The sequence below is a fragment of the Ovis aries genome, chromosome 6, assembly GCF_016772045.2.
Source record: "Ovis aries strain OAR_USU_Benz2616 breed Rambouillet chromosome 6, ARS-UI_Ramb_v3.0, whole genome shotgun sequence".
In the NCBI taxonomy this organism is placed as follows: Eukaryota; Metazoa; Chordata; class Mammalia; order Artiodactyla; family Bovidae; genus Ovis; species Ovis aries.
In genome coordinates, this window is record NC_056059.1 from 42824935 (window position 1) to 43113292 (window position 288358).

At 40.3% G+C, this 288358-nt stretch overlaps 1 protein-coding gene across 1 annotated transcript; it reads left to right on the forward strand.

Moving 5' to 3' along the window:
• Positions 1 to 24820: 24820 nt before the first annotated feature.
• On the forward strand, positions 24821 to 151576 carry LOC101103396 (cytosolic beta-glucosidase). The gene is made up of 5 exons (XM_004009737.6): positions 24821 to 24955; positions 71216 to 71443; positions 84571 to 85367; positions 86608 to 86731; positions 149271 to 151576. The coding sequence occupies exons 1-5, from the start codon at positions 24898 to 24900 to the stop codon at positions 149471 to 149473; spliced, it is 1410 nt and encodes a 469-aa protein (XP_004009786.2). The 5' UTR covers positions 24821 to 24897; the 3' UTR covers positions 149474 to 151576.
• The last annotated feature ends 136782 nt before the right edge of the window (positions 151577 to 288358 follow it).

The following is a 288358-nucleotide window of genomic DNA, read 5'->3' on the forward strand; positions in this document are numbered from 1 at the left end:
TTATCCTCAATGGTGAAAAATTGAAAGCATTTCCCCTAAAGTCAGGAACAAGACAAGGGTGTCCACTTTCACCGCTACTATTCAACATAGTTCTGGAAGTTTTGGCCACAGCAATCAGAGCAGAAAAAGAAATAAAAGGAATCCAAATTGGAAAAGAAGAAGTAAAATTCTCACTGTTTGCAGATGACATGATCCTCTACATGGAAAACCCTAAAGACTCCACCAGAAAATTACTAGAGCTAATCAATGAATATAGTAAAGTTGCAGGATATAAAATCAACACACAGAAATCCCTTGCATTCCTATACACGAATAATGAGAAAGTAGAAAAAGAAATGAAGGAAACAATTCCATTCACCATTGCAACGAAAAGAATAAAATACTTAGGAATATATCTACCTAAAGAAACTAAAGACCTATATATAGAAAACTATAAAACACTGATGAAAGAAATCAAAGAGGACACTAATAAGATGGAGAAATATACCATGTTCATGGATCGGAAGAATCAATATAGTGAAAATGAGTATACTACCCAAAGCAATTTACAAATTCAATGCAATCCCTATCAAGCTACCAGGCACATTTTTCACAGAACTAGAACAAATAATTTCAAGATTTGTATGGAAATACAAAAAACCTCGAATAGCCAAAGCAATCTTGAGAAAGAAGAATGGAACTGGAGGCATCAACTTGCCTGACTTCAGGCTCTACTACAAAGCCACAGTCATCAAGACAGTATGGTACTGGCACAAAGACAGACATATAGATCAATGGAACAAAATAGAAAGCCCAGAGATCAATCCACACACATATGGACACCTTATATTTGACAAAGGGGGCAAGAATATACAATAGAGTAAAGACAATCTCTTTAACAAGTGGTGTTGGGAAAACTGGTCAACCACTTGTAAAAGAATGAAACTAGATCACTTTCTAACACCATACACAAAAATAAACTCAAAATGGATTAAAGATCTAAATGTAAGATCAGAAACTATAAAACTCCTAGAGGAGAACATAGGCAAAACACTCTCAGACATAAATCACAGCAGGATCCTCTATGATCCACCTCCCAGAATTCTGGAAATAAAAGCAAAAATAAACAAATGGGATCTAATTAAAATTAAAAGCTTCTGCACAACAAAGAAAAATATAAGCAAGGTGAAAAGACAGCCTTCTGAATGGGAGAAAATAATAGCAAATGAAGCAACTGACAAATAACTAATCACAAAAATATACAAGCAACTTATGCAGCTCAAGTCCAGAAAAATAAACGACCCAATCAAAAAATGGGCCAAAGAACTAAATAGACATTTCTCCAAAGAAGACATATGGATGGCTAACAAACACATGAAAAGATGCTCAACATCACTCATTATTAGAGAAATGCAAATCAAAACCACAATGAGGTACCACTTCACACCAGTCAGAATGTCTGCGATCCAATAATCTGCAAGCAATAAATGCTGGAGAGGGTGTGGAGAAAAGGGAACCCTCCTACACTGTTGGTGGGAATGCAAACTAGTACAGCCACTATGGAGAACAGTGTGGAGATTCCTTAAAAAATTGCAAATAGAACTACCTCATGACCCAGCAATCCCACTGCTGGGCATACACACCAAGGAAACCAGAATGGAAAGAGACACATGTACCCCAATGTTCATTGCAGCACTGTTTATAATAGCCAGGACATGGAAACAACCTAGATGTCCATCAGCAGATGAATGGATAAGAAAGCTGTGGTACATATACACAATGGAGTATTACTCAGCCGTTAAAAAGAATTCATTTGAATCAGTTCTGATGAGATGGATGAAACTGGAGCCAATTATACAGAGTGAAGTAAGCCAGAAAGGAAAACACCAATACAGTATACTAACACATATATATGGAATTTAGGAAGATGGCAATGATGACCCTGTATGCAAGACAGGAAAAAAGACACAGATGTGTATAACGGACTTTTGGACTCAGAGGGAGAGGGAGAGGGTGGGATGATTTGGGAGAATGGGAATTCTAACATGTATACTATCATGTAAGAATTGAATCGCCAGTCTATGTCTGACGCAGGGTGCAGCATGCTTGGGGCTGGTGCATGGGGATGACCCAGAGAGATGTTGTGGGGAGGGAGGTGGGAGGGGGGTTCATGTTTGGGAACGCATGTAAGAATTAAAGATTTTAAAATTAAAAAAATAAAAAGCTAAACCTGAAAAAAAAATAAAAATAAAAATATTAACTCTGAGGATGTACTCTTTGAAGGAAGGGTACATGCCTCATACTTTGTCATCTCTCCATGGAACCCAATCAGGTGCTTGAAATCCTAGAAGGACTCTTAGAGAAGAGTTCGTCAAAAGGTCTTGCTTTACAAATGCCAGACTTGAGACTTTCCACAAATATCTTGGTTGATTGTAGCACTAAAAAGCATACTTAGAAAAAAGTCTCCAGAAGAATATTAGATGCAACATTTTTTGTTCTGGCCCATAGAAAGATTGCTGATAGAAAATCGGATAGATTATCTCATTGCATATCAATACATTTTGACTATCGGTCCAGGTATATTTTCCAGCACATTTTGAAAAAAAGCTAGAATCTTTTTTATCTGCATCCTGAATCTCGTTCACAATGAGTGGAGTAAACGATGGAATAAGTTTTCCTACTCTAAGCTGAGAACAGGTTCTTTGAGCTGAAATAACCTCAGTAAAACAATAGAATAATTATTAATATCTGCTTAATATTTTATAGACTACTCATTTCTTCAGTCAAGAAATGTTTATTAAGCATCTGCTATGTTCTGTATTTTTGTGTATAGAAATTTTATGTTCTGTATTTTTGAGCTTCCCTAATAGCTCAGTCGGTAAAGAATCTGCCTGCAATGCAGGAGAAATGGGTCAGGAAGATCCCCTGGAGAAGGAAACAGCAACCCACTCCAGTGCCTGGAGACTCCTATGGACTGAGGAACCTGGTGGGCTACAGTCTATGGGGTCGTAAGAGTTGGACACGACTTAGTGACTAAACCACCGTGTTCTATATTTGGGTTTCCTAGGTGGCTCAGTGGTAAAGAATCTGCCTGCTGATGCATTAGCCACAAGAGACTGGGGTTCAGTTCCAGTTCAATTACCGGTCAGGAAGATCCCCTGGAGAAAGAGATGGCAACTCACTCCAGTATTCTTGCTTGGAAAATCCCATGGACAGACGAGCCTGGCAGACTATAGTCCGTGGGGTCTCAAAGGAGTCAGACATGACTTAGCGACTAAATAACAACAACAATGATCTGTATTTAGCTACTATATACTATACTTGTATCAGAGAAATAATAACTTCAGTGTGTTGAGAAGTCCCCATGTCCTATATTTTTTTCTGAGCTTCTTATTTCTCTTTAGTGGATCCTTAGGACACCCTTCCCACATAGCTAATATTACCTGCATATTATAGGTATAAAACTGAGGCATAACGAGATGAAGCATCTTGCTCAGTGACCACAGCTCATAAGTAATGGAGCTGATACTTAAACCCAGGTGGGTATTTGTCAGGCTCTAAGACTCTTGCTCCATGATAGCTCCCTTCCAGGGGCTCATAATACAGGGAACCATCAATCAGAAAAGCAATTCTGCTGTATTATGATAGGAACTAACACAGAGTTATGTGAAAATATATATGATTTATTTATTCCTTAAATGTGCATGTGCTTTATTCACAACGCTGCAAATTCTCTTGACTTTGTAAATTATTCGAGTAGTTGTTCCCCAAAATTAATATTCCCTTTTCAATCTCTTGCTATATTTTTTGGGGAGGAAACAAGTTTAGAGCAGGTTTAATTGACAAAATTATCAGAGTACTAAGTGAATGAGCTGGGATTCAAACACAGGGTTGTCAGTGTCAAAAACTACCTTCTATGGCTTTTTGAAGTGCTCAGGGTCTTTAGTGCTATGAGATGGTACAAAGGGTTTACTCAGTCCTGTCTGGTGGAGTCCTGGCTGACAAAGCAGCTCTTGGATTAAGCTTTGCAGGATTAGAAACCCAGTTAGTGAATGAGCAGATGGAAGGAATCTCAGATTGTAGAGTCAGCATACATAGACTCTCCCAGGAGAGAAAAGCAGAGTTGATTTGGGGAAGAGCATGTCATTTGCTACAGCTGTTGACATGCAGTGGCTTTGATTTCCTGTGACATCATGCATAAAGAAGCAGCATAGTTGAGAGAAGGAAGAAAGTAATGTTGACTTTAGGAGAATTATATAAGATCTCATAAGAGTGACATTTGAACTTGGAGGATGAGTAAGAATTGGACAGATGGAGATGGAAACAAAAAAGCATTCCACATGTCAGGAATAACATTAGAGAGAGAATAAATAAATATTTGGTCTGTGAACTGAAATTCTGACTAACCACTCAGTTTGACCAGACTTGGGGAAATAAGACTGAGAAGGATGCTTTGCCAGGGAAAGCCTTGACTATGGGCGCAGGAATTTTATTTTACTTGTAGAAACCACTGACAGAGAGACATGATTAAAATGGCTTTAAGATGTTGGAAGTTGATATGTAATTAATTTATAACACCCTTTAATATAAAAACCATTGTCAGAATAATTTTGGTAAAAATTAACACTAAGACAAATAACAAAACTCTTTTGTTTTCCGTTTTTTCCAGTTTCTGACCAGCTTCAACTAAGGATTCATTTGATCCATAAGCAATTTTGGATGCAGGCAGATAAGGAATCTCGAAAAAAAAATTTAGAAGATGTTCCTAAGCTCACTCTGTTCTTACAGAGTGTATTCGGATCTTCTGACTCCAAGCTCACCATCTCCTGAGTATCGTCATGGTAGGGACTGACATTTTACATTTCTTTGCCTTCTTCTTTAAATCATCTTGTTCTTCCCACACAGAAATTGATACAAGTCAGCAAGGTCTGTTTCAGCATAAATGATAAAAGCTAGTATAGGCATTATTACGGCACAGTGAAATATGCTCTCTGTGAACGAGGTAAATTAATCCTAACAACTGCTCAAAGTAGGTACCTTTTCCATTTTACAGCTAAGGAAATTGAAGCACAGTCCCACACACTTGCAGCTATTAAGTCTCAGAGCCTGGATCTGAACTCATGGTGCAGGGCTTGGGTGTGTAAACTTGTATCACCATGCTTAACTATTTTTCCAAGAGCAAAAGTTTTTTAGTGGGGGATGGTTAATATAAATGTAAATGCAAAATAAACAACATTTTAAAGATAAGAGAATTATTTCTGGGCTTGACAGAACCTATATAACAATACTTTGCAATAACAATCATAATGTAAATCTCTTCAGTGATGTATTTGAAAGTAACAATTTAGATTTATAGGTTTTCCATGGGCTGTTAAGATAATCTTTGTAGCATCCTAGTCCTTTTATGAGCACCTTCTAGCTAACCTTGAGTTGTGCATGGTGAGAGCAAACAGAAGGCAATGGTTATAGGATCTATTCCCGCTGGTCTTAGCATTCGGTAGCAAGTGTCTTAAATGCCTTCTTTACAAAATAAGGAAAGCAGAAATAATTTCTATCTGATTGTAAATAAAAGCAAGTGTAGTCTCTCTTTCTCTGATTTCTCTTTACATATTATACAACAGGTACTCACTGCGCTGATATTTGCCACAAGCATCAGATCCAGCTTGTGGGACTCTTTTACCAAAGGGACTGGCATAATCATGAGCAGGTCAAATCATGAGGTCTTAGGGTTTGGGCTTGTCCACTAGCAGAAAATTTAATTTTGCTGATGGAGTACATTTGAGCCACATCTGAGTAATTGTCTGTCTAATTTATGGTTTTGGAAAGATAAAAGGAGGCATCAAGATGAGAAAGAGAACAACTAAGATGATTCATGGAAAATGAATTTGAAAATGTGGCAGAGCTCAGAAAGCTGGGAAAAACAGTAGTTGTTTTTTTTTTTTTTTCTCCCATTAGCTAACCTTGTCTCTTTCCCTCTAATCTTCTCCCCTTCTCCTTGTCTACCTTTTTCAAGAGAATCATCAGAGTGCAAGTTCAGGTTCTTTACAGATGTCAAGATAGTTAATACAGGGCCAAAGTACTTAATGAGCTTAAAACTTACCCTTAGAAAGAGACTGCAAACCTCTGTTACATAGGAAGGTAGAGCATTTTTTTGTAAATGAAGGTGTTCATAGTCCAGGAAGTCAGAAGCTCCAAACAAAATGATCTCTGTAATAGCTAGTATCCAATAAAAAAGGGAGGATGGAAAATGTCATTGGAATTGTGATAGGAATTACATTGAATCTGTAGATTGCTTTGGGTAGTATGGATATCTTAACAATATTAATTTCCCAATCCATGAGCAATAAATATCTTTTCATCCATCTGTGTACTTCTTCAAGTTCTTTTATCACTCTTGGTGGGCATCTAAATTGTTGCAGTCACTATAGAAAACAGTATGGACGTTCCTCAAAGAGTTAAAAATTAACCTACCATGTGATCCAGCAATTCCTCTTTGGGGTATCAATCTGAAGAAAATAAAAATACTTATTTGAATGGATATTTGCACTCTTATGCTTATTGCAGCATTATTTACAGTAGTTAAACTATGGACACAACAAATAAGTGCTCGCTGATGGATGGGTGGATAAAGAAGATGTGGTATACTTAAGCAATAGAATACTACTCAGCCATTAAGAAACTGAAATTTTGCCATTTACAACAACATGGATGGAACTTGAAGGTATTAAGCTCAGTGAAATCAGTCAGATAGAGAAAGACAAATACCACATGATTTTACTTACATGTAGAATCTAAGAATCAAAACAAAAAAAAGTTAAAAAACCAGGACTTATAGATGCAGAAGACAGATTGGTGGTTTCCAGAGGGAAGGGAGGTGGGGGTGGGGTGAAATGGTAAAGGGGGTAAGTACAAGCTTCTGGTTATAAGATGAAGGTAATGGGGATGTAAAGTACGACATGAGGAATATAGTCAATAATGCTGTGATCACTTTGTGTGGTGACAGATGGTAAACAGACAATTCAGTGCTCAGTTCACAATGTCTACAAGTGTTGAGTCACTATATTGTACCTGAAACTAATGACATTATATGTTAATATATATGTGTATATGACGTACTATATATAGAGAGAGCTTCCGAGTTGGTGCTAGTGATAACGAACCCATCTGCCAATGCAGGAGATATAAGAGGTGTGTGTAATATGTTTGATCCCTTGGTTGGGAAGATCCCCTGGAGTAGGAAATGGCAACCCACTCCAATGTTCTTGCCTGGAAAACTCCATGGACAGTGGTGGTCTACAGTCCATGGGGCTGCAAAGAGTTGCACATGACTGAGTGTGCACACACACACACATTCACACACATACATATATATGGGAAAGTGACCTTTTTAGGTTTTTGGTTCAAGAATTCCTACAGTGGAAATCAGGTAGAGTCCCCCCATTGAACATGGTTTTTTTTTTACCCATCAATGTAAATACACAATCCTACCCCAGGGGCTTAGCCTTCTCCTTCCCAGCCATCATTTGTTTAGTAGAGTCTGGATTTTTCCAAGATGAAAAATATTGATATTCTAAGAATTCAGGTTCACAGAAAGAACAAGTATGGGCCCGAGGCTTGTCCTCCTGCCTAGGGGTGAAGAGCTAAAAATCACACACTCTTCAAACATGGAAGATAAGCTTCAACTGTCATGATTTGGGGCAAAGCCAACAGGTCTTATTTTCAAAGAAATCCCTATGACACTCGTCTTCAACTTTGAATTGAGCAAGTTGCTAAACCTTGCTAGCCTTTAATTTCTGAGTCTTTAAAAAGGCAATAAGACTTTTGGTCTTCAGGATTGTTGTGAAAAAGAACTAAGTCTGCTTGGCAAAGTGGGTAAGATGAAGCCTGGTCTACACTTGGTGGTTCTATTCACCTTTCCTCATAAATACCTCATTTCATCATGAAGAATGAGAAGAGTTTTAGAACGGAGTGAAGAGGTTAAAGTTGTTATAGGCCTGGGCGTTGTGAACCCAAGTCCCAAACATATTGCCGATGGTCATTGAAAGAATATCCCTATTTTTCCACACTCTTCTCCTTCCCCCAACCCTTCATAGTTTATGAACTTTTTGCACTTGTGTTAGGTGTTTGTGAAGAGAGAAAGAAGAAGAAAGGTAAATGGTCAATTCTTGATTTGGGAAACCTCCTGTAGTCTTATCCAAAACTGATCTTGAGCTTCTAGAAGATCATGAGGTCCAAGTTGAAAGGGGAAACTCAAGTGCTAGAACCAATCTCATCTTACTCAGCGAACTATAACTTTTCCCTCTCTGTTGAAGTCCAGCTATCTGGCTATCTTCAAAAAAGCGTTATTCTAATCTACTTATAGCCTTTCCCAGTCTCCCCCTAAACCCCCGTCCTATCCAGGCTGGCATATAACATTGAACGAGTTCCATGTGCTGTACAGTAGGTTTTTGTTGGTTACATATCTTAAATATAGCAGTGTATTTATATATATTGCTGAGTCCCTTCACTGTTCACTTGAAATTATCACAACATTGTTAATTGGCCATACTCCAATACAAAGGTTTTTGGTGTTTAAAAAAATGGTTTCCCAGGTGGCTTGGTGGTAAAGAACCCAGGTGCCAATGCAGGAGACTTGGATTTGATCCCTGGAATGGGAAAGTCTCCTGGAGGGGAAATGGGAACTCCCATGGACAGAGGAACCTGGTGGGCTACAGTCCATGGGGTTGCAAAAAAGCTGGACATGACTGAATGATTGAACATGCACACACAATCTACTTAAATTTACCCAAGTATGGATTCCTTGTCTCTTTATAGAATCATTTAAATCATGGGAAATATTTTAAGCAGGTTTTTAAAGCATAGTGTTGATCCAACAAAACGGAGTGCAAGAACTATGGTTGTATATTGACCCTGGCAAGAGATATTTGTTCAAAATGTGCTGATGTTTTGAAATCTCCATTCTGGTTTGGAAACCCAGTTCCCTGTTTTTCAGTCAGGGTGCTACTACTTCATTTCAAGTGTGCTGCGATCTCAAGAGTTTCCCTTACTCCAGTGTGTGTAACCCAGTGCCAGACGTATATCAACATGTATTTTCAGATTTGTTTCTCTCTTTGCCATTTTTACTTTTGTACAATGGAGAGAGAGGGGAAAAGTAGCAGAGATGATTTTAAAGAAAAGCCTAGAGGGGAAAGACTTTGGCCAGAAGTGGAATTTTCATGATCCTTTGCATAAGCTTTAGGTATATGCCTATTGGAAAATCCAATGAAGATAAATGCCTGTAAAAGGCTTGAAAATTAGAGAAATTTTGGGAAAAGCTTTTCTGCTACAGGGGCTCTGTGGTAGAAATGTGTTGTGTCTTCTAGAGTAGTAATCAGCTGCGTCTCCACATGGAATGGGAGTGCTGGAAAGGGACAGCACTCGGCAGAGAAACACCTGGACGGGAGTTCTGGCTTTGCTCACTTCTAAGGGTGCTTTTCCAGGCAAGTCTCTGGCGCACTTCTTTGTTTATAAATGATTGCATCTTCCTAAATGGCCTTTAATATAATTTCTAGCTAAGAAGACTCTATGACCCTAACTGAGGCTTTCTCCAAACTCCATGAATAGGGCCTTTTGAGTTATCTGCTTTGTGATTCTGAATGGTCTCACGTCAACTTGACCACTGTGTGGAAAGGGAGAAGAAAGGTCTCGAATGGGACTCTGGGTAGTTAACTGTGATGCCATCTGGCACAAAGAACAGTTGTACTACCAGCATTTCTGCTTCCTAAGGAAAAAAAAAAATACTATGTGTGGAAGTGGACAAAGGTAGAATAAGGGCGGGAGCCTCTGGAATGTTCACTTTGTTTAGCTCCCCATGATTGGCAGCCAGCCGTGACATTATCACTCAGTGCATCTATGTTGCCATTCAAAACAGTTGCTGCAACTGCTCAACAGAGAACCTGTGAGCCTGTGTAGCCCTGTCTTCTCTCTCTCCTAGGGGTGGGGAGGATGTTCACAAAACTTGCTTTGAAGAGTATTAGTGGTTAGAATCAAGGTCTGGTGATGGTAGAATTTCTCTAACTCCTTATGTGGTCTCATTTTTTAAGAAAAATGTGTTCCTCCTTCTGATATATATAGTGTATACATGTTGCCCAACAGATCATAACCTCAACACCAAGATATGACCACATTTTGGAAATGGATCTTGTAAGAAATATACCAATAAGTAGACAAAGAGGGGTGAGAGGTAGGAAATACATCCACATAGGGAAATAAACCTGGAGAAGCAAAGTAACCTTTGTGACTGGTACGGATTGTTATGTTACACTGCACCTCCTCTGGGGCTCAGCTAAATGTTTCAGAAGAGTGAAAGCATTGTTGACACTGAAAAGCTACAGTAAGGAATTGGGATAAGGCGATTTTGTTCTCTAGTTCTCAGAGAAGAAAAGAATCCAATGCACACCAGGAAAATAATTTTGGAAACTCACTTAATTGTGAAGGTGATGCTGAGCCAGCTTGTGGCTAGAGACAAAGGAATTATTGTTCGCTTCCCATAAATGCTTTCCCATATGTAAAGTGAGGCTGGTCCTAGCAGGTGACTTCAGAGATGTGGGAATATTTAACCACCAATGAGTAAATCTTGAAAATGCTTCAAAAATGCAAAGTGTAACCTTTAAAATAAAATTGTGGCTGTCACATTTTGAGACTGAAAGCTCAAAAAGTAGAGCTTGTTTATATCAACCACAAAGGCCAAGGACCTGTGGTTTTATTGGATTTCTCATCCCAAGAAAATATTTACACTTGGAGGAGACGATGTGTTTTTAACTATAAAAGCCATACATAGAATATTTGTGGAGAATGTTGCAAATAAAAATGTTTTTCTTCCCCCCTTAGCTTGGCAAAATTGACAATTCTGCTTAAGGCATCAAAAAATGGGTGAAATAAAGAATCGTGCTCCTTTTAAACGGGGGAAGCTTTAAAATTCTTAGTGGGGAGGTATATGGGTGACTGCCCTGAAGGAAAAAGGATCTTTGGTGAGTGTCCTGCTTTTCACTACCACAAAATTCCAGTCACTAGAATTTTTGGAAGCTCAGATACATGAGAGGGAGAGAAAAGAAAACAGAACAGAATGAGAAGTGTAGGCGTAGCTCAACAGACCATAGGCAAAATGGAATAAATGAACACTGTAGGAAAATTAAGGCAATGTTGGGGAGTTTAACAATACTTGCCATTCAATCATTGACAATCCAATTAAAAAAACTATTAGGACAATTATTGATTTAGGGATCAATTGGTTTGGGGAAAGAAAAATACCCCAGACTAAATGTTTGCCTTTTGCATTAGCAATTTTGCCATAAAAGGCATTTTTAGCAGAAGCCTCCAGGCTTCTAAATAACAGAGGCAGAAATAAAACAAAAGCTGTGATCTGGAGAAAGTGATCCAGAAAAGGCTGTGGCAGACACATGCTGGTATTTCGTCCTAACAAAAGGGATATCCAAACACATGAAAACAGAAGGGGCCAGGCCTCAGACTTAATGTTCCCTATTGCTTTTCTCACTTTTATAGTTTCTGAATGCCTCTCTAAAGAACATAAGGCCAACCCCATGAGAACTACATAAAGAACTTCTTAAACTGTATTATTGGATTGATATTTAATTGTAGAAAATGTAGCAAATATTGCTTGGAGCACAGGTGAGTGATCCAAAGAATTTAGTGGTTTTTTTTTTTTTTTGATTACCCTGATGTGAATAAAAAAAATCACTGATGAAAAATATCACTGATGTGATCGTATATACACACACCTGATCCAGTTCCTGGTACAGAGCTCCTAAAGCCCTTGTAGTTTCCTGAGTTTCAGGACCATCTTTTATTCTAAAGGAGTGACTCTTGGGGGGCTTCTGGGTGGGGGTTGATCATAAGAAAAACCCAATTATGAGTAGCAGCTTGGAATTTTGAGCCCCACCTCTCATCCTCTGGAGAGGAAATGGCCTGGAAGTGGAGATAATAATCGATGATGCTGGTGAGATGAAGCTTCCATAGAATCCCAACAAGTTTGGGGGCTTCCCTGGTGGCTCAGAAAATAAAGAATCTGCCTGCAATGCGGGAGACCCAGGTTTAATCCCTGGGTTGGGAAGATCCCCTGGAGAAGGGAATGGCTACCCACTCCAATATTCTTGTTTGGAGAATTCCGTGGACAGAGATGCCTGCTGGGCTATGGTCCATGAGGTCACACAGAGTCGGACATGACTGAGTGACTAACATGAAGTTTGGAGAGCTTCCAGGTTGGTGAGCACATCGTAGCTGGGGTGGTGACATGCCAAACTTCACGGGCACAGAAATTCCTGTACTTGAGACCCTTATGAACCTTTATCTACATGTCTCTTCATTTGGCTGCTCATTTCTACTCTTGATCATACTCTTTATTATAGAGTACACTGACATAAAGAAAGTTTCTCTGAGTCTGTCCCCTGCTCTAATAAACAATTAAGCACAAGGAAGGGGGTGTGGGAACCCCAACTTAGTCAGGAGTATGGGTAACACCTTGGGGCTTGCAACTGACCTCTGAAGTGGAGGTGGTTGGTGGGACTGAGCACTTGGCTCATGGGTCTGATGTTAACTCTAGGCAGATTGTCAGAACTGATTCATATTGGCAGCCACCCAGCTGGCATCAGAGAATTAGTCAATGAGGGAAAACCTCGCTTCTGATGTCAGAAGTCTTGTAAGAATCAAGAAAAGTGCATTTTTCCTAGACAAGTGAGACATTCATTTTCATAGTTTTTCTTGGACTACACAGGGATTTGATTGGAATAACAAATGGCAAAAGGCCACAAGTCCAGTGAGAGAGGGGCCCCTAAGGTCCCATGCTAACTGGAGTTAGTGGAGGACATTTTTCTATATGCCCATGTGACTTCTGTTCTGGCTCAACTCTTTGGTTGAATTTGTATAAACAAGAGCTGCTGCTGCTGCTAAGTTACTTCAGTCATGTCCGACTCTGTGTGACCCCATAGACGGCAGCCCACCAGGCTCCCCTGTCCCTCGGATTCTCCAGGCAGGAGTGGGTTGCCATTTCCTTCTCCAATGCATGAAAGTGAAAAGTGAAAGTGAAGTTGCTCAGTTGTGTCTGACTCTTAACAGGCCCATGGACTGCAACCCACCAGGTTCCTCCGTCCATGGTATTTTCCAGGCAAGAGTACTGGAGTGGGGTGCCATTGCCTTCTCCAATAAACAAGAGCAGGTACTTGTAAAGTCGGGAGAATCCATTTCATAGAGGCCATGACTAATGAGAGAAGCCATTCATTCACAAGTGTGAGCCGTGGAAACAAATTGCTCCTATGCATCTCATAATTGTACATCTTCACAGTTTCTTTAAGTCTGGAGGCTGGCCCCATCCCTCAGCCCCCTCCCACTGCCAAGTTAAATTGACAGAGGGAATTAGCTTCTTTAATACAGTATATCTGAAAAGATCCCTGCCCAACCCAGCTTGTTGCTATCTTTATGGCCTTCTGAAAGTCGAACTGTTACCTTTTTTTCTTTAACATTTTATTTTGAAATAGTTGTTAAGATCCATAGAAAGTTGCTCAGAGATGTACAAGTTATTCCTGTGCCCTCTTCACCAAGTATACTCCAATGTTAATGTCTTACATCAGACATTATGGTACAATATTAAAACTAGGGAACTGACATTGTACAAATTCCATGTCATCAGTTAACACACGTGCTCTTCCTGAGTATGCGTGTAACTCTGTGCAGTAAACACCACCATAATTAGCTACTTTACCTTTACCCCAAGGATCCCTTCTGCTGTCCCTTTATAGCCAGCCTCCCATCCCTAATCCCAGGCAGCCCTTAGTCTGTTCTGCATTGTATAATTGTTATGTCACAGATGTGAAATAAGAATGGAGTTATATACTATTCAAATTGCTACCTTGAATATATAGCAATGTGTTACCCATGACTGTTCCTGATGAAGCATCAGCTGTGGGCCTGGCACTTCTCTTAGTGCTCCACATATGTCGCCTCACATATGCTCTCCCCCCACAACAGGGTTAAACTGAGAACCATCACTAGTTTACAGATGAGGAAAGTGTTATTCAGAGAGGTAAGTGCATCCAAGCCTACACACCTATGAAACAGCCAGGTCATCCTCACAGGGGGCCCTTTGGTTGACACCCAAGCTCACATACCTCTCCTACTCACTGTTCTAGAAAAGAGAGGTCTGCCGTGGTTTGAAAATACTCAATACTCCAATTTCCTTCCCAATAAAAACCACCAAAGGGAAAGCTAATCAGCATCTTCCTTATTGTCAGAGGTAAAATTGTTGTTTGGGCATGGGTTTAAAATGGATGAAAATAATGGCCTAAGACAGAGCTACACAAATTTCAGACCTTCGGATATCACTTTTAACACTGCTTCCATCATTTTGCTGTAGCTTTGTGATTCTTGAGTTACCACTTAATTTATATGGACTCTGTGTTTTACTTAAAATTTTTATTAAGTTTAAAATTTATTAAAAAAACCTTATACTATGGTGGTATGTAGAAAACTAGACCATGTGTTACAAGAAGCAACATGTAGAAGGTACCTAGAAAAGTATATAATGAAAGCATGGCAATTTTATTAAGCTTTAGCTCCCTCCTTTTTCAGATTTCCTCCCTTCCAGCTCCTCTTCTCCCTCAAGTTCCATTCACTCTCTCCCACCAAGCTGCAAGGGCAGAGAGGTTTTTTGCTTGTTTTCTGAGGAGTGTTCTCAGGGTAAACATCTTGAAAAATGAGTGGCCTTATGGTTCACTTCTGTCTTTCATGGTTTGAATCTTCCCCAGTTTCCACCTGGAGAAGGCAATAGAACCCCACTCCAGTACTCTTGCTTGGAAAATCCCACGGACAGAGGAGCCTGGTGGGCTGCAGTCCGTGCAGTCGCTAAGAGTCGGATACGACTGAGAGACTTCACTTTCAGTTTTCACTTTCACGCATTGGAGAAGGAAATGGCAACCCACTCCCGTGTTCTTACCTGGAGAATCGCAGGGACGGGGGAGCCTGGTGGGCAGCTGTCTATGGGGTCGCACAGAGTCGGACACGACTGAAGTGACTTAGCAGCAGCAGCAGTTTCCACTCACTTTTGCATCATCTTCAGTTTCTTTAAAAAGTTGTCTCTGGTGTTATGTTAAGACTTTGCAATTGGAATTTGCAAAAGGATAATTCTGACAAATGCTAGTCTGGCATGATCGGAGGCTAGAATTTTTGCTTTATCACAGTTAGAAATAGATTTTTGTGTTTTTGCTTGCTGGTTTGTGTGTATAGTTTGTCTCTTCCATGAATCTCTAAGCACAGGGAATAAATGTTATAAAAAGGGGTCCCCAGGAAAAATTCTCATTTGTCACAAGCTCCTTCTCACTGACCTTAACTATTTTGGCATGTTTTAACAGCCTCACCTTGATTTCAAGAGTATTATTAATATATTGCTCACACTTTATGCATTTTGATTATATATGAAGGTTACAATGCAAGAAATCATTAGTCAGAATGAAACAACATGGGACACAGGAAATGAGAATAGAATAATAATATTTTATAATCATTTAAAATGAGCAGAGTACATTTTAGCTCTAAACGTTATGAACAGAAATGTAAGTTGAGGGCTGGTATTGCCCAAGGAAGGGGATCCCAAATAAAAGGAATGTGGGTTCTGTATAGTGTTGCCTTTTGGAAGGCAGTGGGGAGGGCTCCCTGACTTGTTCAGAGATGCCCCATACTGCTAGTGCACCACACCCGCTGGTGGATCTTCGTGCCAGCTACTCTAAGACCCAGAAGTTTCACAGGCAACTGTTTGGATGGAGTTCTCTAAGGAGTAGCCTTACTGTCTGCTCCTTGAACCTAAATCCTAAACCTACTTCAGCCAGTGGTCCCAGAGGACCACTTCCTTTCTCCCTTGATGACCTCATAGGCAAACGGAGCAAAAGTGTCAGGTTATACTCTTTCCTCCTCCATATCCATCTCCTTTCTCTTCTCTGAATCTATAAGGCACGCGGGTGGGGTTTGGGGTGAGTGTGTGTGTGTAAGTCACTCAGTTGTGTCCGACTCTTTGCGATTCCATGGACTGTAGCCCGCCAGGCTCCTCTGTCCATGGGATTTTCCAGGCAAGGATACTGGAGCGGATTGCCATTCCCTTCTCCAGAATAATGCACCTAGGGAAACTACAAGTAACTCTCTACTTACTTTTTGATTCTTCTCTGAGTAATGTGGGATCAAAATCAGATGCTATTAAAATAAAGTTGGGAGCTTTAATTGCTAGATTGAAAGATGATTCAAACCTTGATGGCATATTCAGGAACTGATTTGGTTGGACTGGTTCTCTGCTTTCCACATAGGGTTTAGCATGATTCCTGGCTCACTGTAAATAACGACTCTACATTTGGTGAAGAGTCACTGAGTTTAGGGGGAAAATATACCAAATGAGCTTTGGTATATTAGCTTGCCTGATTAAGGCAATTCCTGCTCTCAGAAAAGTTATAAACTGATGGAGAAGCCAGGCAGCTAAACACATTTTACAAGGAAATAACTATGAGTGTTATGATTAAGAGGTGCACAAAGTGCAAGGAACACAGGGCAGGCAGAACTAGAGTGTTCTGGGGATTGTAAATTTCAACTTGCCAATTGAAGAGCAGGAAGAGGTGGTTTTTAAATAAAGGGAGAAAAAGTTCCAGCAGAGAAAGCATCGTTTTCCAAGAGTCAGTGTGGAGAAAGAGCAAGAAGCATGGTCGACTTGGAAAGCTGAACAAAGTTAAAAGAGCTTATGTGTGGAACAGTGATGTGACTGTACGGGAAAGGGAGGTGGGAAGCAGATCATGCGGGCTTTGCATAGATCAACAAGTTTGTACTTCTGGGACAGAGCGCAATCTCCGAACAACTAATGTTTTAGAAAGATGGCTCAGGCTGCAGTAGAATCTGCTGGTAGGGAGCCCATTTGGAGGTTTCCAGGCTAGAGAGGATTTCCACTGACTTTGCACAAAGAGGCTGGAGGGATGAAGGGAATTTTACACATGTCAGACATGTCAAGGAATTAGAGTCAACAATGTTTGGATGTGGGCTGCACGTGACAGAAAGGAGGAGGACAAGAGGAAAGAATAGTGTCCAGGCTCTGCAGTGGGGCTTGGTTGAGGATCCAAGAGAGAGGTGTGGGCAGGTTCCTTTTGACCATCCATCACATGCCACAGAGAAAGCTGTGCTTGCTCTCCAGCATAGCTTGTCTAAAATAACTTGATGATCACTGAAATTATTGTTTCCACTCTGATTTTACATTTTATTTGGCTAGATTCCACCCTTTGATGTCTCCTTTCCAGACTGTGGGCCTCCAATGCATCATTCTTTTCACTTTGGGAAGAAAATCCTTTTGAAGTTCCAAACAAATCCCTGAAGCAAGACAGACAATCAAAGATGCTCTCAAACATGCAGACACTCGGGATTTAGGTGGATTAGCTATAGTCTAGTCCTGAGGCATATGGCACACCTGGGCATTGCCACAGTTTAGTAATAAAGCCTGTTGGTAATCATGGGGCTTCCCAGGTGGCTCAGTGGTAAAGAATCTGCCTGCCAATGCAAGAGATGCAGGAGACACAGGTTCGCTCCCTCAGTCAGAAAGATCCCCTAGAGGAGGAAATGGTTACCCGCTCCAGTATTCTTGCCTGGAGAATCCCATGGACAGAGGAGCCTGGTGGGTATGGTCCATGAGGTTGCAGAGTCGGACACGACTGGGCACACACTGCACACACACACACATGTGATCTTGAGCAAGGCCTTATGACCTGAATGTTCTCTTTCTGGTACTTAACACCAGAGCCCTCCTTGAATTTTGCATCCTGGGCACTTCACTTGCTTCATGCTAATTCCAGCTTTAACACATCTCCAAATAGTCCCTAAGAAGGTAAGTGCAGTTTAGATTATTTTGATGGAGAGGTGTTTTTAGGAAGATAATCTGAATGGCTAAATCCAAATTGATGGAATAACAATTCTGGTGAACTTAAATCAAGTTGATGGACAGACAGACTCCCTGGCAGCTGGGCTATGAATGATGTCCTAAGAAGTGCAGCTAATAGAATCTGACACCACAGCTGTGGGTGTGCGCTAGAAGGCTCCCAAAAGGCCTTCTAAGGGCTCTGCCTCTACTGATTGCCTTTTGTTCTTAGTGCTTCTAAGCTCAATGGTTGAGCTCTGAGTGATATTGAGTGGTTCCTGCGATTACTTGCATGCTGTTGCTAGTACCACAGCCTGTCAGCACCCTGATGGGCAGACCATGTTTTTTTGATTTGTTTTGGAAATTACTCAATAGTAAATCCTTAATTATATAGCAGTATGGCTTTTTGAAATGTTGAGAGATACACTGCTGTTGTTTTATATTGCTTTCGTGCTAAATCTAATGGTGTGTATGGCCTTCAATAAGTAAATGCAAATGATGTAATTGGATCCCATTTGAGCCTGCCATTAATTATCTCACAGATCTCTTCACTGCAGTACTGGTGACATGGGCCAACATTAAAAACAGGAGGAAAAAAATCCTGCAAAGTTCCTTTATTTGGAGGGGATTTATGATATACAAGAGGTACATATGAATCGCATATGTATGTAAGGACATAATATATGTATATCGTGTCCCTGTATACAGGGACTTTCATGTCCCTATGTCTACATTCACTGATACACATCTACGTAAAACCACACGTGTAGATAGACATAAACATGAAAATAAATATTATAGATATGGACACATATACATATATAGATACAGATACAAGTATACACACAGTGGAAATATATACATATACTGTACCTGAATCTTTTGGTTGCAATAACAGGAAACTCAACCCAATAGGCCTAAACCATAAAGGGAATTTATTGGTTCTCAAAGGTTCAGTTTCTTCCATCTTTCCTCCAGATCCCAAAGCTAGCCTTCTTTATGTTGTTGAAATGGTTGCCAAGGCCTTCCAAATTAGCAGGAAGAGCATGTCTTTTTAAATACCTTCTATGAAAGAGTGAGACACTTCTTTCTCAGAAACCCTAACATACGTTTTCTTATGTCTCATTGTTTGATTGGATTTCAAGCCCAACTCAGATCTAATCCCTGTAACCAATGAGATGTGACGATGGCCTTAATCCCTGGAAATGGTGGGTTGTTGGGTGCGGTGCAGTGCCAGTGTCTCCACAAGCAGACTGGCTGCATAGGGGAAAGGCAGATACCCACAGGAAAATCAGATTCACTTACTGAGAGCACCCCGAGAACTGGCTGAGTTCTAGGTGGCCCAGATCAACAAACTGCCTCAACTGTAGGTGCACACACACACACGTCATAATTGTCAGAATCTTCACAATTGAAGATTTCTTTTATAACTGATTTGCTTTCTGCACCTCATGTTTTGACAGATTCTGTGAAGAAACTGAGAGCATTGTTATAACTAATTCATTTTTGCATTTTCATGCATGAGAAGCTGGTATTACCACAATGAGTTTATGCAATTCCAGCCTAAAGCAATAAAGTGGATGTTTTAGATAGCCTGAGAGACGTGCTAGAAAGTAAATGTACAATTGCAATTAGACATACTGAAATATTAAAATAGCTTGCTGACTCTCAGGAGTCCAGGGCCCTGTTTGGGATGCACTTTTGTAAAATATGCACCCTTAGATCAAGATTTAAGATCTTTCTTGGAAAAGGCAGAAAATCAAGATGCATAATCCACTGCACACACAACTGCGCATACACTTGCCCTGTGGTGTGCCTCATCCCACCCTGTCCTCCTTCACTTTCTGTCTCACCTGCTTTTTCCTCCCATGATAGGATATCACAACAGAATCCCCTCCTGGAAAAGAGTATTTTGAAGTCACCAGACTTTTTCCTTGGGCTTTTGTTGTTGTTTAAAACATAGTCACTATTCAGTATTCAGAGAGTGTATTTATCAGTTTGTGTCTGATCTCAGTGGTTTAGCAAACCTTTATTTCTAATTCACACCATAGTGCAGAGTGGGTTGCTTGTGGGGTTGGTATTGAGACCTGCTTCCCTTGATGATACAGGGAACCAGGCATCTTCTGTTGAAGGAATACCTAGGACATCGAAGTTTTTCAGTGGAGCCTCCATATCCAGTGGCTGGATGAAGGATGATAATGACATATGGATAAAACGTGGATGGTTATGTGGGCAGATTTCCTCCACCTAGCTTGGAAGCAATGCATGTTCTTTCTGCCCACATTCCACTGGCCAGGCCACGGTCATATAGCCACGTTTAACTGCAAGGGAGCCGACAAATATGGTCTAATTGTGTGCCCAGATGGAAAAGGAACCAGGATTCGGCTAACCCATAGCAATCTCTGCTGCAGATAGAAAAATGCTTACGTAGAACCTCACTTTTCTCCTGACACAGCTACACAGGCACATGGTGAATGCCAGGGTTTTTGAATCTTGGTCTTTCAGATTGGGAGGGTCAAAGTCTGACTGATGGTGCTGAATCTCTACTGAGTAACAGCTTGTTAGCAAAGAAGAATTTCTGTGAGATCTACTTTTACCTCAGAGGGTACAGCATTCATAGTCTTTGAGCACTCCAGGATTTTTAGAAAGAGCACAGCTGCAGCCAAACCCATAATGCAAGTCATATATTCATTTCCCTTCAGTTTTGAATGTGGACAGAGGTCAGTGGCTGTCCTGAATGGCAGGATTTGGTGTGCTGTTGTTCCAAGGTGGGACACTGGGAAGGTGGTAGGATCTCAAAGGGATTATTGTGTGGTTTTGAAAGTGAGTTGAACCTGAGGGCTCAGATTTACACCCTTAAAGGGTTCCTATGTCTCAAAAGCTGAGAGTAGTGGACTGCAGGGGGCAATGACAGGTGTAGAGACTAGACAGTCGACGTATTAGCATCAACTGCTGCTACTGCTGCGTCACTTCAGTCATGTCCGACTCTGTGCGACCCCGTAGACGGCAGCCCACCAGGCTCCCCCATCCCTGGGATTCTCCAGGCAAGAACACTGGAGTGGGTTGCCATTTCCTTCTCCAATGCATGAAAGTGAAAAGTGAAAGTGAAGTCGCTCAGTTGTGTCTGACTCTTAGTGACCCCATGGACTGCAGCCCACCAGGCTCCTCCATCCATGGGATTTTCCAGGCAAGAGTACTGGAGTGGGGTGCCATTGCCTTCTCTGTAGCATCAACTAGTAGGGATTAAAATTGGGAGGTGGGAGGATAGGGACATCAAGCATTTAAAAAAATCATCTTCATAAGACCTGAATTTTCTTATTTGGCCCTACAATGGAGTGGAGGGGACTCTAACAAGTTAAATTACCAGACAGTCTTGCTAGATGGGGCCATGAAATCAGAATTCTTTCGTATAAAGAAAACTAAGAAATAACTTTTTTTCTTACTGAAGATGGGGGCTGCAAATTCACAGGTCTTATAGCCAGGAGGGTTTTAGTGTGGGAAGTATTAGTGGAATGAGCTCTCTCTAAGGCAAGAATACAGAGAGATTGTGGGAAGCAAAGGGAGGTATTAAAGAGGGTGCCAGTAGAGCAAAGGTACCCCTGGGGCCTGAAGACCCCTTTGGGGGGCCCATACGTATACTGAGACATGATTTGTCTTTTCCACTCTCATCTTTCTTTCCTCCATGAGTGTATAGAGGAGTTTTCCAGAGGCAACAGATCAAATGAAAGCAGATATAAACATCCAGCTGTCTTCTCTTAAGCCAGGCCTAAAAGAGATTTGCAAAGATGCAAAACACTCTTCTCACTAAATATTCTTTGTTTATATGATTACTTTTCATAAAATCTTTATGCTCACATGCTTTTTGTTGCTATTTAGATGAATTCATCAGTAAATATTTAAAAAATCTCAGTGTTAATTTCAAATAGAATAAATATTGATAAATACAAATCATATTTAAAAAAGGCTCTTTAGGGCTTCAGTTCTTTTTAAAGATGTAAAGAGGTTCTGACACCAAGATACTTAAGAATGCTAGATTGCAGAATGCCACCAGAGCTGAGAAAAATTAGATTCCGCCATTTGTGGTCTAATAATTTCAGAGAATGTGAAGCACTGAGAAGGTAGATTTTTCTTTCTGGTGAAAAATCATTAGAAGCTAGGGGTTATGGTGTAGATGGCCATTGGTGGGATAAGTAAATGTTAGTAACACTTCACACAGCAATTTGTAAACTTAAAAAATTGCAATACTGCCATCTAGTGTTCTATAGTGAAAATATTTTAATATATATATATTTTTCATTCAGCTTATGATTGCTTCAGACTGAAAGACTAGAGGGACTTTAATAGCACGCCCTGTGTTTTTTATGTTTATTTCACCAAACACATACCCTTTAAAAGTCTTCCCTCATTTCCTTTGATAGTTAACCTCTTCTTTTTTTCCTAGGATTAGGATAACTAGAGAGGGTAGGATTTCAACCTAGCTATACTTTGATCCAAATCTTATGTTCCTGTCTTACACAGTGTAGGATGCATTATTGCTGTCTTAGAGGAACTGTGGGCTTCCCTGGTGACTCAGATGGTAAAGAATCTGCCTGCAATGCGGGAGACCCAGGTTTGATCCCTGGTTTAGGAAGATCTCCTGGAGAAGGGAATGGCTACCTACTCCAGTATTCTCGCCTGGAGAAGCCCAGGGATAGAGGAGCCTGGCGGCCTACAGTCCTTGGGGTTGCAAAGAGTCAGACATGACTGTGTGACTAATACTTGAACTGAAGAAATAACTTTCCTCACTTTGATTTTTCCTAATGCCTCTCTCCCCAGGCATTAAAAAACCCAACTTAATTTTGGATCCCTTTTAGATGTACAGGAAAGGTGCCTAGGTAGCAGAGAATGTCCCTGGGTACCCTTCGCCCAGCTTCCCCTATTGTCAGCACCCTCGTGACTGCGGGCCACATGCTGTCTCTGGCACAGTGGGTGAGAAGTTCCACATGAGGCATGTGACTGTGAAATTCCAGAAACAGAAGCTCGGGGAGCAGTGAGACTGAGCTGAGGCACAAAATGGGTGACGTGTGAAAGATTAGGACTTGGCTTGTCATCAGACTTCTCAATCGCCGCACCAGAAGCTACAAAACCATAAACCGATGCTTTCAAAATTCTGAGTGAAAATTATCTGTGTCATAAAATTCCAGAGTAGCCAAACTACGTATCAGGTGTGACATTAGAATGAAGATAATTGTAGGACTATGGGGTTTCAAAAAATATGCCTCCTATGCCCTTTGTTGGAGAAGGAAATGGCAACCCACTCCAGTATTCTTGCTTGGAGAATCCCAGAGACAGAGGGGCCTGGTGGGCTGCTGTCTATGGGGTTGCACAGAGTTGGACACGACTGAAGCGACTTAGCAGCAGCAGCAACATGCCCTTTGCATCAGAAAGTTATTCAGGGGCTTGCTTCTCTAAAAAGGGAAAAGAAACAAAGAGGGAGAAATCCTAGAGCTGATGAAGGAGGCTGCAGAGCAGGTACATCTGTGGCTGCCTAAGAAATAAACAGTGCAGCGTGGAGCAGGAAAACAGGAGTGTCTGAACGTAGATTCACAGCCCAGGCAGACTGGGGATAAATTAGTGACAAGTATACAGGAAATTAAATATCAAAACCAGACACTTGATGAACCCTAGAGAAAATGAAAACTTTCACACAAGTGTGGTATGCTGCATGGTTTAGCTTTGAGCCATACTTGGTCAAATTCATGTAAATAGTGAATATTTATTTAAACAGAAATAGTAATCTAACCACATTGAGGGGAATGGAGGAAGGGGAGAGAAAGAGAGAACACACACATGCTGGAATCTTCCACCCTTCTATCCAGAAGTCAATAGTTACTATGGAAAAGTGAAAAACAAATTAAGAAGCACCAGCATCAGCCTATTGCGTAGACATATATATATATATATATATGCTGGGCAGGCTTCGGTTGTGTAGCCTGAATCCCAGGCTCCTCTGTCCATGGGATTCTCCAGGCAAGAATCCTGGAGTGGGTTGCCATGCTTCCTCCAGGGGATCATCCATACCCAGGGATCGAACGACCTTCCTTATGCCTCTTGCATTGGCAGGCAGGTTCTTTACCACTAGCGACACCTGGGAAGCCACATGAAAATAAAAACCAGCAGAAACAGCTGAGAATAGTTACCTCTAGGGCATGGGGATAAGGAATTGTGAGGAAATGGTCAAGGGAAAGTTCTAGGAGGATTAAAGAAAGAAAGTGAAGTCGCTCAGTCGTGTCTGACTCTTTGTGACCCTAAGGACTGTAGCCTACTAGGCTCCTCCGTCTATGGAATTTTCCAGGCAAGAGTACTGGAGTGGGTTGCCATTTCCTTCGCCAGGGGATCTTCTGGACTCGGGGATCGAACCTGGGTCTCCCACATTGCAGGCAGACGCTTTATCGACTAAGCCACCAGGAAAGCCCAAAGTGAAAGTGAAAGTCGCTCAGTCCTGTCTGACTCTTTGTGACCCCATGGACTATACAGTCCATGGAATTCTCTAGGCCAGAATACTGGGGTAAGTAGCCTTTCCCTTCTCCAGGGGATCTTCCCAACCCAGGGATCAAACCCTGGTCTCTCGCATTGCAGGCGAATTCTTTACCAGCTGAGCCACAAAGGTTTACGTGACTTTTAAAAGCAATGTCCATGTATTTCATTAAAAGGGGAAAGATTAGAAGGACGGGTACCCTGCCAAAGCAGGGACTAGGCCTGTGCCCAGGCTGGCCCAACTCTGTTAAGAATCAGGGAGTGTCTGCAGACACTCCCCATGAACCCAGTGACTTGACTTCCTATCAAGGCTGTGGCCATTCAAGCAGAGTCGTTTAATCAGGCTCCCTTCTTGTTTGCATAGTCGCTCACGATCCGAGATTTCAGTCAGGATGAGAGTTCACTCACTGTTTGCGCAACCGTGGGACTCTGCCTGAAAGGTGCCTCTCCGTTGTCTGGGCCGGTTGTCTCTGAAACACATGGCTTTCCCTGCAGGATTTGGATGGGGGGCAGCCACCTCAGCTTATCAAGTGGAAGGTAGGAGAAACTCCTTGCCCTTCTCTAGGGCTGGGCTGGATGCCTTCTCGTAGATTCTGTATGTTTGCGGAAAAAGGTGGGGATAAGGAGGCAAAAAAAAAAAAAGAAGGACAAGAAGGGAAAGCAGTGTGCTTGCGTGCTAAGTCGCTGCAGTTGTGTCCGACTCTGTGCGGCCCCATGGACTATAGCCCGCCAGGCTCCTCTGTCCGTGGGAATTCTCCAGGCGAGAATACTGGAGTGGGTTGCCATGCCCTCCTCCAGAGGATCTTCCCAACTCAGGAATCGAACCTGCATCTCTTAGGCCTTTTGCATGGGCAGGCGGGTTCTTACCACTAGCGCCACCTGGGAAGCCCCAGAAAAGCACTGAAGAGGCCCTAACTGTTTAAATGAAACTACTCCTTTGCTCATTGAAGAGGCTCGCTTCCCATGTTCCTTTCCTTAGGCACAAGGGTGGTGGAGGTGACGGGCTGAAGACCCAGCAACAGCTGTATTTTTGGTCGGTTTCAGCTTATCTGAGACATCAGTGTATATTGAATGAGTTGCTTTCATCATTTGTTTCTTGAACACATTGGCCATAATCTCCCTAAAAATGAAAACAGTTGTTCCTGTTGGTTGGAAAATATTGACTAAGTACCTTCAAAGATTTCAAGAGACGTTGAAATTTCAAAGAACATTTCAAGGGATGTTCTTCAGTTGGGAGAGGTGCCCTGTTCTATTTCTGTTGAGCACACCCCCCTCCCCCATTTCCTGGGTGGCTGAGAAGTAAAGGGAAGCAACTGTGAGAGGTCAAAGAAGATCCAGAATGAAGTTGGTCTCCATTCACATCCATGGAACTGTCAGGTAGAAGCCATCTTCCATGGGGCCTCTGTGTTTTGACACACATATGCTCTGCTGGCTCAGATGGTAAAGAGTCAGCATGCAATGTGGGAGACCCAGCTTCGATCCCTGGGTTGGGAAGATCCCCTGGAGGAGGGCATGGCAACTGACTCCATTATTCTTGCCTGGAGAATCCCATGGACAGAGGAGCCTGGCAGGGCTGCAGTGCATGGGGTTGCAAAGAGTCAGACACAGCTGAGCAACCGATACTTTTATACTTTCATCCTCTGATACAAGGCATGCTCAAAAGGTCTGGCAGTGTCCAGTTCAGCAAGATCCCACATCACTTTTCTCTCTCTCTCTGTAGTACTGTCTTCACATTTTCCCAGAAAATCTCCACTTGGTCAGCATGGGTGACTTGACAGGGATGACCCTCGGAGTAAAAATGAGAAATACCACATTGGTTACTTTCCTTCTCAGAAGAGAGGTCAGACAGAACTGAGAGGGGGTTGCAGAGTGCTGGAATGGAGTGAACAGAATCAGGTTCTAGAAGGAGCATAGCATGGAGACTAGGAAATCAGGACTGTTGAGCCAGACTCCCTGGACCTGGGGTCCATCTCTACTTTTTCCTAACTCTGTGTGACTTTGGGCAAGTTACTCAACTTCTCTGTGCCTTCTCATGTAAATGGGGATAATGATGGCGCTATCAACCTTATGTTGTTGCTGTGAGGTTTAAATATGGTGATGTATGTTAAATGCTGAATGATTAGTAGGTGATCCCTGAATGGTACTTATATTTAGATGGGGGTCAGTCACAAAGGGATTACTGAGAATGACTTGCTTTAGAACTCTACAGTAAACTTGGCTGAAACATGCAATCAGTTACCCAAGACAGCACAGTGGGATTTCAGTTCCCAGCTCCAGATCCTGCTCGCTCAGGTGCCGGGGGTGAGCATACGGCTCCCTTCTGAGCTTCTCCCTTCACACGGCTTCCTCATGGCCAGACCTCTTCTGTCTACACCTGGCTTGCTGCTGCCTTACTGTAAGCTCTTTATTTGTGATCCCTAGCCCGCTATTGGAGTAGGAAATGGCAACCCACTCCGGTGTTCTTGCCTAGAGAATCCCAGAGACGGGGAAGCCTGGTGGGCTGCCGTCTATGGGATCGCACAGAGTCAGACACGACTGAAGCGACGCAGCAGCAGCAGCCCGCTGTTGTGCTGTTCACTGTCTAATAACAGCTTTCAGAAGGGAAATTGATCTTCCCTTCTCTTTCTGTCAAGGCACAGATGCCTTTTATATATGTTTTTTTTTTTTTTTCTTTTCATACTGTTCATGGTGACCTGCCTCTTGAGAAACCTGTATGCATGTCAGGAAGCAACAGTTAGAACTGGACATGGAAAAACAGACTGGTTCCAAATAGGAAAAGGAGTACGTCAAAGCTGTATATTGTCACCCTGCTTATTTAACTTATACAGAGTACGTCATGAGAAATGCTTGGCTAGAAGAAGCACAAGCTGGAATCAAGATTGCCAGGAGAAATATCAATAACCTCAGATATGCAGATGACACCACCCTTATGGCAGAAAGCAAAGAAGGACTAAAAAGCCTCTTGATGAAAGTGAAAGAGGAGAGTGAAAAAGTTGGCTTAAAGCTCAACGTTCAGAAAACGAAGATCATGGCATCCGGACCCATCACTTCATGGCAAATAGATAGGGAAACAGTGGAAACAGTGTCAGACTTTATTTTTTGGGGCTCCAAAATCACTACAGATGGTGACTGCAGCCGTGAAATTAAAAGACACTTTTTCCTTGGAAGGAAAGTTATGACCAACCTAGATAGCATATTGAAAAGCAGAGACATTACTTTGTCAACAAAGGTCTGTCTAGTCAAGGCTATGGTTTTTTCCAGCAGTCATGTATGGATGTGAAAGTTGAACTATAAAGAAAGCTGAGTGCCAAAGAATTGATGCTTTTGGACTGTGGTGTTGGAGAAGGGAGAGTCCCTTCTTCTTGAGAGTCCCTTGGACTGCAAGGAGGTCCAACTAGTCTATTCTAAAGGAGATCGGTCCTGGCTGTTCATTGGAAGGGCTGATGTTAAAGCTGAAACTCCAATACGTTGGCCACCTGATGTGAAGGGCTGACTCATTTGAAAAGACCCTGATACTGGGGAAGACTGAGGGCGGGAGGAGAAGGGGACAACAGTGGATGAGATGGTTGGATGGCATCATTGACTCAATGGACATGAGTTTGGGTGAACTCCAGGAGTCGGTGATGGACAGGGAGGCCTGGCATGCTGTGGTTCATGGGGTCACAAAGAGTTGGACACGACTGAGGGACTGAACTGACTGACTGACTTTCTTTTCTTACCTATCCTTTTATGCTGGGTTTGAATCCTAGCTCGAGCACTTACTAGGTGAGTGACTTTGGACAAATAACTTGTTTAAGTCTCAGGTTCCTTATATATAAAATTAAGAAAATGGTCACACACACCCTGTAGCTTTGTTCTGAGAATTAAAGAGGTCTGCATATATGATTGGAGCACAAGACTACCTGGTGCATAGTATCCACTAAATAAAAATAACACTACTATACTACTACTGCTGGTAATGATGATGAATGTTATTCTTTCTCCTGGTTTGATTCTGTCTCACTACGTCATCTGCTCCATTTACTGGGAATGGTCCTTTCTTCTTTGGACCCTAAATAAGAATACACTCTGTTCTTGCTCGTTCTTGTGCAGTTACTGGGAGAGTTACTGTTTAGCTCCCTCTTCCACCATTGTAGGGATCACACGTGCAGGATGTCAACACGTGGCTTTGTCAGATCAATGTTGCCTGGAATTTAAAAGCTGAAGTCACCTCGTCACTTTCTAATTTTGATAATCTTTGAACTTTTGAGCTTCCCTGGCCTCTGAAAGTTCACAGAGTCTTTGGAAGTCACTGAGGACTGAGCAGCAACTGTATTTGTAAAAACAAAAAATCTAGCTTGGTCATTTATTCTAAAACATCATGATGTTTCTTTTTATATTGATTTTCAAAACACATTGTCTGTGTAGGTATCTTTGTTTTCAGACACCCTCTCCTGAGTCTGGAGAGACAGCCATCATACTTCATGGCCCCCGCCATCCTCTACAGATCCATGCCCACCCCCACACGGAAACAGTGATATTTTGGCTCTGTTACTTGGAATGAAAGTCACTGTCAGGGTCTTTGCAAGTAGAGTAACCAGAAAGGGCAAAACAGGCCTTTCAGTCACTGGGCTTCCTAAGGTACTGCTTGCTTGTGTATTTCACCAGACCTGTGGCTCTTCCTTCTGTCTGTCCTTGTCCACGTCTCTTTCACCTTCATGTTGGCCACTTCCTTGGCTATGGTTTTTAAGAAGAGTTTAATGTTTGTTATACCAGAGTTGGCTTCATGGTGCCTAGAGCTTTTTGGAGGAAAGCACCATATAAATCTAATAAATAAATAATAAACAAGTGATATAAGCAGGAGGAAAATTATGTGTTTTAGGTGAGTTGTAAATAACACTGTAAAACCTGTAAAAATGTATTCGTTAGACAAAGAGGCAGGGAAGAAAATGAAGATGATCATCATTTGTACAGAAGTGAATCGCATGCAATATTTTAAAGCGCGAAAAAATCCCCATGATTTTTAACCCTTTATGAAACTCTTTGCCTGTGTTTCTGGCTTGGGAACATGAGGCACAAAACAGCAGATAGCTCAGTGCCACTGTTTACTTCGTTGGTAAGCCATGAGGGCCTTTGAAAACAACTTTTAGGACCTGACTCTACAGCTCTTATGAGCTTGTAACTCCCAGTAACTTCAGGGAAGGCTCTACAGGGGTGAATGTACTCTGCAAAAATCCTACGGGTCCTAAGTGAAATCTAAACTACTCCACTAAGGCCTCCTGGTGGAATCCAAGTTTGTGGTTTTTAAGGAGGTGAAGCCCTCAGTTTTATGAATGCTATTACCAACCCTCCATGATGCACTGGATATCAGTGTAATGTTCAGACTGTGATTTAACTTGGACTTTTGACTTTATGTTGGCAGATATTGAGGCTGGCCTCAACATTTGGCCTTCTGTTTGCTTTGGTGTATCAAAGGTGAACTCCTGTAGTTGAGAAACTTGGGGTTCTTTTGTGCTTACAAAAGTGGGAGAATGAACGAATTCTTTGGTTTTAGGTCCAGTTTTAAGTGTTTCGATTTTTTTTTTTTTTCGATTGATCAGTGTTTGGCTGCTCTGGGTCTTCGTTGCTGTGAGCAGGCTTTCTCTAGCTACAGTGAGCTGAGCGGGGGCTACCCTCTAGTTTGCAGTGCATGGGCTTTCCATGTGACCTCTCCTGTTGCAGAGCCTGGGCTCTGCGGTACAGGGGCTTCCGTAGTTGCAGCACATGGACTCAGTAGTTGCCGCTCTCAGGCTCTGGAGTGGGGGCTCAGTAGTTTCGATGCCCCAGCTTAGTTGTTCCCAGGCCTGTGGGATCTTCCGGGTGCAGGAATCAAACCCATGTTTCCTGCAGTTCTTAAACACTGGGCCACCAGGGAGGGCCTGTAGTGATTCTATCCAGGCTGTTTCTTCACTGTACCTTTTAAAAACTGAATTCAACTATACAAACTGAGCTAGATGCCCATTTTATCTACCTGCTTTGGATGTCAGCACAGGCCCCATATTTCTTTAGACCACTTCCTGTTTGCTTCCTCCACTCAACCAGTTTTGGCTGTGTATCTGGCTTCCTAATTTCTACTAAACTCCTTGGCGCAAACATTTCAGCTGGGGATTTGATCTTCTGGCTACCCTTGGTAGTCTTCTGGTACAGTGTTCACCAAACTGATCTGCCCTTTGTATGAACCATCTAAGAAAGGAGTGGAAGCAGACTTAAAAGCGTGGACATTTGTAAAAAGGAGGAGGAGAGGTGAGAATTTATCCATGAAATTTCTCATACCTTGAAGTTGAGGTGAGAGAAACCACGGTTATTTTTTTCCCCCAGTTTCAAATTTGAGATCCACAAAAACTCAGTAGTTGCCCCCGTTTTTGATTGTACCATGAAATTATGTAGGCATCATCAAACAAGTATGGGCTTTGGCCGGGATGGTATTCAGATATTCATCAGCTGATACACTGACCAATCAGATGCTAACTGTAAAAAAAAAAACTGGCATAGACTGGACTCACACCTACATTGACTAATGGGAGGGAATTCCAACCATCAGCTGCTGGTATGGGACAGACTACTGGCAGCATCTTCATTGACCATTAAGAGTAGAGGCCAGCTGTCAACAACTGACTTGACTAGCCTGGCACTCACTTAACTAATCAGAGTGGGTACCAGCTGTAATCAACCACTGAGGCCACAATTTTATGTACTGATTGATTTTTAGCTTTAGGCTTATGAGTGGGACATATGAAGACTATATCAGACTATTTGTGAACTACTGGAGAGTTAAATCTCTTAATTTCTCCAAGCCTCAGATTTTTCACCTGCAAAATCCCATATGTTCATTGCTCTCTCTCTTTTTTAATTAAATTTCATTGGGTGAGTATTGGAGAGCTCTTTTTTACATTGTGTGCTTCTCTGGATCTGGGTTGATTTCCCCAGTTTTTTCTTTCAGATTACTGATTTGGGCATTAGCTTTGTTCATTCTATCTTTCAACCTCTCTATGAAGTATTTAATTATGGCAATCATATTTTTAAGTTTTAGGAACACATTCTTATTCTTTGATTGTCTAATTTCCAGGAAGTCATGTTTTGTTTTTTGGGTGTAGTCATTCTTTAAATCTTTGTAAGAATGCTAGTTTAAAAATTGTCTTTTTTTTCCCTTTTTTGTATCACTTTGAAATCTTTGGGTTATTTGTTTATTTGGGTCCTCATCTTTCATGCTATTTGTCTTTGTCAAGTGGTTTGGTGATCCTGGAATACCCATTTATGATTTTGAATGAAAGAATACATTGATATGAGTAACTGAGTTAGGCTTCCTTTGAAGTTAAGTGGTTTTGTTCAACTGAAACAGTCCTGACCCTGTAAGAAGCAGGGTTCTGTGTGAGTGAGTGGGACCCATTGACGGTCAGTCTACTCATAAAGGACTATGTGTGTGAGGGAAGGAAGCCAACGTTTAGACCTTGATAATGGCCAGATAATGAGGACTTTAAAAAAGAATGTTTTCATTTGCCTTTTAAAAGTGTTTTTATCAAGTCTTTCTTTTTTCATCAGTTTAACTGAGGTATAATCGTCATACAGCACTGTATAAGTTTAAAGGGTACAGCTTAATGACTTGACTTACATATATTGTCAGTTGATTACTACAATAAGAAAAAAAGTTTAAAAGCTTTGATGCAAATTTCTAGGATCTATTCTCTTAGCAATTTTCAAATATGGCATACAACAAAGTTTACTCTAGTCATCATGTTGTACATTACCTCCTCAGTACTAATTTATCTTATAACCAAAAGTTTGTACCTTCTGACCACTTTCATCCAATTTGTCCTCCCCTCACCCCCCATCTCTGGAGGATATAGATCTGATTATTTTTTCTCTATGAGTTTGTTTTTTTCTGTTTCCTTAGATTCCACTGTGAGATCATGCCATGTTCATCTTTCTCTGTCTGATTGTTCACTTTTGACTTTTGTTTCCCATCTGTACTACCCTTCAAGTTCATATTTAGTTCTAGAGTTTAGTCTGCCTTTCTGGACTGTCTCAGTACCCTTGATAGCAATCTTTTCCTGTCACATATCTCACTTTTATTAAGCATATCTTGTAACTTCGAGGTGGGGTAAAGGCAGCACCAACTGCTCTGTTTGAAGGAACCGAACTGCTCTGTGGGAGAGGAACCAGTCAGGCCGGCAGCATGTTAGATAATCCTTTAGTTAATTACTCTGATGATTGCTCTGAGTCTGTTCTGCTCTCTGCAGTGGCTGACCCATAGATTCTCTAGGGCAACCCCTCTTAATCCTTACCAGCCGTCGTGTGTGTGTCTGTGTGTGTGTGTCTCTATGTGTTGTAATCCTTTGCTTTAGTTTCTCAGACAATTCCATTCTAGTTACTTTCTGTTTTCCACAAATACTTGAGTCAATGTGGCATTCTTTAGGGGCTTTTTTGGTTTTCAGTTATGTCATGGATTTTTTTTTTTAATTGGCTGTCATTTCGGTGGGGTTGTGAGAGGAGAGGAATTAAATATGTCCATTCCACTCTCCATCTTGAAGTGGAAGTCCTTATTAACATGCCTTTATAGAACAAAAGTGTCTTATAAACCATACAGGATTATTCAAAGTTTAGCAAATGAAATACCCCCTCTTCTTTTTACCCTTATCTTCCTCCTCTCTATCACTAACACATGCAAGCTCTGGAAATTTTCTAGGCTTATGCTTTTTAGAAAGAGGATGAGATAACATGGGATTGATGGCATTTCAGGCAATGAGAGGAAGTGAAATACTGAGGGAATGTGAGGAAAGCCGTAGTGGAGCATGGGTGCTTTGACCAAGAAAAGTGCCTACCTCTGGGGTCAGCTGCTCTTAGCCACTTGTACTTTTCATCCTTCCTTACATCCCTTTGTTCTGGACACAGATTCCCCATGTACCAAGTTTCCTGATAACGAGTTGGCTTCATGGGCAGTGATGAAAGGTGTCCGTTGCCATCGCTGTTGGTACGTGTCGGGTATTTGCTGATAACAGCCTGCCTAATTATGTATTCTTTTCTATCAACGATGTTCTTGATATAGAATGAATGCTTATCACATATGTTTAGGAAAAAGCATTTTTATCTGTATGATGAAATTACTACAAAATAATTGTAGAGTCTTTAAAATATACAAACAAGCAAACAAAAAATCAGCCAGAGAGGTGTCTTCCAATTTTGAGTATGTACTTCAGTCTCTTTGTATACATTCACAGATTTTCATGCACTCATCTACCTTTGTTCACCCTAATAGGAGCATTCTATAGATGGTTTTGGTTTCTGTAAGATACTTAAAAATATTCTGATAGACTGTAACACATTCTCCTCTTTTTCTCCCTTCTCTCTTTCTATACACATGGATGTTGCATAGAAAGCAAATGTGATCTGTCTATCTTTTTCAATTACGGTTTCCTCAGGGTATATACCAAATAGTGGGTTTGCTGGATCATATTCTAGTTTTATTCCTAATTTTTTCAGGAATCTGCATATTGTTCTCCATAGTGGCGATATCAATTTGCATTCCCACCAACAGTGCCAGAAGGTTCCCTTTTCTCCACACCTTCAGCATTTACTGTTCGTGTACTTTTTGATGGTGGCCAGTCTGACTGGTGTGAGATGATACCTCATTGTGGTTTTGATGTGCCTTTCTCTAATAATGAGTGATGTTGAACATCTTTTCATGTGTTTATTAGCCATCTGTATGTCTTCTTTGGAGAAATGTCTGTTTAGGTCTTCTGCCCACTTTTTGATTGGGTTGTTTGTTTTTCTGCTGTTGAACTGCACGAGCTGCTTGTATTGCAGAAACCATCACAATATTGTAATTATCCCCTAATTAAAAATAAAGAGAAGCAAAAAAAAAAAAAACCAAAACAAAACAAATGTGAATCAATATGCATCGTTGAAACTAAGAGAAAATTTGCTGTATCTCAGTAAATCTGCTACATCTCCTGTTTGGAGTAGAGTTGTATATCGTGTCCTACATATCTGTACATAAATTAATTTGTCACCACCAAATTCATCAGTTAAGCTGGGACATTTGTTTATTTGGATGAATGTGTGCCAGCATCATACTGAAAAAAAGACTGTTCTTTCTGGGGCCTGCCCATCTGGCAGGGGTTGCTTTCCAGGTAAGTTCACTGGTGCAAAGCTTAAGTGATTCTTCAAGAATTATTGGGTCATCACATAGTGTCCCAGACAAAAATATGGGACTCATGCTAGACTGTTCCTCTTGCCCTTCTTTATTAATTATTTTTTTGTTCTATCTCTTTTAAACCCCTTGATTACACCCATCTTCCCCATTACTGCTTCCTTTCTTTTAGTTCCAGAACTCATCAAAACTCTTTTGTTTTAAATTCTTCTTGCCTCCCTCCACTTTCCTCCAGTCTCTCTAACACCCTGCTTCTAGCATGGCCTTAAAATTCTGACCACTTCATTCCATTTCTTTTTTTTTTTTTATTTAATGATTTTCTTTTTTTTGGTAAGAGAAGCTAAGTGGTCCTCAGTTTTAGTCTTTACTTTTTGGTTGCCCCGTGCAGCGTATAGGATCTTAGTTCCCCAACCAGGGATCAAACCTGAGCCCCCTGCATTGGAAGTATAGAGTCTTAACCACTGGACCTCCGGGGGAATCCCTCCATTTCTTGAGAGATAGCATGAGCTCTGAAATCAAACAGACCAAGTTTGAACTCTAACTTCATCTGTTACCAGTTGTGTGACCTTCAGAGACAACTAAGCTTTGTACCTCATTTCCTCATGTGTAAAATGGGAATAGTAGGGGTACCTGTCTTGGTTGTTGTAAATATGTTTATGAACATCAGCTGTTTAGATTTGCACTGGGCAAACTGCATGTGTTCAATAAAATTTAACAATTATTTAATTGTCTTCTTGCCTTCTATAGAACTATTTCTGAATCCGTGCATGGCGTTAAAAAAAAAAAAAACTGTTTGTAATTTTACCTCTGACTACATCCCCAGTTTCATCTCTTGTTTCCTTTTCATTTGTATCTTATTCTTTGACCAAAATGAAGCACAAGTAATTCTTTAAATGTGCCATGACCTTCATGTACTGTTGCACGCACTGTTTCCTCTGCTTGAATGCATACCTGACTTCTGGCATGTGCAGAGACCAACAGAGGACAAAGATCCGAGCTTCTTAACCTCCAGCCTGGGTCTCCTTTCCTACTGCAGCGTACTGCCTCTTTCGCCTTCATCCTTTATGCTACTTATCTGAGTATATTATGGGAGCTTGGTAGAGATAGTAAGGAGCTGGGAATGGCATATGGCAAAGGAAGCCTCCCAAAGAAGTTTTTAGTACCTATAACAATCTATTGTATTAACTCTTTGGAATGACATGGATAATATGTCTTTTTCCCTGAGAGCATTTGGACATAACTCCATGCTTTTAAGAATTTTTAATATCATGAGAGGGGCTTCTCCAGTGGCTCAGCGGTAAAGAATCCGCCTGCATTGCAGAAGCTGCAGGAGATGCGGGTTTCATCCCTGGGTGCGGAAGATCCCCTGGAGGGGAACATGGCAACCCACCTCAGTATTCTTGCCTGGAGGATCCCATGGACAGAGGAGCCTGGTGGGCCACAGTCCAAAAGGTTGCAAAAAGTCAGACATGACTGAAGCAACTTAGCATGCATGCAATATCATGAGAAGTATTGATATGGATTGATATGATATTAACATGGCTATTACACTGAGTGCTGGTATTTCAGATGGCAAGGGAGCAGTTGCAGCCCTGTTATTTTCCTTCTCCTGTGCTGTGTGGTGTGCTGCCTTGAGCTGAGCAGATCTGTATTGGCTTTGGATCTTTCTCAAGGTGCCTGCTCTTCCTTTCATTAGTGTGGATAATCAGAGTTTGATTGTAAAGTATGCCTAGGCCAAGTGCAAGGGCTTTTAAAATTGTCTGCTGTTTTAGATTATCCAGGCCACTGATCCTCCTTCCTTAGCATGGATAATTGAGAGTGGACTGGGCTGAAGAGTTCTAAGCAGAACCAATTGACAAAATAAATGAGATTTTAAAAATCCTTTACATTTTAATAATAGAAAAAAAACCAAGCTAGATTTTCTTCTCCTTTTTTTAATCAAAAAGAGCCTATTTTATATTTTGAAACAGTAATTGTTGATATATTTGGCTTTAAGTTGATTCAAAATAGGAGACTATTTCCTATGATGCACCAATTTAAAATGTATACTATTCATAATAGGTACTTAATGGAGTTAGGGGAAAAATTGAAAATATAGGCAAGAGTTTGGATGGTTTCATATTCAATGTCAGATTCACTTATAACCCTGTTTATGTTTCAACGTAGCAAGGAGTGGGTGGGAGTTACTTCAGAGTCTGAAAAGCTTTCTCTTGAAAATGGAAGCTATAATTCTTTGTCCCTAATGAGCAGTAACCATGTGGAGAAAGGCATTTCATGAATGTTTGTGTAAGATTAACAAGATTCTGTTTTCTGGAAATATCTGATCTCATTTGCTTCTCAGTTTCATCCTTTCATCCTTCCCCATGCATGTCTACATGCAGAGAGAAGTGTATTTACATGTCACTTGACTGGGAATTTAGAGGACATGTTCGCAAAGGAACGATGTTGTAAATAGGGATTGGTGTCACTGAATGCCCTTCAGGTGTGTAATGATATAATAGATTTTGGGGGTTGACCTGGGAATTTGGAATGTAATGTAAGAAGCAATGGTGAGTTTCTGGGCAGGTGACTCATAAAGATGGTTTTTGAAACATGACCCATTTTTATGTTGGGAATTGCCAAGCTAAGGCTTAAAGACTCCCATAACACCCATGAATAATCATTTAAATGTAGGCTTTGAGACTTGGGGAAAAAAGTGCATTATTTACTCTAAAGACAATAATCTTCCTTCAGAGTTATTGTAGTCCATCATACAGATGCATACTGGGGGATCTTTGAAAGAGCATCATTTTCTCTTGATGGTCCATTCCTTCATATATCTTGCAAATTATTATCCAGGTTTGGGTGGCAGGCTCTGGTTAGGGAAGCACGGCAGCCATTCTGCACCAGAGTATAAGAGACTAAGGCTCTTTCACAGAGTGAAATATTACAAAGGGCCTTTGGTCACTGTCTATTGTGTTTATGTGAAGAGCAAGACATGGGGATGGAGGTGCTGTATCCTCTGGTTATTTAAAAAAAATGCAACATGATTATATTTTAATATACAAGCAGGGAGGGAGGTGGGAGGAGGGTTCAGGATGGGGAACACGTGTATACCCGTGGTGGATTCATGTTGATGTATGGCAAAACCAATACAATATTGTAAAGTAATTAGCCTCCAATTAAAATAAATAAGTTTAAATTAAAAAAATATACAAGCAAAATACAAAACACCATAGTAAATTACTGACAATAAAATACAGTATTTCATTTGCATTGCATGACAAACACTTAACATCCTTAACCATAAATGAATTCTTAGAAACTAGTAACAAAGACATTGCTATAACAAGGGAAATGGAAAACACACACACACACACACACACACAACAGAAGACATGAAATAACACAAGTGACTCATAAGGGTTAAGCATGTATAAAAATGACTGAGCTGAACAACAACAGAAGAAAAGCAATTTCTTTGTAATATTTTATTACCAAAGATTGAAAGTCTAACATTTGTACACTTTTAGGAAACATATCCACTTAAACACTAGGGAACAAGATTGATGAAGTCCCATTTATGTAATAGGGGAAAATTTGGTTTGGACCCAAACTATAAATTTTGAATATTTTTAGTCCTAGCAGTTCCAATTCATTGGAATTATTTCAACAAATTAGTTGGCTAAATTTACAATGTACATATAAACCATATTTACTGCATAGAAAATTTGCGACTAGTACATAGATCTCCCTCCCTCCCTCCCCCATCCTCTGATTCTTTGTGGTGGCAAGAGCCTGTCAAATGTAGGCACACAATATACTCTTGTGGCTCAACTGATTAGATGAAGGGAAAACAGAAGAGTTCTCAGCATAGAAACAATACAGCTGGGCCAGACATCCTCTAGGGCCATGCTAGTACATGCTGTGTGGCTCAAAGAAAGATCAGCTACAACTATCCTAAGCCTACAATATGATTGACTTAGAAGATGATTTTTCTCTTGGTTGTAGAGAAATTAGGCAAGAAGATTCCAAAGATTCCAAAGAAGTCTGTCTCCAGGTTGTACTTGGAGGGTTCCTGGGGATGAATTAGTAATTAAAGTAAACTGAATGAAGATTTACTTGAATTACTACTGCATAGTTCTTCCTAGATATTTATTTACTGTGGGTACTAGAGTCTGGAGGTTTAAAAGTTCAGTAGAATGATCATTTGAATCCAAGATTCTAGTGAGGTAGAGGCAAACACGTGACTATGATAGCATGTGACAACTCTAAAGCAGAAGAAACAAAATGCTGATGCTTTAGAATGTACTAGCATCACTTGAAGTTCTTGTTTCAAGATTTGGGGGCCTATACCAGGTTAGTTAATAGTGATATTTATAGATGGGGCCCAGGAATTTATATTTTTTAAAAATAAATGCTCTGTGTGGTTGTGTTGTAGATGGCTGATGATTTGAGAAATTTTGCCATAGGCTATGTTTTCTGATGACAGAGTAAATGGTAGGACCTAAAGCCAGAGAGGGCTTCTCTGGTGGCTTAGAGGTTAAAGCGTCTACCTCCAACACGGGAGACCTGGGTTCAATCCCTGGGTCGGGAAGATCCCCTGGAGAAGGAAATGGTAACCCACTCCAGTATTCTTGCCTGGAGAATCCTATGGATGGAGAAGCCTGGTAGGCTACAGTCCACGGGGTCGCAAAGAGTCAGACACGACTGAGTGACTTCACCTTCACCTTCACCTTCAAAGCCAGAGAGGTAGGTAGGGCCTTGTCATGATGTATACAAGGTGCCAAGCTAGGGAGTTGGTGTCAGGATCTTGTGCTCTGGCTCTTGGGACCCACAAAATATTAAGCACAGGCAGTGCTACAGTCAAGTCCATGTACTAGAAGAGTTTTGACATCAGAGTGGAGGAGGAACTGAAGGAAGAAGACATGGAAGCAAAGGAACAGTTATTCGGCTCTTGCAATAGATGAGGAAGATGGTGACAGAGGCCTGAATTTGGGTAGAGGGGACAAAATGGAGAAAAAAACAGAAAGAGGTGTCACTGAGAGAGAACCAAAAGGAAATGTCCGTGAACATAATGTAGTGAAAGTCGCTCAGCCATGTATGACTCTTTGTGACCCCATGGGCTATACAGTCCATGGAATTCTCCAGGCCAGAATACTGAAGTGGGTAGCCTTTCCCTTCTCCAGGGGATCTTCCCAACCCAGGGATAGAATCCAGGTCTCCCACATTGTAGGTGATTCTTCACGAACTGAGCCACAAGGGAAGCCCAAGAATACTGGACTGGGTAGCCTATCCCTTCTCCAGCGGATCTTCCTGACCCAGGAATTGAATCAAGGTCTCTTGCATTGCAGGCAGATTCTTCACCAACTGAGCTGTCAGGGAAGCCCATGAATATAACGTATGGTGTGAAGGAAATAGAAGGAAGACTAAGGTGACTCTTGTGATAACAGTTTAGGTAACTTTCTGGCTGATGATTCTATGAATAGAAATACAATACACTGGAGGAGGAGAGGGATTGGAATTTGCTTGGTAGATATGTAATTTGGTAGATTCAATTTGGGGTTGAAATTTCCTTAAGGTGTTTAAATGGAAATGCCTAGGAAGTGACTGAAAATTCATATCTCCATTTTGGATGGGATTTGCTGGTAGTTATCAGTGTGTAGCTGATAGTTCAAGTCATAAAAGAAGAGAATCTTTGAGATAGGGTTATAGAGGGAAAAAGAAAATGAGCAGGTTGCAAAGTCTGGATTAAGTGCTGCAAAAGAATTCAGAAGATTCAGAAGAGCCCACAAGAATGTGGCATTCTTCCAGAAGATGAGAATGATTAGAAAGAACTTGAGGCATCGTCTAGACCAGTGATTTTATAACAGTTTTTAATGCAGCAGAACTCGGTTTTCAAGGGAAATCTAACTTAGACCTTTAATAAAACAGATCCAGATAGAGCATTTCTGGTTGAAGGGAAGACAGGGAAAATGTGTGCCTATCCACCCATGTTCCTTTCTTTACTGCTTCTTTCCCACTTGGCAACTCCCGACTCCTCTCCAGGGAACAGGGCTTTTAAAACATCAATGTGCATTCCTTATTTTATAGAGGCTGGGTGATGGATTACATGATCATTGTCATGAAACTCATTTGTGACCGAGGGACAACATGATGTGATAAAGCCCACAAGAAACAAAGCAACAAAAGGCAGCATGGAACTTGGAGCCTGCCCAATGGTGAAGACAACGCAGGCTTTTAAGGAACAGATGAGGGGTGTGTGTGTGTGTGTGTGTGTGTGTGTGTGTGTGTGTGTGTGTGAACATTCTAAGCTGCAACATTCCGGGAAGGAGTTGCAAAGGTGTAGATTTGTGAGTTCATGAAGACGTTCAGGGATTCAGTTTCTTGCCCATTTAAGAGTCAGAGCTAAAGGTTTGTGCTGGGTTGGAGAAACAAAAGAGAGTCTTTCCAGTTTCTACGAAATTGAGGCAGTTGTCATGGACACTGCATTGCAATTATAGTCCAGACTCCATCCAAATTCTGGTAGAAGTGGAACCTTAACGGTAAGATGAACTAGAGAGTCAGTGAAGGGTAGCAGTGGCTTTCCTTTATGTAAGAGGGTCTTTGGAAGAGACGATCTATTTGGGCAGTGAATTCTTGAAAATTTGTCAGAGTGAAATCTTGATGACTTGTCTTAAAATTCTATTTGCAAGACAACTGTGCTTTCCTTATTAAAATGCATAGTTATTTAAGAAGACCCTTTTGGAAGGTTACTGATGAAATACCACATTATGCTGCCAACTGGAATACAGTAGAAACTATTTATAGCAACTGCAATCATTCTTTAACATGCAAACTCCAGAATACTCAGTATTGAAGGGAGTTATTTTGAGGTATCAGTGGAAATCTGCCAAGACTGAAGACTGCCTCAGTGATTCCTAGGAGACCTTGAGGAAATTCAATTAGTTTATGAGTCAAAGGAACCTCAAGTTATTATAGGTGGCATCTACAGCCATTGGAAAGTTCTGTTCTGGAACTGGCAACCTGCAACAAGTTCCAAGCTGGTCTTTCTTCTTAGTAAGACACTTATGGGATATAAATCCTCTTAAGTACATTTTATTGCACCAATTGTTTTCTTCAGAAAAATCCTATTGGTTTGTTATTTAAAGTGGTCTATTTAATAGTGTTAATAAATTCTAAAATTGGAGACTGGGTATTGTTATTTTGGATGTTCTAACAATCTTGGTTGTCTGAGTTACTTGACCTTGGCTTGTTTGCTAGAGCTTTGTTTTCATAACTTGGGGAAAATTCCTCCATCACACAGAGTTGATACAGTGGTTCTACATATATGTGGTGCAAATATGGAAAATATGTGACTATGTTAACAGTATTTGAATAATTGGATCAGGTCTATGTAACCCAGTGAAACAGATTAACAGTGAAAATTTTAGGCGAATCAGAAAGTTCAAGTGGAAATTCAATTTCTTATAAAAAAGACTTAACTTCTTACATTTATTATTTTGAGTATAATTATAACTGTGTAATAACTATCCAGAAGAAGGACTAGAAGATTGTACTGTAAAATTTTAATACAGAGAAGTAATATAATGTAGTAGTTACTGGCAACAGCGCTTCTATACTCCACTAGCTTAGGAAAAACAAGAGTTCAAATTTAATTTTCTTAAGAAATGTGGTCTTTGTTATTTAACCTTTTTAAGACTTACTTCCCTCAGGTGAGTAATATCTATGTTTTGGAGGTTATTGGGAGTAGCACGTGAAATAATTTAGGCAACTTCTTGGGCACAGGACCTGATATTTTTTAATGGCTCACTAAATGTTGATAATTGTCATCATCTTCATTACCATCGTGACTACCACCACCATCATCACCATCATCATCATCATCACCATCAGATGATGGGGTTGGTCTGGGTCCTCCAAGAAGCAGATGCCAGGATGGCACTGAACATGCAAGAAATTGATTAGGGGAAGTGCCCATGAGAGAAACTGGAGTGGAAGCCCAGAGAGTCTGGGATGCAGGAGTGAAGGAGTAAGGGAAGAAAGAAAGGAAGATTGTGTGAATCACTTAAACATAAGTGCAGTTCCAAGAAAGTTCACCAGGATCTTTGGGAGTCCTAGATCCAAAGTCCTAGATCCCCACATCTTCTGTGCACACGTGCTGTCACTTTAGTTGTGTCCAACTCTTTGCGACCCTTTGGACTGTAGCCAGCCAGGCTCCTCTGTCCATGGGGTTTCTCCAGTGAGAATACTGGAGTGGGTTGCCCCCTCCAGGGGATCTTCCTAACCCAGGGATGGAACTGTGTCTCCTGCACTGCAGGTGGATTCTTTACCACTGAGCAGCCGGGGAAGCCCTCGCACATCTTCCAAGTCCAGGATTTTCGTAATAGCCTTTCCATGCTCATCAGTGGCTGGGACCAACCTGGGGAAGAGTGCCTCAGTGCCAATTCCAGCACAGATGATGGGTTTCAGAGCTCAGTCCTCAGTCACATATACTCCCTGAAGTTAGGGGTTTGTAAAATGTGTTCTTATGGCAGTCACAGTGGTGATTGATTTAAAAAAAATTCCCATTTTTTTGGTATTTTATTTTTTAATATTTAGCATGCATTACTTAACATTTGGGAGAAGAAGTAAAAAAAAAAAAAATTAAATTATTTCCTTTTGCTTGGGTAACCTGAACTCTGAGATTTGCCCAGATCTCACAGTAATTTCCACCTTTTTACTTTGCTTGACTATTTTGGTACAGTTATGTTATTACTTCAACTGGATCTTTTCATGAAAAGTTTTATTTTTGTGCTCCAACTTTAATTTCTGTTTAGAAAACTGATTTGATTAAAGAGTTAAAGTTTAAGTGTTTGTAACAGGATTCAATTAAAATAGGTCATTCTTGGGGCTCTGAAAATGGTAACTGGCCTTGAGCAAATTGGAAGAAAAGTTATAAAATTCAGTTGGATGCATCACAACATTTAACATCTTTAAGGAGGATGTTTTTGCCTAATAGATTCAATTTAGAAATATTTAGTGTAGGTCATCAGCTTAAGCATCTAAAAAATGTGTTTATTTGTTTTTTTAATTTTCTTTTAGTTATAGGTAGGAACAGGATACCTGGACTCTATAAAATAAACAATTTCTGGTGGGACCTTGAAGAAAGTCAGTTAGTTTCTGTGACTTTACCAGTAGGTTAAAAAGGAGATTGTAATATTGGTGAATAATGTGCTTAGAGATGTTTGCATAAAAGATGCTTTGTCATTGTAAAGTATTATTGAATATTTATGCTCTACCAGACTGAGCCAAATGGCCCAGAGGAAAAAACAGTCAGATTTATGTAAACCTTGTTCAGTGTCCCAGATACTTCAGGATGGGTGCTCTATATATGAATGAATAAGTAAATGGTATAAACATTATTTTAAATTTTGAAAGTACATCAATATTATCTGGGGTGTTAGCCAATGTGCCTGACCTTTGACATTGAAATGAAATGTCTGTCTCCAGGTAACTATTTCAATCTCATAAATATTTTTAAAGCCAGAGGAATTGACAGCAAGTAATGTTTTCTTAGAATTTTGTGTCTGCAAATAAAGGTAAATTATATCTTTACCTAAAACCTACAAGAAATGATTGTCTCTCACCCACAGAGTTGCTCTGAGGATTCCCAGACTGAAATTGCATATCTTATACTTCTTTTCTTTCCTTTCTTTTCAAAAGTGTTGTACTCACTGCACTGTAGATTTCTATCACTTTATTGTGATAAATTTGAGCCTCGGAGAAATTAAAAAAAAAAAATTAGCCGTAAACACTGCCCAAGGACTTAATGGATCTTACTGAGCTACGCAATGCAGATGTATTGGGACATAAATAGGTAATAGGAGATAAGAGGCACAGAAGCAATTTGTTTGGATTGGGTCACTGCTTAATCCAAATGGGTTCAGCACAAGAATTCATGAAACGTGACAGTGGGCCAAAAGGAACTTGCTGTGACATTTCAGACTCCCCTACCTTTCCTAATTAACCATTTCAAGTATAACAAAACTTAAATCACATAAAGATTTAGTAACACTCACCAGTACCAAGTATAGACCTGTCTGTGGGGGATGAATGGTTTTACTCATCTCAGGCAATGGACTATAACTCAATCATACCTCAAGCTGGGCTTTTAATTTCTATGATACATTGACTCTGAACAGCATTTTTCTAAAAGACAGAAACCATAGCAGAGTTAGCTTATGACATAGTCTGTCATTAAATGCATCTGAATATATTGCATGGATCTAAATATACCTTTGCAAGTTTAATGAGATATTTGAAAACATAAAAATCACCTGTAGAAGGAGCTTCCTAGGATGGGAATGATAATAATAATAATAAATGCCTTTTTAAAATAACTGTTATTTGTCACCATGCCAGACATTTTGTACATTTCCTATATAATCAATAGCTTTTTAAAGATGAGGACACAGATTCAAAGAAACTGAATTGTCCAGGGTAAATTATTATGTGGGAATTTGATAATTTTTTTAAAAAAATGTAGACAAAAACTAATAAACCCACATTCCTATTTAGACAGGTTGTCAGGAATTCTTGCCTCATCTGTTTGTGGGCTTGGCATTTTTTAGGTGGTACTATCTGGATATGCGAAGAAGGCAATGGTGCCCCACTCCAGTACCCTTGCCTGGAAAATCCCATGGATGGAGGAGCCTGGTGGGCTGCAGTCCATGGGGTCGCTAAGAGTCGGACAGGACTGAGCAACATCACTTTCACTTTTCACGTTCATGCACTGGAGAAGGAAATGGCAACCCACTCCAGTGTTCTTGCCTGGAGAATCCCAGGGACAGGGGAGCCTGGTGGGCTGCCGTCTATGCGGTCGCACAGAGTCATTTACGACTGAAGCGACTTAGCAGCAGCAGCAGCATCTGGATATGATCTACCTCTCTTTGGGTTAAGCTCTCCAAGTCTACGTACCCCCAGCTCTTCTCTCTTCTCCTGGGAAACGGGAACTAGGATTGAAACCCCAGAGTCATGTCTTAGAATTTACAGCATTGTACTATTCATAAATATTTGTTAATATGGCGAAAAAAGATGCAGCTGACTCCTAAGCTTGTGACTTTTTTTTTCACTGGTTAAAAAAGGATACCTATAGCCCATTTTCATGAATGCCAGGTTTATATAGGTATTCTTAAAACATAAATCAAAATGGAATTCATTGAAATAAGACATTTTTGAATTTAACTGACAAGCAGAATTGATTTACTTGGCTCAATTTATGGAATAGATTTAAGGAGCCCATTATTTTGATTAGTTATGTTGTACAATGAAACCCTTTAATTCATGGTTGATAAGAAAATAATGAAAATCAAATGACTGTTTCTACAATACTTGGGTTGATTTGCTTCTGGAATTTGGCCAGAATTCCCAGGAGTTGAGGCTTCTTGGGGTATTTTATGTCTCCCTTGATGTCGCTAGGAAACCACAGATAAAGACACAGTGCTTTTTGTAATTTTCATGCATCAGAGGCAGGTAAGAGTTAAAGGGTTTATTTAAGTCTTGCAAAGGGTGTTTCTTCTGGGCAACAGTGGTTTGAATGTAGGGCACTTTTTGCATTTTAAGCACTGTCTGATCCCTTGTCCCATAGTTATATAATAAGAGAACTTTATTACTTTTAAAGGGAAACAGAAAAAGGGCCACTGGAAAAAAAAATGCTTGCCTCTAGGGGAGCAGCTTTTATAGTGCATTGTGTCCAAGAGCCGTTCAGCTCTGTAGTTGTCAAGGAGGGCAGGAAGTCAAAGTGGGTTCCTAAAAGGACTAGTTACTCTGAGATCTTTTCTTAGGTGAGAGTGTAGCCTGGAGTCTTAGGTATAAATACTGTTTATCAACAGCAACAGGAAACACTGCCTCCTAACAAGTTTAAATGCCTCAACTCCCATAATGCATCCAAGAAATTTTCTCAACAGAGTTGTTAAATAGGAAGACCCAGGTGTTATTATCATTCTTATTTTGATTTAAAAAACTGGGCATAGAGAGGCAAAGAAAGGTTGAATGAATTCTCTAAGGTCACAAAGATAGCAAGATGTTGTTGTTATTTAATTACTTCAGTCATGTTCAACTCTGTGTGCCCTATGAACTGTAGCCTGCCAGGCTCCTCTGTCCATGGGATTCTCCAGGCAAGAATACTGGAGTGGGTTGCCACTTCCTTCTCCAGGGCACCTTCCCGATCTAGGGATCGAACCCGAATCTCTTTCTTGGCAGGCAGATTCTTTACCACTGAGCCAGTTGAGGTGAGGTGCAGAGATGAATTAGTATACAGAAAATATGAATTGAAGAGCCATTGAATGTAGTGGGAGCATGGTCTTGGATGAGTTTCGGCTGGCCTACAGTTTTAGCTTCACTCAGTGCCAGCTCTCTGATTGTCTCAAATCCTTCAACTCAAGGAAACTTCAGATTCTTCATGTTTAAAAGGGGTAGAATCAGAAGGTAGAGAGGATGTGATGGGGCTCAGGACACGTTCTCACTCTCCCAACACATGGCAGCTTGGAAACTGAAGCCGTTTGAGAAACTGGCAGAAATAAGAAGGTCTCTCTGATCATCTGCCCCTGAGACAGGTCATAAAAGCTTCACGTGAGAGGTGCTCTCCCCACACGTGGAGGAAAGGAGCACCCTTATCTCAGAAGACAGAGAGACACTGAGAAGAATCTGAGTAAGCAGACCTTGCAAAGTTTCCCTCAACTTAGCACATACCCATTGACATATTTTGTTCCTTCACAACTGTCCACTCTTCATCGAGCCATCATAAAAATGCTCAGGTTTAACCATTTCATCTGGTCTCCATTTCCTTATGGTGGCTCCGATGTCATGTCAGACTTAGAGAAATTCGTATGCTTTTCTCCTATTAATCTGTCTTTGTCAGTGTAATTTTCAGGCCCAGCCAGGGAACCTTAGAGGGTCAAGGAAGATTTTTTTCCTTCCCTACACGTGTAAAGTGCTTAGCAGAGTGCCTACCCCCTGTGAGGTCTTAATACATGATAGCCATTATTATCATCATGATGCTTTCTCCGGTACACCATTCCTGTCCTCCCAAATGGGGCTCAGATTAGCATAGTGACAATCAGAAGCTGAAGTCAGCCTAGATGAATGCAGGGCTCTGATGGATGAAAAGAAGGGGAGGGGTTTTCTTTCAAAGACTGAGAAAAGTGTCTTTCACTGGATGGAAGAATTCTGTGCATAAGTGGCTGAATGCAAAGAGACTTAATTGAAAGATAAAAGAGTAATTGCGGTAGAATAGCAGAGGCAAAGGCAGTTAAGACAAAAAGCACATGTGTTAAACAGGACTACAGTGAATGCAGAGGGTGTCAGGAGTCTTTGCAGCTGAAGACATTGGGATCATCAGGAAATAAGCAACACAAGCCCAGCGTTGGAGCCCAGAAGGTCGAGTCCCAGAGCCAGGGTTAAATTTCCTCTCACTCTTTCTTCCTAGAAGAATGTATCACTTTCCTGAATTACTAAATCAGAAATTAACTTATAATCATGTTCTGTTATACATTATATTTGTGTAGCCTGAAAGTACATCTCTCAGGGCACACTCATAAAAGTGACTTCTTTTTTCCCCTCACTGTCCCTTTACACTTAGCATAGTGGGGGTGTTCTTCCTTTCTCTTTAGAAGAAAGCACAGGTGGGCTCTGTTTGTCTGTTGGTCTTAAGGTTTTTTGTTTTTTTTCTTTTGACCATGCCACACAACACTTGGGGTCTCAGCTCCCTGACCAGGAGATTCCCCTGCAGTGGAAGCATAGAGTCTTAAGCACTGGACCAACAGGGAAGTCTTTTAAATCTTATTGTGTAGCAGAAATTTTCTTTTTTAAAAAATTGAAGTATAGTTAATTTACAATGTTGTATTAGTTTCTGGTGCACAGCAAACTGATTTGGTTCTACATGTGCATACAGGCATTCCCTTTCATATTCTTTTTCATTAGCGTTTATTACAGGATATTGAATATAGTTTCCTGTGCTCTACAGTAGGCCCTTGTTGTTTATCTATCGTACTGGACATTTTCTAGGTGTCCATTGAGATCTACTCTTCACCTTTCCCTGCTCTTGGCTCTGGGAACCAACCTATATGTAAGGTGCTGTCCTTTGGCTTCAGTTTGGACTTGATCAACAAGAAGCATTAGCAGGAGATGGTAGAGTCTGCATGGGAGGAGCGAGAAGGCAAAATATTTATTCTTCCTGTTCCCCCCTCTGCTGGGTTGCATTGAGTTGGCTCTACCAAAGACCTCTTCTCTTGCCAGCGGCCCTCAGCAAATCTCTACTCTCTTCAGGCTTTGGAGGCCCTTCTGCCCCCAGGTCCTTCCGGGGCACTGACAATAGGGAGGGAGCCTGGAGGCACTGCTCCCTCCATGGCGCTTTCCCCAAACTCTGCTCACATACAGTAAACAGCCGTTGTAGGGAACTCTCCTCTTTCACCCAGTTTGAGTGCCATCTGTTTCTTGCTAGGACCTTGGCTAATTCCTGTGCCCACTTCATTTGCAATACATAGTCTCATTTTGGTATTTAGCATAATTAATCTATGAAATAGTTAAAACTCCAAATGGGATTTAAGGTTAAGGCTCTCTCTTAGCTCTATTGGAAGAGAGGTTGTGGTCATCTACTTTTTTTGCCTGCTTCTCTTCTGAATCAATCAAACAATTGATTTTCAATTGTTTACCAAAGCTGCTGACCGGGTTGAGCCCAGTTGACCTGGTTGAAGGCAAGGCAATGAAAAGCAAAGTTCTTAAGTTGGTTTCGCAACATCTGATTTTAGCAGATACTTAGAGCTGAGTCTTTTTCTCATGGATGCGTCTGTGGCTTCCAGAGACCCCATGCCAGGCAGTGTCTGAGCACCCCAGATGCATGTGAAACTGTCTCCCCAGGCCATCACTTTCTCTATTCAGCCTCAGCTCCCATCTGTTGAGGAAAAGTCTGTTTGAAAGCACTTAGCTACATTAAAGATGTTTGTTTTCAGGTTTTTCCCTTTTCTTAAGATAATTTTAATAACACATTTTCCCTCAAAAATCATTCTGCTTTAGTTTCTGTTTACTCCAAGATTTAGTTAGAATTTTAAATAAAGTCCAAGTGGATAGATTGGCTTATTCTTTGGTTGTTAAAAACTTTCCTCCCTTCCTTCCTCCCTCCTTCCCTCCCTCCCTCTCTTCCGTCCTTTCCTTTTTTTTTTAAATTGTCAGAGAATGTAGCCTTCATGAGTTCTGTTATTTGTGAGTACTTCAAGGGTATTTGAACGCATGTAAGAATTAAAGATATTAAAATTAAAAAAAAATAAAGCTATAGAAACAGAGAAAAAAAAAAAGAAAATATTTTCTATTGTTGAGTATCAGTCTTTGAAATACCCTTGAAGTAGTCACAAATAATAGAACTCAGTGGCTCAGGGGGTAAAGCATCTGCCTGCAGTGCAGGAGACATGGGTTTGATCCCTGGGTTGGGAAGATCCCCTGGAGAAGGAAATGGCAACCCACTCCAGTACTCTTGCCTGGAAAATTGCATGGACTGAGAAGCCCTGTAGGCTATAGTCTATGGGGTCGCAAAGAGTCGGACACGACTGAGTGACTTTACTTACTTCCCTTACACATATAATATATGCCTATAAGTGTAAGGTCATATATAGACTTCTATCCATAAGAGAATAAGCTTATAAACTATGTTAACCAAATTCTAGCTTTGTCAATTTCTGAGGGAGTTTCTCACTCTCTTAATTAAGTTTTCAGCATATCCTTGCATTTGTAGTAGATTTTTTTCTTGTATATTTAAGAAAAAATCTATATTAGATGCACAGAGGTTCATAATTGCTATACAGTTTTGGTGGGCTACATAAGTTTTATTAACATGAGCTTATTATTCTTAGTCTTATTTGATTTTTTAATTTGTATTCATTTTTATTATATTAATACTACTATATATGTTTTATTTTTATCACTACTTTCATGTAAATATGCTTTTCCACTTAATCTTTACCTTTGTTGAAACAGGACTATTTTAATTGATGTGTAATTTTTATAAATCCCAGTTATTGAAAATCCTAAAAGATGATGGTGTTAAAGTGCTGCCCTCAATATGTCCGCAAATTTGGAAAACTCAGCAGGGGCCACAGGGCTGGAAGAGGTCAGTTTTTCTTCCAGTCCCAAAGAAGGGCAAGATTTGCTGGATCATGGAAAAAGCAAATGTGTTCCAGAAAAACATCTACTTCTGCTTCATTGACTACACCAAAGCCCTTGATTTTGTGGATCACGACAAACTGTGGAAAATTCTTGAAGAGATGGGACTACCAGACCATCTTACCTGTCTCCTGAGAAACTGGTGTGTGGGTCAAGAAGCAACACTTAGAACTGGACATGGAACAATGGACTGGTTCAAAATCAGGAAAGGAGTATGATAAGGCGATATATTGTTACCCTGCTCTTTAACGGATATGCTGAGCGCATCATGTGAAATGACAGACTGGATGAATCACAAGCTGGAATGAAGATTGCTGGGGGAAATATCAAGCTCCTCAGATATGCAGATGATACCACTCTAAGGGTAGAAAGTGAAGAGGAGCTAAAGAGACTGTTGATGAAGGTGAAAGAAGAGAGTGAAAAAGCTGGCTTGAAACTCAACATTCGGAAAACTAACTCATGGGATCCAGGACCATTACTTCATGGCAAATAGAAGGGGAAAATTAGAAACAGTGACAGATTTTCTCTTCGTGGGCTCCAAAATCACTATGGATAGTAACTGCAGCCATGAAATTAAAAGATGCTTGCTTCTCGGAAGGAAACCCCTGACAAACCTAGACAGCATGTTAAAAAGCAGAGATATCACTTTGCTGACAAAGGTCCATATAGTGACAGCTGTGGTGGTTTTTCTAGTAGTCATGTACAGATGTAAGGATTGAACAATTGCCAATACATTTCAACTTTTTCCTGCCATTTTATTATTTTATATATTCTAATGTGATAGTTCCTTTTTGCTTTGTGCTCCCTCTCTTCTGTCCTTTTTCCCTTCTCAGTATAATTTTCTTCACTATTTTCCCCATCTCTGTGTGTGTGGGTGTGCGTACATGCTCAATTGCTTAGGCGTCATGACTCTGTGGCCCCCGTGAACTGTAGCCTGCCAGGCTCCTCTGCCTGTGGAATTTCCCAGGCAAGAACACTAGAGTGAGGTGCCATTTCCTATTCCCGTGGATCTTCCTGACCCTGGGATTGAACCTGCATCTCTTGTGTCTCCTGTATTAGCAGGCGGGTTCTTTACCACTGGTGCCATCTGGGAAGCCCCTTTTCCCATCTACTGCAGTGTATCCCAGTGGAGGTGCTGTTGGCAGTTGGTCTGGCCATTCCTTAGCATGTGTGGCTACTCTGTACTTGGCAGAACCTCTTACTGGTCTTGTCACTAAATATTAGCAGCATCCTAGTCCCTGGGACAATCAAAAACACGCATGCATGTTTCTGCCTGCTTTCTTCTGTTGTACACCCTCCTACCTGCGAACCACGGCTGACTAGTTTGGGACCTAGGTCTACCGTTTTCCTTCTCTTGTGGGTATCTTTATTTCTAACATAACTTTTAGGTTTATCTTAGTAAAATATACGCATAGTACAAAAACAATACTGTGAGCGTTATAATGTGCTTGTGCTTAGACCCTCCGTCGTGTTTGACTCTTTGTGACCCCATGGACTGTAGCTTGCCAGGCTCCTCTGTCCATGGAATTCTCCAGGCCAGAATACTGGAGTGGGTTGTCATGCACTCCTCCAGGGGATCTTCCCGACCCAGAGATGGAACCCACGTATCCTGCAACTCCTGCATTGGAAGACGGATTCTTTACCACTGAGCCATCTGGAAAGCCTGAAGAGTTATAATATTCAAACAACAAAAAAGGTGTTTTATATCACTTCTCTTTGCTTCTTGTTTGTTGTTGTTCAGACACTAAGTTGTATTTAACTCTTTGCAACCCTGTGAGCTCCATCATGCCAGGCTTCTCTGTCCTTCACTGTCTTCCTAAATTTGCTCAAATGCATGTCCACTGAGTCAGTGATGCTATCCAACCATTAGATTCTCTGTTGCCCCCTTCTTTTGGCCTCAATCTTTCCCAACATCAGGGTCTTTTCTGATGAGTCAGCTCTTCACATCAGGTGGCCAAAGTATTGGAACTTCAGCTTCAGCATCAGTCCTTCCAATGAATTTCAGGATTGATTTCCTTTAGCATTGACTGGTTTGATCTTCTTGCTGTCCAAGGGACTCTCAAGAGTCTTCTCCAACTCCACATTTCGAGAGCATCAATTCTTTGGTGTTCAGCCTTCTTTATGGTCCAACTCTGACAGCCATACATGACTACTGGAAAAACTGAAGCTTTGACTAGACAGACCTTTGTTGGCAAAGTGATGTCTCTGCTTTTTAATATGTTATCTAGGTTTGTCATAGCTTTTCTTCCAAGGAGAAAATGTCTTTTAATTTAGTGGCTGCAGTCATGGTTTGCATTGATTTTGGAGCCCAAGAAAATGAAATCTGACACTGTTTCCATATTTTCCCCATCTATTTGCCATGAAGTGATAGGACCAGATGTCATGATCTTAGTTTTTTGAATTTTGAGTTTTAAATTGGCTTTTTCACTCTCCTCTTTCACCTTCATCAAGAGGTTCTTTAGTTCCTCTTCACTTTCAGCCATTAAATTAGTATCATCTACCTATCTGAGGTTGTTGATATTTCTCCCAGCAATTTTGATTCTAGCTTGTGCTTCGTCCAGCCCAGCATTTCACATTATCTACTCTGCATGTAAGTTCAATCAGCAGGGTGACAATAAACAGCTTTGATGTACTCCTTTCCAAATTTTGAACCAGTCTGTTGTTCTGTGTCCAGTTCTAACTATTGCTTCTTGTTCTGCATACAGGTTTCTCAGGAGGCAGGTAATGTGGTCTTGTATTCCCATCTCTTTAAGAATATTCCACAGTTTGTTGTGATCCACACAGTTAAAGGCTTTAGTGTAGTCAATGAAGCAGAAGTAGATTTTTTTTTAAAATTCCCTTGCTTTTCCTATGATCCAGCATATGCTGGCAATTTGATCTCTGATTTCTCTGCCTTTTCTAAATCTAGCTTGTACATCTGAAAGTTCTCGGTTCACATATTCTTGAAGCCTAGCTTGAAGGATTTTGAGCATAATCTTGCTGGCATGTGAAATGAGTACAATCGTATAGTAATTTGAACATTCCTTGGTATTACCTTTCTTTGAGATTGGAATGAAAATTGACCTTTTCCAGTCCTATGGCCACTGCTGAGTTTTCTAAATTTGATGGCGTAATGAATGCAGCACTTTCACAGCATCATCTTTTAAGATTTGAAATAGCTAAGCTGGAATTTCATCACCTCCACTAGCTTTGTTTGTAGTGATGCTTCCTAAGGCCCACTTGACTTCGCACTCTAGGATGTCCGGTCTAGGTGAATGATTACAGCATCATGGTTATCTGGGTTATCAAGAGCTTTTGTAAAAATACAGTTCTTCTATGTATTCTTAACACCTTTACTTAATATTTTCTGGTTTTTTAGGTCCTTGCCATTTTTCTTCTTTATCGAGCCCATCTTTGCATGAAATGTTCCCTTGGTATCTCTAATTTTCTTGAAGAGATCTCTATTCCTTCCCATTCTTTGTTTTCCTCTATTCCTTTGGATTGGTCTCTTAAGAAGGCTTTCTTATCTCTCCTTGCTATTCTCTGTAACTCTGTGTCCAATTGGGTATATCTTTCCCTTTCTCCATTGCCTTTCGCTTCTTTTCTTTTCTCAGTTATTTGTAAGGCCTCCTCAAACAACCACTTTGCCTTCTTGCACTTCTTTTTCTTGGGTATGGTTTTGGTCATCACCTCCTGTACAATGTTATGAACCACCAACCATAGTCCTTCAGGCAGTGTGTCTACCAGATCTAGTCCCTTGAATCTATTCATCACCTCTATTGTATGATCATAATGGGTTTGATTTAGGTCATACCTGAATGGCTTATATAACTTATATGCAGAGTGCATCATGTGAAATGCAGGGCTGGATGAAGCACAAGCTGGAATCAAGATTTCCGGGAGAAATATCAATAACCTTAGATATGCAGATGACACCACCCTTATGGCAGAAAGTGAAGAGGAACTGAAGAGCTTCTTGATGAAGGTGAAAGAGGAGTATGAAAAAGTTGGCTTAAAACTCAACATTAAGAAAACTAAGATCATGGTATCAGGTCCCATCACTTCATGGCAGATAGATGGGGAAACAGTGGAAACAGTGGCTGACTTTATTTTTGGGGGCTCCAAAATCACTGCAGATGGTGATTGCACCCATGAAATTAAAAGACGCTCCTTGGAAGAAAAGCTATGACCCACCTAGACAGCATATTAAAAAGCAGAGACCTTACTTTACCAACACAAGTCCATCTAGTCAAAGCTATGGTTTTTCCAGTAGTCATGTATGGATGTGAGAGTTGAGAAAGCTGAGCACAGAATTGATGCTTTTGAACTGTGATGTTGGAGAAGACTCTTGAGAGTCCCTTGGACTGCAAGGAGATCCAACCAGTCAATCCTAAAGGGAATCAGTCCTGAATGTTCATTGGAAGGACTGGTATTGAAGCTGAAACTCCAATACTTTGGCCACCTGATGCAAAAACTGACTCTTTGGAAAAGACCCTGATGCTGGGAATGATCAAAGGTGGGAGGAGAAGGGATCAACAGAAGATGAGATGATTGGATGGCATCACCGACTCAATGGACATGCGTTTGAATAGGCTCCGAAAGTTGGTGATGGACAGGGAAGCCTGGCATGCTGCAGTCCATGGGGTCGCAAAGAGTCAGACACAAGTGAGTGTCTGAACTGAACTGAATGACCTACTGATTTTCTCTACTTTCTTCAATTTGAGTCTGAGTTTTGCAATAAGGAGCTGATGATCTGAGCCATAGTCAGCTCCAGGTCTTGTTTTTGTTGACTATATAGAGCTTCTCCATCTTCGGCTGCAAAGAATATAATCAATCTGATTTCAGTACCGACCATCTGGTGATGTCCATGTATAGAGGAAGACGGTGTTTGCTATGACTAGTGTGTTCTCTTGGAAAAAACTCTGTAAGCCTTTGCCCTGCTTCATTTTGTATTCCAAGGCCAAACTTGCCTATTATTCCAGGTATCTCTTGACTCCCTGCTTTTGCATTCCAGTCCCCTGTGATGGAAAGGACATCAGTTTTTGGTGTTAGTTCTAGGAGATCTTGTTTATTTTACCCAAATCCAACACTTTTGAGACTTTTTAGTCTTTCTAGGTTTTACTTCTGTGTTTCTAAAGAGCATGCCATTATGGCTGTTATTTGATATCCTAGTTGAAAATATAACGTATTGACATCTGTTATGTTAGGTTAGATTTTTTTTTTCAGTCTTCCTTATGGTATCTGCTCACAAAGCAAACTTTCTCTTCCCCATTTTCCAGTGTGGGTATTTGGATATTTAATCAATTTTGTTTAAATTATCATTTAATTTTTGCATCACAAAAAATATTTACACAGTTTTATGTAAATATTGTGCACAAGTGAGTCTAACATCTTTTGATTGTCTTTTCTTACATGGTTTTTATTTTGCTTGAGAGTTAATACTTGTCTTTGTTGTTGTTGGTTTCCTTTTTGTGATTCTTTCACGAATTCATCTTCACACTACTAAAAATGTAAATTACTTCTTGATATGTTCAAGCACATCACATACTTCCTCGATTTCTTTTATTTTGTTGTTTTGAAGACACCCCTTCTGGATTGCTCCATCCTCCTGTGCTATGATAGTGAAATGTGGTATGGTGGTTTTTCTTATCGCTTTTGGGGCCCTCATCCCTTCTGGATTAGTTTCTGGCACAGGGCACTGTTTCTAGATCAAGGAATTTTTGCTCTTCACAACCTCAGTGTTTCACATAGAATAGTTACATCTAATATGCTCAATGAATGTTAGCTGTAAAAATAAATGTTTTCATTTGAAAATACATCAGATCATAATTTATAAATGGCAATTACTTGGATTTTTTCCTCTTTCAAGTAAAGAATTTACAGTCATTTACAAACATGGAGACAGCTTTTCTGTATTTCTGTGAAGCAATGACACAGCAGATGTCAGTATTCTTATTTTATGTTACCCATATCACACAAAATCATTTGACTTAATACATACTGTTTCCATGTGCCGTTCTTGCTACCCAAGAAACACAGATAAGGGAGTGAAACCTATGGACTCTGCCTTGACAAATTGGAGGATAATTTCTTTACAATGTTGTGTTGGTTTCTGCCATACATGAATGTGAATCAACCATAAAGATACATATGCCCCCTTCCCTCTTAAGCCTCCTTTCCGCCTCTCATCCCACCCCTTTAGGTCATTACCGGGTACCAGGCTGGGCTTCCTGTGCTATACAGCAGCTTCCCACTAGCTAGCTATTTTATACATGGTAGTGTGTATATATATACAGGGCTGCTTTCTCAATTCATCCCTCCCTCTCCTTCCCCTGCTGTGTCCACGAGCCCATTTTCTATGTGTCTCCATTCCTTCCCTACAAATAGGTTCAACAGCACCATTTTTCTAGATTCCGTATACATGCATATACTGGCAGCAACCTAGAAGTCCATCAACATATGGAATGGATAAAGATGTGGTTCATATGTACAATGGAATATCAGTCAGAAAGAGAAAAGCTACTTTTAATGACTCTATGCTTTGAGTTATTTATCCAGTGTGTACACTGAGGAGGGTGTGGTCACAGTGGAGAGTTAGAGAGTGCTACTGAGAAGCGGTTGTAAAGTAACATCATTTGGGGGTTTTAAAGGAAAAGTATAAATACATACACACACATTCACACTCTTACTTAGCATTTACTTGCCATGATTTCCTTTGTGTAGAAACTGAGGCCTATAGATCTGTGCCCTCACAAAGGGCATTGTCATGCTGAAAGGGAAACTGACATGATACTGTTTATAATGATAACTTCTAAACCAGGAAGCTGAAGACCCCGTAGGCCCAAGCATGCAGGTCCAGACACTGAATCTTCATCACAGGCAAGTTTACAAATAGTATGAGTTAGAGTGCTTCCTACATGTGCACTCTGGCGTCAAGAGACGGTCACAGAAAGAAGGAAAGAGAGCAACTGGTCACTTTGTGTGTAAAGTTTTAGTTAGCATTTATGGTTTCTCTGGTGGCTCAGTGGTAAGAAATCTGCCTGCAATGCAGGAGACCCAGGATTGATGCCTGGGTCTGGAAGAACCTCTGGAGAAGGGAACGATTACCTACTCTAGTATTCTTGCCTGGAAAATTCCATGGACAGAGGAAACTGGAGGGCTACAGTCCATGGGTTGCAAAGAGTTAGACTCTTTCACTTTGTCAGACTAACACTTTGACTTTTTTTCCCTTGCTATTGCATTGAGCCTAGAAGAGGAGAAAACTAACACTCGCTGGATATATACTGTCTGCCACATGCCCTGCTAGACATGTTTGCTTTGGCTCAGTTGACTTTGTGAGAACCCTACAAAGTGGATATTATCCTCTGATTTTTACATACAGAGAAATCAAGTAACGGGTAGAGATGGAACTGAAATTCTTCTATGCCAGCTTTAGAACCTGTGCTCTTTCCATAATCCCTTGCAGCCTTAGAAGATTCTGATGTTTAGTTTTTGTAGGTAATATTAATATTTTACACTTTATGGGATTCCCTTCTATGTCCTCATATGGTAAGAATTTCAGAAACATTGTTATTTTCTTCCAAATTACTAAAAAAATACAGGAATTTATAATTTCTTACCGAAAACATTGCAATAAACTGCTAACTGGTTAATGGACTTCTGGTGCCTTCTGTCTTCAATTCACCCTGGATTCAATTCCACTGAATTATGCATTTGCTTTTCCCTTATCAGAGCCACTACCATAACTCCTACTCATCTTTCAACACCTGCCTTAAAAATGGTTTCTCATGGGCAAGTCTATCTGCCTCCCAGTGATGGAGTAACTCTTGAGTGCTTGTTTCTTGGTTCTCCTGTAGTGTTTTTCCATGGTTTTAATGCAGCGCTTACCTTAACATAGTCTAAGACTTGACTTGTCTGATATCACTCAGACTGTGACATCCTCAAAGGAGAGTGGATACTGCAATTATTATTTGAGAAATTAGAGAGGTGGAATGAAACATGACTTCATAAAAAAGAGATTTCCTTTTGTCCAAGACTCATCTAAGTTGATTTTAATAATGGTAGGACTGGGGTATCATGTTTGATAGTCACAGTCATTAGTTAAATGATCTTGGAAAGTTATTCAATCTTTATACATTTATTCTTATTAATAATCATAGTACACCTAAGTGTTATTGTGAGGGTAAGAATAGGTTGGTTGATGTAAGTTGCTGGTATAGGAGAGAGACAGAGAGCAATGCTCAGTAAATGGCCTGCCTTTACTATAAACAATAAAATGTATTACAAACTTTAAAAATAATATATAAAACATTTATAATTTACCTATTGAATAAAAATGAAAATAGCTATATACTGACCATATTTCTAGGACCCCTTTCCAGTACTGTCTCCTTATCTCGTTTCCCAAAGGTACCCACTAAGATGAATTTTGCATTTGTCCATTTCCTGCTTTTCTTTATGATTTTAGCACGTGGCACTATATAGCTGAACAGTTTCTTACTTAACTTTACATATTTTAGACATTATATAAATGGAAATAACATTGTGTGTATTTTTCTTTTTTTTAACAATTCGCTTCTTCCCTCTCAGTGTTGTATTTGGGAAATGTATGCAGGTGGGTCCATACAGAATTTGTTTGTTTTCACTCTCGTGTAGTCTTTCATTGTATGACTATTCTGTGGTTTATTTTATTCCTTCATTGATTTATTGTCCTGACAAAGGAAATTTAGGCTGTTTCCAGTGAGAGGTTTTATTGTTGCAATCATGGTTATATACGTACCCAGGTCTATGTTTGTAGAAACAGGGTATACGATGGTATGTAAATTATGGGATTTTGATTTTCACACTTCCTCAGCTTTGCTAGATATTTCCTTGTTGTTTTCCTACCAGCAGTGTATAAACATTTCTGCTTTGTAACAATTTCTCTGATGCTTGATATTATCCAGCTTTTAAATTTGAGCCACTTGTGTGGTTGTAGAATGGTATCTCATTGTGGCTTTTATTTGCATTTCCCTATTTTTTTTTTAATGATCTCCTATGTGTTTTTAAATGTTTACTAGCACTGTTTCTCCTTCTGTGAATGAACTATTCATACATTTTGTCCATTTTTTATAGTCTTGTTGGCCTTTTATTAATAATTGGAATATCCAAAAACAAATGTGGATTTGTCTATTTTTTGCAATTTTTTGCCTACTTTTTTGCAGTCTATCTTCTGTCAGTTTTTGCTACATGTATTTTGAATCTGTTATTAGGTAAATAAATATTTACAGGTATAAATCCTCCGGATAGATTGGCCCCCTTTTATGTATGAAATGTCTTTCCTTATACTTGGTAATGTTCTTGCTCTGAAATCTACAGTTATTTGTAAAGCTACTTTGGTTTTCTTTGATTAGTGTTAGCATGGTACCTCTTTTCCATTCTGTCACTTTTAAGCTTCTTTGTTTTTATATTTAAAAAGGGTTTCTTTTAGGTATTATATAGCTGAGTCTGGTGTTTTTACCATTCTGATAATATCTGCCGTTCAACTGGGTCATTTAGACTCATTTACATTTAATGAATTGATACCGCTAGGTTTAAATATACCATTGCGCTATTTGTTTTCTCTTTGTTCCTTCTGTCTTTATTCTCTTTCCCCTCTTTTTCTGTCTTTTTCAGATTAATTATTTAAAAAATAATTCTATTATATATTCTCTTGGCTTATTAGCTATGTCTTATATTAATTTATTAGCTGTAACTGTTGCTTTTTCTTCATTAAGGCTTTTCCTCTAAATACCACTTAAGCTAGATATCAATGTTTTGATTTTTTTGTTATTTAGTCTTTAATATTTTCTGGTGACCACCATTATGCCTTCTTTACTCCCAAACTATTGAGATGTTCTTTTTCAGATTTCTGAAAGAATGAATTAATATACTGTAGTTCAATCATTCGATTGATCAGGGATTTCCATCTATATCTCTCCAATCCTTTGGGATTTGTGGTCACTTTATTTATGAACCAATTTGGGCTCAACTTTTATAATGTTTCTGTCTGCATGAAAATAAGGTGTATTTTTAAAATTGAAGCATTTATTATTATGCAGTGTCATATATATCAGTCAGATCAAGCTTGTTAATATCTGCTATCCTTACTTTCTCTTGTTTCAATTGCTGAGAGAGGTTTTGGTGTTAAGGTTATTCTAGGCACATAAAATGAGTTGAGTAATTTTTTCTTATTTTTGGAATAATTCCTATGTGTGGAGTCTTTTGGTTTTATTTGTTAAATGTTTGATAAGACTTGGGTAACTAAAATCTCTCATTATGGAGGTGGATTTGTCAACTTTACCTTTCAGTTGTATCAATTTTTGCTTCACATATTTTGAAACTAGATTCTTAGATGCATGCAACAGTGTTGTCCCTGTGTGGTGACCCATGGTATCTCAAGTAATGCTGTTTTTCCCTCCTTGAAATCCTCTGCTTTTTTTTTTTTTTTTTTTTTTTTAGGGGAAGGAGGAATCTCTCCTTCTATATTTTGCTTTCTATTTTTAACATAGTCTTAGGTGTGTTGGTAAACAGTGTACCCCAGGATTAAAAAGAAAATTACAGTCTGACAATTTTTGTCTTTTGTCTGAGGAATTTAGTCCATTGACATATTGTTATAAGTGATCATTTATATCTTGTCATGCCACTTAACTTTATGTTTTTTTCCTTTATCACTTTTATGTATTTTAAAAAATTATTTTCTTGCCCTCTTTTAAATTTATTTAGTTTTTCCTATTTAGCACAATGATTTAAGAGCATGGGCTCTGGAATTCATCTCTCAGCTTTAGTACAAACTGAAATAGGAAATTTAATTAACCTCTTAATTTCTCAGTTTCCTTTCCTGAAAATGAGGCTGATAATGGCAGTTACTTAATAATTTTATTGTGAGGAATTAATATATATAAACTGATTAGAGTAGAGCCTGGCACAGACTTGCTATAGATGTGTTGGACTCATCTTTAAACTATAAATTACATTTTTTCCTTAAGTGCTTACCTTAGAAATTTTAATTTGAATACTATATATATATATATATATATATATATATAGTGGTGGTTTAGTGGCTAAGTCGTGTCTGACTCTTGCAACCCCATGGACTGGCAGGCTCCTCTGCCCATGGGATTTTCCAGGGAAGAATAATGGTATGGGTTGCCATGTCCTTCTCGAATATATATCTATACATACATATATTTATAGTCTTTGGTCCAGGATTTTAATTCTATCCAGTTAGTCTTTTTAATTCTCACGAAATAGACATTTTGTTATTGTTCTGCATGTTAGTAGCTTCTTTAGATTATCCACATAGTCTATATTTAAAATATCCATATTTAATAGTATATTTGCAATGCCATATTTTCTCATGTTTACTAGTACTTAAATTCATTTTCAAGCTAATCAAAGTTAATATATAAAATAATTTGAAGGGTCAAAACAAAACTGTTTTAGAAACTATCGACCCCCTGTTGTCTTCCATGTACTTCTTTAGAGGAATCCTCTTTAAATTCTGTTGGTTAATCCTTTTGGCATTGACTTCTGCATCTTAAATGGTATGCTTATATTCCTAGGTTTTGAGTTTTTTGCCTGTTGTAGGCATAATCTATTGACTTCTCCCCATGAAAGATGACGATTTACCCGTTTGTCCACTTTCTCTCCCTCTCCCTTCTCAATTTCACCACCCCCCAACACAATTCCAGTACTGTGGAGATTGGGAATCATTGCTGAGTTGGTACAAAGTTTCACTTTGGCACAATAAAGGGAGTTCTAGAGATGGATGTTAATGATTACACAACAATGTGAGTGCACTCTGTGCCACTGAACTGTACTCCTTAAACATAGTTAAGGTGGCAAGCTTTATTTGTATTTTACCCAAATTTAAAATATTATCAGAGAGTATACTGAAATGTTTACAGATTAAATGAAAAAGCATGGGTGGGATAGATATGAAATGAGACTAGCAAAACGTGGGAAACTGTGAAGCCCCATGTACGTGAGTGGGACTTCGACGTACTATTCTGCCTACTTTTGCGCATGTTGGCAATTCAGTAGGAAATATTTTAAACTTTGAAGACTATCAAACTAAATATTCTAGTAGATTGATATTTTTAAAGAAGTATTTCCCATAGCCTATGACATGTGCAAATTGTCCAGTTGCTCCTTGAATTTGCTGCACAGCTATATCATTCTGGAGATTTATCCTGCTGAATTTTTCACTTCCTGAATCCTAGATCTTTCTCTTTCTTGGTTAACATCATTGTTTTAGAGAAATTTATCCTCTAGTAATATCCAATGAGAGATAAATTTTTTCCAATATCCTGTGAGAGCTTATATGTCTGCTAAAATCTTTCTCCATTCTCTTAATTAATGGAGAGATGAGTTGTGGTGACAAATGTGCACATGTTCAGTCTCTCAATTGAGGAGTAATTTCTCCCCCACAGGCTAGTTCCTTTGTTGTCTGTTTCTTAGGCAGAACTTGTTTCTTGTTTATTCTGGCTCAGTAGTGGAGTCCTTGCATCATCAGACTTGTGTGAACATCTTATCATCAGTTTCCCATCATTGGTGAGCTTTAGAACTTTTTTTATTCCCTTGTCCCACAGGCCATTAAAATGGAAGCTCACAACATCTGGGCTTCTCAGATGCTCTGAAGACAAAATCCTGCATCACTACTCATTTATGCTTCAGAATTTCTCTCGCTTTGATTTTGGGTTGCCTAACATCTTGCAAGATGGATGGCACATTTAACAATACATTTTCCATATTCTATCAGGCACTTGTTGTTTGAAGGAGAGCTCAATATGTAATCTGCCTGGAAACAGTAGTCTTGTTCCTCATACAGAATGGTCAGAACTTTTAAAGAGTAGGCATAATCACATCTTGAGAAAATGCCTGATGAAGAAATGAATTATTAATATCATTCATTCAGGAAAATTTACATTCAAGTACTAGTGAGTGGGCTTCCCAGGTGGCTCAGTGGTAAAGAATCCACCTGCCAACGCAGGAGATGCAGGTTTGATCCCTGGGTCGGAAAGGTCCCCTGGAATAGCAAATGACAACCCACTCTAATATTCTTGCCTGAAAAATTCCATGGACAGAGGAACCTAGGGAGCTATGGTCCATGGGGGTAACAAAGAGTTGGACATGACTGAGTGACTGAACACTGAGCACATTAATGAAGACTGGCTACTATATAAATTTTTTTTCTTTTTTTTATTGAAGGATAATTGCTTTACAGAATTTTGTTGTTTTCTGTCAAACCTCAACATGAATCAGCCATAGATATACATATATCCCCTCCCGTTTGAACCTCCCTCCCATCTCCCTCCCCATCCCACCTTTCTAGATGGATATAGAGCCCCTGTTTGAGTTTCCTGAGCCATACAGCAAATTCCTGTTGGCAGTCTATTTTACATATGATAATGTAAGTTGCCATGTTACTCTTTCCATACATCTCACCCTCTCCTCCCCTCTCCCCATGTCCATAAGTCTGTTCTCTGTCTGTTTCTCCATTGCTCCCCTGTAAATAAATTCTTCAGTACCATTTTTCTAGATTCTGTATATATGCATTAGAATACAATACTTATCTTTCTCTTTGTGACTCCCTTCACTCTGTATAATAGGTTCTAGGTTCATCCACCTCATCAGAACTGACTCAAATGTGTTCCTTTTTATAGCTGAGTAATATTCTATTGTGTATATGTACCACAACTTCTTTATCCATTCATCTGTCTGTGGACATCTAGGTTGCTTCCATGTTCTAGCTGTGTAAATAGTGCTGCAGTGAACAATTAGATACATGTATCTTTTTCAGTTTTGGTTTCCCCCAGGGTATACACCTAGGAGTGGGATTGCTGGGTCATATGGTGGTTTAGCATATTCAAAAGCAGAGACATTACTTTGCCGACTAAGGTCCATCTGGTCAAGGCTATGGTTTTTCCTGTTGTCATGTATGGATGTGAGAGTTGGACTGTGAAGAAGGCTGAGCACCGAAGAATTGGTGCTTTTGAACTGTGGTGTTGGAGAAGACTCTTGAGAGTCCCTTGGACTACAAAGAGATCCAACCAGTCCATTCTGAAGGAGATCAGCCCTGGGATTTCTTTGGAAGGAATGATGCTAAAGCTGAAACTCCAGTACTTTTGGCCACCTGATGCGAAGAGTTGACTCATTGGAAAAGACTCTGATGCTGGGAGGGATTGGGGGGCAGGAGGAGAAGGGGACGATAGAGGATGAGATGGCTGGATGGCATCACTGACTTGATGGACGTGAGTCTGAGTGAACTCCGGGAGATGGTGATGGACAGGGAGGCCTGGTGTGCTGCGATTCACGGGGTCACAAAGAGTCGGACACGACTGAGTGACTGAACTGAACTGAACTGATGGTAGTTTTATTCCTGGTTTTTTAAGGAATCTCCGTACTGTCTTCCATAGGGGCTGTATCAATTTACATTCCCACCAACAGTATAAGAGTTCCCTTTTTTCCACACCCTCGCCAGCATTTATTGTTTGTAGACTTTTTGATGATGGCCATTCTGACCAGTGTGAAGTGATATCTCACTGTAGTTTTGATTTGCATTTCTCTAATAATGAGCAGTGTTGAGCATCTTTTCATGTGTTTGTTAGCCATCGGTATGTCTTCATTTGATAAGTGTCTGTTGAGATCTTTTTCCCACTTTTTGATTGGGTTGTTTGTTTTTCTGGCATTGAGTTGTATGAGCTGCTTATATATTTTGGAAATTAATCCTTTGTCAGTTGTTTCATTTGCTATTATTTTCTCCCATTTTGATGGTTGTCTTTCCTTATAGTTTCCTTTGCTGTGTAAAAGGTTTTAAGTTTAATTAGGTCCCACTTGTATATTTCTGTTTTTATTTCCATTACTCTAGGAGGTGGATCATAGAGGATATTGCTTTGATTTACATCATCAAGTGTTCTGCATATGTTTTCCTCTAAGAGTTTTATAGTTTCTGGTCTTACCTTTAGGTCTTTAATCCATTTTGAGTTTATCTTTGTGTATGATATTAGGAAGTGTTCTAATTTCATTCTTTTACATGTAGTTGTCCAATTTTCCCAACACCATTTATTGCAGAGGCTGTCTTTCCTCCATTGTATATTCTTGCCTCCTTTGTCAAAAATAAGCTACCCATAGGTGCATGGGTTTATTTCTGGGCTTTCTATCTTGTTCCATTGGTCTATATTTTTGTTTTTGTGCCAGTACCATACTGTCTTGATGACTGTAGTATACTCTGAAGTCAGGAAGGTTGATTCCTCCAGCGCCATTCTGCTTTCTCAAGACTGTTTTGACTATTTGGGGTCTTTTGTGTTTCCATATGAATTGTGAAATTTTTTGTTCTAGTTCTGTGAAAAATGCCATTGGTAATTTGATAGGGATTGCATTGAATCTGTAGATTGCATTTGGTAGTATAGTCATTTTCACAATAATGATTCTTCCTACTCAGGAACATGGAATCTCTCTCCATCTGTTTATGTTGTCTTTTATTTCTTTCATCAGTGTCTTATAATTATCTGTGTACAGTTCTTTTGTCTCCTTAGGTGAGCTTATTCCTAGATATTCAATTCTTTTTGTTGCAATGATGAATGGAAAGTGAAAGAAAGTGAAGTTGCTCAGTCATGTCCGACTCTTTGTGACCGCAAGGACTGTAGCCTACCAGGCTCCTCTGTACATGGATTTTTCCAGGCAAGAGTACTAGAGTGGGTTGACATTTCCTTCACCAGGTGATCCTCCGGACCCGGGGATCAAACCTGAGTCTCCCGCATTGCAGGCAGACTCATGGTGAATGGAATTGATTCCTTAATTTGTCTTTCTGATTTTTCATTGTTTGTATACTATATATATTTTTTAAAGGCCACTATACATATTTTCTTTTATCAAAATTTCAACTATAATGTTTAAGTTTTGATTCATGTTCTGGTTCTCATAGGAACAATGTTGCTTATACATGCTTCATCTAGTATACACCTAAAATAAACTACTCCACATAAGTGCATTTTCCTGCTGACACTGACCTCTTAAAATTGTCAAAATTTATTGCAAGCACTTAAGAAGGACTGTGTTCCAAAATGCATGTCAAGTTATTCACATCTAATGCTTCTTACATTGAGTATCATGGGTGTCAGTTGACTCATCAGTCAGGCTTTATTACTAACAGCAGTGTGGTCCAGTGGAAGGACTTGAACTTCAGTATCAGACAGATCTGAAACACATCTTGGTTCTGCGCATAAGTTGCTTCAGTCACGTCCAACTCTTTGCGACCCTCTGGACTGTAGCCTGCCAGGCTCCTCTGTCTGTGGGATTCTCCAGGCAAGAATACTGGAGTGAGTTGCCATGCCCTCCTCCAGAGGATCTTCCCAACCTAGGGATCAAACCTGCATCTCCTGCGGCTCCTGCATTGCAGGTGGATTCTTTATCAATGAGCCACCAGAGAAGTCCCCATATCTTGGTTCTACCACTTAATGAAAAGTGTTGTCTTAGGGAAGGCACTTATTGGTGATACGTGAAGCCAGCTTGTACTGGCTCACCAGTGCCTACTATTAAATGTTCATTAATTTTACAAGCTGATTCTTTTTTAATGTCTGTTTATTTGGCTGCATGAGGTCTTAGTTGCAGCACATAGGATTTTTGTTGTGGCATGTAGGATCTTTTGTTGCGTGTATGGATTCTTCATTGCAGTGCTTGGGCTTCTCTCCAGTGGCTCTGGGCCTCTAAAATACACAGGCTAAGCAGTTGCAGTGCTCAGGTTTAGTTGCCTTGCGGCATGTGGAATCTTATTTCCCTGACCAAGGATTGAACCCGTGTCCCTTACGTTGAAAGGTGGATTCTTAACCGCTGGACGACCAGGAAAATCCGTTATGAGCTGATTCTTAAATATATAGCCAGTATTAAAGATTCAATTACATAAACATAAATAAATAATTTACATTAAAAACAAAGATAATAAATATTCAAATCCTTATCTTCTAGTTATTTTAACACATTTTATTATTAGCTATACCCTTGAGGCTACTTGTTCCTGTATAGAAGAAATACTGTCTAATGATGGGCCATTGTTCCTCTTGCAACTCTGCCTTCAGTGCTGTCCTTTGGGGGGCTTGAAATTGGTCATGTGTAAGTATTTACACCACAGAAATTGGCAAGTGCTACAAGTCAGCATTTGATTTATTGTTTTGTTGGTTGCCTGGACTCAAGAAAGTGACAGATAAAGTATAAGTAATGCAGAGTAAATGAATGTGTAGAATGCCTGTAACTGTTACATTGTGAGTAGGACCAAAAAAAAAAAAAAAAATCAAGGAAACACTCTTCCAGAGTTTGAAAACTATTACCAATTTAGCAAGAAAATTGCTCATGTCACTGATGAACAAGTGAAATTCTGATATATTATCATTTTCCTTTCATTGTACATGTTAATTTAAGCAAAGATACCGATCAACAGTCACATGAGAACTTCTCCCATTTGTCAGGTTGTATATTGTAGATCGGCTCCCCATATAAGAGTCTGGCAAACATCTAAACAAGTATTCTATGAGAATCAATGGGCTATAAGGAATATGCAGTAAAGAGCATCGCATATTGTTATTTGGAAATTGTGTATTATATGTCCTTTATCCCAACATACCTCTATGCCAATATAATTTGTAATAAATATGTATACCCAACAGTATATATGTTTTTAAATATACAACCAATTGTTAATATTTACCAGCACACAACTGCCTAAACTCTCTGAGATTAAGCTCTTTCATTTATTGTAAATCAATTATTCAAACTATGAATACCATGCTTGACTGAAGTTGTATTTTAGTATTCATACCTATTTCATTCTAAGATTGAATATCAGTATTCTTTTTCTTTTTCCCTCCAAACCCCATATATAGACATAACTTGAGAGCCACTGGGATGTATAAAGCTTTTTGCCTCTATATGATATGGCCCCAAAGTATAATAATTCGTAATATTCATAATTTCTTTGTATAGATCTTTACTACCCTGCCTTGATATCAGAGCTCCTCCTTTAAGTAGTCTTCCTGTGTCCCCATGGTTCTCTCCTGTAAATTATAGTGCTTGTTGTCTTTTTGTTGGTCTGGAGACTATGTCTAATCCTATCAGAATTGTGCACGAAATATGAGAAAATTAATGCTAGATGTAGACCTAAAAAACTTTCCTATAATTGTTTTAGTCTATTTACTCTAGCTGTGACTTCCTTTCTTGAGTGAAAGTCGTTTTGAACTATTTCAGGTATATAAAAATGGTAGTGGATAATGTAATCAATAGCCTCTTAGATACCTGTTAGCCAGCTTACAGGAGTGAAATATAAGAGATGCAAAGGGCCCTCAGGCTCCTGCTTATTCCCATTTCCCTCCCTGTCTACCCAAAGGCAGCCACCAGCTTGAACTGACCATCTCCAGGCATGCAGTTATGTGTTTACCTCAAAGGTATATGTTCAGAAAATCCATCTTTGGTTTTATATATTTTGTATAAAACATGATACAGTACTGTATATAATCTTTTTAAAATTAATAACCTTTATATTTTAGAGCAATTTTAGAGTTATAGAAAAATTGAGCACAAAGTACAGAATTCTCATGTATCCCATTCCCCCAATTTCCCCTACCTAGCATTAGTGTGGGTCATTGGTTACAAAGGGTGGGTAAATACTGATACATTATTATTCAATGAAGTCCGCAGTGTGTGGGTTTTGACAAATGTATAATGTCATGTATCCACTATTATAGTATCACACAGAATAGAGTCCACCCTTGAACAACATGGGGTTAGGGGAACAGACTCACTGCCCAGAGGGAAAGGCATGCACAATTTTAGTAGTCTCACTGCCATAAAAATCTGCGGTGTTCCATGTATTCATTCCTGTATATATATTTCAAGTCTTGATTTTTTCTTTAGTTTCACTTTATAGTTTTGAGGGTGTCTTAGCCCATTTGGACTGCTCTAACAAAAGACCTTAAACTAGGGGATTTGTAAGTAACACGCGTCTATTCCTCACAGTTCTGGGTGCTGTAAATTGGGGTTAGGGTGCCAGTGTGGCCAGGTGAGGACCTTCTTCCTCATCACAGGCTTCTTGTATCCTCACGGGCAGAGGAGGTAGGGAGTGCTGTGGGGTCTCCTTTTAGAAGCAGTAATCTCGTTCATGAACGCTCCACTATCCTGACTTAAGCTCCTCCCCAAATCATCACATTGGGTGTTAGGATTTCCACCTCTGAATTTGGGGGGGCACAAACAGTCAGAGCAGAGTAGAGGGTTACCTATACTCTGATTCATTCACTGTAACAACTTATCTGTGTCTCTTCTCTTTGAATATACCTAAAGTTAATTATCTGTTCTGTTGGTAGGACATAGGTTGTTTCCAGGATTTTGCTGTGACAGAAAACTGTGCCTCAATAATCTCATATAATCTTTTTTGTGAAAATATATGAGCACACTTTCAGGGTATGCCCTTAGAAGTGGAATTAAAGAGTCATGAGATTTTAAAAAATTAATCATTTGTACCATAAAATGGATTCTAACTACCATTTTAGACAAAATTTCTGTGTGAACATATTTCAAATCTAATGTGATTTTTGCTTTCTGTCCCTCTAATGTGTGATGTTCTTTCTTACCTCTGGGCTTATTCTGATCCTAGCTCCTCATTTTTTTTCTATTTTCTCTCACCCCTACCTCCTAGCATTTCACTTTGGTGAGTCAACATCTCCTCTGGAATTCAGTCTAGGAGTGTCTAAGAATTTTCTGACTCTTGCCCACATCTGGATAAACACCTCTTCCTGGCTTTCTTGCAGGAACTATTATGTTGGCTGTTTTATAATCTCATGTAATTGACAAGGACAAGAATTGCAGCAGAGTTCACCCTGGTATCCACTAAGCTTAGCTTGGAGCCTGATACAGAGCATGTGTTGAAATAAGGGATGAGTGAATGAATGAATGTAGGATACTTTTATCATCTCAGCAATGGCAGGAACTAACACCCTTCCCACAATCGCTGACTGGACCATCTCAGGCTCCATGGTTAGATGACAGGAAGATAGGGTTCAGGTGTCAAGGGTCAAAGATAGAGTCTGAGACTGCTTTATGCACAGTGAGGACAAGGTGTGTCTGTCAGGGCCAGGAGAAATGTTCACAAGAAGGAGATGTTTTCAACTCAGACGCTCATAAGCTGAGCCCTGCCTCTGTCTACCAGCTGGGAGATCTTCAGATAATGAACCGTGAAAGCCTGCTATGCAGCGGCATTATGCAATAATTTTTCATTTGCCACCAGTCAGCTTCAGGGATCAAGGACAGCTGAACACATAACCCGCTCATGCATGTTATTTTAAAGACATATTTTAAAGTTATCAATATGGTACATTGAGTTAATGAGGGATGTTCTTTTGGTGACAAATATTTACATTCCACATATGCCTCTTGATGTCAAGAGTGTAACGGTTTCATTTTCTTCTTTTTCTCAGGAGGCTGGGATGCAGATGGAAAAGGCCCTTGTGTCTGGGACACATTCACCCATCAGGGAGGAGAGAGAGTTTTCAAGAACCAGACTGGCGATGTAGCTTGTGGCAGCTACACTCTGTGGGAGGAAGATTTGAAATGTATCAAACAGCTTGGATTGACTCATTACCGCTTCTCTCTTTCCTGGTCACGTCTGTTACCTGATGGGACGACAGGTTTCATCAACCAGAAAGGCAAGTGTTTCTTAAAAATAGAAGGTTGCAGCTTTAATTCAAGGTTATTGCTGCAGTCTGGCATAATTAATCCAGGATGCTATTCTGCAGCATAGCTTCGAGATTGCAAGTTTTTAGAGTGATTATAGGATAAATTTTTTGAAATGGGTTTCCATTAACTTTTCCAGTATTATTCTGGTTTCCCTCAACTGGAGATTTTTGTTGGGAGGGGTGGAAATAGATGGGCAGGAAGTGGGTTGGAAAAAGTGTTTTATTTATGTAAAATGTTACTTGAGTATTAACCTGAAGGTGAATTTCCAAAGGTTATGTATAACCTATTTTCAGTTGTGTTATGCTATGGTAAGTCATGAAAAGCCCTGCAGAACTTGAGAAGATTCTGAGTATTTCAACTGGAACTGAATTAGTGGAGTTAATTAGCTAGCACAGAGGTTGGCCCCAGAGGCCCTGGAATCTGTTCACTTTGGAGTAAGTGCCAGAGATTTCACTTACTATCTTTGTGAGCATCTCATGGACCTCGCTTGGTGCCTCAGTTTCCCCACGAGGAGAGAGGGATACTGTAATAGCTCCTACTTCCAAATGTTGGAAGAGTTAATGCAACGGTCTTTTAAAGTACTTTACACAGTAGCTGGTATAGCATAAAAGCATTCAATAAGTGTTAGTTATTATTTGTCTTATGCCTTGTAATGAAAAAGACTGTTGCCCTATTTGAAAGCCTATTATTTATGAAGCATTTTGCATACATTTTCTCTAAACCCCACAAATCAACGAGGAAGGTATAAGTATCACATTTTACATACGTGCATGTTCAAATCCAGATATTTTGTAAATTTGTATTTTTGGGTGGATCTGGAATTTAAGCCTAAGGTTTGGCTAACTCCTTCCACACAACAGGAGTTGGCAAACTATGACTTGAGACCCAAACTTGCCATGATCCCTATTTTTATACATAAAGTTTTATTTGTAATACAACTGTACCCCTTCATTATGTGTAGTCTGAGGTTGCTTTCCCACTACTATGGTAGCATTGAATAGTTGGGACAAAGACTGTACAGCCTGCAAAGCCTGAAATGTTTACCACATGGTCATTTATGGAAAAAGTTTTGTAACCCCTGCATGACAATGTAACGACTTCTTCATAAAGAACCTTTATTGCTCCTTTGTTCTGGGTAAGATTTCCCATGACTCCTAGGGTTGGGACAGGGTGAGGCAAGGGGGTGCTTAATGTGCAGGATTTGGGAGGCATGTTCTCTCAGCATCTCACAACTGTGAGGTTGCCTCACCACACCTGTGCTTCAAAGAGACAGCACTGAAACTGAGAGGTTCTCCTTGATTAAGTTATCTGCTTTCCTGTATACAGCAACAACAAACGTAGTGAGAACAGCCTGTGCTAACAGCTCCTAGGAGGACCTGTGCACTTGCTTTCAGTGTAGAGGTGGGGGGAAACCTGTGCATTGTGAAATGGAAGCACAATTTATGGAGGCACCACACCGTGACTTTCAAGTGGCTTCCCCCAGATAAGGAAAATACAAGTTTAGCAGGCCCATGACTTGATTCTAAAGACATTAGGCCCTGTTTTTAACTGTTCTTGGTTAAAGGTCTCCTTTCTAGGCATCAGCGGCCAGTTTTATTTTTTGACTTTGAACAGGAGGTAATTTGTGGCTCAGTTTAAATATTAACTTGTACTTTTCCACCATCTTAATCCATCATCTGTACCCTCTCTTTTCTTTGGCACCCTCATAACCTTCAAGGATTAAAAGCTACGAGTAATCTCTGAATCTTCTCTTTTCTTTTCTTCTTACATCTAACTAGTTGCCAAATCTGATCCATTCTTCTCATGCCTCTTTAACTTCTTCCCCCTGCCGGCTCCAATCATCTTCTCTCTCCCTTCCCTGGTTTAGATGTTTATCATCCTCATCAAGGGCTTTTTGATATGCCCTTGATGGATATACCTACTCTCACTCTCTTTCTTTGTCCTTTAATCCTTCGTTCAAAATGCCACCACAGCAATTTTCTGAAAGCTTGGCCCAAGACATGCTGGCTTGCATCATCTCCTGCTAAAACAAAGCAACATAAAATTTTTTTAGTCATCTAAACTCCTTCATATATCATTTCAGGTTTTACTTGACTTAGTCTTGACTCACCTCTGAGGCATTCCAGGCTGAAATTCCCCCATGCATGTGGTCTATGCAGTTCCTCCACACAATGCCCTAAGCACATAACCTACTACATATTAAACATGCTATGTAATTTTCCACTTTTGAAGAAAAACTTTAAAGTTTTTCCTCCTGCCTGGAATGGCTTTTTTAAAAAAATTCCCAACTATGCCTGTGAAATGTTTTGTATACTTTTAAGGTCTAGCACTGGTGGTTCAGATGATAAAGAATCTCCATGCAGTGCGGGAGACCTGGGTTCGATCCCTGGGTTGGGAAGATCCCCGGAGGAGAACATGGCAACCCACTCCAATATTCTTGCCTGGAGAATCCCCATGGACAGAGGAGCCTGGTGGGCTGCAGTCCATGGAGTTGTAAGGAGTCGGACGCGACTAAAGGACTAATACACAGCACACAGCGCAAGCTCCAGCACAAATGTGTTCTCTTCTTTAGAGTCCCTATCTCAGGACAAAAAATACTTTTTTTCCTTTAAATTCTCATAGTGCTTTGAAAACCTCTTAAAATATTTTGTACATTCTTCACTCTTGGCATTATTAAATCCCCTGCTTGATTGTGAGCACTTTGTCTTTAATTCAACCCAGCAAACATATATCAAGTGTCTACTTTGTGTCAGGGACAGTGCTCCATACTCTTAACAGAAATATGAGAGAATCCCTGAAATTGTTTACAGGGTAGTGGGCAGATATGTCTGCCTTATTTACCCCTGTGATCTAGTACAGTGCCCTGCAGGGAAGAATTCAGTAAACACTTAACTGAACTAGACCAATAACCATCATAAAGATCACTCTAAGGGTAGTTAGTTAGTTGCACAGTCGTGTCTGACTCTTTGTGATCCCATGGACTGTAGCCCACCAGGCTCCTCTGTCTTTGGAATTCTACAAGCAAGAGTACTGGAGTGGGTTGCCATGGTAGTGGTTGATTTTTATTGAGTATATAGTATGTGCAGCTCCCTGTACCAAGCACTGCACCTGCCTTTGCTGAGTCAATGCTCCTAACAGCCCTGTGAGTGAGGAGGGCTTTCCCTAAACAGAGGGAATCATGGTAATCTGAGGTGTAAGGCTGGGCATAAATTTGCCAAGACAACACATTTAGTTAGAGCTGAGTTCAACCTAGTTCTGTCTCATGTCAAAAACGTAAGGTTCCAGAGACATTTACAACATGAAACCACATGCTGGGCTTCCCTGTGGCTGTGCTGGGCTTCCCTGGTGGCTGAGATGGTAAAGAATCTACCTGCAATGCAGGAGACCTGGGTTCAATCCCTGGGTCGGGAAGATCCGCTGGATAAGGGAATGGCAACCCACTCTAGTATTCTTGCTTAGAGAATCCCATGGGCAGAGGAACGTGGAAGGCTACGGTCCATGGGGTCGCAAACAGTCGGATACGACTGAGTGACTAACACACACACACACACACACACACACACTCACACATGCTTTGTGCTACACTATCCCTGATAGTAACATGAGGTGGAGGCCCTACATTACTAAAACTCATGCCACTGCTCTAGCCTATGATTCTAGGAGTTTGGAGTTTTTACTGAGTTTCCATTTGGGTGGTAAACAACAACAAAAAACCCACCACCTTGTAATATGGGTCCATAATTCTTTATCTGAAATTCTAAAATCCAAAAGGTTCTAATATTGAGTCCTTTTTTTTACTAGTTTGATTCTAAAACAAAGTAGGCAGCAAAAGCTGACCTGAGTTGATGACAAAGTTTTAATGTTATCTTAGTTCATTTTGCTTAGAATATTTATCTGTTTTACTGCAGAAATATTAAGGGATACTGACCCACCCCCAGTGGGGGTATTAATATACAATATTTACTATGTTTCTTTTCTAAAACCCCCAAATTCTGAAAACATGGCTGCCAAGATTTTCAGATAAAGGATTATGGACCGGTGGCAATACCTCAACATGTCTAGGTACTTCACACCAACTCCAGATACACAGAGGTTCATGGAGCTCGCTGTAGATTAGACGTCTAAGAACAGGGCAGCAGAGAAGGTAGAGAGTGGTGGTGGCAGGAGGCTGGAGTCACTGAGGCCACCCAGACAATGTGAGGGACTCACTGGTGCAGTTTTCACGTGGAGATCACACTGTCTCAGCACTGAGCTTTTTATGTTTGGCACTAGCTTTTGTAAAGCCAAAGCTGATTAATATTACAGACTTTTCCATGAGCAAGAGGGCACTGGAGGTGCTTCCAGTAGGCAGAATTTCAATAAGTGGTTGCTCATTCTTGTGCAGTGATCTGTTGAAGCAGTTGGAACTGTTTTAACTCAGAAAGGCCATCATTTGTTTTTTCTGTTTAAACATTTTCTCAAAGAGCATGTAAAGAATTAGAGAATCCTTGTCACTGTCTTTTTCAAGAAACTCAAGTTTTTTTATTCGACTTCCTATTTTAAAGCTTGATAAGAGGACATTTGGAAATGTGTAAATAAAATCCCATGTTCCCAAACTGGAAGAATATTTTACAAAGTGGAATTATTACACAGCTTTTCTCTTTCAAATGTCAAGTTTTTGAGGCTTAACAAGAAGAGATTGAGCTGGCAACTGAAATCGCATATTTCTGTATTTCTCAACTGTTCAAGTACGTTTTCATATCTGTCTCAAATGTAAGTTTCAAGTGATTAGCAAAAGACCCAATTATTGGAAATAGAAAGGGGAAAGGAAAAGAAATGGTTATGCAGAATTTCTTTCACACTTTAAGATTTAAAATATTAGCACACTTAGAGGAATGTTAGTTAAGTAAACTAAAAGCGCACTTATTAATCTCCTACTCTATATTGGGCAGCGTGGTAGACTGAATAATGCCCCCTCAAAGATGTCCATGTCTTCATTCTTAGAAACTGAATATATTATCTTACATGATAAAAGGGACTTTATAGATGTGCTTAAGTTAAGGATCTTTAGATGGGGAGATTATCCTGGTTTATCTGGATGGATGTCATCATACAGATCCTTAAAAAAGCTAAGTAAGATGATCACAGTCAGAGAGAGAAGGTATAAGAACTGAAGCAGAGGTCAGAGAGGAGACAGGAGTTTCAGTGCTGGCTCTGATGATGGAGGAAGGGGTCATGAGCCTCTAGAAGCTGGAAAAGGCAAGGAAATGGATTCTCTTTGGGAACTCCCAGAAGGAATGAAGCTCTGCTGACGTCTTGATTTTAGCTCAGTGAGAACCATTTTGGACATCTGATGCCTAGAACGCTAAGATAATAACTTGGTATTGGTTTAAGCCACTAAGTTTGTAGTAATTTGTTACTGCAGCAATAGGAGACTAGCACAGGAAGTATGCCATCAGAAATTGGTGGTTGGGTCTAAGGAGGAGTGAACCTAGAGAATTATACGTATGACACAGGTAGGCACTAGGTCAAAGTTCATTCTTCATTAAGACATTTACAGTTTGACTAGAAGAATTCCAGTATAGTTATTTTATGAACTGAGACATTATCTTTGAAAGTTTCAGCCAGATGCTCTTTTAAGGGAATTTTCCCATTTCTTTGTTCTATATAACCCTGCTCCGCTCTTGGCCACAGCTGACTGGATGGGGGAAAACTTATTTCCCTGTGACATATAAATTTTGTAACTTCATTAGAAAAGATAATCCTTTTCAACTGCCTCCCTGTCTCAGGGATGTTTGGAATTGAGGAGTTGAAGCCTGATTTGGTGGGTGGTTGGCACTAGGGTTGTGAGGTAGTCTTGGCAGATAGGATGCCCATTTTGAGACCATAACAAATTGGCTACACAAAGGAAACTGGTTTTCTGAGCAGGAGAGGAATGGAGTGGATGTGTTGAGGGAAGTTAGGGTAGGAGACATCAGTCTTTTTGAGAGGTTAAGATTTTCTCAGCTCCCAGCTTTAAGTTCCAGTTGTGATTATTTCCTGTCGTTTGGTATCTGATATCTCTCTGTCATTTCAAATAATGCTCACTGCATTCCCTACCAGTCAGCCTCCTGCCTCTAGTGCCACCTTTACATTTGAGTTAATCTGAGTGGGCTTTTCCCTATTTCCAAAAGACCTTTGACTTAAACATGCTTCATATTTTCAAAGATCAAATAAGAAGGAATGGGTTTAATTAAAACAAAGGTGATGATAGTAACTGTGAAAGAAGGCTATGAAGGTTTTAATACTTAAAATAACCCTGCCCTAAATATCAAGACGTAGAACAGAGTCCATATGACTTCTTGGGGTTTCAGGCTCCCTAGGTTGGTAACTGACAATCATTTAAAAATACATATTTATGGGGATTTCCCTGGCAGTCCAGTGGTTAAGACTTCTGCTTTCAATGCAGAGGGTTCAATCCCTGGTTTGGGAACTAAGAGCCTACATGCCATGCAACCAAGAAATAATAATAATAAAAAAGTATTAATGGATAGAATGAGTTACCCTGAATTGTAAGAGTTTGGTAAAGCTAGAGAACTCTCTGACTATTTGTTCTCAGTGCTTAAATACTCCTGAGGTGACGCTATTACTATTCCTCTTTTAGAGATGAGGAAATGTGGGTGTAGAGAGGCAGTTATGTAATTTGTCCATGATCACTTGTCTGAATTGTCTGACTCTGGAGCTCTGCTCTTCAATGCCTCACTCCATTGCATCATGGAGAGGTTTCACTGGAGGACTGAATAGACCAGAGGTAAAGTTCTGGGATGATAAATATTAAGTATGCAATGCTTTGTTGCTCTGCCATGTTGATGAGTTAGAAAAAATTTGACTTAAAATTTTTAAATCTTCAATTCAATTGCACATCATCATGTTGTTTGAATTACACTGATTGCCATCATTAATGATTGCATCATATTAAATGATGCTTATAAATCATTGATTCCTCCAGAAATAAGAAAAAACCATGATATTATGAATCAGATCCAAAGTAGGTGATTATTAAGGCTAGGAAAACAGTATCACTGTGATTTTGTTTCAGAAACATTAGTGTAAGAAGGGGAATGTCACAGTGGGAATAGCTCAGTCTTTATAGTGAGACAGACTGGCTTTAAATGTTGGCTTTGCTATCTGAAAACATTGTCACTTGAAGTCTGGAAGTCACTTTCTGAGTCTCTGTTTTTTCATATATTTACTGAAACTAAAAATGCCTACCTCTTGGACTTAGTGCAGGGATTAAACAAAATGTGTTACATCATGTATGTATAGTATGAATACAAAAAACAAAAACTGATATTATTTTTATATTCAAAGCCAGTGGAAGGCATTGACCATGAAAACCTTAACACAGTCCAATATCAAGATGATTCCATCATACAGATCTTTGGATATTCCATTTTACAAAGGAGGAAATATGGGCTTACAGAGGCCCAGAGATGGAATGGTGGAATGATCTTTTACAGAGAGAGGAAAGCTTTATAAACTTTGGTGAGTGGATTAGTATTCCATGGCTGCTACAACAAATTATTACAGGCTTACTTGCCTAAAGTCACACAAATTTGCTACCTTAGAATTATGTGGGTTAGAAGTCTGACACAGGTCTCTCCAGAATAAAAACCTCTGTGCTTACAGGCTGCATGTCTTTTACAAAGATCTAAGGGAGACTCTGTTTCTCAGTTCATTCATGTTGTTAGCAGAATTCAGTTTCTTGGGGTTGTCGGACTGGAGTCTCCTTTTCTTGGATGACTGAGCTGAGGACCGTTTTCAGCCTCTGTAGGCCACCTGCACTTCTCAGCTGCTGGCTCCCTTCTTCCATCTTCAAAACCAGCAATAGTTGGCTGAATCTCTCTTATGCTGCCACCTCTTGTGACTCTTTTTTCTGTTGTTGCATCTCTTCGACCCATTCTTCTGCCATCCTCTTTCACTTCTAAGGACTCATGTGGCAGAGTGGGTCCACCTGAACAATCTAGAAACATCTTCCCAACTCAGGATCCTTAATCAGAATGATATCTGCAAAGTCCCTTTGAAGTAACATAAGAAGTAACATATTCACATGATCTATGGATTACAACTTGGACATCTTCTGGGTGGTGTAACTTATTATGTCTACCCAGTGAGTAATGGCATGCAAAAGGGGCTTCCAAGTATGGAGTTGCTATGCATGACCCACATGATGTTCATGCTTGCAAAATAAGTGAGCTGTTGTTAAAAATTACCCATTCTTACAGACAGACAGACAACCCATGACCTTGCATAATCTGGCTTCTGCTTATGCTGCTTACCTCTCACTATTCTCATTTCCCTTCTGCTGAGCTATACATTCTCCTTATTGTGAGCTTTCAGTTACCAGAAAGAGCCATATTGTCCTAAGAGAATGAATTTACAAATAAAGGCCATGCCATATATGATGGTAAAACTCTGACCCTCATGAAAAGTCCAGGCAGCCAAACCACAATTTCTGTATCAGTTGACCCAGAAAAGTCAGAATATGGTCAACAACTGCCCCTTCTTTGTTTTTGTTCCTCTGTCCTCTTTGAACTTAGGACCAATCAGAAAAAGGCAAATTTGCTCCCCAACCCAATTACCCAAGATGCCCTGGTTCCAGTCAGCCCACCTCCAGCCTCCCTGTGCCAACAGCTTTCAATCAAAAGGTACCAGGATCCTCCCCTCACTGTTTTTATTGTGAAGCTTTCCTGCCTCCCTGATAGCCTTTGAGTATCTGCCAAATGCTAGTGATAATGGCTGGCTCCTTGTTGCAAACTTGGAATAAGCAGACTGTTCACATTTGGGAGGTCTTTGTTGATTTCCATTCTTCTTTTGGCCTTTTGCACAATTGTTTCCCTTTTTTCTCTTCCTGGATCCCTCCTCCTTGCCTTATGTGGGTCATTTGTATCCATCTTTTAAGGATCAGTTTAGATGTCACTCAGGACAACAATAACAATAATAATCATTATTAGAATCATAGTTATCTGTGCCAAGAACTGTTCTAAGCATGTTCAATTTATCAACTCATTAAACTCTCAGAACAATTATTGAAATAGGTTTCTATTATTGCCTACATTTTACAGACAAGAAAATATAACTCAGAGAGATAAAGTAACTCTCCTGAGGTCACTGAACTAGTAGGTGAAGATTTTGGGATAGAACTTAGGTAGCCTGTCACCATAGTTCACTTTTGAAACCATACTGCTACTCTGCTTTCAGAGTAGATTTTCATATGCCCTCAGTTTGGGATGGGGACTTACCTTTAATAATAATACTGTATGATAATTATTTATGAATTTATTTGTAGTCCCTACTTACGTTTAAGGGGCTTCCCCGATAGCTCAGTGAGTAAAGAATCTGCCTGCAATGCAGGAGGCACAGGAGATGCAGGTTTTATCCCTGGGTTGGGAAGATCCCTGGAGAAGGAAATGGCAACCCACTCCAGTATTCTTGACTGGGAAATCCCATGGAGAGAGGAGCCTTGGCAGGCTACAGTCCAAAGAGTCGTAAAGGGTCGGGCACTACTGAGCAACTAAACATGCCTGGTTACTACTACAATTAAAGTTTTCTTAGTACAAGAAGAGTGTTTATAATGTTTGTAATCAAGCATATAGTAGTGTCTCTCTAAAGGCATATTTGAGGAATGAACAAATTAATGATTGAATAAATGAAATGTACACAAAAATCTCAATTATTATTTAAAATTGGAAGATAATAACTCTAAGAAGAGATAAAGGGACCCTGCTTGGCAAACTTTGAATGCAACACAAGTTCTGTATATGAATTTACAATTATTATTCAGGAAATCATCTTTTAAAATAGGAATGCTTCTCTCCTCTTGGCTTAGTTTCTTTCCAAACTTGTTCTTTTTTTAATTAAAAAATTTTTTTTTATTGTTTTAAGTGTTTACTGGAGTGTAAGTGTGAAAACATTAGTTGCTCAGTCATGTGTGACTCTTTGTGACCCCATGGACTGTAGCCCAACAGGCTCCTCTGTCCATTGGTATTCTCTAGGCAAGTATATGGGAGTAAGTAGCCTCCTCCAGGGGATCTTCACAACCCACTCATTGAACCTGGATCTCCTGCACTGCAGGCACAGCCATCAGGAAATAGTTGCTTTGCGGTGTTTTCTTAGTTTCTACTGTACAGGAAAGTGCATCAGCTATATGTGTACATATATCTCCTCTTTTTCCCTCCATACTCTTAAACATATAATCATGTGCTGTGCCGTGCTTAGTCACTCAATGATGTCTGACTCTTTGTGACCCCATGGACTGTAGCCCACCAGTCTCCTCTGTTCATGGAATTCTCTAAGCAAGAATACTGGAGTGGGTTGTCATTCTCTTCTCCAGGGGATCTTCCCAACCCAAGGATCGAACCTGGGTGTCCTGCATTGCAGCCAGATTCCTTACCATCTGAGCCAACAGGGAAGCCCAGGTATTCCAATGGATTATGTCAGAAATTTACAGCAAACTCTCCAGTGGAAAGTTCTTTAATGTGTCACGGCCCTGGCTTTCTGTCTTTGTACCTCACACCCTGGGACTGATGCTGAGCCCTTGTCCATGCTCAGTGAGTCTCTTTTCTTAGATTTGTAAGACTGACCTGTCTGGAGAAGCACCGAGGCAGTCATTGCATTCATCTTCTTTACTTTATGTTGAATATTGTTGAAATTTATTCATTCACTCAAGAGCTATTTATTGAGTCTCTACTAGGTTTCTGCTATTGTCCCAGGATTTGGGGGATCCAGAGGTAAATTAGACAAGGCTCATGACCTAACCGAAGCAGAAGATATTAAGAAGAGGTGGCAAGAATACACAGAAGAACTATATAAAAAAGATTTTAATGACCCAGATAATGATGGGTCATACGATCACATGACGGTGTGATCACTCACCTAGAGCCAGACGTCTTGGAGTGCAGTCAAGTGGGCCTTAGGAAGCATCACTACCAACAAAGCTAGTGGAGGTGATGGAATTCCAGCTAGCTATTTCAAATCCTAAAAGATGATGCTGTTAAAGTGCTGCACTCAATAGGCCAGCAAATTTGGAAAACACAGCAGTGGCCACAGAACTGGAAAAGGTCAGTTTTCATTCTAGCCCCAAAGAAAGGCAGTGCCAAGGAATGTTCAAACTTTCACTCAATTGCACTCATTTCGTATGGTAGCAAAGTAATGCTCAAAAGTTTCCAATTTAGGCTTCAATAGTACGTGAACTGAGAACTTCCAGATGTTCAAGCTGGATTTAGAAAAGGCAGATGAACCAGAGATCAAATTGCCAACATCTGTTGGATCATTGAAAAAGCAAGAGATTTCCAGAAAAACATCTACTTTTGCTTCATTGACTATGCTAAAGCCTTTGTGTGGATCACAACAAACTGAAAAATTCTTCAAGTGATGGGAATGCCAGACCACCTTATCTGTTTCCTGAGAAACCTGTATGCAGATCAAGAAACAACAGTTAGAATAGGACATAAAACAATGGACTGGTTCAAAACTGGGAAAGGAGTACATCAAGAGTCTTTATTGTAACCCTGCTTATTTAACTTTAATGCAGAGTACATCATGTGAAATGCCGGGCTAGGTGAAGCACAAGCCGGAATCAAGATTGGTGGGAGAAGTGTCAATAACCTTATATATGCAGATGACACCGCTCTTATGGCAGAAAGCTAAGAGGAACTAAAGAGCCTCTTGATGAAGGTGAAAAGAAAAGGAGAAAGCTACCTTAAAACTCAACATTCAAAAATTGAAGAACACAGCATCTGGTCCTATTGCTTCATGGCAAACAGATGGGGAAACAATGGAAACAGTGACAGACTTTATTTTTTTGGTCTCCAAAATAACTGCAGATGGTGACTGCAGTCATGAAATTAAAAGACGCTTCCTCCTTGGAAGAAAAGCTATGACCAACCTAGACAGTGTATTAAAAAGCAGAGACATCACTTTGCCAATTAAAGCTCATCTAGTCAAAGCTATGGCTTCTCCAGTAGTCAGGTATGGATGTGAGAGTTGGACCATAAAGAAGGTTGAGCACCACTGAAGAACTGATGCTTTCAAACAGTGCTGTTGGAGAAGACTCTTGAGAGTCCCTTGGACCGCAAGGAGATCAAACCAGCAATCCTAAAGGAAAACAATCCTGAATATTCATTTTAAGGAGTGAGGCTGAAGCTGAAGCCCCAATACTTTGGCTACCTGATGCAAAGAGCTGACTCACTGGAATAGATGCTGACTGGGAAAGATTGAAGGCAGAAGGGTATGACAGAGGATGCGATGGTTGGATGGCATCACAGACTTGATAGACAAGAGTTTGAGCAAGTTCCAGGAGATGGTGAAGGACATGGAAGCCTGGTGTGCTGCAGTCCATGTGGTGGCAAAGAGTTGGACATGACCGAGTGAGTGAGCGACAACAACAACAATAATTCTAGTGGAACTGAGTAAAAAGTCAAACATGCAAACAAGCAAAGAATAATTTCTTTTTAAAATATGAATATGTAAATTTAAAATTTTAATTTAAGTATAGTTGACTTACAATGCAATGTTAGTTTCAGATGTATGGCAAAGTGATTCAGTTACATATACATATATGTATTATATATGTATATAAGAATATATGTATGTGTGTTTTATATATATATATAAGAGTATATAGATTCTTTTTCAGATTCTTTTTCCTTAGAGACTATTGTTTCCTGGACTCTACAGTAGGTCCTTTCTGGTTATCTGTTTTATATAGAGTAGTATGTATATGTTAATCCCAAACTCCAAATTTATCCCCCCACCCAACAAATAAAATAATTTCAGTAAGTGTCCCATTGGCACAAAGTTACGTGATAGCAATCTGTCCAAATGAATCCCTTTCAGAATGTAACAGCTTCCATAATTGTGTTACCCCATCATATTCTCTTGTCTCTGATCAGCCAGTCTTCCTTGGACTTCATGTTTTCTTCCAACCTTTAATTGATTATAGGTAGGAAGTTATGAAATTATTTTGGATTAAAGTTTTTTAGGAAATTGTTATTCCCAATCCTCTCCCAATCCTTATTTATTGTCAGCATAATGGAGATGACTTTTCTTCTCATACTTTCTTTTCTTTTTCTCCTAGGAATCAGCTATTATAATAAGATCATTGACGATTTGTTAGCAAATGGGGTCACACCCATCGTGACCCTCTACCACTTTGATTTGCCTCAGGCCTTGGAAGACCAAGGAGGTTGGCTCTCAGAAGCAATCATCGAATCCTTCGACAAATATGCCCGTTTTTGCTTCAGTACGTTTGGGGATCGAGTCAAGCAGTGGATCACCATAAATGAGCCTAATATTTTTGCTGTGATGGCATATGAGTTTGGTGTATTTCCTCCTGGTGTGCCTCATGTTGGAACTAAGGCTTATCAGGCAGCTCATAATTTGATTAAAGCTCATGCCAGATCCTGGCACAGCTATGATTCCTTATTCCGAAAAGAGCAGAAGGGCATGGTATCTCTATCAATTTTTGCTGGCTGGGCAGAACCAGCAGAGCCCTGCTCAGTGTCTGACCAGGAAGCAGTTAAAAGAGCCATGGCATTCCAGTTGGACTTCTTTGCTAAACCCATATTTATTGATGGCGATTATCCTGAAGTTGTCAAGTCTCAGGTTGCCCTCATGAGTAAAAAGCAGGGCTACTCATCATCACGGCTTCCAGAATTTACAGAAGAAGAGAAGAGGATGATCAAAGGCACTGCTGATTTCTTTGCTGTGCAGTATTACACAACTCGCTTAGTCAAGAACCAGGAGAACAGGAAAGGAGAACTGGGTTTACTCCAGGATGTGGAGGTTGAAGTTTTTCCAGACCCATCTTGGATAAGTTTGAATTGGGTCTGTGTGGTGCCGTGGGGAATACGTAAGCTACTGAAATACATTAAGGTAAATGCACTATTTGTTTGCATCCGTGTGTACCCAAACGTGGAAAGAGGGGAAGATGGGCCTATGTCCATGTGTATAAAGACCTGAACAATGAATGCTTTAGGTAATAGCATATACATTTGTTGGCCTGGGAAGAGGTGGTTAGGATTTACATCAATGAAGGATAATTAGCTGATAGTAGTGTTAGTTGCTCAGTTGCCAACTCTGTGACCCCATGGGCTGTATGTCGCCTGCCGGGCTTCTCTGTCCATAGAATTCTCCAGGCAAGAATACTGGAGTGGGGTTGCCATTCCCTTCTCCAGGGATTCTTCCTGACCCAGGGATCAAACTTGGGTCTCCTGAATTACAGGCAGATTCTTTATGGTCTGAGCCACCAGGGATAAAGGGCATCAATGCCATAATTAGACTTAGGATTTGCTGTTAAATTCAATTGTAGCTACAGTAGTACCTTGGACATATTTTTCAGGCTGGGGTCACAATTGAGTTACTAAAAGGCATAATAGGGATTTGAAATAGCTGAATCCTTTCTGGGTCTCTGTTACACTGAATGGCATCTAGGTAGCTGAAATGAAAATTTTAAGTTATCAGTTTTTTAGGATTCCTGCTATCGGGTAGGGGGTGGGGAGAAGGCAATGGCACCCCACTCCAGTAGTCTTGCCTGGAAAATCCCATGGATGGAGGAGCCTGGTGGGCTGCGGTCCATTGGGTCACTAGGAATTGAACACGATTGAGTGACTTCACTTTCACTTTTCACTTTCATGCATTGGAGAAGGAAATGGCAACCCACTCCAGTGTTCTTGCCTGGAGAATCCCAGGGACAGGGGAGCCTGGTGGGCTGCTGTCTATGGGGTCGCACAGAGTCGGACATGACTGAAGCGACTTAGCAGCAGCAGCAGCTATCAGGGGAATAGAGAATATAGCTACTGGGGAGGGGGGGACCAAGGGGTTAAGGAGCAATGACAATCAGCAGATGCTGATGGAAGAAAGATATTTCTGTCTTCTCATTATAACAAGAGTCATTTGACTGTCTTCATGGATATTTGCACAGTTTTTCTTTTCCATTGTTAGTTATAAAAGGTCAGTGCGCGGAAAATTAAGTTAATAGGGTCAGTGCAATTTGATGAAAACTAGTTTTGGGGTTGTATCTTAGAGAAGATAGAGGGTAATGCACCTGATTTTATGAGATTTTTTTTTTTCTCTTACATCTGTTTGGAATAAAACTTCTGCTTTCTCATTCCAGGATACGTATAATAACCCTGTAATTTACATCACTGAGAATGGGTTTCCCCAGGGTGACCCCACATCTTTTGATGACACTCAGCGCTGGGAGTATTTCAGACAGACAGTTCAGGAACTGTTCAAAGGTACCATTTGAAATGATGAAAGATCAATTGTGCAAACTTGATATGGTTTTCCCATGTGCCTATTTGCATTCAGCAAAGACCAATGATTTTGAAAGCTGAAATTCATGTAAATCAGTGTAAAGCTATGTAATTAACAGAGGGGGGAGAAAAAAATATTTAGGAAAGAGGAAGGTGAAAATTTTGGCCTAGCTTCAACCTGCTGAAATTTAATCAAGTAAAAAGCGACAGTCTTCAGCATTTTGTGACTCCTGGGTGAAGGTGACATGAATAGAAGGAGTGGTGGCTGTTGGGAGAGAGCATTAGTTATTACACATAGATCAGCACTGACCAACTAGAGCATGCTTATTTGCATATTTTAATATCCTAACTCTCAAGAAATGAATTGGCAGAATTCTTAAAGGACCAAAATCAAGCATTTGTGTAATAAACTTTCAAGTGGTATGTGTCTTCAGTCAATGCATGTTTCATCTAAAGGGTAACCAAACAGCAGACTTTCTTTTTGCCATATAGAATCTGTGAATTTTATTTCAAGACAATATTGTTATTCTGGTAACTCCTTTTACCCAAAGGAATTCTTTTCATATTTGAAAACAAATGTGAAGGAATAATCTTTAGCTGGTAACACATATTTCTGCCTCAGTTAATTTCTCCCTTTTAGCTACCACTTGGAACACTGTTGCTTCATAAATTTAATTTCTCCTCCCTATAAAGAAATCATATCATAGCAACAAAATTCAATGAAAATGAGACTTTCAATTTCCTTTTTTTAAAAACCATGATAGGCAGTTATTTCTCCTCATTCTGTTTGAGAGGTCCTGGAATTATTCTTTCCAAACTAAATCAGTAATATACTGGAATCAGTGAGAGGAATTCTGGAAAGTGACACAAAGTGGTTTCTTTCCAAAACCTCAAATATATTGACTCAATTCCTCACCCATCCCTGGGGTTTATTGACAGAGGGCAATTGGATTTCTACAATTTTACACAGCAAAATCATTCTTTTGTGTTACACACCAAAAAGATTCATCCTTTGTGTGGGAATTCACCTTCTGATAAGAAAAGAAAATCTCTAGTTTTCTGAGATTCTTCCTGATTTCTCCCTGTAAATGACCCTGCTGTTGCTATTTAATCATTAAGTCATGTCTGATTTTTTGCGACCCCGTGGACTATAGTGCACCAAACTCTTCTGTTCATGGAATTTCCCAGGCAAGAATACTGGAATGGGTTATAAATGACTCTGCTCATAGTTAATACACCGATGTTCCCAACTTCACCTCGAGAGACAAGTGGGCTAGTTATGATCATCAGATTTATGGATGCCCTGGGGACCACAAAGGACTTGTTCAAAACTGTTCTGTGTATTTTAGCGAAAAAAGACAAAAAGTAGAAATTGTCTTTCTTCACTCCCATCTTGGTGCTTTGTTTAGTGCTAACATATAAGGACATTTCTTTGTTCTCTGAAGTCATTTTTAGTACTTTGTACAGTGCCTTAGATCTGCAACACTAAAAATTCACCAGTGGATCCTCAAACTAAGATAGAAAAGTAATTGAAGGCAAAAGAAGAAAATGTGAGAAGATTTGGGTTTGTGACGGATAGGAGAGAAGATAAAGTTAGGAACAAAATCCCGCTTTTGAACTTATTGAATTCCTATTATACTGTTGAATTAATGTAAAAAGTGTGAACATACATCATTAATTATTCACAGCATCTACATTCTCCTCTGATTCTTAACGTTATGATTTCTATTCTTTGTAATTAACAAATAATATTGTATTTTTTGAAAATATAGTTTTTCAAAATGTGTAGAAATCTACACATTGACCAAAAATGCTATAGTAAGTGTATCTATTCTGGACTGGATATAGTGATAGCTATCTCTCATATGTTGTTGTAGTGAACACCAATTCTCTCTTCTGCAATGAAACTCTTTTCTAATAACTAGTCCCTTTTCTTTCTAGGAAATACCCACCTTGCCCCTATTCTTAGACTTACCATAGGGATAGCTATGTAAGCAGAATAAACAACTGCTCTTTGTGAACAGATAATTGATCCATCTAGACGTAGGCACATGACGTGAGGTGGATCAACCCCAATTCTTCCCTGGGATTTAGAATTTGGACCAATCAGTTTGCTTGTCTCACAGCATGGCTTGGCAAGGTGATGTAACTTTGTGGGCCATTGGTGGCTGTGCTTTTCCATGTAAAGCTTAGGGGTAGTAAGAAGGTGGGTGGGGAACAGCTACCAGTGCACCCAGGGAAATGGAGACAAGAAACCAGGGAGAGATCAGGGGGACAGTTGTGCTTCTAATTCCAGTTTGTCTCAGACTCAGCTGCAAACATGTTTTTGAGAGACATTACTTTTACTTATAATTAAGTGCTCTTTCTGGTTCACCTGATTCTAATTGGATTTCTATCACTTGGAACAAAAAGAGTCTTAATTGATGCCATCACATTATTTTATTTTCAAGACAGTGAGATGAGGTCATTGCTCCTATCTTACAGATGAGAAAACTGAGTTTCAAAGAGGCTAAGTCATTTGCTCAAGATCACAAAGTTACTAAGTAGTATTTGCTGGAACAAGGCAGAATGTGTATAGTATTATTATTACTACCACTATTTTGGTGTTTGATAGGATCCCTGAGTCCAGGGCTTTCTGACTCAGAGCACTTGCTTGTCCCACCACACTTCTAGAAACTTTGCCTCACGTTTGGGGGTCCTGGGCTTGCATAAATTCTTTGAAAGAGTTTCAGGCTGCCTCTGCAGGAGCCAGCAGGTCCTATGACCTTGGACAAAGCTCAGATGCCGCATATCCTGCCTCTCAGCAGAGGAAGGGAGCTGAAGTAACTGATCAATTTCCTGAGACTCCTCCAAGGTAATGCCGATGATCTTGACTGGCGAGCACTTTACTGGGAAGAACCACCCTGTGAGCGATTAAAAGCAATAACAAGCCGAGGAAGATATTTGTGGGAAGCACGGCAGGTGAGAGGCCACCAGAACCCAGGGAGTCAGATGGATGATGGCTTTGTGATTCTCAGGAACAAAGCCTTCCCTCCCACATCATGTGTATGGACAGGCACATAATGACGCTATAGTTGGATCAATGGCGTCTGCCTGAAGGCCTTACTAATCTCGTCAGGTAAAATCCCACAGCAATTAATTGAGCTGTAAAAAGAAAGCTAATGTTTCTATTTCCTTATGAGAAAAGGAGAAAAAAAAAAAAGAGGAAAATGTCATTTCAGGGAAAAAAAGGGAGAAATCAGTGAATGCGTTTTTAATCACTGCATTATTTAAATGCCTTTAAACAGGTTTTATTTTAATTAATGTAGATATGAATAAGAGAAAAGCAACACAGTAGAGACACAAAAACTTGAAATGATATATAACTGGGCTTGTATTCCAGGTCCAGTTATTCAACTAGGGGCACATGATTCAACCTCCCAAACTCTCAGTTTGTTCATCTAAGAAATGGGGTAATGCTTTCCCTATCAGAGTTGTAAAAATTTCATTTAATAAGCTATTGTGCTAAACACTCCAAGCAATTGCCTGGCACGTAGTAAGCCCTCAAGCAATGGTAATAACTGTTATCATTGCCAAATGTGCACTTTTAAGAATATATCTATCAACCCAAGTTATTTTCCTTACTATTTAAAAAACAGAATCTCAGGACATTAAAAAAAAATCTCTATCCCCCTTCATGTCTCTAAGTTATGACAGAACATTCCCTGCCAAGTCTGCAATTTTTCCATCATTTTTTCTGGGAAACTTCCTGATGAATGCTGGTAGCGTTGGCCCTCTGGCTATTTACGATTGAATCCTGTGGAGGACCTAGCAGCCAGGACCTCCCTCCATTCATTACTTCCTTTGGAGAGGTTGCCACATTAAGTGAAATATCAAATAATTGGCAACAGAAACAACTATTAAATAACTGGGTAGCTGGTATTGTTCTGTCACAGGGATTTTTGTAAAAACTCAAGAAGCAGTAATCTTCAAAGCGTTAGGCTATTATCACATGATTTGAATCTATTATATTCATAAAATTTACACCAGTCTTGGCTGCTCTGGTGCCAGTAGGCAAGTTTAAGTCTATATATTGTTATTGTTCAGTTACTCAGTTGTGTCTGACCCTTTGTGACCCCATGGCCTGCAGCACACCAGTCTTCTGTGTCCTTCACTAACTCCCAGAGTTTGCTCAAACTCATGTCCATTGAGTCAGTGATGCCATCCAATCATCTCATCCTCTGTGTACCTTTCTCCTCCTGCCTTCAATCTTTCCCAGCATCAGGCTCTTTTCCAATGAGTTGGCTCTTCGCATCACTTGGCCAAAGTATTAGAGCTTCAGCTTCAGCACCAGTCCTTCCAATGAATATTGAGGGTTAATTTCCTTTATGATTGACTAGTTTGATCTCCTTGCTGTCCAATGGACTCTCAAGAACCTTCTCCAACACCATAGTTTGAAAGCATCAATTCTTTGGTGGCACTCAGCCTTCTTTATGGTCCAACTGTCACATTCATAGGCCTTCCCTGGTGGCTCAGAAGATGTCACATTCATACATGACTACTGGAAAAATCATAGCTTTGACTATATAGACCTTTATTGGCAAAGTGATGTGTTTGCTTTTTAATACATTATCTAGGTTTGTCATAGCTTTTTTTCTAAGGAGCAAGCGTCTTTTAATTTCTTGTATATAAAGTCTATATATCAGTTCAGTTCAGTTCAGTCACTCAGTTATGTCCGATTCTTTGCGACCCCATGAATCGCAGTACGCCAGGCCTCCCTGTTCATCACCAACTCCCGGAGTTCACTCAGACTCACGTTCATCGAATCAGTGCTGCCATCCAGCCATCTCATCCTCTGTCATCCCCTTCTCCTCCTGCCCTCAATCCCTCCCAGCATCAGAGTCTCTTCCAGTGAGTCAACTCTTGGCATGAGGTGGCCAAAGTACTGGAGTTTCAGCTTTAGCATCATTCCTTCCAAAGAAATCCCAGGGCTGATCTCCTTCAGAATGGACTGGTTGGATCTCCTTGCAGTCCAAGGGACTCTCAAGAGTCTTCTCCAACACCACAGTTCAAAAGCATCAATTCTTCGGCGCTCAGCCTTCTTCACAGTCCAACTCTCACATCCATACATGACTACTGGTATAGTCACACATAAATGAAAGTGAAAGTCGCTCAGTTGTGTCCGACTCTTTGCGACCCCATGGACTATACAGTCCATGGAATTCTCCAGGCCAGAATACTGGAGTGGGTAGCCTTTGCCTTCTCCAGGGGATTTTCCTAACCCAGGGATTGAACCCAGGTCTCCCGCCTTGCAGGAGGATTCTTTACCAACTGAGCCACAAGGGAAGCCCAAGAATACATAAAGGGACACCTTAATAATCTGGATGCTGAGGGGGTGAGAAAGTGTGAGAAACCAGGCAAGTTATTCTCAATGGGTGATACTGGACCCATGCTGTAAACTCTCCTAAAAGCGGATTTCAGTTGAGTTCAACCTCTTCCCAGCACCTACTGAACCTGTGCCTCCCTGTGGCTTGGCTCTCAGTCTTTCCTCAATTGAAATGTCATGGTCTTCACCTTCTTCCTGGCCCAATCCTGTTGTCTGGAGAAGATAGCTAGCTTGAAGTCAGGCAAGATACAGGTTTGAAACTTGGTTCTTCCACTTCAAGTTCAGTGATTTTGGGGGGAATTCTTAAACAAACAACACTTCAGTCATTAAATCTTTAAATAAGGATAATAAAAATATCTGTCTTCTAAAGCATGATGGAAAATGAACACAATAATGCTTATAAAGCCTAAATACAGAGTCTGGCATGTTATGAAAGATTCCATAAGTGACAGTTAATTTTGGGAGGGGAATATCTCTGCATCCTTCGAGAGTTGGAGCTGTGTCTTTTTTATAATTATATCTTCAGCCCCAAGCACTGTTTCTGTCATGAAGTAGCTTTCTACACGTTTGTCGAATTTGGTTGTGTCTTTCAGAGAAGAGTTAGTCAATGGATAATGAGAAATAAATAATGAAATGAAATGATTGGGAACTGTATTTCCTTTTTTTAAAGAAATATACCCCACATGGGAAAAAAATGCAGCCTTCTGGAAAGTTTCTGAGCCAGCCCAACTTTCCAATGAGATCCATGCCTGAGTTAGCACAGCGGTAGATGATTGCAGAGAAGGTTTGTTAATGACCAGCTTTAGGCTTTTAATGACAAAACCCCTCAGCAAGATGTCATCGAAGTTATTGAAGACTTCACTGAAAGTGTTGAAGCTGATGCATTGTAACAAGAAGGTTATAAATCTTGCAGCTTGGGTATACCACCAAGATAGGATGCTGAGCTCAGAATCACCCTGCTGTTGTCTGTCAGCATTCTCCCTCCCTCCCTTCCAGCGGAGGAGAAATACATCCATTTCCCAAAGTGGTACAGACCTGGCAGCCACCTGCCTATGTCAATTTCAGATTGCAGAGGCCCATTTAACTGGACAAAATGTGTTAAGCACCTGTGTTTTTCTAAATGTGTGTTAAAAAATATCCTAAGAATTAAGGAAAGGGCTCAAAGTTTGACACATTGACCTTTTGGAAAAACGAACCAATTAAAAATCCATTGCAAGCTCAGAATAGAGACTCAATTACCTGAATATAGAGTCCCACTTCACGTTTATTGTTTTATTGCTTCTCAAGATAAACCTTTGTCAACTCAGCCCCATGGAGCAGTTCATCTCATAGCTCATGGAGAACTCACAGCTTTGGGTACGTGCAGGTTGGGATGTCAGATGCACTTGGTACTATTACTCCTGGCAGGACTGAATGGAGCCTGTGAAGAGGAGTCAAGGTCAGAATAGAGAAGGAAGAATGAGATTCAAAGGCTGTTCACAGAATTGTTTGAGCATGCTAGTGTATAGACTTGTGGAATTTGAAAAGTCATGAAGAAAACAATTTCCACTATATTTGTATCCCACCAGTCTACAAGGCTACAGGGCTTCCCTGGTGAGTCAGAGGTAAAGAATCTGCCCGTAGTGCAGAAGATACAGGTTTGCTAACTGGACTGGGAAGATCCCCTGGAGAAAGAAATGAAAACCTGCTCCAGTGTTCTTGCCTGGAAAATCCCATGGACAAAGGAGCCTGGAGGGCTGCAGTCCGTGGGATCACAAGAGTTGGATATGACTTAACGACTAAACCACCACCAATCTACATACTCAGACTACTCATCAACTCAGAAAATCAAAGATTATAGAGTAAACCTTGAAGAGAAACATGCCAGATGATTGTCCCCTATTGCTTCTCCCCTACTTCTGTTCAGTAGCCTGCTTGTCGTCCCTCTCCCATATGAAGGGTAGAAGAGTAGAAAGTCTGAAGAGTCTGGAGAGAGAAGACTAAGTCTTGTGTTCTAGGGGTGTGCCTTTGGGGAAGTCCTCATTAGGACTCTCTGAATGTCAACTTCCTCATCTGTTAAGTGAGACTGATGCTAATTGCCATTCTGCCTAACTCAAAGTCAGTTGTGAAAATAAATTTATGTATCCATATGCCCAGAACACCTTAAAATGTTAGATATTAGTTTTATATTTGATATAGTTACTTTATGCCTTTAAGGATATCAACCACTCTGGCTAAAATACATAATCTGGACCTTCATACTCTCCACTGCAAAGGGAAGGGCTTGGTGCTCATTATCCATATCCTATCTCAGAATCTATGGTTTTTATTTTCTTGCATGTTTCTGAAGGCCTATGATAGTAGGATCAGTTCAGGGGTTTGAGAGAACGTGTTCTACGACCAAGTGACTGGTGTGGTGCTTGACAGAGTTCAAAATCACTCAGACACAGACACAGACACACAAACATACAGACACACAGACACACACACAGACACAGACACACACACAGACACACACACAGACACACACACACACACACACACACTGCCATTGTTGAGCTACTTCATCAGACTTGACCCAAGTGAGACCATACTGATATGATGAGGGACATACGCGACTTAGCAGGCACACCCTCTTTGAGACTTAGAACCTGGTACATCTGCTTCCTGGAAGCAGGTTTCAAGGAGTTTCCCTGTGAGCAGCAGCTCAGGCACACATCAGAGAATCTGCCCTTGTGCTTCCTGATTAGAAACCATTCTTTATCTTCTGTTCCCATAGCATTCTCTGCCCCTACAGAGAAGTCCCTTGGACTTCTTTTTAATTCAGTTCCAACTGCTTCAAGGGGGTGATTACTTAAGGTCCTCCACTACCTCATACCCAGTGAATTTTATACGACTATACAGTCTTTAAAAATTTTTATTTAGATGATTCTAAACTCACACTCCATTGTTAGGGCAGCCTGTCCAGTAGTTTTCGTACTGATGTAGCAGCAAACAGAAGTGCAATTGCATTTTTATAGCTGTAAAAGATCTGTAAAATAAAGTATAATTTGTCTGAAGAAGACTTATCTTTCCAAAATAAGGAATAGAGAGTCAATAGAATCTCAAAAGGGGGACAAAAGGAAGGATTTGGTAATACTTTTAAAATGAAAACCCAGTGGCTCAAGCAGTAAGGAATCTGCTTGCAATGCGGGAGATACAGGAGATGTGCGTTCTATCCCTGAGTTGGGAAGATCCCCTGGAGGAGAATGTAGCAAGCCATTCTAGTGTTCTTATCTGGAGAATCATGTGGACAGAGGAGTCTGGAGGGCTACTACAGTCTATAGGGTCTCAGAGTCAGACATGACTGAACACACACATGCTTTAAATGAAACATAACTGAGATATAACATTGTTTAAGGTGTATACCGCATTGATTTGGTGGCTCAGAGGTTAAAGCGTTTGCCTGCAATGCAGGAGACCTGGGTTCGATCCCTGGGTCAGGGAAGATCCCCTGGAAAAGGAAATGGCAACCCGCTCCAGTATTCTTGCCTGGAGAATCCCACGGACGGAGGAGCCTGGTGGGCTACAGTCCACGGGGTCGCAAAGAGTCGGACATGACTGAGCAACTTCACTTTCACTTTTATATATTATAGTATCATTACAAGCTTAGTGTTAGCTAGCACCTCTATTATGTTACAGAATTATCATTTCCTTTTTTTTGGTTGTAGAAACAATTAAGATCTAGTCTCTTAACAACTTTAAGGTTTATAATACTGTCTTGTTGACTATAATCATGATACTGTGCATTAGTTCCTCAGAACTTATTTATCTTTTAGTTCGCAGTTTGTACCCTTAAGCAACATCTCTCTTAACTCCCAGACTCTGGTAACCACCATTCTACTCTCTGTTTTTACAAGTTTGGCTTTTTTAGATTCCATAAGAAAGTGATTTTATACAATATTTGTATTTTTCTAACTTTTCACTTAGCTTCATGCCCTCAAATTCCATCCATGTTGTTACAAATGGCAGGATTTCTTTTCCTTCGTCTCACAGTTCATTGTGTGTGTGTGTGTGTGTATACTGCAACTTCACTATTATTCACTCATCTGTTGATCATTTTCTGATGGACATTTAGGTTGTCTCCATATCTTGGTTATTGTGAATAATGCTGCAACAAACAAATAAACATAGGAGTTCATATATCTCTTGGTTATCATCAAGGAAACAGGGGATAAGCATTGAGGAGGATGTGGAGATAAGAGAACTCTTGTACACTGTTGGTAGGAATGTAAATTGATTCAGCCACCATGGAAAACAGTAGGGAGGCTCCTGAAAAAGTTAAAAATAGAACCGTATGATCCAGCAAAATCCACGTCAGAGTATATATCCAAAGGAAATGGAAATGAGTTTGAAGAGATGATGACTTTTCTCACCTGTTCAGGGAGAGAGCAATGCTGGAATATTCAGGTGTCGAGCGGAGTCTTGAAAGTGGGAGAAGGTGCAAGTCTCAGGTTTTCCCTGGGCCCAGGTGATGTGGACCTCCACGTGTCTGCCTACATTAGCTCTTGTTTCCTGATCTGCAAAATAACCTGATTACTACCTGGCTTCTTAGTTATCTAAGAACTTACTTTGGAACATGGTAAGTAGAATTTCTTAGTGTGACTGGCAGGGGATGTCTTAGTAACTGTGTAAAGACGCATTCCGTTGGACAGCTGTGGGCTCTTGGAAAGAAGAGAAAGAAGTGCACGGCCAGGTGTTAGCCATTCCTACTCAGGGAACTTTTGGAGTTTTCCAAATCTTGGAAGAGGATATTCCTCACTATGAATTATTATTCTGACATTATGTCTTGTAAATCAAAGTCTTGCGAGTTCAGCAGTGGGTATTAACTCTGGGTACACTGAGAAAATGAGTCTCTGGATTTGCAGCATTGCTAATTAGACCTTAAGCAGTGTTAACCTCACCTATGGTCTGGTCTTATCTGTTTATAACTTCAACATATGCTGGACAGTTGCTCTATATTTATTATATAACTTTGAGATTGCTTATGCTGGACATGTTTTCTATAGTGACATAAATATGGTTTCTGACAACTTTCCCAGGCTTGTAATTGGATAAATTATTGATTAACTACATTATATGTATATATATATATATATATATATATATTCCAATAGAGAGCTTGACACTGTATGTAAGAAAATCAACAATATTATGAAAGAAATATTAAACACTGATACTGTAGCTGATTCATAGGATCCTTGCAGAACCGTAGCCCTGTAACAAATATTCGTTAAATAAGATGATTGAATAGATGGAACTTGAGAAACACTTTGATTCTTGAAGACAGTGCCTACTATAATCCTTGAAGGAAGAAAGCCAGTTTTATAAGAAAATGGAAGTTTTTAAAAGGTATAAACACTCAGAGGCAGGAACAGGAACAGGAACGTTGCTCAGTCGTGTCCGACTCTTTGCGGCCCCGTGGACTGTAGCCTACCAGGCTCCTCTGTCCATGGGATTTTCCAGGCAAGAGTACTGGAGTGGATTGCCATGTCCTTCTCCAGTGGATCTTTCCGACCCAGGGATCGAACCTGGGTCTCCTGCATTGTAGACAGACGCTTTACAGTCTGAGCCACCAGGGAAGTCAGAGGCAGGAAGAGTATATAGTAAACTTTAAATCACCATTTTTTTTACAGACAAATTTCTGACCAGAACACAGTTTTGGAGTTTTGAGCTCCATACTTAGCATTCTGTAAATGCTCAGTAAACATTTAATGAGTGACTAGGAGATTGAGTCTAGATTAGTAGGAGAAATGAATTACTCCTGGGAATTACAATGAAGTATTAGATTTATTCCACCATTTTGCTTTTTAAGAAAATTTTGAAGAAATGCTAGATTGTTTTTACTGTTCTTTAGACAATTTTCATGCATTGGTATTATGCATGGGTGCTAATTATACCCCTTTGATATTAAACTTGACTTTGTTGTGACAGTAATTGAAATCTATGCTAAATTTTTTTTGACCTTTCTTTTCTATAAGTATACTTCACCTCACTGTGCCTCAGTTTCTTCATTTGAAGAACAAAAGGGGTGAACTAACTATTCATTTGGGATCCTTTCAGTTTAAGAATTATGTGACCCTCCAAATATTCTTTCTAAGCGTGTATGTCAAGGATCATATTTTATAAGAACTCTTGGTAATTTCTTAGGCTATAAAATTAAGTCTAAGGAATTATAATTAATAGTCTTTAAAAAAGAACTTTCTTCATTCTTCTTATCCAGCTACTTAATTTGAAATGTGAGCACCTTTTTTATCTGGACATAAAATTAGCCCTTGCTCTTCAATGAACTGTTTCTATTGATATTGATTCAGTTCCAGGTAACATTTTCTTGACCTTCAGTCTGGGTGTTTCCTCTTTTATTCATTCATATTGAAAATGAACCTTACTTTACTTCCCCTGAGAAAGTTATCCCTTGGAGTTCAGAATCAGAAGGGTGACCTCAGATTCAAGTTTAACAAAGTTACTGTGGAGGGAATAAAATCTCAGAGAGGAAATTGAATGAGCAAATCAGTTCAAAGCATTAGAGTAAAATTCCCAACTGAACAGCTCCACGGCAGTTACAATCACGAGCAGTGAAATCACCTTTCAAAACACGATCATGGCAAGCACCACCTAATCTATCAAGTTTTAAGACAGTTAAGTATGATTTTCAAGCTTCGCTATAAATGTGTAATTTAATTCAGTTAGGCAGTGCAGTAATTTTAACTTTCTTTAAATTTTACTTGAGCATGAAACTTTTGTCTCTGGGCAAGATCCTGATTTAGAAGGAAGGATCAAATTTCAGAATTACCTTCCCACCATAATTCTGTGTGCTACTTCATATATGTGAAGTCTGTTTTGCTATTCTGAACTTTTGAGCAAAGAGCTAACTCCGGTCAGGGATCCTCTGACCCAAAGTTACTGTTTAGGTAGGATTTTCTTCAACATGATGGAAATATCAGTGTGGTGCAAGAGATGAAAATAGTTTCTTTTGGAATAGAAAGTAACTCTTAAGGCTTATCTGGAAATGCTATATGGAGAGGAGGGGAGGAAGGCCAGCCTCTTTGATGAGGGTCATCTCAGAACTGCCAAGTCTCCTGGGTGTGAATGGGATTAGCTAATGAAACAGTATCATGGCCAGAGATGATTCCCTCCACTTCCAAAGTTCAGCCACTTTCCCCCCTTGTTTGTGAAATTCTATTATGGGAGTTACTGCCTGTTTTAGAGATAAGTGAAACCATTGTGGGTGGAGGAACAGAAGGCATTTGAACCCAGCAGAATTTTAATTGGTGCTTGTGAATACAGGTGAACGAGAAGCCATAAATGTCTCAGGTGAAATTGTGAACGGTTTGGGATGCAAAAGTAGATGATGGGAGAAGGGATGTATCACATCTGTTGATGAAATAACTCTTTTCTTCCATCACAGATTGAATTCATTTCCTTTATAGATGTAAATTCAGCCCAAAGACTTTAAATAATTTTAAATGTTCTTTTATGAAAGTGAAAGTCACTCAGTCATGTCTGACTCTTTGTGACCCCATGGACTGTAGCCTGCTAGGCTCCTCTGTCCATGGAATTCTCCAGGCAAGAATACTGGAGTGGGTAGCCATACCCTTCTGCAGGGAATCTTCCCAACCCAGGGATCAAACCCAGGTCTCTCACATTGCAGGTGGATTCTTTACCATCTCAGTCAAGTCAAATATGTTTCACAGTTAAATATGTGTGGATTAATACAGAAATTAGGTCATTGCATAATATGTGAGTAAATGAGTGTATATTAAGTATATACATTTATTGGTAAATCATTTTGTTCTGTGGCTGAGGCTATGCTAATTTAGTCCAAAGATGTTTGAGTTATATTCTTGAGGCTTTGAATGAGCAGTTGGCCTTTTATTAAAAAAAAATTCTGCAAAAATATTTCATGGCCAAAGTTTTCTGCCATTATGAATACATGGTAGCTATCTCAAGAATGGTTCAGAAGAATTCTTCAGCATGTCTGGAAAAATGAACAATCTGACCCACTGACTATGCTTAAGTTTTATGCATACAAGCAGTAAATTTTATGAATACTTTTATGCAATACCTTGCTTGAAACAGTGAAAGAGCATATTCCTTAAAGACACAGTTCTGCCCTCAAAACCTGGATCTGACACTCTTTCCTGTTGTGTACCCTTGGACGAGTTATTTTAACTCATGAATTTCAGTTCATCATCTGTGAAATTTTATTTTTGGTGAGGATTAATGATATACTTCATATCCTAGAAAAATGCTTGGCACATAACTCCCCCAAATCATAATGAATGCAGTGAATTCTTTTTACCCAGCATCTATTAACCAGGATTTTAGAAAAACTGTGACTTCCTGTACAGTCATCAAGCACTGATAATTTATGCTTTTCTTGATGACCCTGAAATGCATTCTGAATAATTAGAGAAAGATTAAATTATAATCACTTTAGTTTCAGTGTTAAGTGTATTTTAATTTATTCTCATTCTTTAAAAATTTGTAATCCTTCTGCATGTGGTAACAATTAACGGAAAATATTTGATTAGCTGGAGCACTCTATTTCCTGACTATCTAACTAATAACAAATTTATTGTATGTTGCTGGAACCCAATCTCTTTATGGATCAACTGGGCATTTGCTGTGTGAGTTCACTTCGCACAGGCCTTATATCCATTCTCAAAGTCAGTGTGTTGATGTTACTCCCTGGTGGAAATTATAGAACTAACCTTTAAATATTCTCAAACAATAGTCTGAGTCTACACAAGGCTCTTTGTGTGTTTTTGATCACAAGCTCATAATACTGGTCATCCAATCTGATTTTGTGCAGATGAGTAACTAAATCTTCTCACCTGGAGGACTGTCCGTTCTTTTTCTGTGGATTTCTAGAGATGGGCACCTCAACTGACATTAGTATTCAACCCGTCTTGGTGTTTCGTCAACCTTTATTTTTATCCAATTATGTTTTAGACTTGTCTTCACCTGACTTTTTTAGGCTACATAACCCTTCTGCAGCCATGAAATTAAAAGACACTTACTCTTTGGAAGAAAAGTTATGACCAACCTAGACAGCATATCAAAAAGCAGAGACATTACTTTGCCAACAAAGGTCCATCTAGTCAAGGCTATGGTTTTCCAGTGGTCATATATGGATGTGAGAGTTGGACTGTGAAGAAAGCTGAGTGCCAAAGAATTGATGCTTTTGAACTGTGGTGTTGGAGAAGACTGTTGAGAGTCTCATGGACTGCAAGGAGATCCAACCAGTCCATTCGAAAGGAGATCAATCCTAGGTGTTCTTTGGAAGAAATGATGCTAAAGCTGAAACTCCAGTACTTTGGCCACCTCATGTGAAGAGTTGACTCATTGGAAAAGACTGATACTGGGAGGGATTGGGGGCAGGAGGAAAAGGACAGAGGATGAGATGGCTGGATGGCATCACCGACTTGATGGATGTGAGTTTGAGTGAACTCCGGGAGTTGGTGATGGACAGGGAGGCCTGGCGTGCTGTGATTCATGGGGTCACAAAGAGTCGGACACAACTGAGCGACTGAACTGAACTGAACTGAGCTTTCCTGATGAAAACTTTACTATGCATTTAATCATTTTTGTGGTTATTCTTTGAACTTTTCACATTTCTTCCATTTTTATCTTCCCCCATGTAATATCATGTGCTGCTTTAAAAGATGGCCTAACAACTGTCTTAAGAATTTATCAATGTATTGTTTCTTTGTGATGGTAGATTTACAGGCAAGCAGACTGATTTTAGAGATTTAGTTGATCACCATAGAACATAATATTCATCTGTCCTCCTCTGTCTGGCCTCGTATTGCCTTACTTTAAGTATCTGCCTTGGCCTGAAATTGCCTCTTCCAATTGACAGTCTTTTCCCCCACAGTATCCTCTACATCCCAGCTGACACTCCCAGGGCTATCAGTGACACTCCCAGGGCTGTGAGTACAGTGGCGGCTGCAGAAGGAGGTGGATTGTTTCCTTTAAATGAGGAACAAGGACAGGGTAGCTGGTGAAGAGATGATTTTGTTTTCCAAGATCAGGCAACTCTTGGCCCTGGTGGAAAGCCAGGACTGGTGAGGGTGCTCCTGTCAACGTATAGGATCTTCCTTGATGCTGTCTGGGTACATGCTCAGTGAAGACAGGGAGCCTGGGTGCATACCCAGGAAGCAACAGTTAGCACTCTAAGCCTGCGCTGTCTCTGAGACTACTCTCACTAGGTAACATTTTTTCCTTGTTATATAGACATGTGTTAAAAGCAGGCAATTTGATGGGAATGCTGTCATTGTTTCTCTAGCCACAGCAGTTATATCTGTTTGACTATTGCAAACATGTTTCATGTTTGACAGACCGTACTTACATGACTGGGCTATGTTGAATCTTCTGGGAGCGGCAGTTTTGAACTTTGGTATATTAGAATGATCAGCTGCAATGTTTTATTGAGGAGACTTCTTTAAGAAATGTGAAATCTTCAGAAGAACAGTATCCGATCTCCTTGTCAGAACAAATAAATTTATCTTAATATAAAAAGTTAAAGCCAAAGAAATATCTTTACTAGATTTTTGTACCACAAATGTGGTATTGAGTATCTGTATATTGGTTAGTAGTTGAGGGAAATTTATATTATGTTTCTTATTCTTTAATTTAGAATTTTTCTGTTCAATTATAATTGACATATAACATTATATTAGTCCCAGGTATACAATATAATGATTCAATATTTGTATATATTGTGAAAATGAGTCTATTGTGTTTTAACTTTTGACATTCCTAATGCTGGATTCTCTTATAAATATGGGTAATTGCATTCAATCTGAGTCATTTATTGCTTTCATTTTATTTAAGGGAGATTTGCTTCTTTAGAAAATCATCTTTTTTTGTATTTCTATTTTAAAAAGCATTTTTGAATAATATAAACACTGTTAAATCTTGGTTATTCAGAGAATAACGGTAGGGAGGACAGTTAGATGTCAGTTTAACTTGTTGAGAGGTATTAATTTTTGTCAATTATTGAAGATAGGCCATTTTATTACATTCAGGTTCTTGATGAAAAGAAATGCCAGCTAGCAAGTCAGAAACAGGAGGGAAAGGGAGACTACAAATGTTCTGAACATAGATGTTGACTGGAAAGCTTGAAAACTGGCCCATAGCTTTCTGACATCAGGGTTAAAGGGGATTCACCATTCGCTGTATAAGTAGTGTTCAGATTGTGTGCTCTGGAGCCCTGGGTACTGTGGAGATATCTTTGGGGACTCTGTTAGGTTGCATTGAGAGAAGGTGAGAAATTAGGGCTCTGGGGCACCTCAGCTTTCATTGGGTATATATATTAGAAATCCATAAAAATTTTCATTTGAAAGGAAGACTCTGTTGCTAAAAAAAGAAAAAGTGGAAAGCCACTGACTAATAGGGATCTCATTATCAGAGGGGAAGAAGCATAGTAGCTCCTTTGGGGAAATGAAGCCTCACTTCTTTTCTCTTTCACTTAAAGAAAAAAAGATACTTCAAGCGTACCGAAAAAAATACAAGTATCCATACAACTATGACCTAGATTTAACAAATATTAATATTTTGCCACATATATTTTACATGAAAAAGATATGATTGACCCAGGTGAGGCCCTTTTGTGCCCTTCTTAAATTGCCTTTCTTCCATACCTCACCTGGGATAACCCTGATCCTGAAAATGATAGACATCAAATTGCACATTAGATGTACATTTTGCTACAAAATGCATGGACCCATAACCTATTTGTATATTGTTTGTGCATCTTAGTATTTATATAAATGGTGTCATAATAGCTGCTTTCAACATTACATTTTTTAAGGTTTATCCATGTTGATACTTTTAGCTTGAATTCATCTTTTAAATGGCACTGTGATATTCTGATATGTGATCAGACCTCATTTAATATCCATTTGCTTGTTGATAGATCTTTGGGGTCAAAATGATGGATTTTTTCTCACTTTTATAAACAGTGCTGCACTGAATGTCACTGAGTAGCTCATATGTTGTCTTTTTTTTTTAAATTAATTTATTTTTGGAGTAGCTCATATGTTTGAAAGGCATTTCCGACATGAGGGTTTATGAAGCAGTCCCACATTTAGCCCCTGTGGTATCTTTGTACCATATAGAATGAGGCTCCCTTCCCTCAAAACATTGTTAGGAAAACGTTGATCACAAAGACTAAACAAATCTACAGTGGCTTTCTGTCAAGGGTGTTTTCTAGAGCTGTGTGCAGTACAATCTGCATAATTGTAAGCAGCAGTCTTGAATGTTGGGGATGCTCTAAGTATGAAAAAGGGTATACAGAGTTGCGTGAATTCATGCCCTTGCAGGTTAGCAACTGGAATCTAAATAGATTCATGCTTGATATTTACTCAAGGTAATTCCAACTAAAGGTAGCGGCTGGGGAATTGTGTCTTCTTTGGAGATTTTTGTTGTTGTTGCTCAGTCACCAAGTCTGATTCTTCATGACCGTGGACTGCTGCATGTCAGGCTTCCCGGTCCCTTACCATCGCCTGGAGTTTGCCCAAGTTCATGTCCAGTGAATTGATAATGCCATCCAACCATCTCATCCTCTATCACCCTCTTCTCCTCTTTGGAGATAATATGTGGAAAATGGAGAACACCAGAAGATGTACAAGGCTTTTGCTGGACTGGTGGTTGGGCCAAGCAATAACGTGAGGAGTCATTACCCATATTTCCCCCTTTCCAGAATAATGCCCTCAAGCCCCTTCTATGTAAACACATATACAGTGCAGGCTTCATCTGCTAAGTCAATGGTATGCTACTAAGGAAGGCAAGTTGTGTAGGGAAGGTGTATCTGTGGTTGCTTCTGGAAAGGAAGTTTGACTTGTATTGGGCTGAAGGTACCAAGCTGTGAAGCTCCCACTGGGGCTGGTGCTACAAGTATCAATACACTGCAATGCGTTCATCTAGAGTCCCTTTGGTTCTCACTAGGTAGCTTTGCCTGGAGAGGAAAACAGCCCCACAACAGGCAGTATGAGGTCCCCTCTGTTATTGATGGGAGTTTAGTAGGGGAGGAATTCTGCCTAGCTTTGGAAACCTTGCAAGTGTGTTATTTGCTTTGCAAAGTCCTTGTAATTATTCTTGTTTCCTTTTTTTAAAAAAAATTAGAGGCTAATTAACAGTATTGTGATGAATTTTGCCATACATCAACATGAATCAGTCATAGGTATACACGTATCTTCTCCCTCTTGAATCCCCTTCCTACCTCCCTCCCATCCCAGCCCTCTGTGTTGTCACAGAGCGCTGGCTTTGGGTTCCCTATGTCTTACATCAGATTCCCGTTGGCTATGTATTTTACATATGGTTATGTATATGTTTCAGCTCTATTCTCTCAAATCATCCACCCTCTCCTTCCCCCACTGTGTCCAAAAGTCTCTATGTCTGTGTCTCCTTTGCTGCCCTGCAAATAGGTTATCAGTACCATCTTTCGAGATTCCATATATTTGCATTAATATATGATATTTATCTTTCTCTTTCTGACTTACTTCACTCTGTGGAGAAAAGAGAACCCTCCTGCACTGTTGGTGGGAATGCAAATTGATGCAGCCACTAGGGAGAACAGATTCCTTAAAAAACAAGGAATAAAACTACCATATAACCCAGCAACTCCACTACTGGGCATATATCCTGAGGAAACCATAAATGAAAAAGACACAAGTACCCCAGTGCTTGTTGCAGCACTAGAAAATCCCATGGACGGAGGAGCCTGGTGGGCTACAGTCCATGGGGTTGCTAAGAGTCGGACACGACTTCACTTTCACTTTCACTTTTCACTTTCATTCATTGGAGAAGGAAATGGCAACCCTCTCCAGTGTTCTTGCCTGGAGAATCCCAGGGTCGGGGGAGCCTGGTGGGCCGCTGTCTATGGGGTCGCACAGAGTCGGACACGACTGAAGCGACTTAGCAGCAGCAGCAGCAGCAGGCATGGAAACAACCTAGGATGTTCATCGACAGATGAGTGGATATGGAAGTTGTGGGACATATGCACAATGGAATATTACTTAGCTAAAAAAGCTACTGTATTTGAGTCAGTTCTAATGAGGTGGTTGAACCTACATCCTATTGTACAAAGTCTTTGTAATTAGATATTGCTACAAGAAGGTCTAGCAGGAAACTTCTGGGTGCCTCAAGTTTGTCTCCTTGTGACCCTGCCCCAGGTAACATTGTAACCAATGATCTGGGTAAAAAGCTGAGTGAATTCATTTCAAATGTCATCAAAAAGATGACGAAAATCTCACTAGGAGAGAACAAAAACATGCTGCTCCTTTTGTGATGGTTTGTTTCTTTTTATCAAGTAGGTCTTAGCTTAAATTTCACCTGTTCCCAGAGGTTTTCCCTGTGCATCTAATATATGGCCTCCCATTTCCAATCAATTTTTACCTGTTTCCTTCATCTGAAATTGTATTTCTTAGTTGTTTACTGGTTTCTTGACGTGTTGTCCTAGACTGTGAGCTGAGTGACAGAAGGGAGAGGGCTTCTCTGCTCATTTCTGGCACCCCAGGACATAGGATAGTTCCTGGTACATAATAGAATTGGAGAAGGAAGTGGCAACCCACTCTAGTATTCTTGCCTGGAAAATTCCACGGACAGAGGCGACTTACGGACTATAGTCCATGGGGTCGCAAAGAGTTGGGCACGAGTGAATGACTGAGCACATATGCACATAATAGGAACTTAATAAATTTCAGTTGATTGAAAAAAAGTTGTGGGAACCATTGAAGAATATTAGGCAATACAATGACGTGATCAGATTTCTGATTTAGAAATGAAACTTGGAAGAAGTCAAGCTAGAAACTTGATAGAAATTGATGAATATACTTCATGGAAGCAGACATGTATATTTTAGTCATTTAAAACTTTGCTTTGCTTACATCCATAGTGTCAGATTGCCTGATTATAAGATATAATAGCATCACACTCAGTTTATATCTGGAATATTATCTTTTATCCATGGCATCATTAAGCATTAACATTAATAATCTAAATCATATCCAGAAGAGAACAGCCAGGATAATCTCATATAGGGAGAGGCCTGTAATTTTTGTTAAAGCTGTTGAAGAGCTATCATGCAAAAGAAGACTCATTTTATGTTGTTGGGGAGGGCAGAGCTCAGGCCAGTGGGGACCCATTATAAGAAAGCAAGTTTCAGTTCAAAATAAGCCAGAGCTTTCTAACAGTTAGTGAGGCTGAGGAAGGGAATGGATGTCCTCAGGAGGTCATTAGATACCTGTCAATAGATGGCATGGAAGCAGACGCCAGATGCCCATCTGTCAAAGACACGGTTCAGAGGATGTCTGCCCATGTGGGATGGTCATTCCACAAGTGTGTGCAATCACCTAATATTTATTGAGTACCCACAGTGTGCCTGTTTCTGTGGGGGATACAGAAATATATAAGGCACAGCTGCTGTCTGGACATGATCACCTTCCAGTCCTGAATTACATGAGTCTCAGGGAGTTTTAGCCAAAGCTCTGATGTAATTCTCACAAATTCCTCATTAGAGCAGTCTGAAGTTATGAGGTCTCCAAACACTGCCAACCTACCAGTGACACTTAACTTTATGCCCAGCAGGGAAGAACATGGTTCAGAAAACCACTTCATAGCCAACTTCTACTTTTGTACCCCAGATGAAGGAAATTGAAGTCTGTGTGACATATAACATCGTGTAAATTTAATGTGTACAACATGTTGATCTGATACATTTAAATATTATATTATGGTTGCCATGGTAGTGATAATTAGCACCTCTATCATCTCACATAACTATTTCTTTTAAGTTTTTGGAAAAATTAAGATCTAGTAGCTTTGCTTTCATGACATGAAAGATTATAACATATAAAAAAAGAGTTTCTTTTCTTTGGTTCACATCTCTTCTGGTCTTTAAAATTAATATGAATTCCGAGCTCGGGATAATGTGTGTTGGCTTTATTTAATCAAACTCTGTCGAGATAAATATTTTTGCATTAGAATTGGATCTCAGGAATTCTCATTGATAGTAAAAACATGAATTATAAAGTAGAGACTTTGCAGAATTATAAGTAAGCACACTTAATTCTTTAAACTCAAGTCTGCCCCAATCAATCACAATGTGTTTGACTTGGAAACCTCCTTCAGTGCACTAGAGAACATTAATAAGTAAATGTCTGGTTGGAACAGTTTGGTGGGTTAGATTTGGATATCACATTATGAATCTAACATTTTGGTCTGAATTCTCTGGACTGTGCCAAAGACATGACCTTGGTCGTTGTGTGGAGCCAGCCTTTCGGTCCTTCATACACTTCAGAAAGGAGTGTTAGAATATCATTAACTTGTTTCCTATAGTCACTGGTCCTCACGGCATCACAGTGACCTAAGAGATGAACATACTTCCTCAGGGTACTTGTGACATTGGAAGCCACTCTGACCCTGAGTAGACTACAGCCCCAGATTTTTAACGTTTGCTTTCATTTCTACATTAGCAAATACGCAAGATACTTGGGCAGCCTTTAAAAATATTCCTTTGCTATATAGTTTGGAGACCTCGTTAATTCCTCTACTGGCCCATGCCCCTTTCTATGTGTCTCCTTTCCATTTGTTGATCTTGAAATTAATCCAGGTTTAAGTTATGTTTTCCAAATGTAGTTTAGATTAATATGCTGTGAGTGAGGGCTATAGTACTGAGGGAGTGAGTGATGGAGACATCTTTCCCAAGTCTTTGTTTTGGAGCCACTAAGAATGTTCAGTCAACAGGGCCTAAAGTTTCCATTGAGGCTGACATGCCAGTATTTTGAAAGGATCTCAGATGGAAAAGCAAAAAAATCTGGGAAATTGAAAATATTAATATGGAAGTTTGCATATTCTGACATTACTCTTTCTTTAATACTCTAATTTTTGCTGTATACAGAGCAAACATTTAGAGTCCTACTTCTCAATCTCGGCTGCATGTTGAAATAGCCTGGCAGGTTTGAAAAATACTTGGTTCTATCTGGGCTCCCCCTTGTCCTCCCCTAGTGATTACAATTTATTTGTTCCATGTTTTTTGAGATATAATTGATGTTTAATGTTGCGTAATTTAAGGTGTACAAGGTGATGTTTATATGTATGTATATATTCAGTAAAATGATCACCACAATAGAGTTAATTAATACTTCCATCACCGCATATAATTGTCTTTGTGTGTTCGTGGTGAGAATATTTCAGATCTGTTGTAGCAACATTCAAATATACAATAGTGTTATAAACTATAGTCACCTTGCTATACATTAAATCCCCAGAACTTATTCATCTTATAACAGGAAGTTTGCGCCCTCTGACCAAACTTCCTTTCCCCATCCTGCCCCACTCTCTTCTTGGCCCCTGGCAACTAACATCTATTCTGTTTCTGTAAGTTAGGCTTCTTTTAGATTCCACAGGTAACTGAGAGCTTGGCAATAATTGTCTTTCTTTGTCTTTCTTCTTCCACTTAGCATAATGGCCCCAAGGTCCATTCATGTTGTTGCAAATGGCAGGATTTTCGTCTTTCTCATGGTTGAATAATATTATATTGTAGGTATATACAAATAATAGTATGTGTATATATATGTATACTCTCTATATATACATGCTCAGTAGCTCAGTCATGTCTGACTCTTTGCAACTGTATGACCTTGGCATGCCAGTCTCCTCTGTCCCTGATGTCCTCCAGGTAAGAATACTGGAGTGGGTTGCCATGCCTTCCTCCAGGGGATCTTCCCAACCCAGGGGTCAAACCCATGTCTGTTAGTCTCCTGCATTGGTGGGAATGCAGTAGCACCACGTGGGAAGCCTACGTATGTATTAGTATGTGTACTCAATATATGCGCAAGTTCAGTCACTCAGTTGTATCCTACTCTTTGTGACCCGATGGACTGTAGCCAGGCCTCTGTTCATGGGATTTCCCAGGCAAGAATACTGGAATGGGTTTCCATTTTCTCCTCCAGGGGATCTTCCCAACCCAGGAGTTGAACTTGTGTTTCCTGAGTATCCTGCCTTGGCAAGAGGATTCTTTACCACTGAGCCAGCTGGGAAGCCCCATACTCTATATATACAGTGCACATATATACACATATGTTATGTTATCTGTATCTTTATCACATATGCTTAATCTACTCAATTTTGTAGACAGGTTGTTTCCATTTCTAAGCTACTGTGAATAATGCTGCAATAAACATGAGAGGGCAGAAACAGATTCTAATTTAAATGCAGGGGGTGTGACCTGGGCATTAGGGATTTTTACAAGTTCCCCAGGAGACTCTAATGTGCAGATAATGCTGAGAATCACTGATTTAGGGGCTTTGATCTCCTAATATTAAAGAGAAATCTAAAAATTTCCATGTTATTATTTGTGGAGCATCGTTTGCATAGAACATAGACTCTCTGCGGATCTGAGAATTTAAAAAGACCTAGTTTCTAAGAGACAGTTTAGACTAGTGTTCTCATTTATGCTGAGCTATTGTGAAATGGTAGGATTTTTTGAAAATTGCTCAGGAAGAGTTTTATACAGGTGTAATGTTTTCAGAGCCTTCCTGACAGGTATGTTTGAAAGTGCATTTCTGTTGTCCTTACAGGTAAGTAGCAATGTGAATGCCTCTAAAACTGTCCTCTTCTTTTCCTTTAAGTTATAATTTTTAAAAATTTTGCTTACTTATTTTGGGCTGTGCTGGGTCTTCGTTGCTACACTGGCTTTTCTGTGGTTGCAGTGAAGAGGGGCTACCCTGCATTTGCGGCTTGCGTGCTCCTCATTGCCGTGGTTTCTCTTGTTGAGGAGCACAGGCTCTAGGGCCCCTAGGCTTCAGTATGCTGTGTCTCTAGGGCACAAGAGCTCAGTAGTTGTGGTTCCTGGGCTCTAGAGCACAGGCTCAATAGCTGTGGCTCACGAGCTTAGTTGCTCCATGGCAGGTGGGATCTTCCTGGATCAGGGATCAAACCTTTGTCTCCTGCATTGGCAGGCAGATTCTTTACCACTGAGCCACCAGAGAAGGCCCTCTTTTTGAAATTAAGAGTCTGATCTGTATTCTTCTGGATGTTACTGTTGTGGAAGTGAAGTCTCTGTTTCTTTGTAGGTGATCAAGTATCCACAAGAATGCTTATGAGAATAGCTGTTTATCTTGAGTTATGTAATCCATGCTTCCTGTCTTTTCTTTATTTAGCCTGCCAATAAACTATTTGCAACAATTGTTTCATTCTTTATTAAGCTCCCAAAAATTTTATGCTATTATATCTTTGAGAGTTAGGTGTGTCTCATCTGTACTGTAGCCTCTGAGTATTCTAATTTTTACAGAATCTGTTCTCCATGTCTTTAGTTTTTCTCTTATACTTAAATCTTCTTGCCCTTCTGTGAGATTTAGACAGATTTCCGATCATGTCTTCCACTGTACTGATTTTGTGATTGTGCTTGGTTATCTGATTTCTACCACCATGGTGATTTTTGGTTCCATAGTTTCACGTGTTCTTTCCTGATCTCGTGACTACTTACTTTAGTTTCACAGATACAATAAACCCTCATATAATTTTGAGACAAAAGGGCAGAAACATTTTAAACATGCCTACTTTTCTTAAAATAAGCCTCTTTTAGAGTAAGACATTTTCTATAGTTTTTCGGAGTGTTTCTTATGAGAGGCAGTAGCTTTTCAAGGGTCTAATTGTTTTCCTCCTCATTTGGGTGGAATCCAGTCTGTGGTCTTCATGCTGGGTGTCCATCTTCCACAGGGGTGTTCTGTATTTACTTCTCATCTACCCCTGTCTACCTTCTGTTCTTCCTTCAATCTGGTGCCATCTGCCCCTCTCTACAGCAGGCAAACCAGAGACCTTACGTTTTTTGGCAAATCCTTTATGGTTTCCGAGTTAATGCAGGTTTTATCTATTGTATATTTTGAAATGTTTATAGGAATACAGAAATTGAGACAATTGGATACTTGGGCTTACACTGACTCATTACCTAAAATCATGATAAATCATAGGGAAATGATTTTTTGATTAAGCTTCTGTTTATGTCCTTAAAATAAAATTCTAGATGGAAAACTGAGTCAAAAAGTATACACTTTTAAAAGTGTTTAAATATATATTTTCAAATTGACTTCTAGAAATAAATTTTTTTCTTGATACTTATTAAGATTCCCATTTTGCCACTTATTCATCAATAGTAGATACTGTGTTTAAAGTGCACATATGCCCACAACATACAGCTTGCTAAGTTGATATGATGTTTACATTTGCATGCATATTTCTCTTGTTTTCACCTACATTCATTTAATTTTAGAGAACATAATGTTTTATGTACTTATCTGAATTTCTTCTGTAAGGCATCTGTTCAAGTCTTCTAAAAGTTCTATTGTGGTTTTCACATTTAGCATATGTTTCAAGAAAATACTAGCCATTATAATAGCTGATTGTCATTTCCAGTAACAGTTCCCAGAAAGTACATAGAGAATGGGACAGCAATCCCACTACTGGGCATACACACCTAGGAAACCAGAATTGAAAGAGACACGTGTACCCCAATGTTCATTGCAGCACTATTTATAATAGCCAGGACATGGAAGCAACCTAGATGTCCATCAACAGACGAATGGATAAGGAAGCTGTGGTACATATACACAATGGAGTATTACTCAGCCATTAAAAAGAATACATTTGAATCAGTTCTAATGAGGTGGATGAAACTGGAGCCTATTATACAGAGTGAAGTAAGCCAGAAAGAAAAACACCAATACAATATACTAATGCATATATATGGAATTTAGAAATATGGTAATGATAACCCTGTATGTGAGACAGCAAAAGAGACACAGATGACTCTGTGGGAGAGGGCGAGGGTGGGATGACTTGGGAGAATGGCATTGAAACATGTATGTTATCATATATGAAACGAATCACCAGTCTCCATGTTCAATGCATCAGACAGGGTGCTCAGGGCTGGTGCACTGGGATGACCCAGAGGGATGGTATAGGGAGGGAAGTGGGAGGGGGGTTCAGGATGGGGAACACATGTACACCCGTGGTGGATTCAGGTCAACATATGGCAAAACCACTACAATATTGTAAAGTAATTAGCCTCCAATTAAAATAAGTTTATATTAAAAATAAATAAATGAAATAAAATATGGGATAGTGTTCAATTTTCTCTATTTTAAACTTTCATTATATTCCATTCATTCCATTCCATTCCATATATTCATTATATTCTTAGATGCAATGTTACATGGTTTTTAAAGCTTCAAATGAGATTTTAAAATGTAATTATATTAGTGACATCCTATGAACGTGTCCAAAAGAGGGTAAAGTGAGGGGGAGAGAGAAGGAGAAGGAGAGATTTACCCATGACTATGATACCATAGTTCCATGAAGCATATTTTACAAAGCAGAGTTTAGAAATTTTCCTTTTCTGTTTATGCTAATCGGACACTCTGGTATCATTTTACTATAACTTCTTTTGCCTTCAGTGTTAGCAAATCAAGTGATATACCCACTAGCCTCCTTGTGCTGCAGAGATTCCTACATTATCGACGCCCATTATAAACTTAGTGATGATGAGGAAGAAAAACATGCTGCTTGTTACATTCCAGTTAAACCCAAAGTTAATTTTATGATTCCTTGAATCTAGGCAAAATTTTAGTTTAATCTCACAGACATATCTCATATTGAAGGCGAACTTAAATATACTACATTATCTTTTTCTGGCTGTTTATGATTTATGTCCCTTCTGAGTAGAAGTATGCTTATATGATTTTGCTATTGTGATAAATTGAAGATGTGATACTACAGACTAGGATTTGGCACAACAAACACTCTGAAAATTAAAGTTTCTGTTAACACTCAAGATACTTCTTTAGTTGTCACTGAACTTTTTAGTCAACAATCAAGATGTCTCACTATAAACGATATAAAAGTCCTTCAGTTTTCTGGAAAACAATAATTTTCCAAGCCTCATTTTTATTTCCCTTGCTTATTTTATGACAAGGCCTTTATTTCCGTGATGTGCCTTGTCCTTTTCCTCATTTACCCTTCTGTGTTCAGTGTTATTCTTCCACCTTTAATGGTTTTCTATTTCAAAACAGGCAAACTGTAAGGCTTGAGGCTCAGTTCAGCCCAGCATGGAATAGGTTTGTGTAAATAAGAGAATTATGTTATATGCTGTTCAATCTTAAGGAATAAAAATGACTTTCACTTGACTGAAAAGAAGCATCACTATGTTTTTAAATTATAGGCTTTTAGAGCTGAGAGGAACCATGGAAATCGTTGAGTCTAACCTTCTTGTTTTATGGATTAAAAGCAATTGTGCAATCATTCTGTCATAGGTAAACTGCTACCTTTTCTCGTGGGCTTGCTTCATATAGCCTGCCTATCTTATTTGCTCAGATTAGGTCGAGTCAGAATTAGGCTCAGGTATATAAGAGGTACATAAGAGGCTCCCCAGGTAGAGCTTGTTGTAAAGAACCCACCTGCCATTGCAGGAGACATAACAGATGCAGGTTTGATCCCTGGGTCAGGAAGATCCCCTGGAGGAGGGCATGGCAACCCACTCCAAGATACTTGCCTGGAGGGTCCCATGGACAGAGGAGCCTGGCGGGCTACAGTCCATGGGGTTGCAAAGATCCAGACAGGACTGAAGCAACTTAGCACACATGCATAGTACATAAGTTTGAGGATAAGCAGATATAGGTTTAAACCAATTCTTCATCTTTCAGCTCTGAACTCATTTCACTCTGCTGAGTTTCAGTTTTCTCATCTATAACATAGGGCAATTACATCAACCACATGAAGTCATTACAAGGACTGAATTATGTCATATTTATAGAATGTTTACTTCAGTGCCCAGTACAAAGTAAATTTCTAAGATATGGGATTACTTTTATTGCCATCTTTTTTTTTTTTTTCTTCTTGCCCATCTCTTCATTTAGACAGTGGATTCTCAATACCACTGTGTCGTGTTCATCCCTACATCCCCAATGCCTTGGTGCAGCATTTTGTTTAAGCTCCAAATCATGGAGCCATTTTTGTCTCCTCTCTTCTTTTTGTGTCCTCTTAGCCAATAAATCTCCTAACATCTAGTTTTAAGCCACTGTCTCTTTGCCTGAACTAATGAACCAGGCTCTTACCTGGTTTCTCATTTCTCCATCTTACAGAAGCCAGAGTTATCCTTTTAAAGTGTAAGTCAGATCATATGAATAATCTGCTTAGAGCTCTTCAGTGGCTTTCCACATCACACAGAATAATGGTGAAAACACTTAACTGATTGACAGTCTCCTACACAACCACCTTATTCAGACTGTTGGATCTCATTTTGCGTTACTCTCTCTGCCTCATTCTACTCCAGCCACACTTGCCTTTTTTCTGTTTTTCAACACTCCAGACTCATGACTGCCCAAGTTAGGTTCAGCATCATATATTTTTTTTAATTATTAAAATTTTTTTATTAAAAAAAATTTTTACTTTTACTTTATTTTACTTTACAATACTGTATTGGTTTTGCCATACATTGACATGAATCCACCACGGGTGTTCATGCGTTCACAAACATGAACCCCCCTCCCACCTCCCTCCCCATAACATCTCTCTGGGTCATCCCCGTGCGCCAGCCCCAAGCATCAGCATCATATTTTTAAACAAAGGTGGCTGCTAACATATCCACATATAGTGTGTGCAATACCAGTTAGCTCCTGTGGGGCTTCCCCGGCGGCTCAGCAATGAAGAACCTGCCTGCAGTGCAGGAGATGCAGGAGACAAGGCTTGGATCCTTGGGTCAGGAAGATCCTCTGAAGGAGGGTGTGGCAACCCACTCCAGTATTCTTGCTTGGAGAATCCCATGGTCAGGATAGTCTAGTGGGTTACAGTCCATAGCGTAGTAAACAGATACAACTGAAGTGACTGAGTGTGTGCACGCACACACACACAGAATTTCTGTAACCATCAGGGGTATTTTATTTTTTTACTTTTTTTATTTTTTAAATAAATTTATTTATTTTAATTGGAGGTTAATTACAATATTGTATTGGTTTTGCCACACATCAACATGAATCCGCCACAGGTATACATGTGTTCCCCATCCTGAACCCCCCTCCCTCCTCCCTCCCCATACCATCCCTCTGGGTCGTCTCAGTTTAAATGGATAATTTACTTTGTCTCCTTGCTTTCATACAGGAATGGATAGGGTTTAAAACAAAATTTACATATACAATTAGATAAGTAACAAAAGTGTAAAACTAAAGGAAGATAACTCTTGAGGAATCTAAACTGGGCTGGGAAACCAATCAAGATAATCACAAGGAAGATGGCAGCATGCTTGTGATGAAGGCATAAGAGATGTGCTCTGACTAGTTCGTTTCTTTTCTGGATGTAGCCACGCTTTCATTATGGCTTGGTCAGCCTTGTTCTGTACCAGGGTTGGGGAGAGACCTAATCTGAGGAAATAAGATAGGCAGGCTCTATGAAGTGGGTCCTTGAGTCCATGACAAGATGATTGCACAATCACTTTTTGTCCATAAAACAAGAACATTTCTGCAGCTGTCTTTACTCACCCCTATTTACCCAGTGGTGCTTTTCTGGCTCACTGAGCACTGGGCACGCCTTTTGCACCCCCTGTGTTCTGCCCACCTCATACTGTGTGGTTCTCCCTTCAGTCTATTTTGGCAGAAACAAGAGGAATTCTCTCCAGTATCTGCATTCCCATGGTATGAGATATCTCTAGGCCTAAATGCAAGGGGAGGGGCAAGAAAATTAGATGGAAGGGGATGGTGGGAAGGATGAGGGGAGGAGTGGCTACTGCCACTCAAAGCCAGATAATTTGGCTTTGCTTTGTCCTTGCTGGGCTCCAACCCTGCAGTTTGAATGCTTGGTACTCGTTAACACTCACAGTTGTAAGGGACTCTCTTTTTGCAGACCTTGAATATTTTCCCCCCTCAGGGAAAACTGGATTCTCAAGAGTAAAATGAATTATCTACTTGGCTAATTAGCTGGGACATAACAGAATTCTCGGGAGGATCATCCCAACTGAGAATTTCTGTAACGTATGCTTGTTTTTGCAGAGTTAATTTCTTCTCCTTTGGTAGCCTGCCTGTCCAATAGTTCATGCCTCACAGAGAGGGAAAAAATTGTCAAGTAGGCAAAACTTCATTTTCTTTCCTGCACCTATCTGCCTTCCTGTTCTGCTCTGCCTTGTGCTCACTGCTAACCTAAGGCACTCCATCCTCTCAGTTTGACTTGGTTCTTGCATTTGCTTGCTCTGCCAGTTTCCTGCTGCAGGAGATGAAATGCATTGTCCCCCCTCACCTCGACCCTTAACTCCCACACAGACTGACACCCCCTGTACACTCTTCTTTCCATGTACCAGGCAAAATGCCACAATTGACAATCAGTGAATATACCAATATCCTGATTAAGTATTAACAACTTAAAATGGTTTTATAGCTTACTCTTTCCTAGTAGGGTTTTCCCAGGCAGCTCAGTGGTAAGAATCTGTCTGCCAATGCAGGAGACGTGGCTTCAATCTCTGCCTCGGGAAGATTCCCTGGAGTAGGAAATGAACCCAATCCAGTATTCTTGCCTGGGAAATCCCATGGGCAGAGGACCCTTGTGGGCTATAGTCCACGGGGTCGCAGAAGAATCAGACATAACTGAGCAACTGAGCATGCATACACACACTTTCCTAGTGGACATAGGCTACATCTTCTGATATTGTCCCACAGTTTCTCTGAGCAGTTTGTTTCCCATTACAACTCTCTAGTTTTGGGAAGAATGGTTCCACCCTAGCTTCAGAGAAGACCAAGAGCTCTAATTAATTAAAGTCCATAAGAGAATCTTATTCCTGAGACACTCTGATTGGAACATGGAAAAGGATGTTACCCAGAGATAAAGGGATGCAGGAAGATATGGACTGGCATTTCTGAAAGATGGTTTCAGTCCCTTTCATTGGAGTAGTTAAAGGAGCAGCTTCATCTTTCTCTTGTGGTGTGAGAAGAGGAGGCTGGAAGTTCTGGCTGTTGTATTACATTCACAAGGGTAGAGCCTGGAGCTCTGGGGGCACCGAGGGAATCCTGAATTTGAAACAGATACTATGGATGTCAAAACAGACAGATAGAGAGAACCAAGATCCTTGGAGCATAGAATAGTAGAGATAAAGATTTTGGAGAGTAGACGGGAATTCTCTCATTTGCTGTGTTACCCAATGTCTCCTAAAAGGTCTTTCCCACAGTTCAATGAAGGGGACCATGCTGACTTCAGAAATTGTTTGGCAATTAAATGAAATAATGTGCCAAAGGTGTGCACTGGGCTGTGGGCTGTGCCTGTTGCATGGCCCACTCAGAAAGCAGGGTTTCCTGTGGTCATCATATCATAGTATGTAGATATATCATATCATTACACTGTACATCTTAAAGTTATGCAATGGTCTATATCAGTTATATCTTAATAAAGCTGGGAAAACATCACATTTCCTTCTCTCCTCCAAAACAGCTAGACACAGTCTAATTGAGTAAGTATGGGTTTGGAGTTAGGGAAGACTGCTTGGTTTCAAATTCTGAGGTCTCTCCACTTTGAGGATTCATGGGAAGGGCAAAGTAATGAAACTGTTCCTCAGTTTCTTCATCTGTAAAATGGGGGTAATAAAAGCATGTACTTCATGGGGTTCCTGAGAGAATCAATGAGGTAAAGCAGGGGCAGGGGGACCAGACATACTGGGACTAGAAGTTGGGCTGTGTTGTGTGTTGTCGCTTCCGTAGTGTTCAACTCTTTGTGACCCAGTGGACAGTAGTCTGCCAGGCTCCTCTGTCCATGGGATTCTCCAGGCAAGAATACTGGAGTGAGTTGCCATGTTCTCCTCCAGGGGATCTTCCCGACCCAGGAATCGAACCTGCATCTCTCATGGGTCCTGCATTGGCAGATGGGTTCTTTACCACAAGTTCTACCTGGAAAGCTACCTGGAAAGAGGATGGGGGGCGGAGGTCAAAGGCTGTTTGCAGTCTATGTCTCATTGAGGAAGAGTCTTGTGAGGGCTGGCTTGGAGGAGATGAGCGTATAAACAGCTGCCAGGCAGCAGGGAGATCCAGCATAGAATCTCTGAGTTGGGATCTGGCCTGCCACAGCGCAGGGGCAGAAAGGGGGGTGCCAATGGGATTGGAATGACATGGTTGAGGGGAAAGAAGTCACTGAGGGAGAGAGGAAACCTCAATGAACAGTTTAAGTCTTTAGTGGCGTTGGCTTCTACTTTGATGGAAATCAGAGCCCTTGTAAGGTTTTGTGCAGAGCATGGACAGAATCTGATGCCTGTTCTCTTGGGTCCCTGACTCCTCCAAGTCCCAATCTGAATTACATGGCTTCAGAACCACTTCCATAGCTGTCTGACTCTGTGTACATATTGGCAGCTGTACTACCTGTTTTAGAACACCTCGGAAAAACAGATCCAATACGGTGTGTGTGTGTGTGTGTGTGTGTGTGTGTGTGTGTGTGTGTGTGTGTGTTGAAGGAAGGGTGGATGTAGAGAAACAGATTTATTTTGAGGAGGAACTGGCTTACATGATTACGGGGACTTGAGCCCAACCAAAATCCACACTGGAACTTGGAACAATGATCTGTTAACTGAGATCACACACATGGTCTTAGGACCTCATGAAGCTCAGATTCTTGATGTCTTATCACAGAAAGAATTCAGAGAGAGACAAAATGATAGGTAAGAAGTAGATTTATTCAGGGAAATTCCCTCCACAGACAGAGTATGGGTCATCTCAGAAGGTGAGTGTGGCCCCAGGGTATGCAGCTGTTAGTTTTTATAGGGATGGGTAATTTCATAGGCTAATGAGTGGAAGGAATATTCCAGCTATTTGGGGGTAAGGGTGGGGATTTCTAGGAATTGGGCCTCCACCCACCTTTTGACCTTAAAGGTTGGCCTGATGGATGTGTCATTTAGCTTGCTGATATGTTACAATGAGTGTGTATCCAGGCTGAATGTCTTGTGGAAGTCAACTCGTCAGCCATCTGGACCTGTTTGGTTTTCTTCAGCTTATGTTTTGACATGTGGCTATGTCACTCTTTTGAAGACTGTACCCTGCCCCTTCCCTCCTGTTTCAGTTCATATAGACCAGGGTCAAGGGAGATGTCTTACAACACTATACTGAGCTAATATGTATGACTTCTTATGTAAAATAATATGTCTAGATTTGGATTAGTTATTATAATGTGTAATTATATAAATATGATATTGCAATATGCATATCATATTATAGTCTGGGATATTTACATCTGCTATGGAAGATGTTTTATAGTGTTCATACTATAGTATACAAAAGCAGTAGGATTCCCAACTGGAGAAAACCAGTGGTCCGTTTCATCACAGATGGCATGCACAGGCTTAAAGACATTTTGTTTTGAAGCTTGTCCCATCTGAGAGGTTTTAAAGTAGACTATGCTTGTAGCTGAGCATTATATACTGAGCTCATAGTAGGTGCTCAATACATATCACATAATATTATACGTAAATGGTGGGATCAAGTGCTGGTTAGAAATTAATCTCAGGGTACTAAGAGCTGCTGGTGATGTCTCCTTGGCCCATTGTATGTGGTCTCTTCAGGATAGGTAGGGGATCTGGTCTATTTTATTGTTTTTTGGGTCCCCATGGCACACCATTTAGCCACTCTCTAATCCCTGTATTCATAGCACGTTTATTCTTTAAGTAACTGTTTCAAATCCGCATAGCTTAATTGTTTTCAGGCAGGAGAGAAAATCCCAACTCAATTATTCTTACCAGTGAGAACTTGGACAAGTAATTTCCCCTCTTTTAAGACTGGATTTTCTTTTTGAAGTAGGAGTGATACAGAGATAGATGAAGACTGGTGAATGCCAGGGGCTGGGAGCAAGGGGGCAAGAGGAGAAACTGCTTAATGAATGTGGTTTCCCTTTGGGGTGATGAAAATATTTTGAGACTAAATAGAGGTGGCGGTTGTTCAACATAGTAAATGTACTAAATGCTTCTTCACTTTAAAATGGTTAATTTTACATTATGTGAAACTCACTTCAGTAGAAAACACTGGAGATGAAAATAATATACCCCTCATGGGGTTATAATGAGACTATAGATACTTAGTACAATAGCCAGTACTCAGCACCTGGTAACCAACCGAAGAATGTGAACCTCTCCTTCCTCTTTATTTTCGTGTTCTTTTCCATCATCCTTGTTCTCATCATCATCATAGCCCTTCTAGAACCAATTCCTTCTCAGACAAAATGCTAATTTATGTCCAAGTCACTCAAAGGGGAATACTGAGAGATAAGGCTAGAAGCTTAGGATGTCTAATCTTGGTGCCCACCTGCGACATCCAGAATGTATTTCAAAGGCATTTGGGAGCCACTGAAGATCCTTGAGCTGGACAGTGAAATGAATCAGACTGTGCTTTGAGTCCATCAGCCTGGGAGCCACATGGATAACGATTTGGTAGGATGAGGCTTAAAGAGTGGGGCACAGTTAGCAGGTTACTCTCTACAGGGTCCTTAGATTTCACATTCTTATTTCCTCCTCAATCACATTGGATTTGGCTGGCTACATAGAAAACACTTAATAAATACTTGTAGATTAGTTATTTTACACTTGTTTAATGCCTTCCTTTGAAGTACTTCCAGTGGAGATTACTTCTACAAATCACATAATGCAAGATAAAATACCCCATATATCTGTCAGTTTTCTCTAAGACTGTTTTCTAAGTATTATATGTACACAGTTCATGGACTGGGTGTTCAGTTGCTGGAAAAATAGAAATCACCCCATTAGTCATGCCTCTGCAAATTTCACATTTTATATTTCAGGTTTTGTGGTGAGTGATATTTAAAGCCTTATTTTTTGCTGGCTATTGTATCACTACAACTGTATATAGCTTGTGGACATTTTGTGATCTGAGATCTAAGGGAAATGATGATGTTCCATTTGTTATCACTTTGAGGGAAGCACAAAAAGACCTTAAAGTGAGAAACACAGCTTAATTAGCACGTTGGTGATTTATATTACCCAGTGTGAAATCTCCACTGGCACCAAAATAAAGATCAAAACAAAAGGCATCTTTTTGGATTTAAAAAATTTCTTGGTCTTACTCAGGATCCACAACCTTATTTCCACGTGTCTAACCAGCAAAACCCACAATGTAACATCATTGTCTCAAAGTTCTCTCATGTCACATTACCAGGAAAGGTGCTTATTGATTAATCTCTGAGGACTAATGTCCTGTATCATCATTTTATGAATGTTTATGCTTTAACTTATGTAATACAAAGACTTCTAAATATTATAGGGTTTTAGAACCCAAAAGGACTGTTGAAATTTTCTGATGGTAGCTTTACTATGTATTAATTGAGAAAATGGTAATAAAACATATAGAAAGTGATTCTATGCTGATTTATATTTTATTTGGTTCATAATCTATGTATATTATAAAATATTTGTGTACTACTAAATTATAATGGATAAATAATTCAACTTATAGACTATGTACATCAGATACCTCTCTTTCAGTTACAGAGAGATATTGGTTTCAGTTACAGAAAAACTTAATAGAAATAAGGGGATTTACTTGCTCAAGTGACTGAAAGGTCCAAGGACAGTTTTTCAAATTAATTGGACTTAGAGGCTTAAAGAGATCTGTTTCTTCTCCACCTCTTGGCTCTGCTTTTTTGTGGACTGTCTTCATCTCCCAGGCTCTCTCCATGTGGTGGTTGCTAGCAGACTCAGGCTTGCATCCTACAGGTTCAAGATTAAAGGGAGGAGAATGACATCCTCTTGTTTCTCTAGCCAATGCTTGGCTTATCTCTGATCACAGAACCTGATTCAACAGGATTTCACCTGTGGGCCAGAATCACTATGACTTAAGTTTGGGAAAATGTTGACTGGCCAGAAATAGATCTTGTGTTCAGACTTGGATCTAGGAGATAGGGCCGGTCACATCTGAAGCATGTGCACTGAATATTGACAGTCTTCTCCAGAAAAAAGTGAGGTTTTCTTTTTTACCAGTGGCTGGTGGTGATAGATGAAAGATAGTCTTGGTGAAACAGGCTCTGTGAGAAGTTCATGGTGGATTCCTAGCTACCTTGCAGTAAGAACAGGATGGGAGGTAAGAGATATCAGGGGGAACCCTCCCCAAAGGGCTGAAAATGTATGCAATTGGAACACTTTCTATATACCAAGTCTTTAAAGAGGATGTCATCTCTGCGAAAGGAAGTGACTTGTCCATAGAATCACAATTTAAAAGGTAGAGTCAGGCTGACACCATTCTAATGCTCTACCTGCAGACCAGGCTACTTCTTAATCATACACATGATTTTAAAAGTCAGATTTTGGAAATTATTTTTTTACTTAATTTCAAAAATTTGGAAAACTCAAGAGCTAGCGAATACCACTTTAGGAGAGAACTATTAAACTTTTCTGTATTGAATTGTTTTGAATTTAATACTGTAAAAGGAGACTATATGTATAAGCTCTATTTAATCAGCCTCTTGTGATGGAATTTTTTTAATATGTAAAATTTTCACTGGAGTGTTTCCAAAATTTAAACTGTGTGCATTTGCAAATTCCTCAATGAGTTATCACCAGAATCACAGTATTATCACACAAAAGGCAACAGTTTGAGGGCAAGGGGCTTTTCAGGCTTCCTTAGAGCCCTTTAGTCCGCTTTCCTGTATCAGGTGGCTTTCACTCTTCTGTGTGACAGTTTCCCCAAGAGTTACCTCGTTTGGGTGCTCATGGGAGAGCTCTTGTCATACTTGTCATACTCTACACAGTCACCTGGCCCAGGAGACCTTTCTTAGTTTTGATGTCTTCCCGCCAGCTTCAGTCCAGACCATGGGCAGGCCACTCACCCCATTAACTCTTGCACAGGGTGCCCTCATTTAACGAGTGGCCCTTTCAGAAGTGCTTAAATCCCTCTGTCTTCTGGCATCTGGTCTACCCATAGGAGTTTTCTATATCTTTGCTTTGGTAAACTGTGGTGATGCAGGCTGCTCCCCAACCAGCAGCCTTGTCTTTCTTACCTCTACCATCCTGCTCTTGCCTTTGCCTTTAGTTGCGAGCAAAGAAACAGTCACCAGTTTCTGACTTACCAGGGGTGAGGGAGAACATTTGGACCCCATCAGTATCATACAAAGGGATGATAGGTCTAAGAAGAGAGATTGAACTTCTCTATGAACTGCAATAAGATGACGTCTTTCCCTTTTGGTTCTACTCATATCTACTGGGTCTGGTGGAGTGATGGTAATGATTGTGGTCATGGGTGATGAAGTGAAGTCTTGAATGAAGCCAGCTCCGTGGGGAAGGGGCTGATAATGCTTAGAGGCATTATGCTGTAATACTCTGTCCTTTCTAGTAGTCTGTGTTTCACATAAGAGCCAAGTCATATAATGTCAGTTCTTTCCTCAAAACACTGATGACTTTCCATCTCACTTAGGATTAGACCCAGTGTCCTTGTTGTGGCTGCTAAGACCCTACCTGACAGTCTTCACTTCTCTCCCTCCTGCTCCACTCGCCGTCTGCACATTCCAGTCTAGCCTGGTCTTCTTGTTCCTTGTATGTGTCGATGCCTTCTCCTGAGAAACTTGTACTTGCTGTTTCATTAGTCTGGAATGCTCTTATCAAATACTCTCAGATTTGTTCCTTTCTTTTGTAAATCTTGTCTCAAATATCACCTTATTAGTGAGGTTTTCCTTGACCATTCTATATAAAATAGCATCTTCTGATGGTCTCAGCTCTTACCCTGATATCATTTTCCTTATATCACCTATTACCAGTTGATATATACATGTGTGTACTAGTTTATTGACAGCTCTCTCCCAGGGACTTTCTCTGCTTGGTTCATTGTTCCACCCCTTGCAGCCAGGGCAGTGACACTCAGGAGCTCTCAGTAAATATTTGTTGACTTAATAAGTGAAGCCTAATGAATTAATTAGGATGTATAAGATAAGACTGAGACAAAATAAAGAAATGTACTTTGATGTTTCAGCTGACTGGTTTTAACTAAATGCAGATTTCAAATCCCTGGCTGAAAAGCCAACTCCTCTCTTAATTTTGACACGGTAATTTTGACTGTTTCCATTTTCGTGTAGAATAACTAGATACCTGTACAAATGTAGAGAAGCCCTATGGGCATTTGGCACTGTATGTTCATTTCTTCTTTGCCAGTGGGGAAAGTTTTTGCATCCCACATTTTCACTCCCACACTCTCATGTGATAGAAATTATAAGACCAGACTAGGTAATTGGGAAGGTCTCTTTCTGCTCTAAAATATACACCTTTTGCCTTTCTTTTCCTTTTTTCCCATTCTGCATGCACTTTAGAGTGGCTGCTGTTCCTCCACTCATAGCTTGCAAGTAAGGCTGTTCTGGTTCATGATTTGGAAGATGGGTCCTGACTCTGTCTTTCAAATGTGAGCTCATCAGCACATCAGTGGCTGTGAAGGATGCTAATTTAGGAATATTATTCAGGTAATGTGGATATGCAGTTATTGTTCGAAGTGGGGCTCTGCTTGAGGCTATCCATTTCCATCTGTAGAGCTATGTAGAGTGTAGCATTTTAACGGCCATTAAAAATGGCTTCTCTCTCGTTAGTCAGGAAGATTTGCTGGTGTGATTTTATACTTCGTTTCTGAAGCTGTTGATGAGAAACATTTCTTTTTCTATAAACACTTCTCACCAGAGTTTTCAAACTCATTCTTGGCATAGGATTTGAGTCCCACTTTTGCCTGAAATCAATACAGTTAAATTTTTCTGGTTCTAGTAGGATTATATGTCTGTGTGTGTGTGTGTGTGTGTGTGTGTGTGTCTGTTTTCTCCTTTTAATTCATGCTGGTGGGAGAGAAAGGATTTTGTGGCAAGATTGACAGAATGTGTTGTGTACATTCCCAGCAAAGAAAAGAATGTACAACAAAAGCCCAACTTGGAAGGAGAAAGTTTGTTTAGAACTGGAATTAACCTGTCTTGAACATGATGAATGCCGTACTTTACAACAGTTTGTTATAGAATTGATTTCTTTCCATATGTTGCTGGTGGTTTAATTTGATTGGCATAACAAAATATTGCTATTTGACATGAGAGAAGTTATTTTTAATGCACAGGACCGTAGGTGTAAATTTTATTTGTGTTAATAATGTTGAATAAACTGTGTTTATGTGTTGGGTTTATTTCTGGCTACTGTGCTACTACATAATTTGATTGTCCAATGTTCAGACATGGATTTAAAGCTTTATACAGCTGGGAATTAGCTGGTCATATTGTATTTGCTTCCGCTTTGTGGGATCAGGAAAATGACCATACTAAAGCAAAGAAGCTATTTCAAGGTTTTCTTCTCTTTTTTAGAGTACAAAGTTATTTCCATAGAAACTTGATAATTAAGAGTAATTTAACTCTTTACCTAAGTCTGAATGACAAATTTGCAGGTAAACAGTTCTTACTTTTCCACTCAGCAGCTACGTATACTTATCAAAAATGTGACATACTTTTTCTTATTTTTCCTTTAAACAAATCAGCATAGTATTTTTATGCTTTTAAAAGAGATTAAATTAAAAACATAAAAGACATTGAATACCAATAATTGGCTTTTACCACATTATGAAGTTATTATTTTTAACGCTTACCTCGATAACTATAATTTTCAATAAGTAATAATCAGGTATTCAAGCCATAAAATGGTTACTGGGTTAATGTTGTTTCAATAGTACCAAGCATATTATTTTCATGTATACTAAAATGGACTTCAGATTTTGCAGGCAATAAAATTATTTGATCAGGTTTGCACAGCTTTAGTGACAATTACAGTTAATTCATGCAGAACTTCAATCTACTTTTTAGTCTTCTACTTCTTAGGCTAACGGTTGTCCAGCTCCAGTGGCATTAAGACCATGAAGACTTTTGCATTCATCTAGTTGAACTTTAATATGAAGTCTTCATAAAATAAACTACCTGTGACTCAGAAATATAAGTTCTTGCCCTGGCTTATTTTATTACCATTTTATTCTTTGGGTCTTAGTATATGCATGTCTAATTTGACACCAAAACATGGTGGTTTGGTTAAATAGAACAGAGGTTAAATTGATTGGAATCTTTCAATCTTAAAGAATTAAATATTCATGGTAATAAAGCAAACATACCAGTATTCGATTTTTTATAAGGAAGGACAGAAATTTACTCAAGAACATAAATCAGCAAGCAAATAAATATCTATTGAATATTTGAATGATACTGGCAGATATGAAAGTATATAGAACCTGTCTTCAAGGAACATAAAAGCAAATTGATGAGCTAATTAATACTTAGGTAGAAGAAAAGTCACTTAGCAACACAGTGATACAAACTAATCATCAAGTATATTTTACTGCCAAATGAGGGCTGTAGCAACACCACATTTTGCATTAGTAATTTTACTTACTCAAACCTGAGTAATCAAACTGAAATGAATTTATCCTCTCTCATCACTTTTTAATATTGCATCCTTTGGAATAAAGTGGGCTTTTCCCACACAAGTAAACAAGTGCAATAAATACCAGCTGACATTGATTGAAATGGTTTTTATGTGTTGAGCACAAGGGCGTCATCACATTTGAGAGCTCCAAATCCACTGAAATGGGTTCCAAGATCCTCATTTTACAAATGGGGAAACTGAGACCAGAATACCTTGCTGGAGGAGGGCACAGCTGGGCCAGACCTGGGATTTGACTCTGAGCATCCCAGGCTGCTTCCCCAATAGCTCAGCAGTAAAGAACCTGCCTGCAATGCAGGTGACACAGGAGATGAGGGTTCCATCCCTGGGTTGGAAAGATTTCCCTGCAGGAGGAAATGGCAACCTGCTCCAGTACTCTTGCCTGGAGAATCCCATGAGGGATCGGTGAGCTACAGTTCATGGGATTGCAAAGAGTTGGACATGACTAAGCAACTGAGCACACAACACAGCCCAGGCTGAGAGTGTGTGGCTGCAGCACTACACCATCTGCTCTCTAGGACCCCTGAATCTGGGGTGCATGGAGCGAGATTTTGCTACAGAGAGCTAACTTCTCATTGCAGGTTCGCTTTCACGGCACTCCAGTTAGTCCACAGAAAGCTCATTTACTAAACCGGCTCTGAGTAATTGGCTAATGGGTTTTTGGTGAGCATGGTCCTCCAGAGGACTGTTCCCACAGCCTGATGCATGGGGCAGTCAAGCCTGGGTTGTTAATTCTGCTCCAGGAGAGCACAGCCCAGTGCACTAAAGCTGCTGGAAAATTGTTCCTTACTGAAGACGCAAATTGGATCAACAGAGCCTGGCTCTGGCTTTTGAAAGGCAACGCTGGCAGCCTGGCAAGGAAGGCCTGGATATTTGCGCTGGTAGACTCAAGAAATTGGTGGCAGAGGGAGAGGAGCAATGGCTGTCAACTTTCCTATGTGGATTGAAACAATGACGACCTGTGTCTGGATTTGCTCCTAGTTCACAGGCTTTGAAGAAACCATGGTTTCTGTTGAGGAACATGAAGATGGTCCCTGACTTACTACTGTGTAGTTCTGTTCGCTGTGGCACAAGACCCGTTCATAGGGGAGATGGCAACAGGCAGATTTTTGTCCCAATCGATACCGCTTATTGCTGACACTTCTTAGTGCCTCATTTGCTCCAGCTATAAAATGGAGCTAGCACATGGAACTCTGCTCAATGTCACGTGGCAGTCTGGATGGGTGGGGAGTTTAGGGAGAATGCATACATATGACTTGAGTCCCTTCGCTGTTGACCTGAAACTATCAAAACATTGTGAATTGGTTATACCCCAACACAAACTAAAAATTTAAAAATAAAATAAAATGGAGCTAACAATAATACCTACTGGGTGGAATTTTCATGAGAATTAAATGAGTTATGAAATTTAAAAAAATTAAAAAATTAAATATGAAGTTCTCAGAAGAGGGCCTTGGCATTCGACATACGTTCCGTATCCTCATTATTATTTTGCTACTATTATTGCATGGATCAGACTTTGTAGTGGAGAGAAAATGCGATTTAGAAAGGGTTCGACTTCTAGTTCTTCCCTCTGCTATTTGTGGGAGCTTGAGCAAATCACTTGATCTCTCTGTTCAGGGCTCTCATCTGAGATGAGGATGGATAAGACCAACTTCATAGGGTTGTTTAAAGAAATGATAAAACACTATCGTCAGTTTTATTTTATACTGTAAAGCCTCAGGTACATTATAATGTTTAATTCTCAAACCTGATTCTTCTCTTAAGTTCTTTCTTTTTTAAAAAATTGAGTTATAATTCATATACCGTACAATTCACTTGCTTTACTTGCACAGTTCAGTGCATATGGAATCTTAGTTCCCCGACCAAGGATTGAATCCATTCCCCCTGCATTGGAAGCAAGGAGTCTTAACGGCTGGACCACCAGGGAAGTCCCAGATTTTCCTTCTTTTTTAAATCCAATTGACACATCTATAGAACTGGGAGTCATATTAAACCCTTCATCTCAATGAATTGACTGTGAGACTTGATTCTTTCTTAATATCTCTAGTATCATGCCCCTCCCACTGAGCCATTGCAATTTCCTCAAATAGAAGGCTTTAGCAGCCACCTCCCTGGCCTCCCAGACTCCAGTCTTTGGTCTACTACCAAAATGATTGTCCTAAAGTGCAATTCATTCTTCCCACTCTCCTCCTTTAAAATCCCTAGTGGTTTCTCATTGCCTTCAGCATAAAATTCCAATTTATTAGCATGGCGAGCAAGGTCTCTCATGACATGGCTTTTTACATACTCCTTACATACTCCCCCAGGTCATTCTTGCCCTTTTGTCTTTATTGATGCCTTGTGTCACATCGAATTAGATATAGTTCCCCAGAACTTGTCCATGTCTTTTTCCTGTGCTTTCTGGCCTTTTCCTCCCCATTATATTCTATCTGCCCTTCAAGGTTATTCATTCTAGCATCAGCTAGTCTAAAGAAACCTTATCTGACATCGTTTTGCTGACGCCTTGAGTTAACAGTTTCTCTTTTATGCCCCCTCCATGCCCAGTGTTTGCCCTGATTGCGTCTATCCCAATTACTCCTTTATGTATTTCTCTTCCTTAAAAGAAAGAGAAACACTTGAGGATTAGGATTCATCATATTTGTTTCTGTATTCCCATTGGCTTGAAAAAAGAAGCCAATAAATTGAAAGACAGAATTTGAATGAAAGAATAAATATTATGCCCAATGAAGATAAGATCATGTAATTGTCCTTTAAGAATCATCTCCAAGTTGCTATCTGCTTCACTCTACCAGAGGTTTACAAAGATCATCCTTGATGTGTATTATTAGATGCAATGACCTTGGGGCAAATGACACAGCATCTCTCAGTCATTTTCCTCATTTTGTAAAGTAGGAATAATGAGTATCTACCTTATATAATGGTATTGTTGGAAAGAGTAAGTTAAATATGCATATAAAACTTTAAAAGTGTGCTTGGTATTCGGTAAATGGGAATTACTACTATCTTATTAGCTCCCAATGCAAGTGAATTCACCCCATCCTGCATTCATGAAAGTTGCTCTTAGAGGTAGTTAATGAAAGTTTAGGTGAAAGAGGTGGTCCATAGGTTTTCTTGACCTCAGTGAAGTAGCTAAAATAAGAGTGGACTTATTATCATCTAAACAAAAACACCATCAAGAGAAACAATAGAGTTAAAAAACTTGTTGAATTCTGGCATAAGCATGAGAAAAACAAAAATCTGTTGACCCCATTCTCCTTGGGTTGGTGATTTTCTTTGCCATGCAGTTCACAGGGAAAGGTTTTCCATTCCCAATGCACATGCTCTGCTCTGTCTCTGTTTCTGCTGATGTCTCTTAGGACTTTTTTTTTTTTTTTTTAATACTCAGAACCAGAGAAGATTAACTGATACTCGAGAGACAGCAAGGTCAAATGAAGAGATACTGGTTAGACTGGTCCTTGCCAGTCACATGCTTGGTATCAGGCACCTGTCCAGAATTCCTTTGACGCTTCATCTGTTATGGCCACCTACACGGCTTTGATCAGCAGTCTTTCAAAGCATAAGTAAAATGGAGAAAAAATGGATACCTTCCTAAGCAGGAATGTGAATGTTCATTAACAGGAATCAGGAAAAAGGTAGGATAGGATCTTGGGAAGAACATGAATTTTGGAGGCAGATAGCTGGGTTTTAATCCTTTCTCTGTTACTTGTTGTCCTGATCACCTTGAACATGTTTACTTTGTTTGAGATTCATTTCCTGTGTCCATATAATGGACAGAATAGCATCAGTCTTTAAGAACTGTTGTGAACAGCATGGTTTTTAGCAATAAATCATAGCTGTTCCTTTTCCTATGTGTCTAGACAGTATCAGGTGTCATCTTTGGTAATCCTTTGCTCTTTTCCTTGATTCTAAAAAGGCTTGAAAGCTAATGTCCTGGCTACATATTTGTGAATCATTCTTGAGAGTCTGGAGATAAAAGCAGTTTAGAGATGCCATTGATTGTAGAAAGTAAATGTTTATTCCTGCCCTCCTGACTCCTTCCCTCTTTCCCTTCCTTCCTTTTGCCTCTTCCTTTTTTCTTTGCCTCCTCTATCCTTTATTCTCATTCTCCCTCCCTTCCTCCTTTTGTGTATTTCTCTCACCAGGATCTCCTGCATTGCAGGCGGATTCTTTACCAACTGAGCTATGAGGGAAGTCCATGAAGTAACAACCCCTGTTCCAAGAAGCTCATGTATGATGGCATCATTACCCCTCTGCTGCTGCTGCTGCTAAGTCAATTCAGTCGTGTCCGACTCTGTGCGACCCCATAGACCCCAGCCTACCAGGCTCCCCCGTCCCTGGGATTCTCCAGGCAAGAATACTGGAGTGGGTTGCCATTTCCTTCTCCAATGCATGAAAGTGAAACCTGAAAGTGAAGTCACTGAGTTGTGTCCAACTCTCAGCAACCCCATGGACTGCAGCCCACTAGGCTCCTCCATCCATGGGATTTTCTAGGCAAGAGTACTAGGAAGACACAATTACTTTTTTTCATATGTCTCCAGGTTTACCACATAAGCTCATAGTGAAGTATTTGTATCATCTACCACTATTGGTCCTACATTCTTCACATTGATGTTTGTATGATATAATACTTCTGTGATGTAAATCCAGTGATATAATTCCCCATGGGTTCAAGGGGAATAAGAAACGATCTTAGAAAGATGCGACCGTGCTAACACTCTGCGAAATGATTAGGCTAAGCCATCTTACATGAAATCCATTTCTAAAATCCTAAAATGTCTCAAGTGTACTATTTTAGGGTAGAGGAATAAAAGAGCTTTGCATTTCATGTAGACTTTTGGTTTGTCCTACCAGTGTTTCTTCATATTCTCCAGCCAGTTCTTTTTGGATCTGTCTTCCCAATGACACCATCATTTCTTTTTCTTTTTTTAAATTAATTTATTTATTTCTGGCTGTGCTGGGTCTTCGTTGCTGAGCGTGGGCTTTCTCCAATTGTGCTGAGCAGGGGCTACTGTCTCGTGGTGCGTGGGCTTCTCTCGTTGCAGAGCTTAGGCTCTGGGGTACAGGCTCAGCAGTTACGGCACATGGGCTTATTCTCTCGATGGCATGTGAAATCTTCCCAGACCAGGGATTGAACCTGTGTCCCATGCATTGGCAGGCAGATTCTTAATCACTGGATCACCAGGGAAGCCCTGTTATTTCTTGAGGGCAGAAACTATGTACCGTTGATCTTTGAATCTCTATACCTGACCGGGATTCTGACATATAAGAGCTGCTCAGTCGATATTTGTTGAGTGAATAATGAACAAGCCAGATTTCTCAAATGTTTGAATCAAATGTGGAATCACAGGGCTGACTTTGTGAAGGGAAACTCTTCATGTCTTCTCTGCCCTGGCCATTGCTGATGAAGGACGCCCTGCCTCAATTCATGTCATATGCTCTCCTGTGCTTGATTAAACTGCTGCTTTTCTTTTCAGACAGACTAGAGGGTTCTATGGACAGTAATGCTGGAGTCCCCAAAATTTTAAGAGAGATATTTCATGGGTCTCACTGCGAGGTCTATAAGAAGTTTTATTTTCTGAATAAGTATCGATCGCAGCTTATAAAATACTGCAAACCTATATAATTAAAAAGAATGAGACCAGTCATTGGTGGGCAGTACATGGCTAGGTGTAAGAGAAGACAAATTCTTCAGGTTCCTGGGTTTTATAATTGTACTTGCTAGGGAAGCTTATTAAAGCCTTGCAGGTGCAATGTTTCATCACAGAGTAGTGAACCTTTGAAAGATATGCATAATAAACAGAGTTTGAAATATGTTTTTATTCCGGCCATATGGTCCTGTCTGGAGCTTTCCTGGATCTTTGGGTCAGTTCATTGTTGAAAGATGGGCTCGCAAGCACCCACCTCTCGGAGCAGCTGTCAGAGCCCTATCAGAACGAATCTGCTTTTGCATGATTATTTATTTTATGTGGCTCTCTGAAATGAACCCAGCCTTGCTCAGGAGCTGAAATGTGCTGAGCAAAGTCTCTTCCCTGAACAGCTTGTGGCCACATCACCAAGCAGTGTCCTTCCTTGTCCTTAAAAAGCAGACTAGCGAGACTTGTGCAATAGGCCAGGGCAGGCAGTCTGGGTGAGGTGTACCCACCTGAGCTTGAACTTGGTGCCAGTATGAAAATGTACATGGTAGCGTTTTAAAGACATGTCACTGTTCTGTCTTCCCAACTCTCTGTTGCTCACTTTCCTGTATCTCTGAACTCTGTGCAATTACAGTGGTCATCAAATGCAAGCACTTGAAATGTTTTTGTGGTATCATTGTGATGAGGAGAAGGCTAATGCTCACTTTCTTTTCCTTTGTCATTAACAAAAGGAGATATTAACTCCTCTGAGAATGGCATTTTAAGGGGTTGTTGTTGTTGTTTAGTTGCTAAGTTGTATTTGACTCTTTAGTGACCCTATGGACTATAGTGTGCTAGACTCCTCTGTCCATGGAGTTCTTCAGACAAGAATATTGGAGTGATGTGCCATTTCCTCCTCCAGAGGATGTTCCTGACCCAGGGATCGAAATCGCATCTCCTGCACTGGCAGGTGGATTCTTTACAACTGAGCCCCAGGGAAGCCCTTTTAAGGGGTACTTAGTATAATTTGTTCAACATGTACTGTATAGGTATAGAAATACCAGTAACTGACAAGAGACATGTTCCTGAAGCCAAGTGATCATAGAAAAATATTTCAGCATACAAAATGCCCAATGAGTTGATCAGATTGTAAGGAGATATTTCTTCCTCTTTATTTGGACAAGCTGAATTTGGAGTTGAAATTTGCCATCTTGGTCAAGAAGATGCTCTTGCCCTCTTGAGAATGACCTTTTGTCTACTCTTACCTTGCAAACTTTTTGTTCCGTGTTCTATATCTATTTGTAGTCATTCACTCATTTAAGCGATATTCACTAGAAAATTATCCTTCATCAGCCACTGTGCTAGGTTTTGGGAATATAAAATCTTTGTGCTGCCTGCCCTCATGGAGCTCTGAGTCTGGAGTAGAAGATAGCACTGAACAAATAGTTATATTCGTGTCTTATTCGTGTTACAAAAGGGAAATGAATGGTGTTGAGTGAATGCACGTAGCAGAGAGATTAATGGGGTCTTTGCTCTTCTACCTCACCTCCAGGGCAAAGGTCTGCATTAGATTCCTCCTCCCAACCCCCAGTGAGAATCACTCTGCCTAAAAGAGTAACTTGTATAGAATAGATGCTCTATGGTATATTTTGTGGATTTAAGAAAGGATTGACAAATTACGATTCTAAAGCCCTGAATCAGTTTTAGAGCAAAACTATACATTTTTTTCTTTTGCTGTCACAGTCAGTTTTATCATTTTTTATTCACCTATTTTTCTACCTCTAGAGCCACAGGTTTGCCTTGGAAACAAACAGAGATCGTCATTATTTATTTATTTATTATAATTATTTTTTTCATTCTGTCATTTTTGAGATTGCATCCAAGTACTGCATTTCGGACTCTTTTGTTGACCATAATGGCTACTCCATTTCTTCTGAGGGATTCCTGCCCACAGTAGTAGATAAAATGGTCATCTGAGTTAAATTCACCCATTCCAGTCCATTTTAGTTTGCCAGTTCCTAGAATGTCCACATTCACTCTTGTCATCTCCTGTTTGACCACTTCCAATTTGCCTTGATTCATGGACCTAACATTCCAGGTTCCTATGCAATATTGCTCTTTACAGCATTGGACTTTGCTTCTATCACCAGTCACATCCACAGCTGGCTGTTATTTTTGCTTTGGCTCCATATCTTCATTCTTTCTGGAGTTATTTTTCCACTGATCTCCAGTAGCATATTGGGCACCTACCGACCTGGGGAGTTCCTCTTTCAGTATCCTATCATTTTGCCTTTTCATACTGTTCATGGGGTTCTCAAGGCAAGAATACTGAAGTGACTTGCCATTCCCTTCTCCAGTGGACCACATTCTGTCAGACCTCTCCACCATGACCCGTCCGTCTTGGGTGGCCCCACATGGCATGAATTAGACAAGGCTGTGGTCCGTGTGATCAGATTGGCCTGTTGTCTGTGACTGTGGTTTCAGTCTGTCTGCCCTCTGATGCCCTTTTTCAGTGCCTGCCGTCTTACTTGGGCTTCTCTTACCTTGGACGTGAGGTATCTCTTCACGGCTGCTCCCGCAAAGCTCAGCCGCTGCTCCTTGCCTTGGACGTGGGGTGTGTCCTCTCTGCCGCTGCTCCTATGCTGCTCAACTGCCGCTTTACCTCTTTATTGCTTTGTCAGTCAAGGTCAGCTTCTATGACTGAAAAGTAAGAAAGAACCTTGGAGAAGGCAATGGCAACCCACTCCAGTGATCTTGCCTGGAGAATCCCAGGGACGGGGGAGCCTGGTGGGCTGCCGTCTATGGGGTCGCACAGAGTCAGACACAACTGAAGTGACTTAGCAGCAGCAGCAGCCGCAGCAGCAAGGAAGAACCTGACTGGTAGCATTTGATAAGTCTGGCTGGTCTTTGAGCTCTCAGCTCTAGTTCATTCCAAGAAACTGTTTCCATTTCCCTCTGTCCTGTTCTCCCACCCTTCTGACTAAGATTGATCTTCCGCTATAGCATATTGTCAAGACGTAGGACAGTAGTTCTATTTTTAGTTTTCTGAGAAACCTCCATACTGTTTTCCACAGTGGCTGCACCAAGATACATTCCCACAAACAATGAAAGAGTGTTCCCTTTTATCCACGTGCTTGCTGCCATGTGACCCAGCAATTCCACTCCTGGGTATATATCAGAAAAAAGTGAAAACCACTAATTTGAAAAGATACATGCACCCCAATGGTCATAGCAACATTATTTTCAATTGCCAAAGAATGACCAAAGTATGGAATCAATCTAGTGTCCATTAATTGATGAATGGATAGAGAGGAATGGATAGAGAAGATGCGGTATGTAATACACACACACACACACACACACACACACACACACACACACACACACACACACACACACACCATGGAATACTACTTAGCCATAAGAGAGAAGGAAATTTTGCCATTTACAGCAATATGGATGGACTTGGAGGGCATTATACTAATAATTCAGACAGAAACAAATATATGCTACTATTTATATGTGGAATCTAATTTTACAACAAGCCAGTGAATATAACAAAAAAGAAACAAGACTCACAGATATATAGGGAACAAATTAGTGGTTAGCAGTGGTGAGGGAGGGGCAGTATAAGAGTGGCGGAGTGGGAGGTACAGACCACTGGGTGTAAGATAGGCTCCGGGATGTATTGTACAACATGGGAAATAGAGCCAGTATTTTGTAACATCTGTAAATGGAAAGTAACCTTTAAAAAGTATATACAAATTTAAAAGCTAAAAAAAAAAAAAGAAACTTGGCATTTTAAACAAAACAAGCACAGACTCAGTATAGTGTTAGAGCTCCATCGGTTTCCTGCCTGAGTTCCAGTCTCAACTCCCCTAGTTACCTGATATTTGAATTTTGCAAAGGTTACCAAACTTCTCTCTGCATCACTTCCCTTCTGTGTAAAATGAAGACAATGGTGATATCCATCTAACTCACAGGTTTACTGTAAAGATTGAATGAATTAATGCATACCGGAAACCCTTACAGTGGTACCCAAATGCTCAATAAATGTTAGCTAATATGCTGTTCTTTCCCATAGTTCCCATGTCTTTCCTTTCATAATGCTTTTCACAGATTGTAATTAAAGGCTCACAGGGTGGTAATTTGATTAAGATATGTCTTCCATATAGGCTGTTAAGTTCTTTAAAAAGAGAGGCTGATTATTTTGTTCACTCTTATGGTCCCAATTCCTAACACAATATATATTTATTGAATAAATGTGGGATGGATGTGTTGTTGCTGTTTAATCACTAAGTTGGGTCTGACTTTTAGGACCCCACAGACTGCACCCCACTAGGCTCCTCTGGCCATGGGATCGACTTTTAGGACCCCACAGACTGCAGCCCACTAGGCTCCTCTGTCCGTGGGATTGTCCAGGCAAGAATACTGGAGTGGGTTGCATTTCCCACTCCTTGGGATCTTCCCACCCCAGGACTGAACCTGCATCTCCTGTGGCTCCTGCATTGGCAGGTGGGTTCTTTACCACTGAGCCATGAGGAAGCCCCAAGGATGGGTGTGGATCCCTGAAACCTAAAGTGATGCTGTTCCCGCCTCCAAGTGTACTGCAGGGAGGCTTCAGCAACATCCGGTGTTTCTGGCAGTTTCACCCTAAGGCCCCTGTCTTTAGTGATTTATTTTTCGTGACCCACAACTGACCCTTTCCACCAGGCACAAACCCGGCCCCAGATGCTGCTCTTCCCTTGATGCCCTGCTTTCTCTGGTTCTCGGCATTGAACAGTTTTGTGCTGACTCTACATGCTCTGAAAGCTGTTTGGAGCCAGATGGGAGGAAGAGAATAAACAGATTTCATTCATTGCCCTTCCAGACTCTGAGAAAAATAACAAGAGTAACAGTACCAACAAGTAGTGTATATTGAGTATTTACTATAAACTAGGCATTATGCATAGAGCTTTATATTGATTTAATACCCACCACAATCCTTGGAAGAAAATGCTATCATCCTCATTTTACAGAAAGGGAAAGTAAATCCCAGAAAGAAAGCAAAGAAGGCAGGAAGAGAGAAAAGGAGGGAGTGGGACATGGAAGGCAGTTTTTCTAATAGAAGACAATTTTATGTGCTGAGAACTTTGGTTCTTACAATTTATGTACTGTAGCGGAGGTGACTGTAAAAGTAATATTGATGGAGAAACTACAGAAGGTGACTCCAAATGTGTACCTATCCACCCATCCACTTTATAAATAAATAAAAATACAGCTTTAAATGATACCTTTCATCTGCTTGCTATTTACTTCCACCCCCACCCTAATCTAATCTAAGTAATAGGAACAATGCAGATAATTAAGAAATCTTTAAGCTCATTTCTGGTTAGTTGTCATTTTCGTATAAAATATTTATAAATTAGCCTTTGCTTTTCAAAGACTGTTTTTTCGGAGAGTCATAGTTTTTGCTTCGAAGAGTTCCCATGTTCAGGTGGGGCCTCCAGCTTCAGGATTATTTGGGCATTTTCACAGATGCTGTCCGGCCACTGATACTCACCTGAAGTTGGGGGTGGGAGGGGATGGCTTATTATGCATTTTCTATGTTTAGATCTTCCTGATGTTTTATTTTTTTTATTTTTTTTATTTTTTTAAGGAAAGGGGAAGCGGCTGGCGTGCCGGTTCTCTCGGGAACTGTTTAACAGCTAAAGCTGTCCTCCAGCTGTAGTGCTCTTGTGCATATCCACCAAACTCTGAGAGACACATTTTCAAAGTTAGTGTGTGGGACGAATGCCAGAAAATCTGCTTTGAATTGTGTCCCGGGAAGGCTTACTCTTTCCAGTTTTGTGGGCCTTGAGAGGGATTCTCATAAGCACCCAGCAGAATTAGGTGGGTGGTTTGGGACTTGGAACCCAGTTGGCATCTACCCCAGAGAGTCTGTTGTGTCTGTTTCCTGTCCCTGCTGAAACAAATTACTACAAACTTGGTGGCTTAAACAGCACAAATGTCTTCTCTTAGAGGTCTGGAGGCCAGAAGTCTGAAATGAAGGTTTATCAGTAACATCAGCAACTTCTGGAGGTTCCGAGGGAGAATCATGCTTCTCCTGCATTGGCAGGCAGATTCATTACCACCAGCGCCACCTGGGAAACCCCTGGGTACAAGCTGCTCTTCCAGCTTCTCTACTGGTGGCTGCCTTGGCGTTCCTTGGCTTGCAGGAGATCCCTCCAGTGTCTGCCTCTCTTCCATGTATATTGCCCTTTTCCTTGTGTAACTTCTCTGTTTCTCTTTTAAGGGCACATGTCACTGTATTTAGGACTCACCATTATGCATGACAGAGGCTTCCCAGGTGGCTCAGTGGAAGGAATCCACCTGCAAATACAGGAGAGCCAGGAGACATGGCTTTGATCCCTGAGTTGGGAAGATCTCCTGGAATAGGAAGTGGCAACCCATGCCAGTATTCTTGCCTGGAAAATTCCATGGACAGAGGCACCTGGTGGGGCACAGTCCATGGGATCACAGAGTGGAACATGACTGAGCATGCAGACACATTATACATGGTGATCTCATCATGAGCTCCTTCATTTACATTTGCAAAGGCCCTTTTTTCCAAATAAAGACACACTCATGGGCTTTGGATACACACATCTTTTGTATGAGCATCCAATCAACCCATCCCACGTGGTGAATTGAGATGATTTCCCACGATCTGCTGGGATAAGGCTGCTGCTGCTGCTGCTGCTGCTGCGTTGCTTCAGTCATGTCTGACTCTGTGCGACCCCATAGACGGCAGCCCACCAGGCTCCCCCGTCCCTGGGATTCTCCAGGCAAGAACACTGGAGTGGGTTGCCATTTCCTTCTCCAGTGCATGAAAGTGAAAAGTGAAAGTCAAGTCGCTCAGTCGTCTCCGACTCTTAGAGACCTCAGGGACTGCATGCAGCCTACCAGGCTCCTCCGTCCATGGGATTTTCCAGGCAAGAGTACTGGAGTGGGGTGCCATTGCCTTCTCCGGGGATAAGGCTAGGTATGGACTAAGCAGTGGGATGAATAGGCATTTGACGCTCCTAAGCATGCAGCATTTCCCCCCCCCCAGTCTCACAGTGGTTCTCAATGTCTGAAAGCTATGGCCCACACATGGCTGTGTCTCTCCACAGAGCTCCTCCAGCTATGACTGTTGAGGAGAGGGGCCAATGAAGATTGTCTAACATATGCCTCTAGAGGATGGCTCTGGGGTTGGAAGCTGGGTTTCAAAAATTGTAGTTACCCATCAGAGCTTATGAGTCTCAAACTTGATTAAATATAAAAATCACTCAGGGAATTTATTAAGAACAGAAATTCTCCATCCTCAACCTATATTAGTTTGCTAAGGGCTGCTGTAACAAAATGCTATAGGCTGGGCACCTTAAACAACAGAAATTTGTTTTCTCACAGTTCTGGAAGTTGGAAGTCCAAAGTTCAGATATCAGCAGATTTGACTTCTCCTGAGGTCTCTGTTTGGCTTTTGGATAAGTGCTTTCTCACTGTGCCCTCTCTGGTTTTTCCTTTGTGGTCATGCGCCCCTGGTGACTCTCTCTCTTCTTATAAGGACATCAGTCATATTGCTTGACATTTTCTGAACCACCAGGTGACTTGTGATTTTCCAGTGACCGGTTTCCTTCTGGCTCACCCTCACCCTGAAGTTTTAGTCTTTTGGGATCTTAGCTTTCTGTGTGAGAGTTCTCAAACTACAATTCTTTGACACCTATTCTCACTCCAGAAAAGAGAAAAAGTTTCTGGTTTTCTAAGACTGGAAAATTTCATCGTGCAAAAGTAGCTGCCATGCCCACCAATCTCAGTTCTCACTTCCTGCTTTGTCCTGGTAAGTCACTATGAAACTGTCAGCTTTCCATTGTTTTGAAGATTTGTTTAAAAAAAAAAATGTATCCAGCATGTTTACTTATTTTCACTACTTTCTTGGGGAGCGTAGATTACCATTACTTGACACATGAAAATCTAGAAGCCTATAATTTTTTCTTCTCATCCATTCTTGGGCTTTATCTCTTTTTTCCCTGTGAAGTTGCTGTCTTTTGCACTGTTGTGGACCTGTCTGCCGATTCTTTTCCTGGCAGCTTGGCTCTGTGGATTAGTTTGTTTTGTAACTTAATAACTGTGTCACATTCACGGATGTCTTATAGAAGTCCTAGGCAATCTTGAAAACAAAGGTTATCTCTTTATAAACTGTGGGGAAATAAATCCCATTGATTCTGAGTGCCCGATTTCTAGTCCTTTGTAACATGAGATACACAAGCATGGGCTTCCCAGGTGGCTCAGCAGATAGAAGAATCTGCTTTGCCAATTCAGGAGACCTGGGTTCTATCTATCCCTGGATTGGGAAGATCCTCTGGAGAAGGAAATGGCAACCCATTCCAGTATTCTTGCCTGGGAAATCCCCTGGAAAGAGGAGCCTGGCGAGCTACAGTCCATGGGGTGACAAAGAGTTGGACACGACTTAGCAAATAAATAGCAACAGCAGCAGTTTAGTTCAGTTCAGTTGCTCAGGCAAGTATGACTCTTTGTGATGCCATGGAGTGCAGCATGCCAGGCCACCTTGTCCATCGCCAACTTCTGGAGCTTACTCAAACTCATGTCCATTGAGTCTGTGGTGCATCCAAGCATCTCATCCTCTGTCATCCCCTTCTCCTCTTGCCTTCAATCTTTCTCAGCATCAGGGTCTTTTTCAGTGAGTCAGTTCTTCCCATCAGGTGGCCAGAGTGTTGGAGTTTTAGCTTCAGCATCAGTCCTTCCAACAAATATTCAGGACTGATTTCTTTTAGGATGGACTGGTTGGATCTCCTTGCAGTCCAAGGGACTCTCAAGAGTCTTCTCCAAAACCACAGTTCAAAAGCATCAATTCTGCCGTGCTCAGCTTTCTTCACAGTCCAACTCTCACATCCACACATGACTGTTAGAAAAACCATAGCTTTGTCTAGATGGACCTTTGTTGGCAAAATAATGTCTCTGCTTTTTAATATGCTGTCTAGGTTGGTCATAATTTTTCTTCAAAGGAGCAAGCATCTTTTAATCTCATGGCTGCAATCACCATCTGCAGTGATTTTGGAGCCCAGAAAAATAAAGTCAGCCACTGTTTCCCCATCTATTTGCCATGAAGTGATGGGACCAGATGCCATGATCTTAGTTTTCTGAACGATGAGTTTTAAGCCAACTTTTTCATTCTCCTCATTCACTTTCATCAGAGGCTCTTTAGTTATTCTTTGCTTTCTGCCATAAGGATGGTGTCATCTGCACATCTTAGGTTATTGATATTTCTCCCAGCAATCTTGATTCCAGCTTGTATTTCATCTAGCCCAGCATTTCTCATGATGTACTCTGCATATAAGTTAAGTAAGTAGGGTGACAATATACAGCCTTGATGTACTTTCCTGATTTGAAACCGGTCTGTTGTTCCATGTCCAGTTCTAACTGTTGCTTCCTGACCTGCATACATGTTTCTCAAGAGGCAGGTCAGGTGGTCTGGTATTCCCATCTCGTTCAGAATTTTCCACAGTTTGTTGTGATCCACATAGTCAAAGGCTTTGGCATAGTCAATAAAACAAAAGTAGATGTTTTCCTCAAACTCTCTTGCTTTTTTGATGATCCAATGGATGTTGGCAATTTGATCTCTGGTTCCTCTGCCTTTTCTAAATCTAGCTTGAACAACTGGAAGTTCATGGTTCATGTACTGCTAAAGCCTGGCTTGGAAAATTTTGAGCATTACTTTCAGTTCAGTTCAGTTCAGTCCAGTTCAGTCGCTCAGTCATGTCCGATTCTTTGCAATCCCATGAACCGCAGCATGCCAGGCCTCCCTGTCCATCATCAAGTCCTGGAGTCCAGGAGTCGGTGATGCCATCCAACCCATGTCCATCAAATCGGTGATGCCATCCAACCTTCTCATCCTCTGGCATCCCCTTCTCCTGCCCTCAATCTTTCCCAGCATCAGGGTCTTTTCCAGTGAGTCAGCTATTCGCATCAGGTGGCCAAAGTATTGGAGTTTCAGCTTCAACATCAGTCCTCCAATGAATACCCAGGACTCATCTCCCTTAGGATGGACTGGTTGGATCGCCTTGCAGTCCAAGGGACTCTCAAGACTCTTCTCCAACACCACAGTTCAAAAGCATCAATTCTTTGGTGCTCAGCTTTCTTTATAGTCCAATTGTCACATCTATACATGCTTTACTAGTATGTGAGATCAGTGCAATTGTGCAGTAGTTTGAGCATCCTTTGGCATTGCCTTTCTTTGGGATTGGAAAGAAAACTGACCTTTTCCAGTCCTGTGGCCACTGCTGTGTTTTCCAAATTTGCTGACATATTGAGTGCAGCACTTTACCAGCATCATCATTTAGGATTTGAAATAGCTCAACTGGAATTCCATCACTTCCACTAGTTTTATTGGTAGGATGCTTCCTAAGGCCCACTTGACTTCACATTCCAGAATGTCTGGCTCTAGGTTGGTGACCACACCGTCGTGATTATCTGGGTCATGAAGATCTTTTTTGTATAGCTGTTCTGTGTATTCTTGCCACTTCTTCTTAATATCTTCTGCTTCTGTTAGGTCTCTACCATTTCTGTCCTTTATTGTGCCCATCTTTGCATGAAATGTTCCCTTGGTATCTCTAATTTCCTTGAAGAGGTCTCCAGAGTTTCCCATTCTATTGTTTTCATCTATTTCTTTGCATTGATCACTGAGGAGGAATTTCTTCTCTCTCCTTTCTATTCTCTTTGCTGTGAACAGCAGCAGTACACAGGCATAATCATGGCACCACTTAGGTCAGTAAATTGAGGAGAATCTGCACAATACCATGAAATGGTGAGCTTCTAAAATAGGTGTGTGTGTGTAGTAAAGAATTTGATTTTGCCCAAAGAATAGATTGCCCTTTGTCCTCAGCTTCTGGGTGAAAAATCTATTGCTATTTGACAGAATGTCTTTGTTTAGGGTGAGGGCTAGTCTCACTGGAAGACTGACTGTGTGCCTGAGTGGGGGGCTTTGGGTCATACAGCGTCACTTGACCTGGGGACTGAGTTCATTCACATGAACAATCAGTCAATCATGCCAATATGTTAATAACACAGTTACGGTGAAAACTCTGGACACTGATGCTCAGGTGAGCCTCTCTGGCTGGCAGTCCTCTGTATGTATTGTCACATGTCAGCACCAAGAGGACAAGTTGTCCTGACTCCTAGGGAAAAGGACAGTGAAAGTTTCTGTTTGAAGCCCATCGGTTTCTGATTTGTGTGCCTCTTCCTTTGGCTCATATTAATATGTATCCTTTGCTGAATAAACCATAACCTTGACTATAAGAGGTTTCTGTGAGTTCTGGAGAGTTCTTGTAGCAACTTACTGAACCTGAGCATGGTTTGGGGAACACTTTGAACTTGAAGTTGTATAGAGAGAGCAGTCTGGTGAAGGACCGCCTCCTCAACCTTTTCATTTTGGTCAACACTGGGCAGTGAGTGTGTGTGTGTGTGTGTATGTGTGTGCATGTGCGTGTGTAGGTATGTGCATATAACACTGGAGTTATAATGAGAACAGCCGGAGGCTATAATATATTAATAAACCTTAGATATTTTTCTCCTTGCCTCTTTTTTTAATTGGGGTATAGTTATTTTACAATATTGTGTTAGTTTCTGTTGTACAATGAAGTGAATCAGCTACATGTATACATATATCCCTTCCCTCTTGAGCCTCCCCCACATCTCACCCATCTAGGTCATCACAGAGTATCAAGCTGAGCTCCCTGCGCTATGCAGCAGGTTCCCATTAGCTATCTGTTTTATACACGGCAGTGCATACAGGTCAATCCCAATCTCCCAACTCATCCCCCCACCACCAGTGTCCACCCATCATTTTCTACATCTGTGTCTCTATTCCTGCCCTGCAAATAGGTTCTCCTATACCATTTTTTAAGCTTCTATATATATAAGTGTGTTAGTATACGGTATTTGTTTTTCTTTTCCTGACTTCCTTCACTCTATATGACACACTCTCAGTCCATCCCCATCTCTGTAAATGACTCAGCATCATTCTAATGCTATGAGATAAGAAATCCTTTCATCTTTATATTCACCCTGCTGACCGTGACACCTTTCCTACTGGTCTTTTAGTTCAAAACCAAACTCTGGTTATTCCAGGATGGGTGTCTTGTTCACATCCCCAGGTACTCGGTACTCATCTGCAGTTCTTGTCAGTCTGTGTTTACTTGGCCTGAAACTCTGCTTAAAGAAAGAGAGTGGATTCACAGGAGTATATTTTTCCTGCATAGATTTGGGACTTCATAAATCACAGTGACAAGAAATGCAATGATGGTTTCTTTCTGTTCTTGAGGAGATTGGAACAGGAGAGGCATGCAGGTTCCAGTACGGTGTTGTAATTTTTCCCAGTGGTAGCACCATGAGAAGGACTCCAGCAGGGTGGCTCCTCAGCTCTAACTAGGTAATTCTCTACTTGAGCGTCCCTGCAATGAAAACAGAGAGATATCCACCAGTGTCACTTGGGCCGTTTAGTGCCTGCTGCGGAACTCCTGGCAGATAATGATGAAATTGTCAAGATTTCCTTTTTGTTCCCTTCCAAGCAGGCAGGGCATCGTTTTTATCCCCCAGCTTAGTGCATGAATCAATCCTTTTGTACATGATAAGTGGGACTGTGCATGCTTTCAGAAACTGTCTGGCTTCATACCTGGCAGACTGGCTTGTAGAACAGTAGATCTGCAAATGAGAAAGAAAAAGTGCTGATTTTCACATGTCTCCACATTGAATTATAAAGTAGTCAAAAAAGATTGCTATATTCTTGCCTGGTGTTTGGTTTTGGTCATTTTCATTCTTAGATATATTCCATCCAGAAATTAAATATAAAAAGATTATTTAAAAATTTGGTGTTTGCAGATTGTGGTTGACAGGGGAGGAGACACATGTGGCAAGGTGGACGGGTAGAAGGAAAAGGAATACCTAGTAAATGTTTTAATTCCTGTAAAGCTTGCTGTGCTTGAATGGTATATATTTCATTTTCCAACAATACTTCATTGCAAAGGAATCTGTCCAGTTTGGTTTAATTCCTGCCTTGAGGCCATTCACAGGGCACTTTCTAGGTAAAGCCCCTTGCATTCCTTCATGCATAAAGGTCAAAGGGTTATGCATCAGTTAACCTGTCGGAAAATGTTTGTCAAAGGAATATCTATAGAAAAAACAATTCCATTTGTCTATGGAATATCTACAGTGAAAAAAAATTCCAAGATTTGGAGATCACCATATGTTCATGGGTATAGTACTTTTGAGAGACCAGAAAAATACAGAAATATAACAGGAAAAATTAAAGGTAGATCTTATTTTGCTGAAGTTAGGAGAGTCATTTGGGTTGAAAGCAATCTCTGGTGCATCAAAATAAAAATTTGAACAATTACTTAGTTCTTAACTGAAAAAAAAAAGAAAGCAATCCCTGGTAAAATTAAAATTTGATTTATTATATAAATGCTCATTTTCATCTAACTTATTTAGGAAGAAATTGTGTTAGTAGCTCAATCGTGTCCAACCTGTTGCAACCCTATGGACTGTAGCCTGCCAGGCTCCTCTGTGGGATTCTCCAGGCAAGAATACTGGAGTGGGTTACCCTTTCCTTCTCCAAACTTATTTAGGAATATGTTTATCTTATAAAGAAACCCTGCCCTTTAATTTCTGCACCATAAAACAAATATTAGTGAATCCCACAAATAAGGTTTGTTTGTTATTGTTTTAAGGAAATAAAATGCTCAATGCAAAGATTCATATAACCAAAAAAAAAATTCATATAATCTAAAAAGTTGGCTTAAAACTCAACATTCAGAAAATGAAGATCATGGCATCTGGTCCCATCACTTCATGGCAAATAGATGGGGAAACAGTGGAAACAGTGTCAGACTTTATTTTTGGGGGGCTCCAAAATCACTGCAGATGGTGACTGCAGCCATGAAATTAAAAGACGCTTACTCCTTGGAAGAAAAGTTATGACCAATCTAGATAGCATATTCAAAAGTAGAGACATTACGTTGCCGACTAAGGTCCATCTAGTCAAGGCTATGGTTTTTCCAGTAGTCATGTATGGATGTGAGAGTTGGACTGTGAGGAAAGCTGAGAACCAAAGAATTGAAGCTTTTGAACTGTGGTGTTGGAGAAGACTCTTGAGAGTCCCTTGGACTGCAAGGAGATCCAACCAGTCCATTCTGAAGGAGATCAGCCCTGGGATTTCTTCAGAAGGAATGATGCTAAAGCTGAAACTCCAGTACTTTGTCCACCTCATGCGAAGAGTTGACTCATTGGAAAAGACTCTGATGCTGGGAGGGATTGGGGGCAGGAGGAGAAGGGGATGACAGAGGATGAGATGGCTGGATGGCATCACTGACTCGATGGACATGAGTCTGAGTGAACTCCGGGAGCTGGTGATGGACAGGGAGGCCTGGCGTGCTGCAATTCATGGGGTTGCAAAGAGTTGGACATGACTGAGCGACTGAATTGAACTGAACTGAAGAGTTTTCCAAACTTAAGAGGCCAATTAAAAATGAACTTAATTCGCTGATTAAAAGATAGAAATTAGTGTACTTAGAGAATTCTCCACCCTTTGTTATCTGACCATGGAGTCCATGGATGGGCTCTGGAGCATCTGCAGATGAAATTATATAGGATGTTTTGCTTGTACATATGTGCATTTGGAGCGGAGGTGGTCTAGGTCTTTGGCACCACTCTGAGTTTAGACATGGGGCGGAGAGAATGCCCTAACATTTCTGTACCTTCTTAGTCTGGGGTAAAACACAGCCAGAGCCCTGTGCTGGTCCTTTTCATCTTGGAGATTCTACGTCCAGAATTATAAAATATATATTAATTTGGTCATAAGGACACAAAGTAAGACCTGGGGCCTCCTCAGCTATGTTATCACTTTTTTCCAGTTTACCGTTGAGCTTTCTAGATTATCTTGGAGTTGAATTTAGAAGCTAGTAGTGTTTTTACTGAGTGCAGTTCTAGGGTACTAAGGAGAAACTCTGTATATGTGTGTTTCATATCTGAAAAATAATAGGTATTGAAAAGACATGCATTGAGTAAATGGATGAATGAATAAAGTGCATTTCAAAATGAATGAACAACCAAATATTTATTTTAATTTTTAATTTTTTAAAGTTACTGTATTAAAAAATATTTATTTATTTATTTTTTCCTGATAAGTTCTGGATGTTTTATTTTATTTTATTTTTTTTTTTAGTTTTTTATTTTTTAAATTTTAAAATCTTTAATTCTTACATGCATTCCCAAACATGAACCCCCCTCCCACCTCCCTCCCCATAACATCTTTCTGGGTCATCCCCATGCACCATCCCCAAGCATGCTGCATCCTGCGTCAGACATAGACTGGCGATTCAATTCACATGATAGTATACATGTTAGAATGTCATTCTCCCAAATCATCCCACCCTCTCCCTCTCCCTCTGAGTCCAATTTTGTTTATTTATTTTTGGCTGCACTGGGTCTTTGTTGCTTTACCCAGGCCTCTCCAGCTGCAGCAAGCAGGCTCAAGAGTGCAGGCTCAGTAGTTGTGGCACATGGGCTTATTAATCGTTGCTTTCCAGCATGCAGAATCCTCCTGGGCCAGGGATCGAACCTGCGCCCCCTGCATTGCACCACCCTGCAGGTGGTCTCCTATCCACTGTGCTACCAGAGAAGTCCCCAGATGTTTAGAATTATGCAATTTAACTTTTTTTAGTGTCATAGTTTCTTTATTCATTTATTTACACTTTTAATAAAAATTGGGTCTTTTATATACTTGGACTTGGCTGAAATTCAGAGATTGAAGAGCTCCCCCATGTGATGCAGGGGGGCTGACAAATAACAAGGTGTGTAATCTAACTTCCTAAATGAAGCCCATGCTTGTTTAAAACAGGAAATTGGAAAAGAGGATTGAAACAAGGCTTCTTCTGTGTCCACTATGAGCTTCAGCAGGAGAAAGCTAGCTACCCACCCATACTGGTCATCAATGATTTTGTCTATTTTCCATAAAATCTTTGAGTAATTGGTTAATTTTTGTTTTTGTGATTTTAGCTATCCAACTTGACAAAGTCAATCTTCAAGTATACTGTGCCTGGTCTCTCCTGGATAACTTTGAGTGGAACCAGGGATACAACAGCCGGTTTGGTCTCTTCCATGTTGATTTTGAAGATCCAGCAAGACCCCGAGTCCCTTACACATCAGCCAAGGAGTATGCTAAGATCATCCGAAACAATGGCCTGGAGGGGCCTCCATAGAAATTACCCACAGCTGGGTAATTTCACCTGGAGAGGGACTCTGCCCTTGGAAATGGAATCTGCTTTGGTGATCCTGCAGACATCCTCAAGTTGCCTTGGTAATCAGTATGTCCTACCAGCTGATCTGTGATCGTGAAGTCTGAATATGTAGTGCCTGGAAATTATTTAATGATGGCTTTTACTCTATTTGTATTTGATCAATGAGGCTTTTGAAAAAGTAGAAAACCACTGCAATTGATTTTTGTATTAAGAAATCAGATGGACTTGGTAGCTTCAATTTGAATCCTTAGATTTTTTTTCTAGAAAAGGTAATGCAAAATTTATAAACAGGGTGTGCTCATGATTTGCAACCCTCTAAGAATAGATCGCTTAATTTAAGAAGGCTTGTTTATGAATCTATTGTTTTTGTTTACATAAATTGTTATTTGCCTTAGCAGGTCCACTGTCCATAACTTTCTGCTATTTAATCTAGTATAGATATAAAAATTAAAAGTTAGACACATTATCAGAGAACTTCAGGAGAGAGTTCTGCAGAGCTGAAAAGAAAAAGAATTGGCAGAGTATTTGAAATTGTATTTGAACATTTAGAAAACTTATGAACAGACTTGATAGAGCTGATGAAGCATTTAAAAAAATTAATAAAGGGCACATTAAAAAAGTCACATTATATCTTTATACATGCTGTTCACCAAAGGAATTAATTAATAACCTACTTAATAAAGGTGATTAGTTCATGTGTTTGGCACATAGCTATGCATGAGCAAGTACATGTCTCTCTTGCTTGATAAACTTTTGGAAAATAATAAATGAATAACAAATTAGAATGTGAATAGCAAAGAAGTATTTGAGCATTGTCGTTTAATAGCAATTGGATTCCTACACTTTTACTTACTTAGTTCAGTAGCTCAGTCGTGTCCGACTCTACGATGCCATGCACTGCAGCGTGCTAGGCTTCCCTATATATCACCAACTCCTGGAGCTTGCTCAAACTCATGTCCATCAAGTCAGTGATGCCATCCAACCATCTGATCCTCTGTTGTCCCCTTCTCCTCCTGCCTTCAATCTTTCCAGCATCAGGGTCTTTCCCAATAAGTCAGTTCTTCACATCAAGTGGCCAAAGTATTGGAGTTTCAGCTTCAGCATCAGTCCTTCCCATGAATATTCAGGACTAATTTCCTTTAGGATTGACTGGTTGTATCTCTTTTCAGTCCAAAGTACTCTCAAGAGTCTTCTCCGTCACTACAGTTAAAAAGCATCAGTTCTTTGGTGCTCAGCTTTCTTTATAGTCCAACTCTCACATTCATACATGACTATTGGTAAAACCATGGCTTTAAATAGATGGACCTTTTTTGGTAAAGTAATGTCTCTGCTTTGTAATATGCTCTCTAGGTTGGTCATAGCTTTTGTTCCAAGGAGCAAGAATCTTTTAATTTCATCGTTTCAGTCACCATTTGCAGTGATTTTGGAGCCCCCCAAAATAAAGTCTCTCACTGTTTCCATTGTTTCCCATATGTTTGCCATGAAGTGATCGGACTGGATGCCATGATCTTAGTTTTTTGAATGCTGAGTTTTAAGCCAGCTTTTTCAGTCTCTTCTTTCACTTTCATCAAGAGGCTCTTTAGTTCCTCATAGCTTTCTGCCATAAGGGTGGTGTCATCTGCATATGAGGTTATTGATATTTCTCCCAGAAATCATGATTCTAACTTGTGCTTCATCCAGCCTGGTATTTTGCATGATGTACTCTGAATATAAGTTAAATAAGCAGGGTGACAATACACAGCCTTGAAGTACTCCTTTTCCAGTTTAGAACCAGTTTGTTGTTCCATGGCCAGTTCTAACTGTTGCTTCTTGACCTGCATACAGATTTCTCAGGAGGCAGGTAAGGTGGTCTGGTATTGCTGTCTCTTGAAGACTTTTCCAGTTTGTTGTGATCCACACTGTCAAAGGCTTTGGCATAATAGTGGCACCACATTAAAAACAACAGAATGGCACGTGGGTACCTGTGGCGGACTCGTGTTGATGTGTGGCAAAACCAGTGCAATACTGTAAAGTAATTAACCTCCAATTAAAATAAATAAATTTATTAAAAACATAAAAACAAAAGAATGAGCAGGGTATAGTCTCTACTTTGTGGTATTTTTAAAAATTGAGGATCCCTCAGAACACTGATGACAACCAGGAAATAAATATGAGTTAACTGACTAACATGAGCATAAGCGAAGGAGGGTATAGTTTGTTACCTTGGTGTTTGAATTGTCTAAGATGTATGTGAGGTTGGATGGACTTGGATATTTTACTGAGCTTCCTCAGTAAAGCCTGAAGAAGATGTAGGGCCCCCTCTGGACTTCATGGCTTCACTCCCGTGAATCGTTTACATATGTACAGTTTGTGCCTTCACATCCATGTTCAAGTAATACTTACTAAACATTCATGTATCAGGCTTGAAGTGGTGAGATAAGTATTATCATCCCATTTTGCAGACTGAGAAACTGAGGCCACACCAATGGTCATCTTCCTTAAGCCACATCAATGTTTACTGGCCCTGGCTCTTCCCTGGCATCAGCTCTGTTTCTATCCAGCACAGTCTAGATCAGTTCAGTTCAGTCACTCAGTTGTGTCCAGCTCTTTGTGACCCCACAGACTGCAGCATGCCAGGCCTCCCTGTCCATCACCAATTCCCAGAGTTTACTCATACTCATGTCCATTGAGCTGGTGATGCCATCCAACCATCTCATCCTCTGTCGTCTCCTTCTCCTCCTGCCTTCAATCTTTCCCAGCATCAGGGTCTTTTCAAATGAGTCAGTTCTTCGCATCAGGTGGCCATCAGTCTAGATCAGGGTGTCGTAGAAGTGGTCTCTGCATATTTAAAAAAAAAAGTAAAAAAGAAACAAATGTGTGGAGTTACTTTATGCAGCAGGAAATGGGAAAGTTGGTTTTCTGTACTCTCCTTCTGCTTCCTTGAGGTAATGGCAGATATTTTGTGATTCTCCTAAGGCTTGAGGCCTGAGCAGACATCCTGTCATTCTTAAAAAACACTATGGTCACTGCTATATTTAAAATGTATAACCAACAAGGACCTACTACTGTATACCACATGGAACTCTGCTCTACGTCATGTGGTAGCCTGGATGCAAGGGGGAGTTTGGGAGAGAATGGATACATGTATATGTATGGCTGAGTCCCTTTGCTGTTCATCTGAAACTACCACAGCATTGTTAAGTGGCTATGCTGCTGCTGCTGCTAAGTCGCTTCAATCATGTCCGACTCTGTGCGACCCCAGAGATGGCAGCCCACCAGGCTCCGCCATCCCTGGGATTCTCCAGGCAAGAACACTGGAGTGGGTTGCTATTTCCTTCTCCAATGCATGAAAGTGAAAAGTGAAAGTGAAGTTGCTCAGTCGTGTCCAACTCTTCAAAATAAAAGTTAGTAACAACAAAACACTGTGGTCAATTTCTGGACTGTTTTCATGTTCATAATCAGGAAATTATTTATATCAAAGTACATTCTCTCAGTAACTGGTCAGAGTGAGAAAGAAATGGTCATAGCAGTTCAATAAATGTGGATGCACTAGGGAAAATTATATTAAGATTAAAATGGTATACATAGGAAATTCTATTACATCTTTGCCACTGGTTTGTTATTTTTATTGTTCAATGAGACATAATCTCACAATTTGTGTTCATTTAGACAGCAGGTTTCCAAATCTTATTTTATTCCTTTCCTATCCAGCCTTTTTCATTTTTACCATGTATCTTATTTACAATTAATGTGCCTTCCTTATATTATCTTGCAAGATAACTGAGCTTTCCTTTTAATTAGGACATTGCTTTGAATATTACTTATCCTATAGGACATATTTATAAATTTTACAACAATACAGATGAGCATTGTATTTTCGTTACCAAAACCAGAAAATTGTTACTCGCACTGTGATAAAATGATCTGTCACTTTTGGTCTGCCAGGAGAAACAAACGGTCTAGCTGCAGTGGCCGTGTAGCCTGACAGTACAGTGGCCTCACAGATTTCTGCTGTATTTGAAAGGCCAGCTCTTTGTCCCAGAGATGGATCAACCAAAGTGTTTCCCTCATTAGCCCTGTAAGTAAAAATTACAATAGGTTAAAAAGAGGGGGAAAAAATCCCCCAGCACAAACCGTAATAGCCTTGGTAGTATTTTAATTAATGTTATTTTAAAATTGCTTGTATTAGCATTTGGGAACAAAATTGATTGGCTTTTGCCTGTCAGAGAAACAGAACTTGGATTCTTTAGATGGAAAAACAGGAGTTGTTAATTATACTTACAAATCCATAGATACTGGACTTCAGATGTCTTGAAGGTCATCTGAGGCTTGTAAAGCACATGTTTTATGTCTGTTTTATCTAAGGAGAAACTTGAATATCACAATGATGGATTGGATTCACTTGTATTTCTCTTTACCCTCCTTTGATTTTTTTTTTAAGAGATTGTGAACACATTATTAGCATCCTGGGGATCACTTTTAGAGTTTTTTTGGATAGTTTTAGGGTAATTAATTTCTGAGTTCCTAAAAACATGCAAAAGGTAATAGGATTCCCTTTTCATTTTGTTATATGGGGCTTGTTTTAAAACTCCTGTGAACACTAGGAAATGTCCACTTAAGTCCTTTATTGAATGAGCAGTACAAGTTCTCATTAAGAAACCCATAAACTAAGACACTTGCAACCTTGGTATTTGGCAGCGGAGTGCCAGTCAGGCTTTTGTGGTCTGGGAATTTGTGTTCGGCCTGTTGGTTTTAATTATTTTTGTGAATGAGAGAATAATGAATACATTTGTAATATATTGAAAAAATTCCCCAGCACTGGCTGACCAAAAAGTAGATTTATAATGGTAATCCTTAAACACCAACTCTATTGCGCAGTGCTAGGCAGAAAGAAAACAGAAGATTGAGCTTCATTATTGAGAGAGCAGAATAAATCAAAGCTGATGGAATTAATACTGTTTAATTACTAGCAGTGTTTCCTACCTGGAGAACACATACTCATCACTGATCGTGATATTTTAGGCTTTAGTTGTCCTGGGAGGGATACAGTACAGAGCAGAAAGCAGGATGAGCCACAAAGAATGAAATTAGAAGACATTTTGACGTAGAGGCACTCATGGTGGCCTTATAGTTATGGGTTGTGGCAGCAGGAAGGGAGAAGAAACCTTATAGATGGTGGCAGTAGGTGAGAGCATTGCTTTGCTAGCATGTGAGATGAGTGCCGTTGTGCAGTAGTTTGAACATTCTTTGGCACAAACTACTGCATAATCGCACTCATCTCACATGCTAGCAAAGTAATGCTCAAAATTTTCCAAGCCAGGCTTTAACAATACGTGAACCGTGAATTTCCAGATGTTCAAGCTGGATTTAAGGCAGAGGAACCAGGGATCAAATTGCCAACATCCACTGGCTCATTGAAAAAGCAAGAGAGTTCTAGAAAAACATCTACTTTTGCTTTATTGACTGTGGAATACTACAAACCATGGAAAATTCTGAAAGAGATGAGAATACCAGACCACCTGACCTGCCTCCTGAGAAATCTGTATGCAGGTCAAGAAGCAACAGTTAAAACTGGACATGGAACAACAGACTGATTCCAAATTGGGAAAGGAGTATGTCAAGGCTGTATATTGTCACCCTGCTTATTTAACTTACTTGCAGCGTAAATCATGCAAAATGCTGGGCTGGAGGAAGCACAAGCTGGAATCAAGCTTTCCAGGAGAAATATCAATAACCTCAGATAGGCAGATGACACCACCCTTATGGCAGAAAGCTAAGAGGAACTAAAGAGCCTCTTGATGGAAGTGAAAGGAGAGTGAAAAAGTTGGCTTAAAGCTTAACATTCAAAAAACTAAGATCATGGCATCCAGTCCCATCATTTCATGGCAAATAGATGGGGAAACAGTGACAGACTTTATTTTGGGGGGCTTCAAAATCACTGCAGATGGTGACTGCAGCCATGAAATTAAAAGACACTTGCTCCTTGGAAGAAAAGCTATGACCAACCTAGAGAGCATATTAAAAAACAGAGACATTACTTTACCAAAAAGGTCGGTCTAGTCAAAGCTATGGTTTTTCCAGTAGTCATGTATGGATACGAGAGTTGGAACTATAAAGAAAGCTGAGTGCCAAAGAATCGATGCCTTTGAACTGTTGTGTTGGGGAAGGACTGCAAGGAGATCCAACCAGTCAGTCCTAAAGGAAATTAGTCCTGAATATTCATTGGAAGGATTGATGCTTAAGCTGAAACTCCGATACTTTGGCCACCTGATGCGAAGAACCGATTCATTGGGAAAGAACCTGATGCTGGGAAAGACTGAAGGCAGAAGGAGAAGGGGATGATAGAGGATGAGATAGCTGGATGGCATCATTGACACGATGGACAGGAGTTTGTGTAGGCTCCAGTAGTTGGTGATAGACAGGGAAGCGTGGCGTGCTGCAGTTCATGGGATCGCAAAGAGTAGGACACGACTGAGCAATTGAACTGAACTGAACTGAGTAGGTGAGATGGGGAGATGGCAGAAGCTCTGGGTTATTCCCAGTTGTGAGAGTTAATGTCTCCTGTGGAGAGTAAATGGAGCCCAGTTTTCCAGGATTTCCCAAGGTCTCTAGGTAACACCTGACCCATAACTGGTTTATGTGACCTTGCCTGAGTGGTGGTATTGGTCCCTGATACCAGGCCAGTATAGGCTTTTCAGGTGGCTCAGTGGTAAAGAACTCACCTGCCAATGTAAGAGATGTGAGTTTGGTCCCTAGATTGGGAAGATACCCTAGAGTAGGAAATCGCAACCTGCTCCGGTATTCTTGCCTAGAAAATTCCATGGACAGAGGAGCCTGGTGGGCTACTGTCCATGGGGTCACAAAAAGTCAAACATGACTTACAGATTGAGCACACACAGAAACACCAGGCTAATAGAGTGTAATCACTAAGAATCTTTAGGAACCAATTCACCTGCATTTAAATCCTATCTCTGACATGGGATATCTGGGTTTGATCTCTACGTAGGGAAGATCCCCTAAAGAAGGGGATGACAACCCACTCTAGTATTCCTGTCTGAAAAATTCTACAGACAAAGGAGCCTGGTGGGCTACAGTCCATATTGTTGCAAAGAGTCGGACATGACTGAATGACTAGCACTTTCACTATCTGATATGTGACATGAAGTACCTTACTGAGTGTCCCTGAGCCTCAGTTTCCCTGTCTGTAAAATGGACTCCTCCTAAGACTGTTGTGGAGGTTAAACAAACTGATAGATGTCGCATGTTCAGAGATGTTGGACATGATGAGTGTGAACCATTATGTTTACTTCCTCTGGTGCCTGCAAAGGTTTTTGCTCTGGAAACTTGTGATTCACTGTCTCTCCAATTTTTGTGACAGCATTTTTCTCCTGTGACCTCAATTCTCTGACAGATCTATGAAGAACTGTTCATTTTCAGTTTGTTTGGCTTTCTCCTTGTCCTTAGGACCGGAGAAATGACTTACAAGCTCCTTACACACTGGACTGGCAACTGAAAGTTGCCATTACTTTTATAGCAATTAGAAGTGGTTTCCAGCAGCCTAATCAGTACATATTTATCAAACTAAACTGTGCAATGCATTGTAGAGATGCAAGACTCAGGCATCTCATGGTCTGGTTTGGGAACTAGAAGAGAGACATGAAATGATGACAAATGATGCTGGGTGAATTTTCCAGATGCTAAGAGGGGGAGAAAATCAACCCTGAGTATACATTGGAAGGGCTGATGCTTAAGCTGAAGCTCCAATACTTTAGCCACCTGATGCAAAGAGCTGACTCATTTGAAAAGACCCTGATGCTAGGCATGATTGACGGCAGGAGGAGAAGGGGGTGACAGAGGATGAGATGATTGGATGGCATCATCAACTCAATGGCATGAGTTTGAACAAACTCTGGGAGATAGTGAAGGGCAGGGAAGCCTGGCATGCTGCAGTCCATGGGGTAACAAAGAGTTGGACATGAATGAGCAACTGAACACCACCACCGCCAAAGAGGGGAGAGAGTTCTCGGCTAGTTAGGGTGGTCAGATATGACCCCAGAGGCAAGGGAAAACAATGTAATATAAATATAATGTATTAAAAATATGAAAGTGGAAAGTATAAATTTTGCTGGGGGTAGGAGGCAGGGTCTAGGCCAGTTCTCCTTAGGACAGAAGATGGGCAGATTGGGACCGATTGATTATCTCTGTCACAATAATGTTTTTTGTTTGCCCTTCTTGATGGCAATCAACTTTGAGGTCTTAATATTTCTAATATGTAGTGTGATATCTGGCATAACTAAGCAACTTATAACTGTGTATTAAATATTTGACCTCTGATTTTTCTTTCCCTCATCTGTATTTAAGAATTAAAATGAAACTACCTATTGGGAATTCCTTGGCAGTCCAGTGGTTAGGATTCCAAGAGTCTCCTGCAGGGGGCACTGTTTCTATCTCTGGTAGAGGAACCAAGATCCCAAGCACAAAAAAACCACCGTAAAACTAACACAAAAAAGTCCTACCTTATAGGACTATAGTGAGAATTTATTTATTTATTTATTTTGCCACCCTGCATGGTATGTGGGATTTTAATTCCCTGACCTTGGATTGAACTTGTATCCCTCATATTGCAAGTGCTGTCTTAACCACTGGGCTGCCAGGGAAATCCTCATAGTGAAAATTTAGATGAGATGGTACAGTTAACATAACTTAGAACACTCTCCACTTAGTGATCATTACAGTGTCCTTTAAAGTGTAGCTCTTACTGTTTTTTCTATTAATATTAGTGCAAAGACTAAAATTAGGGAAATAATTTCAGGTAATCACCTCTTGCTACATGCTCACTTTACTTCCTTATCCCTTTCATTGGTACTAAAGCAGTGATTGGTGAAGGGCATCCATTGGTAGATCTAAGAAAGCAGCAGCTCGTCCTTTTGGCCATGGAGGGTTATTCTTTTCTGGACTAGAGTTCCAATCCAGTGCTCCATTTCTCCATTACTTTTCCACATCCACCCTGCCCAGGGGATGGAGGGCTGCCTTCCAGAGAGTGACTTGCTTTTCTAAAGCTGCTGCCTGCTGAGTGAAGATTTGGGAACCATCCTGCTTCCCAGAATCACTGCAGGTGGTGATTGTAGCAATGAAAAGACGCTTACTCCTTGGAAGGAAAGTAATGACCAACCTAGACAGCATATTAAAAAGCAGAGACATTACTTTGCCAACAAAGGTCCATCTAGTCAAGGCTATGGTTTTTCCAGTGCTCATGTATGGATGTGAGAGTTGGACTATAAAGAAAGCTGAGCGCCGAAGAATTGATTCTTTTGAACTGTGGTGTTGGAGAAGACTCTTGAGAGTCCCTTGGACTGCAAGGAGATCCAACCACTCCATCCTAAGGGAGATCAGTCCTGGGTGTTCATTGGAAGGACTGATGTTGAAGCTGAAACTCCAACAGTTTGGCCACCTGGTGTAAAAAGCTGACTCCTTGGAAAAGACCCTGATGCTGGGAAAGATTGAGGGCAGGAGGAGAAGGGGACTACAGAGGATGAGATGGTTGGATGGCATCATTGACTCGATGGACATGGGTTTGGGTGGACTCTGGGAGTTGGTGATGGACAGGGAGGCCTGATATGCTGTGGTTCATTGGGTCACAAAGAGTCGGACACAACTGAGTGACTGAACTGAACTAAAGTGCTTCCCAGGTGGCTTAGCTGGTAAAGAACCCGCCTGCAATATGGGAAACCTGGGTTCGGTCCTTGGGTCCTAGAGAAGGGAACAGCTATCCACTCCAATAGCCTGACCTGGAGAATTCCATAGATGGAAGAGCCTCGTGGCCTACAATCCATGGAGTCACAAAGAGTCAGACACAACTGAGCAATTAACACTTTCGCTGCTTCAAGTATGATCCTTTGTTGGGCTCCATGACCCTTTTGTGGGTTCAGTTCACATGTCAGGCAGAACCGAAAACATTTCATTTGCATAGCCACAGAGAAGACTGGTGTAGAAACCACACTTGTTTTCCACTCTCTCTCTCTCTCTCTTTTTCCTCCCCATAAATGACAATCTATGACTCTTAGCACTTTAATAGACTGCGAATTGATTCGTGTGCAAGATGGAAATAGTGAAAGGGTTTGACTGAGAATAATTTTTTTCTTCTCTTTTCTGTGTTTCATTTTACAATAGAATGGGCTCTGAACACCTTCCAGATTCTCTTCCTTCTGATCACACTGTCTATTATAATTCCGCCCGATGGCAAACTTCTCCTTATTGACTCTAAATTACATTTAATCCTGTTAGGATCACTTTTTATTGAAAGGCATGCATTGTGATGGCATTGACGGGAGTCCAGAAGCCAAGATGCCCAGCTAGAGGAAAATAAACTCTTGGAGTTTCCTAATGCTTGTCATTTTCATGCTGGGCCCAGCTGTGTAGCCTCTTGAAGGATGTAGAGGATTGGGGTGTTCAGTGCCGATAATGGTGGGCTCCTGGGTGGTGTGGAAAACTCTCCACCACAAGGAAATAATCTTTTGAGCCCAGTGGACTAAGAACCAAAGGCCATTTTGTGCTAAGATAGTATAATTCTATTAGTGAAAGGCCCTTGCAGGGGGAAATTGCCTGTGCTAAAATCTGTGCACAAATTAAAATAACTGGGCTAAGGGGGGGAAATATCTCTATAAAAGGCTTTATAACTCTAGTGGATAATAATATCCTTGTCACTTTCGGAGTTGAGTACCTAAAGATACAGGAGCTTTTTTAAAACAACATATGGGCCTTCTCTACTAAACTTTAGATTGGATAATACATCCGTTCTTGGGTGCTTATTTGACAAATTTGAAAGCTATGCCAAAGCGTACTTTTATTCTTATCAAGAAAAAGGAAGACCAGAAATCTCTGAATATTATTGCTGTGTGTTGACACCTTATAAGATTTATGTCATCTAAAAGCCCTATTTTGGCTAAATGTTTTGTGTCTGTAAGTTCCCTGTAATTTTGCATAGGATTTTTTTTGGGGGGGGGGAAGGAGTATTGTTAATATTTCTGTTTTGATATGGCTTGTAAAATTTATTTAAATGCACACCTCTGTTTGGAATAGCTTCATTAGGAAGAGGTGAATTGGGAAAAAGAAAAAGCTGTCAGCATAAATGCTGTTCCTTTTCCAGGGTGACAGAAATTGAAAGTCCAAAGGACTATAGCAGTTGAATAGCTAACTCCATGTATCACAGTGCTGTCTGCACGGCAGGCCCTCCTCACTGATTGGACGACAGCTGCAGATTTAAAGTTTATGCTACATTTCTCTAATTCTATGACAAAGACAATGTGATCAGCAGACTGTCACATATTTGAAAATTATGTCATGTAAGTAAATACACAGTTCATAATTCTATAAAAGGATGAAGGCAACATTTATTCTGGAATTAACCTGTAACAAAACAGATAATTCTTTGAGCTCTCGCAATGGACTACAGTATCTAGTCCTGGTACATCTTTTTCTTAAATTATTGCAAAATTAAGATAGTAACCAACTGGTTTTACTTTCTCCTGCCCTTCTGTCTCCTTTCATTCTCTTCCTCCTCCCGACCTCCCCCTTTTGCTTCCCTCCTTTTCTCCCTTTCACTTTTTTCCCGTATCTCGTTCTCTTCCTAACTCTCCATCTACTCACTTATTCACTCACCCGCCTGTTCACTTAGTCCTCCTCTTATCCTTTCATGAAACATGCATTAAGGACCTGTTTTAGCTCAGGCATGGTATGACTACATTTCGATCAAGACACATACAGCTTTGGTCCTCATGAAGCGTACAATTTGTGTGGAAATGGTGCTGGATTCCCCAAAGAAAGACCTACCTGCTTAGGCACCCACCAGAGATGTGCCCTCCCCCTCCTATTTAAAAATTGAGCTTGGTATATGATACTTGGAGTAAGTATTGGAGCAGTCATCATGGGAAATAAAATTTTGCTGGACATCTTAAACTTATTTAAAAGTTTTGATTTTCTTCTTAATTTCAAAATCCATATGGTGTTGGAAGAGACACCATTATCCTGTCAGAGCTTAGGGCCTCTAAAAGTCTTAATTGAGAACATGTGGGGAACAAGTAATTAGATAGTGACATTGAACAAGTAATTAGAAGTGTGATGAGGACGGTAAAGGAGAAGCACAGAGTGCTATGGAGCATGTGACGGGGGGCCTAACCTCCCTTCATTTTTCTTGATGAAATCCAAGACATGCACATTTCAAACTACAACAGCATCAAGCCCTTGAAAGGGTTTCTGTTTACAGTGCGCCTGCAGTGGGCAAGGGGTGGAGAGAAGTAATCACTCTTACTGACTGCCTATGAACTGGATACAAGCACAGTCCTGGGCAGACTAAGAAGGAACTGAAGACCCTTGAGAAAGGATTTGCAGGGCTAGGACAAAGATTTGTTACCCTGACAAAACTGAATGGTTGAACGACTTGACTTCAAAAAGTAAAAATCATTTTCTTTATCTGCAAATGGTAAGGAGAAAGGTAAAGGGAAGGTACATATAGCAGACACATCACTGGCGTTGTTGCATGGATAAACTTTCAACATTCTGCTCCTCGTGGCTTTGAGGTCTTCTGGAGGCCTAATATAAAATATGTTGACATAAAGACTAATTCCTGGGGTGGCTTTACAATAAACCGGAAGTAGCAACATATTACATGGTCCTTACAATGTCTGACGGAAAATTGTATGGGAATCATAGGAAGAACGCAGTGCAGTCTATTGATAGGCTACAAATCAGACGTTGCAGAAAAATTGGGTGACAGCAGTTCTGTGGTGTTTCTGGAAGTTCCCGTTTCTGTAGCTTTTGGCAATCTGTCATTTTTGGGGGGGAATCAGAGCTGCCGGTTTTCTCAGTTCCAATTCTGGCTGGATGGATGAAGTCTTTTGGTCAAGAGTGGCTGTACCTCCTTCAAGAGTAATAGAGTCTCAGGAAAAAATGGTATAGTTTAAGTATTTAATTCTGTAAACAAAAGAGAAACAGGAAACGAGATATCTTCCTACGAAGCAACCCATTCCTGTTAGGGAATTCCGCTCATCATTTTTATTTTCTGGTATTTCCCCACTGTACAGTTTTTATTATTCAAATTTAGACCTTAAACAAAAAAACCTTTCTGTCCCCATAAGCTTAAAACTGAGGACGCGTATTATATTGATTGTTCACTTCCTAAGATGCTTTATCTTTAGTCTCATCTGAGCTCTACCAGTGTGAGCTGTTCTAAGAGAAATAGGCTATGCTGAGCCCTGGTGAAAATTTGAACGTCGATGTGTCCTCGAAGCATACCTATGAGATATACTGAGAGCACAGTAAAATTGAGAATCCCCACTGTGGGGTATCCAGAAATCCTTTATTTGGCCGTTAAACTGTTCATAGAGCTTATTACTTTCAAGTGGTGACAGAAAATCATTGAGAAAGGTCCTTCCTGTCCAGCAATGAATAACAAAGAAAACATCCCTGAGTATCAATTGTCCTGGTGGTGGTTGCTCTGAGCTCTGGGCACATGCAAAACGGCTTGCCAGGCAGCCCTGAAGGTTTTACTTGAAAATATCATTTTCCCTAAAGTTTTGGGGGGTATGGGTTTACTTGTGTTTTAATAATTATTATTGGAAGATTTCCCTTATGAGGCTGAACTGTCCTTCTATAATGCTTCTAAGGGAGAATCATAGATAAGGGAAGAAAGCATACTGAAAAGAGGCCAAGACTGAAGGACTAGTGGGAGATCACTGAGGGCATTCCTTAGCTCACAGAAGAGTGGAACATGAGCAGCTGAAAGATGCAAATCCTAGTTAATAGCCTGGCTTCCAGAGCCAGACAGACAGGGCTGAATTCTTTGCTCCACACTTTCTAGTTCTCTGAGCTTGGCTGGGCAAATTAACTTTTCAGAACCTCAGTTCCCTCATTTACAAAATTAGCTGTAAAATATTTCCTTCCTTACAGATATTATGAACATCATTAGTTGAGAGAATGTTTGTTAATCCCAATTAGATTGTATGTTTCTTTAGGTAAAAGAATAAGGACTTTACAGAGCTAGTTAAAAAATACTGTATGAACAGCTACTGTATGCTGGTCACGTCTTTCTCCAGTGTGTTACCCCATCCCACTGTGGTCAGTTTCATGTTCACAATGCAGTTAACACTTAAATACACTTTCTTAAGTATATACTTAAATATACTCTCAATAAATTTATTGAATTAAAGTGACCTACTTAGTGTGAGTCAACCTTTCTTCACCTGTCACACCCTCCTTAAAATAATGGGACTTTTAATTTGGACAACCTATTATTAAAAAGATGGAATGATAAAATGTCTTCACAGTCTCCCATGGCATAGTTTTTCCTAGGGACATGCTTGATTAAAATTTGACACAGGGAAGTGTTTTTTTTTTTTTTTTTTTTATATACAGGATGAAATGTATGCAAAAGACCATGACTATGTTACTATCATAGTTTGTATTCTTGAAGTTTGGATCTAATTTTTGATTTAGGCATTTTGCCCCCAATGAAATATTATATGTTATAATGTAGCAGCTAATAAGATCTGATACAGTGACTTTAAATTGAATTTCATTAAAAAAATAAGAGCATAAAATGTCTTCCTAATAGTCTTAATTAGGGAAAATGGAAGATCATAGTATTTCTGTATTAATGCACCAACTTAGATAATTGGGGTAATATGAAATGTGCAGTGAGAAAAATAGGAAGTTTGGAAGCCAAGGGAAAAATAACCCACTACTTTCCAGTTTCTAGGGTTTTTTGTTTTGGACCAAGGAAGCTCACCAGATGTCAAACACAATGTCTGAAAGTAATTATTCTTTTTCATGCATACGAGTCAGTATCGTACTACCGCAGCCCTTGTTTCGTAGTGCCTACTTCCCTGGGAAAGGCATTGTTCCTAGCTCACTGCTTCACAACTGCCTCTCGTCTCTTGATTAGGACATTGTATGAAAACAGTGCATTCGGCGCAGGGTTCTCACTAATCTCTCTCCTTTCATCCGAGCCTTCCCGTTTTTCAGAGAGCTCTGCCTTTGCATTTTTAATTGAATGCTCCTAAAAGCTGATATTCGTGAATTCTGCTTTCCTGAAATCTCTGTTCGCACCTCACTACGAAGGTCTTATCTGTCTCTTTTATATTTCAGTCTGGCTGGAGAGTAAAATTAGTTGTGATTTCCTAATTGGAAGCTACATGGGGCATCCACATGATGATAACTGTACTGAGAACTCAATCTACCCAAGCGCTCTGAAACAGAAGGTCGCCATTTTGTAAAACCATAGAAAATGCTACCAGGCATTTTACAGAATTGTCAATCAGGATAGAATGGACACTAATTGCTTCTCCCACAGCTGTTAACATTCCTCTTCAGTGGCCAAGCAACCCTTAAGACAGGAACAAACTCTTCTAGATGTCTGAAAATTTTCTACAAACTGAAGTACAGGTTTCCAAGGTGACTTCTGTGCCCAGCTGTCCATTGATTAACATGAATGAAGAGCTAACATTTCTGAACAAATAAAGTATTTTAGAGAGAATGATCTGAGTCTCCCAAAAGGATGTAGTGATCAAATAAATTTCTAGTTTATAATTTTGAGGAGTGTTTGTGATATTATGGTATTATACTTTACTTTTAACAATGTTCTCCAAAGTCGATGTAAAAAGTGAGTATATCAAAGGATGGATAGATCAATCCAATAGGGTCCATACTGATAACGAGTTATTAAGAATTTCTTGTATATTTTTATCTAAAAATTTTAAAAAAGTAAGCTTTGCTAGTATTAAAGTAAAATTTTGCAGTAAGGAAAAATTTGCAGTAGGACAAGTTTATAGTTCATAAATAGATATAAATATATAGTGATTGCATGCTCTGAAAAATTAATGGGAGTGTATGTTAGTTATTTATATTGGTGTATAACAATTATTCCATAACATAACATCTTAAAACAGCAAGCATTTACAATCTCACAGTTTTTATGGGTCAGGAATCTGGGTATAATTCAGCTGGCTCCCTGTAGCTCAAGGTCTCTTATGAATTTGAAATAAAGCTGTTGACTAGGGCTGTGGTCACATTTTAGGCTGAACTAGAGGAGATTCTGTTTAAGGTTCACTCACCTATTTTATCGGTAAAATTCAGTCCCTGTCAGACTGTTTGAAGGCTTAAGTCCTGCACTGGCTGTTGGCTGGAGGCCTTTCTCCTTTCCTTGCCTTTTTATAGGGTAGCTCACAATATGGCAGCTGATTTTCCTTAGAGAAGATGAATGAGAGAGGTAAAGTATCCAAGTCAGAAGCCAGACTCTTTTACAACTTAGTCTGAGACGAGGCATTCCATCATGTTTTCCATATTCTGTTTAGTGAGATTCCAGGTTCTAGTCAGTGTTCTGTGCTTAGTTAACTACTCAGTCATGTTTGACTCTTTGTGACTGTTTCGACTGTGAGCCTCCAGCCTCCTCTGTTCATGGGATTCTTCAGGCAAGAAAACTGGAGTGGATTGCCATGCCCTCCTGCAGGGGTTCTTACCAACCCAGGGATCGAACCCATGTCTCCTGTATCTCCTGCACTGGCGGGTGGGTTCTTTACCACTGTTCAGTAGAATAGAATGATAGAATCAAGTCAAACAAAAATGAGTTGCTGAACCTAGCAACTTGACAGGAGCAGGTTATTTGCTTGCTTGCTTGCTTTACTTCAGTTGTATCTGACTCTTCGCAACCCCATGGACTGTAGCCTGCCGGGCTCCTCTGTCCATGGGATTTCCCAGGCAAGAACACTGGAGTGGGTTGCTATATAAGGATTTAAATACAAGGAGGTAGAGATTTGGGGGAACTACCTTAGAGACTACTTACCACAGAGCACGTGATTAAAAATTCTGGAGACTTTTTTTTAGAATACAGGTCTGTAGACGCTTTTGTAAAAATTCAGGTTGCAAATAGTTTAGGTAGCATTGGCCAAATATGATCAGCACTGTATATTCATCTTCTTTTTACTCTTTAAAAATATAAAATTTTTCTTAGCTTGAGGGTCATGCAAAAGTAGACCATGAGGCAGATTACTCCTTCTGACTATTGTTTGCTAGGAGGTACTCTAGTAGACTTTGAGGTAGATTTTGGCTCAAAGCTCGAGATTTTTAATGATTAAAGCTATCCAATGATGGACAGGAAAGCCTGGCATGCTGTAGTCCATGGGATCACAAAGAGTCAGGCATGTCTGAGTGACTGAACTGAACTGAACTGAACTGAATGATAGAATGGATTTGCTCAAAAAATTGGATGAATCACTTACTCATTGAATTCTTTAGACAGAATTAAACCATTGTCTCTCACTAGGTTAAGAGAGGTTGAGATTGGGAGGGAAAGCAAGGAAAATGGATCAGTTCAGCCCTTACCAAAGTCAGAACATTAATTTAACAATAAAAGAGCCCCTGAATGAATAAAGTTGGAAATGATATGTAGTCTTTGCAATTTTGAAAGAAATACAAAATTTTAGCACATCCAAGTCTCTGAGAAGTAAAGAAACTTGTGTTTTTCTGTTTCCTTTGAAATTATTTGACTCAAGAATCTCCTATCCCCTTTAATTTTAATAATATTTGTTACTTTTATTCCATAGAACAAACCTAGGAAACATAAGATTAAATGACTTATACTATCTCTTCCAACTTTTTAATTTTATTTTTAAATTTTCATATATCTTTATTTTTTATTAAAGTATAGTTGATGTACAATATTGTATACATTACAGGTATACTATATAGTGGTTCACAATTTTTACAGGTTTTATTACATATATAGTTATTATAAAATATTGGCTATTATACAGAAACATTGTATTATATAGTCTTATAGCTCAATTTGTACTTGATAGTTTGTACTTCTTAATCCCCTACTCCCATATTGCTCCTCCTCTCTTCCTTCTCCCCACTGGTAACCACTAGTTTATTCTATATCTGTGAATCTGCTTCTTTTCTGTTATATTCACTAGTTACATTCACCAGTTTTATTATATTCACTATATTTGTTAGTTTTGTATGTCTTAGACTTTGCATGTAAGTGATATTATACAATATTAGTCTTTATCTGTCTTATTTCTGTCTTATTGATTTGACTTATTTCACTTAGCATAATGTTTTCCAAGGCCATCCATGTTGCTGCAAGGGACAAAATTTCATTCTTTTCTATAGTTGAGTAGTATTCCATTGTGTGTATGTGTGTGCATCTGTATTGATGTCTGTCTGTCTGTCTGTATACCACACCTTCTTTAATTCATCTGTTGCTGCACGCTTAGGTTGCTTTCATATCTTCCTCCAGCTTTTTTAGTTCATGATTGTATACATTGTTAAGATATTATTGTTTTTCTTTTTTTAGGTTATAGTTTTATGTATATCTGTCTTCCTAAGAGGATTAGGTCATTTTAACATTTATCAATGCCTTATATCAGGCCTGGTCCTCTTGTTAGGCATGGAAAGGTAAAAATAGCATAGCTCTTGTCCTCAAAAAACATTAGTTTCTTCTAAGCTCTGAACGTTAGCACAGTGCTTTTCACACAGAAGCTACTTCAGAAAGGTTTGTTGAATGGATGAAGAATGAATAAAACCTTTTGAGCCATCTGGGATTATGGACATAGAAAAACTCAATAAATGTATACGAAATAAATCAATGAATTCTGGTCGAAATGTTACAGCGCATTCAGTTATCCTGATGTTGCCATATACCTGCCATATATGTTCCTGAACAATCAAACTATGTTTATCGCCATTATAAATTAAGATGCTTAAAGGAAACTTGGACTCCAGAAATTTGGATTCATACTACAAACTGCCACTTTAATAATAACTCTTGCAGATTCAGTTGACGTCTTTTCTACTAGATGGTTTGATACGACTGTGGCTTTCATCTTTGTATAATAGAGCATTATCTGGTTACAACACATAATTCAATTAACATTATCCTTTAAATTTCTCTATCCTCTGTCGATATGCTTAAATTTATTCCCCTTTATCCTTGCCTCTCCCATTTCAACCTTAGAAACTACTGTCATTAATCTATATCTTTTGAGGCTATCATTCCACTTTAGCTAGGAACCATTTCATTCTTATCATCCACAGTGCATCATCTGGGCTGTTCTTGTCTATCCTGCGTATTGCCATCAATATTCCATCCTTATATATTTTTAATCTCAGCCAAGAATATTGTATCATCTTCAATTCTGGTCAGATAAAATAAATGTTCCATTGGATATGTAAATGATCCTCTAAGCCAGATAAATTAGGAGGTTTTGCTTTCAGTGTTGAAAAAAGATCTTTATCCTTAAATCAGACGTTAGGGAAACAAACGGAATGTTACATGCTGGCATATTTTAAATGCTAATTTTTTTACTTCCCTATGAAGGAAAAAAATGGCATTTGCAACTCAAGATTTGCTCTGGAAAAAAAAAGTTTTTTCATTTATTTACCAAAAAATAAGAAAAGGAGGATCAGGAGCATCTAGGGAAACTTTTTTTCTTTGCCTGTCTCTCCAGCTGTCAGGTTATAATAGCATTGGCCTCTGTTGCTGGGCTGGAAGAAAATGGATGCCCCTCAAATTAGCCTGGGAAATCAAATTTCATAATGTTTTAACTGGAAGTAATCTAAAATTATACCTGATCCAACTCCATTTTTATAGTTAAGGAAGCTGGGAGGAAATATAGTTGAGGAAGCTAAAGGAAATTGCATGTATTATTAAAGGCCACATAATTCTCAAGACTAGACTGGAGGCCAAGTTTCATGGCTCCCAACTCAGTGCTCTTTCTACACTCAGCACATTGACTGAAACAAAGCAAAATGATGAGTTTGTTGCAAAACTTCCCATCAGCAAGTCAGAAAACTTAAGATGAAAGGAGCAATGTCTTCCAAGTTGCTCACAGACTGGGGGATTTCTATGGGGTAAATGCAGAAGTCTTTTTTTTTTTTTTTTTCAGTTTATTGGCTGCCTAGGGGTCTTCTTGCCTATGGATCAAGGACTCTGAGTCAGGGGAACAAGAAAGCCCACTGAGATGGCATGGACATACTTGGCATTTGGCGAGTGGCTGGCATCCTCTGCTGGTTTTGAGATGAGCTGTTAAGTTCCTGTGCATGTGCCCTCAGTTGAGACCCCATGAACTATGTCTTACCAGGCTTCTCTGTGTCTGGAATTTTCCAGGCAAGAATACTGGAGTAAGTTGCCATTTCCTACTCCAGGGGATCTTCCCTACCCAGGGATCAAACCCAGGTCTCCTGTGTCTCCTGCATTTGTCAGGCAGATTCTTTACCACTGAGCCACCTGGGAAGCCCTTTTGGCAGTAAAGAATCCTCCTGCAATGTGGGAGACCTGGGTTCTGTCCCTGGGTTGGGAAGATCCCCTGGAGGAGGGCATGGCAATCCACTCTAGTATTCTTGTCTGGAGAATCCCCATGGACAGAGGAGCCTGGTAGGCTACAGGTCATGAGGTTGCATAGAGTTGGACCCAACTGAGTGGCTAAGAACAACGCACAGGGTTAGTTTAAGCTTTCATTATACCCCTGCACTGCCATCTCCATTTTGTCCCTGACATAATTGACTTCGTTAGTTTGGCTCTGTATACTTCATCGTATCATACTTCATCAACTTTGATGAATATTTAAGTGAAGACTTCATGAGCAAATCAGAGCCCTGAACAATAGGAAATATTTTTATAGTCTGGTCCCTGAATTTTCACTAGCCTTCTCTCTGGTCTTTCTCATAGAATACACAAAAGATTTTCTTTGTTTAGGGATTTTTGCAGTCCTCCCCACCGCCCTGCTTTTATAACTGTGTGTCTCTGTTTGAAATGCCCTTCTGCTTTTTTTCCTGTCTGGCTAATTGTTTCTACGTGCAGCTTGGGATATAGAGGAAAAAGTCATGTATATCTCACCGGATTTTCCAGTTTTCCTGAAGAAAATGGTATGCAGTACCGTGTACCTACAAAATTACCTTCCAATACAGCAATTGGTTCCATTAAAATAGCCCCTCTTAGCCCTAAGAGGAGACTGTACAAATATTTCAAACACAGGGTCTGTAGTTGGTAGGCAATACAGTGCAAGCCAGCTCTTCTTTTTAACTGTTATGCCCAGAAGAGATCTTTGAAATTTATAAACAGATGGATTCTTTTTGCTTGATTCACTAATGTTTTACAATTAACTAATTAACAGGTTTATTGCCAAAATTAGCAATAAAAAGTGTTCGGGAGCTTCGACCAAAGCAGTCTTTTGCAATTACATAGATACCAAAACAATCTGCATGATAGTTTGAGGCTAAACATTGCTCAAATCAGAATTTCACCTGCTGTTTCCAAATAAAAGTTGACAAATACAAAAATGAACCCTGCAGATTTCCACACTCCTTTCATATACACCAGTCTCTGCCTTAATTAATAATAATTACAGGTAACACAAACTGTAGTTGGAAGGTCTAAATGGACCCAGATTGCTTTCAAGTGTGCAAAATTGCTTAACCAACACAGTGCTGCAGGACTATTAGGAAGCATTTTTATGTGAAGTCCATCTGCTCTCCTCTAGCTGGCAGGACCTTATTTGACCTATTCATCTTCATCTCCTACTGTTCCTCACCACCAGCCAGGTCAGTGTCCTGACCTGTGAGTCATCATTGCATGGCTCCTCAGATCCCACCCCTCATCGCTCTCTAGCACATCCCAAGCTTTGGCTATATTGAAATCTTTGTATTTCCTTGACTATGCCACACTCTGTCTTTTGCTTGGTGTGAACTATTTTTCTGCCTTGGGTACCTTCTGGGCTCTTTGTGATTTAGTTTGGGCATCACCTCTTTGCGGATGTATTCCCTATCAACCCCTTATTCCTGACTTTGGAAGATGGAATTAGATTTAGGAGGGGAAGGAGGGCAGGCTATCTTCACCTTTTTTGATGTCCTTTCACTGAACTGTAAGCAATTTACGGCAAAGAAATACTGGAAAATTTTAAAATTTGATTTTTAAAATAATTCTAGATTAGACAGATAAATATCTATTGGAAGAAGGAAAGAAAGAAAGGAAAAAAGAGAGTGAGGGGGGAATAAAGGGTGGGAGGAAAGAAAGTGGGGAAGGAAAGAAAAAAGAAAAGGGGGGAAGGAAGGAAGAAAAGAAAAAGAGAGAGCCACGTTTTTGTTTATTCCCAGGCATTGTGTTTAGAATACTCCCTGTCTGGAATTTCTCAGTTCTTCTCTTAGAATCCCCGTGAAAGCTTCCGTTTGTACCATACCACTTTTTCCTACATTTTTGTAAGGTTTGTTTTAGACCTTTGTTTTTTCTGGCATGAAAAAAAATCTGCTTCATCAGTTAGGTTATAAACTTCATGGTGGCAGAAATGGAACCTCAGTATTCAAAGGGACTTCGTGAAATGCGACCTATTCTAAGGTCACATTCTAAATGTGATCTAGTTTTTCCCATTGTGAGAATCCCATTGGTCACAGTTCTGGTACTTCTGAAAATTCTCCTGAAGCTCTTTTAGTGCCTAACTCTTGATAAACACTCTCTGCGCATGATTAATCAATGAAACATTCTTTGTGCATAATAAGATTAAACAGTGCCCTTATTATTTTATTGATTTATTACATTAATTTCTTTTATATTTCTACCCTGCCATGTTCCCCAAAATACACACGATGGGATAAGAATTAGTTATGGTGTCTTAACCTTATGCCACGCTGAGCAGTGAGTTAAAGTACAGCTTATGTGCCTTTATTTCCTGATTTTCTAGCCTCAGCTCAGCTGACACTTCCTCCTGGAAGCCTTCCCTGACTTCACCATAAGATAGGTAGTCCTGGATATGCCAAAACACGACCGAGGATAAATCCATCATAGCGCTTAGCCTTTGAATAAAAATTTTCTTGTCCCCTGATTTTACTTCCCTTGTTCACTAGGCATCCACCACCTGGTAGGCAATGACAGCATCTTCTTTATCTTCATGTGGTCACTAATGCAGGGCCTAGGACATGGCATTCCACTCCTAATCCATCCTCTGTTCTGCATTAGGAGATCTCTTTACAGGGACAAGTCTGCATGTACCCTCCCCTGCAGAAAAGCCTCTGAAGTCTCCTTTTTTGTAGCAAAAAGTACAAGCTTTATTAAATGTCATTTTTTTATATGGCTCACTCTACCTCCCTATCTCATCTGTATCTTCATACTTCTGTTCCAGGCTTCCTCTGAATCTTTCGGGGCTTACATGTCCATTTACCCCCGCATTACTTACATTTTGAAAGGAGAAAGCAATCTTTCTTTTTATTGTGCTCTTCCATCTGAATATTTCTCTTCTTAGAATGCCCTGTCCTTTCTTAAAGATTCAGCTCCAACCTCACCTACTCTTTGGTATTCCAAAAGCACTTTGACCCAACGTACTACATAGCCATCATTCATATAATATTTCAATAAGCACCTGCTAAGAGATGGAGAACCAGGAGCTGGAGACTCACCACGTGAGCATGGAATCTCTTGACCTGTTGCCTTCATTCATCCCCTTAGGCAGGAATCCTGATTGTTTTGTCTTTGTATTTTAAACTTTGGCTTTGTTTTCCTAAGAGTCTCTGGCCAGTGATGACAGTTTGCATGAATGTGTTTTCAGGCATTTCTTGGTCGTCGACTCTTTATCAATCTAAAGTCAATATTACATTTTAACAACTAGTCATTTTACATACCATTTATGAAAATGTAAATGACTGTAGGTAGAACTTCCAGGAATAATTTTTTTCAGAGTGCTACATTAGAAAACTTTTTGTCTTAATTCTAGAAGCTGAGACATCTTAATGCTACCATCTCTTTTAATCTGTTCATTTAGAATTCTGTTCTTTCGCTTTTGTGCTTTCCTGTAGTTAATTTTTGCATTAATGTTGTCTTTGACATTGTGTTAGATATAATGCTTTAATTTTTTGGTATAATGTATGGAGAATTAGGTATACAACTTCTCTACTGATAATGGTAACACTGATAACGACAGTTTTAATGTTCAAACTCCTTGCATATTTTATTAAAATGTGTTTTATTATTTCATCCCAGTTTCTTCAGGAAGCTGAGCAGGCATTATTTAAGCAACTTTATAAGAAATACAAAGCTTATTAACTATTATCTTTTGTTGTTGTTGAACAGTAACCTATTGCTGTGCTTTTCATGGAGGAAAAATATGCAGTATAGAAAGATATAGCCCATTAAAATGCAGTTAACACATATAGAGTCTTACCAAAGCAAGCATCACAGTCAGTTAAGTCCACATCCAAGATCCAGAACAATTTCCAAGAAATCAAACCAGGAGCAATAAATTCTGCTAGGTTTTCTCTCCTCTTCTCTTCTCCCCTGGGAACACACATCCAAACAGTTGTGTTTACCTATAGTGGAATCACTCTTATTTGATCTCTACTTAATCACATTGCTGGATTAGAGCTTTTCTGATTGATTTATTGCTTTAATTGGCACTCCATTCCTTCTCTAAAACATATGCGCTGACAACTCATACTGACTAAAAGCTCATGGCACTTTGCATACTCAGAGTCAGTAGTCCACATTTTCTAACATATATTTATTTTTTGATGAAATATACATGTAGAAGAATATTTGAAACACTTATGACTCTTTTGAAAAAGGATAATAAGATAAATTCCTGGGTACCCATCCTCTAGTTTAAAAAACCAAAATGTATGTGCCCCTCCCTCACAGCATCCCTCTAGCACTCTTCTTCCTCTTGCACTCTCTAAACAGTAGTCAACCTTTGAATTTTCTCTAAATTACTCTCTGAATTTCCTCTGTGATTTTATATGTACCCCTGAAAATATATTGTTTTATTTTTATCTATATGTAAGTAAAATAATATGCTTCTATATTCTATATTGATTCTATATTGATATATCTTCTGTGACATACTTATTTGGCTAAATATTATTTTCTTTCCCTTGTTTTATTTTTTTTCCTTGTGTATGTTTGGATACTATGTGCTCAATGTGTTTTTTTTGTTGTTGTTACCCAAACACTTTTAACACATTTATTTAACCACCCCCACCACCTTATTGTCCTACAAGGTATTCAAAGGCCTTAAATATTTTCAATTTAATCACCTCTCTTTCCAATTTAAATCTTAATATTATTCTGTATTTTAATTCCCTGGTGGCTCAGAGAATAAAGGGTCTCCCTGCAATGCAGGAGACCCGGATTTGATCCCTGGGTTGGGAAGATCTCTTGGAGAAGGAAATGGCAACCCACTCCAGTATTCTTGCCTGGAGAACCCCATGGACAAAGGAGCCTGGTGGGCTACAGTCCACGGGGTTGCAAAGAGTTGGACACAACTGAGCGACTTCACACACACTCATACTTTTTGGGACGGTCAGTGTTGATTTAAATTTACCCACATTTCCCATCTTTTTAAAATCTTTGTGTCTCAGATACTCTGTGATTGTTTTTCTTCTCTTTAAACTACATGCCATAGATTTTACTCCAAGGAGAAGCTAGGTTGAGCTTCTCATATATTATTTGTCTGAGAATGTCATTACCTTCTTTCTTGAACAATAGCTCAATTTTTTTTCTCATAACATTGAAGATATTATCCCAATTCTATCTGGCTTTCATTGTTGTTGTTGATAAATCATAAATTGGTCTAATATCCATTTCTTGGTAGATAATTTATGTTTTAAGATGTTCTTTTTTCATTTTTTGTGTTCTTCAGGATTATTATTATGATTGAGGTATCTATTTCTTTTTTACTTATTCCCCTTGGGATTTATTGTAGCTCCTAGTCCTGAATGTTGATATCTTTAAATAGTTCTGGAAAATTCTCAACCATTTTTGAACATTATCTTTTCTTTATTTTCTATTATCTCCGTGGCAGAGACAAAGCTTTGAACATTCCAGACAGAATACTCTTAGCTTGTCTGCTGCTGCTGCTGCTGCTGCTAAGTCACTTCAGTTGTGTCTGACTCTGTGTGACCCCGGAGACGGCAGCCCACCAGGCTCCCCCGTCCCTGGGATTCTCCAGGCAAGAACACTGGAGTGGGTTGCCATTTCCTTCTCCAATGCATGAAAGTGAAAAGTGAAAGTGAAGTCGCTCAGTCGTGTCCTACTCTTAGCGACCCCATGGACTGCAGCCTAGCTGGCTCCTCTTGGATTTTCCAGGCAAGAGTACTGGAGTGGGTTGCCATTTCCTTCTCCGTTAGATGTGGCAAGGGATAGTAAGTAAAAGGAATAATTTTATAGTGTAACACCAGCAGGGCATAAAACCTGTGGAAAGGGTTCTTCCAAAAGAGAAAATCAGGGCTTAATTGAGGAAAATCTCTCTTGAGTAAGGAGCATGCATGCGGTCTGCCCCCTGTACTTCAGTGAATATTATATTATGTTATATTACATTATATATCTTCCCTTCATTTCCTTTCAGAATGGGAATATTTATTGCCATTATTTTTTCCTCTTTCACCATTATTGATGTTTTTTGGATGGAACATAATGCTGTCTTTTTAGTTCACAGATCGCATGAAAACAGAGGCCAGGTTTAAAGAGATTAATATGATTATCAAGATCCAAGGATTGTGAGGTAAAGACAGTAACTAAATGGGACTTTGGGTTGAGGCTGAGTATGTTCTCTGTGTGGGTAGAAGAACGGAATGGTTTGATGACTAAAGGGGCAGAGATAATGCTGCGCATTTACCTTATAACTGTTGATTATTTTGTGGCCTTCTAGCTTTCTCTTCTGCTTTGGCAGAAACTGGGGAGACGACTCATGGAGATGGAAGATCCACAGTACCCCTGGGGCTCTGCAGGAGAGAATATTTCCCTGAACAGCTGCCTGATTCACACTGGACTTTATGTGAATGAGACATACACTTGTTTTTTAAGCCACTAAAAGTGGCTATGTCATAGATTAGCCTATTTTGACAAATGCATCCTCTGTCTGGACCACTAATTAGGATTATGCTAGACATTTCCCCTCTATTCTCTATGACTCTTAGCCCTTTTTATGTTTCCAATCATTTTTCTCTCTGGATGTATTCTAGACAACTTATTTGGATCTGTCTTTCAGTTCATTAACACTCATGTCAGTTGTCTCCAATTTGCTGTTGAATTTACCCATTGTATTTTTAATTTTAATTTATTTATTTTCATGTCTAGGAGTGAAATTTAGGTCTTTCCAAATCAATTTAGTTGCTCTTTATAATCTCCTTTCTGTTTTACTTTCAAGCTTCTCTTTTATTTCTTTAAATATACTGAATTTGTACATTTTATACTCGGCATCTGATATTAGAATTGCCGAAGAGTTCCAGTTCTAATTTGCCATCTCTTTGTTCCTGCTGGCTGTTACTTTTGCATTTTGTGATTTTTGGCTGTGGTCTGCTCATTTCCCTTGGCACTTTATCTGTGAGAATTTTTTGAGGCCTAAGTTATAGTTGATTCCTCCAAATTATGTTTGTGTTTGTTTAGGCTTTTCAGCAGAGAAGGCAATGGCACCCCACTCCAGTACTCTTGCCTGAAAAATCCCATGGATGGAGGAGCCTGGTAGGCTGCAGTCCATGGGGTCGCTAAGAGCGACTTCACTTTCACTTTTCACTTTCATGCATTGCAGAAGGAAATGGCAACCCACTCCAGTGTTCTTGCCTGGAGAATCCCAGGGACAGGGGAGCCTGGTGGGCTGCCATCTCTGGGGTCACACAAAGTCGGACATGACTAAAGTGACTTAGCAGCAGCAGCAGCAGGCTATTCAGTAGCATTACTGACACAGGATGACTTTACTATTTTGGGCATTTATTATTATTCAGTGGGAGCATGGATTTGGATTGTAAACTTCTATCAGTTCAGTTCAGTTGCTCAGTCGTGTCCGACTCATAATGATGGTCTATTGACAACAAATTCTTTTTTTAAAATTTTATTTATTTATTATTATTATCATCTTTTACTTTACGATATTGTATTGGTTTTGCCACACATTCTTGAATGAGCTTTTTTCTCTCTCTTGATTCAGCATAGGATCAATAAATGCAATGAGTCAATAAATGAAATTTTCCTTGTGTCCCTTTTTATCTTGAGTAGGCAGTCCTTGGAAGCTGAACCTAGTGAAGTTTGTCTTCACAGTTCCCATCCTTGGGTAAATCCTAGATTTTAACTCCAGTCCTCTGTGCCTTTCATAGCATAAAAGTGGAGCTCAGGAACTCCAGGGTCTACCAGAAACCTCTACATGTAATCTGATTTTGGTATCTTTTATCTTTCAAGGTTCTTGTTTCCACTTTTACCTTGACCTCTGTGAATTACTTCCTTTATGCCAACTCAGCAGTTCTTTTTAAAAGACTGAATATATATATATATACATATACCTTATCCAATACTTTAGCTATTTTAGTCAGGAAGGTTGTTCAGAAAGATCTAGTCTATCATACTGCTAAAATAGAAACCATTATAGGCTATCCTCTAGAACTTCACTCATGCACAGGCACCAGTCAGGTGGTATGCTTAGTAATATTAGAGATGTCTGTTACCAAACTGGCTTACTACATACATCTTTTAGTATAACTAATTAATTTATAGAAATATTATCCTAACTGATTAAAAAATTAAGTAAAAGCTTTTGTCCATTATGAAATAATAATGGCAAGTCTCAATAAAGATGAGCTGTTTAAAAACAGTTGAATTAAACCTGGGAAAAATAACAGTAAAAGATTTGTAAAAAAAAATTGGAAGACTCCAGAATGATTCTGTTCTCAGATTATTTCACAAGTGTCTTTAAGTTCTTGTTCCACTTTCACAAAATAAAAATGGAAATTAATGCTGTATTATAGGTATGATTTATGCAAGAAAGATGGCTTGGAAGCCAGCTGAGAGAATTTTACTTGAACAGAAGGTATTAGATTCACACGCAAAAATTAGTGGATAAAAATATTTTAGGTATATATGTAACATCTTTTGTAATTCCTATATCTAATATACTTTTTCCATAAACAGGTCCTGAGTGTGGGAGAAAAGAGAGCTGCTAGCAATCGTAAACCCTCATATGCATATTAATTAACACACTTTGGTACTAGACTATGTGTGTAGCAAAGTTTTTTGGAGGTATATTTTTTTATTCCCCAACTTTGCCTGTTGAGTTCTCAGTCGTGTCCAACCCTTTGCAACTGCATGAACTGTATGTAGCTTGCCAGGCTCCTCTGTCCATGGCATTCTCCAGGCAAGAATACTGGTAGTGGAATACCTAAAGCGTTTATTAAATAAAATAATTTAACTGATCTTATTGCCAAAATTCAAAGATTTAAAACATCCAATTTTAGTGAGTAGAAAAGTCACTTTTTCCCCACTTCATTGAGGTATAATTGATTATAAACATTATACATATTTAAGATGAATAGTATAATGATCTGATACACATATACTTTGTACGATGATTGCCACAGTCAGTTTAATGAACACATTCATCATCTCACATAGTTCCTTTTTTTGTGTATGAGTATTGAGTACATGGAAGACTCTCAGCAAATTTCATTACACTGTTAGCAAATTTCAAGTATTATGAACTGTAGTCACCAGACAACAAACAATTTTTAATTGGCTGTTTCATATCCTTCATTGTTAAAAAAGTTGTTGAGACTGTTTATTTCGAAGCACTTGTTTTTTGGTTACTACTTTTTACTTTCCTCATAGTTTCTATCTTCTAGAGCCTTTCCTTCATTTTTATTCTCTTGTTTTAAGTCTATCTTTTTTTTTCACAGTTTAGTGTGACATTGATGTATTTTACATGACAAAAGTATACTTCTTATCCTCAGAGGAATTTTGTCTTTGACTTTAAAAAAGCATTAACTTTTTTTGCTTTATGATTTTTATCAGTTTTCTGCTTTGTACCATTGAGTTTGTTAGAATATGCCATACCCTGTTTAATTTTAAGTCACATAACAAGTGTTTCTTATAATATCATATTATAATTTACTCCACTTGGTATCACTTGAAACTTAATCCAGTTATGTCTAGTTCTAAACCACTGGCTTTGTTTATTTTCTTTCATAGCCAAACTAAATGCAGTCCAAACAACGTACTTTTCTTAATCTAAAATGTGAGAATTTGATGTGAGTTTTCTCTTTCCAGTCAAGCCCTTGTCTAGGATGACTAGTTCAGCCATTCAGTTTCCCTTTAGCATGGTCACTAGAGTATTAGCTCCAAGATGACCCTTTCTACCTTTTTCTTCTTTGACTCTTCAGTATTTTCTAATGTGCCAGCATGTAGTAGGCACCATATTTGTTTAATTGAAATGTCCCTCTTTCTTCTTCTTCCAACTCAAAACTTCTCATAGATCTCTTCTCCAACCTCATTAACCTAATGGTCATCTCCTAGTGTGATCTGGCTTGTGGCATAGGGTATGTGTAACAGAATTTCATAAAATTCTGAACAGTACTGTTCTTCCATAAGACACAGTTTCCAAAAGATGAAATGCTTTAAATAAAAGAAATGCAAATTAAAATAAAAATATGTTCAACTTCCCAAATTTCCAGAAATACAAATGAAGATAATATTCAGTGCTGGCAAGGTTGCCGTGAAAGAACAAGTTCACAAGGCTATAATTTTCAGACAGAAACTGGCCAATATGGTCAAAACTTAAAAAAAATTATGTTTGAATCACCAATTCCATTTCTTAAATGAAGAAAAAGCTTTACATGTGAAGACTGACATAGTTTTATTTGTAAGATTAAATAGGATAAACCACCTGAAAGTCCAATAATATTAAAATTATTCTATATCTGTAGTAATTCATGTTGATAGAATATTATACAGCCATTAAAATTGTTTTAAATAATTTATAATAACGTATAAAAGTTACATTTTTCTTAGGCTGATTTTCCATGATGCAGAATCCTAGATGAAGGTTTTTTGAATCTTTAGGACGGGTTTCCCTGAGGGTGGCTTGCAGAGCAAAAGAGAAGAAAGAAGGGAGAACCAGAACAAAAATGTGTTTTCTTGTTGTCCTTGGCTGATGAACTCAAACCCATCTGGACCTTCAGAGGGGTTAAGATTTCTCCCCTGGCTCCTGACTGTCATTGGTCAAGGGTGGCCTCATGGGCACACCTCCAGGTTGTGCACAGGTTTCCCATGAGTGTCTCTAGGGAATGAGAAATGCCTTCAGGCTGGAAGCAAAAGTCTGTGGGAGGCATTCACCAGCTGCATTAGGGCATGCAGGTATCTGCCTCTTCGGTAGTACTTGGATAAATAGAGAGATTGGAGAGATTGTGTCATAATGAACAAGATTTGCTTATTACTCTGTTGTAGTGTTGGGAGAGAAATATAAGATCTGAAGTTACATGTTCAGTAGAATCTCAATGAATTGGTGCACTCACTGATCTGTTGGGTGCATTCACTAATCTGTTGGGCCCGAGAGATCCTGGGTTCCGTGAAAGCAAAAATAGGACAAAACTCTTTTCCTTTCAGAAGCATACTTTTCAGGGCAGAAGGAACATTTCGGGGTGGGGGAACTACAAACAATAAACAAAATTTGGAATTAGGTCAAGGTTAGAAATGAAGAAGTATAAAACAAAGAGACAATGCAATATAAAAAATGCTTATAAAGATTCAGTTAAAAATATACCGAAATCATATTAGTGGCAGTCCCTGAGTGGTAGAACTTATTCCATAACATTTCTGTATTTTCCAAATTTCCTATAGTGGGCATAGATTTCTCTCAATTACTGCAAAAAAAACGCAGTAAAGTACTATTCATCATGCGAAATGCTGCGCTGGATGAATCAAAAGCTGGAATCAATACTGCCAGGAGAAATATCAATAACCTCAGATATGCAGATGACACCACCCTTATGGCAGAAAGTGAAGAAGAACTAGAGTCTCTTGATAAAGGTAAAAGAAGAGAGTGAACAGGCTGGCTTAAAACAGCATTCAAAACACAAAGATCAAGGCATCTGGTTCCAACACTTCACGCAAATAGATGGGGAAATATGAAACAATGACAGACTTAATTTTCTTGGGCTCCAAAATCACCGCAGATGGTGATTGCAGTCACAAAGTTAAAAGACGCTTGCTCCTTGGAAGAAAAGCTATGACGAACCTCAGTTCAGTTCAGTTCAGTCGTTCAGTCGTGTCTGACTCTTTGCAAACCCATGAATCGCAGCACGCCAGGCCTCCCTGTCCATCACCAACTCCCCAACCTAGACATCATATTAAAAAGCAGAGACATTACTTTACCAAAGAAGGTCCATCTAGTCAAAGCTATGTTTTCTCCAATAGTCATGTATGGATGTGAGAATTGGACTATAAAGAAAGCTGAGCACCAAAGAATTGATGCTTTTGAACTGTGGTGTTGGAGAAGACTCTTGAGAGTCCCTTGGACTGCAAGGAGATCAAACCAGTCAATCCTAAGGAAATCAGTCCTGAATATTCATTGAAAGGATTGGTGCTAAAACTGAAACTCCAATAGTTTGGCCATCTGATATGAAGAACCGATTCATTGGAAAGGATCCTGATGATGGGAAAGGTTGAAGGCAGAAGGAGAAGGGGACAACAGAGGATGAGATGGTTGGATGGCATCACTGACTCAATGGACATGAGTTTGAGCAACCCCTGGGAGATGGTGAAGGATAGGGAAGCCTGGCGTGCTGCAGTTCATGGGGTTACAAAGAGTCAGACACGACTGAGAGACTGAACAACAATAACAAAAAGTACTATTAAAAATTATTAACAAGAGGGATGGGGATGACTTAATCACCTAGGTGGTTCCTGGAAGTCACCCCATATCCCATTCTGTACTTGGTCTTCCTTCTGATGGCTTTGGGCTTTGGATTCCCTTTCTGCTTATTTTTCACAGCGTTTCTGAAGTTTCACATAGGGGAAACAGATGTATGGGTCTGTGTGGGTGGGTATGTGTGTAAATGAAAAGAAAATTGCTGAAAACAAGGACATTTCCAAAATTGCCATGCCCTTAACAAGAATTTGGTGAGCCAGTGCTTCCAAAATATAACTTACCCACTCACTACTTGTTAACAAGGCCAGCCATCCATGAACTTGATTTCCTTTTTGGAGTTTGGGTGTCTGAACATTGTAATGGATGGATTGGGAGTACAGTCTAATACTGTAGGCAACATAGCCAGCAATTGTTTAAGTTCGGGATAAACTATGGGTAGACCTAGGTTTTCAATTTTCAAGGTGCCTACTTAACATTGCGATGGGCAACTCAACGTTGCTTTCCTGTTCCCCATTACACGGTATTGCCAGAAACACAAATCTATAAGGGGCTGTGCCGCTGACCATCTGCTTGGTACTCAGGACTCCAAATGGCCCCAAAAGGTGGTGGCTGTTTGCAAAGCTCAGACGTTTGAACTGCATTAAGTATCTGTCTGAATTTTGTTTGGCTGACCTCTAAAGAATGGCAGAGGAGACCAATGCAGACGTCAAGTGCCCAGCAAAGGTACCTTCTGGGACAGTCTTGCTCCCGTCCCGGATGCCAGTGTGACCATTTCAGCAATTGTGCCTTTCCCCAGGATAAAATGAATATTATGTCAGTGAAGCCAGAATCAGAGAGTGATGATCTGAGAATCAGTGAGAAGGAAGATGCTGACCTTGGAGAGGTTTAAGAATGCCTTACGAATAGCTATCCGGAACATAATTAAAGGCATTTTAACATTATAAGCCTTGAAGAATGCGAACCATCACCACTGCACACTGGGGAGTAAAAGATATTGCTTTTATAGCTGCAGAGCTTATGGTCAGAAGTGATATGAAATATTAGAAATGTGACAGTTTTATAATAATTTTATTCTTGCTCATTGTGATAATTTTCATTTGCAGCTTTTTACCTTTGCATATCTTGAATTGCATTAAGCCTTTCTCACTCCATCCTTGTCCTGTAATATTAGAAGCTGAGGTTTTCATCTGAGGAATTACAGTAAATGCTACAGGCACAAGCAAACAGATAATGGTGTTTATGATGCCTGTTATTTGAAGAATTAAAAGTTCTGAGTGAATCTGTCCCACAGTGAATAAAAGCAATAGAGCCCTGAGTGAAATATTGCCTCTTCGTTCTTTTTATAGTGTCACTATCTCTTCTTGTATCCTGTTCCTCCTCTCAGCTGCTTTTATTTTGGGTGTGAGAAGGGGAGGCAGGATGCTTTCTGTCAAATAATTTACTCTGCTTGGTTTCTTTTTTCTTTGTCTATATTTTTCTTCCCATTACCTTGTGCATTTTCTTTTCTGAAAAGAAGAATATGAATAATGTGAATATAATCACTCAGGTTAGAATTAGCACTAGAGATCATTTGGTTTAAATACTTAAATATTTCCATTTCTCAGACAAGGAAATAGAATCAAAGGATGCAATAGTGGCAGAGCTAGGACTACCGTCTCCTGACGCCACAAAAACAATAGCTAGGATTCACTGAGCATTGGCTAGAGGGCAGGGAAGCTCTAAGCATTCACATGCATTAACTCTTGCGTATGCGTTCCAAGAAAACTTTATTTATATTAAAAAAAAAAAACAGGTAGTAAGCCAGATTTCAGGTATGGGAGGTAGTTTCTTTGTGCTGTGCTAAGTTGCTTCAGTTGTGTCTGACTCTTTTGACCCTATGGACTATAGTCTGCCAGGATCCTCTGTCCATGGGATTCTCCAGACAAGAATACTGGAGTGGGTTGATATGCCCTGCTCTGGGGGATCTCCCTGACCCAGGGATCAAACCCACGTCTCTTATGTCTCCTTCACTGGCAGCTAAGTTTTTTCCCACTAGTGCCACCTGGAAAGCTCCACCGGTGTTAGTTTGCCAACCTCTAATTCTTTTTAGCTTCAGACTGATTCTATAAGATAGGTCCTGCTAAGATAGGTCCTGTAAGATAGGTCACCTCCATTTTACAGAAGAGTACACTGAGGCACAGAATGACTAGGCAATGTACCCAAAGTTGAATACTCAATGAGTGCTTCCATGTGAAGAAGGTCATTTGACCTGGACCTACATCCTCTGTGGCACAAAAGTATCCGAAAATCTCCACTTTCTTTCCTTTCCTTTCCATTCCTTTCCTTCCCTGGGATATTTTCTTGGAGGAAAAATATCCATGTTAGTGTGTAGAATCTTACACACAAGTATGTACTGTGGGCCTATTTTGGATGATGGTTTTAAAATTTGTTCTCTTTCTATGGTTGGCAGTGCCATTTAGCACCGTGTTTGGTCTTCGGAGGCGAATGCAAAAGAAGCAGCTGATAAGGTGCTTGCCTTTGAAAAGGTTAAAAATTTAGTTGTGAAGCCAAAGAAATTAAAATCAGATAAAAATTTACTGAATAATTCCTACATGCCAGTCCAAAATCTTCTTTAACTTATGATCAAGTCAAGATTCCAAAGGCTGTTCATTAGCTTATTTGTTCAGAAGTCCCAGGATACCTGACAAGCAATCTCTGTCAGCATATTTCTGTCAAGTTTTGTAAAAGAACTGTGATTATTTGACAGTTATGATTTTTAAAAACTTCTTAATCATTTTCCCCCAATATGCTTGCATTTTAATTTTTTTAAATAAAAAATAAGTTGATAGCATGGTACTGCTTCAGACATGCCATTAATTAATGAAAGACTTGATCCCCCCATCTCAAGGGACCATGCCCAACCATCTGTTGATGGCCGGCAGATTGCTTCCCTTTCACCTGAGTGAAAATCTTTGTTACAATGCAAGTTTGTAAATTGACTGTTCATAAGTGAGGGGATTTCTAGATTATACATTATAGGTGATACAAAAGATTACAAAAATATTTGAAACAAAAATTCTGTTTCAGGAACAGAGAATCTAGTTACAGGGAGGAGGCATGATCACACTTCTGAGACGCCTCCCAATTATTCTATGAATTCATACAAGGGTTAGCTTACTTTCTTATAAGTGAAGTCATTCACAATCTGTCCATAAGTGAGCTGGTAATTATCGGATGGTATAGATGTGTGCCATTTGATTGCAGAGAAAGAGTTACCTTCTTGGGTGTCAGGCAGAAGAATGTATTTGAGCTGAACCCTAAAAGTTGAGTAAGATTTAGGAAGGTAGGTAGGATTGAGGAAACAGATTGGCCAATCCATTTCAAGGTCAAAATCAATTATGGAGAGAATCACCGCTGGAGCAAACTCGAACTTTCCTTCCACTGCCCCTGCCCCGTCCCTCTGTATTTGCTGTGAGGTGGTGGTGGTGGTTGTTCAATTGCTCTGTCGTGTCTGACTCTTTGCGACCCCATGGACTGCAGCATGCCAGGCTTTCCTGTCCTTCACCATCTCCCAGAGTTTGCTTAAACTCATATTCACTGAGTCAATGATACCATCCAACAATCTCATCCTCTTTTGCCTCCTTCTCCTCCTGCCCTCAATATGTCCCAGGATCAGGGTCTTTTTCAATGAGTTGGCTCTTCACATCAGGTGGCCAAAGTTTCGGAGCTTCAGCTTCAGCATCAGTCCTTCCAAGGAATATTCAGGGTTGATTTACTTTGGGATTGACTGGTTTGATCTCCTTGCTGTCCAAGGGGACTCCCAAGAGTATTCTCCAGGACCCATGGGAAAGGAGCAGTGACCCCACAAGAGTCTGAGCCAGACTTGCTAATATGATTGTTCAGATGAAAGCACAGCTTAGAGCCATACCATTGTTACAGGCAGGCTTATGGTCCTTAAAGGTGGGAGTGGCTTCTTTTCTTTGCCGTGTTGATGTCTCTTGGTTTGATAAGCAGATCTTGGCAGAGCCTGCCATTCTAGTGACTCCTGGTTTCCCAGTTAATTATTTTCAATCTCTCAGTGTATTATAAGGTAGGCAACTCAGGCCAGGGCCCACCCTCTGGATTTCCTCCTCATTCCTGGTCTCGTTCTCTCTTCTCTGTATCCTGCCACCTCTCTTCCATCCCTCTCCATATAGATTTGACAGCATAAAACTGCCGCAGAATTTAGACTTACAGGAAGAGAGCAGGAGTCTTAGACCCTGCCTAGGTCTCAAGACAAAAGCAAACTTGCTCCAGTTCTGCCATGTAACAGAGTAAAGTAGGAGGAGGATCCGTGCTCTATTAATTTAGTGTTCTTTTATTCTAAACATCCTGCTTCTGTATTTTGCATAAATGTCTCCTGGGAACCTAATGGGGAAATAAGGATATTTGTTAGACTAAGATTTAATGTGTCTTAATTCCTTGACTATCAAATCTTTACTCTTACTCCCTAAAATGAATATAACTGTTTATCCTGGAAGAGGACACCTCAGGTTGAACCTTGGTGCCAATAGATTTAAAACTATTAGATAACTTAATTACAGCAGTTTGCGGTAGTCTTAAAATAATTATGTTCTTTACATTCTATTTCTGATAACTTTGGTCGTTTATTTCCTAAGTGATGGAGATTAGATGTTTTAATAGCTCTGATTCTGTTGGTCACTGGACCATGCATGCATGTGTACGTACAAATCTCACCCAGTGAACACGGTAATGCCATGTTGATTTTTATGGTGTCTAATCATTGCACACTTGACCTATGTGATTTCACTTTTAAAGGGATCCTACTTTAGGCCAAATTCATAAAGACTAAGTTGTATAAGTCAAAGTTGGAAGAGTCGATGCCAACCAAACAGCATCTAGACCATGTTTCTCAAATTATGGTCTGTGATCTGGTCTACCAGGTGTATCAGAGCCACCTGGAACTCGTGTCAAATAAGCAGATTCACCTACTTTAGCCCTGATCCACGCATACAGTTTGGAATAAGATATAAGAATCTATGGGCTTCCCCAGTGTTTCAGCGGTAAAGAATCTGCCTGCTATGCAGGAGACGGGGGTTTGGTCCCTGGGTCAGGAAGGTCCCCTGGAGGTCCTTCTCCAGGGTAGGTCAACAATAGAGATCAATAATGGCAACCAATGCCAGTACTCTTGCCTGGATAATCCCATGGAGAGAGGAGCCTGGTGGGCTCCATAGGGTGGCAAAGAGTTGGACACGATTCAAGCGACTTAGCACATATAATCTATATTTTAATACACTCTTTAGCTCCAAAATCACTGCAGATAGTAATTGCAGCCATGAAATTAAAAGACGCTTACTCCTTGGAAGAAAAGTTATGACCAACCTAGATAGCATATTCAAAAGCAGAGACATTACTTTGCCGACTAAGGTCAAGGCTATGGTTTTTCCAGTGGTCATGTATGGATGTGAGAGTTGGACTGTGAAGAAAGCTGAGTGCCGAAGAATTGATGCTTTTGAACTGTGGTGTTGGAGAAGACTTTTGAGAGTCCCTTGGACTGCAAGGAGATCCAACCAGTCCATTCTGAAGGAGATCAGCCCTGGGATTTCTTTGGAGGGAATGATGCTAAAGCTGAAACTCCAGTACTTTGGCCACCTCATGCGAAGAGCTGACTCATTGGAAAAGACTCTGATGCTCGGAGGGATTGGGGGCAGGAGGAGAAGGGGACGACCCAGGATGAGATGGCTGGATGGCATCACTGACTCGATGGGTGTGACTCTGAGTGAATTCCGGTAGTTGGTGATGGACAGGGAGGCCTGGCGTGCTGCGATTCATGGGGTTGCAAAGAGTCGGACACGACTGAGCGACTGAACTGAACTGAACTGAATGTGATTATTATGACCACACAAATTTGAGAACCAATTATTCCAGGCTCTGTTTGTGTTGATGCTGCACATATAGAAGTCTCGATGTTGTCAAGACATGAGATTCTGCACAGCTCGCTAAACTGCAGTCCTGACTCCACCCTTGAGCTGTGCTCTGCGATGATGAACCCGCCTAGTCTAGTCTCATTGGACAGGTCTTTCTACAAGTTTCTTCGCTGCATCTACCATATCTGCAATCTGACCGTTTGTTTGAAGGTGATGGGATGTGAGAGTGGCAGTTTTAATAAAGTCTCCAAGCATTAATTTCTTAAATTCAGCAGATTTAAAGGCAAGTCCACAGTCTACATGAGAATGTATAGCAATTTATGCATTGCAAGTAACTAGCAGCGTGCACAACTGCGGCAAATATTTAAGCAGATTAGAAGAACTTTGAGACTTTTTGATAAGTCCTGGAATAACCCTGGTGAGTCAATCTAAATTCTTGACCAATGTCTCATTTCCCAGGGAGTGGTTGGTTTATTTGACAGGAAAATGCCAGATATGTTTTAGTTTTCACCGTGTTTTCTGTCACCATTATCAGAATCGATTTGAAACCATAGCTAAAAGCTAAGCCAACACTTTATGTAGTTTGGCCAAGATAATAAGATGTCTGCTTTCTGCAATGTTGATTCTTGAGCATATTGAAAATTGATTCACAGTACCTTCTATCATCCAGCTTTATTTTATTCATACAAAAACGCAGTGCTTTGGAAGGTAACAAGCAGATGACCAGCAATTTTCAGAAACCACACTTTATTAAATGATATAATGTGTTTCAGGTATTCAGCACAAAGCCTGATGCACGGCATAATTGAATTAAATAATAATACAGAAAAAAATTTGGATTAATTAACCTTACTTTATTTCCTATATAAGGTGGCAACTCAACAAGACAGTAAGGCATAAATAAACACATTTGGAGAAGAATTTCAGCACTAACCTATCCACATGAAAGTTACAAAAAGCAAAGAATATTCCTAAAAAGATTGATGCCTAACAATACTATAAGCCTACTTCTTCCTTTCCTGAGAAGTCCGCCTTCCAAAGCCTGTAAAAGCTAAGAATGCCAGTTCCTTGCTGGCCTGGCCTCTCTAGCTGTTATGGCATTGGCATGTGTTCTGATACTAACCAGTGGAATCTGAGACCAAAACTGATATGGACATTTGTTAAAGACTTTCCATTCTGATGGAAGAGAAGTACAAACAGGGACCATTTTTCTTGCCTTACATATTTTTGCGTGTGAGGATGTGATGTTTGGTGCTATGGCAGCTATCTTTACACCATGAGGACAGGTCCAACAGCATTACAGAGAAGCTGACACAGAATCCTGTTATTGCTGAGCCACTGAATGAACCCGAGCCACTCGAATTCCTTTTTCTGTGAGACAAACAAACCTTTATTTCAAAACCTCCTAAGTTCTGATTATTCTGTTTCTTGAAATCAAAAGTTTGCTCTCAGATACACATTTATAACAGTTATACTTTCCTTTTAGAATGAAAGCTCCATGAATACAGGGATCAAGTCTATTTCACTCCAGATTACAGTGACTTTAATACAATGGAAGTTTATTTCTCTCTTACACAAAGTCTGAGCTACTGTGATGGTTGTGTGATGTTGTCATGTGAACAGACTCCTTTTATGCTGTTGCTCTGCCTTCCCTAAGGTGCTGCCTTCATCCAGAAAGTCAAGAGGGCTCCTTGGGATGTCTACATTCCAGCCAGGAGTAAGGTAGCAAAGAAAGAGGAAGACAGTGCCCTATTCTTTTAAAAACAGCACTCAGAAGTTGCACCATCACTTCTCTTATTATCCTATCAGTCAGAACTTAACCTATGAGGCACAGGGACAGAGATAGCTGAGAAAGAAGTTGTTACTCTGTGTAGCCAGGTGCCCAGATAAAAATTCCACTATTATGGTGAAATAAAAAGTGAGTATTGGGACACAAAGAGCAGTTTCTTTTATAACATCACAAAAGAGAATAGCAAGTGTGAATAGATTTGAAATATGTTTAAAAAAAAAAAAGCTACACAATACCATTCACTCTATTAAGCCCTTTTACAAAATTATCTCATTCACCGTTCACAGTAACTTTACAACATAACTAGTGTTATTATTCCTACTTTGCAGATGTGGACAAAGAAACTCAGAGTTTGAGCAAGTTGCCCAGGGTCCTACTCTGAATAACTGATGTAACTTGTATTTAAATCAGAGTTCATGCTCTGATGTTAAGATCTGTCTGGCTCACTGCCACCTGTCCCTGCCCAACAGCCTTGCTCTAACCTAACATTCTGTGTTATGTTTACTCCCTCTTTATATTTTTCTTCTGAATTCCAAAGGCTTACATTTTCTACTGATTACTTTCGTTCCAGTTTTTCGCTTCTCTCGTCTTACTCTCTACCCTTTGTCTTTATAGCATCAACCCCCAGATGGTACATATCTCTTTCTCTCCTTATTTATTCCCTAAGGCCAGTTATTAAGGAACTGTCTTCCCACTCCAAACTGACCCCTCTCTTTTCCCTCATGTGATGCAGGCACTGGGACTCTACACCCACCTATCTGCTTTGCCCACTGCTCTCTGTTAAGTCTTGCTGAAAGGAAACACTAGAGGGACACTGTGAGCAAGACAGGAGGGGAGAAGGTAACTCTTCCTGTTTTCCCTTCTTGCTTTATTCAATCTCCAGTTCCTGTCCTTGTTACGTAGGGGCTGTTTCTTCACCCCAGCAGCTGAAAGCATGTTGAAGTTTTTCAGACTTTTGTAGGAACAGTCCCAACACATCCCCTAAGAAACACCAGCTTCAGCCATGCAGCACACCCTCTTGGGAAGCCCGAGCTGAGTTTCAGCCTTATGGGGTCTTTGTTCTGTTTTAATGATGCTTGTCTGTCCCCTTAGTTTTCTCAGCCCTATGGGTGGTAGCTACATGGTGCAATGGCTACCTTCCTAACACTTTACAGTTAAGTTATGCTAAGTCAGTTTTGGTGTAACTTTTTTCCTTCTTGGTTATTTATTGGCTTAGTCTAATTTTTCTGATTAGACCTATGTTTCCGTTTTCAGGAAAAAGAAGAAGCTTCATAGACAGTCCTTGATTGAGGGCAGGATTCCATTCCTATGTCTTCATGCAGAGGTGGGGCCACTCTAGGGAACAGAGTGGGAAGCTGAACATGGGGAGTGAGTGGTGCCCTTTTTGTGCGTTCCTCTTAGAACAGAGTGGGGCTTCCCAGGTGGCGCAGTGGTAAAGGGCCCGCCTGCCAGTTCAGGAGACCCGGGTTCGATCCCCAGGGTGGGAAGATCCCCTGGAGGAGGAAATGGCAACCCACTCCAGTATTCTTGCCTGGAAAATTCCACGGCCAGAGGACCCTGGACGGCTACAGCCCATGGGGTTGCAAAGAGTCGGACACGACTGAGCACACGGGCACACACACCTCAGAAGCAAGCCCAGTTTTTTCTGACTGAGTTGCTGTCACACTTATGCTCCGGTGAACTCAGAAGCACTTCAAACCTGAAAGCACCTTTGTCTTCAGGTATTTCTCTGAGGAAGAAAAATCTGACTGACTCTACTCACTCAATGGAAAGGAAAACCAAGGTGGAGCAAGGAAGCTGGGCAAGCTGTCCGATTAGACTGAAGCCAGGACAAGAATCCTCTATTTGGACAGTTTTCTTCTGATCCCTCCTAAAGGGGATGGGGCGGGGGGTGGTGGCAGGAAAATTGACCATTGAGAGCAAGGTTGTTCCTCTTCTTCGACCTTTCTCGCTGGCAAGTACGACCCTTCATTTTCCTGGCCTGCTACTCTGGTACTTTCCACAGGCAAAAAAAATTCACTTCAGAGAAAGAAAATAAAGTGAGATCAAAGGCTTGTATAACAATTTCACTTCCCAGGGAGGAGAGAAAAACCTCGCCTAGCAGCCTGCTTCTCAGGAGTTATCCGAACCACCCGGTCTCTGTGGTCCACAGTGATTTGGAAGCAGCAGCGTGGTGTTGGCGCTTCTTTCTGCAGTCACTAATGACACCGGCGGTGGCTTAGGCAGCCAAGATAAATACCCGCTTGGAGGATCCAGGAGGCGAGAGTAAGCCACGGGACTCCCACCAAGACCTCGGGAGCTGCGCATCTAGGTTCTTTCACGTTGTGGAGAATCGCAGCCCTGTGTTTATTCGGTGCAGAGTACTTATTTGGATATTGCTGGCCAAATGGCTGTGTGAGCCTGTCACCAGGTCATGTTTCTTTGATGATGCCTAGCACTACGGCCACCGTGGCTTGGTAACTGACTGACTGCATCTCTAAGCAACTGTGTTTTCTTTTTCTTTTCTTTTTTGATAAGAGTTGATCTTGCACAAAAGAGGCTGGATGATATGATAAGTTGCTTGGAAGATGGAGTGATATTTAATATTTTGAGTGACTGCTTCTTGTTGAAGCAATCGGGTTCTTCAAGGACATGCTATACATGTTTAAAATGAGATGACTGGGGCTGCCACAGGATAATCGACTGTGAAATAAGCCTGTAGGAAAGGACAATTACTCCCGGGGCCTCAAATGCAAGAAAGGCCTCCCGAGGCAGAAAGGGGAGGGTCCTGTCGGGTTCTAGTCAGGAGTGAAAATGACAGTTGCTTCACTGCTCAGCATGGGCTGGAGTCTGCACTATAAACCCACTCCCTGGCATTACAGAGATGTAGGTACAGCCCAGTCAACCAACAGTTGTTCATGGTATGAGTGACCATTGTAAACAATCCACTTGTCCATCCTAACATTTACCAATTATCCAGAAACCAGTTGTCAAGAACCTACTATGTACCATGTGTACACATAGGTACTAGAAACAAGGGAACACCCAGTATTACGCTCTTTAAGCACACAGTTAAGCAGCAAAGGAGAGAAAGACAGAATGCACTGATATTATTAAAGCTATAACTACACTTGTATATAAACTATGGATGCATGCGTGAACAAGTCTCTTCAATTGTGTGACCCTATGGTTACATAGGGTCTCTTTGTGAACCTATGGACTGTAGCTCGCCAGGCTCCTCTGTCCATGGGGATTCTCCAGGCAAGAATACTGGAGTGAATGGCCATGCCCTTCTCCAGGGGATCTTCCCAACCCAGGGATCGAACCTGTTTCTCTCATATCTCCCGCATTGGCAGATGGGTTCTTTTCCCACTAGCACCACCTGGGAAGCCCAAACTATGTATTATAGGCCAGAAATTACTATCTTTTTAATCTCCTCAACCATTTTATAAAATAAGTGTCATGTCCATTTTACAGAAGATGAAACTGAGACTTGGGGCAGTGAAATAACTAGCTGGTAGAGCGCAGCGTTGAGATTCAGCCTAGGCTGCCCACATGTGTCCCCACTGCCCAGCGGTGCAGTGGAGAGCAGCCTGGAAGCTAGCTGTGACGAGGACTTTTTTCTCCCACAGCCACATGGCTCAAAAGCCTCATGACTGATGTGGCCATTTTTATTTCTTTCTTTTAATGGAGAAACTTTTTTTTTTTTTCTTTTCCTAAACTAATCAAGGATTCTAAAAGCTGCTCAGGAGGTTTTAGTGAGAGGTACATACTGAAGTCACATCAAATTAAATGCACAATTACAATGACAGTTCGCCAATACCCAAACCCGAGGCACCATATTGAACAAACCCCATAGAAATTTAAGCCAACGCTTGACCTAAAACTGCAGCTGATATTTGAAATGCCAAATGAATTCAAGAAATCCTGTGGATGGCTCCAGGATTCAGCAGGCTACAGGGTAAGATGACAACAGTAGGCAGTCCTTCTGAGCTGAGGGACGCTTTTTCTTTATCAGTATTTCATTGTTCCCTACTGATAAATGCCCTTATCAGTCATAAAACAGTTTCCTTAAAACACACAGACACACACACTCACCCATGCACGCATGCCAACACACACGCACGCACGCACACACACACACAGACACAGACACACACACACACACATTCTACAAAGCAGGACAGATATTTTCTTTAAAAAGACTTTTGTCATCAATAAAATCTCTGAGTAATATTTAGTACATGTTATAAAATAAATTTTTCATATGTTTCTGTTCATTTCTCTGTGTTCAGACTGTTTAATCCTGGAAAAGCTTCTCAAACCATCACTTTTACCATCAGCACTTTAATCCTGTAACAGGTTTTCTGAATGCTGTGGTTTGGATCACTCAAACCACCAACTTCCTTCTAGTTGAAGTTAAAAAGGTGAAAACTACATGAAAATTACATTTCCTAGAATTCTTTATGGATGTTGTTGTTCATTTGCTAAGTTGTGTCTGACTGTGACCCCATGGATTGCAGCACGCCAGGCTTCCCTGTCCTTCACCGTCTCTCAGAGTTTGCTCAAACTCGTGTCCACTGAGTCAGTAGTTTCATCCTCTGTCACCCTTCTGCTCTTACCCTCAATCATTCCCAGCATCGGGGTCTTTTCCAATGAGTGGTGGCTCAGATGGTAAAGAATTTGCCTGCAACGCAGCAGACCTCGGTTCCATCCCTGGGTTAAAAAGATCCTCTGGAGAAGGGAATGACTACCCACTCTAGTATTCTTGCTTGGAGAATTCCATGGACAGAGGAAACTGGGAGGCTAACAGACCATGGGGTCACAAAGAGTCGGACACGACTGAGTGACTAACACGTCTTTATGGATAGGGCTTTGGGTTTGAGTTAGAGGCTACCAATGAGTGATTTTGTGTGGTATTTGGAAGGTGCTGTCTTCCTGACCTTCTTGGACAAGAGCCTGGATTGGTGGGTATTTCTGCAGAAGTTTTCCATTGGCCACCACCAGCTTCTGGGGGCATTTGGAGGCAATCATGGTGCTCCAGCTTCCTGATTCTGGGCTAGCTCCAGGGGTCTCAGATATAGTAGCTCTCCTGATGGCTCATTCTGTGTAGATTGGGAGATGTTCCCAGAGTCCATCAGCTCCAAGTATCCTATACACTCCCCATTCTCTAGGCTAAACCACTTCCTGACTGAGACACCTAGAGTGGTTTGTGATTCTGGATTGAACCCCAGCTGACACTGAAGTCTGGAAAGATAGTCTGGGATCAGTTGCATGTGGCCACTGTGTGTCTCCAGCTAATTTTTTGGTCTTAACTTCAAATTTTCCATCTACCAATTGTCACATCGTGATTTCCTCCTTCCATGCCTTTGTTCATCTCATTTTATCTGCTTGGAATGTCCTTTTATTCTTTCTTCAAACCTAAGTTTGAAGGTCATGTTCCCCAAGAGCTTTCTCTCCTAGAATTAGGGCTAAGTGAGATATTTGTAAATTAGGTAAATTCATTCTTTGAGTTTTGATTAAACACTGGTCCAGGCATGTGGATATGAAAGACATCCCTGGCTTTTAGGAGACTTTCAGTCTAGAGTGGGAGATAAATGTGTAAATATATAACACAGAGACATACAACTACACCAGCATATTGAATCTCTCTCAGAGGTTGGTACAGTGTTGGTGCTTCTAAATGTCTGCTAATGTGGTTTGATATGACATATGTGGGTGAATTATGTATAGTGAAATTCACATGACAGTACTTGATGCCGTGGAAGAAACACCGTCGGTTCCACTTTATGGATTCAAAGTGCACATTTCATCTCACGAGCACTAGTATAATGATTTGCCTGCAGCTTTGATCCCTGAAAGCCACTGTGATTTCTTGTGGAAAGAGAACATTCCAGTTCTTTCCTTTCCACACAAAATTCGACATTCCTTGAATTAATTTCTTTCAGAAGACATCCCATGAAGCTCCATTTGAATATTTCTTAATGTACCCAGTTAATTCCAGAATTAAAACCTCTCTCTCCCCCAGCTGAGAAAGGAAAACTATTAATAAGTTGAGATTATTGCTTACTTTTTCAGTTTAGTGGAATTAAGCATATATTCATGAACAGTTTAGAATTAAATATTAAAACAAAAATCCAAAAGGAAACTGATAAAGGACGGTTTTAAAAAATTCTCTCTTGTCTGCCTAGGAACATGGCTTCCTGCCAGGCTGAGCCACCCTCTAACACATATACAGTTCTGAGTGACTTCCAGTCTAATTTCTTTAGGGCTTCCACCTGTGCTCAATTAGTGACCTGCAGAACCTGAAACCTACTTTCTTTGAATCATTCTCTTCGTTTCTTATTGGGTAACACTCTACCTGAAAAAATGGGATGCTTTGGCCATGTCCCTTGTGTGCGGCAACTGTGTCCTCCACCCCAGTTGTAGCAGTTTAACTCTTTCTTTTTCCATAACAATGCTGGCTTATTCTCTAGACCCTTTTCCTTAGTTCTTCCAACTTGACAACCCTCCTTAGGGCCACCAGATGGCTCCAGTTTAATTTTTAACCATAACATCAAGCATCCCATTTTATCCCGTCTGCTCATGGTCCTATATCCTGGATTCTTCATTTTGCCTTTTTGCAAAGCTATGTCTTGCAACTCTAAACTGGACATTACTCTCTTGTTTAGCAAGATACCAGGATGGTTCAAATCTGCACATTTTCTTTTTTGTGTTCCTTGGAGGGATACGTTAAAGTCCCAATCTCTGCAACCTGGTCCCTTTGTTTAAAAATAGGGTATTTGCAAAGTAAGGAGAAGGCAATGGCACCCCACTCTAGTACTCTTTCCTAGAAAATCCCATGGACGGAGGAGCCTGGTAGGCTGCAGTCCATGGGGCCGCTAAGAGTCGGGCACAACTTTACTTTCACTTTTCACTTTCATGCATTGGAGAAGGAAATGGCAACCCACTCCGGTATTCTTGCCTGGAGAATCCCAGGGACAGAGGAGCCTGGTGGGCTGCCGTCTATGGGGTCACACAGAGTTGGACACGACTGAAGCGACTTAGCAGCAGCAACCAAATTAAAGATGTGGTCATATTTGATTAAGGTGGGCCCTAATCTAATATGACTGTGTCGTCAGGAGAAGAGAAAACAGCCACATAGGGAGGATGCCTTGTTAAGACAGAGATACGCAGACATGTAGGAGAGAGGCCATGTGAAGATGGAGGCAAAGATGGGAATAATGGTGTTACAAACCATGGAACACTCGGAGCTACCAGAAGCTTAAAGAAGCAAGGAAGGGCACTTCCCTAGAGTCTTTCGAGAGAGCATGGCCATGCCAGCACCTTGCTTTTGGATTTCTAGCTTCTGGAACTGTGAGAGAATACATTTGTCTTATCTTAAGCCACCCAGTTTGTGTTAATTTGTTACTGCAGGCGTAGGAAACTAATATAGAAACTCAAACAAGATGCGGCCCAGTTGGCCCTGTGGTTGGGCACTGAACATCAAGAAAAGCAGAAACCATCTGTTCCAGCTCTCTGTTTGGAAATACTTTCTTACATTTTAATACCACATTAAAGTTCACAGAGCAGTTTCTACATATATTATCCTCACCAGTCCATGAGTTTGGAATTCCCCTTCACTTTGCAGATGAGGCAACAGCTGAGGCTGGATGTTGACTGTCTTGATCAAAGTGACACATCTGGTAGGTGGTCGAGTCCAGCTCATTCTGGGCTTTTTTGACAAAACCCCAGGGCACTTTCTACTACCTCATCCTGCCTACTTAGTGTAGTGGAAAAGTCCCCTGAATACACCTTCTTCCAACCCTCTTCACTGTCTATGTGACTGCTACTGGACAGGTGATCTCAGGACTGAAATTCAGAAACTCAGCTTAATCAGATCAGTGAAAGTAAGTGCGTGCCAGGCTGATGGAATATAGCTCAAATACCATCCATCTACCCCTCTCCATCTTGCTTCTTCCACCAATGAGTTCACAGCACCAGTCTGCTATTGGCCTGCTCCTGCTTAAGCTCATGACAGTGTTCCCCAGGCAGCCAGACTGAGCATTTAAACGTGAAAAATTACATGACTCTAGTTACTTACAGAACCTTCCACAGTGTACAAAAGAATACTTACCTTGAACTACAGGGTCCTGCCAAGTCCTCTGATTTCATCTCACATCTCTCTCGCCCCTTGTTCACTGTGTTCCAGCCTCACTGGTCTCCTTTTTCCTCTTGAACATGTCAGGGTCATTCCCACTACTGACCTTCACCCTAGCTCTCTTCTATGCCTGAGCTTTCAAGTTGCGATTCAGATATTTCCTCTTTAGGGAAGTGAAAGTGAAACGGAAAGTGTTAGTCATTCAGTCGTGTCTGACTCTTTGAGACCCCACGGACTGAAGCCCGTCAGGCTGTTCTGTCCATGGGATTTCCCAGGCAAGACTACCAGAGTGGGTTGCCATTTCCTCCTCCAGGAGCATCTTCCTGACCCAGGGATTGAACCCAGGTCTCCTGCATTGTAGGCAGATTCTTTTCTGTCTGAGCCACCAAAGAAGCTCCCCTGTTTGGGGAGGCTTTTCCTAAATTCTATCCAAGCATATAGTCCCTATATTAGTCTTTCTCTACTTCTCTTGTTTTCTTTTCTCTTTTTTTGAAGTACAGTTGATTTATAACCTCATGTTAGTTTCAGGTAGACAACATAGTGATTCAGTTATATATGCTCTTTTTTGGATTTTTTTCCTTTATAGGTCATTACAAAATATTCAGTATAGTTCCCTGTGGCTTCCCTTGTGGCTGAGCTGGTAAAGAATCTGCCTGCAATGCGGGAGACCTGGGCTCAATCCCTGGGTTGGGAAGATCCCCTGGAGAAGGGAAAGGCTACCCACTCCAATATTCTTGCCTGGAGAATTCCATGGACAGAGGATCCTGGCGGGCTACAGTCCATGGGGTCGCAAAAAGCTGGACACGACTGAGTGACTAAGCGCAGCACAGCGCTGCATCTTCTTTATTCATTCAAATGTCAGTGGACATTTAGGTTGTTTTATTTTCATCGTAGAAATTGTAACTATTTCAAACAATCTCATTTACTAATTTATTTCCTTGCTTTATTGCCTGCTTCCCTTACAAGTCTCTAAGATTCATGACTGCCAAACATTGTCTTTTCCTATGTTGTATATCCAGAACACAAAAAAAGTGCCTGATAGATAGTAAATACTCAATACCGGCTTGTTGAATGAACACCAAATATAATAAGTAATAATAACCAAGTGATACAGAGCTTACTATGCTTCAGATACTGATGTGGCTCTTACATGAACCATCTCGTTCACAGCAACCCAATGAGTTAGGAATGATTCTTCATCCCCATATTAGAGATGAGACCCCGAGGCTGAGATGAAAGAACGTGCACAAGGTCATACAGTTTGTGAGGATCAAGACTCAAATCCAGGTGTGCGAATGACTAGTTTTTTCTCTCATACTCCCTGCTTGGAGTACGCACAAACTTGCGAGGCTTATTTCACGGCGTCAAGGACTATTTCAGAAAGCAAATGTTAGGTATTAAGGGAATGATTTTTTCCTTTTTTATGAAAGCCGTCCGGCCGGCTCAGTACTCATATCCAGAACCACAGTTTAGTACGTGGAGTCAGGTAAATAGCCCTATTCTTGGCAGTACCATTGTTTTTAGGGCTCCATCCTGATGTCATTTACTTTGTGCTTTATGGACTGGGGGGGACACTTTCCAGACAAATCAATGGCTCCCTTGACAGCAAAGAATTCTTAGAAACAAAGAGGTCATGGTAGAATATTGTTCAATGCTTCCCTCCTCTTCATATGGCTCCCATTAATTTCTCCTTCTGCGTTAGCAAAGCTGGCTGGGACACAGGCTCCATTTAGCAAAACGATGAAACACAAACGTTTATTGAGCCTGTGCTTCGAATCAACAGGGTTTTCCTCAGATTGAGTTGCCGCCAATTATCCTCCATGCAATTATGGCGATCCCAGAAGCAAGCAGATGGGGAAGAGTTTTGTTTTCAAATGGAGGAGAAACCAATATGTAGGAAGAAAAGGCAGCTTGTTCATTTGAACAGACTCCAGGTGGCTGGTCGCCAAAAGGCAGAGAGCTGGGGAGCCAGGTCTGGCCCTGGATCAGTCCGGCTGCCCGCAGACCAGAGGAACCAGCGAGGCGACAGGCTCCGCCCCCCACATCACACTCGTCTGCCTGCGGCCAGCTTGGCTGGGAGAGTGGAGGCCGAGGGAGAGGCAGCCCGCAGAGGCCCTCGCAGGCCAGACATCCGACCTTGATGCCACTGGAACATCAAGTCCTGCTATTTTGTTGTCGTTCAACAGTAACATGTTGATGTGTTTTATTAGAGAAGAAAATTCAAGAAAAGACATGCAAAAGCCCAAGCCATATGGCAAACCTCCTGGGAAAGATTTGATCATTTGGAGTTTCACAAAACCTAGAAGATATTTCCCCTTTCTGAAAGATCACATTGTCCTAAACTTCTTGCTGGACTCTGCCTCTTGGGGGTACCATTCACAAGAGAACCAAGGACACTGTTGAGTGATTACTGTAATTATTTCTCTCTGGGTTTTTATTTACAATTACATAGGGTGCCTAGGGCTACATTAAAAAGAGTCAGTATTGTCAGTTCCATGATCATCAGTGCTTAGAGGGGATTTGTTCCCCCTTTGACCAGAAGGGACTACACTCAAACTGAAACAAATCCAGGTCACATGACATGAACTGTGGGAATGATTTACTCAGTACATTAATTGAGGTGGAAAAAAGTATAATTAAATGAGGGAAATTTCCCTGCAAACGTCAGCCCAACCTATCAGTCAAAGAAAGGTAGTTTGAATTTTAGTTATCATCCACATAGCAAATAAGGACTTGTGATCCTGTTTCAAAAGAATCGGCTTCCCAAGGGGTACAGTAGTAAAGAATCTGCCTGCCAGTGCATGAGACTCAGGTTCGATCCCTGGATCAGGAAGATACCCTGGAGGAGGAAATGGCAATAAGCTCCAATATTCTTGCCTGGAGAATTCCAGAGACAGAAGAGTTTGGCAGGTACAGTCCATGAGGCTGCAAAGAGTTAGACATGAGTGAGCACACAAGAAAAATAATAAGATCCTGTTTCAAAGAGGAGCTTATTTTTCTAGATTAAATAGGTAAGAAAACATTGTATATGACCTCAGTTTTAACCCCTGTTCAGCCACATATAGCTGCGTAGCTTTGGTCAAGTCATTTATACTGTTTGGAACTCAGTTTCTTCCTCTAGATGAAGGTTGCACTCTCAAATTCTGGGGTGAGTTTCACTCATGGATCCTGAAGTGTGCATTTTTGACTAGAGGAAAAAAAATAGCCTGATAAACTTTGAGCTTTTTAAAAGGTAGATTCAGTCTGTAAGGACCTAAATAATATTACCAGAGAGCATGCTGATGGTTTCACAAATGATCACAACAATTGCACGTCTTTCACCTGACTGAATATCATGGCAAAACGCAGGGATGTGCGAAACCAATTCTGCCCATACAACATGTACGAGATGGATGGTGTCTATTTTGAGGGTAAGGGGAAAAAAGCCCAGGAAACCTCTCAGAGGCAGGAAGCAATTTTGGAAGTGCTGCAAAAGACAGTGATATTGTTCTTGGTTTAATAGGTGATCTGCCCCATGAAATAAAGCTGCAGGGCCACGTTTGTCTTGGTTAATAATGTCAGCAGAATGAGGAGGTTTAGCTGTAATAACAGTAATAACTGTGTCGATGTAACTGCTGGGGCTGAATTTCCATCTGCAGCCTCATAATATATGACCTTTGTTATGCCTCTACCTGTTGATTTTTTAAAGCAAAATTGGCCTGTCTGTTCTGCTCAGGGAAGGGAGGCTGAAATAGTCCATTTTCCCTGGATAAATCAAGGTCTTGTGGGTGGTGATTTAATCTCACAAGTGTCTTTTAGGGCTTGATTAAAATTGCAGAGAAAAGAAGTCGGACATTAACAAATACATTGTTACCCTGATAGTGAATCAGGTGGGTTTAAAGCTAGACTGGACATTTTTATTTACTTCTTGTCTTTCCTTTCATCACCTTCCATTTTTTTTTTTCCATAAAACAAGTACTGATACCTGTATTATCTTCTCTGCTGTCTTCCCTGCCCTCCCCTGATAGAGTTAACCGTTCCCTACTCTTGGGATGTATTTTCTTATTACCCTTGTAATGTGTGTGCTCAGTCATTTAGTCGTGTCCTACTCTTTGTGGTCCCATGGACTGTAGCCTGCCAGGCTCCTCGGCCCATGGAGTTTTCAAGGCAAGGATACTGGAGTGGGTTGCCATTTCCTCCTCCAGGGGATCCTCCCCATCCAGGGATTGAACCCATGTCTCTGGTGTCTTCTGCATTGGCACGTGAGTTCTTTATCACTAGCGCCACCTGGGAAGCCCTACACTTGTCATGAAAGTGAAAGTCACTCAGTCATGTCCGACTCTTTTTGACCCCATGGTCTGTAGCCTGACCGGCTCTTCTGTCCATGGAATTCTCCAAGCCAGAATGCTGGAGTGGGTAGCCATTCCCTTCTCCAGTGGATCTTCCCAACCCAGGGATCGAACCCAGGGGTCCTGCATTGTAGGTAGAGTCTTACTCTCTGAGCCACCAGAGAAGCCCAAAAGAAAGGCAGCTACCAGGGTAACTCTAACGCCATCCTCGCATTGTAAGTGCAGAGTCTTAACCACTGCACCACCAGGGACGTCCCAACACTTGTTGTAATTCATTTGTTAATCCATCTTGTCTCCATCCCTGGCCTGTGGGTTCTTTGAGGGTGAGGTGAGGTATTGCTGATCTTTGGATCTCTAACATTTACCATGAAAACTTCTACAATATTTTCTAGAAGTGCAATGTAATATTCTGCCAAATACATTTTCCCCTCCAAATGTTTTCACACAATGTGAAGTCACTTAGTTCTTCCAGTCATCTCATGCAGTGGTCAGGAGAGGTGTGAAGTGTGTTGATTGGAAACTGGCTGAATGGTTCAAGATTTTCCAACTAATTAGCAGTGAACACAGGGTCAGAGCTCTTATTTTCTAATGACTAGCCTTGAGCTTGGGCCAGCCCATGTGAGATGGGTAACCCATGGGATATACATGGTAACAGACATCTTTCTCATTGTTGTTTTCTCTCTAACACACCCAGGCTAATACACCACTTGTATTTATTTTTCTTTCTAACCCATCTTCCTTTCCCTCTACTAACTTTATTATTGTTATTTTTAAAAATCTTTTTCCAGTTTTTCCTCTTACTACCATTTTATTTTATCTCTTTTCCCTCACTGGAGGCCTTCAGGCTGTGACACAGGATGAAGCCTATCATTATTGTTCAGTCACTTAGTCATGTCTAGCTCTTTGTGATCCCATGGACTGCAGCATGCCAAGCTTCCCTGTCCTTCACTACCTCCTGGAGTTTTCTCAAACTCATACACACTGTCCATTGAGTCAGTGATGTTATCTAACCATCTCATCCTCTGCCATCCCCTTCTCCTCCTGCCCTCAGTCTTTCCTAGCATCAGGGTGTTTTTCAGTGAGTCAGCTCTTCAAATTAGGTGGCCAAAATACTGCAGCTTTAGCTTCAGCAACAGTCCTTCTAATGAATATTCAGGGTTGACTTCCTCTAAGATTGGCTAGTTTGATCCATCAAGGGACTCTCAAGAATCTTCTCCAGCAGCAAAATTCAAAAGCATCAGTTCTTCAGTGCTCAACCTTCTTTATGGTCCAACTCTCAAATCCATACATGACTACTGGAAAACCCGTTGCTTAGCTTAGACAATATGAAGACTTCCCTGACAGGTCTAATCATGTAGATCTGTCCTTTGCAAACTTAAGTTCTTAGGATTGGGAGTTCTGGAAGCCCCAGTGTAAGCACATTGTAATAAATATGAATGCCAATATACCAGATAACCTAAGGAGGATATGATTACAGAAGGGGATGGATGGTAAATGCCATGACTTCAGGGGACACTTAGCTCATAACGGGGCACATGGAGAGATGGGTACAGGAGGAGAAACTTTGGATGGTTCTTGAAGGATCTAACTGAGCTCTGGAGTCAGCCAGCTTGGATTTCAATCTTGCCTTCAGCACTGATTGGTTGAATGCACTTGGGCAAAGTATTCTTTCCAAGTCCTAGTTTTTCCACCTGTAAAAGGGGGGCGATGGCAATATAATCACACTGTTGAATATTTAAAAAAATAATGAAAGTAGAGGGCATAGACCACTGCCTGACTCATGATCAGTGTTCGTATAGTATTCTTAAAATGTTTATTTATGTTAATTTTTGTTGCACATGTAGGTGCAGGTCCATTACGGAGTGGAACATAATATTTGCCCAAGTATGGATCTCTGTGATAAAACATAGACCCTCAAGGAAGCTTTGAACCTTGATGATAGGCAGCTTCAGGCAATCTTGAGACCTGGACGTTCCTCTGCTTTGATGGGCACTGGCTGCATGGGATGGTTTAGAAGCAGAGACCAGGATGGGCAAATGACAGCTGAAGATGCTGAAAGGAGACTGCAGAGTTCCCGAGCCGAGAGTTAACTAGGTTTTCAGGAAGAAGGCAGTCATGCTGAATAATTTCTATTGGCTGTAACAGACACTTTCCACAAAGCTACGTACAGCGGCCCTTCTTTTAAAGACAAGGTAGTGAACACCAGAAGCTTGAGCTCAATGGTCCCCTCCTTGGTTCCTTTTAGAGTCTCTCATATTGGGAATTTCAAACACCCAGTTCTCTCTAGCTACTCTAACTGATGCCATCTTCCTCACTGTTGCGCTAGCCCACCTGTGCTTGTCCTAGTTCTTAAACCCTCTCTGTCCTTCCCATTCTACACCTCTGTCCCTGCCTCCAACTTTACTTCCCATTCCCAAGAGGGGTGAGCAAACCCAATAAATGAATTTGTGATATGTAACCAGTGAGAGATACTGCAAGCCACAGGCTGTGTTTTCAAGGAAATAGACTTGATTCCTGTTATTTGTGGTAGTTACGTTCCATAAAGTTGCTGTGAACATTGAGTTAGAGGATATTGAACCATTACTCCCAGGGGAAAAACAGAGTTAGGTCCTTGTGAGTCTCAGGTCACATTTTTGTCAACCGTTCAGTACATAAACTTGTTTTATGTGTGTTTCTGTCTAAAGACCCCCTTATTTAGTATCTATTGTTGATTCATTAACATTGAACTCAAGGCCAACAGCACTATAACTCATGCATGAGTGAAGCTGGTCTAACAGATTCTTTCCCACATCATAGCTTTCTTGCGCTTCAGAACACTAGACAGAATTTTAGTACTACACTCTGGGGCCATTTTCAGTGGCGAAATCACCAACTAAAAGCACAAAAAAATGTGAAAAGGATGGCACTAAATAGATTCTGAAAAGGACACTCATTTATAGGATGAGAGCTAAAGCAGAAAGCAAAGCATTGCCTTGTTGGACCTCAGCTGGGAGCATGCATGTCCAGTAGCTCAAAATTTTTTGTCACTCTGCCCATGTCTGCAAATGACCACAAAAGCTCGGCAAGTATTGATTTTGTCCAACAAACTTTAGCAAGTAGGTAAATTCACAAATATGGAGTCTACAAATACTCAAGGTTGGTTCTATTTGCATTTTCACAGAGCTCAGACGACAAAAGAGTATCCTTTCTAGGATGTCAAGACTAAACATCCTCCAAGGGTTCAAGACCATCTTCCTGTCAAGTGAATAATGGTCTTCAGTTTCCAAACTGTGTGCACATCTACTTTGCAGTGTGGTTAAGGGTAGAGTGTTTGGCGTCAGTCATACTGGCCTCCCCATGATTAGCTATGCAGTTTCAGGCAACTCAACATTTTTGAATCATGGTTCATCTATGAAATAGAACTTACTGGAAACTTATACTAATATTTACATTAATCCCTCAGAAAGTTTTTGGAAAGACTAAAGAGTACATCTAAAGGGCTACCAGACCATCACATCTGGATGTATAATAAGAATCGGATTAATTTGCCAATTATAGTTTTCTCCTACCTTTGGATATCTTCTCTTCAATAGTTATCTAAATCTGATCTATACTTCAAAGCTCAACTAAAGTTTCTTCTCCACAATTTTACTCCAGAATCCTTCTGGTGGGTCCCATATCCTCTGAAATTATAGCATTGACTATTCATACCCCTTGCTATCATATGGCTAATACCTTATGGAATTATATTATCATTTATGTTATTGTGTGTTTTTACCTTATTTTCTCTGTGAGGTATACATAAAGCACATTTGAATATCCACAATGCGCAATGCTCCAGGCAATGGTCTCTGGGGTCTTTAAAGACCTCCCAACCTAGAAATCTTTCTCATTAGTTTCATATTTGCTTCGTGCGTTCTCATGCCTTTCTTACGCATTTCGTCTCACTTCTTTTTCCATATTTATTTCTCTTTACAAGGTGGGCAGGGCCATGTTCAATGTTTCCATCCTATAGATGGACAGGCTGATCTAGAGAAGTGAAGTAAGTCCTCAGTCATACGGCAACCCAAGTGAAGTGTTGTTGTTGATGATGATGATAACACATTACTTCCAGGGTGATTCTTGTTGGTACCCTGATGTTTGTGTGAATTCTTTTGATCAATGAACTTCAATTTCCCTGAGAAAGAGTTTGAAACATTCTTCTCTGTTCCAGGTTAGCCACCAGCTGAAGAGTTGACTCATTGGAAAAGACTTTGATGATGGGAGGGATTGGGGAAGGAGGCGAAGAGGACGACAAAGGATGAGATGGCTGGATGGCATCACTGACTTGATGGACGTGAGTCTGAGTGAACTCTGGGAGTTGGTGGTGGACAGGGAGGCCTGGCGTGCTGTGATTCATGGGGTCACAAAGAGTCGGACACGACTGAGCGACTGACCTGAACTGAACTGATATGTTTCTAGTTTATCACCACCCCCTGATCTGACAGTTATCACTCCAGAAAGAGGATCTGCCAAAGATGCCAGCCAAAACGTGATGGTAACTGTTTGAAATTCCAATTCTGATGCTGATTTTAGCTGTAAAACAAATCCAACACCATGGACCATCACACATAAAGAAAGAAGGAGGCTGGAGAAAGAGAACAGGAGACACAGCAGGAAACAGTTATGATGTTAAATACTTGTATCCGATGCTTCTGGTCATCCCTTTTGGAGTTCACATTGACAGGGCTCTCTCTGTCTCTGTGTTCAGAGTTTTGCACTCTTCTAATATCAGACATTTAAACCTTTGTTCCAATTTAGGTCAGAATCACTCAAGCAGAACCCTGAGTTAATGTGTAAATTTCTCCCTAGGGTAGCCTTCATTTTGGAATAAAAGGCTTAGTCCCATCTTTAAAGAATTTCAGGTTTTAGTGAGCAGGTTTGGAGGTATGAGTTAGCAAGGAGAATTTTCCAAGTATTATTCCAAGAAAATATAAATATCAATAGACTATTGATAATCCCTGGTTTGTCCTTTTTGCATCTCAATGTTTGTGATGTTCTGTATTATTATTCAGCCATCTGTCTCTTAGTCTGTTGTTTGTAAAGGAGGTGAGTAGGGAAAAGACTGTTCTCCTGGGTGTCTTTTAGTCCTGACATTCTAGGATTCCAGACTCCTCTTTCCTGCTCAGTATTCTTTTCAAACTCTTGACATCTTTGTGTTCTTATTATGATTAATTTTAAGTCATCACACAGATGGGTTGAATAAAAAAAGACAATTCTCTGTCTTTGCCCCTTCAACCCTTCCCCATGTCTACTCCTTGTATCCATTGTTGATCAATGTCCTGAACTATCAGTCTGGAGCAATATCTCTTGCTGTCTCCTTCCCAGCACCTTTGGAAAGGTGAGACATTAGTTCATTATCCACTCCCTCTGCACTTCTCTTCCCAGTTTTAAATTTGTAAGATATTAAATCTCCAGTTTGTCTATTGGTTACCTTTGTAAATTTACATATGTGTGCATGCTAAGTCACTTCTGTCTGGCTCTTTGAGACCCTATGGAATATAGCCTGCCAGGCTCCTCTGTCCATGGGATTCTCCAGGCAAGAATACTGGAGTGAGTTGACATGTCCTTCTCCAGGGGATCTTCCTGACCCAGGGATTGAACCTGCGTCTCCTGATGGTCCTGACTTGCAGAAGGATTCTTTACCTCTGAGCCACCAGGGAAGCTCAGATTTACATAATGTGCTTAAATTTTTACTTCTTGGTCCATCCATTCTAGTGAGATAGAGATCTTATTATTATTATTTTTTTAGATACCACTGAAAGAGACTTGTCCCTACTGGGGTCTTCTTGGTAAAACATTCAGCCTCATTTTTACACCTTAAGAGCGGCACATCCAGGAAAACTACCTGCCACCAGGTTGCAGATAAAAACTTTGGTACCAAGATGCATTGGAATCCAATATCATAGAAGGTTTAGTAAAGTTAAAACTGATAAACTCAGTGTCAAAAAAATCAACATGATAAACAGTAATTGGGAAAATCGCTCACTTAAAAAAGAAACACTATCCAACAATTAGCCGAATTAGCACCTCTATTGATTCTCCGAAGTATTTTCTCCCATTTAACCTACTCAGATCAATTAGCTTGGCATCTGCCTCCAACTTCATATATCAATATAACTGTTTTCTCCCCAGCCTAACTGCTACTTAGGAGATAATGGGAGGGATGGACCATTTTACAAGACAATAACACAGTTCCTGGAGAAATAAATCGAGAGGCTGGAGAAATAAATCGAGAGGCTAAAGAAATCAGATTTATTTCCAAAGAAAGTGGTACATCCCTCCCATGGTGCCTAATACACTGGTGGTTAAACAATTAAGTTTATTTTTGGAAACAAAGTTAATTACTTTGAAAAGTCAGTGAGACTACCATTGACAAATACTACCCGTAAAACCCTCAGAAATAACAACGCAGTCATTCAGAGCTGCTAAAATGGCAGCATTTGACATTTGTTATTGCAGGAATTATGGTCTTCCTGTGAAGTTACCTGATCATTCTCATCTTAATTGAACCTCAGCAGGGCAGGCTTTCGAAGTTACCTGGAGGTGGAGACTGAGAACCCCTCTATTTTCCTTGTTAGACCCAGTGAGTATTCCCCAAATGCCTCCATTAGCTGTCAAGCACCATTCTCTCAATTCTTAAATCCTTTGATTTTAAATTCTATTTAGGACTGAGGCTGGCCCTAAATGTCAAAGAACACCATCGTGATGGCCAAAGAGTGAATTGAAACTTGGTTTGCTTTCTGCAAAATATAGCTTGGAATGTAGTTAGAAGCCACAGATCACAAACAATAGGGAAGTAGTTGAACACATGTGCTATACAGTGTAAGGCTTATATGGCCCCTAAAAAAACTCTGTGAATAACATTTAATGCTAATGGAACTTCTGCAATATATAATTAAGTGTAAAAAGGCAGAAAATCAAACTGTCCTATTTCTTTAAAACAGTTGCATAAAGCTGTTCTTTGAAATGGCTCCCCTTAGTTCCCCTGGTGAGGTGGAGGGAGAGAAGACTTAGGTTACATTTATCTCAAGAAAGTGGATTTATGAATGGTTTCAATTTTTTCCTTATATTTTTATTTGATATCCATATTTTTTAGACTATTTTAAAATAATTAAATAGACACTGAGGTTTAGAAATTCAAGGGCACCAGACTCTTTTGCCCCCACTTGTTTCTACCTACTATCTCATGACCTACTACAGGCAAGGAGCTGGGTATCTCCATGCTCCTCTTCTCTTTGCAGTTACAAAGGCTGACATCTACTTTTATTTTTGCTGTAGAGGGACACAATGAAGATGATAAAATGATGTCTCTTTAACTTTTCACCACTTTAGAGAACAGAAGTTTACATACTATTTTTTCACTTAAAAATTGAAGTGTAAGTTGACTTAAAACATATTCAGTTATACGTATATATATGTGTGTGCATATATATATATATATATATATATATATATATACTTTTTCAGGTTCCTTTCCCTTATGGGTTACTATAAAATATTGAGCATAGCTCCCTGTGCTACACAGTAAGTTCTGTTCATCTATTTTATATATTGTAATGTGTGTCTGTTAATCCCAAACTCCTAAGATATTCCCCCCTCCCACCTTTCCCCTTTGGTAACTGTAAGTTTGTTTTCTACATCAGTGAGTCTGCTGCTTTTTTGTAAATAAGTTCATTTGTATTATTCTTTTTTAGATTCCACACATAGTTCAGTTCAGTCGCTCAGTCGTGTCCAACTCTTTGCGACCCCATGAATCGCAGCACGCCAGGCCTCCCTGTCCATCACCATCTCCCGGAGCTCACTCAAACTTGCGTCCATCGAGTCCGTGATGCCATCCAGCCATCTCATCCTTTGTCATCCCCTTCTCCTCCTGCCCCCAGTCTCTCCCAGCATCCGAGTCTTTTCCAATGAGTCAACTCTTCGCATGAGGTGGCCAAAGTACTGGAGCTTCAGCCTTAGCATCATTCCCTCCAAAGAAATCCCAGGGTTGATCTCCTTCAGAATGGACTGGTTGGATCTCCTTAAAGGAAAACAACAGAATGGGAAAGACTAGAGATCTCTTCAAGAAAATTAGAGATACCAAGGGAACATTTCATGCAAAGATGGGCTCGATAAAGGACAGAAATGGTCTGGACCTAACAGAAGCAGAAGATATTAAGAAGAGGTGGCAAGAATACATGGAAGAACTGTACAAAAAGATCTTCATGACCCAGATAATCATGATGATGTGATCACTCATCTAGAGCCAGACATCTTGGAATGTGAAGTCAAGTGGGCCTTAGAAAGCATCACTACGAACTAAGCTAGTGGAGGTGATGGAATTCCAGTTGAGCTGTTTCAAATCCTGAAAGATGATGCTGTGAAAGTGCTGCACTCAATATGCCAGCAAATTTGGAAAAAACTCAGCAGTGGCCACAGGACTGGACAAGGTCAGTTTTCATTCCAATTCCAAAGAAAGGCAATGCAAAAGAATGCTCAAACTACCACACAATTGCACTCATCTCACATGCTAGTAAAGTAATGCTCAAAATTCTCCAAGCGAGGCTTCAGCAATATGTGAACCGTGAACTTCCAAATGTTCAAGCTGGTTTCAGAAAAGGCAGAGGAACCAGAGATCAAATTGCCAGCATCCACTGGATCATGGAAAAAGCAAGAGAGTTCCAGAAAAGCATCTATTTCTGCTTTATTGACTTTGCCAAAGCCTTTGACTGTGTGGATCACAATAAACTGTGGAAAATTCTGAAAGAGATGGGAATACAGACCACCTGACCTGCCTCTTGAGAAATCTGTATGCAGGTCAGGAAGCAACAGTTAGAACTGGGCATGGAACAACAGACTGGTTCCAAATAGGAAAAGGAGTATGTCAAGATTCCACACATAAGTGATATGATATTTGTCTTTCTCTGATTTTCTTCACTTAGTGTAGTAGTCTCTAGGTCCATCCATGTTGCTGCAGCTTCATCATTTCATTCTTTTTATGGCCAAGTGATAGTCCATTGTGTATGTGTACCGCATCCTCCTTATCCACTCATCTGTCGAAGGACATCTAAGTTGCTTTCATGTCTTGCCTATTGTAAACAGTGCTGCAATGAACATTGTGCATACTCTTTTCGTATTGTGTTTTCTAAGTGATGTTGGGGCAGTTAGAGGCCCAGCAGGAGACAGACAGCATATCCACAGGGGATCATGATGACAGTGTCATCAGGGAGCTCTTTACAAAAATGGAAAAGACTTAAGGGAAACCAACAAGCATAGTGGAACTAGGGAAAGTGTCAGTTGTAGGAAAGCCTGTAAAAAAGTAGCCACTGTCTGTCTTTGTCCATGGGATTTTCCAGGAGAGAATACTGGAGTGGGTCGCGGTGCCCTCCTCCAGGGCATCTTCCCAACCCAGGGATCAAATCCAGGCCTCCCACATTGCAGGAGGATTCTTTACTGTCTGAACCACCAGGGAAGCCTATGTCTTAGGTGCAGGGAAGTACTATGCTCCAGGGACTGCTATGGAAGTATTACGCTCTGTGGACTATAGATAAACTCAACAACAGAGACGAACCTCAAAATAATTAAATTGAACAAAAGAATTCATACCCTGTGATTCCATTTGTATTAAATTCTATTCAAGGTAAAACTAACCTGTACTGACGGAGACAGGTCTGTGGTGGCCTGGGCTGGGAAAGCACGGGTTGACTGCAAGTGAGCGCATAAGTGCTAAGCTGCTTCAGTCGTGTCTGACTGTGCGACCCTGTGGACTGTAGCCCACCAGGCTCCTCTGCCATATCACCTTTGGCGGTGATGGAATGCTTTCCGAATTCTTGGTTGTGGTACTGGTTACACAAGTGTATGCATTTTAAAAAATGCATCGAACAGTACAAGTAAAAGTGGTTTTATGACAGGCAAATAAAAGTTGATGAAAAGAAGGAGAGAGAGAGAAACAGGGAGAGACCGAAGGAGAAGGAAAAAGAGAGAAAGGAAGAGAGAGTGAGGGAAGAAGGAAGGAAGCCACATCTAACAGTCTGGCAGAAAGGAAACTAGGGAAGTAAAATGAAATGTTCTCCCTTCCTACTGTCTCTCATAGATACGGTAGCTACCCAGAAGCCAGAGAACCAGGGGTTCTGTCAGGCAGGCCTTAGAGGTCAGCCCTTTGGGGCCCAGAGCAGAATGGGGAGAGGGATCGTAGGAGCAACTGTTGAATATAGAACACAGAGCATTTTCACTCCACGTGGGGTCCTCGAAGAACCGCTGGGGAGAAAAATGTTAGGTAGGAAAATAGCTCTTGGCTAAATGACTTGCAAATGGGACAATTGACAACACAGGGCAAATTGATGGAGGGGCCCTGTCGATACTGGAAAGTATAGTGTGATGTTGTAAAAGGGTCATCAATGCCCAGAGAATGAGAAGTCCAGGCACTGCAGTTGGCCGTCTTTCTCAAGCGGTTATCTGCTCACCTGCTGAACCCTCTGCTGATAGCCCCAGGTGACACGGGGACATGGATGTGCCCCTCGTTCCGGATGTCAGAAGCAAAGATGAAGGGCTGCTTTCTGTAGCCCAGTGTCCCTCAGTGATTCATTAGGTGTCTGAGATCCTTCTCTGTGCATTTATTCCGTATTTTTATTTACCTGCTGTCACTAAGTTAGGGGGATTTATACTTGAATTCAATGGATGACTGAAATGTGACATCATATATAATTTTTAACGCCAAATAGCAATAAAAATTTATGAAGTTACGGCACACTTTCATGGTTAGAGAGAGAAAATGTAAAGTATAATTTTCTGCATCTTTGGAAAGATTTGGTTTAATCAAATACTTAGTATGTCTATAAAATAGGAATGCACTGACGCCGCCGCACTATGTAGGGCTGCCTTCCTCTTCATTAAAAGGCCTCGGGGAGTTCTTATCATTGTTTTTCAGGTTTTGTCTGATTTTTCTGTTATTTGTCTTCTTTCTGTCAAGCTAGCGCTTGTTCAATAACTGAGCCTAATCTAGAGGAAGTAGGAAAATTAAATTTCCATACTTGTTAGAATTGTGTGTAAACAAAAGGTGAATAGACACTAAGAGACTAAAAGACGCACGTTTTGATGAATAAACGTTGTAACAATGATTTTGCCTTTTCCTGGACTTTTCTTCTCTTTTTAAGAAAGATTTTCAGATAAGCTCTGGGTTTTAAATCCCCTTTCAGTGCTATATGTCTGTGTTTCCATTTCATCTCATACTATATCTCAGGTTTACTAGTTTCTTATGTGTATTACCTACTTTATGCAGTCATTTTTTAAGTTTATTTTCCTCAATAAGTGATTCCTGCTTCCATGTGGGCTTTGAGGATATAGAGAAAAAACCTGAGATCTAAGCATGCCCGTACTGGTTTTACAAGTTTAGTTATAATTATGTTCCAACAGGCATTCCTGCCAGTTGGTTTTCAGTCTTCCAACATGAGCACTTGCTTATCTGTGGAATCTTCACAGTTGACCCTTTCTATATTTCTCCTGTTTGATAACCCTGTTTTTATTTATGGCAAATGAGACCATAAATTTTTTTTTTAAGTTTTTTTGGATTAAAAATTCTGAACCTGGTGTTTGGACAATATAAATCCTTAACAAGGTAGATATCATGGTATCTGTTTTACTATGAAAGAAACTGAGGTCTTGGAGAGATTTCTTCACTTCCTCCAGATATTTCTGCTAGTCAGTGGAGACTACATAGAAGACTATATACAGTGTTTTGTCCTTTTATTTGTTCAGTACTTTTATCCAAATAAAAATGTTTCTGCATCTGTGTTAAGGCCTTGGAGATACAGAGATGACCAAGGTAGGAGAGTGTCCTGATGTCTAACAGTTTACATTCTAGTGGGAAGGGCAGTGGACTGGGCAGACAATTAGCCAGAGTAAACCAGAAAAACATCAGGTAGGGATAAGTCACTTATCTGTCTTTCCCCATTGGAAGGTAAACTTGAGAACAAAGACTGTCATTCCACCACTGTATTCCGTAATACCCGGAAGAGTTCTCAACACAGAGTAAGGGTTCAATCAATATTTTCAGTTAATGAAACATGTTTCCAAGTAATAGAATGTGCCTGGTAGAAAATAAACTGAAGATGTGATCAGGAGGAACTAAGGGATTCTTTCAGATTGGCTAGTCAGGGAGTGCTTCACTGAAGCGTTCAACATTAGAGCTGAGGTCTGACTGAGAACAGGAAGCCAGTCAGGCAAATATCTGGATGAAGAACATTCTATACAGAAATGAACAGCCAGTGCAAAGGCCCTGAGTTAGGCCTAGGCTTGGTGAATTTTAGTAATAGAAAAAGGTGAGTGTGTTGAAGCATAAGAAGAAGATGGGTAAGAGAAGAGGCCAGCGCAATGAGCAAGACAAGGTCATGTGAGAGCCAGGAGGCCCCTAGGAGGAGTTCGGGTTTTACTTTAAATGTAATGGAAGTCATTGGAAGGTTTTGGCTTCCCTGGTGGCTCAGATGGTAAAAAAAAAAAAATCTGCCTGCAATGCAAGAGACCTGGGCTCAATCTCTGGGTCGTGTCGGGAAGATTGCTTGGAGAAGTGAATGGCTACCTACTATCGCATTCTTGCCTGGAGATTTCCACGGACAGAGGAGCCTGGTGGGCTACAGTCTATTGGGTTGCAAAGAGACGGACACGACTGAGTGACTAACACTAATAAACAGGGAACCAGGAGAATAACAACCTTTTGCAACAATCCAGGCAAAGAAGTGGTGCAAGTTTAGATCAGAGGATAGTGGTGAAAATGGAGGGGGGAGCCAATGTTACTCATTGACAGACTGCTTGTTGATGGTTGGAATATGGGAGGGTGGTGGATATTGAAGAAAATGGACAAATCAAGCATGACTCAACTTTGTGACCTTGGATATTTGAAAAATAGGGGTGATGTTTCTTCAGATATGGAAGACTGAGACCAAAAGCTGCATGAGTTTGCTAGGGCTGCCTTAACGAGGTGCTGCACACCAAGTGCCTTAAAGAGCAGAAGCTTATTGTCTGGAGACTAGAAGGGCTAGGTCAAGGTCAGAAATGGTGGGTCCTTCTGAGGGCTGCAAGGGAGAATTGGTTCTGGGCCTCTTTCTTGACTTCTGGTGGTTTGCTGATAACCCTTGGCTTGTAGGTGCATCATACTCATCTCTATGTGTGTGTCCACATGGTGAGCAGGCTAGGGGCAGGGAAGAGATCTCACAGTTTCTCTTTGGACCATGTTAACTAAGGGTTGACTATTCAGTTCCATAGTGATGTCAGTTACTATAAGAGAGCAGAGAAAGAACAGGCAGATCACAGCTGGCAGGGTTTCATGAAAAAGTGTCTCGAGGACAGGTAGAATTTTGGCAACATTAAATCTGGGACTCCCTTGCCATTGGGTAAGTAATCAGATTAGCAAATGTACTGTAACCACAGAGAAGCGTCTCTACTTTTTCCTTTCACAGAGGGGAAGATCGCTGAGGAACCATGACACTTGTGTTTCCAACAGGGCTTCAGCCATTTCCAGGAGGAGCTGACATCTCCCCAGGAGGAAATGCTGACTTACAAATATCCCTTACCAGTGAGACCATCCCTCCTACAGTCCCATTAAAGGAGCAGGTCTCTCCTGCTATTGGTTTAGTCAAGCCCCTGTCCAGGAATATGAAATGAGGATAATGGGGAAACAAACCCCCTGTATTGGGAAGGACTCCCAGTTCCAGCATGGGGTAGATAGGATTTAAGGGACTGGCTAAAAATTCTAGTCTGATCATGCCATTTCCCTGACTAAAGACATTTAAGTGCTGCCTGTTGCTACTGGACAACAGCACCGCTCCACCCCCACCCCCTGCCCAGTCCTAAACTTTGCCTAGAAAAGCTTGCATGTGCTGGTCTTGCTAATTCTCTGCTGTGAATTCTAGCCTCACTGGTTTTTCTTTTAGTTCCCCCACATTCCCCACACAGCTTACTCCCTTTTGTATCAGGGACTTCCAGTGCACCTCTTCCCAGGTGGCTTTGAGATAAAAGATCTGCCTGCCAAAGCAGGAGGCACAGAAGACTCAGGTTCAGACCCTGGGTCGGAAAGCTCCTCTGAAGGAAATGGCAATCCATTTCAGCATTCTTGCCTGGAAAATCCCATGGACAGAGGAGCCGGGCGGGCTACAGTTCGTGGTGTCACAAAGAGTAGGACATGACTGAGCACGCCCGCACACACTTTGAATGCACTTCCCTGGTCTCCCCTGTAAATCTGAGTTTTCTTATTCTCCCTTCAAGCTTCCCAGTTGGCGCTTGTGGTAAAGAATCCACCTGCCAGTGAAGGAGACGCAAGAAACGCTGATTAGTTCCTGGAGTAGGAACTGGCACCCCACTCCAGTATTCTTGCCTGCAAAATTCTTGCCAGGGCCGAGGAGCCTGGCGGGCTACAGTCCACGGGGTTGCAAAGAGTCAGACGCGTCTGAGTATACACACAGCAGCCTCCCTCTACTCCAACTTGTTAATTCCACGTAGCCTCCAGATGACTGAAGTACCTGAGTTTTCAGGGCACCTCAGAAATCCTCATTTGACAGGCTACACTTGTCTATTGCTTCTTTTTGTAATATCTTTCAAAGAAGTAGGTAGGTTTTTAACAAACGTTATTCATTTGTAATGCAAGCAAATTGAGGATATTCCCTGCATCACCACTAGGGGGAGGGCTGCACTGCCCAAGTTTACTTCCGAACTTCGGTTATAGGTTATTTGATGCAATCAAGTACAAAAGAGAAAGTTCAGGGCATATGCCCAGCTGCAGTGTGAAAGTGGGGAATGAAGGCAATACTTGTGCTAGAGGAGAATAAAACAGGACAACACAAGACAAAAATCCAAGAGAAATGGTTGACAGTTACTTGTGTTGAAGAGATGCGGCACTCGGTGCTACGGACTTCATACTGACTGCATGGGAGAGGAGAAAATGGCTTTGTAGAGGGCACTGCTAGGGAATTTGGTGCTTAGGGGCTCTTTGCTTACTATCCCTCGTTGCCCCCACTATGCAAGAACTGGAGATAATCAAGTAGAAGCCTCAAATGGGAATTTTATAAGACTCTTGCTAGATAATTAGCAGATTTGAATTTTATTACATACAAGTCAAAAGTGAGACTTAAAAGCTTGAGTTGTGGTATCTCTGACTCTCAATCCCAGGCCTGTCACCTACTTGTTGGGTTATCCTGGACAAGTGACATTACTTCTATGGGCCTTGGTTTCCTCATCTGCAAGTTGACAATAATGTTAGTCCTAGGAGGGTAACTGTGAGAATTATTAGCAATTCAAACAATAGTGTGCTTGTTATGTGTCTGGTGTTAGTCTAAGTCCTTTATGTATGAATCCTTTGGTGTGCGGGGAAACCTATGGCAGAGGCACTATTGTTATTATGATTAGTGTGATCCTTATTTCAGAGCTGAAGAATCGGAGGCATAGAGGAGTTTAGAAATATGCCTAAGGTCACACAGCCACAGTCAGGATTTGAACCCACCAGCTGCTTAAAACAATTCCTGGCTTACATCAAATGCTCGGAAAGAGTGAGTTGTTCTACGTCTTGGGAAGCCCCTGCCTGGCTGTAGCTGTGCAGGAACTGTTTTTCATCACCTGATTTTGCGTGAGGGGAGCTGGGAGGGAAAGAAGGGTGGTGGGGGAAACGCTCAGTGGCTGGTGGGTTCGACTTTGTGGACTATTTTTTGTTGATTTGTGAGAGTGCTTTGGATGTCAGGGTTCCCAGCCGCACTTGCGTGGACCTGGCTGGGGGATGCTTCTCTTCGTTTCTGTGGGCAACATGGCATGGTGTCTCCTCCCAGGTGAGGCCTGAGAGGGGGCAGTGCTGTTTCGGGACCCCTCAGCCCCTTGGCTCACTATGTAGGGAGGATGGACATTCTGATTCAGACCCCTACGTGGACATCTTTGATCTTACTGAGGACCCTGGAGGAAGCAGAAATGGGAGAAACTTCTAGAATAGGTTTTCAACTCATGGGCTGGAGTAAAGCAAGAAAACACTTCAGAGGGCATGTCACATTGCCAGGAGACCTCGAGATATAATCAAGAGAGACTTTAGGGGAAGGAACGTGAAATACCTTTAACATGTAGGTCAGGTCATCAGGCATCCAAGAATGATCACTCTCAAAGGGAACACACTTAATCTGTTATGTCCGGGGTTAAGGCAGAAATAGGGATCTATTTCCTTTCAGCTAAACAATTCTCTCTACATTATAAAAAGGATATGTCTGATGTACTGTATAGTATTTATTCCCTGGGACATCCACCCCACATCTCTCAGAAATCTGCATCTTTGTACCACAGTTTGATTGATGTGAGAGGAAGAGGCTGTAGACAGGCACTGAGTTATAATTCAAGTTCAATTTATGGCTCCGTCTTGAAGCAAAACGGTAGTCAACACAAGTTTTAAAAATATACTCTCTTAGGAAACTTAGTTCCATTCTCCAGGATTTGCTTCATGAATAGAGACCACAGTAATAAGTGCTGTTAAAACCCAATATTTGTATGTTATATAACTGAGTGCTGTGTCCACCACATGGAAGCAGAAATGCATGCTTGATGCCTCTACGTATCCACAGAATGGATATATATTGAAGCTCCTGGAGGGCAAGGCAGCCTCTACTTATCCGGTTTTATATGCTACCCAGACCTCTGCTGGGGATAGAAAGCTACTCCATTGAAGCTGTTTAAAGATACTGGTTCTGATGGTTTCTCTCTGTTCACTCACCAAAGCGCATAATTGGAAAATATATCTAACTCTCCTAAGAACTAATGACCCCATCAGATGGGAAGGATTTAGATTCCTCTGCTAGAGATATAGATCAGAAGGACTGGTAACCAGCCTCAGAGATTAGAGAGATGTCAACGTGTACAGAGGTTGCTACAAATTAACGTTATTTCCATCAAATTTATTACTCTCTGGTCAAGGTTAATAAATTTGTAGTTCATTTCTCATCAGCGAATTAAAGATGTAGAACAATAAACGATCATTTCTGCCACCTTCTTTAGAAGATATAATCACAATAATTGATTTTGGAAGGTGACAAGAAATAGAGATGGTGAGGAAATTGTAGGAAACATGGTGGGAGTAAGCTGCCACAAAGATGAGTTTGTAAATATTCTTTCAAATTGAAATGACTTTACTGGGGAAGGCATTTTAAAATGCATGGAGGGATGGAAGGGAGGGGATATATGTATACATATAGCCGATTCACTTTGTTGTACAGCAGAAACTAATGCAACATGGTAAAGCAGTTATAGTCCAATTTTAAAAAAGGAAAAAAAAGAAATCACTCCTCCCCTAGTGTTGCACAGTGGCTCACTGTTACTGAGAGTGGATAAACAGGAAGTGATGCTCCCAAGTTTGAAAAGCTTTATTAGAGATATACAGATGTTTGGTAAAGTTTGATCCAAAATGCTTAGAGGGTTTCACTCAGCTTACATGTTTTCCCAGAGTGGTTTTTAAAATGGTAAAGTCCAGTCCTAAGTACAACGATAATACCTAACGTGGACCAAGGGCTTAGATTTGTGAAAGGAGGCAAGCGTGACTAAGAAATTAGCCAGACTCGATAACTTTGTTGTTTGATTTGTATAACACTAGGCAGCTCTGTAATAAAGTGACCAATTTTCCATTGGATGCTGAAAGGTCAAGCCTTGGGGAAAGGCAGTTGGCTCTTTTCTGCTATAAAGTTTGGAGCAAAGGAAGGCTTGGCTATGGGACAAGGGTACTATTTAAAATGGGGTTAGGAGATATACATAAAGAGTAATATAGATAATTAGATAGTAATATAGATATAGTAATATAGCTATGTAGGCAAAAAAGTAATAATGGGTTTCAGCCACAAAAATTTTAATATTGCTTTGCTTTCCCTGGATTTTCTTTTCTTGAATGGAACTTTCAATTTAAAAATAGGATTTTAGCTATTTATTAAAGATAATTAAGCTTGGAGTATAGACTAGTGTAATATAAAGAACATAGGATTAGCTGTAGACTTTCATGGCCAAATAGTTATATGAAAGTGAAAATCAACTCAAAATCTTTCTGGGGCAGAATTATTTTATTTATAAAACGTAGAAATGATGATGATGGTGGTGGTATAAAACATAGACGTTAGATGATGCCCAGTATGCTGTTTAGTGCTGGATTCTCTGTCTTTTGCTGTAAGATGATGCATATTACTGTCAGTTTGGAGTCCGGCAGCAGCGCTCTGTGACTGTTGTGCCTGGACATCTGACAGTCAGTGACTGCAACTTCAGAGGCACCTCTATGGCAGCACGAAGCCCCTGTAATATGTTAGAGAAACAGTAACACACCACATCTTAATTTACAATTAAAAGTACAGCAACATCACAGACAGAGATGGTTTTGATAGAGATGCTTAAGAAAAGTTAAACAGTTATTTGATCCACTGAACTAGACATTGCTGGAAGAAAAAAAAAGTATTCACCTCTGAAGAGGCACCTTGAAAGTGATTGGAGAGAAGAGAGAATAAAAGAAAAGGAGACAGAGAAAGGAAGACTAGGATGGGAAGGAGGAAGGGAAAGACAGCAGGAGGAAAGGAAAAAGGCAGGAAGGAACAAAGCCATGAAGGGAGAGAGGACGCTGGCAAACTCAGGGTTGCCGTGATCGAGAGAACAACTGAAAAGGAACGCACTTGACGCTCAGCTCTGTCTCCTACTTTGGGGCTTTGGGAGATGACTTAGCCTCTCTGAGTCTCAATATTCTCGTCCGTAAAGTGTGTCTAATGATGCTTTTTGTCTCCATCTTCCTTACCAGTGAGGCTGTAAGGTGACACAGCGAGGCACTTTGCTTAGTGCCTGGGCAAGTCTCTACAAGCTGCAGATGCTGTTACCATCTTTGTGGTCACGGTGGAGGACTGAATTGTACAATGCATCTGAAATTCGTTAAAACCATCCCTGGCACCTGCTAAGCAGCAAACTGCAGAAAGCAAAAGGAATATGGTTGTGTTTATGGAGACTGTTAATAATGACCTCTATTCGTTGAGCCCTGTGCTGTCACCATGACGACCTGGCAAGGCTGTGTCATCACTTTCTTTTGTGGGTGAAAAAAATTGATGCTGGGAGGTTACCTGACCCAAAACCATGGTGCTGGGAAGAGGCACATATTCCAAGGTGTTATTCTGTCCAGTGAGACAAATTCAAACTCTTTCTTCTACAGCATTGCCAGGCATTACCTTTGACCCTTTGAGAGCTTATTTATTTATTGTTTACAGTAACTCTGAGAAGTGAGTATTCTGATTTTCATTGATAGGAAATCCAAGAAAGAGGGTCTAAATCCTTGATTCTCAGATTCCTAGGTCTACTCTCTTTCTGTACTAAGAACATACAGAGGTGGAGTTTGTAAAATATTGAGTGTATAGCTCTCTGCATACCACTATTGTCCAATAGAAATAGGATGTGAACCCTCAAAATAAGAGACTGGTGTGATTTAATGTTATCTAGTAGTCACTTTAAAACAAGTTAAAAAAAAAATAGAAGTGAGGATTTCCTGGTGATCTAGTGGTTAAAAATCCACCTGCCAAGGCAAAGAAAATTTCACATACCTCGGGGCAACCGTGCCTGTGCACAGCTACCAAACCTGTGTACCTAGAGCCTGGGCTCTGTGGCATGAGAAGGCACTGCGGGGAGAACCTCCCACGCAGCTAGAGAGTAGCTCCCACTTGCCACAACTAGAGAAGCTGGCACAGAGTGAAGACCCAGCATAGCCAAAAATAAATAAGTAAATAATAAAACTATTTTCCTTTAAATGTTGGTGTTTTTTTTAAAAAAAGTGAAATTCATTTTATTTTTCAAACTTGATATATCTAAAATATTTTTTACTCAACCATGTATAGGAGATAACTAATGAGTTTATACACTGTTTTTTCCTCTTGTGCTTGGTCTTTGAAATTCATTATGCATTTTATACTTCTAGCACATCTCAATGGTGGCCGGTGGTGGCAGTTTAGTTGCTAAATCGTGTCTGAATCTTTGCCACCCTATAGACTGTAGCCCGCTAGGCTCCTATATCCACAGGATTTCTCAGGCAAGAATACTGGAGTGGGTTGCCATTTCCTACTCCAGGATACTTCTCTGGCTCAGGGACTGAACCTGGGTCTCCCTCACTGCAAGAGGTCTTTCAGAGAGTGAGCTACCAGGGAGGCCCCTAAAGGGAGCTGGCCACATTTCAAATAGTGATTGAAATCCACAAGAGGCTAGCGGCTACCACATTGGATTGAGGAGCTTTAGACAACAGCTCTGTCAATTTGGATAATTCTCCAAGCTATGGAAGGCATTGAAGTTGCTAGCCACAGCAAGATTGCCACAGTATAACTAACAAAAGGGGAAATGTGATCAAAGATTTTATGAATCAATCCTGTCAGTGAAATTCTGGACTACATTGGTTAAATCTGCAAAGAAAAGAAGGGTCTATATTATTTTGCTTTTAAGAAAAAAAAAAAAAAACACAACTGACTTGTTCACTCAAAATAGGAACTCGGTTGCTTTTACCTTTTTCAAAGCAAACTTTTAAAAGGTAGTGAGGATTTTATGGAGAACAGGAGGAAATATTTAGATTTCATTTACTACATATTTAGGGAATATGAAACTGAGAGATGGGGGAGTGAAAAGTGTGAGGATGTCATCAAAGTGTTTTATCAGCAAAGCTGTCACTTTATAGAGACGTAATCTGACAGGCACTACCCTGAGTTTGCTTCGGTTGAAAGCTTCCACTTGTAGGGTAATTTTATGAACTCTACTCAGAGATTCACAGGAAAAGGCAGGAGGCTGTATCACATGCTTCTGCCTCTTAAGTCACACGAACCAGATGTCAGAACTCTTAAATTTGGAGATTTTAAAGTCCCATGATGAACTAGATAATAGTCAAAGCTGACAGCAAGGGCCAAGGAGTTTCAAGGAAATGCTAAATCTCTGACATTCAGAAGCCACAGTTACATAATACTTCACTGGGGTGCCAGGGAGTTACAATGGTGTTCTCAGAGCTTTCTCTCCAAACCTAGACCACAATTGGCACCATCGTTTTGTTTGTAGTTCACCCAACCAAACTACCTGTTTGTGCCTGCTGAGTACATAATAATTTAGAGTGTGTCCACATTTAAATGTTGTTTTTCATTTCCTAGCCCTTGCTTGATTTTTCTCAATGACACCATTGCTTTATCTGGAGAAGGAAATGGCAACCCACTCCAGTGTTCTTGCCTGGAGAATTCCATGGATAGAGGAGCCTGGTGGGCTACAGTCCATGGGGTTCCAAAGAGATGGACACGACTGAGCAACTAGCACTATTGTTTTATCAAACTCTCTTTATTTTTATTATAATTCTAGAACAATTAGAAATACTAGTAATTAAATGGCTGAAATCTGCATAGGTAGAGTAAGAACATTTCAATTCTATCAGTATGAGTGTTAATTATTTTAGGCAAGCTGTCATTTAGGCCTTCTAAAGTGGATTTTGTTCTTGCAGTCAAGAACATTGCTTAGTGCAGAATTAATTAATCATTATAAATATAAAACCTGCAGTATCAGCTCCTGTGTTCAGAAAGGTTTCAAGAGGCAAGGTTGAAAGAGTCAATAGGCTGCTGAAGGGAATCTTATCAGGCACACCCACCCCCAATCTGATAAAAGGACAATTAAACTATGTACTTCATTTTTATATGGGCTTTTACTTCAAGACTCATTCCAGAAACTGGAAATGTCTGCTTTTTCTAACACAAAGTTTTTTTTTTTTCTCCTAAATATCTTCTTTTAAAGAGATTTTTAAGAGCAAGATTGACGAGGTGATGTCTGAAAATTGAAATTTCCTTTGGTTGAAGGAAGATTTCTCCCATCCCCTCACAAAAATCATTTTTGTAGCACTATGCTGGGTAGAAGATACATCTTCTGTGGGCTCTGAATTTTCTCAGATACCCCGTGGCTACTTAAATGTTCTACACAATGATCATAATAATTGTATTCCTCACATTAAGGCTCACAGTTATCTGCTACAAGAGAAAAAGTTCATGTTTCCATTGCCTTTTCCACTGGTTTTTAAAATAATGATTCTGCAATATTGTGTCATTTCCCTCCTTTTAAAATGAAAGCAAAATTCAACCAAGTTATATTGGAATACATCGACCAAAATAGGGAGATCATGCCTATATGGGTAAAGAAACCAATTGGCAAAAGAGTCCAGATAATGATGTTATTAAGTAACATTTAATAAGCTCAATGATAGGCACTCTAAATGCTTTAAATGTAATTGCCTTGTATAAGCACATTATATGTAATTGTCTCATTTAATTCTTACCACTCAGAAGCAAAGGATGCCCTTAATATTGGAAAAAATGGGCTCAATTTTTTAATGTAATTTTGCTAATACATCAGAATTTAAAAAGAATTTATTTAAAATTGTACATTGAGAATTAGTTCTTTCCAAGGCACTCCACTAAGGACAAGGCAAAGTATACTACTGCTTCTTGAACTTTAATGTCTAGACAAACCACCTGAGCATCTTGTCACACTGCTGTTCTGATCCAGGAGAGCTGAGTGGGGCCTGAGACTGCGCATTTCTGGCAAGCTCCCAGGTGCTGCTGCTGCTGCTGGTATGGGACCACCCTTTGAGAACAAGGACCAAGTCTTTGTTAAAGAGAATTTTGAAGTGATAAAAGCCAAAGGACTGTATCATCCTTGTTCTAAAGAGCCAACTGATAACTGCAGCTGAGGAAAGCGGCTTAGCTTTGTTGAAAGAACAGGATGTGAGTTGGATCTTGAATAATGGGTAGAAGTAAGTAGCAGAGGGTGTTGCTCAGTATGTTCTTACTGGTTAATTAGTTGATAGAAAGGATGTGTAGAATGTGTCCAAAACCATGATGAAATATCTACAAGGTTTTTGATTTTCTTACACGTAAACCAGTGGGGATCTGTACATTTTATTGGTGCCCACATCTGCAGCTGACACACTTTTCCAACTTTTCCTTCTTCAGTAATGGAAACATCTACCTACATCTGGGCAGGTGGTGACTGAAAAGTATGATGCTGTCTATGTGTATCAAGCCGTAATTACACCAGAACTCCCCGGATTTTAGTTTATTTTAAAAGATATCATTTTATGATTTGTATCTCTACAATTATGTTCCTAATGGGATTTTAATTGATTTGGAATCCAATTAAAGAAAATCTATTTTTAAAGCACATCTCAGCTGCTGCCACTCGGAAGTCACACCAGGCTGTCAGAGTGTAAGTCATCGAAGCATAACTTGAACACATTTGGTGTGATCAGTCAGGGGAATTTGTGAATGACCTATATTTAATATTCTTAAAAAAAAGTCTTGATGTGTCTTGTACTTCTCAAGACTATGTGTATGCCTAATGATATAAATAACAGTTTTTACTTGAGAGAGTTCTATGGTCTTTTGGGTAAAATTTATTAGTTCAGGTTTTGGAAAAGGATATTTTCTAGATTGCAGTACTCCTTTGTCCATATAGTATTTCTGTAAATTATGATTTTTTTTTCCCCCAAAGTCACATCTATTCTGAGTTCCTATGGGGGACTGTTTCAGTAAGTTTTTTTCCTCCAGACTTGGTTCAGTTACATTGCTCACAAAGCTAAACATTTTAATAGTTCCTCCTAGTTTATTGAGTAAACTCTATAATCATGGCTCTTCATAGTATTATTTAAACCTAAACTGAAGTCAAACTCTAGTTCTTACTCTCCCTTCATCCCACCCACAGACAATAAATGCTGAAGAGGGTGTGGAGAAAAGGGAATCTTCCTACATTGCAGGTGGGAATGTAAATTAGTACAGCTACTATGGAGAAAAATACAGAGGTTCCTTAAAAAATGAAAAATAGAGCTACCATATGACCCAGCAATCCCACTCCTAGGCCTATACCCAGAGAAAACCATAATTTGAAAAGATCCATGCATCCCAATGTTCACTGCAGCACTATTTACAATAACCAAGATATGGAAGTGACCTAAATGTCCATCAACAGGTGAATGGATAAAGAAGATATGGTACATTTATACAGTAGAATATTACTCAGCCATTAAAAAGGATGAATGCTATTTTCAGCAACATGGATGGACCTGGAGATTATCAAATTGAATCCATTGCTGCCCAAAAGGTAGGAATTGGGGCTTTTGAACAAAATAAGTTGAATTATAGAGAAATAGTTACATGAGTCAAAGAATACAAACTTCAATCCACCCTGTCCTATTTCAAATGGCCCTTTCTCCCTAATGTCTTGTCCACACCTCCAGTTGAATGAGTTCTCTTACTTTTAGAGAAATTCCAAGATAACCTAATTGTTATTGTCTTGGTTCAGAGAAATTGATAACCTTATATTCATATATTCTCAGAACCAAAAAGGGCCATCATTTAGAACTATTCTCCTTCCTGCAAGATAAATCTTGAGGGAAGAAAAAGCCTTCCTTTGTTCTTGTTTATCTCAAAGTACCAGTGCAGATCTTTGCTCATCCTCAGTAAAATCAGTGTGGTTCAGCCTGTGATGCAAAGGCACGTGGTTTTCTCACCTGTAAAACCACAAGAGACATTGTCATGACGTAAGTGGACAATGCTGACTATTTCTTCAACCTGTCTTTATTTCTTTGGAAGGAACTGAACACACCCCACCCGCCACCCCCTCTGCCACCACATCTCTTTTTCTTTGTGTGTGAGAGTAAGGACCAGAGAGAACAATGAGCCACGTTTTAAAATTGTGTATCTTTATTGTTGTTTTTGTTGTTGAAACTCACCTGGGCCGTGCTGAGCCTAGTCACCTGGGGATTGAATGAACTGACTTTTAAAACTGGCTTTGACCTTTCAGGCTTAACTGAGAAAGTGATTAGATTGTAAGGAAAAGGCTATGTTTATTTCTCCTTAAAGCTCCCTTCAAATGAGCAGATCTGCAGCATGCTGACTTTTTCTCTATCAGTATTTGTCTCAATATCTTCATTGTTGTCGCTTTTATTGTGTTCTCACCTAGAACTTCAGAACAGGACTCGAAAACGCAAAGGGCAGCTAAGTTCTACTGGAACAGGTAAAAGACTGATTTTTAGATTTGAGCCTATAAAGGATAATAAATTTAGCTGCCCCTATTCTGTTTCTTTTCTCTCTCACTCTCTTTTCTATGAACTACCTGTAAAGAGGGTTGATTATGGGACTCTGAAAGACACACATCTTGGTTGTGTGTGGATTTTTCACAGAGTCATAGAGCAATTAATTCTCCCCATCTTTCCATCACATTACTCCACTTTGGCTCTAGGCTTGTCAATTATGAAAACTCTGACACTGGTTTTTATTCAAGATGTCTGGACACTTGCTTCAATCCTGGAAGAGTAGTGTGTTTCATTGATAAACAGTCAAGATTAGTGGTGTTCTTGATCCATGGGAAAAGTTTCTGTGAACAAAGAGGAGAAAAAGTTGCCATCACAAATCTAAAGGCCACAAATTTACCAAAGATGGATTTTATCTAGACTGTCTTCTCTCAGGAGGCAGGTGAATGTGGGAAGAGTGCAAAGACCTGAAGGAGCAAATTAACCAAACTGAAGATATTTTAGATGAACTTGGAACCAGAACTCAGGCGAAGTGTGTAGTAGCTCTGGAAACAGAGGGACTGAGGTAGATCCAAAAACTGAAAATAAATTAGAGGGAACTGCTGAGACTGACTCCATGATCACAGTGTACAGGAGAAAAGGGATGCCCTGGGGTCTAATGCTCTTAAAAAGATGATTAGAATAAGAATACGGAAGAGTCTGAGAGTTCTAAATTCTAATTTGACTTCCAGGTTATATTTTTGTCTAGGTAGGAGGATGGAACATATTGTATTTCATAGCTTCTTAACTTGATCTATAACTTGTGAACGTTTAAACAATGGTATGAAGGTCTTCATTTATATGTCTTCTTGCTCCAGGTCCCATAGTTATAAGTAGTGGACCTGCTGGAAAGCATCAAACATAGACATAATCTACCACTCACTCTCCTCCTTCACTTGGATGTCTTCACTTATTAGGATTTTTGCTTCTTTATTAGGATTATACCCATGCTGAGTTGGGAGAATTAACCTTGCTTCTGGTACTGGGGTTTGTCTTCTTCTCTAAATTATGTGGACTTGGGGGTATTGTAATTATCTGTGTGTCCTACAAACTCTTCAGACTTTTGAGAAGGGAAAACATGAAAAAAACTGTACTGAACTAATTCTTTGTTGTGAACAATTCAATGGAGGATCACCTTCATTCCTGGTTGTGCTGGAGGACTCCTGGAGGAACACAACATAGATGTTCTGGTGGAGTCAGAATGTCTACGATCCAAAAATCTGCAAGCAATAAATGCTGGAGAGGGTGTGGAGAAAGGGAACCCTCCTACACTGTTGGTGGGAATGCGAACTAGCACAGCCACTATGGAGAACAGTGTGGAGATTCCTTAAAAAATTGCAAATAGAACTGCCTTATGACCCAGCAATCCCACTGCTGGGCATACACACCGAGGAAGCCAGAACTGAAAGAGACACATGTACCCTAATGTTCATCGCAGCACTGTTTATAATAGCCAGGACATGGAAACAACCTAGATGTCCATCAGCAGATGAATGGATAAGAAAGCTGTGGTACATATACACAATGGACTATTACTCAGCCATTAAAAATAATACATTTGATTCAGTTCTGATGAGACGGATGAAACTGGAGCCGATTATACAGAGTGAAGTAAGCCAGAAAGAAAAACACCAATAGAGTATACTAGCACATATATATGGAATTTAGAAAGATGGTAATGATGACCCTGTATGCAAGACAGCAAAAGAGACACAGATGTGTATAGCGGACTTTTGGACTCAGAGGGAGAGGGAGAGGGTGGGATGATTTGGGAGAATGGCATTGAAACATGTATACTATCATGTAAGAATCGAATCACCAGTCTATGTCCGACGCAGGATACAGCATGCTTGGGGCTGGTGCACGGTGATGACCCAGAGAGATGTTATGGGGAGGGAGGTGGGAGGGGGGTTCATGTTTGGAAACGCATGTACACCTGTGGTGGATTCATGTCAATGTATGGCAAAACCAATACAGTATTGTAAAAGTAAAATAAAGTAAAAATTAAAAAAAAAAAAAAGATGTTCTGGTGGAGATGCAGCAGAATGAGATAAATTTGGGACCCTAATTTCAGGAGTTTTGCATTGTCATATCATTGAACAAAACAAGAACATTGTCATATCACTGAACAAAGCAAGAACATTTTATTTTGAAGCCTTAATTTTTCTCTAGGAATGTAAATATTTGTTCACATCTGGATCTTTTGGATGGGTTGCTGATGTTGTATTGTCTCCACTCCAGTACTCTTGCCTGGAAAATCCCATGGACGGAGGATCCTGGTGGGCTGCAGTCCATGGGGTTGCTAAGAGACGGACACGACTGCGCGACTTCACTTTCACTTTTCACTTTCATGCATTGGAGAAGGAAATGGCAACCCACTCCAGTGTTCTTGCCTGGAGAATCCCAGGGACGGCGGATCCCGGTGGGCTGCCGTCTGTGGGGTCACACAGAGTCGGACACGACTGAAGCGACTTCAGCAGCAGCAGCAGCACCTCTAGGTATTCATGCGATGACTTTGTATTATGGGCTGAATTGTGTCCCTCCAAAATATGTGTTAAAGTTCTAACTCTCAGTACTCAGACACAAAACGTATTTGGAAATACGGTCAGTGCAGATATGGCTGGTTAAGTTAAGAAGAGGTATAATACAGTGAAAGAAAGTAAAAGTGAAAGAAAGCGTTAGTCCCTCAGTCACATCAGACTCGTTGCAACCCACCATGCTCTGTAGCCTGCCAGGCTCCTCTGTTCATGGGATTCTCCAGGCAAGTATACTGAAATGAGTTGCCATTTCCTTCTCAGGGGATCTTCCACACCCAGGGATTGAACCCAGGTCTCAAGCATTTCAGGCAAATTCATTACCATCTGAGCCACATGGAAAAGAAATGCAAAAAAGCAAAATGACTGTCTGGGGAGGCCTTACAAATAGCTGTGAAAAGAAGAGAGGCGAAAAGCAAAGGAGAAAAGGAAAGATATAAGCATCAGAATGCAGAGTTCCAAAGAATAGCAAGAAGACATAACAAAGCCTTCTTCAGTGATCAGGGCAAAGAAATAGAGGACAACAATAGAATGGGAAAGACTAGAGATCTCTTCAAGAAAGTTAGAGATACCAAGGGAACATTTCATGCAAAGATGGGCTCGATAAAGGACAGAAATGGCCTGGACCTAACAGAAGCAGAAGCTATTAAGAAGAGGTGGCAAGAATACACAGAAGAACTGTACAAAAAAGATCTTCACGACCCGGATAATCACAATGGTGTGATCACTCATCTAGAGCCAGACATCTTGGAATGTGAAGTCAAGTGGGCCTTAGAAAGCATCACTATGAACAAAGCTAGTGGAGGTGATGAAATTCCAGTAGAGCTATTTCAAATGCTGAGAGATGATGCTGTGAAAGTGCTGCACTCAATATGCCGGCAAATCTGGAAAAACAGCAGTGGCCACAGGACTGGGAAAGGTCAGTTTTCACTCCAATCCCAAAGAAAGGCAGTGCCAAAGAATGCTCAAATTAACACACAATTGCTCTCATCTCACAAGCTAGTAAAGTAATGCTCAAAATTCTCCAAGCGAGGCTTCAGCAATACATGAACCATGAACTTCCAGATGTTCAAGCTGGTTTTAGAAAAGGCAGAGGAACCAGAGATCAAATTGCCAACATCCGCTGGATCGTGGAAAAAGCAAGAGAGTTCCAGAAAAAACATCTATTTCTGCTTTATTGACTATGCCAAAGCCTTTGACTGTGTGGATCACAATCAACTGTGGAAAATTCTGAGAGAGATGGGAATACCAGACCACCTGACCTGCCTCTTGAGAAATCTGTATGCAGGCCAGGAAGCAACAATTAGAACTGGACATGGAACAACAGACTGGTTCCAAATAGGGAAAGGAGTACGTCAAGGCTGTACATTGTCACCCTGCTTATTTAACTTGTAGGCAGAGTACATCATGAGAAACGCTGGACTGGAAGAAACACAAGCTTGGAATCAGGATTGCCGGGAGAAATATCGATAACCTCAGATATGCAGAGGACACCATCCTTATGGCAGAAAGTGAAGAGGAGCTAAAAAGCCTCTTGATGAAAGTGAAAGAGGAGAGTGAAAAAGTTGGCTTAAAGCTCAACATTCAGAAAACGAAGATCATGGCATCTGGTCCCATCACTTCATGGGAAATAGACAGGGAAACAGTGGAAACAGTGTCAGACTTTATTTTTTTTGGGCTCCAAAATCACTGCAGATGGTGACTGCCACCATGAAATTAAAAGACACTTACTCCTTGGAAGAAAAGTTATGACCAATCTAGATAGCATATTCAAAAGCAGAGACATTACTTTGCTGACTAAGGTCCGTCTAGTCCAGGCTATGGTTTTTCCAGTGGTCATGTATGGATGTGAGAGTTGGACTGTGAAGAAGGCTGAGCGCCGAAGAATTGATGCTTTTGAATTGTGGTGTTGGGGAAGACTCTTGAGAGTCCCTTGGACTGCAAGGAGATCCAACCAGTCCATTCTGAAGGAGATCAGCCCTGGGATTTCTTGGAAGGAATGATGCTAAAGCTGGAACTCCAGTACTTTGGCCACCTCATGTGAAGAGTTTACTCATTGGAAAAGACTCTGAGGCTGGGAGGGATTGAGGGCAGGAGGAGAAGGGGATGACAGAGGATGAGATCCTGGATGGCATCACTGCCTCGATGGATGTGAGTGTGAGCTCCGGGAGATGGTGATGGACAGGGAGGCCTGGCGTGCTGCAATTCATGGGGTTGCAAACAGTTGGACATGACTGAGTGACTGAACTGAGCTGATATCCTTATAACAAGAAGAAAAGACTAAAAGAGAGAGATCACCTACCTACAAGTCGAGAAGACAGGTATGTAGTGATGGAGAGAGTGATTGGGGTTGAGTATCTGTAAGCCAAGGAACTCAAAGGATTGTCAGCAAAGACCAGAAGCTAGAAGAAGCAAAGAAGGATTCCCTGAATAGGTTTCAGATGGAGCAAGGCTCTGATTGTCTTCAAACTCCCATCATCAAAACTTTGAGAAAAAAAAAATTTTATTTTTTTAAAATCACCCAATCTGTCTGTGGTTACTTGTTTTGGCAGCCTTAGGAAGCCAATGTACATTGTATAGTTCTGGGAAGCCATGTAGAAAAATTTACTGGGCAAAATTTTGCATGATAAATAGACTAAGAAATGAATTTGCAACCATGGGTGGCACTTGACTTTGGTGCTTAACTAATCAATTTTTAAAAAAAATATGTAATTTCAGAGCCTTCTCTAAGGAAAAGCTTAGCTGTCCTCCTGCTCTTCCAAAGAGGAAGTGGTAAGGGGAACCACCTCATAAAAGTGGGAGTAAGATTGTCCCAGATGAAATGCTACTCTTCCACTGCTCCCTTATCTGCATCCAGTAAGGTAGCTACATTCTGATTGACATGGTTGAAAGATATTAGAAAGGGCCTCAACTCTCACTGCTTACATTTCTTTAACTAGCAAGGTGAGGAGTGCTGGTGGAGTGGGGCTCCACCACTGTTACCCGAGGGGACATTTCAGCAGGTATGCTTCTGATCTTTAAGACTCACTCACGCCTCTCCTGTGGAGAAGTGTGACTTTGACTGCTGAGATTGGAAAGAGGGTGGATATTCAGAGCTGAATCCATTTCCGGTTTCTCCCTTTGGCTCTGCCTGCCAACAGGATGACTGTTTCTGCTTTGCTCTTCCACTTGGCTAGCACATGTGAATCAGAGGCTAAGCCTGGTTTCTGAAGGATGGGCTGGAGTTCTGAATCTATCTACTAATAAAGCAGAAGGCATGTGAAAGTTCTGCATAACAGTGTCTGATCTGCTTGTCTACGTTATCCCTTGTGTGGTCTTCCCATATCCAGATTTGGGGGTCAGAATTGGGAAACCCTAACGTGGATGCCCATTTCAGCTGGTTTCTCTCTTCCATTTTTACTTATAATAAAAGGATACCTGTTCTCCATCTAACTTATTTTTCTCTTTTCTTAAGAGATGGGCATGGGAAATAGTGTGTGGTTTTTTGTAACACCTAATCCACATTCCCCAGTGGCTAAACAGTAAAAAGAAAGAATCCACCTGCAATGCTGGAGACCCAGAAGACACAAGCTCTATCCTTGGGTCGGGAAGACCCCCTAGAGGAGGGCCTGGCAACCCACTCCAGTATTTTTGTCTGGAGAATCCCATGAACAGAGGAGCCTGGCAGGCTATGGTCCATGGGGTCGCAAAGAGTCAGACATGACTGAAGCGGCTGGGCATGCGTGAGTCTGCAACCCAAGCATATATTAAGGAGTTTATCAAGTATAAAGTGCAATGAAATGCAAGGAAAACATTTACATAGTGAAAAGAGCATCAGCCTCAGCGTCAGCCCTGAATTCACATCTTGCCTTTTTAACTAACTGGTGGTTGTTGTTCAGTAGCTAAGTCGTGTCTGACTCTGCGATTATCGTCCCAATAATTCAACCTATCTAAGCCTCATCTGGGAAATACCACAAGCAAAACCTATCTCATGGGACTGTAAAGATTACATGGATAAAATGCATAACTTATTTCATTCTCTCTCAATCTCACCAAGGTTGTCATATAGTAGAACTCTACTGTGAATTATTTTCCTCATTTCTCTTTTCTTGAACAACATTTATTTATCTTCCACACTCTCACACACACATCTTCTGCACATTCATTAGCCTATTTCACTTTATCACAATCACTTGACCTCTTGTTGAAGGAGGATATTTTTGTTGTGAATGCAAGCCAATCCAGGGCAGCATCTATGACATACACATTCGATGGAAATTATACTATTTTTCTTTCTTTCTTACCAACACAGTCCCTTTGAAACTCTAGGTTTTCCCCTGATGATACACCTGCATTTTAGAGTGTGATAAGAAATTAGTCTTATTTACAAAATTATGAATTTTTATCATACAGTTGGAAAGAAAGCTTTCTGCTACAAAAGTATATAGTTATATAGAATGTCACAGTGTTATTACCCTTGAAACTATTTTGTTGTTGTGCTTGCTCCATGTAATTTCCCTAATAATTAGCTGAGGCTTGTGTTTATAGTGCTTTTATATTTTTCTTTCATTCCACAGAAAGATAGAGAAAAATAGAATTATTTTCCTTTATCAGCAAAACCACAAAAATATGACCTCAGTGGGTTATTATAAAACCATACAGAGGCACAGAAAAGCCTATTTAAATGTCTTTGCCATGGGTTTGGCCTATGTTGATTAATTACTTCATTCAGCTTATATTTACTGAGCTCTAGTCTGCCAAGTCCCATGAGTACTGGGCCATCAAGATGAATGAGACTTGCTCCCTGCCCTTCAAAGTCTCCTGATCAAAAAAGGCAAAATAAAGTGTAGGGTGGCGGTCATAGAAGACGCATTACCTTGGTATCAATCAGTGCTTATTCAGAGAAGCAGAACTGGTAGGAGATATATACTAAAAGATTTATTGCAAAGAACTGGCTTATGCAATTGTGGGGACGGTCTAGGCAAGTCTCAAGTCCATAAGATGGGCCATCAGGAAGGCCCTGCTGGAATCCATGGGCTCAAGTGGAAGCTGATGACACAGGTACAACTTGTACTTTATCAGGGAGGCCTCAGCTGCAATTAAAATCTTTCAATGGATTAAATCAGGTCCACCCAGATTATCTAAGACAAAGTCTCTTACTTAAAGTCAACTGATTATGGATGTCTATCTCATCTACAAAATACTTTCAGAGCAACACCTAGATTAGTGTTTGATTGAATAACCTGGGGCTAGAGCCAGTCAAATTGACAGTCAAAATTGATTATCACAATCATCATTTGCAAAATTCTCATGAGTCAGAGATCTAATGTAAAGCTCTTCCAAAATCACAATGTCTGCTGAGCAAATATTACGAGAATCTGTTACCTAACGTGCTAACAATTTTACCTTGAAATTATAATCACCAATTTTACCTTGTCTTCAGAAGTTCAGGACTCTTGCTGTTATATCTTTAAGGAGGAATTAGGTGGAGAAATGAGTTTTATATTACTCCCTTGAATCCATGTATGTGTATACTGGGGGAAAAAGACAAGCATATAGTATTAAAAAAGAAATATAAATGACTACTTGTAATAAAACAGCCTTTTTTTCTTATTATTAAAGTCAATACCTGTTGTTGGGTCCACTTTTCCTAAAGTTGGCTTCACAGACACTAGTTTCTTGTGCTGAAATGCCTATTTACAATATTTCTATCTATATATCTATCTGCACTTATGCCTATATTTACATACAAAACATGCATTTTATACTATATGTAAATACACATACATATTTACATGCAAATAAACACTTTATACTGTGGAAAATTTTGAAACAGATGGGAATACCAGACCATCTGACCTGCCTCTTGAGAAACCTGTATGCAGGTCAGGAAGCAACAGTTAGAACTGGACATGGAACAACAGACTGGTTCCAAACAGGAAAAGGAGTATGTCAAGGCTGTATATTGTCACCCTGCTTATTTAACTTCTAGGCAGAGTATATCATGAGAAACTCTGGGCTGGAGGAAGCACAAGCTGGAATCAATATTGCCAGGAGAAATATCAATAACCTCAGGTATGTAGATGACACCACCCTTATGGCAGAAAGTGAAGAGGAACTAAAGAGCTTCCTGATGAAAGTGAAAGAGGAGAGTGAAAAAGTTGGCTTAAAGCTCAACATTCAGAAAACGAAGATCATGGCATCTGGTCCCATCACTTCATGGGAAATAGATGGGGAAACAGTGGAAACAGTGTCAGACTTTATTTTTTGGGGCTCCAAAATCACTGCAGATGGTGATTGCAGCCATGAAATTAAAAGATGCTTACTCCTTGGAAGAAAAGTTATGACCAACCTATACAGCATATTAAAAAACAGAGACGTTACTTTGTCAACAAAGTTCCGTCTAGTCAAGGCCATGGTTTTTCCAGTAGTCATGTATGGATGTGAGAGTTGGACTATAAAGAAAGCTGAGTGCCGAAGAATTGATGCTTTTGAACTGTGGTGTTGGAGAAGACTCTTGAGATCCATTGGACTGCAAGGATATCCAACCAGTCCATCCTAAAGGAGATCAATTCTGGGTGTTCGTTGGTGGGACTGATGTTGAAGCTGAAATTCCAATACTTTGGCTACCTGATGCAAAGAGCTGATTCATTCTAAAAGACCCTGATGCTGGGAAAGATTGAGGGCAGGAGGAGAAGGGGATGACAGAGGATAAGATGGTTGGATGGCATCACCAACTCGATGAACATGGGTTTGAGTGGACTCTGGGAGTTGGTGATGGACAGGGAGGCCTGGCATGCTGCTGTTCATGGGGTCGCAAAGAGTTGGACACGACTGAGTGACTGAACTGAACTGAACTGAAACACTGTATATTTATTCATTATTTATTTCTATATATAATTTTATATAATCAAATACGTGAGAAAAATATTGGAACATGTTTAAAAAGTCTTCTTTGCTGCTGGATTTTTCAGTCTTTAATATATTGACATCATTGTCGTCTTCAAGAGGGAGATTTGTAATTTAGCTTTAGTCAAACTCATTTGACCACAGGGTACCTTTATTCATTGGTTAATGCTTTGGATTATTATTCATTGCATCTTTAAAAGCTAGGTAATAAAGTATTGTTTATGGGAGGTCTGGGATGGGTTAGTAATTAAACAGGTATTCAAATCCAACTGAAAATTCTATTATAACATGTTGGGGGTGGAGAAGAGAGCTTAAAGGTTGTCAAGTCCAACCACTCATCCAATAGATAATACTTTTATTTTCCTCAATCACACAGCTGGTCAATACCTCATATATAAAAGAAACTGTAGAGTCTGACACATGATCCATCACACTGTCTCCATCATTATTTTGATAATGCCATTTGTCACTGTCAAAAGTCTCCAACAAAAATGTTTCTAAAGAGAAAATCAAGGGAGTAAGAGTAAAAGCAATGCCATGCAGTGTGGTCTGTTAAGCATTTATTGATGATTTACTACATAGAAGGCATGGAGCAGCTCACCACACTCTATCTGGGGAGATGGATGCACCCCAAACTAATTAATACAATGCATCACAAGCCATGTCTGGCTATGAACCAATCGGTACAAAAACACAAGCAAGAGAGGCCATTTCTTCCAACTGTAGAAATGTGTGCAGTATGGGGAAGATAAGGATAGAGGTCATAACTTTTGAGACTGGCTTATTTTGGTGAGTAAGTTTTCACCATATGGAATAAGATATGAAGGATGTTCCATATGCAGAAAGAAAAGAGTCAAGAGACCCCTGGTAGTATCAAAGAATATAGGATGATTTGGGAACCTGAATGTTAAATGGGAGCAGAGCGTAGGATGAAAAAATATTGGTTGGGAGATGGGAGGTGTTACGGGTTGAACTGTGTTTTCCCCCAAATACATATGTAGAAGTTGTAACCCTCAGTAGTTTAGAAAGTGACTTAGAGTGAGAGTCCTTACAGAAGTAACCAAGTTAAAACTAGCTCATTAGGCTGGGCCCTAGTCCAGTATGACTGGTGTCCTTCTAAGAGGAGGTTTGGACACAGACACACAGAGAGCGAAAGTGATGTAATGAAACTCAGGGAGAAGACAGCCAGCTATATGTCAAGGAAAGAGGTTGGAACAGATCCTTCTCCCACAGCCCTCAAAAGGAACCAACTCTTCCACAGACTTGTGGTACAATAAAATTTGTTGTTAAAGTCAGCCTGTCGGTGGTACTTTGTTAGTGCTGTCCTAGGAGACTAATACAGGAGGTGAAGCAGGAAATGCACATTGGGGCTAGATTGTGAGAGTCCTTTCATTGTAGGTCCAGCAGTCTGAGCATCTGGGAGCTTCTGAGGTTGTCTGAGTTCGAGTGGCCCGGTCAGAGGTACCTTAACGAGCTAACTTTGCTCGTTGCAGACTGCAAAAACTTGAGTCTGAAGGACTAAAGAACAGCAGGGCTCCAGAGCTCAGAGTTTCTTCAACAGGCCAGGTGAAAAATGGTGAAGGCCTAAATTAGGCCAGGAGCTTTGGGTGGGATTTGAAAAACATTGCATAGGTAAACTCAATCAGCCATAGGACAGAGGCAACAAAAAAGGAGAAATCAAATCAGCCACCAGATTGTCATAGCTTTCTCCTCAGATTGCTCACAAGTGGGTAATGTGAAAATTAAGACACAAAAATCTTATTTACGTATTTATTTTTGTGGATACAATTTTTTAAATTGAAGTACAAAGGATTTATAATATTGTATTGGTTTTAGGTACATAGCATAGTGATTCAATACTTTTATAGATTATACTCCATTTAAAGTTATTTATTATGAAATATTGGCTATATTCCCTGGGTTATACAATATATCCCTGTAGCTCATTTATTTTATCCATAGTATTTTGTACCTCTTAATCCTCTACCTCCCCTTTCTCTCTCCTCACTGGTAACTACTAGTTGGTTCTCTGTGAGTCATTTTGATTTTGTTATGTTCATTCTTTTAACTTTCTGGATTCCACATACAAGTGATAACATACAGTATTTGTATTTATCTGTCTGACTTACTGCCATAAGAAAAATACTCTTGATCCACATTGTTGCAAATAGCAAAATTTCATCCCTTTTTATGGCTGAGTAATAAGGTAAGGTAAGATGAAGTCGCTCAGTCGTGTCCGACTCTGCGACCCCTTGGACTGTAACCTACTAGGCTTCTCCATCCATGGGATTCTCCAAGCAAGAATACTGGAGTGGATTGCCATTTATTGCATTTATACATGGCACATCTTCTTTATCTGTTGATGTTGATCTGTTGATTACGTCCATATGTTGGCTATTATAAATAATGCTGCTATGAAAATTGAGATACATGTATCTTTTCCAGTTAGTGTTTTTTGTTTCATAGAAACCTTATTTAAAATGGAGGTAGGAAGCCAGAAGGGGGAGCAATCATTCCCTATAGCTCCATCTCACTAGCAGACCCAACAGGAAGAGACACATTTTGCATCTCCAACAGAAAGAAGGTTACTCTTACTACTCAGCAGGAGGAAGAAAGAATTTTCCTTGCCTGGCAACACCCCCGGCCAATGAGAGTCTGTCACAACTTAGTCGAAAAGTCACTGCGAACTCCCAATTTCCTCCAATGGACTCCTTATAACACCCCTTCTCAGCTCCATTTTCTCCTCTGTAGAGAATGGTCCTTTCCTTGGTTCTCCAGACTTGCCTGTGGTTCACCATAAATTGCATATCCTGAGTTGGAGTTCTTTGCTGTTGCTGAGTAAACTCATTTTGCTGGTGAAAATAACGAGCTGTTTTATTGTTTTAGGTCAGTAGTAAGAATCTTGTGTCCAAAGGTACTGGATTGGTTTGAATACAACCTTCTCACTACCCATAAAGCTTTAGAAATGCACTGTTGCATTCATTTCTTTCTTTTAAATAACCCAACCACTGACTTACTTGGTGATCGGTGAACATGCCAAGTGTTTTCCCAGCCAGAGTCTTTACATTTCCAAATCTCACTGCCTGGAAGAGTAATCCCCCACCCCCATTATCACCTGAATGGCTCACTCTCATCCTTCTGGGATGTCTATACCACTTCATTTAGAGGGGTTGCCCCTTTTCCTGAACACTCTATCCCTATGTCCTTTGAGTCCCCGCTTTGTTTATTTTTGTTTCAAAGCACTTGTCGTGCTCTGTAATTGAATGGATTCTTTGTTTATACTTATTGTCAGTCTTTCCCATTTCAGCTCCCTGCCCCGCAATTATAATACAAACTCTTTAAAAAGAGTATAGAGATCCTGTCTATTTCCTTCTATTGCTTCTCCCTGGAGTCTGTAACAGTCTCTAGCACTGAGTAGTTGTTCATTAAATAAGGGAAAGTGAATAATGCATAAATGAATGAATTATGTTTGAAACTGAAGTAGAGCATTGCCGTTTCCTGAGAGTTAAAATCACTTCAATATTCTATAGTATTTTTCTTTTACTTGAAAGGAACGATGTTTTTGGTTAACATATTTATAATCGAAGAGATTATTCCTAATAATGACAATTTTAGAAAATATTTAAATTTCAGAACTATATTGCTGTGAGCTTTGAAAAAAGGTGAGCTTTTAATTTCGCATTTTTCACAGAAAAAGTATTGCATTATTAGGATTTTGAAAATTTGCATGAAAATATGGACAAGACAAAGGAGAAGAAGGAGTTTCATGATGATATCTGCTGTTTACTCTCCCTCCCTTGGCTCTAGGAGTCTGTAATTTGCATTAGGTTTTGCAACAGCAGATAAAGGCATACTCTGACCTTTGGGTCACTAAAGCATTTAGACACCTGATGGCAATCTTTCATTAAATTTGGTATGGCAACAATCATTCTGGCAGGTAGGAGAGAGCACAATTTGTTTTTCTTCAACAGTCTTCATACCAAATTTCTAAAAATGGTTCCCAGTGACAGACAAAACTGAGAGCTTAATGTTTATTTGTAGATGAGTACGGTGACTTTCATGGAGAGACAATGATGTGGGTGGATGAGCTCAATGAAAAGTGAAGACAAGAGGAAGGGAAAATGAAGCGTATGCGTGATTCAGATACATTTAGGGACTTGGGCAGCCTACTCAGACAGAGAGCAGGATGTGATGCTAATAGGCAAGAAATATGTTGTTTTAAAATGCAATATAATCTGGTGAGCCAGTGTTCCCTCCCTCCTTCCTTCTTCCTTGGTTTCTCTGCCCTGCTTTCCACTTTCCTTAGGCTGGGAATAAAAGATATAGTTTTGGTAAAAGAGTGGATATTTCTTCCCCAGCAAGAATGAAAAGGGGAGAATTGCATAGCAAGTCTTCTGGACTTCCCAGGTAGCAAGTCTTGTGGACTTCCCAGATAGCTCAGTGGTAAATAATTTGCCTGTCAATGCAAGAGACACAGATTTGAGCCCTCTGTTGGGACAGTCTGGAAGAAGGAAATGGTAATGTGCTCCAGTATGCTTGCATGGGAAATCTCATGGACAGAGGAGCCTGATGGGCTACAATCCATGGGGTCACAAACAGTTGGACACAACTAAGCGACTAAACCACCACCACCATCAAGTCTTCCTTCCCACTCATTGGGTCAACATTTTCTGTGACCTTGATGATGTAATAATATTAATTAAGTGCTACCTTTCATCAAGCACCATCTTCACGGTCATCTTCATGTTAATGACTCCTGATTGCGTTCTCCAGTCCCTGTCTCTCTTCTGAACAAGACCTACACACTCAGATGCCTAAAGCCATCTCCTATCAGGTATCTCACAGGCACTGCAAACTTACTCAGGACCAAATTCTGCCCCACTTGACTTAAGTCCTTTCATTTTAAGAAATAATGCCTAGTGTTGTGTCCCCTCAGTCTTTATGCCAAATCCTTAGGAGTCATCCCTGACACTCCCACCCCCAACACTCACATGCAAACAGTCGCAGGGTCCTGCCCCTTTTGCCTCTAAGATATATTTACCAATCTGGCCCAGTATCTTAGTCCCCACTCACTTGGACCAAGCCACCGACACCTGGACCAAGACAATGTGTGTTCATTACTCAGTCACGTCCAACGCTTTGCGACCCCCCATGGACTGTAGCCCACCAGGCTCCTTTGGCCATGGAACTCTCCAGCAAGAATACTGGAGTGGGTAGCCATTCCCTTCTCTGAGGGATCTTCCCCACCCAGGGGTCAAACCCTGGTCTCCTGCATTGGAGGCAGAATCCCTACCAGCTGAGCCACCAGGGAATCCTGGACCAAGAGAATAGACTCTTTTAAATCTTTGCTTTTATTGTGAAATGTAGCTTACACACATTCTATTTTATGTAACAGAAGAGTTTAGAGGACCTAAATGTATTGTTTAAAAGATAATAATGAAATGACATCCTTCTATCCACTGACCAGTTTAAGGTTTAAAAATCACCAACATCTTTAAAGCATGTGCCCCTGCCTACCAAGAAAATCTCTATCCTGCATTTTGTTAACAATCCTGTTTTTCCTCTATAGTCCTGCCACATATATATGTATCTTTACAATATATTATACAGTCATCCCTCTGTATTGGTTCAGTAATCCACTGCTGCTGCTGCTGCTGCTGCTGCGTCACTTCAGTCATGTCCGACTCTGTGCGACCCCATAGACAGCAGCCCACCAGGCTCCTCTGTCCCTGGGATTCTCCAGGCAAGAATACTGGAGTGGGTTGCCATTTCCTTCTCCAATGCATGAAAGTGAAAAGTGAAAGTGAAGTTGCTCAGTTGTGCCTGACTCTTAGCGACCCCATGGACTGCAGCCCACCAGGCTCCTCCGTCCATGGGATTTTCCAGGCAAGAGTACTGGAGTGGGGTGCCACTGCCTTCTCCACCAGTAACCCACTATGCTTACCAAAATCCTTGGAGGGTCAAAACACAGTCTGCCCTTCCTATCCAGGACTTCACATCCAGAGATTCAGCCAACTATAGATATAGTAGTATATGTTTTGAAAAAAATTCACTTGTAAGTGAACTCACACTGTTCAAACCCTTGTTTTTCAAAGGTTAACTGTATTATAAAGTTAGCCTTCGCTGTCAGCTATTCTATTAATACATCCATGGATTTAGCCAACTGTAAATTGTAAAAAGTGCTATACTTACAATCTCTTCCAGGTTGGTTGAACCCTTGAATGTGGAATCAACAGACATGGAGAGAGAGGAGGACAGACTGTGGGACTTGAGTATCTCTGGATTTAAGTATAATGTAGCAAGTCTTTGAACCAATCCTCAGTGGATATCAAGGATTGGCTCTGTTATAGTTTACTTGGTTTTGAAATGTGAACAAATTTAGAACAATAAAACAAATAACAAGTTTTATTGCCACTTATTCTTTTCATCAAGAGTTGTGACAGTCTCTCCTTGGCTGGGCTGTTGCCAGGCAGGAAATTCTTCCTTCTGCTAAGTAGTAAAGTCATAACCTTCTTTCTGTTGCAGGTGCAAGGTATCTCTTCCTGATGAATCTGCAATCGAGGTGGAATGGTAGGGCATGACAGCTCCTCTTGACTCCATTTTAAATAAGGTTTCTGTGAAACAGAAACACTAATTGGAAGAGATTCATGTATCCCAATGTTCATAGCATTATTTACAATTGCCAAGATATGGAAGCAACCTAAGTGTCCATCAACAGATGATTGGATAAAGATGTTTTATATACATATATATTTATGTATATAGTTATATATCAATAAAGATTATATATATATATATATATATATATATATATATATATATATATATATATATAGTATTCAGTTGCTTCAGTCATATCCCACTCTTTGTGACATTATGGACTGAAGCCTGCCAGGCTTCTCTGTCCATGGGATTCTCTAGGAAAGAGTACTGAGTGGGTTGGCATTGCCTCCTCCAGAGTATCTTCAACCCAGAGATTGAAACCACATCTCTTATGTCTTCTGCACTGGCAGGCAGGTTCTTTACCAACTGCACCACATATATATATATATGATATTATTCAGCCATAAAAAGAGTGGAATTTTGCCATTTGCACCAACATGGATAGATCCTGAGGTTATTCTGGTTAATGAAATAAGAAAGAGAAAGACATATACTGCATATTATTACTTACATGTGGATTCTAAAAAAATAGAAGAACATATATAATAGAAACACACTCATTGGTATAAAAAACTAGATCAGAATAGCTGAGAATGATGCTTAATTTCTTCTTTCTCAATCCCCACATTCAGACTGTCATCTAGTTCTATTGATTTCACCTCAATCTCACACACAGTTAAAGAGAAACAACTCTAGGAACTGAAATCTGCTGATTTCTGGACAATGCTTGATGTCCATCTCACTGTAACATGAGTTCCCCTCCCCCAAGTGCTGTCCAGGACATCAGGAAGTCATTGTTCTGTGCTAATCGGGGCCAGTTCCTCTTCAGATCAACAAAATAGCTTTGTATCCTTAAAGTTACAAGACAGGAGGAAAATATGAGGAAAGGGTAAATGTTTTCTGCAGGGTAAAGATTTTCCTCATGGCTCTGATCACACTGTTTAGCTGTGTAACAGTGGCCATCCTAAGGGGGCAGCAGGTAAACAATACTTTTTAGGTAATACTGACTGAAGGCTTTCAACACTTCAAGCATAATTGGATTTTCTGTAGCTTATTCAGTTCTTATAACAACTCCATGATGTAGATGGTATTATCATTCCCATTTTACAGATGAGGCAAATGAGGCATACGGAGTTTAAGAAAATTGCCCAAAGTCTCAAAGGAAGTGAAGGAACACAGATATTAACAAACACAGGAAGTTTGTCTTTAAAGCCAACAATTTTAATCATGACACCCTAGAGCTCTCAACTGGAATAAGATACAATCCCTTTTTATAGGGATTTTATGGTTGGTGTGGAAGAGAGATCCATAAATATAAGACAGTGTGATAAGTGTTATGATTCATTCAAAATACCTTTCGGGTGACTGCCATGTAGTGAATATTTTGTAATGTGCTTTCATTTACATAGTATAGAGTAAAGAATATGAACTCAGAAGTTAGAGGGTTTGGTGAGAGTTATTTAACACCTCAGAACAGTTTCCTCATAAATAAAACATGGATACCAGTATCTATTTCAAAGTTTTGCCATTAGTGTTAAATATGTTAACATATATCAAATAGTCAGCATACAATAGGCCAACATGAAAACTTTTATGAGTTGTAGGAGTACTAATAAATAGGAAAGAGCTATGTATAATGTGTCAGATGAGCATTAAGGAAGAAACTATTAGCTTAGCCTGGGGCATAGGGGGTTTCCACAGAGCTGATAAGCTGGGACTTGAAAGATACACTTAATTTCTCTGTTTCTCCTTTTAGCATCCAGATTTTTCTCTGGGGAGCCACCCTTTGCTCAAGATGTGTATCCTCCATCCCATGTAGACCTGATTGCTGCTGATATTCATCCTATTACCCCAAGATGAATTTTCCTGGCACTGAAATAGGTACTGTAAAAAGGCAGAGGAAAGGGATGGTAAGTGGTGAACCTTTAATAATGCTGGTGACCCACTGGTTCAACCAACTTTGAATCCTGTCAACCTCTTGACTTTCCAATCTGTGAGCTGATACATACACTTCATTATTGAAGCCTGTTTGAGCTGAGTTTTCTGTTACTTGCAACTAATCTATCCCAAACTGCAGGGAATTCTAGATAGGAGGGCTGCATGTGCAAAGGCTCGCAGAGAAGAGGGCATGATGGGTTTGGAAATGTTACACTGAGAAATGAGGCCAGAAGGTGGGTCAGCGCCAGCTTTTCAAGGCATTGACTTCCATTTTAATGAGTTTGGACTCTAGCCTGTAGGCAGTGGGGAGCAACATTTTGAGTAGAGAAGTGACATGATCAGATTTGCATTTTAGAAATATGACTCTGGCTGTGAATTTGAGTGTGGATAAGAATAGGAAGGCTGAAAGGAGAGAAGAGACTTAGGACTAACTGCAGTGAAATGAAGTCTAGATGGTAGTGGGGCGAGAGAGAAGAGAACTGGGTATCCTTTTCTTTCTACATCCACCTTACTATTATATACTTACCTTTATGGATTCTCTTTGGCTTTTATTTATGAGTTCACGGATGCCTCACCACTTATAGCTGTATCCTAGCAGACAGGGGACTCTGCTTTCCAGGGGCTCTGAAAAGCCTTCAAAATCTAAGACATAAGGCATAAGAGCTTTCTAACTTTTAATACCATCGCTTCTTGGCCTTTTGGCTAAGATCAAGTGGTGGCTCAGACAGAAAGTGTCTGTCTACAATGTGGGAGACCTGGGTTCGATCCCTGGGTCGGGAAGTTCCCTGGAGAAGGAAACGGCAACCCACTCCAGTACTCTTGCCTAGAAAATCCCATGGATGGAGGAGCCTGGTGTCCATGGGGTCACAAAGAGTTGGACACGACTGAGCGACTTCACTTTTCACTTCTTTTGCTTTCCTTATTCCTTCTCTGCAACCGGTGATGCTCTTCAACTGGACATTAACAGAACATGCCCAAAGTCTGTGATCGTCAAAGATCACAGTTCATGAAGCCAATTTAAGTGTCTTCTTGAATGCATAATGAAGTTCTTCAGTTTCTTCTCTTTCAGGTAGGAGATGCCCCAGTAGCAAATACCAAAATATTGTCGTAAAATTCACATTTATTGCATCTTTTTTCCTGTGTCAGAAAACCTCCAACTAGTTACAGAGTTAATTTTGGTGCCCACTCTCTGATATCTTTTCAATGGAGGGATGTTGGAACTCTATGGGGGCGGAGATGCATAAACAGTTGGGAGTTTGGTTGTCAGTATATACATTTAAAAAAAAGCAGGTCTTCATATCTAGTGTCTCTGGCACTATGCTTTCATCTGCTTCAGGCAGTTTGGTGCAAGTGTGAACGGTCAATGAAACATCTGTTACCAGGACCTGGGAAGAGTTATAACTCCATGGTTCCATGAGGAATACCATCTATGCTATGTTGGTCTTCTGCTGAGCTACAAAGTCATAGCAAGAATCACACTGGGGGACCTCTAGGGATTTAGACCAGGAAAATCCTTCTCCAATCTTCTACTGTGTCACCACAACTTTAACCCACTCCTATTCCTCCCCATGGTGGATGGAAGAGTGATATCATCTAAAAAATTTAAGTTATAGGTATGGGGAAGAATATTAGAAATTATCTACTCTAGAATTACTAGTAAATGAGTTCAGTTGTTTTGGTAAGGCTAGACATACTAGGAATCATGCTCCAAAGCTAGACTCTTTCATGTAGGACTTGCCACAGAGAAGATGACTTCTGTTCCTCATCTGTAAAATAGAAATGATTATAATATCTACCTCTAATGACTATAGAGGATTAAATAAATTAATATACTTAAAGTACTTCGAAGGCTGCTGGCATATATTAAGTACCAAATTGTTAGTTATTATGACATGGTTATTTGGAGATTCAGGTTTGCTATTAAGTTCCAGCAAGAATGGGCTGGCCGGCTGAATGATCATTTTGGTAAAACAAAGGCAAGTTTGCTGCATTAGGCAGTAGGCACTTTTGAGTTTGTAAGGGTAAAGGAAGAATGAATATTTTATATGAATTCATGTGCCTATACACAGTAAACATCTGCAAGGAGGGGTCTTAAATCTTGTCCAAAAGAGGTGAGCAGATCTAAGCAGAGAGGAATTGGAGATGCTGCTGGATTCCTAGGATCTGGGGAAAGGAGTAAGAATCAGTAGAAACATGTTTACCCTGTTCTATGGAACTGCAAGTGAGGCAAGTGAGAGTCTCAGTGAGGGAAGGATACTAACGCTTCACAAGAGAGTCAGTTGTCAACATCTGACAACTACAGAAAGAGTCAATGACAAGTCAACATGACAATGTCAGCTAAAAAGAGATGTCCTCCCTTTACTTTCTTCTCTTACTTCCCTCAGTGTTGGGTTTGGGTGGGGAGCCATCAGAAAGCCTGTATAGCAAATTAGGGAAAAGGGAAAAGAAGAGAAAAGATGATGAAGAAAAGGATAAGAATGAGCCAGAAGGAAGGAGAAGCTTTCGTTTTAAATGAAGATATATTGTTACATGGAACTACACATTTTAATTACTGAACAGAGGTGGTGTTTGGTTACTTAAAGAAATAAAAAACTGGTTGTAAGCTGAAAGGTGGCCAAAGCAACATCATGAACCCTGCAGAGTTTCCTGGCAGGACTAGAAACCGTGAGAGTGGGCTTAAAAGGACAATGGGAAACACAGCCAGGTTGCTGGTGACTGAACACATGAATTGTGCCTGTTTAACATAATGGCTACACAATTAGCAAATATTTATTGACCACTACTATATGCCAGGCATTGCTCTGATGCTCAGGATATAGCAATGAGCAAAGACAAATCTCTGCTATCTTGGGAATATGATTTTACAGGGGGAAATGGATGGCAAAGTAATAAAGAAATGGTGACATAAATAATCATTCTGTAAAAATCTGGTGTGGGGTGGGACAACATGGGAGTAAGAGAGGAGGGGGTGAATGCAATAGCGGGGCAGAGGAAGTTCTCTTCTGATGCTTCCATTTTCTCAGTGCACTTGGAAGTGACGTCATGGTGGGGAGTAAGGTAGAGGCAGGAGGTGCTGAAATTTTAAAGGGAAGATATAAAATTGTCACCTAGAATCATGGGAGAGAAGATTGAATTGGGAACTCTCAGGTAGCTTTCAGGACCCTCTTGAGGGCCATGGTAATGATTGTAAGTAACATGAGTGAGAATTTGTATACATTTTTTTTCCTCTGGCTAAGTTCAGTTACCCTGGTGTAGGCATAAAGAAAGTGGGGAATCACATTTATTCAAGATTGGGGCTTGACCAGGGAATCATGATGGAGGAAGAGAGGTGAAGGGACTTGAGCCTGTTTGCCAAGGATCGTGGAATCTACGTTGGGGACAGTGGGGAAATGAGGACAAAGGTGGAGTGGTGCTGGGGTGGATGGTCTACTGGTTCCTGTGGGGTTTCTTCATGATTTAAGTTGTGCAAAAAGAGTGAGTAAGCTGCACAGAGAGGATGTGTGTTATGAAAAGAGCATACTTGAAATAGAGATGATGGTGATGACAAAGTTCAGGAAATAGCCCAAGGACTGGGTGGCTGAAGTTGAGTAGACAACAGCGTGAAGAAGGGAGGTCAAGAAACATCTTAACCAAGAGGCTAGAATAACAAAGACTAAGTGGGTATGGGAGTTATCAAGAATCATAACAGGAGGAATACTGCAAACTAATAATCAGCCCGGTACTAAAACTGTTAAAAGATGAGTGACTAAGGGCTAGTGATGAAGAAGGAGGGTGGCAATGGTGATATTGTCTGGCCGAGTTAAGTTCAAAGCTGGAAATTACCGTGAGAGGAGGAGACAATGATCTAGAAATGGCTCAGAGGTGCAAAGACAGCACCCTTCCCTGAGGATCAATGGTATAAGGGGTATGGGAGAGGAAGGAAAAAGTACTCAAGAATGCTATGGGGCAGCCAGGGTTTTCAGCAGTATTTCCGTTAAAATAAATAAGAGAAGTGGAAGGAAAATGGACCACGAATTCTAGAAGGCTCATGGGGAGGAGTGGGAGACGGGGTCAGATGAGAAGATACGCATAATTATCAGATGGTGAAGGATGACCTGGGGGATGAGGCCTCTGGTGTGAACTGACATACTTATGGAAATAGGGTAAGATCAGTTCATCTGGATGTCCTGGTTTCAAGTGATTAAAGTGATGAGGATGCCGGGCAGGAAGGAATGGAGGTCTTGCTTGAGGAGCTCACTGCTCCGGGTAGTGCCAAGGTAAAAAGAAGTGATGATTTAGTCATGGGCTGGGCTGGCTGCAGTAGACCTACACACTGAGGCAAGTGTTTCATCATTTACATATATATATATATATATATACGTACATATGCTGATGTGCTCAGTCGTGGCCTACTCTTTGTGACCCCATGGACTGTAGCCCACCAGGCTTCTCTGTTCATGGCATTCTCCAGGCAAGAATACTGGAGCGGGTTGCCATGCCCTCCTCCAGGGGATCTTCCCGACCCAGGGACTGAATTCGTGTCTCTTTGTCTTCTGCAATGGCAGGTGGATTCTTTACCACTAGCACCACTTGGGAAGCCCCATCTATACCCAGCTCTAATCAATTAGAATAGCTGCCTGGAGCCTCAGTGTGAGAAAAGGCTGAGGATGGATTAATGAGCTCAGCCATGGACACCTAAGGGAGAAGTGGTTTATAAGTTGTAAGTGGGCGACCTTTTCATTTTTACATTAAAAAAAAAAAAACAAAAACAAAAACAGAGACACAGAAAGGCAAGCAGTTTGCTACAATTCACAGCTATTTAATGAGAGATTCAAAACCATTCCACCAGGAATACATGAAAACCCTACTGAGCTAGCTCTCATCATCAAATACATCTTATTTTTTTAAATTTTTGTTCAGTTGACGAAGATTTGTCCTGCATTTAGATATAGCGTCTTGCTTTGCCACCAGCTATCTGTGTAACTATGGACAGCTTACTTGCCATGTCAGTTTGGCTTCTCTAAGAAGCAGACACTGAGATGGGCCAAAGATTTGTTGTGGGAAAATGTCTTTGACGGGTAAGTGATGAGGAGCAGGAGGAGGCAAAGGAGCAAAGTGCACATCAGATATGTTAAAGAGGAGAGGAAGTGGAAGTGAGCGGAGGGAACCTCAGCTCGCAGCTCAGCTGTAAGCAAAGCCCACCTGTGAGAGTGCCTGCACTGGGCAGCCCTGGTGCAGCTCCAGACTCCCTGCTGTGCTCCATCATGGACTGGAGACAACCCGCAGAGAGCATGGCGTTGGGGCAGAAGTGCTGAGGCGGCTGGAGGCTGTCAGCCAACGACCTCCCGTGCAGCAAGTCCTCTTACAGCAAGAGCTGAGGGGAGAGCCTCCGTGGCCACACAGACTCCAGGTCTCATTTAGAAACTTCTGCTATTTTTAAAGTGGAGGCGAAATTCAAATGACATGAAATTAACCATTTAAAAGTATATAATTCAGTGACATTTTAGTACATTTGCAACACGTGTACAACCATCAGCTCTAGCTACTCCCAAAACGTTTTCTTCATCCACAAATGAAATCCTGTATCCAGGAAGCAGATACACCCTGTTTCCCTCTCCCTCAGCCCCTGGCAACCACAAATGTACTTTCTGTCTTTATGGATTTACTTATAATAGATGTTTCGTATAAATGGTATAATACAACATGTGGTGTTTTGTAACTGGTTTCTTTCACTTGGCTCAGTGTTCTTGATATTCATTCTTTTGTATTCATTTGTTATCAGTCTTTTGTTCCTTTTTCTGGTTGAATAACATTCTGTTATATGGTTACATCACACTTTGTTTATCCATTCATCCATTGATGACCACTTGGGTTGTTCCACCTTTTAGCTACTGTGAATAATGCCGTTATAAGCATTTGTGTAGGTACCCCCAAAAATATTTGTTTGGGTACCCATTTTTAATTCATTTGGATATACACCTATGAGTGGAATTGCTGGGTCAAACAGTGACTTTATGTTTAACATTTTTAGGAACCACTAAACTGTTTTCTATAGTTCATAAGCCTCATTATTCTTATCTGTAACATGGGGTACACAAAAGACCCCACCTCCTAAGGTTGTGGAGAGACCAAACAAGAAAACACTGCTCACAGGACCCTGAGCACAGTGGCAGGAACAGGCAGGATAAATACCTTATAAACGGTGGCTATTATTTGTAATGGATACAACATATTTACCCAAGAGATTGACTTATTTACAGAAAAGAAAAAGATGTAATAGCTTCATTTTGCTTTCTTTCCTAAAGAGTGAAGGTATGAAGCTAAGAATATTCTTTACTCTTAAAAGAGAGATGAACCATACTTAAACTTGGCTCACTGGGGTTTGTGAAAGTGAAGAGCCCTCAGGATTAAAAGCGTGATCACATCCTGTGACTAAGGGGTTCTATTAAGGATGCGTTTGTGGGCCTTTCTCTCACTAGAGACCACACTCTCTGCAGATGATTCCCTCCTGACAGAGCCGTCCTTGAAATACCATTCTGGTTTGTCATGCTGGTAACTGCCTCTCACAACTTACCAAATTTGGGCAAGCCCTTACCGACTGTCATTTTGACACCTGTTTCTTAAGGGGAAAGAGGAAAGGAAATGTTAGGGGATTAAAAAAAAAATCAGAAACCACTCAGGGAGGGAAAGAAAAGGAACAAAATGAATTGTTCTACAAGCAGTTTGGGAAGAGCAGGGGGAAAGAGTCTCTAGTGGTTAGATTTCTCAGTGACCAGGGGGCTTACTGAGGAATGTGGTCTAATTTTTTGTCTGCAAGTATTTGAAATACTAAAAGCAATACTGAAAGCATCTCCCTTGTTCCCCTCATAGAACATTTGCCTTTCCCAGTGATTACTGATACTGTAACATTGTAAGTGATGGCCACTCTGATGGACAGGTTTCCTTTCTCCCTTTCTATTTTTGTTGATTTGTTTTCTGATGGAGTCGTTGTATCCCAACCAATGTTGGCATTCAGAAGGAGTTTCGTGAACAGTGTTTGGATAAACATTCCATGGCTTTCATCTCTGACAGCCTATTTAGGAATCCATGGTCTCTAGTATTGGACTAAGTGTGTTTGAATCCTGGGACCACCACTTAGGAGTTCTATGATTTGGGGGCACTTTACCTATGGTACAAATGAAGATAAAAGTAATCATTATCCCAAGAGATTGGTTTTAGGAATAAATGAGATACTTCATGTGATATGCTTGAAAAATGTCTGGCACATACAAGTTAGATTAGTAGATGTTAGCTAGTATTATCGGAGAAGGCAATGGCACCCCACTCCAGTACTCTTGCCTGGAAAATCCCATGGACGGAGGAGCCTGGTGGGCTGCAGTCCATGGGGTCGCGAAGAATCGGACACGACTGAGCGACTTCACTTTCACTTTTCACTTTCATGCACTGGAGAAGGAAATGGCAACCCACTCCAGTGTTCTTGCCTGGAGAATCCCAGGGATGGGGGAGCCTGGTGGGCTGCCATCTCTGGGGTCGCACAGAGTCGGACACAACTGAAGCGACTTAGCAGCAGCAGCAGCAGCAGCAGCAGTTATTATTGTCTGTAGATATTAGCTAGCGTTATTGTTTGTTGGCTCTTATGGATTTGTTTTTATTCATTCAAGTCGTCTCTCTCCCAGTAAAAATCTTGATTCTTGAAAACGGACTGTGGTCTAGAGATAGTCATTGCCTATTGATACATAACAACACACACACATCCTTGCAAATCTTATTTGATCAATGGCTCTAATGCTAAAACTATGCCATGGAAAGTGGTGAAACCCAGATTTTTCATAAGACAAAAAGTCAGCAAAAAGATATAGAGAGATAAAAACAGGAGTGCTCAAGGGGAAGATCCAGAGAGATGATATGGGGTGGGAGCTGGGAGGGGGGCTCAGGATTGGGAACTCATGTACACCCGTGGTGGATTCATGTCAATGCATGGCAAAGCCAATACAGTATTGTAAAGCAAAATAAAGTAAGAATAAAAATTTAAAAAACAAAAACAAAAACAGGAGTGCTTGGGCAAGCAAACTTAATGCTTCTGTAGAGAGTAATCTGCATAAGGGTAGGGTCATGTCCTCCACACTAAGAATGGTGCCTGATCCAGAGGAGGCATTTCATAAATTCTGAATGAATAGATGAATAACATGATTGCACAAAGAAATTCCAGAAATTCTGCTCATGTTCAAGTCTCACAAGACTTTACTGTTGTTCAGTTGCTAAATTGTATCTGACTCTGGTGTGCAGCACGACCCCATGGACTGCAGCACACCAGGACTCCCTGTCCTTCACCATCTCCCAAAGTTTCCTCAAACTCATGTCCATTGAGTTGGTGATGCCATCAATCATCTCAAGCTCTGTCATCCTCTTCTCCTCCTGCCTTCAATCTTTCACAAGACTTTAAGGTATAAGTATCCTTATATTTGTTAAGAATTGAGTTTGGCTACAGCTTGGGGAGACCTACCTGACTATAATGATGTCAACAACAAAGGCTTAATGTCATCAGGAGTCCAATTGTCACTGGCTATAGTTTATGAATTCATAGTTCAGGACTAAGATTTCTGCAGTCCTTTGTGCTTTTCTCTGTGGCCCTGAGATGGTTGCTGTAGTCCAGCATCAGGCCCTTGTTATAAATGAAAAGGATAAAGAACAAGAGTAGTTTTCCCACCTGAGGACTGTCCTTGAAAACTTGATCTTCAAGGACTTCTCCTTACCCACCATTTGCCACCACCATCTGCAAGCAAATGGGAGAACAGAGGGCTCCTCTTTCTCCTTTTCTTCTCATTCTTCTTCTCCTTTTTCTTTTTTTTCCCCTGCTTTCATCCTATTCCTTTTCTTGTTCTTGGACTTTCCCTCCCTTTTCTCCTCCCTACCTGTGCTCATTGTTGCCTCCAGTAACTATGGTTCTTTTGCTAAGGAGCAAGGTGACACTGGTTGTGGGGCAGGTATTAATCATCTCTGCCATGGTCCCCACTTTGTAGGTATAGGTGGGAAACAGAGACTCCACCCTATAGAGCTCCTTATTATTCTTCCTGTAGTTCTAAGGATTTTTTTTTCCATCACATCACATAATGATCTCTTTGTAAACTCCAGAACAAAACCCTATTGCTTGTGGTTCTCTGAGCCATCAGTGCCTTACAAGAGCTGCAGACTGTGCAAGTGATTGTGTGTCCCTCTCTACTTATACTCACTGCTAAAAAGGTCTAGGAAGTGTGGAGATCTATCTAAAATAACTGTTAGGAATATTCTACTCTTGCTTCATTTTCCTTCCCTCAAACCACCTTGCTGTGCTACATGTACTTCTTTAAGACAGCTGGAGCTACTTTGAAGACAAAAGGGTACAAGTGAATAATAACATACATATACTTAGATATGTTAGTGCATAAAATGAAGGATCTGAGAGTTTGTGTAATAAGCTTATGTTAGAGATGAGCCAAGAGTCCACTCTATCTCCTTGAATCCAAAATCTGTCCTGTTTTAAATATCTTGGCCCAATTTATTTTTTATTTTTAGCTTACTTTTTGGCCACTCAGCATATGAGATCATAGCTCCCTAACCAGGGATCTAACCCATGCTTCCTGCAGTGGAAGCATGGAGTCTTTATCACTGGATCACCAGGAAAGTCCCTCCTGTAGGAATTCTTAATCCTGGCTGCACATTGGAATCTTCTGGGAACTTTAAAAAACCTCAGTACTTAGGTCACACCCCAGACAAGTTAAAAAATCAGAATCTCTGGAGCTTAAACCTAGACATCAGTGTTTTTAAAAATCTCCCTAGATGATTTTAATGCAGATCTAAGGTTGAGGATCACTACTCTTCAACTTCACTTAAGCAAAATAAATGAAGTGTGGGGTTCTCTAAAGAGAGCACTCTTAGAAAAATTATTTTAACTTATCCCAGTGGTTTTCTCATCCACTTCATTTTCTCCTAGTGGAGTCACCAATATGTAAAATAGATGAAAACAGAGCTTCCTTTACCAAAGAAGAAGGTACTGGTAGGGGAGCCTGCCTCCCATATATCACCCCTTCCTTAGGCCACCCATTCCCTGCAGATGGCCCTTATGCCCACCCACAGGACAATGACCAACCTATTTCAGTACATCCCATAGAGTAGCTTTTTAAACTATCCAATAGACAATCGGACAGTTACAATAATAGGCATGATTGGGAAAAGTCTCAGCTCAATGGGTGATGGAGGGCCATCTTTTCTTCCTGTGCTGCTAAGCTTCAATTTCCCACCACTTTACCTATGGCTGGTAAGAGGACAATTTGCTAAAAGGAGCATCAGAATGAATGGTAGAAACATGTAAGTGTTGTGAAGTTTATGCTTTCTCTCTGCTCATGTTGCCTTCTGTGTGTGTGTATGTGTGTCTTCATCCCTGTACCTCCAGAGGTGTAACTAACCATGTGGATTCATAAAGCAGATTGCACAAACTCAAATGCCTGCAGAGACCAAGCAGAAAACTGAGTTTTCACATTTAGGTAGATCCCATGGAGAAGAGGAGTACATATGTCCTTCCTGAAGGCATTTGTATTAAAAAAAAAAAACAACATTGCATTGGCAAACAGACAGATACGTATACATATTTTCTGGGCATAAGTAATTTTGCTAAGGTTCCTGGTTCCTGGCAAGGTGAAATTTATTTTATTTTACTCAACTTTAGATTATAGCTATAAGGGCTATGAATTGCTTTGTTAGGTGAACCCAGTCAGTGAGTTTAGAGACTCATTTTTCAGAAGACTTAGTTTTGCAACTGTGAGATGAGTGTGGACACACTGAGTCCTGATCAAGGCTACCCCCTCCTAATGCAGATTTGATCAGACAAGTGTGGGGCAGCAAGTTTGCATAGGGGCCAAGGTATCTCCTAGAAAAACTGATTGCAACTAGAATCTCTTTGACGGATTGAGATGGTCATAACTGATTGGCAGAAAAGAACCCCACGACCCTCAAAGGGACCACCTTTTCCACAAGTAAAGAGGAAGGATAAGTGATGGGAATCATCTGATGCCTAAATGTTGCCTTGTGACTGATAAGATCTTGCATTTCTCTCTCTGCTACTTGGAAGAAGAACCTACCCACCCCACAGATGAGTGAATCCCTCTAAACTGAAGAGGGTGGTAGAGAGCCTCCAGAGGAGACCCCCAGACTCATTGCTGGTATAGGCAAAGGGATTTGAATAGTTGATTGGATCTGTGAAGATATTTATTCCTTGAAATTGGGGAAGCAGGACACAGGGGTATGCCTCTGACTTGTTGCAAACCGATGTATTGTAGCCTGCCAGGCTCTTCTGTTGATGTGATTCTCCAGGCAAGAATTCTGGAGTGTATAGCCATGTACTCCTACAGAAGATCTTCCCCACCAGGGATTGAACCCAGGTCTCCTGCATTGCTGGTAGATTCTTTACCATCTGAGCCACCAGGGAAGTTCACCAGAATAAAGAGTCTTCATGAAATGAGCAGTACATTCCAAATATACTTCCTTTCAACAAACCATGCCACAGGTGGCCTAGGACCTGCTAAGTTAGTCTGAGTTCCTGTCATCTCTGAACTTGAAGCTCAGTTGTGTGAAGAAGGGGAAGAGGATGGAGCTGACAACATGGTGGTGTGTGGGTAGAGTTTAGCAGGGCAGAGAAAATCAATTCTTAAAAAACTGCATCTCAAGGTAGAATGGAAAGTGCCGCAGAGTCATATTCACGATGTGCCACAGTGATCAGTGGAAGAGGAGAGCCCATGTGGTTGGACACAATTTCCCAGCATTAAAAAGAGCTGAAATGTGTTTCATAATGGAAACCTGGCAGGGAGGGCTGCAGAGTTAAGGAGTTAAAGAGAGGCATGGAGGAACCCCAGTAGACAGTGCAGAAGTGAATCAGCAAGCTGTGAATGTCTGAGGCATTGATAAATCACACTTGATAGATATTTTCCTTCCTGAGTTTGGAATCAACTGAGGAGGAAATGCAGGAGTCAGAAAAATTGTGAGCATAGGATCAGCTTTGTGGCTGATAAAGGTGATTGGCGGTGCAGCTTGAGTGTCTGTGCCTCAACTGAATTCCTAAGACTTACTTTTAGTGAATTACAATTCCCCACTGAGTGAAAGGCAAGGGCAGTCATCCCGGTCTTCCTCTGCTCACTAGGGTCGGGTTTCTTATAGAAGTGCAGCTTAAAGAAAGATAGTCCTGAAAAACAGGACAGGAAGGGCTAAGCCACACTTGCCTTGTGTCTTTGCCCACTTGTATGAATCCTCTGTCTGTCCTCTGGTGGATCCATAAGAATACAGACAAGAGTCCAGCATTTTCACTCTAACTGAATTTCTCTCGTAAGAATATAAGGACAGGAGAATGGAGGTTCTCTTCCAACACTTTTACAAACTTCTCACCCCCAAACAAAACAAAGAAGCATCAGAAATTCATTACTTAATTGTCATTCAAGAGTGCCCCCCCATCTCTCCTTTTCTTTCTCATTTTCACTAAAGTGGATTTTTGCTATTTATCTATGGTCCATTATGGCATATTCTAAAATCCCCATTTTTTACAATGACAATATTTGAATAGGTAACTTGGTTTCTCTGAAATTCCATGTCTGTCGGTGTTTTGGAATTTCTAGAAGCACAAGACAAGTAATATGGCTTTTCAGCTCACACTAAAGCTTTATCTCTCACTTGAGGATCATTTCTCTCAAAGAAAGAAAGGTTTTATCACTCACTGGTGTAACTATGTACACAAGATGAATAGAGAACAGTGAACCTGTGTTGAGATGCTGATGTTGGCCAGTTAGCCAGACTCATCTGCCAAAGAGTCAAAGCTGACAATCCAGATTTGTGTAAAAAGCATCTTCAGCTCATTCCTGAATATTTGAAACTTCAGTGAAGTCTAAGAATTCCCAGAGCCCGGGTCCTAGCATTTACCTCCATGTATTATAAATGAGTGTTTGTGTCTCTTCCTTCTTAACCATACCTTGAGTCCTATGACTTTCTTTAAAAAAAAAAAATTAAGTCTTCAATACTGTGCTCATAATATGCACTGAAAAATATTTGTCAAAGAGATGAATGGAGTCACTTATAAGAGCAGCATATCTTGTGCTCGTCTCATGTAACAATTCTTGGACCAGGTCGTTTAAGGAGATGCCACGTGGCAGAGCAGCATCTGGACTCTAGGCCAGAGTGCACTTATTGTCTATCTGCAGGGCATGGAGCGCTCACATGTGAGTTCATGGACGGTGACAGTTCTATCATCTGTGTTTTCAAGTATAAATGAAGTTTGCCACGTTGTACTTACTGCCTGTTAACATGACTGGGCTGTTGACTTCCTGTAGTGATTTTATCACTCAGGAGCCTAAACCTCTGAAGAGTCTTGAGTTATTATTACAGTGAGAATCAGAAAGGGTTGTGATAGAAAAAGTATGTCTTATGGTTTTCCTTGTCAGGATCTTAGAAAAAAAACTGACTGTGTTCTGTGGGGATTTCCACTGAATCCCTTTACTTTTCAAGGTAGATTTGGCTAGAACTGGACTCTGGGGCTGGAACAGAGGGAGAGTGTTTCACTGAGTATTGGGGGATGCCAAAACCTCAGTCAGAAAATTAAGCCTCTATTGTTTCCTAGGGTGGCTCCAAGTCAGTGGCTAACAACTGGAATGTATTCTCTCATGGTTCTGAAAATCAGATGTCTAAAATCAGGATACTGGCAGGTTTTATTCCTTTTGGAAATGCTGAGGGAGAATCTATTCTCTGCTTTTTTCCTACCTTCTGAGAGTTGCTGGCAATCTTGGCATTGCTTGGTTTGTAGACACACTACTTCTATCTTTGCCTCCATCATTAAACAGAACTCTCCCTGAGTGTCTGTGCTCAGGTTTCTCTCTTCTTACAAGGATGTCAGTCACTGGTTAGGGCCCACCCTAATCCAGCATGACGTCCTCTTTCCTTGATTTCATCTACAAAAATCTTTCTTCCAAATAAGGTCACATTCTGACGTTCATGTTGGATACCTGTATTTGGAAGACCCCCTCTCTATGCCTTTCAACAGAGCCGAGGAAGCTAAAAGGGAATTCCACCGAAACAATGGGGTCCAGAGTCCAGCAGTGGCCATGCGATAAAGGAGCAGGAAGACCAAGCCAGGGAGAAGAGAGCAAGTGCTGCACCTAAAGAGTGGGCGGAACGGGGCACAGATCTTCTGATCATCTTGAATGGCGCCTGTTCTCTTTACTCTTAGCTTTGGTGGATGTATCCGGTCCCTCCAGCCTTCATGGTGTCCCTGGACTGTACTGCTTTAACACAGATGCAAAATTAAGCCTGTTTTTATTTCCCAGAGATCTTCCCTGTAGCTCAGACAGTAAAGAATCTGCTTGCAATGTGCAGGAGATTTGTGTTCGATTCCTGGGTTGGGAAGATCCCCTGGAGAAGGGACTGGCCGTCCACTCCAGTATTCTTGCCTGGAGAATCCCATGGACAGAGGAGCCTGGTGGCCTACAGTCTGTAGGGTTGCAAAGAGTTGGACATGGCTGAGGGACTGACAGTACTACTACTACTTCTTGTTTCCCAGAAAAGTTCACTTACATAAAGTTATGGGTTATCAGCATTAAACCCTGAGCTTCCCAGGTGGCGCTAGTGGTAAAGAATCCACCTGTCAAAGCAGGAGACACAGGAGACACGCACTGGATCCCTGGGTCAGGTAGATCCTCTGAAATAGAAAATGGCAACCCACTGCAGTATTCTTGCCTAGAGAATTCCAAAGACAGAAGAGGCTGGCTGCAGTCCACGGGGCTGCTGAGGAGCTGGATATGACCGAGCAATGGAGCACACACACACACAACATTAAACCATACTGAAGATTTCATGGGGGAAGGCACACACCATGTACCACTTGGCAAACAATTTGAAACTCACAGCTAACATTTTTGTTTTCCTTTTAAAACATTGCTATTGACAGTTTCTGTTTCTTGCCTTTTTCTCAACTTAGTCCAGAGTTTATCTGGAATTCTACTGTTATTGTAACAACTGCGTTCTCCCTCTGGCTTCTGCTCCAAATGCACACACACACACACACACACACACACACGTATTCATCTAAATAAGATCTAGAACAAAAACTCTGTTTTTATCGTCATCTAACATTTTCAGAAGACAATCTGGATTAGTAAAAGCAAACACTGTTTTGCTTTGTTGTACCCCTAACCTAGGTAGTTAACTACTTTAATGGCAAGAACAATTATGCCCATCTTCATGTCCTTTTCAGCACCTAGCATGCTGTTTCCCATATGTTATGTCCATAATAACTGCTGTCTAATAATGGCACTATTAATGCACAAGCCTGTACTTTTATCTTTTCATTAAAAATTTGCTATGGTGCTGTATGGGCATCAGTTTGTTGATCTTATTTAAGTGCCAAATTTCTAAAGATGCTGGGAAGTGGAGAAATGATTTTTTAAAAGTCACTTATTCTCCCTCATGAGCAAGTTTCTAAATATATTTGCATTTGTTCTAAGAGAGAATTATCCAACCCTCAAATATTTATTAAATGACAACTTGGTGAATGTTAGAAAATTCAAAAAAATAGGAGATATAAGTTTCTTGCACAAGCTTACATTATAATGGGGGTTATTTTTGCACATGTAAAAGGAATATGAACCTTTGTGGTTTGCTGTGATAGAACCGACATTCAAATTATCTGCCACTAAATAGTTACTTCATTTTGATGTGTATGAGACTCAGTTTCCTCAGCTATAAAATGAGGATGAAATAGTATACAATAGAATTGTTGGGAAGATAAAGTAAGGTAATGTTTCCTATGTACCAATATAGCATGCATTCAATGAATGCTAATTATCATTGTGATTACCATTTGATATTGATGATGATAATAAGTACTCTGGGATTTCCAGAGGGTCATTTTTATTGTGAGGGATCAAAAAAAGCTGCACAGAAGATGGAGTTATTTTTTTTTTTTTTGGCTGTGTCGGGTCTTAGTGTCAGCATACAGGATTTTCGTTGTGGTATTTATTCTTCTCTCTAGTTGAGGCACCTAGGTCCAGTAGTTGCAGTACACAGACTTAGTCACACATGGCATATGGTCTCCATAGTTCCCCAACCAGGGATCGAACGTGTGTCCCCTGCCTTGGAAGATGAATTCTTAACCACTGGGCCACCAGGGAAATCCCAGAAGATGGAGATTTTGAGGTGGTCTTATAAGAATGGTTAGGATTTACAAAACCTGAATTAAGATATTCCTTGAAGGGTTGGTGGTAACAGTGCTGAAACTCAGAGAAGTCTTGAGGTGGCCTCAGACCAAACTGCGGGAAGAAAAGTGTATTAGAGAAAGAGCAGCTCTTCTCAAATGATGAAAGTAAAGTTCGGTGGTCACACAATTGCATCTTGTTTCCAATCTCCCCACCTCCCAGGCCATACTGCAGTCATTAGGGATGTATTTCACCTTCTCTAGGTGCAATCACCTGTTAGATATAAAATGGCAGGAAGTATGAGGCTCTAAACTAGTTGGCCACCTCTAATTAAATAGTCCTAGAGCTTGTTGTGTTTCCTGTGAGCTGTTGCAAGCACAGATTTGACTCCCTTCTAAAAGTTCTGATTAAAAGGAAGCAAACTTCCAAAATTAGACTCGTAATTAAAATTTGACTTTGATCAGTAGCTGCTGAGAGGGTCATTAAGAGCCGTGAATGTGCTGACACAGGGGGTTGTTGGGCGGATGAGGTGAGGAGGGAACCAGAGAGATTGGAAACAAATAAAAAATTGTTCAGAAGCATTATCGAATTGCAAATATCAATTATTATGGGTCTATGGATGAGCGATTATTACATTAAAAACATTCTTGGCAGACAGCCCGTACGGGCATAGAAAGCTGCGACTCCATCAGAGCTTGGCTTTAATTTGATTTTTGCAAACATGTTTTTGGTTTCTTTTCCTTTGATTGGTTTCAGAGAACACTGGACAACAGCTGGGTAGACACTGCATCTAACTCTCTGTAAAACTTGTTGAAAGATGATTTCTACCTCCTACAAAGCTAGGAGCATGTCATCTCTGAAGAAGTTGCATGAGGGAGGGAGGATGGGGAGACTGATGGAGGTGGAGGGGTTCTCACACTGAATGTGGAAGAAATGAAGCTGTGTTTTCCAGAACCAAGGAGTGGTGATCAGGAGGGGCAGATGAAGGAGCTCAGGGCTTGCTTTTGTTTCCTTGATTAAGAGTAATGACTCAGTGGCATGAACCATGAGGGGCAATGTGGCAAAACAATGCAAGAAAGATAGTGGCTTTAGCCCTCTGTGAGCCAGCTGTGCGTTGTGGCTGCCAAAAAGACTAATATGATCCTAGGCTGCAATTATAGAGGATAGAAGAAAACGATCATTCCCCTTTTTCCACACACCTGGTGTGACACATTCACTTTTAAGCGCATGGCATGCCCCCTCATCTGCCTGGTGCATTCCTATTCATCTTTCCAAAGCCAGCTCAAGGTCACCTCTTGTCTTCTATGACGCTTCTCTTGACCCCACGCTCACCAGATTTAATCACTGCCGTCTTGTGCAGGCTCAGTTGTTCTGTCACATTCATCATTTTTCATTGCCATGTTGTTTATGTGTCCATCTGCCCTGGAGGGCAGGATCAATGCCTAATTGGACTTTTTACCTACAGAACCTGGCACTCAGGAGGGGCTCAGTACATATGTATGGAATTGAGAGAAACAGATCACTGGAGCACGTTTGGCGAAGATCAAGCAGAAAGGTAGAAGGGCTTGAAGTCATAGTGAAACCCAGCTGAAATCAGGTCAAGCTAAGTTAGCAAGCTGCAGTAGTGGGCTTCTTCCTTAGGGGGGAGAAGGAGCTCATCTCCTCATATGAAGTACCACGGAAAGGGTCTGTGAACCAACTGGGAAGAGAGACGCTAGGGGAAGCCAGAAGCTATTCTTTACCTTGTTTCAAGAGGAAGAATGAGAAAGCTACATGTAAAGGGATAAAGCAATTGTGTCTTGCAGAAAAAGAAGTTACAAGTTTTCTTCCTTCTTCCCAGCCACTTGGCAACATGTTTCCATGTGTTTTCAAAAGAATTCTGGTATCCAAACATATGGCTGAATTTATGCCAGAAATGGAAGCATTTTCTTGAGTCTTAGAAAATGATGCCAATGACTGAAGCTCCAAGGATGATGAAGGCCAGAAACATCACATCATATATAATGAAAGTCAGAGTATAAATTGATTAAGGAAACTTGAGATACCTTGGTCATCAAGAGTGAAAAAAAAAAAAAAGATATACAGAACAGCTAAATTTTGTGGTGTGGGGAATTCTAGCTTCCACTCACCAAATGTAAACTCATTGGTTATTGTATTTATAGTTTTAGAGTTCTTCCTGTACAACCTTTACAAACCATTGCAAAAGTGCTAGAATAAAAATTGGAAAGCATTTATCATCTCATATTTCAGATATTTTTCAGAAATATGTGACAGTGGGGGAGAAAAACTAGAATGAGAAGGGAAAGAAAACTTATGACACATAGCAGAAGTTGAAAAAAGATGAGCTGGACTCTTAAAAAGTCATATAAGGAAATAAAAATATTTGAAGAACATGCTCACGGGTCACTTATAGAAAGGGCTGTGATATTAAAGAGGGAGAATGCCTCTATATGGGCCTCCCCGGTCGCTCAGCTGTAAAGAATCCACCTGCAATGCAAGAGGCATAGGAGACATGGGTTCTGTCCCTGGGTCCGGAAGATCCCCTGGAGGAGGAAATGGCAACCCACTCCAGTATTCTTGCCTGGAGAATCCCAGGGAGAGAGGAGCCTGGTGGGCTACAGTCCATGGGGTCACAGAGTCAGACATGACTGAAGTGACTGAGCATGCACACACATGCCTGTCTACATTTCTCCAGGTGAATAAATACAAGACCAATAGGGTAGCCAATAATACTTTTGGTTAAAAATAATACAAATCAACTTCAGTTTTAGGCAAATTTATGAGAGACTGTTGTATGCTCTCTGATCTGACATTTAAGTTGAAGAATTTGGTCTTTCAGGGAACCAGGCTTTTCAAGGTACTACCATTAGGGTATATTAGTTCCAATTATTTTTATTTCCTACCCCCTTACACTCAGAATTTAAATTCCTGGGAGATAGATATGGATCACATGAGCACTTCTTGGTTAATGAAGAAGAGGACACTTCAACTGATGGTATCATTAAGACAGCATTAAAGAAGGAAGACTCTGGAGAAGGAAATGGCAGCTCACTCCAGTAGTCTTTCCTGGAGAATCCCATGGACAGAGCAGCCTGGCAGGCTACAGTCCATAAGGTCTTGAAGAGTTGGACACGACTGAAGTGACTCAGCGCCAAACAAGGAAGACCAATTTCCCAAAGGAAAACCAAAGGTGTCTCCTTCAGAAAAGGAAATATAAGATGCAGAGCTAAAATATTAGTCATCTGCTGCAAATTCATAGACTGTTCCAGAAATTCTTTTTGACGTGGATGGGGGTTGAATGACTATTTGCCAAGCATATTGTAGGAAGAATAATTGAGTAAGTAATTGGATGGTATCACCTCCTCTCTACCCCCTGAAATTTTGCATCTCTGTGATTTTTGGAAAAGGGAACAAATCATGAGACTCCCTTTAGGAGGAATAACAAAACCATCTTTACTATTCCTGTTCACAAGTTTATGTGCAAATATCTGGGATCAACCTGTATACACACAAACAAAACTACATCTATAAGCAACCTACAGTGCAAACAGATTGTAATTAAAGAATCAGACTAATGCAACATTTTCCCACTTACAACTCTTCCCCACTGCTTGCATACTTTACGCCTTCTGTTATCAGGCAATTTAGTTATACACAATAAATATATATACATGCGTGAAGAGATTTAAATATATTTTTCCAAATGTAAATTAAGGATCTTTATCCAACTGCTTTGAGTTTTGAGCCTGGTTTATAGTAGCTAAAAAATATAGCTGAAAACAATTTCCCTAGATAAGGTCATTTCTTCTCATTTGAGAAGTACTAGGAAGGCTATAATAGGATTCTTTTAAGTTTTGAGATATTTGGGTTCAGTTACTTGACAGGTATTAATGATGGTTTCTATTCTGATTATATTACAAGATCATAGATATCTCAAGGTGGAGGACATGTTGAGACATCTTCCTATATAAGTCTCTGGGACACCAAGAAAATTACTTTAGATGAAATGGAGAGGCACATGAAATTTTGAGAGCTGGGCTCCACTCACAGAAAGACAGAGAGAAAAATATGCTCTGAAAAAATTTCCCTCCTATTTCTAGTTGTAAGGAGCAATCTTAGACATGTAACCCAGGTCTCTGAAATGTAACATCTTCAGAGGCCTTTTAAGATCAAGATATTGAAAAGAGTTCTCAACTTACCTGCAGAATTTACCTAAAGAATATTTTAAGCTGTCCTTAGTAACAACAATTTACTAAGACAGTGCTTCTCAATGGAGGGGAAAGGGAACACTTGGGGACATCAGAACCTTGGGAATTCAGGAGAGTGTATTATAGCCTCTGTAGGATCTTGATGTAACTCCCTCACTATACCTCTTCACTCCCATGATGGATGTTTGAAATTGAGATAGTTCCTGAAGCTGCAGTTTGCTGACTCCGCTGGCTTACCACTAGGGAGAAAAATTGGACTAAGATAGCTTCCTGTTCTTCTGCTAGTCTTCAAAGAGTTGAGAGAAACAAATGAACTAATCTTTATAATCTGCATACACATGACTAGAACACGCCCTTTTATCCCCATCATCAACTTGATTTCCTCAGCTGTCTCTGAATGTGTCTCATTGCCACATTTGAATTTGTGTCTCACTATTGAGAAATGGAATATCTCCTGCCATATCAGTGAACAAGGATGTCACAGTCATCAGTGATTGCAGCCACCAGGGATGATGAGCTCATGCGCCCTGACGGAACTCAGGGAGGGAAAGAATCCCTTCATCTAACAGCCATCACACTGTAGCCACTCTCCCTAGTGAGCCCCAAGGAAACTCAGGATGTGAAAAACCAGGATACTGGCCCCAGATAGCTGAGGTGCATATCAAAGGAATGATTTCAGTGAGCTCAGACTCTTGCATCTTTCCATACGAAGAAAAATGCTACGTTCTTTAACTTAGGTTATCTGGTTTTCTTTAGGTAACAATCACTTTTGACCTGCCCTTTGTCGAAAAACTTCTATATAACTTGGCTCTTTCCCTCCTCAAACCTCCTCAGAGCTGTTCTATCAGGGTTACCTAAGATGCTGCTCCCCAGGCTTGAAGTCCTAAACATTCCCACCAATTAAAACATAACTCTCAACTTTTAGGTTGCAAACACTTTTTAAATCTACACCATAATAACATATATTTTAAGTTAAACTTTGACCTCTGTTGGTAAGAAATTGTACATCTAGCCTTTATATCCTTGTGTAGGAGAGGGCAAAACTTCTTTTCTCTTTACCCCATCTTAGGTTCATTGGCTAGGGCCTGGTAAATTAGATTGTCAGAAGAAAGATTAATAGGAGAAAAACAAAGAGCAGTTTTTTTTTTAACACATAGGTCACACATACATGTCCCGCATACTCAGTGATGAGTAACTCAAAGGTGGGGGTTGTCATTAGAACTTGAGCTTGTGTAGCATCTTAGCAAAGAATAATAACTTTGTAGAGCAGGGACAAGACAAAGAATTTCAAGCTTCTAGGGGTGGCACATTGTGGGTTGGCAAATGTATGGGGAAACTAAGGGTAGATAAGGTCTACTTTTAGGGAGATTTGTTTGTGGATTCCTCTGATGCGCGTCTTGCTGATAAGGTCCTAGAGTTTTCTCTAGTGATTTACTTCTGTCCTTCCTGTTAGGGGAGAAGAGACATCTTTAAAAACTATGTCCTGCTTTTAGGTAAATAGAGGGAGAGCAAAGTGTTTTCTAGTATCTGCTCCTTCTCAGTTGCATTCAACTCAGAATAATCCTATGTCACAGTGACATATTTTGGGGTGGAGGATCTTGACACACTTCTCTTGCATTGTCTAGTCTATCGGCGGCCATATAGTTCCATTGTTTCAGTTTTATTTCAGAGCATTGAAGTCTTCCCCTTTTATAGCCCTGATGACTAGCAATAGCTGGATGCCATTTGAGGAGACAGACTGGCTGCCACAACTATTTTCATGCTTCATGACTGTCTGTTTCTAAAAGGAAAATGTTTTCCTAGAGTGCAGCATAAGTTTAGGAATATCAAAGGCAGTCAGATACTCAGCATAATTATAGGTTAGGTTTCCCGACCAGATATTCAAATCATCTTCTTTTCATGGGAGGAGTGTGGTTGATTAAAACATTTGAGGCAGCATCTGACACAAACACTCTGGAGAGCGTGTCAAGGAGATCTGGTAGTGGAAAACAGCCCTCTGAAGTCAGGAAGTCAAACTTCATCCAAATAACACCTGGGGAGGGAAAGATGGTTCAGATTTGAGGCCCATGGGTATGGATGACTAATCTTTTGTGACAATTTTTCCCCCTAATTCACAGCTGAGACAATGGCTGGATTTAAGACAGGGACCCCTTTTCCCCTCTAGATACAGATGGGTGATGATGTTTACAACCTATGGCATTGGCAAGATTATTAGAATTTCTGTGTGCTAACTATAACTTCACCTCCCTGCCCCCTGGCCCCCATGAAAGCATATCCATGTACAAATGAGAAGTGGCATTTTCCTATGGGCCGGTTTCCATGAAGAGTGGCTTTAGATAGTTCATAGATAAGAATCAAATAACACTGATGCACATAGTCACTTAATCCTATTTAAATTTTCTTTCAGTTCTTAGATAACATCAAGGGAAACTACTCAATTTGTTGCCCCGTTTCTTTAAACATCTCAGCTTTTACTGTCTCCCTTTTGAACAGATCAGAAACCAACTCTGACAGGCTTCTCAGCTAGCAACAGTCTCTAGTAAGTAACAGGATTTAAGAAAAAATTAACAACACTATCTGGTAATTTTATTCATTTTAAATTTCATTTTCTATTTTGGCAAGTGATACTGGTTTTCTGTTTATAGCAGTGACATAAACTTTCCTTCATAAATACATTTATTTAAGTAAAAAATGAATCTATTTAAAGAAAAAAGGTTTTAAGTAAATAACAGGAAAGCTATGTCTCATAATGCATAGTAATACAGAAAATTCTGATAGTACTAATTGAATAATGAGAGTTTAGGAAATATTGTGGTAGCAATAATCTTGAGTTGGCCTTAATTTTTCAAAAATAAATTATTTTCAACTGTTAATACTTTGAAGATTATTACTAATGAATTTCTTATGACAGATTGCACAAATACTTAATATGTTACTGTGTATTATTTCACCCTGGTTTAGAACTGCTGACCCATGTAAACTTATTACACAGAAAACATAGAATTTTGGACTATCTCTAGTTTAATATTTTGGAACACATTTCACATTTATGACCTATGTCTGTGCTCTTAAAAAACACAGTAGCAGCAAGAGGCTCTACAAAGCTCTTCTCAGGGAGACAGCTAGTTTTCTAGTCCATTCTCCCTTTCCCTTGTTCATTGTAACTAAGTTGTATCTGAGAATATGGGTGACCAGTTACTTACAGTTTTTTCATGTGGCAAAGTTCTTACCCTTGGAATGTAAGCATGCCTCCTCTCTGTTTTCCATCTGCTTCCTGATGGCTGGAAACTGGGTTTGGTAGAAACCCAGCTTCAATCATATGAAGAACAAGATGCCTAAGGAAAGATGGAACAGCACGAGGTAGGAGCCTGGGTGTTTGACCAAGTGGAGCAGATCAGCTCACCCTACCTAGATCGTCCACAATGGAACTACTGTGAGACAGAGGAATAAAGTCCTTTATCCATTAAGCCCCCATATTGCTTCCCATCCCCTTGTCATAGCAACTTAGCTTTTAATCTAATATAGTACTCCTCCACCACTCAAACCACTCTCTATTAATATTAGATGTAATTAGTTGGCATAATGAGAAAAGGTGGGAAAGAAGTTGTGTCACCTTGTGCCTTTGTCTCTAAATTACACTTGACTCCTTCCACACCATCTCCTTCATTTTAAGACTCAGAATGAAGAAGAGGGTTGTGGAGCAACTATTTAAATACACATTATCCCAAACTAATAAACATCGAATTCTTTGCTTTACTCCTCCCCTAAAGCAGAGATTGACTCTAGGCAGAACAAGGGGAAATGAATTTATTAGAAGGATTTCAAAAAGCTCATAGAACCATGGAGAAACCTGGAAAGTCCACGTTTCATAAATTAGATGGACTAGAGCTTGGGCACTGGGTGAGGGCTGGGTTTGGATCACAAGAACTGTTCGGGATTTCTTCCAAGCAGTTGCTCCTTGCTGTGTTCTGCTCAAGATTCAGATTTTTCAGAAAGTGAAAAGTGAAAAGTATTAGTTGCTTCGTCCTGTACAACTCTGTGTGACCCTAAGGACTGTATGTAGTTTTCCCACCAGGCTCCTCTGTCTATAGAATTCCCCAGGCAAGAATAATGGAGTGTGTAGCTTTGACCCATCTCGGTTCTTACGATTACTCCTCAAGGCAGGGTGGGATGCCTTCACTGTCATGTGCCATGGAGGATGGGTTAATTCTTTAAAGAAAACTTGAAGCTCCCTTACTCTGCCCTCAGTGTTGTGCTGGAACCAACTTACATTGGCTCATGATAGCTGATGATACAGCTTGCCCACTCAGTGTTCAGTGGACATATCCCTGGGAGCTTGAAAACAGCTCTGCTGGTAATATTTACACCACGGAAGTGGGTAAGTGACTCCACGTCAGAGAGGCAAGTCAGAGAGCCTTTCTCTTCTGAGGGCTGGTTGTTAAACATTTGCATGCTTTCCGTTGCCTATACCCTTTCCATCTTTCCACTTGGTATTTTCTGTAGTATCCCATATCAGGTAGGAGGGCCTTGCATCAGAATCAAGGGAAATAAGATTTTTCAATTGACTTATGAAAACTAGCTGATGAAAGTAAAAATTTTATTTTATAAACATGCAACTAAGTCAACATATTATATTACTTCATTTGAAAATTAATTTCATCCATGTAGAACAAACATCTAATTAAAATGAGGTTTGGGGGTGTTATTACATCTTGTACACTTCTGAAAAAGATTCCAGAAAGGCATTCTGTTTCAGTTTGGGAACAAAGACAGCACTGTTTAGTATCTGAGTAGTTCTTTTTTCATATTCTTAATTATTTATTATGTGTAAATGTTAAAAAGCAGAGACATTACTTTGCCAACAAAGGTCCATCTAGCCAAGGCTATGGTTTTTCCTGTGGTCATGCGTGGATGTGAGAGTTGGACTATAAAGAACGCTGAGCACTGAAGAATTGATGCTTTTGAACTGTAGTGTTGGAGAAGACTCTTGAGAGTGCTTTGGACTGCAAGGAGATCCAACCAGTCCATCCTAAAGGAGATCAGTCCTGGGTGTTCTTTGAAAGGAGTGATGCTAAAGCTGAAACTCCAATACTTTGGCCACCTGATGCGAACAGCTGACTCATTTGAAAAGACCCTGATGCTGGGAAAGATTGAGGGCAGGAGGAGAAGGGGACGATAGAAGACTAGATGGTTGGATGGCATCACTGACACAATGGACATGGGTTTGGGTGGGCTCTGGGAGTTGGTGATGGACAGGGAGGCCTGGCGTGCTGCGGTTCACGGGGTCACAAAGAGTCGGACACAACTGAGCAACTAAACTGAACTGAACTGAACTGATAGATTTCAACTGAGTAGAATCCAAGAGACAATCAATAAATGTAGGGTAAATGAATGAATACCACAATTGCAAGCATCTGAAGGAAAATATGGTATATTATACTCCTGTGTTCTTTCAAGGAGTTTATCACAGTACTGAGAACATGATTTAATAAATACATACTTGGTTTTTAACTTGGATTTCTCAGGTAGTATAACAAACTGTGGTTAAATGAAAAAGCTAGCTATTTTGTTAATTGATTTTAATTTCAAGAGTATAATGATCAGAATTTTTTATTCCTTTTTTTGAGTGGGGGACAGTATTTATTTCATTTATTCAATAAGTTTGTTTTGAGAACCTATCAGTTGCCTGACTTTTCATTTGTATATTGAGATAGAGTATGTAAAGACTGTATCCCTAGACAAAAATTTGAGGGTATGGTAATTTGTGTATGTTTAATTTGATTCCAACTTATGAACCATTAGATAAAAAAAAATAAGTCCCAAATAGAAGAAAGTAGTTAACCTGTATCATGTAAACTGTTTGAGCCAAAGGCATCTTTCTAAATGCAGAATTGTTTCCACATAGCTATTTATTTATTGAGGAAATACATATATGCCACTTGTTATGTGTGAAACACTGTCTATGTAGTTGACAAATATGAACTCAATTCTAATGATTCTGATTTTACAGATATGAAAATCAAGATGTAGAAAAGGTAGGTAATTTATTCAAGATCACATAGGTAGTAATGGGAGACCCAGATTTACACCCAGGTGGTCTAGCTCCAAACTCAGAGCTCTTAACTTTACACTGTTTTTTCTCCCGGAGATGATTCTAGGATCTGTAACTGCAGAGAAGGAGGCGGCCAGAATCAGTGGTGAAGTAGTGATCTTGATCAGAGATGCCTTTAAAATGCATGTACAAGAGCATTTAATGCAGAACTATTCACATTAATCCCAAGTCAGAAAGACACGCTGATGTCTACCAACAATGAAATAAGTTAAAAAGGGAAACAAGATGAACGAACAGTGGAGTACTATACAGTAAGGAAAATGAACAGACTATAATCAAGTAGAAAAGTATCACAAATCTAGTACTGAGCAAAAAACTGAGGTATGAAATAATGGTTACATGCTGAATTACTCCATTTATACAAAAATAAAAAAATACATCAATGGTAAAAACACTATAAGGCCAAAAGTAATGGATATGGCTACTTTTTAAGAAAAGAGAATAATGATTAGGAAGGGGTATGCTGCTGCTGTGGCTAAGTCGCTTCAGTCGTATCCAACTCTGTGTGACCCCATAGACGGCAGCCCACCAGGCTCCGCGGTCCCTGGGATTCTCCAGGCAAGAACACTGGAGTGGGTTGCCATTTCCTTCTCCAATGCGTGAAAGTGAAAAGTGAAAGTGAAATTACTCAGTTGTGTCCTACTCTTCATGACCCCATGGACTGCACCCCACCAGGCTCTTCCATCCATGGGATTGTCCAGGCAAGAGTACTGGAGTGGGTTGCCATTGCCATCTCTGAGAAAGACGTATAGATCTTCTAATTTGTTGGCAATCTTCTGTTCTTTGACCAGGGTGGTAATCATACAGGTGTGCCCACTTAGTGATAATTCTTTGAACTCTACAAAGTTATGATTTTTACCTCTTTTGTATGCGTGTTATAGTTCAATAATAGATTAAGAAATATTGACCAGAGGGATAACAGGAAAAAAATGGCAAAATTGAAGACAGAAACAGGGTTGAGTGAAAAATAAGAAAAAGTTGAGAAGATAAATTATTTGTACATAGTATATTTATGAAATCAAACAATTAATCTTGATTGTTTGATTTAGATATTGAGGTTTGCAAATGTTTCTACAAGGAACCAGTAAGTACTCAATAACAAATATTTTAGGTTTTGCTGGTCGTGTACAGTAGACTCTTTCACTTAATATTTCTCTTCAGTGCCTTAAAAAATGTAAACACCATTCTTAGCCTGCTGGCTATATAAAACAGGTCACTTTGGGTAATTATAATTTTTCCATGCATGACTAATGTACTTACTCTGGTGGAAGACGTTGATAATTGGGGGTGGTATGCATGTGTAGGTGCAGGACTATATAGGAAATATCTATACATTCCCCTCAATTTTGTTGTGAGCTCAAACTGCTCTAAAAAATAAATTCATAATTTAAAAAAAGAAAAAAGAAAAAAACAAGCCACAGACAAGATTTGGTCCAAGAGCCATAGTTTCTTTACCCCTCAGCAAGTTCATGGTAATACTAAAATGATTAAAATACAGTTTCTGCCCTCCACACTCCATGCATTTATTCACTCACCATGGTGAATAGATGGGGAAACAGTGGAAACAGTGGCTGACTTTATTTTTCTGGGCTCCAAAATCACTGCAGATGGTGATTGCAGCCATGAAATTAAAAGATGCTTGCTCCTTGGAAGGAAAGTTATGACCAACATAGACAGCATATTAAAAAGCAGAGACATTACTTTGCCAACAAAGGCCTATCTAGTCAAGGCTATGGTTTTTCCAGTGGTCATGTGTGGATGTGAGAGTTGGACTGTGAAGAAAGCTGAGCACCAAATTGATACTTTTGAACTGTGGTGTTGGAGAAGATTCTTGAGAGTCCCATGGACTGCAAGGAGATCCAACCAGTCCATTCTGAAGGAGATCAGCCCTGGGATTTCTTTGGAAGGAATAATGCTAAAGCTGAAACTCCAGTACTTTGGCCACCTCATGCAAAGAGTTGACTCATTGGAAAAGACTCTGATGCTGAGAGGGATTGGGGGCAGGAGGAGAAGGGGACGACAGAGGATGAGATGGCTGGATGGCATCACCAACTCGATGGATATGAGTTTTAGTGAACTCTGGGAGTTGGTGATGGACAGGGAGGTCTGGCGTGCTGCAGTTCATGGGGTCACAAAAAGTAGCACACTACTGAGCGACTGAACTGAACTGAACTGAACTGAACTGTTATCTTTACTGAATATCTCCTATGTGCTTTAAGTGGATGAGACAGCTGTATAAACCAGTAAATTACCCTACAATGTGATGAGTATCCTAACTGAGGTACAAAGTGCTTGAGAAAAAAGAACATGTAACTTTCTCTTTTTGAAGTCAATTTTCAATAGCTTTTGAAGTAGGTCGGGACTTACCGGGCAGAGAAAAAGAGGCAGGCATCCAGCAGAATGGGTATACCAATAAATAAATCCATGCAGGTGTGATATAAACATACATTTATAAGTTTACTATATTACTTTGTGTTACTGGAGCATCACGTGTGTAGGGTAACAGAAGACAATGCTAGAGCACTGTTTCCTAAACCTTTTCACATCGTGGCACATATATACCTTACATGTTTGGAACACTGGGTTAAACAAATGAAGCTACATGTGGACCCAGGGACTTTGGCTTCTCCAGGGCCCACTAGGCTTCTCTGAGATCTTAGTGTATCACTCCACTCACTGACAACCCTTGGCATCCAGAAGAAAGTTCTGGCGTAACTGGGGAAGCCCTGATTCAGCGTGTGGGTTCTAGGTCAGGAGGAATTTTGGTGGCTTTGCATAGTACAAGGCTGAGATTCAAATTCTAGTTTTGCCTCTTATTTATTGGATGACCTAAGCAGCATATTTGAAATCCCTCTGCTTCCATTTCCTCTTCTTTCTAAAATGCTGACAGTATCTGGAAGGGATCCTGTCAACCTTAAAATTAATGAGATATTGTCTATAAAGCTTTCACTGCAGAGTCGACACTCAACAAATGATTTTTTCTCTACATCCTTCTAACCTCCCTAAGTACAATTTAAACATCCCTTGACAAGAAAACCCATGACTTTTCTGTTCTTTACACCTACTGGCTGAGGATAGTGGTAGGACTATTCTAGCATGGAGGTAAGAATGATAAGTGAAGGGAAACATAAACTTATGAATAAATCTATTGCTTTGGCACTCTTACTCCAAATGATGACTCTTCTTTAGAAAGAGAAATGTCATCAACTCTTAGAACACATATTAATAGATACAAGTTGTGCTCTCTGTGTTAGCTGATACTTTTTCCTCCTTCCTCCTACCTCTCTTCCTCTCTCTCTCTTTTTTTTTTTATAATCCAAAGGTGCAGAGACTGAGTGGGCTGTGCCCTGGAGGTGAACTGAGGACTCCGCTTAACCATGGCTTTGAAGGAAACTCATCAGCTGACTTCAACAGGAACATCTGTGAGTTCATATTGGCCAAGTCCCTAGAGATTTTTTTCACTGCTGAACATGCTACTTTCCAACTGTTCAAGATAGTGGCTCAGAGCTGTGCACATATTTTGAGATGCATTCTGCTGATTGGATTATTTTTAAAGCCTATTTCTTATCTAAAGTATTTCCTTTAATTGCTTCTTCTTCCCAATGGTAGGTCTCCGTGAGGTTGTTCCAAGTCTAAAATCATAGAATACTCATCTCCAAAGTTGGAAATTGCCACCCCATCACTTTCCAGATGAGGAAATTGATGCCCATTGGGGTGAAAAATTGCTCTAGTCACGCAGTGCATTCTTTTTTCCTTCCTTTCTTCCTCTCTTCCTCCATTTCTTATTTGCTGAATAACTCCCTGATGCCATGCACTATTTTCATTGTTAATGATACAAAGAGACATATGACAAGACTGCTGAACTCCTCATCTTGTGCAGCTGGAGCGATGTAAACCAATTATTACTCTAGACATGATAAATGATTGCATAGATGGGCGCAAAGGATTCCAACAACCCAGAAGAGGACCAGGTAAATTAGACTTGGAGAGTCAGGGGAACCATCGTGAGTGTAGTCTCCAGTATCCTGGAGTATCCTGTTAGATATGAGTGGGCTGTATAAGGAGTGGAGTGTGAGAATACAGATGAGAGAAATGATCTTCCAGATAGAGGAAAGAGTATAGTGTAATAGCATTGGATGTTCATAAATTTCTTTCTTTATTGAGAGAGATAGAGAGAGAGTGGAAGGAAGGGAGGAAAAGAATTAGGAAGAAAATAAATTTCCAAATGGAATGTGACTCTTCTTACTCTCCCAGACTGGGCTTATGTGATATACATCACTCTCCAGCCCAAGGGGGTCATAACTGAGTCTCGCATTCATGGAGTAAGAGGGGCAACCTCACAGCCCTCAGTATCTCTCACAGGCATGTGTTAGCATCTCACCAAGCCAGGGAAACCAGAACTGTTTTGATTATACATGATTTTATAAGTCAAGTGTAGAACCTAAACCCCTGTAAGACGCTCTTCCACTTATAAAGACATTCCTCCTACGTACTTATCCATAGGGGTTTCTGTTAAGGTGAGCTGGTTGCCTGGGTTGGCTTTAAGAAGTGCAATTCTTTCTATTGATTCGAAGAAGATAAATTTTATGGCTGCCATGCACCATCTTCTCTGATCTCTTTTATTGGAGGCGGTGTTGTTGAAAGAGCTGTGAAGTCAATAAACAAAGTTAACTAACTGCACAACTTTTACTTCCCAAGCTCCGCGTGGAAGCCAGAGCCTGTGTGATCCTGAGATACATCCTCCCCATAGGTCATGCCCAGGGGCTTCCATTATCTCTAAGCAGCACACACTCCAGAGCATCTTATTAATGATATTTAATTACATTGAAATTAATGATGTTTTTCATCTGATCCTGGGCTTTTTTTTTTTACAGCTGAGAGACAGGCTGGGGCGACTTTGGCTTTTCTGTTTCTCCATCTCAGCAGTCAAGTGCCCCATTTTATCTCTGTTGACTCTCTGCTTTTTCCAGGTGTCCCGTTTTTTCACCTGCACTTCTTTCTCTGACTACCACCCCTCCCTTTCCCAGGAATAATTAGCTACCCCAAGCTGAAGACATGATATATTTCCACATGAGGGTTTCTGATCATGTGGACTATGCAGTATTTCTCAACAGAGTTTAATTTGCATATATTCTGGCCACAACTTCATTAGGTTTAAAACACAGAGATTGTCAAATGAGCGCTATCTGAAAGCTCCAACAATGCAATAGTTTCAGCAGACTCTAATCTCATCATTGTATACTTGAGTGCTCTGGGTTTTGCTGATGAAAATCTTTACAGAAGTGGAATGGAGTATTCAATTCTCAGGTTCAGGAATTGTTATTATTTCCCAATGAAAATAATGGGGATTGTAGATAGGATTTACCGAACTTGAACTATATTGATGGTTTTTGTTTTGTTTGAGCAAAAACAGGTGTTTGGGGGAATTAAACATTTCTGTTGTGAACTGTAATACAATAGCATTGAGAATGAAATGTTTAAACACTGAGTATAGGGCCTGATGATGAAAGTGAATTAGATTGTAGAAATTCTTTCAGAGTTCAAAGTCGTGCTATTTAAAGGATTTGAAGAGTAAATTAGAAATACACTTTATTTGGATTTTTTGTTCTGGGTAAATGGTAAGGAATGCAATCCTTGAATAGTGTTTCATTGTACTGACAACCTATCAATTTATTAGGACAGAAATCCAGAAGTATTACATTAATAATTTCCCTTTTTATTTCTTTCTCTACTCACTCAAACTTTCTTTCTACCCTACTCCCTAAAAAACAAAAAGAACTATAAAATTATGTCAACATGGTAATATAATAATAACAACTAAAATAATTCTCTGCATTCACTCAGGTAAGCTTCAAATTACTGTATAATTGAAAATTCTTCAGTTAGCTTTATATCTGACCCTGGGATGCACACCTTTTTCTTCTTCCATATTCTCTTGGTTCATTCATTCATTCATTCACTGAACGTATCAGCATATATTTATAGACATCTGTTATATACCGGATATTATAATAGACACTAGAGAAACACATGGGTCTCTGATGGATACTGTAATCCAGGAGAGAAAGCTGACATTAATCTGTAAACCACATAGGTAGAAATGTAAAATAATAATCATGACAAGTGCCAGGAAGACAGGTGTACTGTGTCAGGAGAGCTTAGAGAAGTGAGGTATGACCAACCATGGCAGACCAGGAAAGGCTTTTCTGTAGAAATTGCTATGGAGCTGAGATCTAAAGAATCCATAGGTATTTGTCGGCCCGGGGAAGGTGGTGAAGGTGAGCATTTCCCAAATGGAAGCTGGTACCTGTTCAAGGATCCTGTGGTGAGAGGGGGAAATGGCACCAGAGCACAACAACCTCACCTTCTTTAGACAAGAGGTTGGGTCTTTGGTTATTTACTTTTTCCTTTGTAGGTGGTTTCATCTTTTGTGCTTCAGATTCCTAAGGATGAAATCTTTCACCCTAAGAACTTGGTCCTAAAGGTGAAGAAGAAAGGGGGAAGGTTTCCTTCCTGATGCCAATCCTCTTACCCTCTCATTTTCCTTCCTCTGCCTCGTCAGAATTGATGAAGGAAGAAGCGGTAGACTAAAGAAGTCCCGTCTGGGTGCAGGCTGTGGGGAGGTCTGTGAGGGGAGGTCTTGAATGTCCAGTTGTAACATTATAGTTGGTAACAGGCTCAGGGGAAAGAGTCCTAGACTTAGATTCAAACAATTGGACTTTGCAGGGTGACTCATTTAACTTCTCTGAATCTCAGTTTTCTTCAGCTAATGGGTGGTTGTAAGGTTCAAATGAGACAGCAGTGCCAGAGAACAAAACACATTTATTCATACATGTAAGAAACAATTTTATTGTTACTACTTATTCAGAAGTTCTGGGAAGGTTCAGCATACTTTTCAAATAGAGTCTGAGAAGGAAAAATTTGTCTCAGTGACCAGAATGTATATTTTTAGATGTATGTTCTAAAATAGTATAATGATACACTATCTCCTCAAGTAAGAATAGGACTAAAGGGTGGTGTTGACCGCTTGAGCCAGGATGCATTTCACTGCTGTGTTTACTGGTGCAGTGGATCATTTGGGCAGTTCGGCTCACCAACTTGACTCTATTTAAAGTCTTAGTTCAATTCGGTCACCATATGTGGACACAGCTGGTGCTTGCTGAAACAGAATTGGATCACTTTCTGAGATGATTCAGATCTTCAAAGTACTTTAGCTGAAATATCAGATAAGTGAAGCAAAAGGTCATCCATGCTCTAAACAGAGACTGTCAGGATGGGTTTCCTTTAGACCTGACACAAACAGGTTTTAAGATCTGGTCCTCAGTCTTTCCTATCACTAAAATGACTAGAAAGAAGGGATGCCAAAAATTCATTTTACCTCTTCTTTAGCCAGTATCAGGAGGTGTTAGAGTCCAGGAGATCTGAATTCTTTTTTTTTGGAGATAAAATACTTTAGGGGGCATATTACCTACAGCAAAGAAGAGCAAATTATAAGCACCTGCCCAGAAACATGAGGAGAACTTTTGCATTGAGCAAGAAAGGATGAACAGGCATTACTTCTATAGTACCCATTTTTTTAAATTTGAGATTTATGAGAGGTCATTGTTAACACATTTATTTGATGTGTCATACTATTGTTTTCTTAGACAACTTAAAAATAAAGAGCTTTTTTGGTTTGTTTACAGAGATAACTTTTGAGGAAAAATGACTTGTGCAAAACAAAAAATATTTAGTGAGAATGGTATAATTGTCATACACTAAAAATACCTTATTGAGTTATGATTGACATACAAAAAGCTGTAATGCTTAATATATGCAATTTGATGCCTTTGGAGGTAAGTATGCCTCCCTGAAATCATAATCATGATTTATGCTGTAGTAATTTATAAATAAATAATGTAATTTATTCATTACCTTCTAAAATTTTCTTCTGCCCACCTATAAATTAGTATTAATATTTTTTGTGATAAGAGCACAAGATAAGATTTAGCCTCTTAGCAAAATTATAAGTATATAATGGTAACTTGTTAACTGTATGCTCTATGCTATATGTTAGTTCTCTAGGACTTATTCACTATACAAGATCAGTCCTAGAGATCTACTGTATCTCTACAGTATAGATACAGTTACTTCACACCCTTTGAATAATACCTCTCCTTTCCCTCTTCCCCCACCCTAGCCACTGGCAATAACTATTCCATTCTCTGCATCAATGTTAACAGAGTTGAATTATTATTCCCGCTTTCTTATTATTATTTTGTGTGACCTTAGGCAAGTTACCTAGCCTCTCTAAGCCTATTCTCTCTTTTGTTAAACCAAAAGAAGTCTTACAGGGTTTCCACGAAGATAAATTGACATAAATATGAGATACATTCATGAGAGTCTTTCATGCATATTGAACACTAAACAAATGTTGTGATCTTCCATTTGTTTTTCTTTTCCATTTAAGTTTGTAGGAGTGAATTTAGTCTATATGAGCTTTTGTAATTCAACTAGCCTCATCTAATTGAGGACTTCTTGAGTGGAATGCAGACCTGCCAAATTTTACATGGCTCAAAACCAGTAACTGTTCACCACACAGAAAATGCTTGAATTTCCTCAACGCTCTGAGAGAGAAATGTTTCCTTTACTTCCAATTATGTCATTTGTAATAATTAGATATCAACCTTATGACTCATGATATTGCCTTATATTGACATATAAAGGAGACAAAAGAAGGTAAGGAGAAAATGAGTGTGAGATATTAAAAAGTTCTCTATGTGTTTCTAAAATAAATGTAGTGTGCTTGTTTTTGAAAAGAATTGCTGCTTTAGGGGAGAAAGGTGAAAATCTATTAAAGGGAAAAAAGTTTCCAAAGAAGTTAAGAGGTTTCTTTTTATTTTCTTCAACAAATTCTTACTGCTATGTATTGGCTCTTGGAAAACATGGTTAGCCAGCTATAAAGTCATAATAGAAAATAGTAAAAGCAATGAAATGTGCAATTAAGGATTACACACCCCAGATATCTTCTAGTTCATTAGTCATCCTCCTATCTCGGCCCAGGAGTTTTCTCAATCTCTTGCTTTTTACTCCCAGACTCAACTACAGTGAAACTGATGATAAGGTTCACTCTTCTTTATAGTTTTCCTTGCGCAAAGCAATGATCTCTTAAAGATGAAGTTTAATGCTCCCTCAGGAAATGCTGTCCAGTTTAGACTTTTTTCCCTGCATGGTAGCGTTCTCCTTTTCTCAGTAAGTGTTGTAAGGTACATCAGGAGTCACAGGGATTTTTACTCTCTTCACCAGTAGAGGGAGTTCAAACCAAGTTGTGTGAAATACTGGAGAAGGGGTTGTTCTAGAAATTTTGAGGGTGCTATATATCGTGGGCTCAACCCAGAAGACTGAGGGAATCGGTAACGAAATGTAGAGGAAAGCATTCATTGATTTTTTTCAACAAAGGATTACTGAAATAGGCTAGGTGCTGGAGGTATTAAAATACAAGACCAAACAATAACAAAACAACTAGGAGAGAATCTATACTGTCCTTTAAGAGTTTGTGTTTGTAGTTTGGTGAAGGAACGCCTACCTTAGTCCATCTACCTACAGACTAATGCCCTATTCTTGGTATAATTACAAAATGTAGGAACTCCTCAGCTAACCAGACTGAAGTGAGGGCTGAGAAAAAGACATGTGTTCAGCGTGAGTCCCAGAGTGATGAAAAATCACCCTCTCCTCAAAGAGTCTGTTGAGCCAGGAAGTTAGGGCCATGGATTCCATAAGCCTGGGAGCAGGATATTTATAAGAGACCCCAGAGACTCAGAGGCTTCTAATTTTTTTCTCCCACTGAATTGATCTTTACCAGTCAATTATTTAGAGCCTTATTCATCTATAAATGAAGTGGGATTAATGAGTAAGTGCTTTAAATTCTCTTCTGTGATGGATGCCTAAAAGCATGGCAAGGGGAGATGGGGGTACAGAATGTGGAACTCTAGCTTATTGCAACTTCATTGGTGGAGTCACCTCATTCTTGTCTTTTCCTTACCTCCTTAAGCCACTGTCCAAAATTGTGTTGCTCACAAACCAAATTCCCCTTAAATCACTCTACCTCATTTGATGTCCTGAGAAGTCAAGACTGCTCAGTTCAGTTCAGTTCGGTTCAGTCGCTCAGTCGTGTCTGACCCTTTGCAACCCCATGAACTGCAGAACACCAGGCCTCCCTGTCCATCACCAACAGCCGGAGTTCACTCAAACTCATGTCCATTGAGTCGGTGATGTCATCCAGCCATCTCATCCTGTCGTCCCCTTCTCTTGCTGCCTCCAATTCCTCCCAGCATCAGAGTCTTTTCCAATGAGTCAACTCTTCGCATGAGGTTGCCAAAGTACTGGAGTTTCAGCTTTAGCATTATTCCTTCCAAAGAAATCCCAGGGCTGATCTCCTTCAGAATGGACTGGTTGGATCTCCTTGCAGTCCATGGGACTCTCAAGAATCTTCTCCAACACCACAGTTCAAACGCATCAATTCTTCGGTGCTCAGCTTTCTTCACAGTCCAACTGTCACATCCATACATGACCACTGGAAAAACCATAGCCTTGACTAGATGGACCTTTGTTGGCTAAGTTACGTCTCTGCTTTTGAATATGCCATCTAGGTTTGTCATAACTTTTCTTCCAAGGAGTAAACATCTTTTAATTTCATGGCCGCAGTCACCATCTGCAGTGATTTTGGAGCCCCCCAAAATAAAGTCTGACACTGTTTCCGCTGTTTCCCCATCTATTTCCCATAAAGTGATGGGACCAGATGCCATGATCTTCATTTTCTGAATGTTGAGCTTTAAGCCAAGTTTTTCACTCTCCTCTTTCACTTGTGGGTTAGGAATAGCCCACACAAAAACAAATATTCCCAACTGGGACAGATTCATTCTAGTTGAGGGGGCTTCCCTTTGTGTTTTCTCAGGTATCTATGCTTACCTCTGGGGCTTCCCAGGTGGCAGCAGTGGTAAAGAATCCACCTGCCAGTGCAAGAGAGGCAAGAGACCTGGGTTTGATTCCTGGGTTGGGAAGATCCCTTGGAATAAGAAATAGCAACCCACTCCAGTATTCTTGCCTGGGAAATTGCATAGAGAGAGGAGCCTGGTGGGCTACAGACAGTGGGGTCGCAAAGAGTCAGACATGACTGAGTGCCCCCACATGCACAATGATTACCTCTCGTGTAAGAAGTGTAACTATGCATTACAATAGGGTAGTTGTCTAGTCAGTTTTTTTGAGAGAGGAGGAAGGAAGTCTCAATAATCTCTCCATCACCAGCAGTCAGCACAGAACTAGAAACGTAGTAAATGCTTAATATATGTTTGCTGGATGAATGGATGAATGAATGAGTCAATGAGCGAATGAATTCACATTTTGCTGAAAGTCTGATGGTTATAGATAGTCTACGATATCCCCCAGGTTATGATAATATTGAGCAGCCAGAAAGGTTAAGCTCCAGGCATAACTATGATCTTTATTTCAAGTGCAAATAGCCTTCATTTTGTAGAATTTTGTAGAAAAGTTTAGTATCATAAAAACCTTCTCCTGAGATTGATTTTTCCTTCCTATCTATCTGTGTCAAAATACCACAAACAAAGTTCAGCAGAAAATGCAGTGAAAATTATTCATTGTGGCCAAGGAGAAAATATCAAAGCAGGATGACTAGGATATGTGAAGTCTAATGACCTTAGACTTTCCTTGTAAAGCTGGATAAGTTGACTCACTGTTTCCACTGACTCAGGTAGAAAGGTAACTTACTGCTTTAAGTAAAATCTTCTCTCCTTGCCCATCTTGAAAGATTTTCACTGCCTTTTTCTCCACTTCCAATCCTTTCTAATTTGCACCATATTCTAAGAGAGAAAGTTAAAGTCGCTCAGTCATGTCCAACTCTTTGTGACCTCATGGCCTATCAAGTCCATAGAATTCTCCAGGCCAGAATACTGAAGTGGGTAGCCTTTCCCTTCAGGGGATCTTCCCAACCCAGGGATCAACCCAGATCTCTCGCATTGCAGGCAGATTCTTTACCAGCTGAGCCACAAGGGAAGCCCTAGGGACATATACTCATTGATCTGCAGCATCCAAATTGTGTTTGCATGAATAACTTTAGTATTAGTGATAATAATAACTGATATACTTGAATGCCAGGCTAAGTGCTTTCAATGATATTATCACACTGAAGTTCCATAATCTTGTGAAGAAAATATTATTATCCCTATTTTTTAACTTGCCCCAGGTTTTGCGCCTGGTAAGCGATAGAGTTGGAACTTACACCAGATTCATTATCTGTATTCTTTCAATTATTTTCATGTTGTCTCTCATGATATTAAATTCTTGATAGATGGAACTGATTTGGCCTAATAATCAGAAAATCCAATGAAATAAAAAGACAATTGTAAATGGTAACTACATGGAAAAATCAATTAGCTGCCTTCATTCTTCACCTGTGAAAATCTTGTGAAGTGTTTATGGTATATCACCAAATATTATATTCTTCCATAATAAAATTAGAGATTCAAAGAATTCAGAAATTCTTTTTTTTTTTTTTTTCAGAGAACATTTATTGATCACCTTCTGTGTATCTGTTTCTGGGAGCTTGGGCATAGTAGAACTGAACAAAATCTATGCTCTCAGGAAACTTGAGATATGTGAGTGAGCAACACAGACAAATTCCATGATCTTCTGGAACTCTCATTCCCATTCTTATCTCAATTACAATTCAGGTGAAAGCAAATTATTCCAAATTACACAGATAATTGCCTCTATACTCCATTTCATGGTTCCTGTAGACTTAACCACCCTTAAACACCTATTGGGACCCCATGTAAATATTCCTTTGAAAAACAATTAAAGTACTTCCCTGGCAGTGCAGTGGATAAGAATTTGTCTGACATTGCAGGGGATATGAGTTCAACCCCTGATCTGGGAAGATTCCATATGCTGCAGAGCAGTCAAGCCCACGAGGCCCAACGACTGAGCCCGAGTGCCACAAACACTGAAGCCTGATTATCCTAAAGCCGCACACCATGGCTACTGAGCCAGCGTGCTGCAACTGCTGAAGCCCGTGTGTCTAGAGGCTGTGATCTACAAGAGAAGCCACTACAGTGAGAAGCCCACACACCACAAGGAAGAGTAGCACCCACTTGCCACAGCTAGAGAAGGCCTGCATGCAGCAATGAAGACCCAGCGCAGGCAAAAGAAAAATATTAACTTGCCAAATGGAGAATAAAGCTAAATATTTAAAACTGTTTTTTAAAATTTATTTATTTTAATTGGAGGTTAATGACTTTACAATATTGTATTGGTTTTGCCATACATCAACATGAATCCACCACAGCTGTGCATGTGTTCCCCATCCTGAAGCCCCCTCCCTCCTCCTCCATACCATCCCTCTGGGTCATCTCAGTGCACCAGCCCCGAGCATCCAGTATCATGCATTGAACCTGGACTGGCAATTCGTTTCACATATGATATTATACATGTTTCAATGCCATTCTCCCAAATCATCCCACCCTCGCCCTCTCCCACAGAGTCCAAAAGACTGTTCTATACATCTGTGTCTCTTTTGCTCTCTCGCATACAGGGTTATCATTACCATCTTTCTAAATTCCATATAAATGTGTTAGTATACTGTATTGGTGTTTTTCTTTCTGGCTTACTTCACTCTGTATAATAGGCTCCAGTTTCATCCACCTCATTAGAACTGATTCAAATGTATTCTTTTTAATGGCTGAGTAATACTCCATGTGCTCTGTTTCTCAGTGGACAATATTGAAGTAATATAATTTCTGCTTTGGTAAAATGGTAATGAGCCTCTTGTTGTGCTTAGTTGCTCAGTGGTGTCTGACTCTTTGTGATCCCATGGAATGTAGCCCACCAGGCTCCTCTGTCCATGGGGATTCTTTAGGCAAGAATATTGGAGTGGGTTGCCATGCCCTCCTCCAGGGAATCTTCCCAACCCAGGGATTGAACCTGAGTCTCCTGCATTGCAAGTGGATTCTTTACCACCTGAGCCACCAGGAAAGCCCAAGAATACTGGAGTGGGTAGCCTATCCCTTCTCTAGGGGATCTTCCTGACTGAGGAGTTGAACCAGTGTCTCCTGCATTGCAGGTGGATTCTTTATCACCTGAGTCACTAGGGAAGCCCTAATGAACTTCTATGCTCCAATTTTATATGGAGTCTGACTCTTTTTGTGACTCATGAACTGTAGCCCACCAGGCTCCTCTGTCCATGGGATTTCCTAGGTAAGAATGCTGGAGTGCATACTCCAGGAGACCTTCTCCACCCAGAGATCAAACCCAGGTCTCCTGCATTGTAGGCAGATTCTTTACTACTGAGCCACCTGGAATACTTTGGCCACCTGATGTGAAGAGCCAATTCTTTGGAAAAGATTCAGATGCTGGGTAAGATTGAAGGCAAAAGGAGAAGGGGGCTCTAGAGAATGAAATGGTTAGATACCGTCACTGACTCAATGGACATGAATTTGAGCAAATTTTGGAAGATAGTAGAGGACTGAGGAGCCTAGTGTACTATAGTCCACTGGGTCACAAAGAGTTGGACATGCCTTAGCAACTAAACAAGAGGATTGTTGACAATAATTGTGCCTCAAAAGTGTGAATTATTTAGTGAATTAAAATTCACTTCAGTAACTCATTCTGATTGTACAGGTATGGACAATAGTCTTAAAAATGTGTGTAGAAATTGAACCTCTCTGGACACAGTAGGTCAGTGACTCACCAAAACATGCCATGATCTTCATTCGGGTAAAAACCTTTTATTTTCAAAGCACAACCTGGCCATCTGTACATCCTGCACTCACCAGCTAGGAGCTCCTTCTTCTTCACATGGCTCTAGGTGCTCATAGATGAGTTATTCCCAGAAGATTAAAGAATTTTTAATCTTTGAATCTAAGACTAGCCCCTGTGTTGTTTTTTCCAAGCAGAACCACTTGGTAGACCTGGTACTTACCTACCTCATTACTGGTAGTGACTGCATGTTTTAGGTATATATTCCATTACCTACAACCTTTGGGAATCCTGGGACTTAAGCTTTGACATGTTGGTTGTGATCTTGGGTATCTCTGAATATAGTAATAGCTGAATGCAGTAATAACTCTTTTTTTTGTTTTTTTTTTTTTCTGGTGTTGACTTCAAATCAGCTATTACTGAAGGCAAATGTGTAGGGTTGAGGCAGTTATGTTAGTGGCTTACATTTACTCTATACATACATCACCGCAGGATTTTATGAAAATTCATATCCTGACTCACTAGGTCCACAGAGAGGCCTGGGATTCCGCATTTTCTCAAGGGATACTGATGATACTGGTCCTTAGAGCATACTTTAAATGGTGAGGATTAGTTGGTGAGTGAGCCTGATGGACTACCCATAAATCACAGCTCAAGGTGGCTCTGTTGTTTTCTGTTTATTGTTACATGCCCAGTAATTTTAACTAAGGTTTTAAAGAAGCAACTTAAATTTATAGTTGTAATTGAATGCATTTTATGTAGAAATATATGCTACAGAGATGTTCACAATTTGGGATAAAGAAGCTCCCATTTCAGCTAAAACCCTCATCCATGTCAGGGGTTCACTGCGTATACATTTAGGGAACTCCTTCACATATGTTGTTGTATTTGCACCTTAATTACCTCTGTGAGGCTGACCAGCTGAATATTTTGCTAACACCTTTTTACAGATAATTCAAATGAGAAACATAGCAGTGAGTGACAGCATCCAAGATCACACAAAGCATTGTGACAAAGCAGGGATCTGAAACAAGGATCCCAGCTCTTAGTTTGGTGGTAGAGCTGTCTAACAAAATTGTTTTCATTCTATCCTTCCAAAACCCACTGGATTGCTTGCCTTGCCTCATATAAACTAAAATTGTTATACATGCTTATAATATGCTTAGCTATCATCAATGTCATTACCATTGTCACCCAAAACATGATGTGACAGTGCTTATGACATTCATGTTTGAGAACTATTTTGCATGATACACTGGATATACAAAGGCACATAGGAGTCAAGGCCTGCTGCTCAAATACCATACAAATGATTTTCATGATAATATAAAAGAGGAGATTTGAAATATCAAATTACAAATATCAAATTAAATGAGTTAATACAGTTTTGTTAGATGCTTAATAGTTCATGAAAACTCAAATAATGTCACTATCAAACAGGTGTCTAAACAGTAAAAGCTATCTAATATTGAAGCCTTTAGTGGTCAAGAAATCTCAATAGAGGGAGCAAGAATTTTTTGTGGCTCTTGGAAGAAATAAAGTCACAGTGGTTAAAAGCCAAGCTCTGGAACTTTGTTGCCTGGATTTGAATTACAGCTCAACCACTTCCATGCTGTGTGAATTTGGGTTAAGTAACCTGATTCAGTTACTCTCAGAAGTAACTCTGAGCCTAAACTGTCTCATTGGTAAGCTGGGGAGAA

Bases quoted from the DNA above. Each gene is read 5' to 3' on its own strand.
- LOC101103396 (XM_004009737.6), top strand. From the start codon at position 24,898: ATGGCTTTCCCTGCAGGATTTGGATGGGGGGCAGCCACCTCAGCTTAT. The intron at 24,956-71,215 runs GTAGGAGAAACT...TCTTTTTCTCAG, and splicing joins CTCAGCTTATCAAGTGGAAG to GAGGCTGGGATGCAGATGGA. The intron at 85,368-86,607 runs GTAAATGCACTA...TTCTCATTCCAG, and splicing joins AGCTACTGAAATACATTAAG to GATACGTATAATAACCCTGT.